At 47.5% G+C, this 275297-nt stretch overlaps 30 protein-coding genes, 2 long non-coding RNA genes, 2 other non-coding genes and 1 pseudogene across 58 annotated transcripts; 17 read left to right on the forward strand and 18 right to left on the reverse strand.

Moving 5' to 3' along the window:
* Positions 1 to 22575: 22575 nt before the first annotated feature.
* On the forward strand, positions 22576 to 23298 carry LOC120668740 (probable non-specific lipid-transfer protein 2). Its single transcript, XM_039948515.1, has one exon. It carries the CDS (start codon positions 22687 to 22689, stop codon positions 22975 to 22977), a length of 291 nt encoding a protein of 96 aa, XP_039804449.1. The 5' UTR covers positions 22576 to 22686; the 3' UTR covers positions 22978 to 23298.
* Positions 23299 to 23399: 101 nt separating this feature from the next.
* On the reverse strand, positions 23400 to 26428 carry LOC120668739. Of its 3 annotated transcripts, none has more exons than XM_039948513.1 (5): positions 26307 to 26428; positions 24709 to 24821; positions 24349 to 24602; positions 24035 to 24187; positions 23400 to 23904 (listed from the first exon to the last, which is right to left on the reverse strand). In XM_039948513.1, the coding sequence occupies exons 2-5, from the start codon at positions 24800 to 24802 to the stop codon at positions 23860 to 23862; spliced, it is 546 nt and encodes a 181-aa protein (XP_039804447.1). In that variant the 5' UTR covers positions 24803 to 24821; positions 26307 to 26428; the 3' UTR covers positions 23400 to 23859. The 3 variants fall into 3 exon arrangements, with proteins under 3 accessions (XP_039804447.1, XP_039804446.1, XP_039804448.1); XM_039948514.1 differs by having other exon boundaries at positions 23647 to 23904; positions 24709 to 24806; positions 26307 to 26427; XM_039948512.1 differs by lacking the exon at positions 26307 to 26428 and having other exon boundaries at positions 23405 to 23904; positions 24709 to 26245.
* Positions 26429 to 29325: 2897 nt separating this feature from the next.
* On the reverse strand, positions 29326 to 31647 carry LOC120668741 (beta-1,2-xylosyltransferase XYXT1-like). Its single transcript, XM_039948516.1, has 2 exons — positions 31075 to 31647; positions 29326 to 30911 (listed from the first exon to the last, which is right to left on the reverse strand). Exons 1-2 carry the CDS (start codon positions 31211 to 31213, stop codon positions 29596 to 29598), a joined length of 1455 nt encoding a protein of 484 aa, XP_039804450.1. The 5' UTR covers positions 31214 to 31647; the 3' UTR covers positions 29326 to 29595.
* A 1918-nt stretch (positions 31648 to 33565) lies between these two features.
* On the forward strand, positions 33566 to 35414 carry LOC120669016. The gene has a single exon (XM_039948846.1). The coding sequence runs from the start codon at positions 33692 to 33694 to the stop codon at positions 35117 to 35119; it is 1428 nt and encodes a 475-aa protein (XP_039804780.1). The 5' UTR covers positions 33566 to 33691; the 3' UTR covers positions 35120 to 35414.
* Positions 35415 to 42935: 7521 nt separating this feature from the next.
* LOC120668745 (alpha-1,3-arabinosyltransferase XAT2-like) lies at positions 42936 to 44952 on the forward strand. The gene is made up of 2 exons (XM_039948521.1): positions 42936 to 43177; positions 43329 to 44952. The coding sequence occupies exons 1-2, from the start codon at positions 43054 to 43056 to the stop codon at positions 44576 to 44578; spliced, it is 1374 nt and encodes a 457-aa protein (XP_039804455.1). The 5' UTR covers positions 42936 to 43053; the 3' UTR covers positions 44579 to 44952.
* A 1959-nt stretch (positions 44953 to 46911) lies between these two features.
* LOC120668744 (protein DETOXIFICATION 16-like) lies at positions 46912 to 50708 on the reverse strand. 2 transcript variants are annotated; one of them, XM_039948519.1, is made up of 9 exons: positions 50384 to 50704; positions 49633 to 50008; positions 49458 to 49557; positions 49231 to 49317; positions 48992 to 49048; positions 48639 to 48877; positions 48154 to 48272; positions 47986 to 48072; positions 46912 to 47280 (listed from the first exon to the last, which is right to left on the reverse strand). In XM_039948519.1, the coding sequence occupies exons 1-9, from the start codon at positions 50645 to 50647 to the stop codon at positions 47224 to 47226; spliced, it is 1386 nt and encodes a 461-aa protein (XP_039804453.1). In that variant the 5' UTR covers positions 50648 to 50704; the 3' UTR covers positions 46912 to 47223. The 2 variants fall into 2 exon arrangements, with proteins under 2 accessions (XP_039804453.1, XP_039804452.1); XM_039948518.1 differs by having other exon boundaries at positions 49458 to 50008; positions 50384 to 50708.
* A 1994-nt stretch (positions 50709 to 52702) lies between these two features.
* Positions 52703 to 58814, reverse strand: LOC120668749. Of its 3 annotated transcripts, XM_039948526.1 has the most exons (7): positions 58592 to 58814; positions 58378 to 58497; positions 55596 to 55772; positions 55129 to 55506; positions 54938 to 55014; positions 53754 to 54306; positions 52703 to 53640 (listed from the first exon to the last, which is right to left on the reverse strand). In XM_039948526.1, the coding sequence occupies exons 4-7, from the start codon at positions 55502 to 55504 to the stop codon at positions 53183 to 53185; spliced, it is 1464 nt and encodes a 487-aa protein (XP_039804460.1). In that variant the 5' UTR covers positions 55505 to 55506; positions 55596 to 55772; positions 58378 to 58497; positions 58592 to 58814; the 3' UTR covers positions 52703 to 53182. The 3 variants fall into 3 exon arrangements, with proteins under 3 accessions (XP_039804460.1, XP_039804461.1, XP_039804459.1); XM_039948527.1 differs by lacking the exon at positions 58378 to 58497; XM_039948525.1 differs by lacking the exon at positions 58592 to 58814 and having other exon boundaries at positions 58378 to 58584.
* A 2749-nt stretch (positions 58815 to 61563) lies between these two features.
* LOC120668746 (mitogen-activated protein kinase 12-like) lies at positions 61564 to 66911 on the forward strand. Its single transcript, XM_039948522.1, has 11 exons — positions 61564 to 61875; positions 62752 to 63160; positions 63307 to 63434; positions 63521 to 63580; positions 64333 to 64482; positions 64722 to 64877; positions 64996 to 65133; positions 65218 to 65291; positions 65729 to 65830; positions 65922 to 66141; positions 66362 to 66911. The coding sequence occupies exons 1-11, from the start codon at positions 61663 to 61665 to the stop codon at positions 66434 to 66436; spliced, it is 1725 nt and encodes a 574-aa protein (XP_039804456.1). The 5' UTR covers positions 61564 to 61662; the 3' UTR covers positions 66437 to 66911.
* Positions 66912 to 66926: 15 nt separating this feature from the next.
* On the reverse strand, positions 66927 to 71067 carry LOC120668747 (probable isoprenylcysteine alpha-carbonyl methylesterase ICMEL1). 2 transcript variants are annotated; one of them, XM_039948523.1, is made up of 12 exons: positions 70525 to 71067; positions 69800 to 69876; positions 69584 to 69653; positions 69426 to 69506; positions 69253 to 69327; positions 69068 to 69169; positions 68638 to 68778; positions 68002 to 68067; positions 67775 to 67918; positions 67589 to 67679; positions 67246 to 67392; positions 66927 to 67166 (listed from the first exon to the last, which is right to left on the reverse strand). In XM_039948523.1, the coding sequence occupies exons 1-12, from the start codon at positions 71049 to 71051 to the stop codon at positions 67029 to 67031; spliced, it is 1659 nt and encodes a 552-aa protein (XP_039804457.1). In that variant the 5' UTR covers positions 71052 to 71067; the 3' UTR covers positions 66927 to 67028. The 2 variants fall into 2 exon arrangements, with proteins under 2 accessions (XP_039804457.1, XP_039804458.1); XM_039948524.1 differs by having other exon boundaries at positions 66927 to 67392; positions 70525 to 71061.
* A 127-nt stretch (positions 71068 to 71194) lies between these two features.
* On the forward strand, positions 71195 to 78864 carry LOC120668750 (type 2 DNA topoisomerase 6 subunit B-like). Of its 3 annotated transcripts, XM_039948531.1 has the most exons (12): positions 71195 to 71534; positions 71625 to 71736; positions 71838 to 71921; positions 72403 to 72429; positions 73097 to 73205; positions 73285 to 73366; positions 74341 to 74361; positions 75573 to 75766; positions 76550 to 76691; positions 77007 to 77200; positions 77341 to 77464; positions 78270 to 78850. In XM_039948531.1, exons 1-12 carry the CDS (start codon positions 71484 to 71486, stop codon positions 78546 to 78548), a joined length of 1419 nt encoding a protein of 472 aa, XP_039804465.1. In that variant the 5' UTR covers positions 71195 to 71483; the 3' UTR covers positions 78549 to 78850. The 3 variants fall into 3 exon arrangements, with proteins under 3 accessions (XP_039804465.1, XP_039804464.1, XP_039804462.1); XM_039948530.1 differs by lacking the exon at positions 73285 to 73366 and having other exon boundaries at positions 73141 to 73205; positions 76550 to 76670; positions 78270 to 78864; XM_039948528.1 differs by lacking the exon at positions 73285 to 73366 and having other exon boundaries at positions 73141 to 73205.
* Positions 78865 to 79120: 256 nt separating this feature from the next.
* Positions 79121 to 81912, forward strand: LOC120668751 (protein RER1A-like). The gene is made up of 3 exons (XM_039948532.1): positions 79121 to 79585; positions 80826 to 81006; positions 81465 to 81912. Exons 1-3 carry the CDS (start codon positions 79242 to 79244, stop codon positions 81510 to 81512), a joined length of 573 nt encoding a protein of 190 aa, XP_039804466.1. The 5' UTR covers positions 79121 to 79241; the 3' UTR covers positions 81513 to 81912.
* Positions 81913 to 88213: 6301 nt separating this feature from the next.
* Positions 88214 to 91180, forward strand: LOC120668752 (peptidyl-prolyl cis-trans isomerase CYP19-4-like). Of its 2 annotated transcripts, none has more exons than XM_039948534.1 (7): positions 88214 to 88461; positions 88744 to 88813; positions 89210 to 89257; positions 89345 to 89368; positions 89854 to 90036; positions 90622 to 90697; positions 90822 to 91180. In XM_039948534.1, exons 1-7 carry the CDS (start codon positions 88354 to 88356, stop codon positions 90958 to 90960), a joined length of 648 nt encoding a protein of 215 aa, XP_039804468.1. In that variant the 5' UTR covers positions 88214 to 88353; the 3' UTR covers positions 90961 to 91180. The 2 variants fall into 2 exon arrangements, with proteins under 2 accessions (XP_039804468.1, XP_039804467.1); XM_039948533.1 differs by having other exon boundaries at positions 88265 to 88476.
* Positions 91181 to 91744: 564 nt separating this feature from the next.
* LOC120668753 (protein METHYLENE BLUE SENSITIVITY 1-like) lies at positions 91745 to 92633 on the forward strand. The gene has a single exon (XM_039948535.1). The coding sequence runs from the start codon at positions 91893 to 91895 to the stop codon at positions 92226 to 92228; it is 336 nt and encodes a 111-aa protein (XP_039804469.1). The 5' UTR covers positions 91745 to 91892; the 3' UTR covers positions 92229 to 92633.
* Positions 92634 to 96320: 3687 nt separating this feature from the next.
* TRNAL-AAG lies at positions 96321 to 96401 on the forward strand. The gene has a single exon. It is a non-coding gene; the product is annotated as a tRNA-Leu (tRNA).
* A 563-nt stretch (positions 96402 to 96964) lies between these two features.
* LOC120668755 lies at positions 96965 to 99282 on the forward strand. The gene is made up of 2 exons (XR_005672554.1): positions 96965 to 97707; positions 98820 to 99282. It is a non-coding gene; the product is annotated as an uncharacterized LOC120668755 (long non-coding RNA).
* A 24286-nt stretch (positions 99283 to 123568) lies between these two features.
* On the reverse strand, positions 123569 to 128215 carry LOC120668756 (C2 and GRAM domain-containing protein At1g03370-like). Of its 2 annotated transcripts, XM_039948540.1 has the most exons (8): positions 127646 to 128209; positions 125940 to 127301; positions 125515 to 125697; positions 125112 to 125383; positions 124895 to 125011; positions 124402 to 124661; positions 123970 to 124135; positions 123569 to 123892 (listed from the first exon to the last, which is right to left on the reverse strand). In XM_039948540.1, exons 1-8 carry the CDS (start codon positions 128064 to 128066, stop codon positions 123611 to 123613), a joined length of 3063 nt encoding a protein of 1020 aa, XP_039804474.1. In that variant the 5' UTR covers positions 128067 to 128209; the 3' UTR covers positions 123569 to 123610. The 2 variants fall into 2 exon arrangements, with proteins under 2 accessions (XP_039804474.1, XP_039804475.1); XM_039948541.1 differs by lacking the exons at positions 123569 to 123892; positions 123970 to 124135 and having other exon boundaries at positions 124398 to 124661; positions 127646 to 128215.
* A 1945-nt stretch (positions 128216 to 130160) lies between these two features.
* On the reverse strand, positions 130161 to 135010 carry LOC120668757 (WAT1-related protein At5g45370-like). 5 transcript variants are annotated; one of them, XM_039948546.1, is made up of 9 exons: positions 134615 to 135010; positions 132884 to 132946; positions 132664 to 132780; positions 132287 to 132578; positions 131961 to 132116; positions 131713 to 131864; positions 130771 to 131140; positions 130612 to 130653; positions 130187 to 130396 (listed from the first exon to the last, which is right to left on the reverse strand). In XM_039948546.1, the coding sequence occupies exons 1-7, from the start codon at positions 134908 to 134910 to the stop codon at positions 130972 to 130974; spliced, it is 1245 nt and encodes a 414-aa protein (XP_039804480.1). In that variant the 5' UTR covers positions 134911 to 135010; the 3' UTR covers positions 130187 to 130396; positions 130612 to 130653; positions 130771 to 130971. The 5 variants fall into 5 exon arrangements, with proteins under 5 accessions (XP_039804476.1, XP_039804480.1, XP_039804479.1 ...); XM_039948545.1 differs by having other exon boundaries at positions 130526 to 130653; XM_039948542.1 differs by having other exon boundaries at positions 130161 to 130396; positions 130612 to 131140.
* Positions 135011 to 143460: 8450 nt separating this feature from the next.
* On the reverse strand, positions 143461 to 144936 carry LOC120668758 (arogenate dehydrogenase 2, chloroplastic-like). Its single transcript, XM_039948548.1, has one exon. The coding sequence runs from the start codon at positions 144890 to 144892 to the stop codon at positions 143834 to 143836; it is 1059 nt and encodes a 352-aa protein (XP_039804482.1). The 5' UTR covers positions 144893 to 144936; the 3' UTR covers positions 143461 to 143833.
* Positions 144937 to 145784: 848 nt separating this feature from the next.
* Positions 145785 to 150197, reverse strand: LOC120668759 (uncharacterized zinc finger CCHC domain-containing protein At4g19190-like). Of its 2 annotated transcripts, none has more exons than XM_039948549.1 (6): positions 149784 to 150197; positions 148761 to 148912; positions 148376 to 148495; positions 147916 to 148117; positions 147395 to 147509; positions 145785 to 147149 (listed from the first exon to the last, which is right to left on the reverse strand). In XM_039948549.1, the coding sequence occupies exons 1-6, from the start codon at positions 150060 to 150062 to the stop codon at positions 146293 to 146295; spliced, it is 1725 nt and encodes a 574-aa protein (XP_039804483.1). In that variant the 5' UTR covers positions 150063 to 150197; the 3' UTR covers positions 145785 to 146292. The 2 variants fall into 2 exon arrangements, with proteins under 2 accessions (XP_039804483.1, XP_039804484.1); XM_039948550.1 differs by having other exon boundaries at positions 146080 to 147149; positions 148376 to 148482; positions 148760 to 148912.
* Positions 150198 to 150333: 136 nt separating this feature from the next.
* LOC120668760 (arogenate dehydrogenase 2, chloroplastic-like) lies at positions 150334 to 151774 on the forward strand. Its single transcript, XM_039948551.1, has one exon. The coding sequence runs from the start codon at positions 150366 to 150368 to the stop codon at positions 151512 to 151514; it is 1149 nt and encodes a 382-aa protein (XP_039804485.1). The 5' UTR covers positions 150334 to 150365; the 3' UTR covers positions 151515 to 151774.
* Positions 151775 to 168707: 16933 nt separating this feature from the next.
* LOC120668761 (F-box protein SKIP31-like) lies at positions 168708 to 171981 on the forward strand. Of its 5 annotated transcripts, XM_039948553.1 has the most exons (9): positions 168708 to 168828; positions 168949 to 169202; positions 169305 to 169618; positions 169718 to 169790; positions 170102 to 170212; positions 170334 to 170508; positions 170591 to 170715; positions 170886 to 170964; positions 171613 to 171981. In XM_039948553.1, the coding sequence occupies exons 2-9, from the start codon at positions 169005 to 169007 to the stop codon at positions 171681 to 171683; spliced, it is 1146 nt and encodes a 381-aa protein (XP_039804487.1). In that variant the 5' UTR covers positions 168708 to 168828; positions 168949 to 169004; the 3' UTR covers positions 171684 to 171981. The 5 variants fall into 5 exon arrangements, with proteins under 5 accessions (XP_039804487.1, XP_039804488.1, XP_039804486.1 ...); XM_039948554.1 differs by lacking the exon at positions 168708 to 168828 and having other exon boundaries at positions 168906 to 169202; positions 169308 to 169618; XM_039948552.1 differs by lacking the exon at positions 168708 to 168828 and having other exon boundaries at positions 168915 to 169202.
* Positions 171982 to 175867: 3886 nt separating this feature from the next.
* LOC120670364 lies at positions 175868 to 176394 on the reverse strand. Its single transcript, XM_039950444.1, has one exon. It carries the CDS (start codon positions 176392 to 176394, stop codon positions 176086 to 176088), a length of 309 nt encoding a protein of 102 aa, XP_039806378.1. The 3' UTR covers positions 175868 to 176085.
* A 7042-nt stretch (positions 176395 to 183436) lies between these two features.
* LOC120671695 lies at positions 183437 to 183538 on the reverse strand. The gene has a single exon (XR_005673793.1). It is a non-coding gene; the product is annotated as a U6 spliceosomal RNA (small nuclear RNA).
* Positions 183539 to 184125: 587 nt separating this feature from the next.
* Positions 184126 to 186804, reverse strand: LOC120668764. Its single transcript, XR_005672556.1, has 2 exons — positions 185351 to 186804; positions 184126 to 184718 (listed from the first exon to the last, which is right to left on the reverse strand). It is a non-coding gene; the product is annotated as an uncharacterized LOC120668764 (long non-coding RNA).
* Positions 186805 to 188279: 1475 nt separating this feature from the next.
* LOC120668763 lies at positions 188280 to 190594 on the reverse strand (annotated as a pseudogene). The gene is made up of 4 exons (XR_005672555.1): positions 189421 to 190594; positions 189250 to 189334; positions 188969 to 189084; positions 188280 to 188875 (listed from the first exon to the last, which is right to left on the reverse strand). The product of XR_005672555.1 is annotated as an uncharacterized LOC120668763 (transcript).
* A 62-nt stretch (positions 190595 to 190656) lies between these two features.
* LOC120669497 lies at positions 190657 to 191349 on the reverse strand. The gene has a single exon (XM_039949238.1). The coding sequence runs from the start codon at positions 191347 to 191349 to the stop codon at positions 190657 to 190659; it is 693 nt and encodes a 230-aa protein (XP_039805172.1).
* Positions 191350 to 194827: 3478 nt separating this feature from the next.
* On the forward strand, positions 194828 to 196484 carry LOC120669498 (benzyl alcohol O-benzoyltransferase-like). Its single transcript, XM_039949239.1, has 3 exons — positions 194828 to 195109; positions 195193 to 195743; positions 196139 to 196484. Exons 1-3 carry the CDS (start codon positions 194828 to 194830, stop codon positions 196482 to 196484), a joined length of 1179 nt encoding a protein of 392 aa, XP_039805173.1.
* Positions 196485 to 204855: 8371 nt separating this feature from the next.
* Positions 204856 to 206490, reverse strand: LOC120668767 (benzyl alcohol O-benzoyltransferase-like). Its single transcript, XM_039948561.1, has one exon. The coding sequence runs from the start codon at positions 206394 to 206396 to the stop codon at positions 205056 to 205058; it is 1341 nt and encodes a 446-aa protein (XP_039804495.1). The 5' UTR covers positions 206397 to 206490; the 3' UTR covers positions 204856 to 205055.
* Positions 206491 to 223885: 17395 nt separating this feature from the next.
* Positions 223886 to 228403, forward strand: LOC120668771 (pentatricopeptide repeat-containing protein CRP1, chloroplastic-like). 4 transcript variants are annotated; one of them, XR_005672558.1, is made up of 6 exons: positions 223886 to 225091; positions 226594 to 226746; positions 226867 to 226938; positions 227182 to 227284; positions 227371 to 227476; positions 227785 to 228403. XR_005672558.1 is itself a non-coding variant. In XM_039948566.1 (5 exons), exons 1-5 carry the CDS (start codon positions 223952 to 223954, stop codon positions 227379 to 227381), a joined length of 1479 nt encoding a protein of 492 aa, XP_039804500.1. In that variant the 5' UTR covers positions 223886 to 223951; the 3' UTR covers positions 227382 to 228403. The 4 variants fall into 4 exon arrangements, 1 of the variants encoding a protein (XP_039804500.1); XR_005672557.1 differs by having other exon boundaries at positions 227839 to 228403; XR_005672559.1 differs by having other exon boundaries at positions 227914 to 228403.
* Positions 228404 to 228699: 296 nt separating this feature from the next.
* Positions 228700 to 229948, reverse strand: LOC120668772 (CREB-regulated transcription coactivator 1-like). Its single transcript, XM_039948567.1, has one exon. It carries the CDS (start codon positions 229839 to 229841, stop codon positions 228942 to 228944), a length of 900 nt encoding a protein of 299 aa, XP_039804501.1. The 5' UTR covers positions 229842 to 229948; the 3' UTR covers positions 228700 to 228941.
* A 2799-nt stretch (positions 229949 to 232747) lies between these two features.
* LOC120668773 (translation initiation factor IF-2-like) lies at positions 232748 to 236962 on the forward strand. Of its 2 annotated transcripts, none has more exons than XM_039948569.1 (6): positions 232748 to 233948; positions 234067 to 234255; positions 234390 to 234542; positions 234847 to 234984; positions 235102 to 235244; positions 236671 to 236962. In XM_039948569.1, exons 1-5 carry the CDS (start codon positions 233243 to 233245, stop codon positions 235233 to 235235), a joined length of 1320 nt encoding a protein of 439 aa, XP_039804503.1. In that variant the 5' UTR covers positions 232748 to 233242; the 3' UTR covers positions 235236 to 235244; positions 236671 to 236962. The 2 variants fall into 2 exon arrangements, with proteins under 2 accessions (XP_039804503.1, XP_039804504.1); XM_039948570.1 differs by having other exon boundaries at positions 232759 to 233948; positions 235114 to 235244.
* Positions 236963 to 237956: 994 nt separating this feature from the next.
* LOC120668774 (pre-mRNA-splicing factor syf2-like) lies at positions 237957 to 240618 on the forward strand. Its single transcript, XM_039948571.1, has 5 exons — positions 237957 to 238353; positions 238485 to 238657; positions 238759 to 238999; positions 239866 to 240002; positions 240112 to 240618. The coding sequence occupies exons 1-5, from the start codon at positions 238095 to 238097 to the stop codon at positions 240337 to 240339; spliced, it is 1038 nt and encodes a 345-aa protein (XP_039804505.1). The 5' UTR covers positions 237957 to 238094; the 3' UTR covers positions 240340 to 240618.
* A 14546-nt stretch (positions 240619 to 255164) lies between these two features.
* LOC120668775 (F-box/kelch-repeat protein SKIP25-like) lies at positions 255165 to 257116 on the forward strand. The gene has a single exon (XM_039948572.1). The coding sequence runs from the start codon at positions 255490 to 255492 to the stop codon at positions 256780 to 256782; it is 1293 nt and encodes a 430-aa protein (XP_039804506.1). The 5' UTR covers positions 255165 to 255489; the 3' UTR covers positions 256783 to 257116.
* Positions 257117 to 259894: 2778 nt separating this feature from the next.
* LOC120668776 (cyclin-A2-1-like) lies at positions 259895 to 264682 on the reverse strand. The gene is made up of 12 exons (XM_039948573.1): positions 264426 to 264682; positions 263171 to 263479; positions 262756 to 263056; positions 262360 to 262466; positions 262083 to 262175; positions 261474 to 261607; positions 261197 to 261272; positions 261034 to 261110; positions 260917 to 260950; positions 260682 to 260831; positions 260461 to 260595; positions 259895 to 260298 (listed from the first exon to the last, which is right to left on the reverse strand). The coding sequence occupies exons 2-12, from the start codon at positions 263471 to 263473 to the stop codon at positions 260242 to 260244; spliced, it is 1467 nt and encodes a 488-aa protein (XP_039804507.1). The 5' UTR covers positions 263474 to 263479; positions 264426 to 264682; the 3' UTR covers positions 259895 to 260241.
* A 3478-nt stretch (positions 264683 to 268160) lies between these two features.
* Positions 268161 to 269258, reverse strand: LOC120668777 (21 kDa protein-like). Its single transcript, XM_039948574.1, has one exon. It carries the CDS (start codon positions 269108 to 269110, stop codon positions 268484 to 268486), a length of 627 nt encoding a protein of 208 aa, XP_039804508.1. The 5' UTR covers positions 269111 to 269258; the 3' UTR covers positions 268161 to 268483.
* Between the last annotated feature and the right edge of the window lie 6039 nt (positions 269259 to 275297).

Consider the following 275297-nt stretch of genomic DNA (forward strand, 5'->3'; position numbering starts at 1 on the left):
TGTCATTCATGATTGCACTCCTTTTGACGTCGTTATCTTGGAGATATCTTCGAGGAAAGGATAGGATAGGGAATCCTTCCTTAAATCTTCATTTGCTTTGTTTAATCCCGAAGTATCTTGATCTCATCTTCGTAGGCTTGGTCCTTTGGGCTCTCTTGGAGGATGGATGTGCATGAATGGGCTTCGAATCAACATGGGCTTTGGTCCTTTCTTTGGGCTTTGGCCTTCGTCTTTCTCCGTGTTAGCGCTTGATCACGGGCCTCGTCATTTCATGCTCCAAAATAGGCCAAAAACCTGCAAAAATGAAGTTCCTCCAAAATATATGTGCAAGTGTGAAAATGACCAATAATTTGGCCGGGGTTAGGACGGTTAGTGATTTTTATATTACATTCATGCCATTATCAAGGATAAACAAGGGATAAAAGGGGTACTTAAGGAGCGCCAACATTCCCCCCATGCTTAAACCTTACTCATCCTCGAGTAAGTCCAGGAGCTTTGCTTATAAATAAATCAGCGTTGCCCCTCAATGTCCTCTCTGCACTTAGTCATACATAACAAGACATATTGCTCTCTCAAGTATTTAGCATTTAAGTTCATGTTGTGACCGGCTACTTTTTCATTATGGAAGATAGACTAGCAATTAAAGAACAAGCCACAATAATAAATAAATACAATGCTCTCAAACTTAAGCGAACTTCAAAACTTTACCTTGTTTCATCGTGAAGAGTTTTCAAAAGAATGCATATCAAACATAAGTGAGGTTCTCTTGCAAAAGATCATGGAAATACTCACCTCATCAAGTCGCTCAAGCCTACATTAGATTATTTTCAACCTATTCTACTCATATATAAAAGTGGAAGGCTTATGTGGAGCTTGGTAGGTAAAAACAATCCTAGCAAAACATTATACTTGAAATATTGTCAAACTAAGAGAGAGATCTAATGGAATTACCGAGACTAGTCAAAAAGGCCATTGGAAAATAATGTTGGAGAGGGGGGAAGATGAAACACACACATTTAGATAGGTGGACATGTGCAAGTGGCAAATGGATGATCCCGAGACACAAATGAAGTTCTCGTTATCGGATTGCACATGGTTGGAAGATTTGAGTATGGAATAGTTCTTCAAAGTAACTTGGAAAATTAATGAAGCCAAAAAGAGCTAAGGAGCATTTTATTCTTCTCTTTTTTTCTTTTTCTATCATTTTTTTTATTTTCCTCTTTCTTTCTCTTTTTTTTCTTTCTTATTGCTCCTTAGAACTTTTGATAACATAGAATACTTACCCAGCCATCCCCCCATACTTGAACGAATGCTCGTCCTCGAGTATGAATAGTGGGAGAACCAACTAGCTAGGGTAAGTATCTCAAATTCACCTTCTTCTTCGTAGAACCACTTGAATCTCGGGGAGCCTTGTCTCCCAAAACTTTTCTTTATATGATGCCCTAGATTCTTTTGATTCCGTCGAAATGATAATCCATACTCAAAGTGGGTTGTGGTCAAGGAGGTAATCACAAAAAGATATTTTTGGTTTAGGGTGGATATCCAGCGAGGTTTGTAAGATTCCCGAAGTAGAAACTCACAATGCATGGATAAATAGGCTAGCAAAAAGGAGGTTACACAAAAAAAATGGAATGACCAGCTTCTTAGTCTCGTACCAAAGAAATCAATCCTAATCCAACTCAACAAAATATAAGTTTGCAATCTAAAGGTTTCATCATGAAAGAATATGTTTCTATAGGCTTTGGTAGGTAGAACTTTGCAAGAGATTCACAAATGTAGATAGCATAGGAATTAAGTTTTCAAATTAAACAACACAAGGTGTAAGGTCATCGGTAGACTTAAATCAAAGAGCAACATAGAATATGTGGGTTTAGAATTTAGTCATTTAACCTCCACAAATAAAAGAGCCGGTATTTAATCATTTTAATTCCATTTAATTGAGAGCAAATGGTCAAGTCATATACAACATAGCGTAGGTAAAACAAAGCAGCAACTTTCAGCATTTTTCCATAAGCATAAGGCATTGTCAAAATATCAATGTGGTGAGCGCAAAGTGATGGTGATCCTACACTTATTGAAAACAAAAACAAAACTAGGTTGTCCTCCTAGAAGCCATGTGATAGGTTGAGAGGTATAAACAAAGGTTGCATCTATGGTTGAAGGCATATATGTACAAGCATTTAGAAAAAGAGAGAGTTGAGGAAGAATTACCGTCCTTCTCGATGCTCGTAATGAAGTGTAGCGCGGCCTCCCCCATACTTAAGCATTGTGCTAAGCATGGAAGAAGAATCATGAGCATCTTGTGGCAACCGTGATTATCTTACTCCATGAGATCTTTCTTTCTTGTCCACGAAATCCTCCCACATGCTTAGCATGATACTAGGCGTGGAAGGAGAAGATGGACCAACTTGAAATTCTTGAAGTCCTTCCCTCATGTGTATGAATATCATCTTTAATGTGTCTTCACCTTTGTTGCCTCATTTTCCTTCAACTTCTTCTTGTACTAAGTCATGGTCCCAATCCTTGCTTCTCATCGTCGTCGTCTCCTTCAATTCCTCGTTGTCCCATTGCTGCCTCATCTTCACGAATTTTTCTTTCAATTTCCAGAACAAAACATATACTGAAACATTGCTCCATTGGGAAGTGCACGAATTTTTCTTTCCAACGAGTCCTTATTCGCCCAAAATTGATTCCGAACAAGAGAGTTATGTCCATTTTATCCCAGCGCTGCAATCTGTTCCGAATTTCAGAACGCGCAGCGCCCAAAGTTTTTGCCATATCTCCTTGTACGGGTCTTCAAATTCATTGATCTTGGATGTGTTGGAACGAGAATTTCATAGAGCTTCCGAATATCAACTTTTTTCTTCCTTGTACATCTCTGTCCATGTGCAAAATTTGATGAAAACAGCGGGGCTTGTTTTCGAACTTTGGAGATGTTGCCGAATTTGATTTCTTCTTTGATCACGAATTCATGGGAACACTTTGTCATGCCTGCAAAACAATTCAAGTGCACAATCTACCCCCAAGGTGACAGTCGGGAGTAGAGACAATCGCCAACAAACCTACCATTGCTAAGATCTCAATTTGTGGCATAGCTAGCTTAGCGAAAAAAATAAAAACCTAGTGAGTGTACGTGTGTGCTAGTGTAAATGCAAATGAGATGAAGGTATATAAACAAAGATAATATTTACACCTAGTTCTAAACACCATGTTTACAACTAGGTTGCCGAACTTCTCCATAGCCACAAAGACTTATTTAACCAAGGTCAAAACACCATGTCTATCCCAAGATCAATAGGCCTTCATAGCACAAGAAAAAATAAAGCGCATTGCAAAGCTTATAAACCAACCAAATGCAACCTCATAGCATGGTTTATAAAACTGAATGATGATGGTCTTCAATCATGTCTAAACACCATGTTTACACAAGATTGCAAAAAGGAAAATGCTCACGTCATGCATTAACATGGATATGAAAGCTTTCATCAATAAAGTTCTTCCGAAGGATCAAGCTAACAAAATGAAAGTGAGCACAATGAGGTGGATGCAAAATGTAAATGCAAAGTTAGCAAAAACAAGTGTTAGCAAGGTTGAAAGGACTTTTCGATGTTGTTCCGCAACTAGCTTATTCAAAAACAATTACTAAGAGTGACAAAAAGCCTTCGCGACACTTCGTAAGAAGTGAGGCTTTTGTCAATGAAAAGGTTATTTATCGAAAAGGACCAAGCAACCGAGCTAACAAGGTTTTAGAAGTAGGTTTATGGGTTTCCTATATTTTTTTTGGCTTAAAACAAAAATTTTGAAGAGAGAGTGTTGGGTATAGAAATTCTATCTAAGGTGGTTTTTAAAAAAAAAACTAGAGAGAAACAAAAGTTAGATTTTTTTTTGAATGAAAAATATAACCTATGGTTTTAGGATTGCTCTATGAGTGGTTTTCCTAAGGGTTTTAGGATCTCAAAAGCGAGGCTAGTCAATGTTTTTAGAAAAGTTTTTTTTTAATGCAACATGCAATGCAATGCAAGGGTGAGACGAACAACATGGTATGCAATGCAACACGGGGTGGGTGAACAAAATGATATGACATGATGAGGTGGTCTAAAACAAAACAAAAAGTTAGCCTAAGTTAACTAGCCACAAGTTTAGAATCAAAGGGTGGTACAATGCTTCATAAATCTCTCTAAAAGGGATACAAAGAAAAAGACTCTAAACACTAATAGGCACACAAAAAGGTCTACAAGTTTCCCAAGATCAAATAACAAAGTGCTCCCTCAATAACATTTAGAATGAACAACATGAAGTTGTGGTTTTTATTAGAGCAATGGTACAATGTTACTTGATATTCCAATTAAAGAGTGCAATGTAGACAGTCATATTAATATATATAAAATAAAAGATCGGGTTGCCTCCCGCAAAGCGCTTCATTTAGAGTCATAGAGCTCGACTTTCTTACATATCTTCTCATTGATGCGAAGCCATGGTCCTTCATGCAAGAGGTGAAGGTGTTCCATGCAGCTCTTATTCCACTTCCCATGTTGGACATGATCAATCACGCTTAATGGAAAACTTGCCCAATCGTCTCTCACATCATGGTCACCTCCTTCTTTGTTGTCCTTCGTCCCTACCTTTCTTTTCACAGATTTTCCTCTCTGTCCAGATTGGGAATTGCACCAAACAATTGATCCAATGCAAGGTGCACAAAATTTTCTTTCCAACAAGTCTTCATTTGCCCAAAACACATTCCAATTGAGGGAGTTATGCCCTTTTTTCCCATCACTGCAATCTGCCCCGTGCTGATTTCAGCACGTGCATCTCCGATGTTTGGGACATAGCTCCTCCCGTGGGTCTTCAATTGTATCGATCATGGATGCGTTGAACCGAGGAGTTGATGGAGATCCTGAATATTCAACTTTCTTGCATTGTAAATCTCTGGACTTGCGCACAAAATTGATGAGGCTTAGCGACATTCGTTCTTGAAACTTGAAGATGTTGATGATGGTGTTCAAAATTTTGGGCACAGTTTCCCTCCTCATCATTTGAGTTTCATGTCCTGCATGGTTAGTGAAATTCGGGGCTTCTCCCGACATGTGCTCTTTTAGGGTCATGAGCTTGACCAAGCGCAAAGCAAGATCGAGATTTGCAATTATTTGTAAACACATGCTACATAATCACATCCTCAATTATATTTCATCAACAAGGCATGGTGTAATTAAATGCAACATGTGTTTCTTGCATAGCGCGGAGCTCATTATTAGGCAGAGGTTCTTTAAGCATGAAATCAACCTTCTCAAGAAACCCTAGCCTATTATCATGAAAAGAACAAGGCATAGAATTTAAACTTTCATTCCGACTATTGGTTCGAGCATGAGATTTTTAACGATTATCAACAAAACCAATAGAAGCTTGGGAATTCACTATATACCTTAGCCTCGGAGCTTTTTCATACTCATTGGAGTCGTGGTGTTTTGTGCGAGGTGTCATCTTGATGCACTCCTCGTGGTCCGTCATGATTTGCTTCTCACGTCTCCATGTGTTGAATGTTGCGCTCTTGTAATCTGTCGTGGTTTGTTTACAACATCTTCGTTTGTCGAAGGTCGACCGCTTGTGCCTTCATTTGCCAATGTCATTGGGGTTCTTTCTCTGCTCCAAGCCTCTGAATTTTATCATGTACGCTTGATGAAAACATCGCCCAAGCTCCCCTTCATTGTTGTCATCGTCATCTTTTCTATCTTGTTCTCATCGCGTTGCTCCTGCCTCTTCTTCGTGGAATCTCTCATGTATACTCAAAAGAACATATACCAAAATATAGCTCTATTGAAAATTTTATGAAACTACCTTTCCAACGAGTGGTCATTTGCTTTAAACGGAGTCCAAACGAGGGAGTTATGCCCGTTTCACTTTTGGCGCTGCGTGCTGTCCAGAAATTTTCAGAGTGCACAACCTTCAATGTTTTGGCCATACCCGCTTGTAGGAATCTCCGATTGACTTGGTTCTTGATTCGTTGGGACGGGAACTTCATGGAGCTTTTGAATATCCAAAAATATGCTGTTATTTTCTTCTGAGGTTGAGCAGAATATTGATGATAACAATGACTTCTTACGAATCGATCCGAAGATGTCGATGATCTTGATCTTGTGGTCTTCGGAGCATCTTGTTATGCATCCTTGGCTTCAAGGTCATCACCATTGATTCACCAGCGAGTAGCATGGCTCCAATGGTCTGTCTCCATGGTTCTTGCTTTGCCTAAGGTGTCAGGATCGAAGGAGGCTCCCGTGCTTTGTGTCGATGATCAGTGCGGTCTCTTTCTTTGATTGCACTCGACTAGAAGCTTCTTGAGCATCCCATGGAGAAGATGGGTGGCATCATGGTTCCTCTAATTTTGTTGCCTCTAGCGTTGGTCAACTTCAAATCATCAACTTTTGTGCACAAGGTTCTCCAAACATCTTGCGACATCGTCATCGCTTTCTCCATTGTTTGTTGCTGCCTCTTCTTCATTGAATTACTTGATCATCCTGCACAGAACATGTACCAAAATTCTAATCCATGGAAATACTTATAAAATTACCTTTTCAACGAGTGGTCATTGATCCCAAACGGACTCCGGATGAAGAAGTTATGGTTGTTTTAATCCGGCACTACACTCTGTCCCGAGACATTTCAGAACGCGCAGCGTTGAAAGATTTTATCATAACTCTTCACACCGATCTCCAAAATTCACAATTCTTGATGCGTTGGAAAGTAGACTTGATGGAGCTTCAAAATAATCTATTATTTGCTCATGGTACTTCTCTGATTTTGGACAAAAAACTCATTACAACAGTAACACTTTGAAGATGATGATGATCCGATCGCACGATTTTCTTCGCGGGCATACTTCATACCTATTGCTTGAACAAACAATTTTTCCCAAAAACATTAGTCTTTAAAATCAATTGACACGGCGACGTACCTTATTTATCATCTTTTGCTTTGGGGAGTGGGGACTCTATAGCGGATGTTGGGCCACTAACAAAAGTTAGCACCTACCACTAAAGAGCGGGTCTTCATGTAGCCATCAACTTGCTTGAGTGAGATTGGACTTGTCAAAGTACGGACGTTGAGAACTTCTCAATTGCTTTATGTCTAGGGTTTTACCTGCATTCATGGACACAAACAAGAAACACAAGATATATGCAATAATAAAATTAGGGTTAGTCCAAAAACTAGATAGATCGCCCTAGGGTTCGTGTTGCCGATCCCCGGCAACGGTGCCAGAAAAGCTTGTTGACGCTCCTTAGCGCCCCGATTTATATACCGCAAGCACACGGTTCGTGTAGCTTTTCCCTTAGAGTATTCCCCCAAGGTTTATCAATCCGTGGATCGACAAAGAACCACCTAAGGTTTTCCATCTAATCTAACGGATCTATCCTAACATGAAGCATTGATTGCATATAAAGGGTAAACCTTTGATAGATATGAGTGGTATGTATAGGTTGATCTCATCCATGAATATAGGCTTAATCATAGCAAAACCAAAGATATGACTAGGCCTATCGTCATCTAGTTGTAGTTCAAGCTAACGAGCGGATAAATCATGCATCTCAATCAAAAGCATCTTTAAACTCAAAATCTCCAATCCGATCCCTCGATACCCCACCTACTAAGTGGCAACGGCCTGTCACGACGCCACCCCTTTCAACAAGATACCCTGAAGCAAGTCGAACCCCCTTTGGTAGTTCCGCCATGAACCTCTAGCCACCATGACTACAAGATCATGCTAAGTGATCTATCTCGATAATAGATCTAAGATGAAGCAAACCCAAAGAGAAGAACGAAATCAAAAGAGAGAACATGATCGCTGATAGATTCGGAAGACATGATTATCATTACTCACATAATAGATTCGTTTGGATCATCACCGCCATGTGCACACCATCGATGAATCCAACTAGCTCATGAACTCTGCCATGGCACAACCATGCAGGGAGGCCACGGCGGCTAGGGTCGGCCTAAGCCATCTCCTAGACAACTTCGAAGACTTGTGGCGGCCGTCGTCTCCCTCCGGTCTTGACCCTAGGTTTTCGTCGAGTTCTGGGTGGATGGATCTTCGAGTTGAATAAGGTGCGAGCTATTTATAAGCCGAGGAAGCCACCGGTCGAAGGGGAGGTCGAACCGACCTAAAACAGGGCTGGGCCGACCGGCCCAACGGGCCTAGGCCGGCCGGCCTGGCTCATTCCTTCACCGTCTCATGTCCTCCTTTCGCGTGCAGACTCCTCGCATCTTCTAGAGTTTATGTCCTTCACGATTGCACCCCTTTTGACGTCATTATCTTGGAGATATCTTCGAGGAAAGGATAGGATAGGGAATCCTTTCTTAAATCTTCATTTGCTTTGCTTAATCCCGAAGTATCTTGATCTCATCTTCGTAGGCTTGGTCCTTTGGGCTCTCTTGGAGGATGGATGTGCATGAATGGGCTTCGAATCAACATGGGCTTTGGTCCTTTCTTTGGGCTTTGGCCTTCGTCTTTCTCCGTGTTAGCGCTTGATCACGGGCCTCGTCATTTCATGCTCCAAAATAGGCCAAAAACCGGCAAAAACGAAGTTCCTCCAAAATATATGTGCAAGTGTGAAAATGACCAATAATTAGGCTGGGGTTAGGACGGTTAGTGATTTTGATATTAAATTCATGCCATTATCAAGGATAAACAAGGGATAAAAGGGGTACTTAAGGAGCGCCAACATATGGCAAAAGAGGTCTTGGTTCATTTCCGGAGCCAAATCAAGGTACCACTCCCTCTCCAGAGATCAAGACTAGCTTCATCAAGGAAGTTGGTTCATATTGCCAACATTACCAAGTCACCGGGCACCACACTAGGGAGTGCACCTTGCCATCACATCCTTTCCCTACTTTACCTAAGAATTACTCATCAATGTTTCAAAATAACCATTTTCTTTTGAGTAAAGTGAAGGGCAAGGTGAAGGCCAAATTCATTGGCAAAATCACTAAGGAGTCAAAGAAGAAGCTCCCCAAGCAACTTTGGGTCCCAAAAGCTCTTGTCACACATGTGCAAGGCCCAAAGCTTGTTTGGGTTCCAAAAACTCAAAAGTGAATTCTCATGTGTGTAGGTGAACTACAAAGTCGGTGGAAAACATTGGGTACTTGATAGCGGTTGCTCTCAACACATGACCGGCAATGATAGCATGTTCACCTCTCTTGAAGACCCCGGCGATCATGAACATGTCACCTATGGTGATAACTCAAGGGGGAAAGTCTTAGGTTTGGGTAGAATAGCTATTTCTAAAGATTTATCTATTTCTAACGTCTTGTTTGTAGAAGCACTTAGTTTTAATCTTATTTCAATTGCTCAATTATGTGATTTTGGACTAACGTGTACCTTTGACAAGAATGGTGTTATAGTAACTCTTGAAGAAGACAAGTCATTGGTATTCACAGGGTTTAGGCATGGCAACCTTTACTTGATGGATTTCTCTTCAAAGCAAACAAGCTCCATGACATGCCTCTTCACCAAGTCGTCTCTTGGGTGGCTTTGGCATAGAAGAATTGCTCATATTGGCATGAGCAACCTCAAGAAAGCCCACAAGAGAGGGATGATCACCGGCTTGAAGGATGTCACATTTGACAAGAACAAATTATGTAAAGCATGTCAAGCCGGGAAGCAAGTTGCAACACATCATCCTATCAAGACGATGTTGTCTACCTCCAAGCCGCTCGAGCTACTAAACATGGATCTCTTTAGTCCAACCACATACAAGAGCATTGATGGTAACCTCTATTGCCTAGTAATCGTTGATGATTTTTCACGTTATACTTGGGTCATGTTTCTAGGCGATAAGGGTGAAACTCCGGAAGTCTTCAAGACATTTGCAAGAAGAGCTCAAAGGGAGTACAACTCCCCAATTGTGAAGATCCGGAGTGACAACGGCACCGAGTTCAAGAATATGAAGATTGAAGAATGGTGCGATGAAGAGGGCATCAAGCATGAGTTCTCCGCCACCTACATGCCTCAACAAAATGGAGTGGTGGAAAGAAAGAACAAGACACTAATCACTCTAGCATGAGCAATGTTGGATGATTATGGCACATCCGAGAAGTTTTGGGCGGAAGCAATCAATACGGCTTGCCATGCATCCAACCGAGTGTATCCCCACCGACTCCTCAAGAAAACTCCATATGAGCTCATCACCAGGAAGAAATCAAATATATCCTACTTTCGAGTCTTTGGTTGTAAATGCTTCATTTATAAGAAGAAAAGGCTCGGTAAGTTTGAGAGTAGATGTGATGAAGGTTTCTTTCTTGGTTATGCATCAAACTCCAAAGCATATAGAGTATTCAATCACACCTCCGGGTTAGTTGAAGAAACATGTGATGTGGAGTTTGATGAATCTAATGGCTCCCAAGAGGAGGTTGTTGGCTATGACAATGTAGGTGATGAGGAGATTGATGAAGCTTTGAAGAAGATGTTCATTGGGTATATCAAGCCGAAAGAGGTGCATGAAGGCAATGATCAAGGGGGAGGACCTTCCTCGTCGACACCAAGCACCTCCATGGCACCCCAAGTGCATGAAGATCAAGAAAAATATGATTCACAACCTCAAGAAAATGTGCCAACGCCAACACCCCAAGTCCAAGAGCAAGAAGAGCAAAATGTTCCACCACAAGCACAAGTCACCAATGATCCACCCCAACAAACATTCACGCATGAACCGCTAGTGAAGCATGGTCGCATCTCCAAGGATCATCCAATTGATCAAATCATTGGTAGTCCTTCCAAGGGAGTAAGAACTCGCTTTAAGCATGCTTCATTTTGCGAACATTACTCGTTTGTTTCTTATATTGAACCCACTAGCATAGAGGAAGCACTTGAGGACTCGGATTGGGTGATGGCCATGCAAGAAGAATTGAACAACTTCACCCGCAATGAAGTTTGGGTCCTCGAAGCTCCTCCGAAAAACAAGAACATCATCGGCACCAAGTGGGTCTTCCGAAACAAGCACGATGAACATGGGGTGGTGATACGCAATAAAGCAAGACTTGTGGCAAAAGGGTTTTCTCAAGTCGAAGGTTTGGGTTTGGATTTTGGTGAAACTTTTGCTCCGGTCGCAAGACTTGAAGCTATCCGCATCCTTCTTGCTTACTCTTCATATCATAATATCAAGTTATATCAAATGGATGTGAAAAGTGCATTCTTAAATGGCGTTATTAACGAACTTGTTTATGTTGAGCAACCTCCCGGATTTGAAGATTCGAGGAATCCTAACCATGTTTATAGGTTGCACAAGGCACTCTATGGGCTCAAACAAGCTCCAAGGGTTTGGTATGAGAGGCTTCGTGACTTCCTAATCATGCAAGGCTTCAAGATCGGGAGGGTGGACACCACATTGTTCACAAAAGACGTCAACGGGGATCTTTTCATTTGTCAAATTTATGTTGACGATATTATCTTTGGCTCAATTAATGATTCACTAAGCCATGAGTTTGCTACCATGATGTCTAGGGAATTCGAGATGTCCATGATCGGCGAATTGACCTTCTTCCTTGGTTTTCAAGTCAAACAATTGAAGGAAGGGACATTCATCCATCAAGAAAAATATACTAAAGATATCTTGAAGAACTTCAAGATGGATGAGTGCAAGCCGATCAAGACTCCCATGGCAACCAATGGGCATCTCGACTTGGATGTGGACGGTAAACCGGTTGATCAATCCCTCTATCGCTCTATGATAGGGTCCTTGCTTTACCTTACCGCATCTAGGCCCGATATAATGTTTAGTGTGTGCTTGTGTGCCCGCTTTCAATCAAACCCAAAGGAATCACACCTCTCGGCTGTGAATAGGATCCTTCGGTATCTCAAGCACACCCTTAGCATAGGCTTGTGGTACCCCAAAGGTGCTAGCTTAGATCTCTTGGGATACTCGGATTCGGATTTTGCTGGAAGCCGTGTGGATCGCAAGAGTACCTCCGGGGGTTGCCACTTGCTTGGGCGTTCTCTAGTTTCTTGGTCAAGTAAGAAGCAAAATTTCGTGGCTTTGTCCACCGCGGAAGCGGAATATATAGCGACCGGTTCATGTTGTGCCCAAATCCTATATATGAAGCAAACCCTTTTGGACTTTGGTGTGAAACTAGATAGGATCCCACTCCTTTGTGACAATGAAAGTGCCGTAAAAATTGCCAAAAATCCGGTTCAACACTCTCGCACAAAGCACATTGATATTCGCCATCACTTCTTGCGTGATCACGAAGCCAAAGGAGACATATCTCTTCAAGGTGTGAGATCCGAGGAGCAATTGGCGGATATTTTCACAAAACCTTTAGACGAGAGTACTTTTGTAAGGCTAAGGAATGAGCTTAATGTATTAGATGCGGCAAACGTCATGTAAGTTACCATGTCATATAGAAAAATGCATACATATAGGACACTTGTCTAACCATGGTAAGATAGTGATGAGCAAGGGTTTAGCTAGAGGTGGTGGTCCACTTGTTTTCCTCTAGGCTTGTAGAAAGGCTCATCATGAAGAAGCTTCCCGTGGGTTCAAACTTGACAAGTAGATTTTAAATTCTTGTTATGCATTCCTTGTCATATAGATGTGCACTTCATGTTTATTCTTCTTTCGCATGAAGTTGTAGCTTCCACCATTATTGCATGCGTAAGGGTCACAAAGGAGATCACTTGATGAAAATGAGACTTGTTTCATATACAAGATCTTGATTCATGAAAAGTGAAAAGAGCAAAGTGTTAGGTGTGTTATTGCCTAGTGAGTCATGTTGTCGTGGGATTTTTAGGGTACCCACAGCCGGGTGGCGGAGCGCACCCGCCTATTCCCGGTGAGGGAGGACTCGGGGAAGTACTAGGCGGTTAGGCTAATCTAGCACGGAGGCAAGCACACATGAACTCACGATCTAGAGTGGTTCGGGCCGCCGGAGCGTAATACCCTACGTCCACTAGGAGAAGTATTGTTCTTGGTTGTGTATCAACCTATCCTCTGCCGGGCCTTGGCCTTTTTCCAGCCTGGCCTCCTTCTAGCGGGCGCCCTCCCTTTTATAGATCAAGGGGTGCGGATACATTGGTCGTTGAGGCCCCGACAGGTGGGCCCAACGTGACTATGTAGCATACTGCGCAGAGTACTTAAATGTCTACAGTAGTTGTGAATCTTTTCTCTGATATGTTTCCATGCCCTGCTGGCATTCTGACTCAGGGAGGTCTTCTTCTCTTGTCCCGTCAGCAAGGTGCCCGTTGGGGAAACGTAGCTTGCGGCGTGGCCTGTTGAGGCTATTATGTAGGCGTCATAATGGGTGAAGCCGAGCCGTCGTGTCCATCTGTCATGGCAGACTGACAGGCGCGGCGTGGGCGGCGCCAGCGGCTCCACTACACGTCTTGGTAATACGCGATCAATAGTGTCCCCTGGTCAAAGACTTGCCTCGGCTTCTGCTATATCAATGCGGACGTCCACCTACCGCAATGAATGCAGTGGAAGGTGAACCTTTAGTATGGAGACCAAGTGGCCTTATATACGTGTCTGTGCTTGCAGACACGTGGCAGCTCCGGACCTCCCCGGGGCGGGGTGTCAAATCCTTCCCTTAGTGAGGGGTCCGGTTACTATACAGGGGGTCCGGACGTCCACGGAAGGTCCGGAGCTCCCGGCTGTTCGGGCTGAGCGCCTGCTTTTCCCGAAGACGTGGCGCTCCCAGACCCTTCCCAGCCGGGGGACGGGTCCGGGACCGTTGTTGGGTGAACAGGGCTCCGGACCGCGGGGATCCGGCTGTTTGGACGTAGTCAAGGATAACCACAAGGCTCCTGCCTAGACACAGCAAGAGGGGGTACCCCAATTCTGGGGTACCGACACATGTCATGATGAGTTTGAAGCTTTCTATCTTCAATATTCCTATGACAATACTCATACATTTTTATTTGGCGATTTGTCTTGCTTTGCGGATTTTCCTTGTATTCGAAAAGAAAAATTATTAAGCTAGTGTGCTATCCTAAATATTTTGAGGGGTAAAGTCGCCTATGCAAGTCCATTAACTTGAGTTTAGTTGGTTTTTATAAGTTTATTGGACTTAGCATAGAAGAGTGAGCTGAGTCAGGGGTTTTTGGGTTCACCGGTTAAACCGACGCCTAATGGATCTATACCCATCGGTTTAACCGGCGTTACTAAGTTTCTGTCTCAGCTCAGACAAACCAGGCGTTCAACCGGCGTATACAATTTTCGGAGCATCGGATCAACCGGTGAATGTAATTCAGATTTGACCTATCAATCAACCGGTGCTAGCAGCGTTCAACCGGCGAGTTCAAATTGCATATCGTCGGATCAACCGGCGTTCAGATGATTTCTGCTGGAGTCTCGGGTGAACAGCACCGATGCAATCAACCGGCGTTCTAAACCTAGGCATCGGTTTAACCGGCGTTAAGGAAAAATGCGGGGCCCACCTGTCATATATGATTCTTGCCCACGCCAACGGCCCCTGTTTTCTTCTTTCCCTTCACGCCGCCGCCGCTCCGCACACGACTCGAGCCGCCGCCGCGCTCGTCTATACGCCGTCATCACCGCTCCGCCGCAGCCGCCGCACCCCGTACGCTCCACGCGCCGTGCGCCATCCACCGCCGACCAGCAGCCGCCGCCGCGCGCAGTCTGCGCCACCGCCGCACTCCGCCCGCGCGCGCCCACGCCGTCCATGCACCAGCGCCGCCCGTGCACCAGCGTCGCCTGTGCACCACTGCCGCCTACGCCGCCCGCACGCAGCCGCACCTCCACACTTTGCACGCCGACGCCCACGCAGCCGCGCCTCCACGCCACACGCCGCAGCCGCAGCACACCCTCACCCAGTGCTCACAGGGTGTTCGAGGTATTGCCTGACCGAGATGGGTCGCGAGAAGAGGAAGGGGAAGGAGGTCGTGGTCGAGAAGCCCGTCCGCAAGCGGACTCGCGTAGAGAGAGAGGTCGAGAGGTCCGAGATGGTGGCCAAGGCCGCCGAGGAGCAAGCGTCAGGCCGTGCTCGTCCGTTCGCGATCAGGGAACAGCCAGTCAGGGGCAGAGGCAGAGGTCGAGGTATGGGCAGGGTCAGAGGTGCCAGGGCCACCAGAGCCACGACTGAGGCAGCATCAGGGTCAGATCGCTCAGATACAGCTGCAGATTTAGATGCAAATTCAGAGGCAGAGCAGTCTGAGCAGTCTCAGGGGCAGAGCACACAGGGGTCACTGACTCTACGACATTCTGGCCGCACTCGGCAGACGTTCCCAGCAGGAGAGTCTTCTCCGGCGACCAAGCGTCGCACTGGACCGAGGACGCGAGGAGGTCACCAGCCACAGGAGCCTCGCAGGTCCACAGCAGCAGCCCATAGAGCCGAGGCCCTAGAGGCCGAGCGCGCAGTGTTCCGTATGGACATTGTTGTGCGTCTGGAGCCAGGTGTGCTGCTCCAGAACTTGACCAAGGCCAATGCGGCAAAGGTCAAGAGGCTCAGGTGGAGTGTTAGAGAGGAGGACTGGTTCCCCGTGACCCGTGACAGCAGGGTCGACCGTAGATTCTGGACACTTCTTCAGGCCAGCTTCTACGAGACCTACCAGAGGCGAGGGCACAGGATCTTTCCGCACAGGGTGCTTGACTGGGTTTCTTTGAGGACAGCTGCAGGGGGAGCTGATATTAGAGAGCACTTTGCCCACTTCAAATGTCTGCCCAGGCTACTTCAGATGGAGCAGAACAGGTACATAGAGGACTGGGTCAGAGTGTTTTATGCCACAGCCTGGATCGCTCCTGAGCGCAGAGCCGTACACTTCGTGTTTGGAGGCCAGGTCTTTGGTTTGTCCAGGGCGACGATTGCAGGGATACTCGGAGTTGACTTGGTCGATGTCTCCCTGCACGAGATGGTATATGGAGACGCAGATCCACCACGCAGAGCTATGATTGGCGGGATTGCACCTTCTCACGAGGCGATCTCTCAGTGCTTCCGCCAGCCGTTTCCAGCGTCGTATGCCAGAGTACCCAGCTTACTGACCCCAGAGGCGTACGCAGTTCACATGGCACTCCGGAGGACTCTGTTACCTAGGAGTGGCTACCCAGAGGGGTTTACGGGTCTGCAGCAGCTACTGCTACTTCACATCCTCACTCATGAGCCGTTTGATATAATTGACTTTATTTTGGCTGAGATCGAGGATGTGATCACTCACGGGATGGGGGTCGTGAGACAGTTCCCTTATGCTCACTGAATCAGCTATATTTGTTCTATGATTGTACCAGCAGAGTCACCTATCAGCAGTGTCTACCGTCAGGATGAGGCTCCCCGGTTCCCAGTTTACCGTCCGACAGCTCCCCAGGACGGGAGGAGAGGGAGACAGGCAGAGAGAGCTGCTATGGCATAGTTGTCACCTGAGGCACAGGCACGAGTAGCACAGGAGGACGAGGCACTTCTGGCAGCAGAGGCACAGCTTCCCGGAGGAGATGATGAGATACACTGGTCTGAGCTTGAGTCAGACTCCTCCGAGGACATTGAGTACTTTCCTGCAGCCCCAGCCAGTCACGACCACGAGGCAGGGGGGTCCAGAGAGCTAGCTCCAGAGTCACCAGCAGCTGCTACAGTCACCGAGTCCCAGGTGACCCAGCCGTCCGAGCTTACCTCTCTCCTACAGCAGCTTGTCACTCAGCAGAGAGAGGATCGGATCGCACAGGAGGAGGCCAGGAGAGCCCATGAGGCTCAGCTTGAAGCGATTCAGAGGGAGGCTGCCCGAGAGCGTGCTGCAGCCGAGGAGCGTTTTGTCGGGCTTATCGACAGAGTCTCTCAGAGGACAGACGCTCAGTTCCAGCAGATGCAGCAGGGCATGATGGCGATGTTCGGGATGATCACACAGTTGTACACTCACACCGGACTCGCCCCGCAGCAGCCAGGCCTTCAGGGTGTTGGAGCACCTCAGCTTGCAGTCAATCCAGCTCCAGCGCCCACTGCAGCTCTAGCTACTACAGCGACACCGGAGACCACGTTCTCGATGTCCGCACTCCTTGGGTCTGCCGGTCGTCCGCTCTTCTCACCACTGCCAGCGACTACACTCTTCCAGGACTCACCGTCGGCAGTGCAGTCAGTCGCCCTCCCCGTCATACCACAGACACTACCTTCAGGGGGAGGAGGAGAGGAGTCTATACTTCAGTAGTCGACACAGCCGGCAGCTTCAAGACTCACTACTTCAGATGTTGACACTTCTTCTGCTGAGCCGGCTACCACTTCTACGGACCCTCTTCCAGGCAGTGCCAGCACGAGAGCCTCCACGACAGCTACACCTCTAGTCAGCTCAGACCCTCAGCTCCCGTCCATCTCCAAGGGTTCTCCGTCCGACGACGATGACGACGATGACCCGGACCGCTTCCTCGCCGTACCGCGACAGCCGGACCAGTAGCTCGCCTTTTTGGTGCTTTGATGCCAAAGGGGGAGAGAGTTAGGGGGAGTTGGAGTCAGGGGGAGGGTAGAGTTAGAGAGAGCTCGTAGTTACAGGACCTTGATGTTATATCTCATTTGATGTTAGTTCATGGATATGTACATTTGACCCTTGAGTATGCTGTGTGTTGAGACATATCTATGGATTTCGTTTGAGCCGTTGAGCTTTTTGGTTCTTTTTCGAGTTTGCATGAGTTTATCCTGTTTATCTTTCTTGCTCTCTCGTTATGTTTATGTTTGTGTTGTCATCAATCACTAAAAAGGGGGAGATTGTAAGCATCTAGGCCCTCAAGGTTTGTTTCGGTGATTAATGACAACCATTATTGTGACTAATGAGTTTGTGCAGCTTAATGAATCATTACCGCTCATTTGATCATATGTCAAAAGAGGCCCCTCAATTTCGTTATTCAAAAAGGCGATCTCGGTATTCAACTCAAATATATAACAAGACTAAGGATCTTTCTAGTCCTAAGTGTCGTAAGGTTGAGACGGACACTTAGGTTAATATAGGTTTTATAGTTTTGTAGTGATCGCACTATTAAGAGGGGTTAAGGTCAAGTAACTTGAGCATGGACATGATCAATCAAAAATGGATGCACACTATGGTCACTCAGGTTCTAAAGAAGTTCAAATAAGTGGTTTTCAACTTATATCTCAAGAATATTTGGATTTCACTCAAGACTCAAATCAGAAAAGGCAAAATCAGAAAAAGTCTATACACCGGTTTAACCGACACTTCCATTTTTCTATACGTCGGTTAAACGCAGTTATCAGAGTCTGGACAGGTTCTATACACCGGTTAAACCGACGATGTTTGAATTAACGTCGGTGCATTAGTCCAGAGTTGGTTTTTCCAGGGTATTTCAAGTTCTATACACCGGTTAAACCGACGATGTTTGAAATGAAACGTCGGTGCAATTGACCAGTGAGATGGTTTTCCAGGGATTTCAGAAGTTGTACTCACCGGTTAAACCGACGAAGGATTTGAGTTAACGTCGGTGCAGTTGTCCAGAGACTTGGTTTTTCAGTTGATCAGTGGACAACTACACTCACCGGTTAAACCGATGATACGTCGGTTAATCTGCCCAAGTTGTAATGGCTAGTTTTCAGAATGGGTAGTTTACATTCATCGGTTAAACCGACGCTGGCTATTGGAGGTACGTCGGATTAACCGGCGCTAAGCAGTTTTCTGGCAGCTTTTCTCCAACGGCTCTATTCGTGTGAGCTGCCTATATATACCCCTCCAATGGGTCATTTTGCACTCTCTTGAGACCAGGAAACATTCATACACTATACTATTGTTGAGAGCCACCTTGAGCTTCACCTTTCACACATTTGTTCATACAATCATTCAAGAAGCAAGACTAAGGACTTGAGTAGAGAGAAGCTTGTGTGCATCCGTTCTTAGTGATCGGTTCTTGCTCAAGTGAAGGCCCTAGCTTGTTACTCTTGGTGATTGGCAGCACCTAGGCGATCTTGGTGATTGAAGGTGTTTCTTCCTGAGCTTGCAAAGGATTTGGGAGCCCGAAGAAGTTTGTACGTGGCTTGAGCTCCACCACGCCGGGACAGTGAACGGAGACTCTTAGTGAGCGCCCTCATCTCGGTGACTTGGGAGGTGACAAGACTCTTAGTGAGTGTCACAATGTGGATTAGGGGTGTGTGCCAACACATCGACACCACGGGAAAAAATCCGGTTGTCTCTTGCCCACTCTTTACTTTCAAGCACTTACTTTCATGCAATTATTCATGTGCTTGACCTTAGAGGTCATAACTTAGCTCTACCTTGCTTAGTTTCTTATCTTGTTATATCCTTTATAGCTTGTGTAGTTTGCTTAGTTAGCCGGTTGGTGAATCGAGCCTTACTAGTATTGCATAGGTTAAGGTTGCTTTACTTTGTTTTGGAAATTTGAAAAAGGCCTAATTCACCCCCCCTCTTGATCCATCGATCCTTACACCATGGCTTATGATGAAGGGAAATGCAGGCTGGAGTGGATGATGACTCTTATTTGGGTGATGGTGGCTGCAGCTCATGATACAAGAGGAATGCAGGCTTGGAGCTCACGATGCATTTATATAGTGGGGGACTACTGTTGGTGGGCGCCGGGGGGGGGTAAAATTTTGAATGTCTCTGTAATGGCGCCATTTTCTGCTCTCGTGTGATGCTTATTTTCTGGGATGTTCCAGATTGTATACGTGGAGGCATAGTTTGCCTTTCAAGTGTAACGTGTGAAAAGTTGCAATGATTACAGCCCTCTTTGGTAGGGCTCCGGCTCCGGCTTCAAGACCGGCTCCACGTGAAGCCCTGCCAAAGAGGGTGAAAGGGGGGCGCTCCACGACCGGCTCCGGCTCCAAATCCCGAAAAACCCGGTGACTGGAGCTGTTTTGGTGAGGTGGAGCCACAAAATCGTGGCTCCGACCGGCTCCGCCTCACCCATTCCAGCCTTGCCCCGGGTGCGGCCCGCTGAAGGACGACGGCGCCTGTGTCAGCAGCGAGAGTAGAGGGCGGAGGTAGTGCGGCGGCCGGCGGCGGGAGGGAGGCCGAGGAGCAGGCGGTCGGCGGCGGGAGGGAGGCCGAGCGGTGGCGGAGGGAGCCCATGGCGCAGCGGGAGGCCGACGGCGGAGGCAGCCCGAGGCGCGGCGCGGCGCGAGCTCCGGCGAACCAACGGCTGGAGAGGTGGCCCTGTCGGCCTCCCGGTCGTCGTCCTCCTCCTCGACGGCGACCTCCGCGTCCTCCACCTCTTCAAGAAGCTGCCGCAGGTAGGGGTTCTTGAAGGACCTCCTCCACCGGAGCAAGTCCGCCGGCGCCCAAGAGGAACCCCTCCCCGGCGGCATCGCGAGGCCGCGGGAGGGTGAGGACGTCGGCGCACGCGCACCTGTATGAGGCCCTGCGCGCGGAGGCGGAGGAGATGCGGCAGCGGGAGCTCGTGGCGCGGTGGGAGGCCGGTGGCGGAGGGGGCTAGCGGCGGCGAGAGGGGAGGTGGGGCGGCGGAGGTAGGAGACGGCGACGGGGCGAATGGATAAGGCGAGAGGAGGAAAAAAGAAAAAGAGAGAGGAAAAAAATAGAAAGAAAAGGGAAAAAGAAAAAATAGAAAAAGGGTAATTTAGACATTTTACAACCTCAATCCAACATGTGAAGCTGTTTTGCCAAACATTTTTCAAAACGGCTCCAGCTCCACCAGAGAAGCCGCTCCACCAGAGAAGCCAGAGCTGGAGCTGTTTTCAGAGGAGCCGGAGCTCTGCCAAACAGGCCCTACATGTATTCCCAGTCTATCTGATGCACCCTACTGAGTACTCCTACTACTTTATATAGGGGTATTAATGTCATTTCCTATGAAGAATAAGATTGCTATTCAAATCCTATAATTGCACTTAAACCGGGACGGAGGGAGTATTAGTTTAAACTATCAGGTCCGCTCAGCTTTTAAAGGCTCAGGTGATACGGTTAGTGCTGGTAGGAGCTACATGGGTCTAGTGACGTGAATTAATTTTTCTTTTAGACTCAGACATGCACCATGTTGCTGCACTGACCTGACCATTGGCTAAACAAGATGATTCTTGTAGCTTTACTTGCTGATTGCTAAATATACGGAGCTAAGGAAGGTCCACCTTGTTATTTATTTTTCTTCTTCTTTCTTTTTTTCTTTCTTATTTTGTTCCTTGTTCGTTTCTTTCACTCATAGCAAAAGTATACTCTACTATATTTTTTATAGTAAAAAATTTATTATCGCAATATGAATTTATTAGTCCCGCTCAATCCTTATTTTTACTATCAAAACAATATAATAAAGTATACTTTTGCTATGAGTGAATTAAAAGATAATGATAAATACTACTAATAATTATTTAAAAAAGAGATGAATTACGTACATGACATATGGCAAAAAGAAAATCCAATGCAGGAATTAGGGAAAAGAAACGAACAAGGAACAAAATAAGAAAGAAAAAAGAAAGAAGAAGAAAAATAAATAAGAAGGTGGACCTTCTATAGCTCCGTACAGTATGTATCAATCAGTAAGTAAGCTACAAGAATAATCTTGTTTAGCCAACGGTCAGGGGAGCAACATGTGCATGCCTATGAATCAAAAGAAAAATTAATGCACGTCACCGGGCCCCATGGGTAGCTCCTACCAACATTGACGTATCACTTGAGCCTTTAAAAGCTGAGTGGACCTGATAGTTTAAATTAATAGGTCTTACACTTCGCACCGCAGTCTTTTGGGGAAACAAAAGCAAAGCTGTCGGCTATGAAGCAGCCGACATGCCTATTGGCCAACCAAGAGCCAATAGATCTATCAGTTATTCAACAGCTGATAAATTTTGTCGGTGCCGATAGAACCAGTCAGTATCAAGTGGTCGTGGGCGCCGATAGAACCAGTCAGCATCAAGTGGTCGTGGTCGCGGTGCATCAAGTGGTCGTGGGCGCCGATAGAACCAGTCAGCATCAAGTGGTCGTGGTCGCGGTTCCACGCTATCGGCCACCCAGCGGCCGATAGATCCTCTGTCGGCTTTTGAGCAGTCGACAGAGTACTAGATTTGTATTTTTTAAAACATTTTTTGCAATTTTCCATTAAAATATTATTATTTCATAAAAAAAATTCAATGAACATGGGTTTCACCCATCAGCTTTACTGATCCTTCGTGCTCCTCTAATTTCGCCGAGAGAATTACCTATATGGCCTAAAAAAATGTCTCAATCTTCTATGACCATATTTTTTCGAATGTCACCTGAAAACGAAATCAATATGATTTTATAGATAATGATAGCTAAAGTTTCAAATGTTCCACCAATTAATAATTTTTTTTGCGAACTAATCAAGGTACAGTAGTTTGTAGTACTTCTTATACATCAAGCATTGACGCACAAGGTAAATCCTTTCTTCCTAGCTGTGGAGCATCAGAGCAGGAAAAAAGGACATGCCGGCACGGGCGCACGGCTAGCTTTGAGTTGTGACATCTTCCCTGCCGTGCCGGCCACCGTGCGCCGTCGTCGGTGCATGCATGTGTGAGAGCTCCAGGGGCAGGAATAATGGCCATGCACGCCCACGCCGGCAGAGAGTGGCTGCCCATGATCAGCCCATGCACTGCAGCAGCATCGCATCGGGCGTCAACCGTCCACGAAAACTTTCCACTACGTTCCGTTCGACATGCCACAGCCAGCTCTATAACTAGAGGCCTAGCCCTCTCACTCTCAACAGCACACTCGATCCTCGCCACCATCACTCCCCACCACTTGATCGGGCGGTGCTGCAGAGAGATCGATCGGCATCATCGGCCATGGGCAAGGCGACGGCCACCACCGTGCTCGCGCTCGCGCTCTGCAGCGCCGCCCTGCTGCTGCTGGCCGCGCGGCCGCTGGACGCGGCGGCGTGCAACCCGGCCGCGCTGAGCCCGTGCGGCGGCGCGCTGTTCGGCCGCGCGGTGGCGCCGGGGTGCTGCGTGCAGCTCAAGGCCCAGCAGCCGTGCCTCTGCCAGTACGCGCGCAACCCCGCCTACAGCAGCTACGTCAACGGCCCCGCCGCGCAGCGCGTCGCCAACGCGTGCGGCATACCCAAGATGAAATGCTGATGAGAGAGATCGAGCTCCTGCTCGGCCGCCGGCGCGTCACCGGCCGGGCCGCCGGCGCGTCACCGGCCGGGCCGCCGGCACCACGCCGCACACCGCTACTACTACGAGTCCACGGCAGATCGACGGCGGTGGACGTCTAAATAAAAGGCCGCGCGACGGCGAGCTCTAGCTTGAGCTGTTTGTCGCCGGTCGCCAACTCCGGCAGCTCATCAGCTAGCTCAGCTTTGAGCCTGTGTTTTATATATGCCGGTTAGTTTGGTTGTTTTCGTGATGTTTTTGAGTCTTTGTTCCGTGCGAGTAAAGTTGTGTTTGTGTCCTCAATCTGCTTTTCATCTGCAACAGCAGCTACGACCTTGCGAAAATGGCATGAGATTTCGCGCTATCACAAGTTTGAACAAAACAGGCTATCAAACACATATAAAACGACTGAAAGGTGACATGATCTGATAAAGCTAGTATTCATATATGACTGGTAATCCAGTAAACAGCACCACAAGCAGTATGGATAACACTCCCAGAACATCACACGCAAAAGAGCTGCCGCAGCATAACTTGCAGGGTTCGAACTGACTTAAGTACCAACCATTCAACCAAGCGATGTAAAAATCAGGACGACCACCAGGTATTACTCGGTCTTGATGAGTGAACCAAGGGGTGTAAAACGCAGGATAACCACCAGAAATATCTAGCTACTAGGTCCAAAAGAGCTGAACAAGGGATTCGAAACTCAGAATGGCGACCAGAAACAGCAAGCTAGCTCTGCGTACGGAAATGGAATCATTGCTTCCACTGCTTTGTCCTCCAAGCCACACTTCTGGGTGCGACTAATATGTACATCAGAATGCAGTAATTCGGATCAAACAGAGCATCTTGGCATGAAGATCACTTTGCAGCTGAAGCCCCCGCTGACTTGTCATCAGGCACGCCCTGCAATAAATAAGCGGATCAGGAAAGGTTGTTGAAGAGGGCAATTGGTGGAGTTACTACGTTACTTCCCACCATTTATCTTCAACAATAATACATGTAAAGGTATAAACAGCACAAGAAAACCACATACCAGGTCATTGTCAAGAAAATTGATATTTGAGAACTTTGGCAGGGCAGGTTTCACATCAGAAGTTGTTGCTGACTTCTCATTCTGCAGACCTTGATTGAGATTGCTGCTACTCTCAGGCACTTCAACACAGTGGTAACTCTCCCCAGATAGGCCCTGCGATGAATAAGATGACCAGTAAACAGAAGAAGCGAGCAATGCACAAGAACTTTGTCCAAAAGGGCACAATCAGTGTCGGTTTCGCATCATAGCATAAACTTGCAAATGGTTAGCTTACCAAAATTTAGAGAGGGGGAGGGAGGAAGAGTTTAAAATACCTGGTCATCATGCAGATCATTGATATCTTCAGCATCATCATGAAGCATATCTTGTGAGCTCAACTCATTCAGCATATCAATAGTCAGATTTATGTCAAAATCAGTTGATTTGAGTAACTCATCAATGAAATCTGTAGAGACATTTGGGAACATTGAAACGACCATTTTGGCTAGAGCAAGTGGATCCATGTCATTTTCCTCAAACTCAGAAGGATCAAAAGTGTCACCAGAAGAGTCACCCTTTGACGATGACTCTGAAAAAATGTTAGGAAGTCTCAACTCTGACTGTAGTCATATGAATAAACCAAATTTGAGTATAGAAAACCTGCAGAGCCATTAGAAAATTGATCTTAGTCTCACCTGCTTGGTTTTCTGGGGCCTTGTCTGCGAATGAACTCAGGGATCCAGGTATGAAAGGACTGGCATTTGGGTTCAACTGGAACGACCCTTCCATGGTTCTTTGATCAACAAATCTGTAAATGAGCAGTGGGGAAAATTCAGTGCAAATATCTATGTGGCAATCACAACAGCAAATAATACAATTTACAGACGTAGGAAACATAGCTAAAAGTGGCCATGCATGTCTTATATCAAGAGCAATAATATGGTCCCAAATGCCAATTCCAAACTGACAAAGTTAAGAGACTGAGCAAAAACAGTATCCAAATAAGAAGTCTCGAAAGGGTTAGTGTTGGAGTGCATCAAATTAATATCATTGCACTAGAGTAATCCAGAATACATTACAGAAGATTAACTTTCCAAAGGCGTGCATTTTGTCTTTAATATCACCATACAGGATTCCCACAATAAACATGCGCACAGAATTTCTCAAACATTGAGAATGATAACTACAAAGAGAAAAGTCAAACAAAACAAAACTATTTCACTTTTTATCAAGACTAGAATGCTCCAATGTGGCACCCATGCGTTAGTCAGAAACTGTGCCATTTGTTCATTTGCAGATAATAGGCATAGCTCCCTAACTAGCATCAAGAACAACTAACTAACTGTACACAACAAGCACATGAAACTTAAGCGAAGATTGCACTGCTTGGAACTTTTGTGGCATAGTTTCCTTTTAGTGAACAATAATGCCTTGCATGAAAGTTAAAAGTGATCATCGACGAAGTTATGCACAATCTGTCTAGTGCCTTGAGATATCAAAATGGATTCGCAAGAAAATGAAAGAGGAGACAAGCTCCTAGAACCCATTTCGTAGAACAAGTAGTGACTTCGTAAAGTTATAGTCAATGCCTCCATTGCTGGCAAAGATCTAGTAACTTACATCAAATGGAGCGATTTAAAAGAACAACAGTGAGTGCTTATGTGAGCCTACAAGCACTCTGACCGACATAACGCCGAATAATCACAGCAATTAGAGTCAATATGCCATACCAGATCAGAATCAGAATTACAACTAACCTAATACACCAAGATACCACACTGGAGTAGTGGACCGTTAATAATGCAAATAATAGGCACAAATCGGTGTACATCTTGCCATAACAAATAATTGCCTATTGCTGATAATAATCAACCTGAGCTTACAGGTTACCAGTTCGTCCATTCCGTGTGCAGGATAAAGCAGCTCTAAGACTAACACAAATCTGGACCAGATTCTAGTGTACTGAAGGAACACCATCACCACAAACAGACACAAACCAGCAGCATTCCCCTCTTCGCGTCACCCACCCGATCAAACGAACTAGGGCCTACGAATCCGACCCACCCAAGACGACCCCCGCAGTAAAAGCGCACCGGAAGAAAGCAAGCGAAGCAAGCGGTCGCCCAAAAAATCTGACGACGACACGAACGGATCAGATCGGCGCCAGGATCGCGACGACTCGGCTAGACTTGGGGGCGAAATTGACCCAGACGGGACCGCCGAATGAGGGGGCAGCGCTAGATCGGAAACACGCAGGCAGCCCAGAGAGCGGGATCGAGCTAGGAACCCTCACCCAGGGGCGGTCGGCGGAGGCGAGTCGGCGTGGAGGGGTCTCGGCGGCGTGGGCGCTTGCGTCGGCAGTTGGCAGTCGGGGTGGTGGTCTGGGGAGAGTGGAAGAAAGGGTAAGGCGTGACGAGGAAACATTCTAGCCGAAGGAAACATTCTAGCCGAAGGATTAGGCCCATGGGCCTCGTACGTTGGTGCGAAAGTTTCTGAGCAAGGCCGAGACCGACAATACACTTGGGCCCGGCCTCGTCTGTCTGGCTGCACGGCAAATACTTTGGATGGACATTGCTTTGGTGTACGCTGTCACTCAGCACTCTCGTCTCAAAGAGCGTGGTTCGCTTCCAAAATCTTGGAATGCTAAGCTCAAAAATAAAAAATCTTGGAATGCTAAAATATAGGCAAACCCACGCTCATTGGGTCCAAGGTCAAAAAAATAGTCCTCCAAACTATATTTTGAACCTACCAAAATTTTAATTAAAAAATAGCATTGTTAGCGTACCAATATTTTAGCACCCAACCAAATAGACAAAAAAAAAAAGATACTTGGCACTGCACCTTGCATTCACATTGCACGATCCATAGTTGACATGTAGTTGAAACAAGCTAAGCGAGCAAAGCAAACCGAAACGACATGGAGTGGTAGCTATTACTAGAAGGCTATCTAGGCTGCTGCTGCCGCAGCAACTTTACATTACTAGTTGAATACCCCGCGCGCTGCTGCAGGATTTCAGAGCAAAAATGTTGAAGTTAAGTGTGTTGAAAAGATAGAGTTATGAAGTTGCAGCCAATTTTAGCATTGTATATATATGGCATGATTGTATATAAGAAATGTTTAAATACTAAAGTCGATGTAGATATAAGAAGTTCTAGTTGCCGATAAAAAGATGAACTATAATAGTTATGATAAGGACATTTTAATTTTATTTTAGGACGGTAACACACGTTGCATTCAACTGGAAAAAAACAGCGTACGAAAGCCAGATGGTGCGAGGATGACATGTGAATACGATGTGCAAGGAGGAAGGTCGGCACTTTTGGCAGGTCCAAAAGTGGGCAGGTCTTGCCATGGTGGAGGACCAGATGGAAGACGACCCGGCAACACGTGAAGCTGGCACCGACAAAGAAAAGGGAAGACGCGAAATTAATACAAATGGTAACGAAACGGTCTGAGGAAACAAAGCAGACTTGTAAGGAAGACGAACCTGATGAAGGCCGGGGGGAGGCCCAAGTAGCGACAGCCGCTCCCACGGAGAGAGCGGCAGGAATACCCGGAACTGTGGACGCGACAGGTGACCTCGAGCATTCAAGCAGACTCTTGGGTGCGCGGAGACCGCTACCCCGGCGCAATAATGAAAGCAAGTATTCGATGATAATATGTGAGTGGTCGGTGGAAGCGGTCGGCCGCGACGCCTGGTGACGGTGCCAGCTGCCAGGGCGTTGGCGGCGAGTGGGCGGTGAGAAAAAAATCAAAGAAATTAAAATAGAGGAAGAATAATAAGCTCTTAGCTCAACACACGGTAGATGAAGGAGAAATTGGGAGACTGCCGCTACCAGGGAAAAAAGCAGGGGAAGCGGAAGGATCAAGATGCACTGGGGAAGAGAAACAGAGTAGCAAAATGAAACGGCCATATAAATGAATAATGATTTCGCATGAACAAACTCTTGGGCTTCTGGTAGTTTCTTGCGGCAGTGGGGATTAGAAGATGAATGGTCTTGTGTGAGTGAGTGAGATGGTGGATGGTCTTGTGTGAGTGAGTGAGATGGTGGATGGTGGATGGTGGATGAACGGTTTAGATTTAAGTGATGATGTGGCTTCATGTGGTTGTAAGAAAATCACAATTAATGATGTTTAGTGGGTTGTGTCTATATAGGATATATAGATTTAGAAGCTACTACCATGGACGCTCACGTACGGTCCATGCGCACGAACACACTTGCAAGCAGCAGCCAGCTGTACACAGGCAGGCGGACGTTCTCCGGGCCAAGCTCTACTTGCCTCCTTGGTGGAGGCCCTGGAAGTATCCCTGTGGGTCCGACTCGAAGCCGGAGCGGGAGATGCACTGGCCGTCGCCACCAGGCGCCTTCATCATCTCGCCGCCGCAGCCACCGGCGCTCGCCTTCCCTGCACCGCCGCCGCCTCCATGACCGGCGGCGTGGCCGGAGCCGTGAGCTCCTCCCCCGGAGCCGCCTCCCTTTCCTCCGCCGCCCCCGCCCCCGGCGCCGCCGCTCCTGCCTCCACCTCCACCCCCCTTGCCTCCGCCTCCGCCGCCCTTCCCACCCCCTCCGCCTCCTCCTCCCTTGCCACCCATGTGCCTCTCTACTCTCTCCTAGCTTAGCCTAAGAGTGATCAGTCGAGGAAGAACGAGAAGCGCACGAAGAGTGGAGCGCGCGCGCGGCTGGCTTTTATAGAGGAACCGGGACGAGCTAGCTAGCTAGGAGCTGCAATTTGGCTTTACGATTCGTCGGTCGACACGTTGGAGCTCTGCATGCGGGGCACGACGCAGTGTCGGTCCATCAGTCCACGCACGCAGCGGTAGGAGTAGGCGCATAGTAATCCGGACGTGACTGTGAGTGTGAAAGCCCGATCGAGTCCGTGTGCAGCGCCCCTCTCTGGCTCTCTCTCTCTGGCCGTCTGGCGGGAGAGGATTTCGTGCATCTTTCTATCTGTGACGGACGGGTCCAGCGAATACTGGGCCCTGGGCCGAGAGTTTTAAGCATAGCACAAGACGATGAAAAGGCCCATCTTCCAGCCCGGCCCATTCATCACCGCGCCGCGGCCGACACGGCCCATGTCCCTTCCACACCGATGACGGACGGCCCGTCGGCCCAGCCGGCGTCGGTGCACCGAATCTCTCCTGCCGTGCGTGCGCCGGCCAGCTACCCGGATCACATGATTTTGTTCTGTTTGTTGGCTACAACTACAACTGCGGTCAATCAGGCAGGGGCGCACGCACGCTTGCCACCTTTCTCCACAAAGGCTCAACTAATGTACTCACATTGTACTACTCCGTAGCACACAAGTATCATACAAAATCGTCGCCGCTTTGCTTTGAGCAACAACGGGGACTCGACTCTCTACTCATCGGCTGTACAGCATCTGAAAGTTTACATGTTGTCGTGTCATGAAATTCCAAGAGGAGAGAAGAGAGAAAAAGAAAAGAAACATGGTGGTGGTGTCTGTATCTTCCTGTTCATTCCTTCCTGTAGCCACAACTCGCATGGGAGCCGCCGCTGTTGCCGGGGCAGGCAAGCAAGCAAGCAGCAGTGTCAGTTAAGGCCCTGGCCTTCAGGCCTTGTCAGCGGAGCAGCCGGATGGCCTTCTCGAGGACGGGCCGGAAGCGGCGCAGGTCGAGCCGGACGTCCTGCTGGCCGAGGTAGATGTCCTTGACGAGCGACCAGCTGTGCTTGTGGATGGGCGTGGGGTCCAGGAGCACCGGGTGCGTCCGCGGGAACGCCTCCGACAGCGTGCTCTCCTCCGCCGTGATGTTGTACTGCAGGTACCGCATGTTCATGTCCCGCGGCGGCACCCCGTACTCGTCCATGGCCAGCCCCTCCATCCGCCCCAGCGGCACCACCTGCACCACCACCGCGTTCATCGGCAGGAACACCAGGTTCGTCAGCCCGGACCCGTGCACCGCCACCATCGCGTCGAACGAGTTCACCAGCGCCGACGCCTCCGCCATGCGCGCCTGCCCCTCGTCGCCAGCCGCCTTCTGCTGCTGCTTGGACGACGACGACGACATCACGTCCGACGTCGTCACCTCGAACCCGACCTCCTCCGCCAGCGCCACGATCTCCGGCAGGTTCACGAACCGCCGCCGCGACCGCCGGGCGATGACCAGCAGCCGCGGCCGCGGCCGCGCCGCCGCCTCCTCGTCCTCCGTCCGGATCGCGTGCTCCCGCGGCAGCGCGTACCGCCACATCAGGAAGCGCTTCAAGTCCACCATGGACAGGTTGCGCGGCGCGCGGCGCGGGTCGATGCTCAGCTCCTTGTGGCTGCGCAGCCCCAGGGTGGCGCGCCGGAAGCACCGCACCTCGCCGCCGCCGTCGCCGCCCAGGTCCACCGCCTCGTAGTTGGTCAGCCCGTCCACGATCTCCCGGTACTTGTCGAACCACCACCGCTGCTTCTGCGCCACCAGCAGCTGCACCTCGCCGACCAGGTGCCGCGCCGTGATGAACAGCGGGATGATGTTGTCGTTGAAGTCGTGGTAGTAGTTGCCGCAGTACCCGCCGTTGGAGTACACCACCGCCGGCACCTCGTGCCGCACCGTGCACGGCGGCGCCTCGCCGGGGGGCACCACCCGCACCGCCAGCTCCGTGATGCTGCGCATCACGCGGGCCTCGCCCTTGCGCGTGTACGGCTGGATCGTCCAGCTCGTCGCGTTCATGCCCGCGCCGAGCCCCGTCACGTTCGCCGCGCCGGCGCCGCCCGGGGCCACCACGAACACCTCCGACGTGCTCCCGCGGATGCGGATGGCGCCCTCCAGCTCGCACACGTCCGACCTCGGGTCCGCGAAGTCGCACGCCACGCGGGGCTCCGGCACGAACTCCTCCTCCAACAATTTGAATCCCCTCCTGCCATCCAGCAGCAGCGATGGGAACCCGGGCTTCCCTGCAAATGAAATTGGAACTAGCGTCAACTCAACTGATGAGCAGTTAGTTCATCGCCATTCATTCAGAAACAGCCAAGATGAGAAATTGGAACTCAACACAATGCAATGCAATGCAATGCGTGATGATCGAATATTCGAATGAAACAGCACACGCATACATACCTTTCGTGATCATCACCATGTAGCGGTCAATGGCGGGGGAGTAGATGACCAAGAACTGGATGGCCCCAATGAGGAACAGGAGCGGGAGGTTGCAGAAGACCCCCCTGCCCTTCTTGCTCCTCGCCGCCGCCGGCTTCATCTCCTCCTCCGCCGCCGAAGCACCCTCCGCACGGCCGCAGCTCCACCGCCTCTACCCACTCCACGGACAAGATCGGCAGCTTTACAACCATACAAAACGGAGAGCCGCTACCCTGCGACGCTGGCACCCCCATAAATGCATGGCGATTTCTTCAGCTTTTGAAGCAGGGAGGAGTACAATGGCAGGCAGGGGGGCGACTGCTAATGAATAGAATACCAGGCCGGAAATAACAATCCGATTTGTTAATCGCCAAGAACAGCGGGGCAGGCGGGTAGTGGCCGTGGGGAAGAATCCACGATTTGAAAGGGGTGTGGGTTTTATAATCCGCCGGGGCTCGTCGGTTGATCAACCAGCTGGGACTGACGTTCATGGAAACCACGTTTCCTCGACGCTTTTCTTTCTTTTTCCCTTTTCGGGTCACGGGACCGACGCTGCTTCGTCGCGTTCGTTGGCTCCGGAGCCCATCCGTTGAGCGAGCGGAGAGGCCTGCGAGAAGCCGCTGGAATTTGCAGGCGAGCCTGTCGAGGATCTTCAGATTGCTTGCATGCGATCGGTTTCATTTTCATCTGGTCGATCGGGTTTCGGGATCGAGCCAGCAGATGTGCCACATCTGTAGGAACGATGGTGAGGTCAAACTAACGTGCGCCATGTGGGTGGGGATCGCATCTTGCATTGGGAAACCGAGCGAGCCGTTTAGTTTCCAAAATTTTTTTATTGCTACAGTAACTGACAACGTTTGACCACTGCTTAGAAATATTAAATGTAGATAACTGATAAAACTTATTTCACAGCCCTCGGGTGAAATTGCGAGACGGATTTTTTAAGTCTAATTGGACCATGATTGGACAATGTCGTGCTACAGTAACTAACATCTAATGACAGATTAATTAGTCTTAATAAATTCGTCTCCTGATTTTCCGTCCCATCCATGTAATTAGTTTTATAATTAGTCTATGTTTAATACTTCTAATTAGTAGTCAAATATTATCTAAAACTTTTCACCCAAAAATTTTTGGGAACTAAACTCTCCGAATTCAGAGAGCCAGCGAGATGAACAAAGTTTACAGCAGCAGGTGGTGATGCTGACTGATACCAAAGCACTGACAGATCTATGAGTTTGGCATCGCCTGGCTGCCCCGGCACAAGGAATTGTCCGGTAGCCGTGGGCACATGGGCGCGGAGGATTCACATGAGCAAAGGCAGCAGCCACCAACAGAATGGCCTGCAGCTGCAGCCTGCAGGGGAGATTAACCAGATTGCAAGCTTGTGGGTTGTGCGGTTGTGCCACACCCTTTCTTTTTTTCCCCTCTCCCTTCTTGCGCGCATGAAGCTTGCGGAAGCCGAAAAGAACAATCGAACCGACAGGCAATGCCATACACAAAGCGCAATCGGGATGAAGAGATGATGATAAGCACAAGGACGGACGTGGAAGAAGCCTCCAGTTGCCAACTACCGGCATGGGCGTGCACCTGGCTCTAGAGCCTAGCGATCGGCATTGAGATGCTTTTTTTAAAAAAAAACTAATGGGATATACTAGATTTTCTGCGAATTTTGTATCGTATTATACGGTTGACCGACGATTAGGATTGGTTTGACGAGCATCTGGTGTCAGAGTAGCAGCAATATGCTATCATCATTTGCCAAGTGGCAACGATTCTGACCCTGCATCGATGCGGCATTCTGACCTTGCAAACTAACGGGAAAAATAGAGTAGTGCTAGCCATGTCTGCAACTGCAAGTAAAGTAGCGACGTTGTCTACTCTGCTTTTCTGAGCGGACACGTAGCCGTCTGTGAATTTTGAATTTCAATAAAAAAATAAGGCGAGAGCAAGATAAAAATAAAAAAAATAAAGCGAGGGACCTGGCCCAGGTCAACGACTGGCCGCACACCCACACACTGACGACAACATTAAATCTGTTCGTCAGCTCCAGCAGACTCCAGCCCAACAGTATTTTTCTCTCACTTAGCTCCAGCACCAGCTTCTAGCCACTGACCAATTAATAGTATTTTTCTCTCACACCACTCCAGCCACCAGCTCCAACTCCAACCCAGCGAACGGAGACGGCCCGCGAAATATAAAGTGGATGCCCACGAGACAGCCCACAATCGCATGAGGGTGCGGCCCGCCTGCGAAAATGGCTCTGGACAGGCGGCGGCCCGTCAAAGTGGCGCGACCGGACCCGGCGGAGCGCCGCCCACCGTCTCTGTGTCTGTACACCGTTTCCCGCGCCGTGCTCATCCCGTTCCCATTTTCCTGACGCACGATCAAGCTGACCAGTCTGGTCAGAGTCCGAGCCGTTGCTAGTATTCAGCGGACCCAGTACAACTCCGCCCGCCCGCGCCGGCGGCATCCGAGAAATACATGGGGCTCGGGCGCGACGGATCAGCGGCGTTTAAGTGCCTGCCACCCGCACGCACGCCTCTCGACGCCAGCAGCCCGATCGCTTCACGCGGTCGTGTTCCGCACGCCGCCGCTAATGCCTACCATGAGCAAGCTCGCCGGCGGCGCCGGGGGGCCGCCGGGCTGGGGCTGTGGCTGGGCCGACCTCCCGCGCGACCTCCTCGAGTCCGTCCTCGGACGCCTCCCCGTGCCGGACAGCCTCCGCTTCCCCGCCGTCTGCGCCGCATGGCAGTCGGCCGCCGGCGCCGCCGCGGGGCCTCAGGCCGCGCTGTCCCCGTGGCTCATGCTGCCCTTCAACCCGACCGCGCGGCGGGGCGGTGGTGACGCCAAGTTCGCGGAGGCGCGGTTCCTGAGCCTGGCGGAGGGCAGGGCGTACGCCATCCGGCAGCCGGCGCCCGCCGCCTCGGACCGCGTCTGCGTCGGCTCGTCGCCCGACGGGTGGCTCGTCACCGCCGACGCCTGCTCGGAGCTGCAGCTCCTGAACCCGGTCACCGGCGCGCAGGTCCAGTTGCCGTCCGTCGCCACGCTCCCGTTCGTCGACGCCAGCCGCGGCGCGGACGGCCGCGTCGTGAGCTACGAGCTCCGGTGCTGCTTCACCGACGACGACGGCTGCGGCGAGGTGCTGATCCCGCCGGAGACGCTCGCGCCGGACAGGCTCCCGTACGAGGTCTACGAGAAGGCCATCCTCGTGGCCGCGCCGCGGAGGATTGCGCCGTCGGGGTCCTGGGGCGGCTACGCCGTGCTGCTCATCTGCCAGCCCCTGTCCCGTCTCGCCGTCGCGCGGGCAGGGGACACGGAGTGGACTCTGCTCGACACGCCGGCGCGCTGCTGGGTCGACGCCGTGCGCGCGTCCTCCGAGGACGGAGCCGACGGGAGGCAGCGTCGAGCGTTCTACACGATGGACGCCGCGGGGCGCGTCGAGGCGTGGGACATGGACGCGACGCCGCCGGCGTCCCGGTCCCGGGCGATCGCGCCGCCGTGCTGCTGCTCGTCCCTCGCGTGCGCCATGTCGGCGGCGTGCCGTAGGTACCTCGTGGAGCTCGCGCCGGGGCACCTGCTCCAGGTGCACCGGCTCCGCGGCGCGGCGCACGCGCGGCACACCTGGGAGCCCCGGCCGGAGCGCGTCGAGTACACGACCACCAGCGTCGAGCTCTTCGAGTGGAAGGCCGGCGCCGCCGCTGAAGCAAGGGACCACCTTCCCCGGTGGGCGCAGGTGGACGGCAAGAGCAGCAGCCGCGTCCTGGGCGGGCGCGCGCTGTTCCTGGGGAAGAACACGTCGGTCTGCGCCCCCGTGGACGGCGGCGGGTGCCCCGGGCTGAGGGGCAACTGCGTGTACTTCACCGACGACGGGCCGTGGTCGCACGAGCGGTGCCACGAGGTGGCACCGGACGTGGGCGTGCTGGACCTCGCCGACGGGAGCTACCGGCCGCCGCGCGGCGCGGCGCGGGACCTGCTCTGGAAGTGGCCGCCCCCGGTGTGGGTGTTCCCTTCGCTCGCCGGCTGATCGACGGCCCGATCCCAATCTTGGAAGGTTCCATGACAAAACAAGTTCTTTTCTATCAGCTTCCGTCGTCCAGAGATATTCCCAGGAACAGCGGCTCAGCTTGTCGTTGAGGTGCTGCCTCCTTATTTGTGCGTACAACTGCTAGCTACTAGTGTTCTTGTAAAGAAACTTGTTTAAGTTGAATAAGAAGGCGTGTGAGTGACAGAGGTCAACCTCTCGTTGACCTCGCGCAGCGACACGCTGCTGGGCGTAGAAAAGTCGTTCAAGCTCATTTCGTACTTCCCTTTCCCTGCAACACAGTATTCAGTGTGTGCTTGTTTTCCTAGAGAAAAGTTTGGTCTTTACTAGTAGGATCACTTTAGCACTTTTGGAGGATCTTTTTGGTCCTTGTTATAGAGATTTTTTGGAGTATGTTGTTGTAAAAGAAGTTGAGGAGAAGAAAAAGGAGTTTATCAAAAAGAAAAAAGAGAGATAACTAAAAGGCCGAAAGCACAAGGCCCGCGGCTGTTACAAAGGAGGTGTTGTGAAACTAATGATTCCGAGTAGCGTCGCGTTGCCGACGAGGAAAAACAATCACACGAACACAAAAGTAGACAATACACAGATATAGGGTGGAGCTATCTTCTCATTATTTTCTGAATAATCAATCTGTACAAAGCTCTTCCCTCTCCTCTCATATATATGGACCTGCGAGGTCAGGGCCCTACTTAGAGCCCAAGTTTCGGTAGAAGCCCGTTCGCGTCCTACAGGGACACGTTTCATAACACTCCCCCTCGGGCGAATACCGCGGAATGCATGCCTCATTAAAAACTCCATCCGAAAAACCCAGTGGGAAAAAATGGTTCTATGGAGAAAAGAGTACATTGCATACGCAAGATGTATTTGCACGTATTGCCTCGTTAAAAACCTTATGTGGGAGAACTTCAAATAAAAACTCACTAAGGGAAAAAGAGTACAATACACAACCTTCATGGTTTATTATCTTCAAGATAAATTATTCTTCACGAATATTATGCGTATGAACTTCATCGTTCTAGCAAATAAGATCTATTTGATCTTAAGCAACTAAGTGATAGACAATTCAATTATTATTTCAGATAATGAATATGCTCCCCCTCATAGTGACATCCGTTGAACTTCATTGTCCAATATGTCGTAATCGCATTTTGCATAAATGCATATAAGCAATGGTAAGTAAATACCACAATGCTAAGTCTTCATGACTTTTCTCACAATTCTTCTATGAATATATCGAGAGTTATGGAGCAATATGCTTCAGACATATTTGATTTTGGTGCAATCAAATTATCACTTAATTGATTTATTGTGCAATACAATCAAAATATATTCTCTATGGAGAATAAAATCCTTTCAAAGGATTTAGGGGTATCGTAGTTGCAAATTAAATATATCTTCGAGATGTAATATATCAAACTTCATAGTAAGATATTTAATGCAACATTCATTAGTCTGATCTTCAAAATCATATACCAGTCTTTTCTATATAGGGATTCACCATGTACCTTCGTGGTACAATATAAAATTATTATTCAATTGCTAACTAGTACCTTCTGAGTACTAATGTAATTTCATATTCAATCGGGTATAAAATCCATTGCTAGGATTAATGGTGTTTATTCAAAATTTGACCGGTAAGTCATTCAGTGACTTATTCCTTCGAGGATATATCTCTTCTATAATATGCTCTTCATGAGACTTTATTCCTTCCAGGATAGACGCTCTTCATGAGACTTTAATAATTATATGTTGTGATTACTATTCTTCAAAAATATTAAATCCTTCAAGGATTGAATCATATGAATTTTCTGAATTCATTTGATTAACTGCATTTATTCATATTATACCATTTGCCAGAAATGCAACAGAACATTTTACGAGTAGGAGAATAAGTTCTTCGTGGACCATGAATCATAATATTTCACCAATTTTATGATTCATCCTCAATTGCTTTCTTCATTGACCCGATGTAAATGCTTCATGCATTTATGCCATGGACTTCATTTCTGGATCCGGTTCTCATAAGAGAAACAATAGCAATTTCTTAAGAAAAATATTGTTAACAATTATTCTATTCTCTCCCACGTATTCATCAAAGATGATTCAAGTAACGATAATATTTCCCATTAATATGGTTGTTCTGTTTTCCCACACTAGATATGCGCGTGCCTATAGTGATGGGTTCATCTTCAGGATGTTCCCTTCATGAGATATTCTCTTCGTGAGAATCGAGGAGTTTTGTTCATTCATTCATGAATGTCAGTAGTTCTAGAATCCACAAACACCAATACAGATCTTAGAGTGATCAAGTCTAAAATCTATAATTGTCTGTCTATATAGGATCTAGATAAATGACTTCTACGTCATTCTACTATGATGATATACATGCAGGCGTCCCCGCAATATATCAATTCAATATTTATTTTATAGCAAGTAAAACATAACTTCTGGTCTAAAACTTCAAGTTTACTCCTCTTTGCTTCAATGCAAAATTTATCTGACATTCATTCAAGCTTCGTGCTTTTAATTAGTGTGTGACATTATTCCTGCTGCAAGCTTTCAAGAAATATACTCTCATGATCATGACCATTCTTCTTGAATGTAAGGCATTATAAATAGTCGGTGATTAATCCTTCATGGATTTAACATCGATAATTTGGTATTTAATGACCATACAAGCTTCTTAATTCTTCCAAGATTATTTCAGAATATTATTTCTTCTAGAAACATGGACATTTTATACTATTCAAATAATTGTGCAAATAAGTTTACTATATGTAAACTAGTAGTGGATTGTATAAGTAGTGGTAAAAAGGTCCTAAAATCATAGTTCTGCTATGATTAAAGGTTCAAAATTCTATATTTTGAAGTTCATTTTCATGCAAAAATGATTTCAGATCATAAATCACAGTAATTACGCACAAATTGAGGGTTTATTCACTAAACAACAAGTATTTATGCTTCAAGCATAATTTCCCTAATTCCCGAGGTGTTATTTGCCAAATAACATGGTTCACACTTTTTCGAGTAAGGTTCTGGTTGATTTGCAAAAGTTTCCGAGTCCTATTGTAGTTTGCAAAACTACTAGGGACAAATTTGCAAAATTAGTCACTACGTGTGAATATCCAGATAATTCTAGGAGAATTCTAAAAATTTATAGAAATTACAGACTTCATTTTGCAAAATTCTGGGTCAGAAAGCAATTTTCAGAATTGTCAGAGACCAAGTTGCAAAATATGTGAACTGTATGTTCATAACTGGAAATATCGGGGAGTAATATGCTAGATTTTGTGGGCACACAAGATTCTGCCATGAATCCAATTAAATCTGAGGGTCTATTTTTAGAATAGCATGTTCCAGTAAATTTCCAAAAAAATAGAGGGTATTCTGTAATTTTTCAGAAATTACATAAATTATTTTACGAAATTCAGTGTCAAAATGCAATTTTTTGAATTATCATGGACCAATTCACAAAATATATCAAATGCAGGCTAATTATTGGAAGATATAGAGTATTATTCTGCAAGAATAACATACTGAAACGTAAATATAAAATTTACAGGGGCTAAAACTCAAGAAGTTCGGATTTTATCAATTTTCAGAATTGATTTTGCGTTTATGGGCCTACTTCAGCCGCTATTGGGCTTTGCCGGCCCAATTTCCCCACACCCTCAGCCCGATCCGTCTGCTTGCGTGAAACCCTAGCCACCCCGTCGCGATTTCTTGTGGCAGCTTCCTACCATCTCTCCCACGCCGCAGCTGCTCCTGGCGTCGTGCCTCCGTGCCGTTGCATGGCTCCCTGCCGTCGCCCAACTAACACCGCGTAACGCCAGCCATCCGCGCCTCCATGGTCGGTGTGAATGACGAGGACTGAACGACTGCCGGTCGTCGGCCCCTCATGCCGAGGGCGTGAGGTGCGCGAGCCCTTCAGGTAGCTCCACGGGCGAGCGGGTCGATGAGATAGAGGTGGCTGCTACTGGCTGTCGTCTGGATGGCTCTAACACCGAGCCCGTCCATGCCTCCTAGGCCGGATCAGACGACAAGTTGCGCTCGGCAGCGAGCCGGCGTCCCTTCGGTGGTCCTTGTGCACCTGCTTTCGAGGTGCGCCGAACAAGGGAGATGTGCGGGCGTCCATTCAGCGGCCCCTGCACGGTGGTGCATGGCTCCGGCAGGGCTCATGTGTGGAGCAACAGGGGTTCCCGACCATGCTGTGGCCGGATGTGGAGAAGAAGTGAGACAGATCTCACAGGATCCGTAAGCGATTTCAAATCGGTAGGGTTAGGGACTATTTTTCTATTTCTACTTGTTTTTCATCAAAATCGGATTTCTGATCCGATCTGTTTGTGCTATTTGTGGTGGCTTCAAGCCCCACCGTTCTATTGTACTGTGAATTACATGAACAAAATCTACTGTATGTCGATCTACTGGATTTGCATACCTTCAATTTGCGTAGGGTAGTATCTAGTAGATGCAAGCCGCGTAGGGCGATAGGCATGGTCGAAGACCTGCCTGATCGATGTCGTTCTGCGACAGTCTTTTCATCCACGCGGCCAAACGAGCTTTTCATCCACGCATGGCGTCTATGCTTGCTCGTTGATCGTCGTTCCTTGCAGTAGTAGATTAATCATATGATTAGTGACTGCAAGCACAAATCAATCTACTAAAAACAACAAATATTGAACGACTCACCCGGAATATGGAACCTGCTGGTCATGCACGGGCCAGATGCAAAGTGCATCGGCATGCAAGATTGTAGTTGTAGATGGAGAGCCCCTCTCTGACGTGATGGCCGCGGCGGCCATGCGGGCATGCGGCCGATCGACGGCGTGAGGATCAGCGCCCCGGTGGGCGTGCATGTGCTCCACCGCCCCAGCCAGCATGCAGATCGGAACCGCGTCTGGTCCAGCGTTTGGTCCAGCGAGTGCTAGGTGGCGGCGGAGACAATCCAGATCAAGTGCGAGCGCATGACCGATCAAGGCTCGCGTGTTGCCGGATGGATCCAGAAAACGATGTCCATCCATGCAAAAATAGATCCAGTTGGAAGAGCGTGCTGATAACGTGTTGTGAAACTAATGATTCCGAATAGCGTCGCGTTGTCGATGATGAAAAACAATCACACAAATACAAAAGTAGACAATAAACAGATATATGATGGAGCTCTCTTCTCATTATTTTCTGAATAATCAATCTGTACAAAGCTCTTCCCTCTCCTCTCATATATATGGACCTGCAGGGTCAGAGCCCTACTTAGAGCCCAAGTTTCGGTAGAATCCCGTTCGCATCCTACAGAGACACGTTTCATAACAGGAGGGAGGCCCGTGCGCTTGTCAGACTGTCACACACATCGGCGTGTGGCTCTGATCCGATTCAGACACCAAACACAGAGCGGCGCATAGCGGTATTGTTCGCATCAGTTCACATCAACCACCAATTAATTAGCAGTATATTTTTCCATAACAAATCAGCACCAGCCAGCGGCTACAGTCATCCAAACAGAGCGAAGCCGGCGACCTTCCTCCTCATCACTTGTCCAAATTTGTCCGGCCGATTCAGGAGTCCAAATTTCTTTCAAAAAAAAAATTCAGGAGTCCAAAGGCAAACGCTGAGCGGTCACACACCGAAATCAGCTGGTCGTCCGCTGTCGCCGGCCCTCCTCCGTGGGAGACCGAAAGCCACGCCTTCTTTACTACTACTAGCACAGCCAAGCCCTAGGGTGTACTCCGCCGCGCGCGTCCGATGGAACGAAGCAGCGGTTGTTGCTGTTGCTTGAATTCGACCACACATGCAGTGCAGGTGGTGAGCTTGGTTGCATTGCAGTGGAAGCAACACATCCTATTTGCTCTCCGCGGTATGGTCCATATCCGCTTCGGAGTTGGAGTTGTTTGTATAAATAAAAGCCGCCAGCACCAGCAGGTACGTACCTTTGTTTGATTGTTGCCTTCCAGCAGACGCGTGACAGAGACGCTTCTGTCTCCTCCTCCTCATCGTAGCAGCTCCAGCTAGTACATACCCCATTGCGTACGGATCCGTGCTATTAGCTACGACCATGCGATGGTACACAGGAGCAGGAGAGCTTCAGCTACGACTTCGAAAGCCAGCTAGCGTCTCGTCGGTGGGTGTAGAGGTGCAAATAAGTGCTCCTTAGGGTATCCATTGTCTCCCTTTTTAATTTCTCAAATTGAGCTTACACTTTGAAAAATTAATTAATACAGGCTTTTGAACTAAAGAAGGGCGGTGGATATCCTTAAGTGCGCCACTTTGCACCCCTAGATGGGTGCGTGTTTCTATCTACTTTCTAGAACGCGGGCGCGGGGCAATGCATACATGGATGGACAGTTTTGGTGAAGCATTCAAGCATACGTATTACGTAACTGCCTTTGCCATCAAGACAGAGAAGGATGCAGCATCCAACTGCATGAATATCTCTACCAATCTACAGTCGCGATGGACGTTGGGCGTTGAGCTTCGTACAACAACAGTTTGCACTCTAGACACAGAATGAACGACGACGCAGCAACTGCTCCACTGGATAAATAAGGAACGACTCTTAGCATCTTTGTTTTTTTGCCCTCCCTTTCCATTTGAGCTTGTGAAGGCCGATCAAGAAGGTGAAGTTTATCCCTCTCAACTTTCAGATAAACTAATATAGCCCTTCAACTTTGATCTGAGGGTCAAGTCTATCTCTCAACTTTTAGATAAACCAATATAGTCCTTCAACGTTTGTCTGTGGGTCAAACTCATCCTTGTGTTATATTATACTCTATAATAACATGATTTATGCAAAAAAAAATTCTCTTTACCGTTGTCTCCTGCCCCTTCTAAATTCCTCAAAAGTTTAGCTAAAAAATATTTAGCCAATGCAAGCAAATCAGTGTAGTGGCATGAGCATCAATACTTTGGGGAGCTGGACATCACAAATGTTGAATTTGGAACATAGGATTTTATTTATCCATTCATCACATTAAGGGACCAGCTATTTTTCCTATCGAGAAAGAAATCACCCGAACCGATGCAACTCACGGGACGGGGCAAGAAAAAGACACCTATCGGGACTGAATTTTCCGCTCCCGCTAACGTTGTTGGATCCCGGCATCTGCAAGCTACCGTGCTGGCAGCACAGCCACGTGCACGGTGCACCCCCGTACGTGCGTGCACACAGCCACACTCCCATCACCCGCCAAACAGCTCCACACAGCTGCTCGACCGCTCCAGATCTCGTCAGGCGCCTACAACACCGAAGGCCGCCGCCGGCGCCTACAACACCGAAGGCCGCCGCCGGCGCACTAGTGTAAACCCAGCGCCAGCTGTTTTGTTTGGTTCCAACTACCAGTCGTCTCTAGCCGACACGCCAGCCCTGCCATTTCCCAACGAGCCCAACGGTCGCCGTGCCACACCCTGCAGCCGGCCGGGCTTCGACGACGCATGGCAATTTCCACCTCGATCGATCCCGTCTCTCCCTTCACCTTACCGTTGGTGGATGCGCGTGCGTGATGATGCCGGCTCGCCGGCCGTGTCGCGCGGCGACGGACGGAGACGGATACGACAGCCCAGGGCTGGTTGGTACGCCGCTGGGGCCGGCGGCTGGGCCAGCGGCACTCGCGCGCGCGGGCGGCGCGCCTTCACTTCCCGGGCCCCTCTCGTCCCGTCGGCTGTAGCTGCCGCAGTGGTTGCCTTTGCCTGCCCCAATCCCTATCGGGCGCCAGCGCCGCCCACCCACCACGCGAGGCCAGGCCAGGCCACCAACTTCTTCGATCTCCCTCCGCGGTTGGCGGTTGCTTTGCTTCGCCCGCCGCGGGGTCGCCGTCGATCAACGCGAACGGACCCGCGCCTGCCTTTAATACCCTCCGCTACACTGCTGCCGCCCGCTAGCTGCTTCGCGAGCTCCAGCCAGATCCAGAGAGACCCGGCGGCCGGCGATGAAGCAGCCGAGGGGCCGGCAGGAGCCGCGCCGGATGGGCAACGCCTCCATGGTCGTCACCATGCTCGTCTCCCTCTGCGTCCTCACCTACATCAAGGCGCGATACTGCTCCAACCCCTTCCGTACGTCCACCTGCAGTGCAGCTTCCTCTTTATCACTAGCTCTCTCTTTTCCGGCCGCCTCCATCGATCGAGCACGAGCTGGAGGAGCTGCAGAGCTGACGACGTCGATCTCAAGTCTGACCGATGCTTTCTCCTGCCTGCCTGCCTGCAGCCAAGCCGGCGGAGGAGCTGGAGGTGGTGGAGGTGGACGAGGACTACGACAGCACGAGGTACAAGCTGGACGGCCCCATCGGGGAGGAGGACTTCGACCCCAGCCGCCCGACCTGCTACAACACGAGCAAGCGCTCGGAGCGGTGCGCGGCGGTGGGGGACATCCGCGTCGACGGCAACCACTCCAAGATCTACATCAGCCCGCTGGACCGCGAGTGGCGGACCAAGCCGTACGCGCGCCGCCACGACCCCGTCGCCATGGACGACGTCCGCGAGTACACGCTCGTGCCCTTCGGCGGCGCCAACCACACCGCCGTGCCGCCGCTCTGCACCGTCAACCACTCCGTCCCGGCCTTCCTCTTCTCCAACGGCGGCTTCGCCGGCAACCTCTACCACGACTACGCCGACGTGCTGGTGCCGCTCTTCACCAGCACGCACCACTTTGGCGGCGAGGTCCGGTTCCTGCTCAGCGGGATGAAGGACTGGTGGAACGACAAGTTCACGCCGCTCTTCCGCCAGCTGTCCCGGTACGAGGTCATCGACGTCGACAACGACCGGGAGGTCCACTGCTTCCCGCGGATCGTCATCGGCGCCACCTTCCACCGCGCCATGGGCATCGACCCCTCGCGCTCGCCGGGGGGCGTCACCGTCGCCGACTTCAAGCGCCTCCTCCGCCGCGCCTTCCGGCTGGAGCGCGCCGTGGCGTCGCGGTCGGGCGCGCCGCGCCGGGACCGGCCGCGCCTCCTCATCATCTCCCGCAAGAGCTCCCGCCGGTTCCTCAACGAGCGCGCCATGGCGCACGCGGCGGCGCGGGCGCGCTTCGACGTGCGCATCGCCGAGCCGGACAACCACACGGACATGCCCCACTTCGCGCGGCTGGTGAACTCGGCGGACGTGATGATGGGGGTGCACGGCGCCGGGCTCACCAACATGGTGTTCCTGCCCAGCCGCGCCGTGCTCATCCAGGTGGTGCCCTTCGGGGGGCTCGAGTGGCTCTCCAGGGTCACCTTCAAGGACCCGGCCAGGGACATGGACGTCAACTACATGGAGTACAACGTGTCGCTGGAGGAGAGCTCGCTGAGGGACCTCTACCCGGAGGACCATTTCTACCTCAACCACCCCTACGACGTGCACAAGAAGGGGTGGGACGCCATCAAGACGGTCTACCTCGACAAGCAGAACGTCAGACTCAACCTCACCAGGTTCACCAAGACGCTCGAGCAGGCGCGCGATCTCCTGCCCGAGCCCTGATCAAAGATCCTGCTGCTCGTCATGGATGCCATGCCTTCAGATTGGCCAGGCACCTACTGCAACTGCAAGTGGTAGATAGGCTCGCTCACACCATGTCTTGAAACTCTTTTTTTGTTTTTGATTTTTTATTGGTTTTCTCTTCTCCTTTTTTCTTCTTCTTCTCCCCTCGTGTGGCAAGATTCATTTCTTTCATTGTTTTTTTTTTCTTTGGGCAAAGGAGGAGAGGAAACAAAGCAAAGGTCGTGTCATAGACAAGAGAGAGAGAGAGAGAGGGTGTGTCTAAGGTTAATTTACACACACACACACACACAATCACTGTAAATTGGTTGATTGTCGATAAATGCCAAGGCAGAGAAAAAGGTAAATTATTTGTCCATAGCCTATAGGGTGTGATGTGATCATCAACAATTTGCTTTCGATGAGATTCCCATCTAGAAGGCTTAGTTCTGCTTCCTGCAAACCCAAGCAGCCACTCTGGCCTCATCATGTCCCCCCTCATCCTCAACAACGGAGGCTTCGGACAGGCATTCACTGAGGATCGGACTTGTTTAGGAGGAGGCTTTCACTTTATCTTAAAGCAGCATGCATGTATGTATGATGCTTAAAGTTCTCGCCAAACATTACTGTTGTTATCTTAAAGCACCAATCCCTCCTCCTCTGTTACTCCGAGAAGCCCGGTTTGCAACGAGTACAACCAGCTAAACATGACCGACCCCTAGCCCGTTGCCCTATCATGAAGAACGAAAAAGGTCTTAAACAAGCCATTGACGACCCAGCAAGGTGAAGTGGTTGCTGAACTGTTCTCCACACGAAAAAGGAAGGGCCGCCCGGCTGACAGGACAGTGGACCAACCTAAAGGAGTCGTTTCCTTTCCCCCTGAGCCAACCACAGATTATCTTTTACCTGTATATACAAACGTGTGAATTAGATGCCATCGATCAGCTGCGGAAAACGCCCAAGCAACCAACCATGGCATCCATCCTGAAGCATCCCGGAAAACCCTGAACTCCTTAAGCATAGCATGGAAAGTTTACACACTTTCTCCTCCTCTCTCTCTCTGTCCTTGGCGCGATTATTATCAGTAAATCCCTTTCTGATGAGGATCGATTAGCCCGCACGGTGAGCAGGTGGAGTATTGAGATTTGGAGACAGCTCAGCTTCCACGACAACCTCCCACTCCCGGATCGGAGCTACCAAATTTCCGTTGCTTCCTCGCCTTTCACGGTGCCATCATTGAGCAGCAGAAACCCGGAAAGAAACGTACTCCAAGTCCAAGATCATCACATGTAAGCTAAGTACCCCCTGCTTTTAGGCTGATAGCTCAGTCCTGCCAGATCCAAGATTGGAGCTGCTGCCATGGACCAAAGGAAGCACTTGCACACAGTTGTTACCATTATGTCTTCAAGAACCGAAATTGAAATTTAGCTAGAATTGATGCTCTAATTGCAGATGCATCCAAAAGGCTGGAATTTCATTATTTCACTATAACTTGCGTCTGAAAATTTCAGTGAGTGGATAAATGGTGACAGGAGAGGATAAAAGATACCACAAAAGCACTGTCATCTGCGGCCAAACCAACAAAAAAAAATCTGAAGGAAATGTTACTGTTAAACAGGCAATGGGTGTGGTCATTGAAAATACCACTTCACTAAGATGCAGCTTAGACATCTTTGTCTCTGCTTTTGTCCAGTTCACCCCTTTGACTAAACTCGGCAATGGTACCTAAGCAGTAGAGCAAATGTAGCTTTTGGGTGCCTAAGGCCTAAGCTGACTCAGGTACCGCTTGACATAAGTAATACTTCTGTCCCAACAGGAGGAGGAACATGTATGATAAACGATATCCAAGGATACCTAGTTAAGTACTTTATACTAGTACTGTTTCAATATCATTATGACTTGATTATAGTGAAGCTTCAGAATTCCCTTCAAAATTGTTTAATCAAGCAGCACTCTCATCATAGTGAAGTTTCAGAATTCTTTTCTTTTGGGTTTGGTACCATGCGTGAAACATGAAAAATGTCACCTTTATATCATTAGGTAAATTTATTCGGAAATAGTCTAATACGACTTCAAAGAAGGTGGACATATTATAATGTAATGGTGCACCTTCTCCATTTTTGCCTGGATCATGTGTATAATCGAGAGAGCTGTATCAACAACTAAAGCATGATGGAATGTAACATCAGATCCTTTAATGCATTCTTTAAGGTCGAAGCTACACTAAGTAACCTCAAGGAAAAGACAACTTGTTAGGTAGAGCAATGCATCATAATAGTAATTTAATGATTAGTGCTGTTTTTCTTAAACTGAGTGCGGATCTTAACAGTCTGATCTGGTAAAAAGAAGGGGTGGGGTGGGGGATAAATAAAAGCCTAGTCGCACCAACAGTTTACATGCTTTTATTTTCATCTGCTCCAACTGGAGCAATAGTTGACAAAATGGGTTTGCAAAGACAATCTGTACTGTATTTTCTTATAAACTGTAGATCTAAATTTGTGATATACAGATATGTACCATGATCTAGTCACATTGCTAGGTGGACCATGTATTTTTTCCAGTATAAGTCTCAAATGCTGGAGAAGTATGTATACTATATAAAAGAAAATAGCCACCTTTAAGGGAGGGAAAATCAAAACTGCTGATATTCAGGCTGATGTTATGCTTCCATCTGAACACCGAACTCTAGCCTGGGCCTTTTCAGCCTATAAAGAACAAAACAGAAGGTGTAAAGATAAATTAGTTATAAAGAACATAGTAAGATTCAGCACATCGCATCTCCTGAGGTGGTGGCCCGAGTAGAGTGCTGGTTGTAAATAGTAAACCAGTATATAATGTTTCTTGCCCACAATATACTACTGCCAAGTTACCAGCGAGCATGAAAGTTAAACACAAAGTGCTACGCATGTTTAGGCCTGCCCTGGGTGGGGGCAAAGGCTTGATACAAAATTTGGAACTGAGGTGTTCCATGCATTTTCTGATGTACATTCAACAAATTTAACAAAAAAAGGATTAATTTATGCTATGCATTTGTTTTTGAAAAGTAACTTCATAGGGAAGAAACCCTAGCAATCTACATAGATTAAGAGCCTGTTCGGCTGGCGGGTTTCCAGTGCTGGCTGGTGACCGCTACAGTTGGGGCTGGTGAACGTAATCACACACAATCACTGTAGCTACAATATAAAACAGCCACCCGGCCAGCGCTGGTTGTCCAGCCGAACAGGGCGTAATTCTGCATGCACTTCACCATCTATGCAAACCTGCCCCCACTTGTACATTCATTACCCAGGCTGCACCCTCAAAGACAACTTTGTTAAGATTAAATTTAAAACTAGCTGCTATCCAATTTCAACAATAGAGACTAGACAGCATGCATTACTGATGGCAACATCATAAGTTTAAGGGTGTACCTCTTCATCCCAGCTGGTTCGAAGTATCAACACGATCAAAGCAAATATTTGCACTGCCATTGCACATATAATTCCCAACCAAAGGCCCTGAGCACATGAAAGGATCTCAGACCAGGAGCGGGAAGATCCGCAATATATTTTAGAATAGCAATAAAACATAGAACTTACCATGCCACCAATCTTCAGAACAAATGCAAAAGTAACAGCTGAAGGGAGACCGATAGCATAGTAAGCAAACAAGTTGATAAGTGAACATACTTTCTGCCAGCCACATCCTCGAGCCGCTCCTTAAATGCCATAACAGACAACCAAAAAATGTTGAACAATATCAGTTAGATAAATAATTACTGCTATTATGATTATAAAGTCGCATAAGAAAATCACTGACAACCGATTATTTTATATGTCAGCACAGGAACTATTGCTCTTGTATATTGTCACTTTGTATATTGTCAACCTGCTGTGGCGGAAGCAATTAATTTACATGTATTGATTGCACCATGAGTCCAAGATCAAGTGGTCAGACAAAACAAAAGTTAGCATATATGCAATCTGACACTCAAATTATGGTACCTGCATATGGATTTCTCAACAGGGAGCAGAAATAAAATGTGATGCAAATGTGATTTACTAGGCATGTATTTATCCCAAACCTGATAGCGTGCATTGTATTCCATCCATGAAGTCAGAAGTAGCAAGAATTGGCATCATCATCGACACATACTTCACAACCTCTTTTTCGTTGCTGTATAAATAACCCCAGATATTTCGCACCCATATAGTGATGATAGCTATAAAAAGGCCTTCAGTTAGGCACATGATTCCTGAAATATAAATGGATAGGCGTGCTGCCTGTGGATTCCCAGCACCTAATTCATTCGAAACTCTAATACTGCAAAGCAAAAAGAGCCATGGATCAAAACTAGGTAACCACATGTTTTTTGTGTTTATGTCCGAAAAAACAAAAAAAAAAAGGTGTAGCATTCCTAATTTATGCTCATCCGACCTTGTTGCACTGCTGAGGCCACTTGGAATTGTATAAACCATCCACATTGTGTTTAGGCTGCAAAAGAGACGAAGTCACTTCACAACAAACACTGAGAGCATAATCCGTGATGCATGGTTGATGCACACGACATGACTATCATGAGAAATGAAAATGAAAACACATACAACTGTAAAGTGATGAGCCGTGTTACAGAACAATGTTGGATCTAAAAGAAGTCATCAGTTTGGTTTGCTTACCTGGTGGACAAAATTGAAGTTTCCAGTTTTGGATCTGGAAGAAATCCTGCTAGGAGAACCACCATCTCAAATGCCCAATACTCCAAGCTGAGCTATCTTGCAAGTCAGATAACCAGTTCCATGCAGAAAGTAGGTAAACCACACATCAAAACATAAAGTTGTCGTTGAGATCTTATTGAAATACATGTTTGTGTTTTTTCCCCAATGCTGCCCCATATCAGGCTTACCAGGTCATAAAAGTAGATGGAATGGCTAGCCTCATATATTCTTTGACATCCTTTAAACTTAGTGCCTCCCTAGACCATCCTTTCCAACTCCTTCTGCCAGCTTCAGAGACTTTAATATATATTGCTAGCAATGCCACATTGAACCAATAAGATATTGAGATCGCCAAAGCTGCACCTTTGTGACCAAGGCCAAATGTTTGAACCAGGAACCAGCATAGCATAATGTGAAGTAGCAAAGTAAGTCCAGAGCAAACTACCAATATTTGGACAATATTTTGGGTCTGCAGGAATCTGGTGACGCACTGAAGCAAGCCATATGCGAAAAGACCAGGAATCAACCACTGAGCATACAGTCCAGCTTCAGATGATATTTCAGGATTTTGACCAAGAGAAATAAGGATTTGACCAGTGAAGGCCAAAATAAAGGCCAGAGGCACACCCATAAACATAAGAACAATTATAGCCCTTTGTGCGTGTGTCCCAAGCATATTATATTGTCTTGCTCCATATGATTGTCCACAAAAGGTATCCAGTGCGCTTCCCATACCCAGCTTCACATGGAAATGAGGGGCACAAATATCATTAAATTTATTTGTATTACAGTAGGCATCAGTGCATCACGCAGTAGAGCATTCAGCATTGGGCAGACAACTTAAAATACATACTCAGTTGTTGTTACTCAGTACTCACTAGTCACTACACTACTACCAGTTAAGTAGTTAGTACAATTATGAAGCTTGTGGAAAGCCAATTGGATTAATTACACAGTATTAATAGAATTCGTACTAATTTTGGCTATAAAGCGCTCAAACAAGTAGCTCCTACGTCTACGATGCACATATTCATATTCACATTTTCCCCCTGCTAGTCATGCACAAGCAGTAGCGCGGAGTTAAACAGTTGAGTGAAGCGCGGTTGCTACGTACCAGGACGCTGAAGCCGGTCACGTTGGCAAAGGAGGCGGCGACGGAGGCGCCGGAGAGCGAGAGCTCGCCGAGGTGCCCGGCGAACATGACGGAGACCACCTGCAGGCTGTATTGGAGCAGGCTGCAGGCCACCAGCGGCGCCGCGAGCTCCACCTGCCGCCGCACCTCCGCCCCCACCGCGGCGCGCGGAGGAGCGCGGGGCAGGAGGAGAGGCGAGGACGCCGCCGTGGCGGCCGACGTGCTCGACTCCGCCGCGCCGCCCATTTCGCGATGGCCTCCTGACGACTTGGTGCCTGTGTTTGACTCGACTTGATTGGAGCCTGGAGGTATAGTTTGGTTTCGGAGCGTCGTCTCGTCTGATTGGTCGCGCAATGTGCAACGCAGCACATGCAATTGCAAGGCAAGGGGGTGGATTATATGGGCCGGGCCAGACTTTTCAAAGGCCAGGTGGTGGCGTGGTGCATGAGTGCTAAAATCTGCTGAACTCTCTTTGCGTGTATTTTTTATAGATATTTTTTCAAAGGTTAGGTGGTGTCAGCGCAGCACTTGCAAGTAGATCTGATCATCTATCGGGTCGGGTCGGGTTCGGATCGGGTCACTTTGGGTTTTGGGTCAAAAAAATGTTGGCCCATGATATGGTCGGATCGGGTCGGGTTCGAGTTGGCCTGCAATTTTGTGTGTAATTTTCGGGTTGGATCGGATTTTTTTTGAGTTCGGGGTCAAATATTTTGGCCCATACCCGACCGGGTCGGATTTTTTTCGGGCGGGTTGGATCGGGTTTATCGGGTCAGGTTACCCGTGATCAGGTCTACTTGCAAGGCAAGGTGGTGCAGGAGTAAGTTTTTTATTAAATATATTTTTTATAAATACTACTAGTCAAAATGTTATCGCAGATTCAGAAACATTACCACGGTAATATTCCCGTGACATTGAGTCACTAACGTGTGGATCCACATGTCAGTGACTCAATGTCACAAACTCACAACAATGTCATCGTGACAATGTCATTGAATCTCACCCTTGTAGCAGTGTTGATGTCCTTGTGGACTTCATATTTTCCATCAAAGAAAGTTCCAAATACTGTAGAAGTGAAGTGAAGTCCAATCATGGTGCGAGCAAGGCAAGGAAGAGGCACCCGAAAGGTACGGAAGGCATGTTAATCCGTGGTGCGAAACAAACGGCCGCATTTTTTCTTGAGGTAAGCACTAGAGGGGGTGGCCAATGCATAGGGAGGATTGGAGGATTTTAAAGTGATGGTTGCTGCAGGCTGGAGGAGTCACGTGGCACCTTTATTTTTCTTTATTTTAAAGTGACGTGAGGCATGTCAATGAGATAACAACAATATATATATATATATCTAATTTTGATATTTTTAATGGTACAAATTCAATTTTCACTTTATTATATGACAAACATTCTAACGTTTTTTTATATAAACCGACCCGTGGATCACGGGGCTCACGGCATAGACATCCCGGTTGTTCTCCAACCTGAGCAGGTCTACCGTCTTCGCTGCCTAGGCCGCGGCCGATTGCTTGCACATGGTGGCTCGTTGGCCCTGACGGATGCTTTGCCGCCGTGATCATATTGGTTGGTGGATGCTTTGCCACCTGTGGTTACTTCGAGTTTGGCGGATGCTTTGCTGTTTTTCCTCTACTCTGGCGGATGCTTTGCCGCCGTGATCGTGCTATTCGGTCAATGCTTCGCCACCGTCTCGTGCTTCATGCTTGCTCTCCCTTGGTATCTTTGGCGACAGTATTTTTTGTAGGTCCTCTTGGGGTGGCTTTGTTTGGGTGGCTGGTTTGATGTCTCCCTTCGTGTTTCTTCTGCTGTCCACCTGTTGTGTTAGTGGCTACGGCTGTTTCGTGTGTTTGTTTGTACTTTTTCTTCAATATTTCTTTATCATTAGTCCTTTGTGCTATTGTGTTGGTCAAGCTCTGTTTGGCCGCAACAAGTTTATGTCTGTAACTGCTTTCTTCTTAATGAAAAACGTGCTCAAGCACTGTCGCGAAAAATACTATATACATGAAGCCAAACAATGCAGTTTAATGATTGATTAAGTTCTTCGATGGTCACTTATGTCAAAGCACTTCATACGACACACACATGTACCGTCCATACGACGCACACTCCATATCTACCCTCCAACTCAGCTGGTTTCCATAGTATTAAATATAGTACCACATAAGAAAAAAACTTAGTTGGCAGGTGAGTTAACGAGGAGAGAAGAAAAAATATGAAGAAACCGGGTCTCATGCAAGAAACCATGTCTATGCAAAAACCAAAACAAAAGAAGGTGATTGGAGGGAGAAAAAAGAGAGAAGAAATATGATTGGATCGCAATTTATTTTGAAGAAACCATCCATTAGGGATGTAGTTTCTATGAGTAGTGTCTATATGACATGGCAAGTATAGAAACTATTAGTAGTGTCTTGGGTTGGGATTGCACTTATTACAGCATAAGAGCGAGGCCAATAAGCTTGTCGTATCGCCGAGGAAAGGACGATGAACAGAGCAAGCGATCGGCGCAGCCTGCCGCGACAAGCTGCGCTCTCTCTCTTCACTTCTTTCCTCCATGTCACCCCAAGTGCTGAGCTGTTGGTCGCCATCAACAGTTGTTGTATCTGCTCTAATTTCTCCCCGATCGACATAACGGTTTTTGTCAGGGCTCTTATTTCTAAACATCGATGCAATTGTTACCATGATACCATCACTCGCTCATCCTGATTCAGAATGGCATGTCAAAGTCACCCGCCAGAGGGCTCCAACTCCAGAAACCATCGTCTTTGGCAACCGGCATCACAGGGTTATGGACTGGATCACTGGACCATTCTGAACGGTGGATTCTTGAGCCATCGATCCATCAATGTTAATCAGGCTCGGCGATTCAAGACCTTTGTTCCATGTATTGTCTACCTGCAGCGGATCCTCCAGGCCAAGGTTTTGCCGATCTTGCGAGGATCCATTGGCTTGGGCAATCGGCACCACAGCGTTATCAACTGGTACATTCTCAAAGGTGACTTCTTGAGCCATCGATCCATCTGTGTTGATAAGGCTCGGCAATGCAAGATCTTTATTCCATGCATTGTCTACCTGAAGAGGATCCTCCAGACCAAGGTTTCGCTGCTCTACCAATCCTTGCAGCTCACTCATCAAGTCTGAGACCTGTTCTTCCCAGCCATCAAAGGGGCCTAGCAGGTCCAGATCATCGCTCAGTAGGAACGCCAAAAGGTCAGAAGCATCCGTGTTCATGGTACCTTCAACGACAACAAAGCCTTTTCGTCACAAGCAAGTTGTGGTAGGAAAAAAAAAGGTAAGACAAAGTATTAACAGGCTGCTTAATCTGCAAGCAAATCGATGACCATGGTACCTTCAAGCAGATTAATGTTTCCCATGTTGTAGTTTTTGCCAGAAGCTTCAGTATGATTTTTCTCACCAACTTGATCAGCCAAACTTGTTGACAGGCTGCTTGAACCAGAGCTTTCTATGGATGCACCATAACCTATTTCACCAGTAGCTTTGGGGGCTTCACTTGAAACACCTCCATCTATGACAACAACATTGTTCTTCACAGGCAACTGACACTTGCTCGATGACTGCCCTATCTGTTGCCAACGTTTGTTTGATGCAGAAAACTTTTTCTGCAGGCCCTTCTGGTACTCATCCCACACAGACTTTGTGCCATCTCTGGAAATTCCAGATGTGCTTGTGTACATGTAAGTCTTCAAAGCTGCTTCTTCCTTCACCTGTTTCCACATCCTTGAGGGGTATGCCTCCCTGATGTCTGCATCAACTCTAGATGTGATGGATTCAGTAGTGGCTGCAGTTTGTCCTGATCCTATCAGCTCAGACACTAGTTTTTTGCTGGCATTCCTCTGGTGCTGCCCTCCTTGATTCGCATTCTGTTTGCGCGACCGATGTTTCTATATCATATTTGAGAAGAAAAATATCAAGAAAGTGTTAATAAGTCACAGTATTTAAGGTAAAACTGATAATACACTTACATGGCACTTTAGCATAACGATACTCCATTGGGTCAAGGATGCCAGTGTTTTTAAGGCCCATGTGATTGTACCACTAAATTTGGTTATAATGTTTTTGAGGTAACACATTATAATTTAGTGGTATATTTACTGGTATTTCCCAGGATGATAAAAGGGTTAATGAGGATGGTGGCTGGCAAGTTGGGGGATTCCACAATCAATCGGTCCCACAAGGGGAAAACATTGACAATGGATAGCCATCCAAAATGCTTTTACCTGCCATGTACCCAAGTTCATGGCAGTGGGGGGACAGGCAAAAATGCAATAAGCAGAAGGGTCGGACAAACTTTTAATATTCAAAACAAAATAAGCCAGCACAGCACAGGTCATCAGCTTGTTGCTGCTTAATCATGACTATCCTAAAATAGTGTGTTTTTCTTCATTTTACGAGAAGATTCAAGATAACAAAATTGGTGCACTTCTAATGCAAGCTGCAGTATTGAAAATTTAAGTTATAAAGAAGTTTTAACTGATGAGTCCTTTGATGCAAATAATTAATCAATCACCCCACCTGGAGATGGCTACCTATATGCTTCCAGGTCAAACCTTTCACATTCATGAGCCTCCGAATCTTCTCAGGTGTAGCATCTGGTACACCCAAAAAAAAAACAGCTCAAGGTCATGTTTTCAGCTATTAAAAAGAAACAAAGGTTAATTCAAATTTTAGGCCATGTGTGGGTACGAGATATCCTCAGTCCTTACTCTTGTCCCCAAGAACTTCAATAGCATCCAAGAACTTTTCATGGAGCTCAACAGTCCATGTGACTCGATCCAGCTTCTTTGAACAACCATCTGCTTTTTCAACTTCTGGCACTTCAAATTCACTGTTTCCAGGATTCGATAAATTGTTTCCCTCTAGTATAAGCATTTCCTGGAGCCTTTCAGTAGATGATGAAACCATTCTACTTTTGGTCCTATTAGGAATTGGCCCTTGAGGTGTTACCTTTTTAGACTTGTGTTCTAATGCTTTCTGCTTAAGCATGTTCAAGCTTGCTGTGTCCAATGGCTTGAGCACATGGGAACATGCTCCCAGGGACACATGTTCGGAGAGTGCCTCCTCATCGTAATGAGCACACATTGCTGTAAACAAGGAAAAATAATCCAGTAACATTGAGTTTGGGACTGATGCAAAATTCTTAAAAATAATAGAACTCTGAATATAAACTTACTGATAACAGGGACTTGAAGTTCATTTAGTATGTGGTGGAGCAGCTCAGAGTTTGCCAAAGAGCCTGGTGCTATATTGCAAAAATGAACTTCCGCCAATACCAAATCAAGCTCCTCCTCGATAGCAGCCCTGCTTTTAACAAAATCCAGGGCCACCTCCACTTTTTGGAAGGGGATAACTATGCAACAATACAGGTAAGATTTAAAACGCTTGGAGAAAAAAAATGTTACAATGTATTGAATAGAGCTGTATAACTTGATGGAAATTGAAATTTTGATTGACCAGAAGGATTTGATAATCAATTTTCAAGAAATGGGAGCTTTTCTCAGTGTTCCAGTTGTTTGAGTCATCCTCCCATTTTTAATGTTCTTGGGGAGCCTATTGGCAACTTGAAATGGGAGCCTATGTTTGGAAGGGTGACCCAGAAACTAGCATAGCTGGAAAAATGAATTCAATAACGAAATTCATTTACTACTCCAGCTTTTAGTACGTAATACTCTCTGATTGAGAGACATTTGATTGGCAATTAATGTTTTGAAGTTCTGGACAAAGCAAATACAAGAATCTAAAATGACATACCATATACCATTATACCGAAACTTACAATATGCAATAAAATGATATTGAGAAATCAGAATCTAAAACTTCATACCGTACACCCAAGCTTATCATATGCAATAGAACGGAATGCGACAAAATGGGATATTCAGAAATTGAAAATTTATGATATGCGACAACATGGAATATTCATGCATTTTGAAATTCGAACCTAAAACGTCATACCGCACATGCAAATTTATGATGTGCGACAAAATGGAATATTCAGAAATTAGAATCTGAAACGCCACATTTACACCCGTTTTGCGTGATATGGAATATTTAAGAAATTCTGAGAACCCGAGATCGGAATCCAATCAAACGCACACATACAGATAAGACACCAAACATCCTTGAACAGCATCCCTGTGACTATCACATTGTAGGTGCACTTTTAGGGCAGATGACCTGAGTTGCTCTACGCCTTCCTCAAAGAAGAAATTTCTTTCAAAAATTTTCGAACAGATTTAGACAAATGTGTTTCTTCCCTATCAGCTTAAGGAATCAGGAAAAGACCATGATATTGAGAAGAGCTAACAAATATTGGAATTCTTTTTCAGGGTAACTAGCAAGAATTGCTACAAAACCCAAGTTCCTCAGCTTTCATTAAAAATCTCAGATTACTTGAAAAGGGTACCGTTTACGGCATCTTAAATCAATTCATAAGATCTAAACACTTACAGGTCCAATACCTGGGTGATGAACTAAAACACAAAAGAGTCCCCAATTCAAAAAGGATCTATCTGGAATTAGAAGAAAAGAAAAAAGGTACATAATCCAGGTCGAAGAGTAGAACATGAATAGTTGAGATGGCCTTTTTGCAGTTGTTATGTCAACTACACCAAACATTCTGAGTAGGTATGAAATAGGTAGTTTATCATATAAAACTTGAGAACGAGAGAGAGAGAGAGAGAGAGAGAGAGAGAGAGAGAATAAAATTTATACCTCCACGTTGGTCCTAGATAATAATTATCCTATTAAATGACTAATCGAACACGGTAACGGTTGCCAAAATTCAATAACCATAGCAAATCCGAAACGTGCACCAACTGACTTTCTTTTTTCCTCTAGAACACACTTCCTTTTTTTGAATCAAAGCGGAAACAAAGGAACGTAAAAGGAATTCCTAAATAGAAATCTTCAAAATTGGAAAGCACCTTTGAAACCAGACTCCACAAGCATGTTTGAAATGATCCACAAGGAAGTTGGGTTATCATCTAGAAGCAGAACTGAAAGGTTTCCCATCACAGGGTGGTGTTCCACCATGGGAAGAAATGAGAAATCCTGGTGTGGTGTTTGCTAAGGATGCACTATCATAGATTCAGAGTGAGGCATGGATTCCCAGGATTATATAGGCATCATAGATGTTATTAATTTAGAAAAAGACAAGAAACTTAAGAAGTGTGAAATCCTCTCATTTGGATTGCATGTTGACTTGGACTGGTGCACATAAAAGTTCTCATGGACAAGAGATACGATGATGCAATACATCAGAACCTCGACATTATATTTATTCAATTTTTCTATGGAAAAGAATAAAACCATGTTGTTTTCACAGTTTCACACCCTTTGAGGTTTGAAGTAATAGTTTCAAGAAAAAATAAACCTACATTGGAAGCGGGATTAAAACTAACCTATAGGCTATAGATATATGCAAACCTCAATTTCTTCCTCTGCTGTTTTCATTTCTAGAGTCAAATTTGACATGCTAAGTATGAGGGCAGTTTATGGAAGGACTGAGGTCTCTCAGCAGTGAACTGTGATGGCAGTAATTTCCAATGATAACTGCCTTTTGGAGTGGTCTTGGGCATGGCAATGACCACAGGCAAAAAAAAATCCCATTAAATGAAGCCTGAATGATTTGATGGCATTACTTTCACACAGTAGTTCCTTAAAATACGAAAATGCAGTATACCATGTCTCTGAACAATCGAAAATGCGATATGACGTTTATTGCATCTTAGTTGTTTCAAAATTCACTTCGGTGCTTACTACTCTACGAAAAATAAGAAGTAAATTACTACTACTCAAGCGATATACACCCAAACCACAGTAAAAATCCGCACTATTCAGTCCCATTTGGACAAGAGTTTAGCAAAGATGATCTACTTAAAATAATTTAAGGGGAAATGTTTTTGTTCTGTTTCATCTAGTCCAGTGAATTTCTTTTTCTTAATATTTCGCACCTGGTTTCCTATGGCCTACATTCCGGAATCCTGAACGCTGGAAAATCTGGGGGCGCCAAAACAGAGCGGACTGAAATGCTAGGCTTCGGTTTTGAACCAACAACAGGCACAGGGAAGAATCTGAAAAAAAAAATAATGCAGGAGCACCACCGAATCCAAACAACTAGAATGCCGCATCAACAGAGGCACGGACGAAAAGGGTTGCAGCACAAACCTAATTAATGCCGAAGCACCCGCGGAGGATTCACCCGCAGCCGCAGGCGCGCGCGCGCGCTTCCAATTTCACTAATCATGGTGGACCCGTGGAGGCCGCGAGACGTCAGCCCCGCGCCTCCGCGGAAGCCGCGGGAGGCGGCCGGCCGGCCGCGGAAGCCCCGCGACCGCCAGGCGCGCGCAGGCATCCCGGCTGCCGTTTCGTGGACGCGGCGGCGCGGGGGCTGCCTGCCTGCGCCTCTGCCCGCGCGGTCAGCGGGTCGGTCGGCCGCTCGCCATCTGTCGAGAGCTCAAAATGGGACGGAACCCGGGCCCTATTTCTTACTGGGCCGTAAAAATACCTAAATGGGCTCCAGAACCGTCACGCCCAGACGGTGGCCTGCGGGCGGTAGGTGGGTCCGGACCCGGTGTGGGGGATGTGGGTTGCCAGACGTCGGCATGGGCCGGCGCCGCCTTGACAGACAGGTGCGCCGCGACACGTGACGGTGGAGGGACGTGGACCCACGGGCCGCGTGGGCGACCGGGGGCTGCGTCGCAGGGGACGGGGACGGTGGCGGGTGGGGCCGGGGGACACGCCTCCGTCTTTTCAGACGATTGTCAGATTGTGGCATGGGGCTGCCGGTGGTTTGGATCCTTTTCCTTCTTGGCTGGCTAGCTAGGCCGTGTTTGGATTCTCACACGAATTTTTTTTAAAAAAATGCATGCATGGAGTGCTAAACGAATTTTATTTGCGAAATTTATTCACGGATGGACATAACTTTTCGAGACGAATCTAATGAGCCAAGTTCCACCATGATTGGATACAGTGATGCTACAGTAACCACATCTAATTATTTTCTAATCATTCGGTCAAAAAACTCATTAGTTAGAGTAACTTCTACAGTACCATATTTGTGGAGGTGGTTTTGTAATTAGACTTTGTTTAACACTTCTAATCAATGGTCAAAGGGATGAAAAGTTTTCATGAAATTTTTTCAAGGCGAACCAAACACGGTCTACATGTGAGGGGGGGCGTTTAGTTCCAAAAAAAATTTGCAAAAAAAATTTGCGCAGTATTCATCACATCAAATTTTTGAACACATACATGAAATATTAAATATAGTTGAAAATAACTAATTATATAGTCTAACTAATTTCTACGAGATAAATCTAATAATACTAATTAATTCATAATTAGATATTAATTGTCAAATGACAATGAAATGTGCTACAGTAGTTGAACCCAAACTTTTTCATCAACTAAACACACGCTGAGTGACGCAACGCAAGGGAAAGGCGCGGATCATTTGGTGCACGTTCCAGGTTCCAACCACACTTCCACAGTGCTCTTTCTTCGCCACCGCCGTGGCAAGAACATACATGCACAGGCCGCTGATCAGTCTGGAGGGTTTTTCGGACATTAATTAAAAAACTAATTTCAGAAGTCATTTGAAAACCGCGAGACGAATCTTTTTAGGCCTTTGACCACATCATTAGTACATGTGGGGGTACTGTAGCACTTATGACTAGTTATGCACTAATTAGGCTCAAAAGATTCGTCTCGTCATGTACATCTAAATTGTACAATTAATTTTGTTATTTAACTATATTTAGTACTCTATGTATGTGTTCAAAGAGAATGCATAAATTTCGAGGTGAAATTTTTTTAACTAAACGGCCCCTTAAAATCAAACCCAACATACTGTAGTAGTACATCTCCACGGAAGTTTCACCCTCAAGATGCAGGGGGCGCACGAGCTGCAAGTTGTAGGAACTGACAGTTCAGGTCAAGCTCGAGCTCGACCGATGAAAGACGCTCACAGAATGTTTCCTCGCACGTGCTCCAGTCTGGTTCATCCGTGCAAGTTGATGGATCAGTTTTTGATGGATCGATCAGCGTGTTGGCGTGCCCGAGCAGAGCCGCCACGACGAAACGCGGTTGCACCTAACGTGAACACAGCTGTAATGCGAGGGTTGCTCTTGCAAGCAATTGTCCATGACTCTCTGGATGTACCTGCAGAAGATCTAGAGCAAGTTGAGTGGTGCTTGTGTACTGCCACTGCTAGGATTTTTTTTCTTTAATTCCCACTGCAGCCTGCAGCTGCCGGTAATGGCAGGCCGGGACAGCCTTTTCTAGCTCCAGATTTGTACTCCATCAGGATCAGGATCAACCACCACCACGGCCCCGTCTGAACGCTCAGCACATTATCAGGGGGATAAAAAGGAAAAAAAGAATCCGTCGTCCTCCAATCCCAACTGGTATAAGGGTTTTTTCCGTATTTAGTTCCCAAATTCAAAATTCTATTTTTTTTTTCTGGTATCTGCATGGAAATTTAAATCTAGACGAAATAAAAAATGTATTGCACAATTTGCCTGTAAATTGCGAGACGAATCTAATGAACATAATTAGGACGTAATTAGACACTAAATTGCTACAGTAATGCTACAATAAACAACCTCTAATGACGGATTAATTAGGCTCATTAGATTCGCCTCGCGATTTACAGATGAGTTCTGCAATTAATTTTGTTATTAGTCTATATTTAGTACTTCAAATGTAGAAAGATGACCTTTTAAAAATTTTAGGAGGCAACTAAACACGGCCAAAATTTCAAAATTTTACAAGATTCTCCATCACATCAAATCTTTGAACGCATGCATAAAGTATTAAATATAGCTAAATAAAATAACTAATTATACAGTTTGTCTATAATTTGCGAGATGAATATTTTAAGCCTAATTAATCCATGACGAAATAATAATTATTAAATAAAAATAAAAATACTACAGTATTTTATAGATTCATTTTTATGCATCTGAACAAGCCCAAGATCCTGCTCCTTGCCATCAAGCCCATCGCTGTCTCCTTTCCATTCCGTTCTGCATCCGTCAATCCAATCCCCCAGCCGACGACTTCGTCATCCCTTCAGCGGGAGCAGCACGCCGGGGGGCAAGCGTCCGGAGCAGCGAGTGACAGCAGCCGCGGAAGATGGGGGGGGGGGGGGGGGGGTGGGAGGAAGCTTGGAGGCGGGCAGTACATAGCTAGGCGGGTGGGCGGGCAGCCAATGCCGTCGGGCGCGCAGGGCTAGGAGGATGGGCGGAGGGGGCACGATCGTCGACGGCTTCCGCCGCTTGTTCCACCGCCGCAACGGCTCCACCTCCAACTCCCACCAGTCGTCCGTCGCCGGCGAGGGGGAGGAAGGCTCGCCCGATCTCGAGGTCATCGAGGACCCGGATCTCGTCGGCCTCCGCGCCATCCGCGTGCCCAAGCGCAAGATGCCGCTGCCCGTGGAGAGCCACAAGAAGGTGAGCAACCCAGCGCCACGCTTCAGTTGCTTTGCTTGCTGCTGTGGCTTTCTCGTGATCCTTGATTCGCGGTCACGGGAAATTTCTCGCCAAGATTGGATTTTTATGTCCGCCGCTTGCTTCCATACTTACACAATTTCTTGCCAAGTACCGTGTTTCTTTCCGCATATGCATTCGGAAACTGTGCTGGCAAAGCTTGTGTCTTACTGTCTTTGATCTGAATCATGCTTATCGTTTGGTCGATGCAATAAGAGGTGGTTTCAGTCCAATTTCTCACCGGGACGAAATGTTCAATTCAAGCACTTCTTCTGTAACATTCTTCTGGTTTCTATGCTCGTACTCTTCTAGTTCTTGTTTTGCGTCATCAAACTTCAATTAGCTATCGGCAGTTGCTTGCATCATTCGCGTTGTAGTGATCCTGAGGAACTCTTCTTCAAGTTGTCCACTTTTGTTTTCGATGATCTGACTGGGCTTCTAATGTTGACTTGATCTGGGCCTCTAGCTCCAGTTCCCTGTTCCCTTGCCTATTTGCTGCTAAGGACTGACTCAATGAGAAAAGGTCTTTGCCCTTGCATGTGTTCCTACTGAATTTACCTGACCCTGCCTTTACTGAATAAGTCAATTTTTAGTAGGTTGGCCGTGAACCTGGTAAAAGATCATATAGCTTTATAAACCTCCAGATGCGTATTAGCAGCTTTGTGCCTTTGTCATTTGCTCTGCTCATCTGCTGGCATATATCTTTCACCGATATGCTACTGTTCAGTTAACCTTAGGTTGTTTCAGTATGTATATTTTGTAATCAACCAGTCTATGATGCACAATATTCCATATATCTCTTGTTAACTTCAAAATGTTCTTGAAATTTTGATCTTGCAGAACTCAGTGGAAATGGAGTTCTTCACAGAATATGGAGAGGCAAGCCAGTACCAGATTCAAGAAGTCATTGGTAAAGGGAGTTATGGAGTAGTTGCTGCAGCAGTAGATACCCGCACAGGTGAGCGGGTTGCTATCAAGAAGATCAATGATGTGTTTGAGCATGTCTCGGATGCCACACGCATACTGCGAGAGATCAAGCTTCTTCAGTTGCTTCGTCACCCTGACATAGTTGAGATCAAGCACATCATGCTCCCTCCTTCTAGGAGGGAGTTTCAAGATATCTATGTTGTGTTTGAGCTCATGGAGTCGGATCTCCATCAAGTGATCAAGGCGAATGATGACCTTACCCCTGAGCATCACCAGTTTTTCCTGTACCAACTTCTTCGTGCTCTCAAGTACATACATGCTGGTAAGTATATGAACTAGTACCAGTCACATGATACCAGCTAGTATGCACGAATAATTCATGTATTTGTCGAAGTGTCATGGGCTCATCCGCTCATGGCTCTCTATTTTATTTTTATAATAATGTGCTTTTGGTCTATATTGGTGCAGCTAACGTATTTCATCGTGATCTAAAGCCCAAGAATATACTGGCTAACTCGGACTGCAAACTGAAAATCTGTGACTTTGGACTTGCCCGTGCATCATTTAATGATGCCCCGTCAGCTATATTTTGGACGGTAAGTTTCTTGTTATTTTATGGAAAGTATTCATGTTCTACTGTCCTTGTTTTAATGTGCGATTTGTTCTGCTTTGCTATTTGAAGGATTATGTGGCAACAAGGTGGTACCGGGCACCTGAATTGTGTGGTTCCTTTTTCTCCAAAGTAATGTCTTCAGCTCTTAAACTTACATGCAATCAAAACTAATGTTGTTTGAGCACTATATATGCATGTGTATCTTGAAATTTCAAATGCACAAAGTGGTCAATCATGTAGCACATCATATTTCCTTTTTAAAGAATTTTTTATTGATGTTCCAATTTTTATTCCCTGAAAAGATATTGAATCAGCAAATTTTACCAATTGAAATATTCGATCTATTTTTTTGAAAAACAAGTATAGACAGGTTCATTTGCCAGCCTGACAAACGTGATCTGGCGCGCCTGAAAAATTTATACTTGGGCTTGCCAGGCTCAGGCCTAATTCTGCAGCCTAAAGTAATTCTTCTGTTGGGCTTATGTTTCAAATTTTGCAAAATGGCTAGCCCAGCCTGGTCCAACTGTTGCACCTAAAACAATATTTTCTTTATATGCTTATAAATAGTATCTCAAACTCACAGTTCTGGTCCTGAGTGTTTTTATTTTTCCTGTAATAGCCTTTTACTAGTTCTTTGCATTACTCACTCTGGTCCAAGGTGAGGTATGCTATTTTTTTTGTACTTGGACCATTCTTTCTCTCTTAATATATAAGCAGCTCTCCTGCGTGTTGGAGGGAAAAAAACTCACAGTTCTTGTAGTACACTCTCTGAAATCTGGAGGCACACCATTTATTCAGACAAGATTATGTTCCCAAATCTTTCTGCAAAATCCTTATGTTACAGCCATCTATATTCTGACAAAATTTTAATTTATATGCAGTACACTCCTGCAATTGATATTTGGAGTATTGGGTGCATATTTGCTGAACTTCTCACTGGAAGGCCATTGTTTCCTGGGAAGAACGTTGTACACCAATTAGATCTCATCACAGATCTTCTTGGAACTCCATCATCCGAGACCTTATCTCGGGTACTGCATCTCAATTCTTGCTGTGTCATTATTACTCGAACCTCCTAATTTATATCATTAGTAGCTATATTGCTCTCTAACAAGATAAATAAAGGATATGTGAAAATATAACCTTAATATAATGTACTAAGGTCCATTGCAAGTCTGTGAAATATTTCCTTCAATGATCCATATATTTATTTCTTTTGTGATTTCAGAAGATGAGAAAACATCCTTACTGTTCTCTACAACCTTTGCAGATTCGAAATGAGAAGGCCAGGAGATACTTGAGCTGCATGAGGAAAAAATATCCCGTGCCGTTTACTCAGAAATTTCGAAATGCTGATCCTTTGGCTCTTCGTCTGCTAGAGCGTTTGCTTGCATTTGATCCTAAAGATCGGCCTTCAGCAGAAGAGGTGAACTCAGAGCACAGTTTCTTTTCCTTCGGTGAAACTGCCTTAACAATTTCCACAAAAATGTCTCACATATATTTCAATACAATTTATTGTTTTGATTTATCTAATCTTATTTCAGGCTCTGGCTAATCCATACTTCGCAAGCCTTGCTAATGTGGAACTTGAGCCCTCAAGACAACCAATTTCAAAACTTGAATTCGAATTTGAAAGAAGGAAGCTGGCAAAAGATGATGTTAGAGAGTTGATCTACCGGGAGGTAGGGAGCAATAGATTTTCCTTTTTGGGTAAACAAAATTACTCACTTTGTTTGAGAATTGATTATTTTATGAACTGCAAGCAGATTTTGGAATATCATCCACAGATGCTGGAGGAGTACATGAAAGGTGGAGAACAAATTAGCTTCCTCTACCCAAGGTGCAGTATTGTATTAGTTTTTCCTCCTAAAAGGTTTTACTGCCATACCATGGGAATAGTGAAGATCAACATTGAACAAAATCCACACTATATTTTGTATTTTCCTTACGACCTACAAATTCTTTGCCAAGTTGCTTGTCTTTCAGTATGACTGTTTACTTGAATCTGACCTAATTTAGACTTCTTCACTTTTAGATCACATGTTTCCAGGAACACACCCACCCACCCAACCCACCCACCAGAAAAAGTACAAGAATTGGATAGGAAACACTAATGATCCATTTTAACAATATAAGAGTGGGATGTTGTTTTTATTCTGGTGCAAGGAGTAGCTGGAGTTGATAAAGCATGTATCTAACCTTACTCTTCTTTATAGTACTATTCTTCTTTTATCTATTAGGATGGGTATGGTTACTAATACTACTATCTTACTGCAGTGGAGTTGACCGCTTCAAACGGCAGTTTGCACACCTTGAGGAGCATTACAGCAAAGGTGAAAGAGGTTCTCCACTGCAGAGAAAGCATGCTTCTTTACCAAGGTATATAGCATGGTGGTTAGGATTCAGAAGTACAGAAGCTCTTGCTTTGGTCTCAGTTGTGCTAAATCTTGCATGGCTTTACGCATGACAGGGAAAGAGTGGCTGCGTCGAAGGATGGTAATAATGAACAACATATTGGTGATCAGGAGAGAAGTGCAGATTCTGTTGCCCACACTACTGTGAGCCCTACAAGGTCAGAAGATGTCGGCCAGGATGGCTCGAAATCCACAAGCTTAAGCTCCCGAAGCTACCTGAAGAGTGCAAGCATTAGTGCTTCCAAGTGTGTCGTCGTTGCAGATAAACACCCAGAGGTAAATGCTGAACTACCTGAATTCTTCTGTTGGCAAGGTGCCAAACTTGTGCACTGTCAACATCTATTTAAAAATGGTATGCGCACTGTCAATATCAAGGAAGGATGCGTAAAAAGAGCATGTTCAATTGATTCATTGCATGCAAGTTGCACCTTTCTTTTGTTCACTTTATTAGAGATTAGGTAGTGGCTCCATCATTGATGTTTGGTGTCTATATTAGGATGATGAAATCCCAGAGGAAATGGAAGGTGTTGTCGATGGATTGTCTGAAAAGGTCTCTAGGATGCACTCCTAGGCTCCATTGACCGTGGGGTGACAACAATCTCGTTGCAAGATTTCTGTTCTGTCAGGTAAACTGTATGCCGACCATATAGAAGACAGCCAGGGAAAGCAAAACACTGCATTGAAAATCTGGAGTTTGGGCGTTACGAGGAAGACGCAGGGGCATTTTTCACCCTGTTTGTACCAGCATGGGCCCTGCATGGATACATGAAGAATCCCTGCGATGTAACACTAGTTAGGCCCATGGTGGAATTGGAAATCTAATGAACAATGAATCGTGGTCAGCTGACTCACCATGAGGATATTTCTTTTCCAACGGAGTCTGGAGTTTTACAATGGCTCTGCCATATGAATTGTCAGCAGCGTATCATTTTCTTTCCCTTTATCTCTGTATGTACGCTTTGCCTTTCAACACACAAGAACAAGGTCAAGAAGTATGCTGCTACAATATTTATGCCTTCATGGACCAAATTGGTTATTCTGCTAAACATGAGTACACGAACTGAGTGACATACAACATTTTGCACGCCCAGCTTCAAGAGCTTAATAAGCCATGGAGAGTTACAAATACAATACAACAATGTCAAATGTCACAGGAAATATCGTTAGTATGCCGTATGCGCGACCAGCACCAAACAATTGACACACGTCCTGATCACAGCAGGTCTGTAGCTTCCCAACGTGAGTAGGGCTTGGGAGTTGGGATGGTACTTAGGACCCAATTGGCGCCAGGCTGCTTCCCCCTAATGTACAATAATCTTTACAGTTATGTCTGGTTCTTGCTGCAATCACTAACCACCACCATCTTCAGAAAGGGCTTACTCTCCCAGCGAGCTTCAACATGAATTCAGGTACAAGACGCCGTGCAACAGGAACGACGAGGTGGTCGGCAGATACATCTGGATCTTCGCTGTGTATCACACTGGCGATCTCTTCGAGCATTTTATCTCTACCACCACGAAGAGGATCCTGCCAACACGACATTCATCATTGAAAAGCACTTTTCTATGCTTAACATTTAGTATTGATGTATTCATAGTCTCTTGGGTCATCCTCCCACTGAACGGAGATCACAACTTTTCAGTTTCCACGAAATCAAACAGCAATTTCGCTATTACTGAACCAGAAAATAAAGCAGATCTGAAAAGCGTGACACAATGACTACCTGAATGAATAAATCAGTATGTGTCTTTCCTTCATACAAGAATATATCTGCTTTTGCACCATGCTGTTGTAAAGCATCAGCGAATGCTTGGCTGCATTTTTTTGATTGATCATCATTATATATAGAACATTTCTATAAAGTGACTATACCATGTGCCCTATGTTCAAGTATTGTAATTTGACGCACCTTTCAGCTGATGGTATTGAATAGTCACTTGTTCCGTGGAAAAGGATAATATGGGGCAACAAAGAAACTGCAGATCTAGCAGATGACTCCTTAATCATCACTTGTGGAGAGAATTTCTGGAGTGACTCTTCACCTTCCATAATACTGGAAAATATGATCAAACGTGTCATAATACGCCAACAGGATCATAAATTTATAAAAAGACACTAATGAATAGTAACATAAACCTGAGAAAGATGGATCGGTAAAGGCCACGCCTATGGAAATGATCAACCAAATTAAGGAGATTGTACCTGCAGAGATCATTCACAAAAAAATCAAGCCTAATCCACCCATGTTCCAAAAAAAGGGTTTCTAACACTGTAAACTGTCTGTATAGGCATGTACATGACACTGTTCCTACCGAATCTTTTTTCTTGAATACGCAGGAGAGCTGCGTATCATATGCAGGAGAGCTGTATAGGCTTGTACATGACACTTAACTGTGTAGCTCTTGTCAGATTCAGTAGGAACTTCTTTATTTCTTCGTTTCTACCGAATCTGACAAAAGCTACACAATTAAGTGTTCATGTAAGTACTAAAGAGGTCCATAATTTACATTCTTTTGAAACTCAGCACGAACATATTGTTATTTTTCATCCCACTGACTATTGAATGATAAATCTCATCTACTGAATCTGGAGCAATAATATTCCTTCTCCATTTGGCAGTAAACTACAACAGAATGCAGCCAGATGTCTACTTTATTGGCAGGGTTGCTCAAATTTGGAGAAGTACTGTCAATAATGCAAACATTCTCACAGGTAAACATATAGTTTCTTCGTAAGCTATATATACTATCTAGAGCGACGTGAATAATTTACCCGCCAGAAATGCCAAAGTAAGCTTTTATTTGAGAAACACTCCAAGACGAAGAATCTCCTTCACCGCATTCGCTAATGGCCTGGTTTAAGAGGGCACATGCAGCAATATGTGCACCAGCTGATTGTCCAACAAGATAAATCCTGTATGAATGATGTGCATAGAATATGTAAGAACAAAAGTACTTTAAACATGCCATCTTAGGACAGGGGTCTATATTTCTTCGTTCCGCGCATGCTGTTTTAGGGATGATAGTTATTATTGGAAAGAACATAAGGCCAATCATCTAGAAAAGATGAATGGGCAAACAAAGTGTGCCTTCAATAGTCTACCTCAATGGCACTTATTTTGAGTTTGAAAATGTGCATGCCACAACTTTAGTGATTGTAATAGCTAAGGTTGAAAATATGTACAACATAACAAGTTATAAACCTGTTAGGATCACCTCCATAACTTGCTATATTGTTGCAGACAAAAGAGATTCCTTGAGAAGCATCTTCTACCATGTCACCAATGGTCCCTTGAGGAAAGTTTCTGCAAACAAAACATTTACACTCTCATAACTATGGTATGAATGATCATGCTGCTCTATATACTTGGAATTGCATTCTGAGTACCTGTAATCAATGCATGCAACTATGATGCCCCTTTCTACTAAGCGTCTGCCTAAAAGGGCCCCCCAACCTTTGTACCTGAAAATATATGTTTTGATATGCAAAGTCAAGACAGACAAACTTTACCTTAATAGCAAGAATATAAAAAAAATGGTTGAGTACATACTTCTACTCACCCTATGATCCATGCTCCACCAGTCACAAATGCCACAACTGGCTTTAACCCTGCCGTACTAGTGGGTATATACAAGTCCAATCTGCAAGAAAACTTACCAAATGATTCATCAAGCAGACATATTTACATCATACACAGTCATAGAGTTGAACGAATTACCTGTTTCTTGGCTGGTCTCCATATACAACACTCCTATGAACTTGGTTAGAGAAGAAATAATAATATACAACTGGAGTAGAGCAAAGCAAGAATTCATTAAGACAGAACAGTTGTATTGTATGGGTTCAATAAGCTATATCACACAGGCCATTTCAAGAATAAAAAAGAGCCTAATATGTGGCCCAATAAAACAATTGCAAAGTTAGTAACACAAACCTTGAATAAAACCTGGCATCAGCAGGAAAGTATAACAGCAGAGGGCTAGAAACCGCCGGATCCATCTATAGCCTATCCTGCATAAATTTAACAAGTTATTACAAAAAAAAGTGAACAAAAACCTGCAGTTTGATAAATGGCGATCTGCCCATGTGTCCATAATTCCAATCATTTTTACTAGCAGGCTAGTATCAGCTGTATCATGTGCTAGCAACAAGCATGTCTAGTAAATAGCACTTATATCCATGGTCGTAACTATTTCTCCATTTCCTTTTCAACGAAGACTCCTTTTCAAGCGAAGGGGGTGTTTAGTTTGCCAAAAAATTTCTACAGTACCCGTCACTTCAAATCTTCGAACACATGCATGGAGCATTAAATGTAGTTGGAAAAAATAACTAATTACACATGTTAACTAATTCATGCAAGATGAATCTTTTAAGTCTAATTAGTGCATGATTGGACATTAATTATCAAATAACAACAAAATGTGCTACAGTACCAAAACCCAAACTTTTTCACCAACTAAACACACCCAAAGATAAATTTTCCAATAAAACGTCACTGGGCACGTAGGTGTAGCAGGAGAGTAATGACTAATGAAGCACAGGTGGAAGTGTCAAAGCCCAAGTTGAGGCTCTAGTACATAGCATACGTAAGCAAGTAGCACAACAAACTAAATCGCAACTAGCAGCCAGAAGCTAAATCGAAATGGAATCGACATGTACCCGAGGTAGCGGAGCAGGATCAAGGTGAGCCTCGTGAGGAGGAAGGTCTCAGCGGCGGCGCGGCCGACCTCGCGGCGGAAGGAGCCGCTGCGCGCGAACCGCCCGCTCCCCGACCGGCGCCGCACGCCCCCGTCTGGGAGGAGCGGCGCGTCCTCCGCCGCGGATGGTGCGTCTACGGCTGCCGGGGACGGTGGCGGAGTATCCTCCGTCTTGCCGGTCTGGGAGGTGCGCGCTGCGAGCTCCACCTTCATCGCGGCGACGCGATATTCCCGAGGTGGTGGCTTCTCCATGACGCGAATATTCTGATCGGAACTTGTAAAAATCTGGGGAAGCAACGGCCTCTTCTGGCCAGGTAGCAGCTCCGCTGGCCACCGAGACAGAACCGTGCTGCGGCCAGCTGCGACTTCTCCGTGAGCGAAGGGACGGAGGCGCAGGACAGCTCCGGCGCGGCGGTGCTCCGGCGGACGGCGCGGTGGACCCTGACACGTGGGTCCTGCATCTCCGCGCCCACATGTCATGGAGATCATCTTTCTGAGAGGAAAAGAAACCTTGTAGTAACTCTTTTGTTACCGTCGACCTGGTCGTTATTTGCGTGTGGCCGTCGGATTGATGACGATGACATCTGTACGGCTCCGATCAAGTTCACAACCAGCGGGATGTGTTTTTTCAGGAGGGCCCTTGTATCATGCCGTATTTCTGGTTTCCACCTCCAAATTTCGGCTCGCGTTAACCGCCCGATCCATTTGCGCGGCCCAGATCGAGTCTGCGGGCGCGTCTGGAACGTACTTTTGCGCAGAGACCCCCCTCTTTGTCTCCAATTTTGGTTCTCGACCGTCCTGGGGCGCGGCGCGACGCGACGGCGGTCTGAGGGCGGCGGAGCTCCGGTGACCGGCTGGGCGATCCGCGACTTCCTCTTCGGGAACTGCGGCTGAGGCCGCTGGATTTCTCCCTCCCTCACCATGGCGTCCTCCATTTCCGCCTCCTCTCCCCACCGGAAGCTGCTCCGCTCCGTAAGCTTCTCTCCCCTTCCAAACCCCTCCCGATTCCGCACAACGCCTCCTCACGAGTCACTACTCATTTTTCGTGCGCCTCCATTTCAGTTGGTATACTCGGCAGTGCAGCGCTGCCGGATGTCCGAGTCGCCGTGCAGGCTCACGGTCTCTGTCAAACGCCCCGCCGAAGCCGCCAGCGCCTCGCTGCTGCGTGTATCCGGTAATGTAGGCTCGGCGTTTCGTCAAATCCGATTACAACGTGAGGAGTTGCGCGCGTAAATTAGGTAGTGCTTACATTTGGCGACCTGTTGGCTGTTGCAGTTTCGGACACTGGGGTGGGGAGCAAACTGGAGGAGTTCCTGGAGCTCGACGTCCTGGCGCGTGAGACTCCCGTGGAGAAATGGGGTTCGTAATCAATGCGTGCCCACCTGCTCTTGCAGATTGCCTAAAAAATATTCAGTTCTGATGTTCTCTAAATTATCTCTAGTGTCCTAAAAAAAACTCTAGTAAGCAACAACACCGTTAAGATTTCTTCTCAATCTACATTTCAATTACAGCATACATGCTAGCGAATAGAGACTGCATAAGATATGTGGAATTGTGGAAACGATTATGTCATTGGCATTTGTTTATAATAATATTGATACATCTGGAACTAAGATGGTATGATGCTAAGGGGGTGGACAAATATTCTTTACTGCTGTTTTCCTTCTCTGTTATAGTCTTAAGTGAATCTTCAGATGGATTACTAACATCGTGATGACAACTACTTGTGTACCCAATATGATGCCTTTCTTGTGATCTTCATTTGGTTTGTACAGTAGGAATGTAATAGTTCTTATTTTCTGTTTGTCCTCTGTCTTATATAGTTTCTATTTACTTGCAGATGGCACTCTCCTAATCACAACTACTGGTATGTTTTCTGTTTCAATGTATGACATTATTCAATGTTCTGTTTGTGTCATGATTATTGCTTGAAATGAAGTATTCTACTAGGAGTTCATGACTTTTAGTCATTCTAAATTGTTTGGTTCCTCCTGACATCTTCTTGAGAGAGCATTGGTTGCACAATATCTTTACAATTTTTCTGATAAAAACTGTATAACTTGATAGCAATGATAACAAACAGATAGCACAGGATTATCAAACTCCTGCCATGATGTTCTGTAATATGATGTTTTCTTGCTTCCCGCTCTAGTTTAGCTGTTGTTGCTCCTCTTTTCTGGTACTGTTTTTTTTTCCTCCTTTTTGCAATGTACTGCCTTCGCCCATAAATCTATGATGTTTACAACAAGCTATCTAGTTCAAAAATGAATTAATTTGCTTGTCCTAAACATCACAAATGAAAATCATGTCGAAATTTCCTGCTACCTACTTATATCTATTTATATATTTCAAAGACATGCTTTACACACCTTTTTTTTTTCTGTTTGGTTGTATGAGTCACTACTGTAATATCCATCAGTTGCATTTGTTATGGAAAGACATAGATACATACCAGAGAAGGTTGTTTTTGTTTCATTAATGATTTTGTGAGTTGAGTGCCATTGATGATTTCTTGCCTATTTCCCATTCTGTAGGAATCAATGATGAAGCCATTTATCGTTATCATTTTAATCTTCAGGAGGAGATATCAAGTGCAAGATTCACCAAGCTGGCTACCACATACAAAAATCATGCAACATTCAGGTAGGCCATCTTTTGCTGGTTTGATGTTGCCATATGAATGCCGTGGTTGATTAAATCATACATACATTTCTTGACATAGTGGAACCGAAGTCTGCCTTTGTCTCTCAAATGAAGCTGATGCTGATGATTTTATATTATGGTTGGTTTCTTCCATAAGGTCTGTCTTGGTAAACGTTTTTTTGCCATATCTATTTACCTGCTTAACCTTAGCCAACAGGATATTTAAAATTTTGAATGCCAGCTATCGAAAACAACCCTTCCCCAGACCCCGCGCAGTGCGGGAAGCCTACGGCACTGGGTATGCCCTTTTTAATGCCAGCTATCGAAACTTGATTTTAAAATTATCTTCTGTCAGGATGTGCTTGCCAATTACCTGTGTCACGTTATGTTTCATCTTTTTGATACAATAAGTTGCCAAAGTACTTTGACTCAAAATTGCATGTTCGAAGGCTAAATGAAGTTTTATCATTACAAAATCATCTTTTAACATTCACCGAAAATGGAAAATTAGATTGATCATAGTTTTCAAATACAAGATGTTAGTTATGAGCTACAAGATAATTTGTTTCCATTATCTTTCATCTAGCTGAAAAAAAAGTAGTGCTCCTTATTGTTTCTAAATTGACCACTACAAAAATGAATGGTGGATAGAGGGAGGTTTAGGTTGACTTGAAGATTGGCAATGCCATCCAAATTGTTTGATTCCATGATTGCTATAGTCCCTTTAGCCTCTAGATAGATGTTATATGCAATAGTTTATTAAGCCCATGTCAAATCCTGGTTAATAATTCTTCATACATATCCTTATGCTTCTTTCCATCTACCCAGGAAGCCAGGAACAGTGTTGTATATTATCGCAGATGATGAATTAATTTACTTTTACACTTTTTAACCTTTACTCGATGAATAGTTGTCCCAGACATGGGGAGTCAAGGAAAATATTATCAGTAACTCTGATTTGTCAACCTTTTGGTATTAGAATACTGATAGTGATCTTATGTTAGAGACCTACAGACGTTATTTGCAAATGTGGTAGAATTATTCAGCGTCAACTTGGCACTGTTAAGCATTTCCCTTTTTTGCTGTTGTCTTCGATGTTGTATGAGTTGATTGTTTCCTTTATTAACCTATGCAGATACTCATCCTGAGAGCACCAGTAAGTATTTCTGAACTGTTAATCTTTCCTCGAGTTGTAAGTGAAGTATTTTGCACCCTACAGACTAAAAGATAACAGTAGAGAGGACTTTTGAACTGGGTCAATTCTGTACAGTAGTTACCATGTGTAGCATCTGAAGTTCCTTTTTTTTATGGGGATCATGCCATCCCCATGCTTTGTACAGTTTTTTACTTATCTTTATTAATCTTAATATATTACCACAGTGGGGGTCTCCCCCGCTGTACAGTTCAAAAAAAAAAGTATTTTGCACCCTTTATTTTCAATGCTCCTTTGCAGCTTAATTGTTTCACATTTTCAAACGTGACCTCAAATTTTACCTATCCTCAATCCCTTCAGTCTTTAGTCGATGCATTCTTTTTTCAAAATGCCCAGCGCCATAGTTGCTGAGTGACTGTACTCAAACAGTGTTGTTTCATGGATGTGTATTATGTCATGTTTTCCTTTCTTGTTTCAAGGGCTAAGTCATGAGTTTCCTTCTTGTCCACCTGTTTGGCCTTTTATTAGTTGAAATAATGGTAAATTCAATTTAATGCCATCCAGACCTTCTAAAGATCAGATGCACTGGTTTCATTATACCTATCATATTGTAGTGCTTAATTTGTCGTAGCTCTTGACATGTTTTTTTTATGGGTTTAATGCTTTCTCCATAGGACATGAAGTATAAAGATTGATGTATTTGTATAGCTCTGTTTGATGAATACCAATATCCAAATTTGGTGTTTTTGGTGTATGCTGCAATGACAAAATAATTGGAGCCTAGCATTTGAAGCCTCCTACATATGAAAAAAATACGAATGCATTTAGAACAACACCATTTGTTTGATCTTGGCAATGCCCAGATAATCAGAAGGGTATTGGTCCTCAATTGACTATTAATAATGTCTTTGGAAAGAAAACGAAGTACATATATAGGTTCTATATGGGAAACAAACTACTAATAGGTTATATATGTCCCTGAGCTGATTAAATGAAACGAGAAACATAAAAGGCCTAAAGCTGATTATCAATGTCAGCAGTCAGTGATGGTACATTTCAGGTGGAATTTAATTTGAATGGGTTGTGGCATATTTTCATTTTTTTCTTGTTGAGTGTAAGGGGTACATGTAATTGGAGAAATCTTTCTGTATTTACCTCCCTTTTTGTTAGGATGATAACTTAAGTTACTGTTTGGTTGTTTATTTTGCACTTAGAATTTAGCATGTGAGCTCTTTGTTGAGCAAATAGGCAATGCTGAATCAAGAAATGTCTGTCTACTACAAGATTCTGATGATGTCCATCATTCTGTTATGACGTCAAGTAGTGACCGGCTAGTTTCTGGCCTCAAAGACTATGCACTCTCCCATGGAAACACATGTGATAAGTGTGACACATGCATACTGAATAGGTAAGTAAAACTATTCCATCATGACTGTCTTACATATTTTTCTCATATGTTGCTAAGAATATTTTACTGAAATTGCTAATATGGGCTCCAAGATATTTCTACTACCTGAAGGCAACCTTATTTCTTGAACTTGCAATTTAGAAGGCTAAATGATATTGCTGGAGTTTCTATTAGGTGTTTTCTGGAATATGTTGTTGATCAACCTTCTTAAGAAGATAACTTCATTTTTTTTCATTTATTGTTAAATAAATTTAATTACTACAGTTCTTTTCTTTCTTCATGTTCATTAATGTCATGCTTTCTTGTGTTGGGATAGCCATATAGGAGAAAAATAATGAAGAACCACTGCTAATGCATATTTTGCCCTCATTAATTATAGCATGTTTGCATCGACACAATCAAGGTTTAAGACATCAATATTTTTTTAAATCTTGAAGACACTGAAAATTTGCGTTACTGATGGACCAAAAAGGTTCCTTTTGTCGAAAAGCAAGTACAACTGAAAACCATGAGAAAAAATGTGTACGGTGGCCAAAAGGCAACAGACCATTCTATAATGAGTATTTGCCCCTTCTCCTCATTGCCCATCTTTCCAGCATGCATGTGCTAAGCTAGCTCCTATGTCCACACCTTGATATTATCTGGTCTGTTTTCATTATATTAAGCTATTGGCATGCTAATAAACACATGTGTATCATCCAATTATGGCATTGTAAATCCTCAGCTTGCTGTGCTGCCATATTTAACACGATTAGTAAGTTTTACTCTACTTCCTTCCTTCAGAGATCTTCTTAAGATTGGAACTGGAGCAGCAAACAGTGTAGATAGAAGAAAAGCTAAAGGGCTACATGTTGAAGTAGTCATAGTGATTGCACGCACTGCATCTGATTTATGTTGTTGGACGGTAAATTGTTCGTCCACACAGGTTTGCTCCACAGAGCTTTCAGTTATACGTCTTTTCCCTATGAATGGGTGTTTCTTGTACCCCCATGCCTGGGGACCAAATTCAGGTTGCAGGAGACACTTTCCCATGCCAAGCCACCGATTTTATGTTGACAACAGAATTACTCATTCATGTGACTTGTTACTTCTAGACATAATATACCATCAATAAAATAGCTCATTTGAGATGCATACTTTCTTGTGTTCAGTAAGATTAGAGGAATTAAAAGTTAAAATGCATGATGCGTGATTCAGCTAAGCTGATTGTTTATGCCACTGTTGGTTGGAATAATTGCAGGTTTTGTATTTTGAAGATTTTGTACCTTGTCCTATATCACAATCCTCTTTCGATGTATTGCTGAGCACAGAATGGCAAAGCTATGGCTTTAAGTTAAAAGGAGGTTTCATAGATGATGAAGGAAATACTGTTCTCGAGTGGAATAACATGCCATTTGCTCGTGTTGACATTGCGATTCACACTTACCTTGAATGATATCCTTTTTCCATTCTTTGCACTGCATACTCTTTGGACATTTACAACTTTTTTTCCTTTCACTTATTTTATTGAAAGCCTCAATTTACATATGGAAGGGTGGGATTTTTGTCTGGTTGCCTTTAACTTATCTAGCCACTGCTATGCAAGAAGGCCAGGGATCTCAACAAGATAGACACCTTGTAAGGAAGGCACTCAAGTCTGCATTATCTCACTTGAAAGCAGATCACGCAGGAGACTTCCTCAGTTGTCATGGTCAAAGGGTATGCGCCTTATGTTTTTCATTAACTGACATTATACAATATGCTTTTGAATGTCTTTTATATTGAAGAAATTTTGTTGCTAGTCGGATAGAAGCTAAGACTAAACTGCACCAGATAGGTTCAGACCAAAATTTCTTATTCTATGCAAAGTACACTGCAATGGCCTCCTATTTACTAGATGTGGTAGTGAAATTACTTAAACATGAAACCAGAATAACAAAATATCTATGTTATACCATTTGTTTCAAGTTATCATGGAAATTACTATAAGCATGATAAAATAAGTAGAAATCTGGTCTCAAGAAGGAAAAAGGAATAATTCCTTCTCATGTGTGGGTTGCCAGTTTTTTCTAAAAACACGCTCGGATATACAACTTGAGCAGTTGAGCATACATTTGCAAGTCATAGTCATTAATAAGAATTTTGATTTTGAAACTTATCAGGGTATATTTGTACTCTATTGATTCCTAACTTTATTGTGATTGCTTTCACTTTCCCAAACTGTTGTGCTACATTTATCTACAAAAAAAATATGTGCCCAATTCAGTGCATTTTGGGCTTGAGCTCTTTATTATGGAGTTACAAGCTACAGCTTCCTAACCTCAACTACACCCTTGGAGTATTCTCTATCACAAGGACACATGAACTTCAGCTGGTTTTCAACTGGTTATAGCCTTAAATATGTGTACAGAGCTGAATCATTTGCAACTTTGGGCCTTAGATATTAGAATTATTAGGTGAATTTGTTCTTGTTGCATTGTACTTACGACTAAAACTAAATACATTATATTCTTTGTCATTTCAGGTACGTGAATATGTTCCTGACCTTGCAGAATCAATCGCCGGGCTGATCTTGTCGTCCAATGATAAAGAGTTTCAAGACGAATGTGTCACGCTTCTTGGGCTAGGCTCAGATCAAGACGTCTCAGAAGGGCTAGTTCAATCCTCAATCTGTGAGAAGATGATCCATATCATAGTGCTGAATGACACCAAGGAGAATGTAGACGACAATGCACCTTATCTGTTCGAATGTGAGAAGCTGGACGAAGAAGATGGAGATGAAGATACGATTTTCGATTTCTAGCATTCTCTCATCAGTCTTGTAGTTGTGGTGCTCCACACTCCAGTACCCCCGCTGGCCGCTGGGCTACACTAGAGGCAGTTTAAGCAAAAATTTAACGGCCGCTGCTCCTTCATGTATACAAGAATGAGGAAATGTAATTGTGGTATTTAGAGCATTTCTATGTTCCAGTTAAACTAAATGCTCGTGTAGAGATACTAGGACAGACGGATCATGAAAATCTCTCTTCGCTGTTAAGAGTAATTTTCTGGATTCTGTTTTGAATAACCACATTTTCTTGTATGTTTCACAAGATTCAACAATTCGGTCATTCATTTTCCTGGTCACGGCATAGGACCAAAAGCATAAGCATGCAATGTTGCCTACGCTATTTCACCTAAGCGAAACGAACTGATTTGTTTGTCTTAAATCTCATATATTTAGAATTAGAGGAGAAGATATCTGAAAAAGTGTTTTGTTTTGTTTTGCGAAACAGACAAAAAAAAATGTTGCTAAGCAGGAGCAGTGGTATACGACAGTTTCTCTGAAGAAATGCTTCCCTGATATTTACGCCTTTTGTAGCACGTGAGCTCCGGAACTCACGGCACGTGAATCCTCTTCCTCTGCTCGCGATTGCGATTCACCAGCGTCCGAGCCCCCAGGCACGAAACCTAGCCCCTCAGACCAACCGAGCCCCCGGGATCCGAAGCGGCGGCCATGGAGCCCACTCCCGTCGGCGCCGGCGGCACGGCGGAGCGGTGGGGCGCGGAGGCGTCGCGGGCGTTCCAGCACTACCTGGACCGCGCGGCGCCGCACACGGCCGGGCGGTGGGCGGGCACGCTCGTGGCCGCGGCGGTGTACGCGCTGCGGGTGTACTTCGTGCGGGGCTTCTACGTGGTCACCTACGGCCTGGGAATCTACCTGCTCAACCTCCTCATCGGCTTCCTCTCCCCCATGGTCGACCCGGAGCTCGAGGCGCTCGACGCAGGGCCTGGGCTCCCCACCCGCGGCTCCGACGAGTTCAAGCCCTTCATCCGCCGCCTTCCCGAGTTCAAGTTCTGGTATGCGACTTAGATTCTGTCCTAGCTCATTTTGGCCTATACTTAGCCCCAAAGGCCTAGCTGATTGCTTGTAACTAGGGGGTCCAATTTTGTAAGGCAGTCACAGATTCATGCTGATTTTGTGTTAGATTTCGAGCGAACCAGCTATGCTGGCTACTCAATATTCGCCATTCGTCAGCCAATCAGCTAGCCAATGTTTCTCACAGATTGGGCAGTGCATCTGAAATGATCAAGTGTCTGATGTAATAGTACTTCACTAGTAGTGTTCAGTACTATCCAACTGGAGATGCAATTTCAATTTGTAGAAGGGATCATACATATATGCTGATTTAGTGTCAGTTTTCAATTGAACCGTTATAGTTGGCTCGGACCATTAGGCTTGTTTAGCTCAACCTTCCCTAATGAATCAGTGTCTCATGGTCTGTGCACTGCATCTGAAATCGTTGTTGTCTATTTAATAGTACTTATTTAGCTGCTGGAAAATAAGTGTTGGCATCCCTTCTCTTCGGTGGTACAGTTTTACTTAGTACTATTGGAGGCTTGGAGCTGTTTAAATTTTATTTACTGATTTTAAATGTTATGTGTGCACCATGGGATACAACAATAAATAGATAGATGGCAGGGAATATCATAGCTGGTGCCCATGAATAGTTGATTTCTATCAAAATAACATATTACATTATTTTTATCATTCCATCAGATCTCTTAGTAGTTACTGGTGTACAGAGTCTTTGCAATGCATTTGTCTAAGAACATGCTGCATTTCCTTATGGAACTGTTCTGTTTTTGTAAATTGATTCTTTTTCAGTAAATGCTTGCCTTTTGATACTCTAGTTTTACAGTGCAATATATTGTCACTCCTTTTTAAATTTTAAGTTATTGTGATGTTCTTCCTTTTTGCCAGCAATCATTTACATTCTTTATGATTCACATGAAATTGCCCAATCTATCTCCATCTGGCATCTAGTTTGTGGATAATATAAATGTCTAAGCCAATGAACTGCCTTTGTGGCACTGCCCTCTAGGTCCTATCTAGCTGAATTTAGAAAATCATTTGCTATTTCCTGGGAACAATTTTCTATTTTCAAAATTGTAGACTGCATTGGGAACATCATGTTCCTAGCCTACTCAGTCAAGCTTTGGTGTTTCAGTGGCTAGTAAATTTCTGCCCTTTTTGGTCTCTTTTTTCTAGTAGAAAATTACTGCTGAAACTATGTTTAACCAACTAATCTTGTTTCAGGTATGCCATCACGAAAGCATTTTTCATTGCTTTCATCATGACCTTCTTCTCTGTATTCGATGTTCCTGTCTTCTGGCCAATACTCCTCTGTTATTGGATTGTGCTCTTTGTCCTGACAATGAAGCGACAGATTGTGCATATGATTAAGTACAAGTATGTGCCATTCAGCTTTGGAAAGCAGGTGAGACCTCTATGTTGCTGAATTGTCATTACTACTTTTGCTGCATAAAAGTTACACAGATCATGCTTGGTAGCAGGTTTCTCAAAGTTAATTATACCCAGTGGCCAGTTGATTGTGTCTGGGTCTAATCACATTGTTAGCATGGTGTCAGGAACTGAACTGAGTTAGAGCCTTTGTGTTATGTCCCTAGTTTGTTTTCTAAGTTACTGACGTCAAAATAAAGGAACTTAAGAGTTTGGAAGTTACAGTACTTTGATTCAGTTATTTGCTTGGTATTATACAGTACATTGACCCACCACCATGCATTGGCAAGTCTATTTTGAGCTCAACAGTTTTACATCATGTCAGGGCAATACATTCTTCCGAGAATTGACTGAAATTTGAAAGATTTGATCCGCAGTTTGGTGGATAATTCATCATGTGTTGCTTACTAAACTCTGCTTGTGATTCGAATGCAGAGGTATGACATAAAGAAAGGCCCAGCAGCCAGTGCATCTAAAGACTGAAGACTGATGGTCTTGGACCTGGAGAGCAAATGCCTGTGCATCTTTAGGCAACTATCCTGCTGGCATGGTGTTATTTTGAATACCAGCTACTGATAGTGAATGCACCCACCGTATTCGCTAGTGGAGAGAAGCTAAGCAGACTTTTGCATCGGTTGATGATTCTTGTTTCTTGCATATCGGTAGTTTGTGTACAATGGCTCGGACATAGCTAGTAGATTACTCTCCAGTTCATCTGTTGTACTGCACTTTTGTGGACAAGTTACGCACCTGTTGAATCGGTGCAACTGCAATGCAACTATGCAGGTGAAAACCGAGAGGACAATGACTTGACATAGATAGTTGATCACTTTTTACTTCTGTTGTACTACAATTTTGTGGTAATATTGTGGTCTTGTTTTTATTTGGTTGGAGCTGGTTTGTGTTGAGTATAATGGCTTATTGTTTGGAAAATTCGAATGAATACAACAACAATATAGCTTTTTTTTCCCAAGCAAGTTGGAGTAGGCTAGAGATGAAACCCGAAAGAAATAAGTTCAAGGTTCAGGCACATTGATAGTTAGTCTCCAAGCGCTCCTATCCAAAGCTATTTCTTTAGAGATATTTCAATCTTTAAGGTCTCTCTTAACCAACTCATTCCACGTCAGTTTAGGTCTACCTCTACCCCTCTTTACATTATCGACCCGCTCAAGAATCCCATTACGCACCGGCGCCTCAGGAGGCCTTCGTTGGAGATGTCCAAACCATCTCAGCCGATGCTGAGTAAGTTTCTCCTCAATTGGTGCCACCCCGACCCTATCCCGAATAACTTCGTTCCGGACTCTATCCCTCCTTGTGTGCCCGCAAAACCACCGCAACATACGCATCTCTGCTACACTCAGTTGTTGCACATGTTGCTTTTTTGTAGGCCAACATTCAGCACCGTATAACATCGCCGGACGAATTGCTGTCCTATAGAATTTGCCTTTTAGCTTTTGTGGCACCCTCTTGTCACAAAGGATGCCAGAAGTTTGCCGCCATTTGAACCAGTCAGCTGAAATTCTATGCCTAACATCTTCATCAATGTCGCCATCCTTTTGTAGCACCGATCCTAAATACCGAAAAGTATCCTTCTGGACCACCACTTGCCCATCTAGACTAACGTCTCCCCCCTCATGCCTAGTCGCGCTGAAATCGCACATCATGTACTCGGTCTTGGTTCTACTAAGTCTGAACCCTTTCGACTCTAACGTGCGTCTCCACAGCTCTAACTTCCTATTAACCCCTGACTTACTCTCGTCAACTAGCACCACATCATCAGCAAAGAGCATACACTAAGTAATCTCACCTTGTATATCCCTTGTGATCTCATCCATCACTAAAGCAAATAAATAAGGGCTCAATGCTGACCCCTGGTGTAGGCCTATGTTAATAGAAAAGTCAGTGGTGTTGCCATCACATGTCCGGACAAACGTCGTCGCATCCTTGTACATATCCTTAATGAGGGTAATGTACTTAGTTGGGACTTTGTGCTTCTCCAAAGCCCACCACATGACATTTCTCGGTACTTTGTCATATGCCTTCTCAAGGTCAATGAAGACCATGTGCAAGTCCTTCTTCTGCTCCCTATATCTCTCCATCAATTGTCGTATTAAGAAAATCGCCTCCATGGTTGACCTTCCAGGCATGAACCCAAATTGGTTTTGGGTCACACTTGTCACTCTTCTTAGGCGATGCTCGATAACCCTCTCCCAAAGCTTCATCGTATGGCTCATCAGCTTAATCCCACGGTAGTTAGTACAACTTTGAACATCGCCCTTGTTTTTGAAGATAGGTACTAATATACTTCTCCTCCATTCTTCCGGCATCTTGTTTGACCGAAAAATGAGATTAAAAAGCTTAGTTAACCATACTATTGCTCTATCTCCTAGGCATCTCCACACCTCAATGAGAATACCATCAGGGCCCATCGCTTTACCTCTCTTCATCCTCTTCAAAGCCTCCCCGATCTCTACCTCCTGAATTCTCCTCACAAAACGTCTGTTGGTATCGTCAAAAGAGTCATCTAACTCAAGGGTAGGGCTCTCACTCTCCCCATTAAACAACTTATCGAAGTACTCTCTCCATCTATCCATGATCTCATCATCCTTCACTAGCAGTCGATCTGTCCCATCCTTAATGCATTTGATTTGGTTGATGTCTCTTGTCTTCCGCTCGCGGATCCTAGCCATCCTATAAATGTCCTTCTCCTCTTCTTTCGTGCCTAGTCGCTGATACAGGTCATCATACGCCTTACCCTTTGCTACACTCACAGCTCGCTTTGCAACCCTCTTCGCTAATTTATAGCCCTCGATATTTGTACCTCGTCGTTCCACCACCAGGTGTCTTTCCCCTCCTGTTTGCCTCCCTTACTCACGCCAAACACCTCTGAGGCCACCTTTCGAACACATGTTGCCATCTTTAGCCACATGTCATCTGCGTCTTCTCCTTCTTCCCAAGGCCCCTCACCTAGCATCCTTTCTTTAAACGCTTGTGCCGCTTCCCCTCTAAGCTTCCACCACTTTGTTCTCGCAATCTTGGCACATTTGTCCCGGTGGACACGTACCCGAAGACGAAAGTCCGCCACCACAAGCTTGTGTTGAGGGACAACACACTCCCCAGGTATCACCTTACAATCTAAGCAATCACGTCTATCCTCCCTCCTAGTAAGGATAAAGTCGATCTGACTCGAGTGTTGTCCACTACGAAACGTCACAAGATGGGATTCCCTCTTCTTAAACACGGTATTCGCTATCAACAAGTCGTAGGCTAACGCGAAGTTCAACACATCCTCCCCCTCTTGACTCCTGCTACCATACCAAAAACCCCCGTGCACTCGTTCGAACCCTACATTAGTCGCACCCACATGGCCGTTGAGATCTCCTCCTATGAAGAGTTTCTCGCTGGTAGGCACGGTACTAACCATGCTATCTAGATCTTCCCAGAACTGTATCTTGGTGCTCTCACTAAGGCCTACCTGAGGGGCATAGGCACTGATCACATTCAAAACCAAATCTCCAACTACCAACCGGATTAGGATAATCCGGTCGCCTTGCCTTCTAACCTCTACGACTCCATCCTTAAGGCTCCTATCAATCAAGATGCCTACACCATTCCTACCCGGAGTTGCTCCCGTGTACCAAAGCTTGAAGCCAGTATCCTCAACCTCCTTCGCCTTCTGGCCCTTCCATTTAGTCTCCTGAACGCATAGAATATTTACATGCCTCCTAATTGCTACGTCAACTAGCTCTCGCAACTTACCCGTTAGGGACCCTACGTTCCAGCTACCTATACGAATCCTAGTTGGCTCGGCTAGCTTCCTTACCCTTCGCACCCGTCGAGGAAAGTGCGAAGACCCTTACTCATTTTTCACTACACCCGGGCGTAGATGTAGCGCGCCATTCAGGTGACGACCCGACCCTTACTCACTTATCATCGTACCCAGGTCATGATACGATGCGCCCTTGGGGGGATGGCGACCCGGCCCTTGCCCATTTATCACCACACCTGGGTTCCGATGTAGCGCGTCGCTAAGAGGGTTACGCCCCAACGAGTTTCTTGTGGGTTTCAAATCCATTAGAGTGGTATTTTTTATGCTGGTTTGCCAAAACCTAACGCAACCCTCATCCTTTACCCGGGCTTGGGACCGGCTATGTTGAGACGACTCAGGAGAGACAGTCTTCCAGTCAGCATTTTTTATGCTTCCGTTTTTTTTGTTCATTCAAATTCGAATGAATGAACAAAAAAAACGATCCATTTCTTTCTATGTCGAGAACCCTGTCTCGCGTCGTGGAGACTGTTAGAAAACTAGGCAATTTTCGGTATATTTTAATTCCAAAATTAAATGTATAAACTAGCAATATTTCTATGACTTTAAGGAGTAAAATAAAACATATGAACATGTTTATACTTATCACACATATAAGCATAAACAATATAAATAACCAAAGTTTCAGGGAGTACCCTAAAGCGGGGCCGTTGCCGGAGGCATTGGCTGCGCTGTTACCAACTGGAGTAGACATCTACTCGGTTGGCCTCAGTCGAAGTAGTCGAACTAAATCGGTGCAGGAAGAAGTTCGCAGTGCAGTCCCACGAGCGGTCACCAAGATGTAGTCGACGTAGTCGTTCGGCTCGTCCACCAGGAAGTAGTCGTACAATCGGGCAAAGCCTTAGTATTTTTGAGCAGTCACGCTAAAGCGTTACCCAAAAACCTGATTGCCCGCCTATCCCGTGCAGGATCTCAAGGCGAGCAAGGTTTCGGAGGCCTGCTCACGGATGAGGGGAATGGCACTCCTTATATAGTGACTCAGGTGCTCAGGTTCGTTGAACCTGGACACCATCAGAGTCATTTAGGTGATGCGGTTATGGCCATTAATTACAGATTTAATTGCACGTTTAATCGCACGATTAATTGTCACATCACGCCGCGCCGCGCCGCGCCGCGCCCCGCCCCGCCCCGGCCCGGCCCGGCGAGGCGAGCGAGCGCGCGCGTGTGGTTCACCGTCCTCCTCTTACCGGCTTCACAAGTGGTGTACAAGAAGTCCACCTTTTAAGTCGGTTGAGATCCTCCTCAATTCCCGGTACGGAATTAAACATTGATTCCCTAGCATTAATAGTGGGCTTTAAATTCTTTTAATGCTTTAGAATAAATGGGCCAAGCCCATTACTCCAACAGAGACCACCCTGTGTCCTGCTAACGTGAATACCTTCCTAAACACTGTTTGCTTGACGGTGGTGGTTGTGGAGGGCGCCAAAGAGGAAGAGGAAGATGATCTGGGCCACGTGTCAGAGAAACGTAATCGGGGCTTTTTTTTCCCAACATTACTTGAGTTGATTAGCCATTCAAGTATTTCCTTGCAAGTTGTAACTACGGCTATTTATTATAGGTGCCAGCCATTTGAATTTGATGCTCATACCCCAGTATAGCAAGTCCAAGCTATTGATGACCTGCTTAGCCTGATGCAATACGGGCACGCCGTTTAACGACTCTATTGGTAGCCAACGGACAGCTCCAACGACGATCACTATTCCTTCCTGGCATGTTTGTTTGAGCTGTAGTTTTCAGAGTTTATTTTTTAAGTTGATACTGACTTTTTGTTTTTGAAAAGTTAATAATAACTTTTAGATATGATACTATTAACTTTCTGACTCAAAGAGCTCCAAAAATCTCAAAAAACTTAGCTTTTCAGCTTACATTTAAACTTAGCTTTTCTGAACTTTTGATTTTCCAGAACCAACACGAGAAGTTTATTATTTGTTTGAGCTTCTGGATTTTAATGCTGAAAAGTTATCCTCAAGCTCAAACAAACAGGACGTACGAGCGACCAGGTGACAGCGCCTGAATACTGGTCTAGGTGAGCGCCTGCGCCGTCGCGCCCGGCCACCCATTACTCTCGCGGCATCATCTTTCGATTCTTCCTTTCTTCATGCCGCTATTGTTGTTCTTCAGGCGAATAAACCAGACTCGGACCGGACGTAGGTATCAGCCAGGACTTTCTTGGATATCCAGATCGACGGCAAGCCTGCGGGTTCGTGCACGGTGGCCATCGCCGAAATTCGATGCTGAGATTCACAGTTCTAATTAGCGTTTGGATGATCCTTGGTTGTCATAGGCCAGATTGTCTTGGGGGGTTTTTTTTTTGGAAGAAGGTTCCTAAAACTGCAGGTATTACATATCTTTGCTTTCAATCAAAGCAGGGCTGAATGGTCTTCTCGGTCTAAAAAGGCAATGAGAAACACTTCCATGGAAGAAGGAGATGTGCTCACGCATGGTCCGATCAACCGCGTTGTGTTACAGGTATTCTTTCCATGGCCAATCGCGGGAAAGATTCAAACAGCTCCCAGTTCTTCATCACCACTGTGAAAGAAAACTGGTAAGATCTTCTGAATATTTCTACACAAGTTTTTTTTCCACCTTTTTTCAGGTACATTGTGCGTTGGCTGATCACGCCTTTTTTCCTTTTTTTTTTCCTCTTTTTTGCAAAGGTTGCCAAAGAAGTTGGACGGGCTGCACGTCGTGTTTGGCAAGGTGGTGTGGTCCACAAAATTGAGGCTGAAGGCCAGTCGACAGGCGTGCTCAAGGCCAAAAGTGGTTATAGCTAGCAGCGGACAGCTGAATATCTGATGACCTGTGTAATGAACTAATACATTTATCTTTGATGGACGTACTATATACTGTATATATCAAGAAACCAAATATAGTTTTTTTCAGTGTGGAATTATTTGTTTGTGGTCTGATTTATTTGCTTGGGTCCGAGCCGGTTTCTACTCCAAAAAAGTTGGAATGACTTACAATTTAGAATGAGGGAGTACCACGGGCTATGTTTTCTGTTTAGAGAGGGAAAAAATAATGCTTAACAAGAAAGAAGTGATCTAGTCATTATGATCAAGAAGAAAGAAAGAACTGAACTAGCTCGAGACGATGGGAGGTGTAGTGTACACTTCTACCATCTATGTTCGAGTATATTATTTCTGAAACAAAGAAATATTCAAGTAATTTTAAGTTCAAATTTTGTCTTTTCTTCTTATCACTAGTGCCATCAAAGTCGAGTTTTTTTATTAACAAAATATGAAATTGTGTTGAACCTGCCCTGAACCTAACAAGTAACAACTCGATCACAGAACAACACAAACCAGCAACCAACTCTCCGACATGTGGGACTGACTTCTCGCGTCTGCCCCACTTGTCAGCCAGCGCAGCAACTCTTCTTCCTCCGCATATTTGGTCGTGGCCTCGTGGACTTCGGAGTGTAGCAGCCAACCAGATCTAGTAGAATTCTCTGGACCCCATCGGCGGCGGCGACGAGGAGGAGAGCACCGACCGGAGATGGCGGCGAGCGGGTTGAGGAGGAGCGCTGCGGCGCGGGCCGCCTGGCGCCCTGCCAGGGTGTGCCTGTGGCTCGCGCTCGCCGCCGCCGCCCTGACGCTCGCCCAGGTGCTCGTCATCCTCGTCCGTCCCGTGCCCACCTGCCCATATTTTGCACCTCTCCTCCTCTTCTCTCTGCGTGTTTGTTTGCGCGATCTGATCTGATTAGCACGCGCGACAGCTCTAGCTATTAGTCGATTTGATTATTTGCGACGGTTGCGGCAGTGTCTGAATCTGTTAGATTCGGATCCAAAGTTGCTGACCAGTGTGTTTTGTTGCTGATCCGTCGTCTCTGTATGGATAGTTGGATATATGGTGTGCATCCTGAATTTATTTTTTTCTGGGTTTCAGGCGAAGAAGGACCTGACGGAGGTCACCAACAAGGTCTACTTCGATATCGAGATTGACGGCAAGCCCGCAGGTTTGTGGTGACTGGCTTTCTCTTGTTCCACTGTCAGATCAGCACGCGATGCCGCATCTCTGTGCAGTAAAAGGGCAACTTTAGAATGTCTTCTTGTCCAGCCATCTTGGTCCCAATACTGATGTTACACTTACACATGGATTGATATCATCTGGTCTACCACCATTAAGCATAGTATGAAGTGAATTGCTTCTGTTGTATGTCATTTAGAGTGATTGCTGCTACTAGGATTATCCAAAATTGATCACGATTTGATGTCTGTATATTTTGTTGGCATGATTTCTTTGGTCTTGTTTGTATCAAGGAAAAATGCAGACATGACGTATGTTTGTGTCCGAATATTGCTCCAGTTATTAACTGACTGACCCATTGATGTTATCTTCTTAACTGTAACAGGTCGGATTGTCATGGGACTCTTCGGGAAGACTGTTCCTAAAACAGCAGGTATTATCCACCTATTTCTCAATGCATAACTCTTTTCTTGTGAGACAAAAGAAATACTAATCATCCCTACATCTCCTTTTCCTACAGAAAACTTCCGAGCGCTTTGCACAGGTATGTTAAGAACATTGTTATTACCCAATCCGCTTGTTGGAGTTTTGAGATGATTAATCTCGTGGAAATTTGGCAGACTTAATTAGACCTGCACCATCCAAACAATTTTTTTTTCATGTGGCATGAAATAGTTTTGTCTCATTTTCAAGTAGCTTAACCAGTCAAAGTTACTTTTTTCACAAAAAAAAGTCAAAGTTCGCATGCTTCTCCAAACAAGCAAGCAAACAAACAAATTTGCACATTCTGAATCTTATTTTATGGGAAAAAGTGAAAATGAGTAACCAAATTACAATATGTGTTGTTGCATTCATCATATATAAGTATAAAATACCATTATTTATTACATATAATCAAAAGATGTCCCATTCTGAATAGTGATTGGTTCTATAACCTATCAAATAGCTTTCTGAGTGTTGTCTTACAAAATAGGCTCAATTCACTTGTTTGCATTTGGTTTAATGTGACTCAACTTTCTTGGTATACAGGAGAGAAAGGAGTTGGCAAAAGTGGCAAACCTCTCCACTACAAGGGAAGTACATTCCACAGAATCATCCCCAGCTTCATGCTCCAAGGAGGTGACTTCACTCTTGGTGATGGAAGGGGTGGTGAATCCATCTATGGCTTGAAGTTTGCTGATGAGAACTTCAAGATCAAGCACACTGGGCCAGGTGATCAACTGTCTTGGAATTTTATACTTGACCCTGTGCTTATGACCTTATTGTTACTTTTGACTTAGACATTGTATGAGTGGTTTCTAGGAGCTTGATTAGCTCTTTTTATTGAAAATCCCATTGATGCCGAGGAATGTTTTAATTCAAGTGGATGTTACGGTGGTTTTGCGGGCACACAAGGAGAGATAAGAGTCTGGAACGAAGCTATTCGAGAAAGGGTAGGGGTGGCACCAATTGAGGAGAAACTTATCCAACATCGGTTGAGATGGTTTGCCTCCGGAGGCGCCGGTGCGTAGTGGGGTGCTAAAGTGTGTTGATAAGGTAAAGAGGGGTAGAGGTAGACCTAAGCTGACTTGGGACGAGTCGGTTAAGAGAGACCTTAAAGATTGGGATATCTCTGAGGAGCTAGCTTTAGATAGGAGTGTTTGGAGACTAGCTATCAACGTGTCTGAACCATGACCTTTGTCTTTTGGGTTTCATCTCTAGCCTACCCCAACACGCTTGGGACAAAAGGTTTTGTTGTTGCTGTTGTATTAAGCTTGTTAAATCCATTAATTGTTGGTTGACTGGTTGTTGGATCAGGCCTTTTGTCCATGGCCAATGCTGGGAGAGATACAAATGGATCCCAGTTTTTCATCACCACTGTAACCACAAGCTGGTAAGTAAATATTAAGTGGTCTTTGTTATAGTGAACTGATTGTCTCCAATTTTGACTGAAGAATGTCTTAATCCATTCAAGAGATATGCTGATCATCTACCACACTTGTTTTTATGTGTGCTAGGTTGGATGGGAAGCATGTTGTGTTTGGCAAGGTGCTGTCTGGAATGGATGTCGTCTACAAGGTTGAAGCTGAAGGCCGGCAGAGTGGGCAACCAAAGAGCAAGGTTGTCATAGCAGATAGCGGCGAGCTGCCAATGTGATGAGATATACTGATATTCTGATGAAAAATAAGTTGCTGTCGGTATGTCTTTTAGAACTGCTATAGTGGTCTGTTGTGCCGAAATTGGTCTATGCCAGTTTCTCTTTACTGCAGGGATTTGCTTATTTACTTAGTTGGAAAGTTTTAAAGATGAACTACCGAATGCTCTTTCGTTTTTGCGTTGTTTTCAGTTTTATCTGTCAGAAGTCTGTGGTTGTTTATTTGCCGCTTCGCCATCTTCAGAAGTTAAAATAGTACATTGAATCGAATGAGCTTGACTGAAATTCGTCGGGTGAAGACTCCATGGAATCAAGAAGACTGCAAGCATTGATAATAGCTTGAACAGTTTTAATTTCTACTCTCATGTGCTTCCTATCGATTGGAAACTGAACTGGTTACCTCTTTCATTTTTCTTACCTCCATCATCCCTACTTTCTTTTAAGAAAAAAAATGGACTCCAGCAATGGCATCATGTTGTCATACATCCTGCAGTTGGGAACTAGAGGATTCTTGAATTAGGCTAAAATGACGCCTAATTTTTGCATACGGTTTCAGCAGATATCTAAGAACTTGAATTTGATAGTAGACGAAAATATCAGGCATACGAGCCATGGCCCATTGAACGCTCTATGTCCTGCACTAAACAATTTCCAGATACAGAGAGACAACCATTCTTTAAAACAAAAAGGCAACCCTGGGACTTGGGGCCCACACATCAGGACCGCGAGTTCCAGATCCGACGGCGGATGGAGGTTCACTGCCGCCGCGGGGAGGAGCCGTGGGCGCCCGCAGGAACCTAATAATTGGCGGCCCCGGTCCGTTCCCCCTCTCGCCTATCACCGCGAAGAACACAAACGCAAGTAGGGTTAGGAAAGGGCGCGGCGGCGGCGGCGGCGGCGGCGGCGAGAGAGGGAAGAGAGGAGCTTGTCGGCGATGACGGGCAAGGCGAAGCCGAAGAAGCACACGGCGAAGGAGATCGCCGCGAAGATCGACGCGGCGACGACGAACCGGGGCGGCGGCAAGGCGGGGCAGGCGGACCGGCTGGGGCAGGTCAAGGGCGGCCACGCGAAGCTGGCCTGCCCGCTCTGCCGCACCCCGGCGCCCGACATCAAGTCCATGCAGATCCATCACGAGGCGCGCCACCCCAAGCTCCCCTTCGAGCCGGAGAAGCTCCTCAACCTCCACTCCTCCGCCCCCGCCGCCGGCGCCGGGGAGGCCACCTCCTCCTCCAAGCCCAAGCCTGGCATCCGCGGCAGCCTCAAGAAGTAGCTTGCTTGGGGTAATTCCCTGCAATTCCAATCGCATCCACCAACCCGATCTATAATCAATCAACTACTACCTCCGGCCCTCCGGTGGCTGCCGCGGTCAGCCTGCGGTGTACTACTAGTCTGCTGCTACTTTTCGTTACTGCTGCTACATGTGTCATGTGATAGACGTGTTAACTATACTGTGGCTATGGCTTCGCTGCCTATTTGTTTCAATCTCGTCGCCGGCAACTTGGCGCGTTTAATTATGTGTTGCTTGGCCGTGATGCTGGTGACGGCTGCTAGTACTGTTAATGTCGATCGGGTCTCCTGGATCAATGGCACAAATATGTTGCTTGTTTATTTTCTTTTACTGGGAAGTGAAGTTGGACAATTAATATTGTTTTGGCAATTGTTGGGTGTTTTGCTACAGTCAGGGTTTCATGAGTCAAATCTTATCTTTTCATCTGTAAATAATTGATATTGTCGAATATACTCTACCCACTTCTTACCTATTTTGTTTATTCCCTCGGACTTCTAAGGATAATTGCCTCTCCATGGGATAATAGTTTGTATCTCTACCTTTAAAAAAAACTCACCTTTAACAAGTTGCAGTGCTGTGACTAACTGAAGGATAGTTGTCTAGTTTGACCATATGAGTGATAGCCAAAATTTTGAGTTGCAGTCGATGGTCCAAGGACATTGCTTTGTTCTATCTAGTGATTTTGAATTCCTCCACATGTCTTGAGTTTGTCTTTAGGCAGAGTTTGCTATTTTGCATGGGTATTAGGTGTTTCCTAGTTCCAACATGGATTTCTAGACAATGTGCTGAAAGGCATTCATGAGAGATTAGTAGCTAATGGATAACCATCTGTTGTTTGTTTACCATGATTAGTATGCCATATCAGTATTTATGCACCATTATCTGGTGTAATTTCTACTTGGCCTCCTGAGGTGTATATGCAGTACTCCTGGGTCATGATAATATTGCATCACCAGAATGACCAGACTGTCAATTGAAGTTGTATATGCCGTTTCAGCGATGTACAGATTTAAGGTCTTCCAAGTCCCAAGCTTATAAGTTACAATGACCCCTCAGTGTAACTGAACATTTATTCATTTGTTTTGGTAACTACTGCGATCATGATTACTTGTATTACACTAATTTGTACCAGCAAACATATCCTTTTGTAAAGCTGATCATCCAAAATTAGGCAATGATGTGCTTGAAGCATTGGTGTATGAGTTAGTTACCAAATGCTGTTTGCTGCTACCTGCTAGACAAGTTCTGAAACACATGGACATGGGTGAAGCTATTTAACTTATCCCCCTTTTAATTTTCTTTAAACGTGGTGCTATGCACTTGGAGTATTATTTTCATTCTCACGTAGGATTTGTCGTTACAGAAGTGTTCACCTGACTTACCTTAAGAAGTATTGCAGTATTGGGACTAGAAGCTGAAAGGAAGTTTTTGTTTTAGCAAGTGATATGCAAATACTGGAGTTGCAGTCAATGGTACAAGGACACATACAATACTTATTTATCTAGTGATTTGAGTTCCTCTGCACATGGTTAACTACATGTTGTCGTGTTTGCAGTTTGGTCAAGTTTACAATTTTTGCAGACATTTCATTAACCCAACATGATCCTTATCCTTTTGTACACAAAGTCCCAGTGTTCTGAAAGGCATTCATATTAGATGAGTAGCATAATGGATGACGCTGTATCCTTTTTTTTTTAGTTTATATTCATATATAATTTTCAGTTCACCTTGGAGTTGTTGGGTTTTTTTTTTTTTTGTGGGTTCAAGAGTACAATCATTTAATCTAGGATATACTTTTCAACTTTGCAATGCTTCCTCAAATTAACTGGACTTTTTATCCATTTACTTGGTACCTTGAATACTCCAACCTGGGGTCACCTGTCTTGCACTAATTCATACCCGCAAACAGATACCATCGTGTTGACGATAGGCAATGCTGCCATTCACGACAACTGATGCTTAAATAAGTTGGTATGAACTTCCATTGGATAGCATCTGGAGCAAATGTCCAAATGACAAGCTGCAAGGCATGCAAATTATGAAACTCGGTTGAATTTTTTTTTCACTTCTCAAAACGTTAACCATTTGTATAAAATTTGGTCAGCAAGCAGCAGTTATGTACAATATGCTTCCTAGTGAAAATATATTTATTATTATGCACATCTTACTCTACGTAATATGAAAATATGCTTTCTAGTATGCATATCTTACACTATGCAACTGCACAAAAAAATTAGATTGCTGGAGCTGTGGACAAGGTTTGAAACAGAGGGAGGATATCGGCCCTAGAGTAATATTTTGATTTTGTCCTGAATGTACAAAATAAGTATGGTTCAGCTTCAGTTCGCATGCTTGAAAGTTCAATCATGTTGCAGCGTCAGGTTCCTATGCTTGAAAGAACAATCTGACGCAAAAGATAAATGCAAGTTAACAACGACAATAATAATAGATGATGCATGTCTTTTGAGTTTAGATAGGCGACTGCAAAGTTACTAGTTGGGTGAACTGGGAAGTAGAGACGATCAGAAGAACGCATTCGAGTGCAGACAAAAAATGCTCTCATGAGAAAACATTTTGCTGACTTGTGCTGACATCGGATTCTGAGGACGAGCTTTAGAAAGTATAGGACAGCTAGTTTGTTTGCCCACGCAAAGGTGTTTGATCAAGGCAAAAGACTTGCAGAGATGGTGCAAATGGGATGAAATGCATAAGCAGTTGTTTCTTACGTTAATTGAGAACGTTAATTGAGAGGAGGTGGGTGATGTGCAATAGCTGTCAAGTAAAACTGTTGTCTCAATGCAGAAATGGAGATTTCTCCATATTTTTATAGACAAAAGTGCATCTGAAAGAAACAGAGAAAAACATCACTTGATTGAAACAATGGTTTCGGGTTATTGCTATATGTAGCATGTGTTAAGCCGACTTTATATTAAATTCTCTAATGTAATACTCCCTCCGGTTTCAAATTGTATGTCGTTTTATCTTTTCTAAAGACATAGCTCTTTCTATGCACCTAGATACATGCTATTTCTAGATACATGCCAAAACGACCACTAATTTGGAACGAAGGGAGCTTCTAAGAAGCATAAATGGCACCAATTGCAGATCAAGTTCTGACTAGCTGCAGTACACCATCTACCCTAACCAGGAACTAAATAGCTACTAATGTTTGTGCTGTTTTGTGTATTAGGTGAACTTGGCCTCCGCTATTGCTTCATGAGCTTCAAGAGCAGCAAGAAGTTTGCTTTCATCATCGACATGACAGACTTGAACCTGTTCGTCTAGTATGACTAAACCTTATTTCTACATTGCTATACTGTATACTTTGCTAAACCTTGTTTGATTTGGAACAGCTCGGTCTATCCTTCCGACCCATCTGAACTGCCGATCAAGGTTTGCGAAACACAGACAACGCTAGCACAGGCAAGCGTAGATGAGACCATGGCTTCTATAAGGAACCTGCAACCTGGTTGCACGGTGAAACTACGGTTGTGCCGGATGGTATCTCGGCTGATTAATTCGTTGCCAGTCTGAGTGATCACTGGAGTACAGCATATAGGAAAGTAGACATCATCCAGATGTGTAGGCAGTAGTCATTATCCATTTTCTGTATGTAGGTGTGCAGCTGTTGGTAGATGCTCGGATCCATCTATCAGAACGTCGAGTGGGTTTGTTGCTGCAAGTGCAAGGACATCTTTAAACAAGTGGTTTGGTTACTGCAAATCCTTGTAACTGCCATTGTATTGAAGCAGCACTAAGGAGTTGATAGTCCATCTACCTTTGTTGTAAACGTGGTGTCATTTGCGCATCCACTTTTGGTTAACCGAAATGCAAATTACTAGTCAGCCCGTTGAAAAATGCACAAGTGTATTGCCTTTTTTTTTTCTTGAAGCTGCTCTAAGGAGTCGATAACCCTTGTAACATGGTAGTTTCCGTATCTTTTTGGTAAGCAGAAATGCCAATTGCTACAGATCGCCAGCTGAAAGTGTGAGGCCCATCATCGGAAGTGTGGGGTCTGTGGATGTTCCTCTATTTAATAAATTAATTGTATTAGTCCAACATCCATCTTCAACAGTTGAGATGGCCGAGTTGGTCTAAGGCGCCAGATTAAGGTTCTGGTCCGAAAGGGCGTGGGTTCAAATCCCACTCTCAACATTTTCATATTTTTTTCTACCGTTTTCAACTGGGGTTAATTCAGGCCTATTTTTGTCAACTGTGCTGCTGTGCAGACCCACGCAGAGACCAGAGAGACCCTTCCTATCGATAAGATTGCCAAGTTCATAATGCAGTTTTTTTTTCATACTGCCATCCTGTGCTGTTTTGATTAGCTAGTTTTCCTCATTACTTGTTCTGAAATAATATAATTCCCAAGAGCATGTACCTCAAATTTTTTAATAGCATATACACGTATACATGTCCCTGCAGCCGCATCTGACACCTGTGATGGACATACGGCCAGTTCAGCTCCGGCTCTCACTCTCTCAGCTCGGCTCGGCTTCAACATCTGGCTCCCACACGTGATCCTGTGCTCTCCGATGGAACTCGAACTGCATCGGGACCAGGGGCGCACGGAGGCAGTTGTGCGCTCCGGGCGCACCTGAATTTTTTCCGCCCAGGCACGCCTCGTGCCGTGTTTGCATTTGCGGGCACGACCCCGCCGTCGTCGACGTCGCCCGCGCCGCATCGTCGTCATACGCCGCCGGGCTTCTTGCTCATCTCGTGGAGGCCGGAGCCGTGTAACGCCCCGATATTTGCCGGGGTCACCAAGGCCAATTTGGCCACGACACCGCCGAACGACGCGCGCGTTCCGCGTGTCCCGCGTTGCCGCCGTGCTGCCCCTTCCTTCTGCTGCTGCTCGCCCACTGCCCTCTCCTTCCTCTACTTTCTTCTTCCTCGAGCAGAGCTCGAATGAGCTCGTGCGGCTCCCGTCCACCGGCCAAATCCCCGGCCTCCGCCCCACCATCTTCAAATCGCCGCCAACCGAAGCTCCCTCACCTCTCTAGCTTCCTCCTCAGCCCCTCTGACATGAGCCCGACCGCCGCACGGCCGGGAAACAAGGATTCTCCGGCCGCCAGCCATCCATGGCCATCGAGCTCCACCTCGACGTGGAACTCCTAGCTCCGGCCACCATTTTCTTCGTCTAGCGGCTCAAATCGAAGCTAGGTGAGGCACTAATGCTCATGCTCTCCTCATTCCAGCGCGTTCCACGAGTTTCCGCGCTCGTTTCCGAGCCATGCCGCCGCCGGCATGCTGCTGCTCGTCGCGAGCCGGGCGCACGCGCCCCTGCGCCGCACCGCCGAGCGCCCCTACTCCGTCCGACCCTAATGAATCCTCCCATGGCTTCCCCGTCGTCGACCCGCCTCGCCGTCGACGAGAGCGCCGCCGCCATCACCGCCTGTGGTACTGCTCCCGTCGCCGGCCCTCTCCGGTCGCCCCCAACCCCAACCAAGCCCACCTACAGGTAGTCCTCATCGCCCTCATACTCCCCCACCCCTCCCTCGTCGCCGGGAAGCATCCCCATCGCCGGAATCGTCGTTTCCCCTTGCTGCTCTGCTTCAACTCGCGACTAGGGACTTCGTGCAGCAATTGAAACAAGTGCAGGGGGTTTTCTGCATTGTCATAGACTCATATGAATAGTATTTCAGGGACTAAATCGCTTGAAACTTTGAAAATCCATAGAAAATAGTAGAAAAATCGTAAAATAGCAAATTAAGATGTTTTGGAATCCTTGTGAGTAGATCTATGCAGTGGAATCATAATATTATGGGTGTTAGTTGAAAATATTTGTTGTAAAAATAGATTTATGCTTGTTAAGGTTTTAATGCTAGTGTTGCTTGTCTTTTTCATAACTGCAGTTATATTGCTCTAAATGATATGAAATTTTTATGGTAGGCTATTATTGTGATGTTTGCACTGTGGTAAAAATATCAAGTTAATTGAGGGTAGTATGACCGAGTTTTTGATTTAACTTGTTGAATGCTAAGTAAATAGTTTATAAATAATAGAAATGTGTAAAAATGGAAAATGTGATTCCATTGCCCTTATATGATGTTATTTTGGTCTAAAAAATATAATATGGCCATGTGTTTATAGAAAATATGAAGTTTTACATTTAACTTGCTCTCACACGATTAAGTGCAATAAAGATTTGTCTGTTTTATAATCAATAAAATATAAAACCTGAGCATGTGAAATTTATGCAGTAGACTATTAGGAGTATTGGTGATCTACTGTGATTTTGGTAGAATTTATTGTGCACTTTACATGTATGATCATATATATATGCCTATATGTCTTATTATCTAAATAAATTAAGAAAGGCTTTAGATAAATTAATTTGGGGTTGGATGCTATGTTTTCTGGTGATCATAAGTCATGTATAACATGTTAGATATTGCTCATGCAACTCTTGTTGAAGCTTGATATTATTTGTATGTTTGCTAAAGCTAGCTCATGACCTCATGCTTATGGATGCTCAGTCGTGACCTTGTGTTTGTCTTGCTTGCTCTTTTTGATGCATTGTCTATTGTACCTCTGTGCATTCATACATATGCATTATTGCACCTCATTTAGGTACGATAGATGAACCACGTGAAGGATGTGATATTGGAACAGAACACGAAGACGATGTTTGGTGGACATATCCAGAAGAGGCAAAGAACCAGGAGTACATGCTTGGACCGGAATACTCGCCAAGCAAGTGTCATCTAACTAACACTGACTTAGTGTTAATCCCAGGCAAGCCCCGGTGCATGTCCGATTATTTTAAATTATGATATCTATATACGTTTTTATTACTTGTGCATTATGTTTCAGGAGTTGATTGGAACCCTAGTTGCATGATCCTTAGATTCCTGGAGTTGTACTAGCATGTATAGGACGATAGAACTGCTATGCTTAATAAGTTCTCGATAGAAGACGAGTGACTTCTCGTCACTCCCGAGATATAGGAAAACTTTAGAAGCCGAGTAATTGCCGGTTACTCGCAAGATACATTATTGTCGTTATACTTCAGTAATTGAGAAATGGATTGAAATGGATATGCAGATGTGAGACCGGGCGGGGATGATGGATAGGTATGGCAGCAGGACAGGGTTCCTGTGTGTCTTAGTCCCGCCCGTGTCGATTAAGGACCGGTCGTTGTGGCAGTGCTGATCGGGGATTGAATTGTACTAACTGCATGCCGGGAGTAGGAGGTAGTCGAAACCGGTAAGCCGAGTACTGCCTTACTTCGAAAGTACAGGACTCCTTCCCACCCCTTAGGGCGAGTCGAGTAGTCGCGGAGAATTGGGATGCATGTATTTACTTTTGGTGGTCTCTCGTTGAGCTCGGCTGACTATACGCTGGTGGGGCGGTCCTGTAGTTCGAGGCGGGGAGGGGAATGGTTGGTTTGTATTGTTCGACGGGGCAAATACGGGCCGTGTTGGTTAGGTCCACCTTGCAAGGTTAAATCGGATCGATTCGCCGTGTCTCGCGGTTATGAGGGCCTTGGTCTCTTTGTCACACCGTAGCAAATGAGATAGGATATTAGAAACATTAAATGGATACTATTCTGAATCTTAATTTGTATGTCCCAACTTGAGTGTTTAGACAGGCAAACATTAGTAAGAGTTTATCTATTTAAAATATGCGGCTAAAACATGGAAAGTAAGGATACACCTCTAGTTGCTGTTCTGCAAAACAAACCACTGACCAAAGGCCGTGCATGTCTAGATATGTGGGCTAAGTTATACCCACTGGTCGGGTAAGTCTTGCTGAGTATTAGTATACTCAGGGTTTGTTGTTTACCCTATTTCAGGTATAGAAGCTAACCAGGATTCGCATCAGTGGGCTCGATGTGACGTCCTCGCGTGTTCATAATTATCGTATTGTTTTATTGGTTCTCAATCAAATTTCTTCCTCTCAGGTCATATTCTCATCCGCTGCTGTCATTTATTTTATATAAATTCTAAATTTAAAGTTGTTTTGTAAATATTTATATTATTAACTATTTTTGTGAAATTATATTATGCTGGTACCGTCTGTGCTCGCCGTCGCGCGAGACTTCTGGTGTGTTTCGATCGGCCTATGGGTTGGAAACAGGCTGTCAGGTTACACTTAATTAAGCTAATGCGCCTGATGCGTTCAAATGATGGCCATTACGCTTAATTAAGCCGTTTAACTTGGCGGTTCTGTCACAAGCCGCCGCGCCGCTGCCGATGCCGCGATGGAGCCAGCACCGGAACGAGCCCGCGTGGACGGTCGGCGAGCAGAGGCACGCGCGGGGGCCGGCTCCCCGGCAGGTGGAGCTGCTTCGCGGCGCAGCGGCCGTCCGCGGCGTGGTGATGCTCGCGGCGGGCGCCTCGTGCGAGGAGGAGGAGGAGGCGCCGCCGTGGTGGTGGTGCCCCGGCGACGGCGCGCCGGCGTGGAACAGGGCCTTCTTCTTATCCGGCAACGCGATCTTCTCGATCGACACCGGCCTGTGCGCCTTCAGATGATCCCCCATGGCCGAGCGCCGACGATCTTGATCAACCGATTCCTTTTGGGGGAAAAAAAATATCCGAGCAAGCCAAGAACCGGTCCAAATTAAAATGCAGTCAACACTACATAAAGCAATCAAGCAAGAAGAGGCAAAAGCCCTGAAAAGCTGGAGTGCAAAGCATGTGGGCTCGGTCAGATTGCAGCTTGCGATTGCCAAAGAGCTAATACTTCATTTTAATGTTGTGAAGCTGATCCCGTCTAATCGAGCCATCGTCCATTGATCAACTCGATTAGAGAAAACCAACCCCGATAGTCTTTGGAATGTGTCATGAGCACCGCCCAGGATTTAAACACACTCCACTAGCACAATAGCAATACCATTACACAATCACATCCACATACAAGTGAATATTACAAAGGAATTTAAAGTGTGGTCTCAGAGTTTTGCAGCGGATAGTTCTACTACTAGCACTCCATACATCGCAAGATAAGAAGGTAAATACTATATGCCGATAGTGCCCTTCACAAAGCCACCGGCCATCTACTCCTTACCCGCACCTCCGTCCGCGGGGTAGAAGTAGCCGAACACGGCCTCCGGCTGCGCATCACCTGCATCAACTTAACGATAGCACCATGAGTACAAAGGGGTACTCGCAGGACTTATCCAATATGTGTATATATATCCCGACCTTAAGGAGAATGCATTTGGCTAGTAGTAAGGTTAGGTCATGGCATTTAATTTGTTTTGTAAAAAGACATCTATCTTTGATCAAGTTGTGATAAGCAAAAGACAAGCATCTATAATCTCTAAGTCATACATCAATACAATTGTATAAGTAAAATGATCATATATAACTCAAGATCAATCTTCCATGAACTCATCACGAAACTTTACAATGGTGCGAACCTCAGAGCGTGCTCACTGTCCGAGAGCGCGGCTATTGCAATAGATTAAAGACCCTGCAGGGGAGTACAACTTTACCCACAAACACAACCGACTATGAGTGAACGGTCGGGAAGGACAAGTGCACCGAAACCGTCGATCACACTCCATCACAACCCGCACTGATTCCGATCAAAGCAAGGTGTGACTCATGCTAATTGGCTTGCCTTCCCATTATCAAACATGTGGTTTGTACTAACAGGTGCTCAAGAGACCGGCGACCAAAGAGACGGTCCTTAACCAACTCAAGCAAGACTAACATTTGGACTCCTTTCCATCATGACCCTACCATTCTTGCCCAAGTCCGAATCACAATTCATAGTTGCTCACATTTATTTCATCATCATCTAGGAGTGTGGAATTAATCAAACATCCTATAGCTCGCGAGTGGCGGTGCCTTGTCACCTCTCGTCTTCTACCGAGGCTCAGTATGGCTAAGCATATTGTTCGTGACTCCTAACAACCATACTCAACTATGAGGGAATATCCTAAGCAAGGTTGGTAATGCATCGAATGGGTTCTAAGCAAACATTGATACATATATATATAGTAACTCATGCGCAATCAAGACACATATATAAACTTCATTGATCCAAAATATAGGATAAGAGAATGCTTAGGTGCCTGCCTTGAGTCTCAAAAGAAGCGTCGTCTCCCACGGGCTCTGGCTCACCCTCCTCTTGCTCTGGCGTCACGGTCTCTACACGAATATGATGATGCTTGAGAAATGAGCATGCCATGAATGTATGCAATGCTGTGCAATTGACACGAGGGCACATGTATTAATAAGCCAAAGTATGGTATAGAGGCTGGACATAAGGAACATGGGTGGGTTGTTCATGCGTGAGAGAATGGGTGCTGAGCAGGTAAGGGCAGACCGTCCGGGTTACGGAAGCAGACCGCCCCGTCTGAACGGCGGACCAAGTGGCGGACCGTCCGCCAGTCAGTCGCGGACCGTGTTGGGGTGAAAACATGCTCTCCGACTAAATCGTTGACTGTCCATGTGGGTTAAGCGGACCGTCCGCCTCTCAATTTTTGAAAGGCTGAAATCGTGCAGAGACTCTGTTGGTTTGGTCGGGAGCTGGCGGACTGTCCGTCCATGTCGGGCGGACCGTCCGCGACACGGCCGAGGCTCACCGGCGAGTTCGCCGCCGGCGATTCCGGCCAAGGTTTGGGGTGGGGTTTCTTCCTAAAGGTTCCTGGAAGCTTAGAGGGTTCACTTTGGGAGCTAATTCCTACATGCATTAGGGTTTCGAAGCTCTAGGTCATCAATGGTGATTTGTGCTCTAGGTGAGTTCTTGGCTTTAAATCCTAGGTCAATGGGGACGGATCGGGGAGGGGGTGCACTCACCGGCGTCGAGTAGGGTACCGGCAAGGGCTCCAAGGCGACGGGGAAGACTTGGGGAAGCTTGGGGTCGTCTTCCTTGCTTGAAGCTTGAGGGAGGGGATGAAGTAAAAGAAGAAGCTTGTTGGGGAAGCTCCTCCCTAAGGAAGAAGAGGAGATCGGGGTGGTGCAGCTCGCCGACGTCGTTCTCCGGCGTCCTCCGGCGATGCTCCGGCGAGGTAGAGGGGCTTCAATGGTGGGGGAGAGGGTGGAGCTTCTCTATTGCTTGGGGCTTGAGAGAGAAGGTGAGGGGAGTGAATGAGAGAGAGAGAAGGCTGGGAGGAGACTCCCAGGTGTTAGAGGGTCGGGCTGACGAGTGGGGCCGCGAGGAGGGGGTACGTGGCGCCAAGTCTCTGCGCGCATGACACGCATCGGAGATGCACTAGCGGACCGTCCGCGAGTGAGGCGCGGACTGTCCGCGGGTGGGTGATGTGGCAGGGGAAGTCGATGTGTCCGAGGTTGACCGTGGTCGGCCACGTGGCAGAACTGTGGACCGTCCGCCGAATCGGGGCGGACTGTCCACCACTACTAAAAACAGTGGATTAGCCTAAGATTTAATTCTCTCCTATGTGTGAGCTAAATATGCTTAATGCTTAACAATGCACATGATGACATGTTTCTTCTGTTAATTTACATAGGGCTGTTATAAATTCTCCCCTGTTGGAAAAATCTCGTCCCGAGATTTGGCTAAGGACATATAGATGGGCGGACTGTCCGCGTGATCGTGCGGACCATCCGGAGGTCAGAGAAGAAAAATTACCAGAAGGGTGTGCTCGGTGAGGTGCCGGGTTTGTCTACGGCGGACTGTCTGGTCCAAAATGGCGGACCGTCTGCCGGTGGAAGGCCGAAAACTCTAAGTGTCGGGTTGGTTCTGTGTAAATCTGGGCAAGTCTACTGCGGACCGTCCGCTCCATTCTAGCGGACTGTCTACCGGTGAAATTGGCGAAACAACATATTTCTGGGAGGGTTTTGGTACAAATTTTGGAACTACGGTGGACTGTCCGGGATTAAAAACCGGACCGTCCGCAGATGATTTTGGCTGGGAAACACAGATAACAAGCTCTCTGGTGGAATTGGAATTTTGTATGGCGGACCGTCCGCGGCAGAGGGCCGGACTGTCCGCGAGTCACAAAAAATGCCCAGAAACAGCACAACTGAGAGTGGACATTATCAAAGTATGAAGACATTATCAAAGTATAAAGTATCCAACACAGAAATTTCTCAGAGTTGGTGACAATCAACTTAGGATCAATAAGAAGATGTTGAGTAAGATAAATGGGAGGATTTGTGAGTGCACATACTCGTTCTCAAATAAATCGAGATAAGATTGTCGAAATTGATCCTCTTGTTCCCATGTTGCCTCACGCTCGGAATGGCGACTCCATTGGGCTTTCACAAATTTGGTAGTCTTGTTTCTAGTCTTGCGCTCCGCTCGATCAAGAATTCAGATAGGATGCTCTTTGTAGAAAAGAATTGGTTGGATATCAAGATCTTCATAATTGGTGGCTTCCATGGGAACTCTTAGACATTTCTTCAATTGAGAGATGTGAAATACATTGTGGATTGTTGATAGAGATTGTGTCAATTCCAATTGATAGGCGACAACCCCATGCCTTGCCAAAATCCGAAATGGACCAACATAGCGAGGAGCAAGCTTGCCTTTCTCTTGAAACCGTTGGGTGCCCTTGAAAGGTGTAACCTTGAGATACACATGATCACAAATTTTGAAACATAACTCTCTCTTACGCCGATCCGCATAGTGCTTTTGGCGAGACTATGCCGCTCGTAGTCATTTTTGAATGGTTTTCACCTTCTCTTCGGCCTCCATAACAATGTCCGGGCCAAATTATACTCGCTCTCCGGATTCCGACCAATTGAGAGGGGTTCTACAACCCCGCCCATACAAAGCTTCAAATGGAGACATCTCAATGCTTGCTTGGTAACTATTGTTGTAGGAAAATTCAGCAAAGGGCAAACATTCATCCCAACTCTTTCCATAAATAATTGCACATGATCTGAGCATATCTTCAAGAATTTGGTTAACTCGCTCGGTTTGTCCACCGGTTTGAGGGTGATAAACTGTGCTAAAAGTAAAATCGGTACCCATAGCATCATGTAGACTTTTCCAAAATTGAGCGGTGAATTGGGGAACTCTTTCGGAGACTATGGATTTAGGAACTCCATGAAGACAAACAATTTTGGTGAGGTAGAGCTCGGCATATTTGTCAACGGTATATCTCTCTTTCACCGGAAGGAAGTGAGCTGATTTTGTGAGACGATCCACAATGACCCAAATAGAATTGTACCCATGAAGAGTACGAGGAAGTCCGGTAATAAAGTCCACATATATATTTTTCCACTTCCAAGATGGAATAGGTAGAGGTTGGAGAGTTCCGGTCGGCTTGAGATGTTCGGCCTTCACTCTTTGACAAACATCGCATTCGGTCACATATCTTGCAATCTTTCTTTTCATGCGAGTCCACCAAAATTTCTTTTTCAAGTCTTGGTACATCTTGTTGCTACCCGGATGGATAGAAAATTGAGATTCAAGGGCTTCATCAAGAATTTTCTTTCTAAGCTCAAAGTTCTTGGGAACTACCAAATGTTTCCCAAACCAAAGAATTCCTTGATCATCGAGATTGAAACACTTGAGCTTGTCTTCATTGATTCCAGCTCTAAGCTTCATCATGCCTTTATCTTCAAGTTGAGCCTTCTTGATTTCATCAATGAGATTAGAGGTGATAACTAAAGAAGCAAGCGACCCATGCTCTACCATAGAGAGATTTAGCCTCCGGAAATCTTGACAAAGAGTGCTAGCTCTGGATCGGGTGCGCAAGCAATGGCATTGTGCCTTTCGGCTCAAAGCATCGGCTACCACATTGGCCTTGTCGGGATGATAATGAACTTCTAATTTGTAATCCTTGATTAATTCTAACCACTTTCTTTGCCTCATATTGAGTTCTGCTTGGGTGAAGATATACTTGAGACTTTGATGATCGGTATAGATATTGCAAGAATTTCCAAAAAGATAATGACGCCATAACTTGAGAGCATGAACAATGGCTGCAAGTTCAAGATCATGGGTAGGATAATTCTCTTCATGACGCTTCAATTGACATGAAGCATAAGCAATGACTCGGCCTTCTTGCATAAGCACACAACCAAGTCCAATTCTGGATGCGTCACAATACACATCAAATCCTTTAGTGATATCCGGTTGAGCAAGTACAGGAGCAGTAGTGAGCTTGGTCTTGAGGGTCTGGAAGGCATTCTCACAAGCATCGGTCCAATTGAATTCCACACCCTTCTTAGTCAACTCAGTCATGGGCTTAGAAATTTTGGAGAAATTTTCAATGAACCTACGGTAATAACCCGCAAGTCCCAGAAAACTCCGGATCTCACTAACATTTTGGGGTTGCTTCCAATCAAGCACATCCTTCACCTTGCTTGGATCCACAGCTACACCATTTTCCGAAAGAATATACCCAAGAAAAGCCACTTCCTTGAGCAAAAACTCACACTTGCTAAACTTGGCATAGAGACGATGATCACGAAGTTTTTGAAGAACAATGCGAATATGCTCGGCATGCTCTTCTTCGGTCTTGGAGAAAATAAGAATGTCGTCGATGAAAATTACCACAAAGACATCAAGCTCTTCAAAGAAGATATAATTCATGAGATACATGAAGTATGCAGGGGCATTGGTTAACCCAAAGGACATAACCGTGTACTCATAAAACCCATATCGAGTAGAGAAAGCCGTCTTGGGGATATCCTCCACTCGAATTTTGATTTGATGATATCCCAAACGAAGATCAATCTTGGAGAAGAATTTAGCACCCACTAATTGATCAAACAAGATGTCGATCCTAGGAAGAGGATATTTGTTCTTCACGGTCACTTCATTCAACGGTCGATAGTCCACATACATCCTTAAGCTACCATCTTTCTTTTTGACAAATAGAACCGGGCATCCCCAAGGTGAGGAGCTCGGACGAATAAACCCCTTGTCAAGAAGAATTTGCAATTGCTTCTTCAATTCGGCTAGTTCATCGGGAGGCATGCGATAGGGTCTTTTAGATACCGGGGCCATTCCAGGGAGTAGCTCAATAACAAACTCGACTTCCCGGTTGGGAGGCATCCCTGGCAATTCTTCGGAAAAAACATCCAGAAATTCGCACACCACCGGAATTGCCTCTAACTCCGGTATAATGGTGGCATTTAGAGCATGAAGTTGAGAGCCCAATTTCATATGAAGATAAAGATAAACCCGCTTTCCGGAGGGGTGCCTAAGTTCAATAGAGTGAGGGTTGCACCGAATAATCCCATCATGCTTAGTCATCCAATTCATCCAATTATGACATCCAAGTCTTCTAAATGAATGACCACAAAGTTTACCATGAAAATCAGCCCCGAAACATCAAGTTGAGCTAGATTAACCACTTCTTTAGATACTAATGTGGCTCCGGGAGCATCAATGACAAACGGAGTAGGAATATTCCGGATAGGAAAATTATGTTCTAGGGCAAATTTTCTACTCATGAATGAATGAAATGCACCGGAATCAAATAATGCCCGAGTAGGTTTAGAGTTGATGGAAACCATACCAACAAGAACTTGCATGTCTTAAAACTCGGCCGGGTGGGGAAAGACCGCCCAATCGGTATTAACTTAAGAAGAAGCCTCGGCTTCCCCGAACGAGAAAATCCCCGAACCCTGGCCCCGCCCTAACACTGGGAGACGTAGCCCTTGGGAACTGTGCCTGGGCCATGTAAGGGTCCTCAGGCCGACCTGGGCCGTCTCACAACTAGTGCTTTGGCACACGGGACCAGCGAGGGGATTTTTTTACCCTCAGCCTGAAATTCGCTCCCACGGGGAGTCAAACTCAGGACCTGAGGGGTGCCACCGGAGTGACTAACCAACTGGGCTAGCATCCTTTGGCAAGAACTTGCATCTCTTCCTTAGCTTCTTCCGCCGTGATATGGTTTAGCTTGCCACGCTTGGAATTTTGCCCATCCTTTGCAGCTTGACGAAGAGGAGGAGGAGCTTGAGGGTTCGGAGCATTGTTGGCCCTATTCTTCTTCGGTGAGGGGCAATCCCTAGAATAGTGGCCCTGACCACCACAATTGAAGCACGGCCCAAGGGAGGCATTTCCACCACCACCTCCCGGCTGTCCCGGAGCACGCAGAGGTTGACCTTGGGGAGTCGGAGGACATTTTGGCATCCACATGGTTTGAGGAGCTCCAAAACTGGGCGCACGGGGAGGAGGAGGAGGTCCCATGCGCAGACGTTGCGAGCTACCACCGGTTGAAGAAGAAGAAGAAGCAGCCCGCTTGCGATTCTCTGCATCCATCTTGCAGTTCTCATTCTCAAGAGCATTCATCTTGTACTCGGCCTTGATTGCCTTGCTAACTATGTCATTGAAATCCTGGAAGTCAGTAGTAGAGAGAGATGAGATTGAAGCCTCAAAGATAACCCATCCATGAAGCGATCTTGCTTCTTCTCATCCGAATTGATATCATCTAGAGCATATTGGGCAAGGTAGTTGAAAGTGTTGACATACTCCATCACAGTTTTGTTGCCTTGGCGCAACCTACGGAATTAATCTCTCTTGATGTTGAGCACACTCTTGGGGATATGATAAGCACGAAAAGCTTCACGAAATTCAGCCCAAGTAATTTGATGTCCTTCGGCAACTTGTGCCATATATCCATGCCACCAAGCTCCCGTGGCATCCCAAAGTTGATGAGCCGTGAAGTTCACATTCTCTTGATCATTGCATTGAATAAGACTAAATTTTTGCTCTATGGCACGCAACCAAAAATCAGCATCTAGAGGCTCCTTGGACCCACGGAAGATAGGAGGGTTGGTGGCCATGAAAGCGGAATACCCTTGACGTTGCCCACCATGACCTTGTCCGCCCATATTTTGCACAAGAGCTTGTATAATTTGATTTTGAGCTTGCCGGCTCTCCTCCGACCGCCTAAGAATTTCCAAGAGAGCGGGGTGCACCGGAGGAAGAGGGGGCAAGTTGTTATCACCACCGGCGCCTTCATCTTGAGCCATCCTGCCGCCAACTTCAAATGAGGTGAGCGACCGGGAGAAGGAAAATTGATATAATACAATTGCACGAGGAGAAATTGTACAACCATACAATATATCAACCACAAATGTGTGAGAATAATAAAGAGATCGGCATCATAGCTAGGATGGATCAAGAATGATGGAACCAAGAAATTTTGGACAGCAACTAGAGAATTATTCATATGAGAGACCCATGGTTCAATATTTAGTAAGCCATATAGTGCCATAAAACATATGCGTGAGTGATGATAAATGATGACATGTCGCAACCATACACATAAATCATACGCCACACAACTAGGATAACGGAGGTTCACATAGATAATAATAGTACAATACATGACATCGTAGCTAATTAGTGTCTCACACGGTCTCACCAATTAACTATCCGATTACATAAAATAAGCGGTACATTACAACGAGTTACATAGCTCGAGGAGACTCATAACCACCACAAGATTACATAAATATTTTAGAATGGACCATAGGGACCTCTCGCGAAGTAAGGTGGGAAATCATCCAAGAGGTGGTATTGAGGGGATCTGGTGTCTTCGAGGTTCTCCGGATGAGTAAGAGCTGCATGTTTGCCTCTAAAAATAATCTCCCTAGTCAAGGTTGTGGGGGCAAAGCGGCGCACACGTAGCCCATTAGACATGCGTGCTTGCCCCACAATGGGTTGAGGAAGGTATATGCCTTGAACTTGAGGAAAACGGAACTCCAAAGGTGCCGCCTCATGTGGAGTGTAGTCATTGGGTCCATACAACACACCATGAGGCACTTGTCCCATACGAACATATGGATCCACGGCGCATTGTAGTCCATTGAAACGGTGTCTTGTCTCCCTTAGCTCAGCTCGGATGCAATGAAGGCTTCGGTCTTGTGCCGCCACCAACTTGAACATACGCCTTTCATACAATGTGGTACCTTCCATTCCCATCTCAAACACATTCACACCTCGCAACGGTCCTTGAATTGGGAAGTGAGTGAATGGGTAACACTCCAACTCGATCACTTCTTGGCGGAGAATTGCCATGGCCTTGTATGCCACTTCTTGAATTGCCATCACAATTGAAGTTCCATGTGCTAAGATATTATGGGCTTCCGCAACCCCTTCAACAAAGCGCCTTGGGATGAACACGGTGGCAACATAGTCCACCATGTCCAGCCCAAGTCCCCACGCATAGACCGAATACTCCGGCCTCCGCGAGAAGTTGCCTCTCCAGAGCATCTCGGTAAGGAGGGGACGAAAGCCTTCCGCCTCCTCAGCACGAGTCACCATGACCAATTGGCCCAAGTTTCCGTTCGTCTATCATGAGCAAGACAAGATGAGTTAGTGAACATATTAGGAATGATTAATATGCAGCCCATGAGATGAGGAAATCAGCTCTAAGAGAGGTACGAGTTACATACACTATAGAAGAAATATAACCTTAGAAAAGTCAAACTTTTACAAGTACTTGATCATTAGTGATTACCATTAGGTTTCTAAGCGTGCCTCACACCAAGTTTTAGTGGTAATCATGCATGGAATGCAACCATAGCTCTGATACCACACTGTGAGGAACCAACCCAAGTTGATCCCGCCTAATCGAGTCATCGTCCATTGATCAACTCGATTAGAGAGAACCAACCACGGTAGTCCTTGGAATGTGTCATGAGCACCGCCCAGGATTTAAACACACTCCACTAGCACAACATCAATACCATTACACAATCACATCCACACACAAGTGAATATTACAAAGGGGTTTAAAGTGTAGTACATCAAGTCTCAGAGTTTTGTAGAGGATAGTACTATTACTAGCACTCCATACATTGCAAGATAAAAAGGTAAACACTATATGCCGACAGTGCCCTTCACAAAGCCACCGGCCATCTACTCCTCACCCGCACCTCCGTCCGTGGGGTAGAAGTAGCCGAACACGGCCTCTGGTTGCGCATCACCTGCATCAACTTATCGATAGCACCATGAGTACAAAGGGGTACTCGCAGGACTTATCCAACATGGGTATATATATCGCGACCTCAAGGAGAATGCATTTGGTTAGTAGCAAGGTTAGGTCATGACATTTAATTTGTTTTGCAAAAAGGCATCTATCTTTGATCAAGTTGTGATAAGCAAAAGACAAGCATCTATAATTTCTAAGTCATACATCAATACAATTGCATAAGTAAAGTGATCATATACAACTCGAGATCAATCTTCCATGAACTCATCACGAAACTTTACAATGGTGCGAACCTCAAAGAGTGTGCTCACTGTATGAGAGCGCGGCTATTGCAATAGATTAAAGACCCTGCAGGGGGGTACAACTTTACCCACACGAGGCTAAGACCAACGCCCATACCCACGGCCAAGGATAAGAGTTGATTCATACCCCAACCGTTCACACAAGCACAACTGACTATGAGCGAACGGTCGGGAAGGACAATTGCACCGAAACCGTCGATTAGACTCCATCACGACCCGCACCGAATCCGATCAAAGCAAGGTGTGACTCATGCTAATTGGCTTGCCTTCCCATTATCAAGAATGTGGTTTGTACTAACAGGTGCTCAAGAGACCAGCGACCAAAGAGACGATCCTTAACCAACTCAAGCAAGACTAACCATTTGGACTCCTTTCCATCATGGCCCTACCATTCTTGCCCAAGTCTGAATTACAATTCATAGTTGCTCACATTTATTTCATCATCATCTAGGAGTATGGAATTAATCAAACATCCTATAGCTCACGAGTGGCAGTGCCTTGCCACCTCTCGTCTTCTACTAAGGCTGAGCATGGCTAAGCATATTGTTCGTGACTCCTATCAACCATACTCAACTATGAGGGAATATCCTAAGCAAGGTTGGTAATGCATCGAATGGGTTCTAAGCAAACATTGATACATAAATATATAGTAACTCATGCGCAACCAAGACACATATATAAACTTCATTGATCCAAAATATAGGATAAGAGAATGCTTAGGTGCCTGCCTTGATCTCAAAAGAAGCATCGTCTCCCATGGGCTCCGGCTTACCCTTCTCTTTCTCCGGCGTCACGGTCTCTACATGAATGCGATGATGCTTGAGAAATGAGCATGCCACGAATGTATGCAATGCTGTGCAATTGACACGAGGGTACATGTATTAATAAGCCAAACTATGGTATAGAGGCTGGACATAAGGTACATGGGTGGGTTGTTCATGCATGAGAGAATGGGTGCTGAGCAGGTAAGGGCGGACCGTCCGGGTTAGGAAAGCAGACCGTCCAGTCTGAACGGCGGACCAAGTGGCGGACCGTCCGTCGGTCAGTCGCGGACCGTGTTGGGGTGAAAATATGCTCTCTGACTAAATCGCGGACTGTCCGCGTGGGTTAAGCGGACCGTCCGACTCTCAATTTTTGAAAGGCTAAAATCGTGCAGAGACTCTGTTGGTTTGGTCGGGAGCTGGCGGACCGTCCGGCCATGTCGGGCGGACCGTCCGAGACACGGCCGAGGCTCATCGGCGAGTTCGCCGCCGGCGATTCCGGCCAAGATTTGGGGTGGGGTTTGTTCCTAAAGATTCCTGGAAGCTTAGAGGGTTCACTTTGGGAGCTAATTCCTACATGCATTAGGGTTTCGAAGCTCTAGGTCATCAATGGTGATTTGTGCTCTAGGTGAGTTCTTGGCTTTAAATCCTAGGGCAATGGGGATGGATTGGGGAGGGAGTGCACTCACCGGCGTCGAGTAGGGTACCGGCAAGGGCTCCAAGGAGACGGGGAAGACTTGGGGAAGCTCGGGGTCGTCTTCCTTGCTTGAAGCTTGAGGGAGGGGATGAAGTAAAAGAAGAAGCTTGTTGGGGAAGCTCCTCCCCAAGGAAGAAGAGGAGATCGGGGTGGTGCAGCTCGCCGGTGTCGTTCTTCGGCGTCCTCCGGCGATGCTCCGGCGAGGTGGAGGGTTTTTAATGGTGGGGAGAGGGTGGAGCTCCTCCATGGCTTGGGGCTTGAGAGAGAAGGTGAGGGGAGTGAATGAGGGAGAGAGAAGGCTGGGAGGAGACTCTCAGGTGTTAGAGGGTCAGGCTGACGAGTGGGGCCGCGAGGAGGGGGTACGTGGCGCCAAGTCTCTGCGCGCATGACACACATTGGAGATGCACTAGCGGACCGTCTGCAAGTGAGGCGCGGACTGTCCACGGATGGGTGACGTGGCAGGGGAAGTCGATGTGTCCGAGTTTGACCGTGGTCGGCCACGTGGCAGAACCGCGGACTGTCCGCCGAATCGGGGCGGACTGTCCGCCACTACTAAAAATAGTGGATTAGCCTAAGATTCAATTCTCTCCTATGTGTGAGCTAATTATGCTTAATGCTTAATGATGCACATGATGACATGTTTCTTCTGTTAATTAACATAGGGCTATTACAGATGTTGCCCAAGAAAACCGTGTTCTAGCTCCCCATGAAATCAGGCTGTGGAGAAAGGCCAAGGCGAGCTGCCTGGGCTTGGCCTCCTTGCTGCGCACGATCACGTGTCAATGTTCCAGGATTATGAACATTGCTGAGGGGGGTGCCAATACTAGGTTTTTTCATTTGCAAGCCTACCATCGTAAAAGGAAGAGTTACGTTGACAAGGTCCAACTCAATGATGTTGTTCTGATCCAAGAGAAAGACAAAGCGCAAGCCTTCTTCAATTTTTATGATGATCTCTTGGGCACGCCCTCTGCACCTTCCTTGAAGCTAGATTTCGGTGAGGTCGGCATACCCTCTATTGATCTCTCTGGGACTGATTCCTGTTTTACCGAGGAGGAGGTTTGGCAAGCCATACAGGAAACCCACCCTGAGAAGGCGCCAGGACCCGATGGGTTCACTGGTACGTTCTACCGAACCGCTTGGCCAATAATTGTAGCAGCACCGTCCAAATTAAACCGGCTTAAATGCACTAACCATCATTTTAATACTTAATCAAGTTCCTGTGCACTTAAAACGGTGTAACCTGACAGGCTGTCGGGTAAAATCCCGATTAAACTACTGTACTCCAGGATCACAATTGCACTTAGACCCGTACGAAGACGAGCACAGGTGATACCAGCACACAAAAGTCTTCAAAATAATTTACAACACCAGTTTCACATAAAAGTCTTAATACAAGCGACAGAGTTTAAAACACAGCGGAAGTTTAAAACTGAGTTCGAAATACAATACGGTAACCACGACGATGATATAAGGTGAGCTCCACATCCTGCCCACCGATGTGATGCCAACCCGCCCAATCTTCACAGGGAAGACGGGGCCCACTCGACGGTCCAACCCGGAGGAAGCGGCTGTCCAATCCAGGACGCACAGACCTCCTCAAAGTCAGCGGGGACACAACCTGCTAAAAAGGGGTACAACAACAACCCTGAGTATACTAATACTCAGCAAGGCTTACCCGACTTTGGGTATACATAGCCCACTATCTAGACATGCAAAGCTTTTTGGCTCTGGAGTTTGTTTTGCTGAAAGGCTACTACTAATGAATCCTTACTTTCAATATTTTAGCTCAAATTAAGTTTATCAAGTGCCAACTAGATTTGACTGACATCTAGAGCAAGCATGGTTGATCATATCAATCTTTACAGAGTATCATCATTATATCATCATCATTCCAATTCTTTACTACGATGTGACAAAGAGATCAAGGCTCTCATAACCGCGAGTCACGGCGAATCGATCCGATTTAACCTTGCAAGGTGGACCTAACTCACACGACGCATGTAAACCCCGTCGGGTCATGCGCGTCAACTGTTTCCATCATTACCACAGCATCTGAACTACACCTGCTAAAACCCAGGTGATGGGCCCCTCGCGGTGAACTCCCGGAGAACCCGGAGGCGGCATCCTATCCAACACCCGCCAACTCCCACGCCCAGCGTAGCATGACGGAATTCAAATCACCGCTGTAAAGTGGTACACAGCTCACCGGTTTCGACTACCTCCTACTTCCGGTATGTGGTTAGTACTGTTCAATCCTCGATCAACACTGCCAACAACGGAACGGTCCTCAATCGACACAGGCGGAGATTTCTTTTCATCCATTCTATACCATTAAACCAACTCATTTCCACCCGGTCTCCATTTCTCTTTATTCAACAATTCATTTCAAGCCATAACTAAGGAATCAAGATCCTAAATCTCACGAGTGATAGTAATCACTCGATTTTTACCGGAATCCTACTTAGCAAAGCATTGCTAACGATACCTGCACACTAGTATGGACTCACAGGCACCTAGGGGGAATATGCATACTAGGGTTTCATATAACTCCTAAAACTTAAATGCACACATACTTAAATAAACATTGAATAATTTAAATTATGGATTATGCTCCGGGGCTTGCCTTGCAGGTCAGCGGGGTTAACGAAAACCTCTGGAGCGGGCTCAACGGCGTCCTTCTGCGGCTCTTCTGCTCGTGGCTCCTGGACCGGCTCAGTGATCAACTCATAGGAGACTTCGTTCGCGGCGTCTACACGAATAAAAATATGCCATGCAACAATTAGAACACAGTGCAATGCATGAGTGCTTATGATGCGATGAAAAGATCAACTCAATTTAGCCTGAAGTGTTTTCTTCCAAAAACAACTACTAACTTTGCTTAGAGAAGCATTGATTAAAACCGAGACTTACTTCGCTAAGGTTACACATGCATGAAACAAATTAACTACCACACTAAATAAGGAAAAGAGCATAGCTAGGGCAAACTATAAGCAAAACCCTAACTTGCATACATGATCCAGCAATAAATTAACCAGCTCAACGTGAAAGCATTACGGCATGACACCCAAATTTTCCAATATTTACTGCTACTAACAAAGCATTTAAATAACCCTAGCAAGGTAAATTGAACATAAATAGATCTACCCAAAAGTGCATAGCAACAGGCCATGAAACTTTTACAGTGGGCTACACATGAAATGAGTAAGCCACTACGAATTTTTCATAATTTTTAGAGCCTTGGAACTACTTGGAACTACCGTCAATAAATAAACTAGGTTTAACGCAAACCGAATTTTCAGCAAAGCAAAAGTGATAAAATGCATGCTTAAGTATTTTTCCTCTGAAGATCATGATTTTTGGAACCTAACAAAATTTGTTTGGCATTATTTGCATTTTTTTGTGAATTTCTATAGATTTTCAAAGTTTGCAGCCAATATAAGAAAAAGAAAAAACATTAAGGGGGGAGCTGACAGCCGGGCCCCACATGGCAGTGGGCGCCGGCCCAGCTGCTTACCCCCCTCCCCTGCTTCGTGCGCACGGGCGGCGAGCAGCCCAGGCGGCCTGCGGCGGCGCGGCTCCGGCTTGGCGGCGGCGCTCCCGCCGGCGGCAGCCAGCCAGCGGCGCGGCGAGGCTAAGCCGCGGCCAGGGCGGCTTGCAGAGCCGCGGTGCGTGCGGGACGGCCAGGGGCGCGGGCGGGGCGGCGCTGCAGCGTGCGCAGGGCGGGGCGCGCGGCGGCGCGCTGCCGTTCCGGCCCGGCCACGGCCAACCGGCGGCGAAGGCGGGCAGCATCGCGGACAGGGGGTCCCGGCGGCCCTAGGGCGCGCGGCGGCGGCCCGCGAGTTGGCGCAGGGAGGGCTGGCGGCGTGCGTGCGCGGCGGGCGGCACGTTCCGCGGCGGTGATTCGACGACGGCGGCCGCGGATTCGGGTGGGGAGATGGTCGGGGAGTAAGAGGGGGTTGCGGATGAGCTCACCACGGCTCGATTTGGGGCGGAGGATGGCCGGAGGAGCGGCTCCACGGAGAGGGCGAAGCTCCGGCGATGGACGGCAATGGCGACGGCTCTCTGGAGGTCGATTCGGCTGGGGTTTGGCTCAAACGGGCACGGGGTGGAGTGGAGATGGTGGACGGCAAGGCTGCGCAGCTCTGGGCGCGACGAAACGAGGCGGGGTGGCGAGCAGTGGCCGGCGCGGCAGACGGCGGCGACTCTGCTCAGCTCGGTTCGTGCGAGCTCGAGGAAAGGGAAGGACTGCGCTGGACGGGAACCTTCGAGGCCTGCGCGAGAGGAGAAGAGCGGCGCTCAGGCGCGATTGCCGACGCGTGGAAGCGGCGCGCCGACGGCCACAGTCGCCGGTATGGTCGGCGAGCGACACCGTGTCGAGCACAGTAGAGACACTGTTTCTTCGTTTGAAAGATTTTAACTCGAAATCGACTAGCTGAAACTCCAAATTTCATATGGGACCATGAAATTTGGCCAAAATAAAAGTTGTAGAGGAAAAGGAGATCTACAACTTTCGCTTTAGGCGAAAATCGATTTGAGGCTCGAATCAAGGATAAAAACGAGATCGAACACGGCTAAAACAAAGATTACTATGCGAATCCGATTAACGCTAACGACGAACTTGAGTCCACGATTAGCGAAATAAATCATGATTAGCGAGCACGATTAACACAGGGGTGTTACAATAATCAAACATGACATCATGAGAGCCTTTCATTCTTTATGGTCGCTAGATAGCATAAGTGTCTACCTGACTAATCAAGCATACATGATTCTGCTCAAGAAAAAAACTGATGCCGCAAATGTTGGGGATTTCAGACCTATTAGTCTCATACACAGTGTTGCCAAGTTGTTCACCAAGGTGCTTATTAGAGATATGTATAGCTGACTTGTCTTGTACTCTAAGTCTACTTGACTCTTACTTGTACATCAAGCCGTCTCGGCTATATATATGAAAGGTCACCCCCCCCCCCACAATGGGTGTGTGGTGTTTCCCCCTCTCGCTATCACTGGAAAAGAAGACGCTAATCTACATCTTCAAGCGTTCCTCCAACTATGCCGCACCTTCGACATGTAAGAGATGACTCAAGATCAAATAAGAGCAAGGCTCTTTCCGTTCTCTTTACTTGGGAGAGCGTTGCAATGGTTTCATTCTCTACCACCGCGCACGGTGCAAAATTGGGAGTCCTTGATGAAGGAGTTCATGACGGAGTTCTCCAAAGGTCACCCATGAAGGAGGAAGAAGCACGTTGGATTGCTCCCTTCATGCGCTCTGGTGCGCAATAATCAAAGTGCGTTCATCACAGGTCGCTTGATTCATGAGAACTTCAAGGCCGTCCAATTAACTGCAAAATTGTTACATAGAAAAAGATCCCCAGTGCCCTATATAAGATCGACATCGCCAAAGCCTTTGACTCCCTAGACTGGACTTTTCTCTTGCAGCTGTTGGGGCACATGGGTTTTTCAAATCGGTGGACAAATTGGATCTCTGTCATACTGTCAACTGCCAGCACAAAGATCATTCTGAATGGATCTCTTGGTCGTCGTATTTGTCATGCAAGAGGGTTAAGGCAGGGCGACCCACTCTCCCCATTGTTGTTTGTACTTGCTATGGAAGCTCTGAATGCTTTGATCAAGAATGCAGAAACTAAGGGTACTCTTACACCGTTTGGTTCTGCAGCCATCCAGGAGAGAATTTTCCTCTATGCCGATGATGTGGTCCTGTTCACATCTCCACAAGAACAAAACCTAGTCGCCACGCAAGTCATCTTGGACATCTTTGCTCTTGCTTCTGGACTCAGAACAAACCATCACAAGTGTGCAATCACCCCAATCTGTTGTGACTTGAATGACACTGCTCGCATACTATGCTTCCTTCCTGGGGTTCTGCAGATCTTCCCAATAAACTACTTGGGCATACCACTATCAGTTAAAAAGTTAAAAAAGACTGATCTACAACCACTGGTGGATAAGGTTGTCACGGGACTCCCTCCCTGGAAAGCTTCCATGTTGTCTAAGGCAGGCAGAACGGTGCTGGTTAAGGTGAAGTTGTCTGCTATCCCGGTGCACATTGCCTTGGCCATCTCCCTTCCTCCTTGGGTTATTCAGTGTATTGACAAACGACGCCGGGCTTTCCTTTGGAAAGGATCTGACACTGATGCAATTAGTGGTGGTCATTGCCTGCTTGCCTGGCCAAGAGTTTGTCGGCCCTCTATACTTGGTGGACTTGGTTTGCCTGATCTGACTCTACAAGGTTATGCCCTGAGAATGCGATGGCTTTGGTTCCAACGTACTGACCATACATGCTCCTGGGCATCTCTACCACAACCACAAGAGAAACTAGTTCAAGCAATGTTCAATAACTCTATCACGGTTCAAATTGGCAATGGCCAACGGTCGTTTTTCTGGACAGACAAATGGATCAATGGTCATTCTATTCAGGACATTGCACTAGCATTGCTGAAAGCTATAACTCCGCAGACGCGTCGGAAAAGGACGGTGGCTCAAGGCCTTCCCAACAATGCCTGGGCGCAGGACATCACTGGTGCACTCACTGTGCAAGTTCTCATTGATTATCTCCTCATTTGGGATCTCATACGCCAAGGTGGTTTCACTCTTAGTAACGATGAACCTGATACTTTCAGATGGAAGTGGACTTCTGGTGGTAAATTCACGACTGCCTCTGCATTTAATGCTTTCTTTGTTGGTCAGCATGCTTTGCCTGGGGCGAAGCAACTCAGGAGAACAAAGGCACCTGGTCGCTGCAAATTCTTTTTGTGGTTGGCGATGCACGATCGCTGTTGGACTGCTGCTCGCCGGAAGAGACATAATCTGCAAGACAATGATGCGTGTAACCTTTGTGATCAGCAGCCTGAGGAGATCTCCCACCTGCTACTTTCGTGTGTCTTTGCTAGAGAAACCTGGTTCTTGGTGCTTCGACGATGCAACCTTCAGCAACTCACTCCACAACCTGCATCACCTGATTTCTTTGAATGGTGGTCTCATTGTCGTAAACAGATTGCAAAGGAACTCCGAAAAGGTTTTGACTCCCTAGTTGTGTTAGTCGGTTGGTTACTCTGGAATGAGAGGAATCAACGCGTCTTCCAAAGGAATTCGATGACGGTGAGGGAGTTGGTGTCACTGATTCTTGATGAGGCAATGATCTGGACACATGCAGGACATACACAATTATTTGCCCTACTCCCGGAGCTGCTGCTTAGATCGTCCTCTGCTAACCTTAATGGTCGCGATCTGTTTCTTGTGTAATCGCTCTTCTATTCAGTGGTCCGGTGATCTCTATCGAGATCACTTTGCTCTGTAATTAAAACTCTTTCTCCTCTTAATGAAAAACGTGCTTAGGCACGGTCGCCAAAAAAAAAACAAGAAGAGGCACATCACATAAGATTTACCTATATATATGAAATCAATCAAGAGCAATGTATGGAGTTAGCCTACTAGGTCTACTAAATTATCTCTATGGGATATAGGAGGTTGTAGTAGTAACAAAATGGAGATGGAGGGGATTAAAGAGAGTGATGTACGGATGAATAAGCCTATATAAAGGTCAAAAAGACTATTTTTATCGTGCATAATTCTTGTGGATCATGCATGACCAGGCCAGCTGCTGAAGATGAACTGGAGCCCCTATTTTGGGGTCAGTTTTGTTAAACCTCTAGGATCGACACAGTGCATAAACCGAGTAGGATTTCTTTCTCTTTTCTTTGTTCAAGCACAAGATGTTCCTAGATCTAGAACGTAGAGAACACAAGAGTACACTGAGAGGGAGAGAGACCTTCTGTACCACCAGTGGAGCTCGATCCGGCGGCCATCTCGTGTTCGTTGATGGAGATCCGCTCAAGGGCGGCGACGAGTGAAGCAGAGAGGTCGACGCCGGGCCGACGGTGTCGAGGACGGTGACGGGGACGGCGGGAAGGAGTCGGCTGCAGTGAAGAAGGCGAAGGTGGGGCTTCCCGCTGCTCCAGCGCTCTTTCTAGATCGGCTAGGGTTTAGGATGTGGGAGAGGGTACTGGCGGCGCGACGAACTTCGTTGTGCGTGCCCCGGCCCCTTCACCCCTTTTATTTTAGCGCTGTGCAGCGGGGGCCCACCAACCATTAAGGGTTGGGCGCCCCCGATCAGGGCGCGGATTAGGGGCCTAATAGACCGTTGGGTCTATTAGGAAAAAGATCAATCTAACAAGTTTATATATGGGCTCCGCAAAGCCAACATGTTTTTGGCCGAAAATTTAGTGTGTTGTGGAAAATGTGTGACTTGGATTTATTTTCAAGTTGCTAAATTCATAATTTGGCTGAGAAGGCAAAGGATGCGGTGTCGCAAAGCCATTTTTGAAGTTCACGACCTTCTGTGCCCTATTTGGAGAAGAATGACCGAGAATCACATGAATGAGAAAACAAAAGTGGTCATGGAAGCCTTCAAGGTTGTTTGGTTGTACCATAGTAAAAAAAAGGGTAATGCTTTGAATTCTTTGTTAGGATGAATAATAATCCAGAAATGTGTCCTGTGTTTTCCTGAGCGGGTTGCACATAAAGTTATACTTTACTTTCAGCGCTCTAGCTGCTAGCATATAGTACACATGTTGATGTGTCCTAATAGGAAAATCTATAAAAGCTACTCCCTCCATCCCAAAATATAGCTATGTTTAGAATTTTTCAAAGTAATTTTTCATATTTGACCAAAAATATGAAAAAATGTAATTAATTGAAAATAAGAAAGGTTAAATGTTAATTGTTATGGTAGGTGGTTTCATCATGATCAACTAATATCATTGTTATCTTGCCAATATTTATGATTTCTTGCCAATGTAGCTATATTCTGGGATAGAGGGAGTACATTTTTTTACATCTTTACGGACAACTACAATGGCATGATGAATCCAGTAATATGAATAGACTCCGCAATTGTTTTCAACATTGAGTAAATGGCAATGCAAAATTATGTGCTAAAGTTAGCAATTCACATGCCTGTTACTACACTGCAGTATGTTACACTTTTAGATAATATAATGTCCTCAGTAAATGACATACCCACAATTCGTTCCCAATAAGGAGCACATCCTACAAAACTTGCCAAGTATTGAGAACTCGCAAGAACCACATAAAGATCAAACCAAATATATTATCAATGTACAAATAATAAAAAAATCTAATTTAAACATGAATATCCTTTTCCATATCCATGAGGCAGTTTCAAGAAAAGGAGGCACTTCCTATTTCTAAGAATTCCTCGGAATAATGTGTTTTTATGATAGATTTATATGGTTGGAGAACTTCCAGTGATTTCTTTTGGATTGAAAAATATTTTCGAAAACCATGAAATGATCCCTTTTTTATTTCTTGACTTAAATACTAGCTCCTTTTTTGAAAAATAGTATGGCAGAAGCTTTGTCGATTTATTACTGGAGGCAAGAGCAAGAACCAAATTGGCCATGGCTTATGAGTCACAAAAAAAGTGGATTGGTTTTTATACATTTTTACACTAGCTGAACTCTTTTTCTAAGAAACTACGGGAGCCCTTCAAACGCACATGAGCTGAAATGTCATGTGTAAAATTCCTGTTGATGAACTCCATGACAATATATTCCTTCAAAACTCATGCATTTTTTCTCCGAAAACCCACATTTCCTACTAAGTGGCACATATGCAAGAAATAAAGGAAAATGCATAGAAAGAAAGGGCAAATTGTACTCGAAATGTGATCTTACATATTTCCTGCTTTTCCTGTTCTAAATGATACATCCAGGAATGAAATTAGCTTCTTTAACTATACCATGCGTACAACTCTGCACCACTTCCTATGAAGCGTTCCTGAAACAATCTATTTACATTGAAGCACTTTTAGCACCCATCTCTGTAAGAATCTACTGGCAATGCAAGAGCGCTGAAGCAGGTGACACGTGAACAGGAAGAGATCACGACGACCCCTAAACTCTGGTGGGTACATCAAATTTGGTTGATGGAATGTTCAATCTACCTTTGGCATGTACAGGTGTTAGCTTCCACCTGAAAGTTATTGTCCAAAGAAAAAAAAAATCTATATCATTCATTTGAACGGAATCAATATCATTCATGCACAAGAGTAGTGGTTTCAGAGATCAATGAAATTAGGTTCACTCTCTACATGCTGGAGAATTCAAATCAGATTCGTTTTCATTTAGTTTGTATAGGAAAGTCATCACTACTACTAATGGACTGCAAGGCATTGTAAATGTATGATTACCTTTGCGCCGTACATCAAATTTTACCTACATGATAATTAAGTTTTATGACACTCCCTGGAATTGCTATGATGTGAATTTTTTAATACTTTTCATATGATATTATTGATAACATTTAAGCAATACTGGGACCAATTGTTGCATTAAGAAGGATACCATTTCTTGATGTAAGCTCCTTCTCCACTTCTGCATAGAGTTCCTTCAATCTATTCGAGGAATTGGAAATGATGTTCTTCGTGACCTTCTTTTGTTGCTTGGTGCTCTTTAACCATGCAATCCCCAACAAAACTTGCACATTGCAGGTGTTTGTTTTCGATGGTACATTCGTCATATGGTACTTTAGCTGGAGCTGCATAGTTGACATGATTTCATATTAAAGTTCAGGAAAAACATTGGGAGAAAAATAACACATGTTGATTTTTCTAGATAACACTATTAATGTTAATTAAGTTGTTTTTTTTTCAATTTGAAGAGTCAGAAACTCAAACAAATCATATGTTGAAGTGAAAGAAACAAAAACTCCTAAAGAAAATATAATATATGATGCATGGAGAATCAGAATCTTACATTGTAGTCTCCAAGTAGTACACCTTGGAGGGTCATCACCTCTTCAACAGCCCAGCCATCTCGGTTCACCAGGCTATACTTTTGCTGGGTCGTGGTTGCTTCACCTCCATAGCGTGATAAATTTTTGTCGAATTTGTAGCTCGTTTGCCGTTGTTGTATATTGCAACCTACAAGTTCCCATTCTGTTGCAGAGTAGTCTATACAACCGGCCTTTTGCATCACTTTGTGTTCCAGGGGACCTCCTGAAAACATCTCCATCAAGGACTCAACCTGCAAATGCAGATCTTTATAGGGAAGCTCCAGATTGTGTTTTGCAACACCACTTTGAAGGTAAAAGTGACACTCACGTCAACAGAAAGAACTGACGACAATATTTCAGACATTTTGACATCTGCATGGGTGAACAAGGTTCCGCCTTCTTCAGGCTGATGTTCTTTTGGTTCATCTTTTTCAATCACCTCTCCCTTCTGTTCTGGACCAAGTGCTCTCATTTTCCATATCGCCGTGATTATTCTGTGAGATTTAGGTTTATTGATATGATTTATTCATTCAAGAAGTAGCAGACTAGTCTGATAAGGGGTCCTAGTGGGAAAACAATAATTCAGATTAAGAGCCTGACTACTTGTTCTATGATTAGTATAAATAATATTTAGAATACGAGGTAGTTAGGTTTTAACATTCAACAATAGTCAATGAAGATCAACTTGCCATTTTAAATGTCTTTAGGCACAATGCGTCCAACAGTAGAAGCATTTAAAAAGAGAACAAATTGAAGCTACCTGTAAGCATCGTTGAACGAAACAAAGGATTGAAAATGGAATTTGAGTCTTCCTTGATGATCTGTTCCCTTGGCACCATGTTTTGCTTCTAAACCTCTATCCTTTCGGAGGACGATCATCAATGATGGGCTACCAATTGACAATGTTGCAGGGATAACCTGGATGTCATCAACATCTTCCCACAAAAAGAAAAACTTGGTTTTGTGTCCAAATATGTTTGAATAAAATCCAATTATTCTTGGAGAGAAAAAGAGGCGTCCCTGCAAAAAATAACAATTTTATTTAAAAAAAACATTGGCATCAAGAAAAATAGACAATGGCAAAAGTCAAATGAACCATCAACCAGTTCAAAACTATAGGCACTTATTTGCAATGGTACAGTCACAAGATTCAATAAAAACATTCTACATATGAGAAGCTACTTGAGAGTTGGGACACTTGCAGATTCCATTTCAAATAAAAAGACAAGTAACAAGAAGAAAACCATAACAACCTGAAGTGGCATCTTCCGTTTTAGATGGCAGGTGAAATCATCGATGAGGAACTCTTCTGGAGGGAGAGCAAATAGCTTCCGGAATGCTGCATTTGTTTGGGTTGACCGCAAATTTATCTGCATAGTATGATCTACATCACTGTAGCAACTGAATAGACCCCTTAAAAAACAACTGAATAGACCGATTATCATCTCAAATAAAAACTGCTCAACTTACCTTTTTACCAACTTCCTTCCCCATTTTTGCCAGGTAATTCATGACAACTTCAGTCCCCCTTGAGTTGTTCAAAAATATTCTCAAATGCAATTTAGGGTTACTTGCTTGATCACACTTTCCACCAAGAGGAAGCCATATGTCAGTTAAATCTGACAAATTGTTTTTCAGAAAGTTCACTTCCGTGTGACCAATGATACACTGTCCACTTGAATCATATATAGCAATATCCATCCTTGATGGAGGATCATCCATAGCATCAAATTCAAATACCTCTAGAAAGGTAAATATCAAATCAGTCAATAAACGGTAGAGAAATATCAGTTTTGGTTGTTCTAGAAAATTTGAATTTCAGCTACCCACCATTCAGAGTAAAGAAACACAAGGGAAGGGGAAATAAACTAACCATTCCATTTTGGATCTGATGTCTGAAATTTAATTGAGCTTGTTTTCCTCTTTGCATTGCATGTAAAAATAACATAGAGATCAAATAGGTCAGATGAACCAGTAGCTGTTATACCAGTGCCTTCGATAAGCGCAACAGTAAGCAACCAGCCATCGCCATGAGCTTTGACCCCATGATCACTACCTAATACAGGAAAGAGTCAAAATGTTTAACCCAAGTGAAACTACAAGACAAGATCGAAACGAGTATGTAGAACTGAAGTGGCTATGTGGGGCCCGTACGGTGTACGCAAGACATTCTTTTCAGAACAGTGCATTTGCTCTTTTCACGACAGCAAACCCCATCAATACAAATAGCTAATAAACTTATTTGTAATTATACTTTTGTGTACAAGGATTTCATAGATACTGAATTGAGTTAGTTACCTCTTTGCTTCCATGCGCTTAAAAAGCGCCGTATTACTTTGACAATGTTCTGTCCTTGAAGAATCAAAACTGCACAAACTACAACTTCACCAATTGAATCTGGAAGGTCAAGACCAAAGTACTCAAGCCCATGCATCACATCAGGCTTGGACAAGTGAAGGTGAGCTATAACATATAGTGCAATGGCAACAGAGAATATGAATGTAAAGTTCCCGAGAAAGCGGACAATTAACCTCCATCCTGTTTCCTTTTGTGCATGTAATGAAGCTAAAATCTTTTCTTTGTTTGAGTTAGCATCATCAAGCTCAGCTACTTTAAGCTTCTGGGATAGTACTTCAGAAAACTGCGCAAAACCTTCGGTCACGCCTTGTTTTGCACCATTTTCAATCATTCCTTTTATCATCGTGCTCTGAACAAAGTTCACCCTCCAGCTTACAGTAAGATGCGATGTTTGTTCTTCAGAAGGTAGCTGAGGGCCTGGTGTAATACAGTACAGTATCTCTACCTTGAAACAATTTCCGCAGGGAACATCAGGAGTGCTAACAACAGAGAACACTGCAAAAGAATTTCCGGATGCTTTCAAGTACTTCTGCTCTTCTGTGGCTTTACAAGCTTTAACCAACTTGCTTGCAGCTTTTGTGTAACTTAATGTTCTTTGCACACAACTATCATTAGTATCAAGCTTCCATGGCTCAAGTTGAAACCCACTTGTTCCTTGAAGCTCTGATACTGCTGGCCAAAAATCTGAATTCGATGAAAACAAGAGGGAATTCAACTCGGTTGGTGCAGCAACATAAGATTCGTCAACCAGTACACCACCAGGCAAGTTCACTGGCATTTCAGTGCCTTGATCTTTTGACTCCATGATCTTCAGTAGTTCATCAAGGCTTGACTCGGATGTTATGCTCTTCTCAGGGTTTTCACGATCTTCTGATGAGTTAACCTTTGGCTCTTGGAACTGCTCAATGGACTCAGTTTCTGATGTGGCCGAATGCACAGGAGCTTCGACAGGTTTCCCGAAGAAATAGCGGGACAAGACCTCTACCACTGATGATGGGTTTGCAATTGTATTAGTATCTGCAGCTGGTATAGGTTCAGGGGCCGCTTGTTCCGTGATGCTCCGAACTGGTAGCTCCGGTATGCTATATGGCAATCGTTCAAAGCTGCTATGAGATGTCCGGTCGATGCTAGAGACGATTGATAGGTCGATGTAGCTACTTGTTGATGATAATGTTGCAACTTTGTGCTCACTAGGACTGTCTGAGCTGGACGCTAAGTCATCTGAAGCAGGATGTGGAACACTCTGCGATTCGTCAGATACATGGGTTCTTGTAGATAATGATATGTGTAGGCAAACCTCTCCTGAAACAAAACAGAATAACATGATCTTGAAATTACCGCTGATACGAAACTGAGGCGGTAACAAAAAAAATTCCATAAAAACCATAACCCAATGGCTAGCAGAATGTATTGGTCTAAATAAAACAGTTGAAAAACAGCTAGTACTTGCAATAATTGCTTTTTGTGCTGCTTTTTCATGCATATTCCTCATGATTGTTCAAGCAAATAAACTCAATTATCATTCCGCAAGCAAATTCGACGACTGTTAAAAACTATTCACATGAATTTGCATTGGAGGTGCGGAGAAAAAAAAGAAAGGAAGAGCAAGAGAAGCAGGTTGAAAAACCGCGCAACTGCGATGATACCGCGGCATTTCTTCTTGGACTTCTTGCTCTTGGGCTGGAGCTGGTACCACTGGGTGCCGAGGGAGAGGTCGTCGGTCTCCATGACCTGCGAGAGCGGCAGCCGGACGAGGCCCAGCAGGTCATTGCTGAAGTACTTGTCCTCATTGAGCACGGACACAACGAGCTCCTCGGTGACGTCGCCGACGAGGAAGCTGAACTCCTCGTCCCAGGCGGGGGCGAGGCTGCGCTTGACCACGGCCGTCTTGGCGCGGCGCTTGCCCAGCTTGAGCTTCACGAAGGGGTCGCTGGAGCCGTTGAGGTGCACGCCCGGGAGGCCCCTCGCCTCCACCACGCGCACCAGCAGCTTCATCGGCGTCACCCGCCGCGCATTCTCCGCCGCCACCTCCGACAGCGTTGACGCGCTCCTCGACGGCTTCGTCATGGCGAGATCCCGGCGGCGGCGACAACCACGACCATCAAATTAAAGCCGAATCCTCACCCTTGTCGATGTGAGCCCACAAGAAATTCGTTGGAAAAGAAAACCAAATTTCTTGGGGGGCAGAATGGATCAAGGAACGCGAATTTTCCCGGCCGGTGGTTTTCTGCCTGGTTTGGAATTGGTGGTGGGAGTGGCCGAGTGGGAGAGGAGGGAATTTCCTCACGTTCGACTGTTCGAGCGCTCGCCGGTTTTGTTCTTAGCCGTTGCCGCGCCGTCAAGATGCGCACGCGTGAGGATGGGTGCTCGCTGGCCGTCGGATCGGCGGGAGCGCATGGGACTGGGCTCCGTGCCGCATGGGCTGCTTCAGGTTCAGCTTTCCAAATATAGACGACCTGGGAGAAGAATGCATGGGGAACCAGGTTCCAATCAAACACCTTACACCACTAGCAAGTGGGTCCCACGTGCCAAACATAGGAGAACCCGAGAGAAGCAAGCAGGAAGCACATGCAATATCTATTGTCGGGGTTCATCCTCAACATGATCAGTGTCAGAGTGAATTTGAAGTTTACGAGTGAAATCTAATTCTAAGTAACCTGTTGAGAAATTGGTGCCCCTAACCTTAATGTTTAGGGTTTAGGGCTAATTAAAATTAATATAAGAATGATGTCAATAATTATAATTATCTATCTCGCATCCTTTTTCATCTATTAAATATTGTAACACATACTCTAAAATATATATTTATCATTATCTAGTTACAATAGATTTCATTTTGCATCACACCTCCATATGTATGAGATATGTATTTAGTTGAACTATTTGTTTGTGAATCGGTATTCTTACCTCTTCCATCATATATGAATATATGGTGACATATATCATGGGTAATATTTTTATATAAACAATAATATAAATAATATATTAATAATGATAGAAATGATAATGTATAATTTTTATTGGTGCACTTTAATATTTTATTATAATTATATAATTTAAATTCAGATTTATGAGTAATTTAACTTGTAACAATAATGACATAATTGGATAATTTATCTACAAATTTAGGGTGTATTTGTATTATTTTATAATGGTATAGGTGGGTTACACAAAGATTAGAGGTTATTTTAGATTTTTTTATAATAACAGAGGTGAGTAATTTAGATACATATTTACGGGGTTACTTTAGTCAATTTTTATAATGGCAGAGATGGGTAATTTATTAGAAAAGATAACTGATCCGCTGATTATTATAATTGGAGTTGTTGGATTGATGACCAGATGTTTCTGATTTTGTGAGAATTTATAGGAATTCTCTATTAATTTTAGAGTGTCCACCTAGGATCCTAGGTGACTTCATGTGGAGGCTCCAAATGAGCCTCTAATCAGTAATAGTTATAGGGATTCTCTATTTTTTAGAGTGTCCACTTAGGATCCTAGATGACGTCATGTGGAGGCACCAAATGAGCCTCTAATTAGTAATAGTAAGAAGGTGTCAGCTAAGAACATCGTTCCAGCTCTCCGAGAAAATGTTCCAACACTTAAAAGGTAAGAAATATTTATATTACATTTTACTTCGTTTGTAATTGTAATCAACACAAAGGTTCAATAATCAGATCCAAATGATCTATATATAGCTCCACAGAAGAAGAAAAAAAAGTCGTTCACCCACCTCCCACCTACTTGGGCACATGTACGTAGCTATGTTGATTCGGTTGCTCGCACTCGGTAACCTAGTTGCTGCTGATCGTGCACACGAGCTTATTCCATCAAAGAGGAGCAAGACCAGTTTGCAGTGGTGCCTGACACGGGAGGCATACGGTGAGGTGGTAAGGGAGCTGAAGCCCGTGAGCCAGGGAGCCCCGTGAGCCAGGGAACCGATAGATGTCCCTAAAACCAGATAGTTTAACATGGACTGAGGACATGTGGGAGTAACAGAGAAACAGAGAGGGAACGAGCGAGTCAAGGGCTCAGGAGAGAAAGCAGGTGGGGTTCCATTGTCACGCATAAGAACAATGGTCTTGGCAAAAACCAGATGGTGCCGATTTCATAGAAATTTAGTACGGCTCGTTTCATGACCAGGTCAAATTGTACTCAATATTTTGAAAAGAAGGGAGCATATTACATAGCCATGCGAGTTCAACTTGTAACTGCATAATCATTTACATATATATAACTGTCCAAAAGCACATACAACATTAATTATAGAGAAGATAAACACATATACAATAAATCCGGTATCAGTTGGAGTACTGCCACAGAAGAACAGTTGTCTCGCCTTAAGTATAACAGCTCAAGTGTATTGCAGCTTCAGTTCCCAGGCCTATAAGAATAGTCTGCTAGCACAAAGACAAATTCAAGTTAGCAAAAGTAATGGTAGCAAAATCTGCGCAAAACGAATGACAAGTGGTACATGTATCTGAATGTTTAAATACAAATGATACAAGCCAAGTTAGCTCATTTACATGATAGAAATCGATATATGGCATACAATGTTGACGCTCCCAAACTCTTAAGATAGTGACAAACATGCCAAGCCGTGGAGGAGTACCTTTGATTGGTGAGGTTGTTCTGACTGCTGTTAGCCTTGGACCTGTAACGAAAACTATAGAAGCTGAAGGATCACTGCAAATTATTCAAGGTATCTCCTGCAAATACGGCCACAGGCAAGAATGTCCAACTTATGTTCAGGATATGATTCTTTCAGTACCCTGCAAGTCTTCCTGAGGATGGATCTTACTTCAAATGCTTGTATAGGTAATAGCACGCTTTCTTAAACATGTCAAGCGTGATATCTTGAAGAGGACGACTCTAGGCAAGAAATGTATTAAACTAAGAACACTTGTGAAATAAATTTGATGCTGCTTTCCTAGGAAAAACAATTGAACCAATCCATCTACCCCTCCGGGGTCTAGGGATCAATGGAGCCACTGAAGGAACCTCCTTCTGCCTTGGAGGTTGGAAGATCCTCCACGAGGAGAGGTCGCAAATAACTGGCTGTCAGCACTCTCTGAGCTTCATTGTAACGAGCCCAAGTAACCAGGTAAAGCCCAGCGATGATGAAGAGTCCCCCGATAACACTGAAAAGAGTAGAAATACAGATGTAAACAAGGACAAAATTTACAAGTTGGCGGTGACATGTCCAACGAAGGCCTCCTGAGGCGCCGGTGCGTAATGGGGTTCTTGAGCGGGTCGATAATGTAAAGAGGGGTAGAGGTAGACCTAAACTGACGTGGGATGAGTCGGTTAAGAGAGACCTTAAAGATTGGAATATCTCTAAAGAGATAGCTTTGGATAGGAGCGCTTGGAGACTAGCTATCAATGTGCCTGAACCTTGAACTTATTTCTTTCGGGTTTCATCTCTAGTCTACCCCAACTTGCTTGGGAAAAAAGGCTATGTTGTTGTTGGCGGTGATCTCACAGTGAGATAAGCAATATTATCCACAGCTAAATTCATGAAAATGCCATCATTCATCAAACACCAAAACTAATATCATTTAGCTTGAAAGAGTATCAAACTGATGAGCAACTGATAATTTGGTAAACTCATGCTGAGCCACGAATTTAAAGGATCCAAAACTTGAGAAACCACCAAAACACAATGTTGAAACAGCAACTTGGTATAGTTATAGGGTCGAGAGTTGGATCGGACCTTCCGACATAAATTGGGGTTCCAAGAAAAATAGTTGAAAGCAAGGTAGAACATGCTGGCTGGAGTGGATTGTACAGAGCGACTAGAGAGGGTCCAAGAATTTTGTTTGCCCAAGTCATGATCGCATAGTTCAGACAAGATGCAATAATTCCCTGGTGGTATAAGCAACAAATGTGGTTAGACAACCAAGGAGATTTATATATCTCAGGTTCTCAGCATTATCATACAAGTAAAATCTATATACTTACAGCATATAAGATAGCTATGACCTCGGTTGTTGTCAATGCCCACTCGTGGAGCCCACTGGTAGCAAATACCCCAGTCAACACCATAAACAGGGTGGCAAAGGAATAGGAGTAAGCAGTCAAGGATAAGCTTGCAGGATATTTTATCAGGACCGGAGCCTGGAGTAGTCACAACAGAAAATGACAACAATTTGTATCAATCATGAACATATAGAAAAGTAAACTTCGAAAAAAAAGACATTCCATTGCGCCCCCGAACATTCTTCGTGTATAACAAAAACAAAAGAACGTAGCATGATTGACTATTAGAGCTCCAAAGTTTGCATTACCTGAATGACCAGATAAGCACCCATCAGGAAGCAATTTCCAATAAGGCACAAGACCCCAAGATGCCATGTTTCCACACCATATCCGAGCATGGATTTGGTCAACCACTGAGCAGAATAGGCGTTGCTACTCCATGAGCCGGCCAGAGCATTTCCCTCTGCTGCAACGGTGCCTCCCATCCCAATCAAGGATGGGCCTCTGTAGAAGACCATTAGGACAGCACCAAAGACGCACACGGCTGTGCCAAGAACCTTGACAATTCCGTCTTTAGTGAAGATGTTGATCACCTCAACACTGGAGAAAATATGTAGAATTTTGTTAGAATTCAGTCGACGTTTGAGACCGCGGCCATGTCAGGAGAAGCGCTTCCGATGCTTACCCGACAATTGCGGCCAAGATGAATGTGAACACCGGTATCGCCGGCTGGAACTCCGCGGCGTAGGAGGCGTTGGTGAAGCTGAGGCCGAGGAGGAAGAGGAGCTGGTTCCCGAAGATCCTGCAGGAAGGTAGCAGAGAGAGGAACCCATTTCCCAGTGTTAAATGGTGGGAGACGAGAAAAACAACTGAAGAAGATATTGTTCCATGGGGAGAAAATTTACCCGGTGAAGCCCAGGAGAGCAAACGACGCGAGGAGCTGACGGGTCACCGGGCGCCGCACGTTCCTGCAAGAACGGACACCAAAATTACGGGAAGAATCATCATCCTCAGCCAGCTAAATAGACAATTTCACTCGAATTGACTCCACACCAAAATTCGAAACCCATTTGCAGAGGAATCCCCTAGGGATGAGTAAGAGGAGAACTAAATGTTTGCTCTTTTTTTTGGAGTTAAATACACCAGAGGCCCTCGAACTTGTCTCGAGGTGCCACTTAGGTCCATGAACTCGCAAAATTGAAATCTAACACCCTAAACTTATTAAGTTGTGCCACTTAGGTCCATACCTCTTGATGTGGTGCCACATGGCATGAATATATGCAAAAAAAACCCCTCCAAATTTGTCATCTTCTAACTTCACATCCTCCATGGAGGCCGCCGGGAGCCCACCGGTGGTGTTGCCATGGGAGGCCGCCACGGCAGTCCGCTGGAGAAGAAGACAGGTGGGCGCGATTGGGGAGGCGGCCCGGCCGCTGCGCTTGTGGAGGAGCAGGCCGAGGCAAGCCGTCGGGCAGGGCTACGCAGAGCGCAGAGCACCACGGCGGCAGGGCCACCGTGGCCTCCTCCACGCACGCGACGGCATCCCCAGCGGAGTCCAGCGCCCAAATCGGCTGCTCCCACCGCCCCGCGCTCGCCCCAGTTCGCGGACATCCTAATCCCACACGGAGACGCCGAGCCGCTGCGATTCAATCCGGTGGCCAGCCGACGGGGCAGGCGAGCGGGCGCCACGCGAGGCAGCACTGGGCGGCATCCACGGCATCGTCCCCGGCGCCGTCCCAGGCGGAGTCCCGCGGCGGCGGCCCCGTCGGCCTCCCACGGTGACGGCCCTGGGGAATCCCATGCCACCGGCACCCCCGGCCTCCCACGGCACCGGCTCCCCTCCCTGTGGCAACGGCGGCGGTTGTGGGGGAACGAGGAGAGGCGCGCTCGAGCTGGTTTTGGCAAGGAGCGGTGTGCTCGGGCGGTGCCAAGCCAAGCTGCACACCGCCGGCCACCTACAGCCGCCCGCCTAGAGCACACGTGCAGGTGACAACCTGGCCAGCCCGGCCAGGAAGGCGTGCACCAACGACATCTCGGTGATGGCCTTCGCGATTGAGCTGCTTCGCGCCGGCGCGCTGCTCCCGCTGATCCTGCCCCCGCCTGCAGTGCTCGGCCTACTCCGTGGGCGCCTCGGCCGCGTTGTCGCCCACTTCGTCGTCGTCAGTCGCGGCGCAGCACGCCGGCGGCAGGAAGCACAGGGGCTTCAACCCCTTCGCCCAGGCGCGCGAGGTCGCTCTCGTCGGTCGCTCAATGGAGGACGTGAAGATAGAAGATGGCGAATTTGGAGGGTCTTTTTGCATATATTAATGCCATGTGGCACCACATCAAGGGATATGGACTTATGTGGCACAAGTTAACAAGTTAAGGGTGGCAGATTTCGATTTTGCGAGTTCGTGTACCTAAGTGGCATCTCAGTACAAGTTCGAGGCCAACTGGTGTATTTAATTTTTTTTTTTACTCGGTAGCTGGGCAGGGGAAATTACACCGGAATTGGATAGGTGAGGGGGACAGGGACGGGGACGGAGAGCGCACCTCTCGCGGAGGAAGGCAATGGGGGCGATCGGTAGCTGGGGCAGGGGAAATTACACCGGAATTGGATAGGTGAGGGGGGACAGTGACGGGGACGGAGAGCGCACCTCTCGCGGAGGAAGGCGATGGGGGCGAGGAGCGCGAGCGCGACGAGGTCGCGGTAGACGCAGAAGACGATCTGGTTCATGCCGACGTTGAGGACGGACTTGGTGAGGACGTGGTACCCGCCGTAGGCGACCTGCACGAAGGCCATGCCGGCGTGCGCCCGCCAGGCCTCGTTGCCCGCCCACAGCAGCCGCCCGCTGCTGCTGACGGCCCACACCGACGAGGACCACCGCTGCAGCAGCGTCGGCTTGGTCTCCCCGGCGTCATCCTCCGCCTCCACATCCGGCCCACGCCCCATCCTCCTCCGCCGCCGCCGACCGTTCCCCCTGCTCTCCTCTCCTGGCGCTGGCAGGAAGAGGTTGCTGCAGCACTGCTCTTCGCTTGGCGTGTCGGCCTGGGCGTGTCTGCGCGACAGATTTATAAAGGTCGCCCACCCGTTCCGGGCTTTCGGCGGGTCCCTCCCGACACACACCTTCCACGAGCGCAGGCGACAAATCCAAGAGGGGGCAAAATTTAAGGGTTAATTAGATATGTGCCATTATAATTTCACTATTTTTGAATCACACTATTACTATTTAACAAACTATACCAGTGCCATTATAACTCTACACATGTTTGAGATACGCCATTATATACGCCTGGAAACAATTTGGGCCCAGTATCAGACGTAGGCGTATACCGTATATCCGTATGGCACAGATCTAATTAACCAAAAAAAAAACGGGATCTCATCCCTTCCGTCGCCTCGCACTCCCGCCGTCCTTCGCCCGCCGCCGCCTCGCGCCCGTCCTCCCCTGCGTCCTCGCGCGCGGGCTCCTCCGCCCGTCACCGCGCGCGCCGTCCTCCGCACGCCGCCGCTCGCTCCTCGCCGCGCGCGTTCCTCCGCCCGTCGCCGGTCTGCGCCGTCCCTGGCGGATCCGCGCGGTCCCGGCCCTCGCTCCGTCCTCGCCCGGCCGCCGTCTGCGCCGTCGCTCGGTCGCCGGCGCAATGCAGCTCCATCTTCAGCACGACGGGCTCCGCCGCCGCCTCCTGTGGAGCGAGCGTCCGTGTGGAGCGAGCCACACCGCCGCCGGTCGAGCGCCACCGTCGATGGAGGAGGGAGAGGACACGCCCACTCCACCTCCGGCGGCTCCACCCGCGCCGACCGCGGCCCCGCGCGACGGCGCCCTTCGCAGCCCCTCCCCCGTGCTGCCTCTCCGTGGATTCCCGCGCGGCGGCCGCTGCTTCCTCACATCGAGCGAGCCGCGCTGCCGCCGGCGGAGCGCACGGGCGGGCGTCCGCATCGAGCGAGCCGCGCCGCCGCCGGCCGAGCGCCCGGGAGGGTTAGGGGACCGCCGCGGGAGGCCGAGGTGCTGGAGGCTGCGACCGAGCTCGCCGCGGTGTGCGCTGCCATGAAGGACGGAGGCGGCTTCGGGATGCTTCGGGATGGCGGCGGCGGCCGCTGCTTCTTGCACAGCGGCGGTGGTGAGAACAGGCGGAGCTCGCGGCCGGAGCTCGGAACCGGCGAGCAGGAGGAGCGCGTGGCGGCGAGCAGGGCGGGTACAGGAGTAGGAGGAGCGCGGTGCCGGGCGAGCAGGAGGAGCGCGGTGCCGGGCAAGCAGGAGGAGCGCGGTGGCGGCGAGCAGGGGGGCAGCGGGCGAGTAGGAGGAGCACGGCGGCGGACCGGCGTGCGAGCAGGAGGAGGCTATGGAGGCAAACGAGGAGAGGAGAAGGAAGGGGATGACATGTGGGGGCCACATGTCAGTGAGTGGAGAGGGGGCAGGGGCGTATGGGTACCCTGCAGTGGGCCCAACATGGTGTTAGACATACATAATGGCGTATTTCATGGCAGGTGAATTGTAGTGGCACTGGCATAGTTTCTTGAGAAGTAATGGTGTGCTTCAAAAATGGTGAAATTATAATGGCACGGATCTAATTAACCCAAAATTTAAAGACCTCTGCATCTGCTGATCAGTCGACTGACCTCTGCATCTGCTGCTTTGGTTAGGTAGGGGTGGTAAAGGTAACATTTTGAACTAGAAAATTTAAAGACCGGATCCTTAAAGAATCGGGTTCTAATCTTATATAATTTGAACTAAAAATTTTAAAAATCTTATTGGGCCGTGAAGAGGCCACTACAGTCATGGCCTATTACCAAGATTTTAAATCGCTGGCTAAGACATTTAGCGGCAGAGCTGTCGTTACGGCGTTTAGCGGGCTATAGCCGACATTTAGCGGGCTATAGCTGGCTTTAGCAGGCTAAATGCCATAGCGTCTGGCCTTCCTAGAAACTATAGCTGTCTATAGCGGAAGCTATAGCCGTCTATTTAAAACCTTGCCTATTACCACCCCTATGCTTAGGTGTCTTTAGCTGGTGAAAAAATTTAGATTTTAGTATTATAGCATATTTCGTTATTACTTGACAATAATATCTGATTATGAACTAATTAGTTTTAAAAGATTCAGCTCGTGTTAATCAGTTGGACTGTGTTATTAGTTCAATTGGATTTAATAGTCTATGCATGTGTCTGAAGATTCGATGTGATAAGTATTGTACATAAATTTTTAAGAACTAAACAGCCGATGCTTGGTTGGTTTCGAGTTGGTACAAGAGCTTACTTCTAAGGCCTGGTGCTGGGGCCGGGGTGGGCACACAATTTTTTGCAAGTGAGGACTCATCGACTTTGCACTTCGTATTAGGTCAATTTCAATGCATAGTTTCATCGTACAGTTATCAAAATCAGAAAGTATGTAACTGTTCTAGATGAGTTTATGGAGATGAAACTTGTCTCTTCCCATGAAATTTTCTCCTACTCTAATCTTCTCATATCTGCAAAGTTGACGATGTGTCATAGAATTTAATACCAAAAAATTCTGCATGAAATTCTCATTCATTCTATTCGCTTGGTTTGTCAGCCAATCAGTCAGTAGTGATTTTCTGTCACACCAAATCAGCACTAGTCACTAGTACTTTTCTCTCATAATAAATCAATATCAGCCACTAGTCACAGCCAAACAAACAGAGTGATTGAAACTGATCTTGGACTAACATTAATTTTAAATCTCGTTTTTCTGCATCCACAGGCTGTTGCTGTCCGCCTGTCCGGCCGTCAGTCTGCTGTTTCTTGGTCCCATACTCCCATCCCAGCTGCCGCTCGATCTGCTTGGATAAGCACGAAACGCTGGCCTTCCAGCCCTACCATCGAGCGCTGCGGCGCCAAGCTGTATTCCTTCCCTTTATTTTTTTTATTTTCTCTTTATTCTTTTTAACAAAAAAAAAGGCGCCCCGTGCTCCGTGGTGCAATGCCTGCGGCCACTGCAGAAACTATATGCAAATGCTAGCTCCATTGCTCCAAACACTTGCATGACACTAACAAACGGATACATAAATATCATAACAAAACAATAAAACAGGGAAAAAGGGACTAGAGTGCGGAACACGGATTGCAATTGCAAACCACGCCTGGGCCTGCCATACTACGCAGCACCTGCGACAGTGGAGAGATAATCATCAGGATCTATTTGATGGGTTAAGTTGAGTACTAAATTTTAGCATGTATTAGTACTCATATAATTTTTTTAATTTCTAACTAAAATTTAGTTCATCCTGTCGGTACTTTCATTTAGATTGGTTAGAATTAAAATTAGTATTTGAATCCAAACGAAATCTCATTAGACGCGGAGGATCCACGACTGGTTCAGCTTCGTGTGCAGCAAGCTAGGAGTAGCTTGTACTAGCTCTTATCCTTACGTACAGGTTTCATAAACCATCACCATCTTCTGACATGTACAGGTTTATGTGACTGTCTAAACTCTAAATGCCTTGAATTTTCCACGGCTTTTTAATTTACTTTTTTTTTGCGAAAGGGAGATAATAGAAGTGTTTACATCGTGAGCAACAATTTACTCGACACAAATCGGAGCTCGCTCTCTCCAAACAGCACTATGACGAAGGTGGTTGGCCATCTCCGCTAACTTATGGGCGACCCGGTTTTGCTCTCTAGTCTCTACCGATATATGAAAATTTACTTAACTCATGGGCGACACGACTTTTTAATTTGTGTGTCTTTCCTTAAGAGAAACTAGAGAAAGGCTCCTACAGTACTATATATACTAGCATAGTATCTTTATGTTACAAGTAATATCATGAAATTTGTGCTTATTTACTTCATGTGAACATGTTGTGTTGTGATTGTGCGAGATGTTAATTATACGTGTTTCGATTGGAATTTCAATTGATTTACCGGGTTCCGACTAGAATTAGTATTGATTCGTCTAGACTCTAATTAGAATTTCGATTGACGAATAAAAAAATATTACTTGCTATAGAAATAGTAGACATATATGCTTGCTCGTCGAGGGGTGAACTCCTATGGGAGTCCATATACAAAGCGTGTTTTTCCTTTTTGATTGGGAGTATATAGGGCCCGTTTAGTTCCCAAAAATTTTCACCCAAAAATTTTCACCTCCTCTTTAAACACATGTAGGAAGCATTAAATGTAATTAAATAACAAAACTAATTACACAGTTTGGATGTACATGACGAGACGAATCTTTTAAGCCTAATTAGTGTATGATTAGCCATAAATGCTACAGTAACCAATATGTGCTAATGATGCGGTCAAAGACCTCAAAAGATTCGTCTCGCGATTTCCAAGTGAGTTCTGAAATTAGTTTTTTAATTAGTGTCCGAAAAATCCTCCCGACATCTGGTCAAAGGGATAATATGACAACCAAAATTTTTTGGTTTTGCAACTAAACGCGCCCATAGTTAATTTTTTCAGCTATCAATCACTTTTAGCACACTAATAAGATTCTGACACATCCTATACAGAAAAGCAAAACTGAGTGTTAGATCTATCTTTTCCAATCGGGAAAGCAACAGATCTGAACAATAATAAATCGAGGGAGGAAATCACTCTAAAATCAATTTGTCGTGCTATCTTGCGTGCTTGAAATCCAAGTTTGCAAGAAAATCCAACACGTCTCTTTCATGTGACTCTGCTTTCCCCTTGAGAAAAAATAAATAAAATGACAGAGATATTATATCAGGATTTTGCAGGATAACAGATTTAATATGGCACATTGCAATGCAGATCCGAGGAAACAAAGGATAGAGATGGGAAATAAATATTTGGTAATTAACATACCAACTTATATCAACAAGCATCCACATATCCATTGACGTGACATGGATTACTTCGATATGGAAGTAGTACATCTTTGGCACTGTATCGAGGATCTATTGTAAAATCCTCGGGTAGATACCAAACTAGTTGTAATAGGACGAAAGTACTCGATATAGTGGCAGAGCCACCAGTATGACGGGTAGCCGCCATACCTGGCGGCCAATCATAGCGCCAGTTCCTACGAGATTCAGCTACAATGGAAACAGATGTCTATCGACTGGAAATTGGAGGAAGAAGACGGTAAAATATTTAGAGCATCTTCAATGGATTACCCATATCTCTCCCCAATACTAAAAGTATGTTTATTTGGTAATAAAAGGTGCTCGAACATATTACCCAATTCAAAGGCAGGTCCAGATTGTAAAATTATTCCATCCCTCATGTCTCTTGAATGTTGATCCGATGGTCCGGATTGGAGTTTCTATATTTTGCATACGAATGTGGTTTGCATAGCATACGTTGCATATATTGCCAGTACCTAAATCTTTTTGTTGATCGCCAAACACACCACTCTCTTGCTCAAATATAGGAGATTCCTTCCTCCATCATATCTTTTGAGTAATCTGCTATGGCACTGGTTATAAAAAAAATGTAAATAGTATTATTGATAATGGAGAGAGAAAATATATAGAATATGAAAGATAAGTAATCTGCTAGAGATATTCTTAGATTTTAGATTTTTAGGCCATCGACCTATGACCAGCCCATTTCCATAAGTTGAATCGTCAAAAATTGACATCCGAAGTTGTCGTCGTCCGTTTGTTCGTCGTCCTCGACTGCCTCCGCGGTTCCTCACCCTCCACCGTCTGCGTCTTCGTCATAGGTAGATTTTAATCCTGTCTCCGCCACTAGATATAGTCATAGTAGAACTCCTAGGATCCTAATCGACCAGGAGTACCTTGATTCAAGGCATGTTGCCCTACTCTCCGAGTATAGAAAGATGGGTAGGGACCCAACAAATATAACAACTCCATACAATCACACGCAACTTCGATAAGCACGAAACGCTGGCCCGTGGCCTCCCAGCCGGCCAGCCAGGCAGCCAGCCCTACGGCATCAAGTGCTACTTGCACGACACTAACCTAAGTCCATGAATGATTAAGCGCGGACGATCGACGACTGCTTCAGCTTCATGTGCCGCCAGCTAGGATAGCTAGTACTCACCATCATCTGACATGTAGTACAGGTAGGTTTATGTCACTGTCTAAACTCTAAGTGCCTTGGATTCTCGCTGCCTTTTAATCAGTCTTATCATTCAAAAACGTGATAAGTTAACCACAAATTATATTATAACATGGACAAAATGTGCATGTACATGGACTACTAATGTGACTCTACGCCTGCCCCTGAGGCTATTTCCAGCGAATAGCGGATGCGGAAAAAAGCTTCGTATACGCATCGGGCCCCCCACTCGCTAGGTGATAGGAGAAGGCCCGTTCCAACAGCGGTGCGGATGCGGACGCGCAAACAACAAGCAGGCCGCCGGCCGCCGCGCGCGGGCCCACGGAGATCACAGACGACGACCGATGCGGTGAAGAGAGAGAATGTGTAGATATGCGGTGCGCATTCGGCCTTCTCGTATTTTTCGCGTCCGCATCCGGGAGCTGCTGGAGCGTGCTACGGTACCCTGGTAGTGCGCTTTTTCCGCATTGGGGATGCGATGCGAGTGCTGCTGGAAACAGCCGGAGTCGTCCCCTATGGGCGACTCGGGCGAGTCCAAGCCCCTCCGCCGTCACCACCACCCCTCCCATCCTGACCGCCACCTTGCCGCTTCGGAGCAACCACCGGAAATCCAAGCGGTCGCTAGGATGGTGACCGTGGGGCTCTTCCACTCTCTCTCCAACTCCCCCCCCTCCGGTCCCACCGCCACCGACCACCCTCACCGCGCTGACCATCCGCTAATTATTGTTTAATCATGGATTAATTAGCATCATTAGATTCGTCTCGCGATTTACAACCCATCTGTGCAAAAAATTTTATAAATAGACTTCATTTAGTACTTCAAATTGGCAAGATTCCTTCGCAAAAATTTTTGTGTTTACATGTAAAGGGAACTAAACAGGGCCCTACTCACTCTATTCCTTTTTAACTGTCGTCATCGGTGTGCGTGCCACAAATTTGACTCGATTGGTAAAAAAAATGTATAATATTTGTATCTCCAAATAAATTTGTTAAAAAATTAAATTAAAAAATATATCTAAAGATATTAATTATGTATCATAAATATTAATATTTTTATATAAAATTAATTAAAATTATTTCTCGGGAAGCGAAAGCGACAGTTATTTAGGGACGGAGGAAAGTACCACTCAACACTGCAGAAGCTGAAACGTGCACATGATACAGAAACACAACGTGCCCCGGCGTCGGCGCGGATCGTGAACCACTAGAACTTGCTGCGTGCAGATCTGTCAGCACCTGGACTAGGAGAGGCGAGCGCGAAAGGAAATGCGTGGGAGGTTTGTGTGTTCTGTCCATCGTTCCATCACCCGTTTCGCAGCCAAAGATACAGGTTTTCTCTGCCGCAAACAGTACTCGTTCGAATTCCTATGACCCTTTCGCTGGATTAGAAAAGAAAGAGCTCGGTCAGAACACGGATCCGCTTCGCTTTGCTTACCTGGCAAGAGAGCAGAACAGGTCACCTGAACCTGATACGCTGAGCCTACCTCACACCCTCACTTATCTACTTGTGGAAGAAGTGGCTTGGGGTGTGTTTAGTTCCCACCAAATTTCCAAACTTTCCATCACATCTCCTATCACATCGAGACATTAAATATAGCAAATAACCCATGCATGGAGTACTAAATGTAGTTAAATAAAAAAACTAATTGCATAGTTTTGATGTACGTTGCGAGACGAATCTTTTGAGCCTAGTTAGGTCATGGTAGGACAATATTTACCACAAACAAACGAAAAGTGCTACAGTGTGCTACAGTGACTGATGCGACTTTTTCTCCCCTTTTCATCTCATCTAAACACAGCCTTGTTCTTGTTGTGTCATCTTTGCACCAAATTTGGAAGGCATGTTTTGCAGGGGTCTTCTGCTCTTCTGGCTTCAAATACTTTTGCAGCCGTGCTTGCACGTCTGCCTATACACCATCCCTTTCTGTGCCATATGTTTTGCTGGCAACAGAGCCAAGGCCAACAGCCGCCAGGACCAGAGCATGCCGTTGCAACATCTTCTCCTTTTAGATAGGGAATTAGAACGCAATGAAAGATACCACTGCCAAATATTGAACCATTTGTCTATTTGGGGACAACTTGACAACTTCGCCATTCCATCTTTCAGAAACAAGAGCTCCATTCAGGTGCGGAGGACTCCTCCGGTAACAAGGACCCGAGCCAGATCAATACCAGAAGCTGTTTTCCATGATGTGCAATCAAAGCACACGGTTTTGAGGTTCCTTTGCGATTAGTGCTCTCCTAACACCGCTGTCAAGAAAGCAGCTTACCAACCGAGTGCTGTCAACAGCAGCGCTGATGAACAAGAACGGCAGTGGCTAGTGGCCACCTAACACCTAAACCTCGTCGTCGCAGGGGGGGTTTGCGGGAGGTCGCTCTCGCAACCAACGCACTGCGAACTTTGGGACGACAGGGAATACAGAAGTCTAAAAGGCATCTGATTTCTGATTCAAACTTGCTCCAAATCCAAGATCCTCACTGACAAACACACACACGGAGAAACAAGCTTTGTCATTTTTATTGATTTTTCCTCATCCTGATATCGCACAATTGAAAGATGGCTGCTTTATTCACTTTCTTCATCACCATACAACAAATTTCACAATGTCAACCTACCACATTTCCAACCGCAAAGAGGGGACACTTGGAATGTAGCAGAATTGACAAGGAATATACATGGGGTTCTTCTTCCTCTTCTTCTTCCAGAGAAAGGGAGGAAGAACCCCTCTCAAATCTCGATTGGGGAGAATACAGATACAGACTTATACAACGCAAATGTATATAGCTCGACGAACATGAGATGAGACGAGCAGCAAGCCCGACGAACTGATGAATTACTAGCTTAGCTGAGACGAATTCGCCATGGTATGGTTACTTGCGGACGTTGGAGGTGCTGGGGGCCTGCGCCGAGCCCTCGAAGAGCTGCTTCCGGAGCACGTCGTGGAGGCCGTCGAAGAGCTTCTTCTTGACGGAGTCCATGGCCCATTCGAGGCGGTTGAGCAGCTCGGTGGAGTTCTTGTTGTACATGAAGAGGCCGTTGTAGAGGTCGAAGCTGTCGCTGCAGGTGTTGTCCACGAGGCGGAGCAGCGTCTCGTAGCCCTTGGTGTTGATGGGCGTGGAGCGGAGCTCGAGCATGGCGAGCATCCTCCCGACGGTGTGGGTGAGGAACTGGGTCTCGGCGGCGTGCGCGTCGTGCTCGGCGCAGGACATCTCGACCATCCGGCAGCCCTCGCACTCGAAGATGTTGAGGAAGGCCTCGGCGCGGGCGCGGCGCGCGGGGCAGTCGCCGACGCGGACCTTGTCGAAGACGAAGGGGAGGCCGTCCCAGCCGTCGCGCGCGGACTCCGGGCCGAACATGGGGTGGGTGCAGATGACGTCGAAGTCCGGCGGGAGGGAGCTGAGGAGGAGGTTCTTGGGGAACTCCTTGACGGAGAGCACGTCGACGAAGAGGGTGTTGCGGCGGAGGCGGTGGACGGGGAGCGAGCGGAGGACGGCCTCGGCGGAGAGGATGGAGGTGGCGAGGAGCACCACGTCCGGGTGGCACTCGCAGAGGTCGTGCGGGTCGGTGAAGAAGGAGGCGCCGAGCGTGGCGGCGAGCGCCGAGTGGTCGGTCCGCGAGTGGGCGAGCAGCGTGTGGCCCTGGCGCGCGAAGGTGCGCGCCAGGAACTGGCCGAAGTTGCCGAACCCGACGATGGCGATCTTGAGGCGCTGCCGCTCCTCCAGCAGCCCCGCCGCGCGGGACTCGTAGTCGAACGGCTGGGCGGCGTCCAGCGCCCGGATGCGCTGGGGCCGCGCGCGGAGGGGAGGCCCGCGCCACCGGCGGGAGGGGCCGAGGTGGGTGGCGCCTCCCGCGGCCGGCGCCGGCGGGTGGCGGCGGTGGGGACGGGTTGGTTGGTGGAGGCGGAGGGTGGAGGTGGAAGACGACAGCATCTTGGCTCCGGTTGGGCCTCGGCGGCTACCGCTGCTCGGGTTTGGCTTTGGGCAATCCACTGCAATTAGTAGGCTCATTTGGGATTGAGGCCGTGTTTAGTTGGCGGATGGTGTAAACGCAAAAAAATTTTTACAACGGAATCTTACCAATTTAAAGTACTAAATGAAGTCTATTTATAAAATTTTTTATACAGATGGGTTGTAAATCGCGAGACGAATCTAATGATGCTAATTAATCCATGATTAATTAATAATTAGCGGATGGTTACTGTAGCATCACTGTTGCAAATCATTGATTAAGTAGGTTCATTAGATTCGTCTCGTGATTTACAGCCCATCCATGCAAAAAGTTTTATAAATAGATTTCATTTAGTACTTCAAATTAGTAAGATTCCTTCGCAAAATTTTGCGTTTACGAGATGGAAACTAAACAGGGCCTGATTCGAGTCTACTTGTACAGTAGTTACAGCAGCAGCAAAATTAGAGCAACTAGCAAACACTGCACTCAGGTAAATTTGGAAAAAGTAGGAGATGATTGCGGAGCAAATTGCTGGTTTTTTGGGGTAAAAATTAAAATATGCGCTTTTTTTGAAGAAATTAAACATGCGCATTTTGGAACAAGCCCATGTTGTTGTAAGCATAGTTTGACCACGAAAATTATTTTTTCTAATGGTACTGCAAACGTGGCATTCATGTCTTCCGCAGTATGGCAACCCATGAAGATTGGTCATCTAGCCAAGATGATTTCTTTTGGGCGGGGGGGGGGGGGGGGGGGGGGGGAACCAGGCACAAGCAAAATAAAACTGACTTCATAAAATTTTGCTTATCTTTTAGGGGTCCTATCTCATGAAATAAAAGTTGGTCATGCCACCTGGGGTGGGTTTGGGAAATATTCACGCAAAGAAGCGTTACATTTCACCCAAAAAATAAAACTTTATTAGCGACTGCACAGCACCAAAAGGCAGCCAGACGCACAAAATTAAACCACTACCTACATTCTGGGACCCCTATCACATGCTACAACAATACCCCCTCCGTTCCAAATTATAAGTCATTCCAAAAATCGTGAAGAGTCAAACCATCTCAATGTTTGACCAAAATTATAGAGAAAAACGCAAAGATTTATGACATCAAATAGGTATATTATGAAAATTTAACTAACAAAGAATCTAATGATATTTATATGGTATCGTAAATGTTATTATCTTGTTGTATAAATTTGGTCAAACTTGAAAAAGTTTGACTTTCCAAGATTCTTGGAATGACTTATAATTTAGAACGGAGGTTATAGAACAACTGCATTACTGTTACATCACAGAGGACGGCCCTGAGGCAGTCACCATTAACCAGACTCAAGATACATACTGTGGAGTGGGCACAATTTACATACCCCGTGCGGATCAATTTTTCCTAGGATGATGGCGGTGTTTGTTGTGCCGATCAGAGTCTGAGTAATCAGAGGCACTTGAATCAGAGTAGCGTCGTTTCTCCCGGGATCTCCTTGAATGTCTGCTGCTCTCATAACGACTTGACTCAGTACAGTCTCGCTTACCGCTTGATCTCTGTGAATGCCTGTCGGTATGATGCGGGCTCAAATCAGTATGGCGCTGCTTCTCCAATGATCTCCTCGGCCGCCTGTTGGCGTCAGGAGATCTCGACTCACTGTCATATCTCTTTTCCCTCGATCTCCTTAAGTGTCGATGGCTCCGACCAGAACTCGAGTCACTGCAATATTGTTTTTCCTTGTGTCGATGCCTCTCACTATCATCAGAACTCGATGAATAACTGTAGTGGCGCTTCTCCCTTGAACGCCTTGAATGCCTTCTGCTTTCTGAGTCTCCTTTATCCTTAGAGAAGGACGACGGTGATTCCTCTCTTTTCTCCTTCCTGTGTTCCCTCTTCAGATGCCTCCTTGTATCTTCACGAACCTCAACTTCTGAATCAGAAGAAGACTCTGACCAGTGTTTTTTCTTATGCTTATGCTTTGGCCTATGCTTGCCTTTTCTAGCATCCACCTCAGAATCAGAACATGATGAATCAGAACAATATTTTTTCCTTCTTTTGCTTCTTGATGTATTGTTTCTCTTCTCATCTTCAGAGTCCGATGATAAACGACAACTGCTTTTGTGTCTACTGGATTCCTTAAGAATAGCAGATTCAACCTGCTTATGTTTGCTTTTCTTCTTGGAACGTTTCTTGGATTTGCTAGCAGTAAAGTTGGAAATGAGAGCTGGAATATCACAGTTGCCCAGAAAACCTGAAAGACAAGAAGCCAGGATGGGCAGCAAAAATATCAAATCACATAACTTATGAAAGCCCAATGAGGCCATGTTTGGATATATACTAATCCCCTCCAATCCATATGTATTGGGAGAGATTGAGGTGAAAATAGATCAGTATCCATTCCAATCCATATGGATTAGAGGGAATGTGTTTATCCAAACAAAGACATAGGGATTTGCCAGCGTGGATGTTCTTCGTGTTTCAGGCTACTAGTTATACCTCCATATTCATCAAAGATGTCTTCTGCCACAATCTGCTGATTAGGATCATCTGGGTCGAATCCACCACGAGGAGGGCTCATGCCAGGCTTTTGCTTAAGTTCCCATTTCAAAGGCTGTCAAAGAATTCGTTGCATTAAAATTGAAGTTTAAACGAGTAGAGTAAATATATGCGCCTATAGTCTATATCAGTAGGACATATACGGAATCAAATATTGTTAACAAGACCATGGATAAATATATCTCTAGGATGTTTAAAATAAGGTATGTGCCATGTTCTAAGAAGCAACATGGTTTCAAGAATAATGATGGAAGAAACAAAAATACCAATATTTATTTTAAAAAATAACTGCAATTATCGATAAGTCAAATAATATGCAGACATTGGGGGCAGGGAAAAAGATCAGATGGGCTATAAAATAAATTGGGATATATAGATTTACATAGTCTTGGTAGGGCTAGTTATTTCTACGGAAATTGCGACAGAAAATAATATTTCAAAGAGAACAAGCAAAATCTAACCTCACTTGAATCAGTCTGTGCCATAATAGTTGTAAGTGGATCATCCCTTTTCAATCGACTCTCCTCGTTAGGCATGATCACATCCTTCAATGGACATTCCCGGTCACCACTTTGGTGACCATAGTTTCCACACCTTAAACATCTAACATTACGAACTTCAACTCCAAATGGCTTGATTCTTACAGGAGCACCTGTTTCTAACCTGAGAATAAGAGGTAAATGTGCACTCTGAATGTTAAGAAAAAGCAGAGTGATGTAAATACAGCATACTGCCGCACTATGTGGATAAGTGGAATGGAGAAAACATTGAACGAATGACAATTTAAATAACAGAAAGAAAAAAACAAAATGGAAGTCCTGTTTTGTTGGGTTTCTCAGTTTTCAACGGAACTGGCAAGAAGTATTTCATGTTTCATGGTAGTTCAACAAATCATCAGTAAACAAGGGGAGGCCGATGTACCTTGGAGCATTTTTGAGAACCTCGAATTCTTGTTCTGTTGGCAATGGCCGACCAAAAACATCTTTTGGTCTATTTTTCTTATCTGCACCTGTTTGAGTCTTTTCAGGTCCCTTATCAGGCCTATAAAAAAGATATAATGAACTGATGAGAAGCAATACGAAGATACTGGGACAAAAAAAAATGTAAACCCAGTGCTAAAGCTCCCACACAAGGTGAGGTTTGGGGAAATGGATTGATGAAAAAAAAGATCAAAATCTACTTATTACAGCTGCATGCTAAATACCCAAACCTTTAGCTTGGACAGTTGAGGCAAGCTGGAAGGATCTTACCCAAAAAGAAAAGAACAACAAGAACAAGTGGAAGCAAACGAAAACATATCACTTACACTGAAGAGGTACTTGCTGCTGCTGCACCTTGAGCCATGTCACCTGGATCTGACTTCTTCTTCTCATCTTCAATTTCAGCAGCTTTTGCACTCTCTGCATTGTAGCCAGGTGGGCGCACGTACATAAAACTCACAGCTTTCATTACCTCCATCTGAACTTACAAAACAAATTGAATACTGATGAGAACAATTCTTCATGATTGGTAACAGTAGGATTGACAACCAAGCATAAAGATAGTTGTTTATTGCAGCTTAAAAACAACAAAAGCATTCTTAAACATCTTGAAACTAAGAACAGCTAGTGGGTTCAGCATTATTAGTTAAAGTGAGAAAGCTTTCCCCATTTTGTTGTTTAACTTACTGAGTTTATATTCTTTGGCAATGTTTTCTGGCAACTTATGTTGGACAGTAAACGAGCTGTGCCGCCTTGTGCCTTGTCATGGACCTAAGGTCACCCTAACAGACTAATGAATCTGTAGGACACAGATTATACAATGCAATACCCTTGGTGCTGCTGTGAATGGGTAAATGGTGTACATGGAGGATTAGCAGCCTGAGGTAGATAAAGTTTCTATAAAGTTGGCTTGGTCAGAAATGTCCGTTCTTGTGAGGAGCGCACAGAAACCATCCAACAAATATAAGACAACATCCAGCCATCCACATTATGGTTCTCTCTCGTAAGTCTGTCACAGTTAAGATTTGGTTCATAGAAAGTGGAATAAAAAATATCAGCATGGTGTTTCTGCAAGGTTCTAAACACAGACTTGTGCATCAGGATTTCGAGCTATTTATCGAATAAGGCTTCATTGATGCTATAAATTTTAGCATCATAGAACAATTACCAGTATAAAAAGTGCAACCTAATCCATGTCGCTGTTTTGCCTATATCAGTCAACTAAAATTCAAATAACTGAAACGTACAACACGGACACTATCTCATGATAATTAGGATTACCAATTTCTTAGGCTAATGGCTATGAGCAGTCGATTCAAGGGACGAATAGCAGCCAGAGGCATTATTACCTTCTCCTTGTCCTTCTTGGAAAAGAGCGCCGTCTGTCGAAAGAACTCCTGCTCCTGCGCGAACTCCCGCTGCACGTCCTCCTGGCGGCGCGCGCGGTTGGCGTGGACCTGCTCGGCGATCCACTTGCGGCGCTGGTTCGGGTACGAGAGCGGGTGCCACGGCTTCTGGTTCAGGTACGAGTGGCTCCAAGCCGTCCCCGACTTCTCCTTCAGCTCCACCTCCCCCGCTGCCATCTTCCTCCCAATCCCCGCGCCGCTCCCCGTCACCTCCTCCTCCATCGCCCTCGCCGGCCTCAGCCCCTCCCGATCGCCGCCTGTCGAACGAATCCCTTCTTCTCCCAACTCGCCAAATTACCGAAGAGCCCCTACCCCTCAGCACCTCTGAATTGGATCAAATATTACACGGGCCGGGCCATCGTGGCCCAGTTAGAAATTGAGCGGTTTTCATGAGATGGGCCGACCTCACAACTGGGCCAGCCCATTACGATAGGTGACCTAGGTCGGCGCAGGCGTCGTCGTCTCGTCGGCTTTTCTCTCTCGAGAAAATAAATAATAGTCTCGCCGCCCACCCAGGAGGAGTAAATGGCGACGCCTCCCACCATCCGCCTCCACCACCAGCCATCCTCCTGCCGCCGACTGCCCGCTCCCACCAACCATCAGTTCCACGCCGCGGCGAGATGCCGGTGGCGGCGGCTTCCTCCCGTCGCGGCGGCTCCTTCCCTCCGCCTCCGCGCCACGGGCGCCGCCCAGCCGTTGGATAGCAACGGCTCGTTGCCTGGCGCGGTTGAGGTCGAGGAAAGGGAGGACCAGCAGCCGCGCCTCAAGATCGCCGTGGTTGGGTTCGGCAACTACGGCCAGTTCCTGGCGCGCACGCTGGTGGCGCAGGGCCACACCGTCCTGGCCCACTCCCGCTCCGACTACTCCGCCGCCGCCGCGGCCCTCGGCGCGCGGTTCTTCCCCGACCCGCACGACCTCTGCGAGTGCCACCCCGACGTCATGCTCCTGGCCACCTCCATCCTCTCCGCCGAGTCCGTCGTCCGCTCGCTCCCCGTGCACCGCCTCCGCCGCGACACCCTCTTCGCCGACGTGCTCTCCGTCAAGGAGTTCCCCAAGAACCTCCTCCTCGGCGCGCTCCCGGAGGAGTTCGACATCATCTGCACGCACCCCATGTTCGGCCCGGAGTCGGCGCGCGACGGCTGGGCCGGCCTCCCCTTCGTCTTCGACAGGGTCCGCGTCGGCGACTGCCCCGCCCGCCGCGCCCGCGCCGAGGCCTTCCTCGGCGTGTTCGCCCGCGAGGGGTGCCGCATGGTGGAGATGTCCTGCACGGAGCACGACGCGCACGCCGCCGGGACGCAGTTCCTGACGCACACCGTGGGGCGGACGCTGGCGCTGCTGGAGCTCCGGCCGACGCCGATCAGCACCAGGGGCTACGAGACGCTGCTCCGCCTCGTGGACAACACCTGCAGCGACAGCTTCGACCTCTACAACGGCCTCTTCATGTACAACAACAACTCCACCGAGCTGCTCAACCGCCTCGAGTGGGCCATGGACGCCGTCAAGAAGAAGCTCTTCGACGGCCTGCACGACGTGCTCCGGAAGCAGCTCTTCGACGTCGAGGGATCGCCGGCCGCCGATCCCACCGAGGTGCTGGTGGTGGGTGGCGATCTGGACACCCACGACGACGAGGACGCCGTCGACGGCGACGAGTCGGGATCGGAGGGGAATAATTGATTGGTCGCGCCGATCGGATTGGCATAGTGGCACGTCAATTTCTCGCGGTCCCCTGCGGTGCACGGCTTGCATGTTGATCTTATCCTGGCAGACAGTGTGGCGATGAACTCTCCTGATCGATCGAACGCGGCATTCTTGTCTTCACGCCGTTTTCAGTGGCTTATAGATTACTTCAATGTGACATGGTTTCTGAAGCACACATCTAACTACTCTATAACTTTTGTCGCTCATGGAATCAATCATTTCACTTCGGACTTTTTTTTTCTCGAATACGCAGGAGAGCTGAAAGATGTGTTTTACAACGCGCAATGCCAAGACATGCGCAGCAACAAATGAGCAGCCGCTATTACAGAAATAGATAGCTGCAAAGGTTCAGAACTAGAAAGCTTTATTACTCAGGAAATAAACAACCTAGTCTCTTGGCTCCTGCTAGCACCCATAGCTGATTCGAGACGACCGATGATATGGCAGCTCACATCGTCGACACAGCGTGTCGGCGGCTGTTGGTGCGAGAGGGGAACAGCTCATCCATGGCCTCAATATGGTTGGACTGTAACTTGCCGCGGTAGATCTCATTGTACGCCTTCAGTGAGGTGGCCGTCGCTGGGGCATTGTCATCTATGAAGCCCAGTCGACGCATGACCACGGTCTCCCCACGCTTGGCCACTGGGACATTAGCCAGGCTCTGGCTAGCAATCCTGCTGTTGCGTTTTGGCAGGGTGACAACAGCGGTAGAGCGGGCAGCCCGTCCCGTTTTTGGCGGTGGGGTTGCGCCAGCGGTGTGCGAATCGGTGTGGTCATCAAATCGGCAAAAGCCTCCAGACGGGAATCAGCCGGTAGCTGCGAATCGTCATCCGGCGAATTGGGCGCTGGAGCATCTGGGCTGCCCGGTGCATGGGCCGCACGGCCAGGCCCATCCACATGGGAGTCCGCCAGGCACACCGACGTCGTCGGGGCAGGGGGTCGCTAGTAGCCACCGCGCCTACAGCCACCAGTGGCGAAGCGACATAGGTGTTCGCCACGTCCACACGCGGCCGGTGCACAGGGGTGGGTGGACGGGATGGAGGTGGCACGGGACACCCAATGTGGTCTTCATCCTTCGGCGCAGCAGGGGAGCACCCGTGGTGGGCGCTCGTGTCGTCCGTCGCAGCGGTGCCCGACACGGGGAATCCTCCAGGGAGTCCCACTGGAGATGCATGCATGCATACCGGGGAGCATGCCTCATTAACCGTTGCAGGACCGAGTCCTGCCGGTGAAGTGCATGCGCCGCCCAATGGGCGTGGTGAGAGGGAAGCTTCAGCGCTCATGGGTGTAAGGATCGATGGACCAAGAGGGGGGGTGAATTGGGCCTTTTTCAATTTCTAAAGCAAAGTAAGGCAACCTTAACCTATGCAAAGCTAGTAGGGCACCAATTCACCAACCGGATAACTAAGCTACCTACACAAGCTAAGAGAGATAAAAACAAAGTAAAGCCTAGCAAGGTAGAGCTAAGTTATGATCTCTAAGTCAAGCACATGAGTAAATTGCATGAAGGAAAATGCTTGAATAAAAGGAATGGACAAGAGACAACCGGATTTTTTCCCGTGGTATCGATGTGTTGGCACACACCCCTAATCCACGTTGTGACACTCTCAAAGAGTCTTGTCACCTCCCAAGTCACCGAGACGAGGGCGCTCACTAAGAGTCTCCGTTCACCATCCCGGCGTGGTGGAGATCAAGCCACGTACAATCTTCTTCTCCGGGCTCCCACAATCCTTGGCAAGCTCCGCGAGAAACACCTCGATCACCAAGATCGCCTAGGTGATGCCAATCACCAAGAGTAACAAGCTAAGGCCTTCACTTGAGCAAGAACCGATCACCAAGAACGGATGCACACTAGCTTCTCTCTACTCAAGTCCTTAATCTTGCTTCTTGATTGATTGAATGCACAAGTATGTGAATGATGAAGCTCAAGGTGGCTCTTGACTATGGTATGAGTGTTTGGATGTTGCCTGGTGTCAAGAGTGGGCGAAATGACCCATTGGAGGGGTATATATAGGCAGCTCACACAAATAGAGCCGTTGGAGAAAAGCTGCCAGAAAACTGCGTAGCGCCGGTTAATCCGACGTACCCCCCATTGTCATCGTCGGTTTAACCGGTGAATGTAAACTGCCTCTTCTGAAAACTAGCCGTTACAACTGGGGCAGATTAACCGACGTAGCATCGGTTTAACCGGTGAGTGTAGTTGTCCACTGAACCACTGAAAAACCAAGTCTCTGGACAACTGCACCGACGTTAACTCAAACCTATCGTCGGTTTAACCGGTGAGTACAACTTTTAAATTCCTCTGAAAAACCATCTCACTGGTCAATTGCACCGACGTCTTGATTCAAACAGCGTCGGTTAATCCGGTGAATAGAACTTGAATTTCCCTGGAAAAACCAACTCTGGACCAATGCACCGACGTTAAATTCAAACACGTCGGTTTAACCGGTGTATTGAATTTGTCCAGACTCTGCTGACTTCGTTTAACCGACGTATAGAAAATTGAGAGCGTCGGTTAAACCGGTGTATAGACTTTTTCTGATTTTGTCTTTTCTGATTTGAGTCTTGAATGAAATCCAAATATTCTTGAGATATAGTTTGAGAACCACTTATTTGAACTTCTAGAAACCTGAGTGACCATAGTGTGCATCCATTTTCAAATGACCATGTCCATGCTCAAGTTACTAAGCCTTAACCCCTCTTAATAGTGCGATCACTACAAAACTATAAAACCTATACTAACCTAAGTGTCCTTCTCAACCTTGTGACACTTAGGACTAGAAAGATCCTTAGCCTTGACATATATAAGTTGAAAACCGAGATCGCCTTTTAGGATAACCGAAATTGAGGGGCCTCTTTTGACATATGACCAAATGAGCGATAATGATCTATTAAGCTGCACAAACTCATTAGTCACAATAATGGTTGTCATTAATCACCGAAATATACCTTGAGGGCCTAGATGCTTACAATCTCCCCCTTTTTGGTGATTGATGACAACACAAACATAAATAACGAGAGAGCGAGAAAGATAAAACAGGATAAACACAAGCAAACTCGAAAGCAGGACCAAAGAGCTCAAAGGCTCAAACGAAATCCATAGATATGTCTCAAAGAACGGCATACTCAAGCGACAAATGTACATATCCATGAATTAACACCAAATGTGATACAAAGAAACAAAGTCCTGATAACTACGAGCTCTCTCTAGCTCTACCCTCCCCCTAACTCTGGTGCTCCCCCTAACACCTCTCCCCCTTTGGCATCAAAGCACCAAAAGGCGAGCTACGGGTCGTGCTGTCGTGGTACGGCGACGAAGCGGTCCGGGTCGTCGTCGTCGGACGGAGAACTCTCACCCTCGGTGACAGACGGAAGCTGCTGGTCTGGGTCTGAGCTCACTGGGGGAGTAACTGTCGTGGAGGCTCTCGTGCTGGCACTGCCTGGTAGAGGATCCGTAGAAGTCGTAACCGGGTCAGCAGAAGAAGTATCAATCTCTGAAGAGGTGACTGCTGAGGCTGCCGGCTGCGTCGACTGTGGAAGCAGGGACTCCTCTACTGCTCCTCCCCCTGAAGGTGCTGCCTGAAGTGAGGAGGGGAGGGCGACCGACTGAACCGCTGGTGGTGAGTCCTGAAAGAGTGTGGTCGCCGGCAGTGGTGAAAAGAGCGGACGACCGGCAGACCCAAAGAGTGCTGACATCGAGAATGTGGTCTCCGGTGTCGCTGAGGTAGCTGGAGCTGCAGTAGGAGCTGGAGGAGGAGGAGCTGGTGTGACGGCAAGCTGAGGTGCTCCTACACCCTGAAGTCCGGGCTGCTGCTGCTGTGGGGCGAGTCCGGTGTGAGAGTAAAGCTGGGAGATCATCCCGAACATCGCCATCATGCCCTGCTGCATCTGCTGGAACTGAGCGTCTGTCCTCTGTGAAACTCTGTCAATGAGGCCGACAAAACGCTCCTCTGTCGCTGCACGCTCTCGGGCTGCCTCTCTCTGAATAGCAGCAATCTGAGCCTCATGGGCTCTCCTGGCCTCCTCCTGAGCAAGTCTGTCCTCTCTCTGCTGGGTCACGAGCTGCTGTAGAAGTGAAGTGAGCTCGGACGGCTGAGTCACCTGAGACTCAGAGACTGTAGCAGCTGCTGGTGACTCTGGAGCTGGCTCTCTAGACCCTCCTGCCTCGTGGTCGTGACTAGCTGGGGCTGCTGCAGGGAAGTACTCTACGTCCTCGGAGGAGTCTGACTCAAGCTCAGACCAGTGTATCTCATCATCTCCCCCGGGAAGCTGTGCCTCTGCTGCTAGGAGTGCCTCATCCTCCTCTGCCACTCGTGCCTGAACCTCCGGTGACAGTCGAGCCATCGCTGCTCTATCTGCGTGTCTGCCCCTCCTCCTGTCCTGTGGAGCTGTGGGTCGGTAGACAGGGAACCTGGGAGCCTCGTCGTGACGGTAAGGAGCACTGATGGGTGACTCTGCTGGCACTATCATAGAGCAAATGTAACTGATCCAGTGCGCATAGGGAAACTGTCGCACCACACCCATCCCGTCTGTGATCACATCCTCTATCTCAGCCAGAATAAAGTCAACTATGTCAAAGGGCTCGTGAGTGAGGATGTGTAGAAGCAGGAGCTGCTGCAGTCCCGTAAACCCCTCTGGGTAGCCACTCCTCGGTAACAGAGTCCTCCGGAGTGCCATGTGAACAGCGTAAGCCTCTGGGGTCAGCAAGCTCGGCACTCTGGCGTAGGAGGCTGGGAATGGCTGGCGGAAGCACTGAGTGATCGCCTCGTGAGAAGGAGCAATCCCGCCAACCATCGCCCTGCGGGGCGGATCTGAGTCCCCGTAAACCCTCTCGTGCAGCGAGACGTCGACCAGGTCAACTCCAAGAATGCCAGCAATGGTTGCCCTCGACAAACCAAAGTCCTGCCCTCCAAACATGAAGTGTACAGCTCTGCGCTCGGGGGCTATCCAAGCTGTAGCGTAGAACACTCTGACCCAGTCCTCGATATAACAGTTCTGCTCCATCTCTAGCAGTCTAGGCAGACCTCTGAAGTGAGCAAAGTGTGCTCTCACATCTGCTCCCCCTGCGGCTGTCCTCAGTGAGACCCAGTCAAGAACCCTGTGCTGAAAGATCCGGTGGCCCCGCCTCTGGTAGGTCTCGTAGAAACTGGCCTGTAGCAAAGTCCAGAACCTCCTGTCGACTCTGCTGTCTCGGGTCACCGGGAACCAGACCTCCTCGTCAACACTCCACCTGAGCCTCTTGACCTTGGCCGCATTGGCTCGGGTCAAGTTCTGGAGCAGCACACCTGGCTCCAGACGCACAACAGTGTCCATACGGAACACTGCGCGCTCGGCCTCTAGGGCCTCGGCTCTACGAGCTGCTGCTGCTGCAGCTGTGGACCTGCGAGGCTCCTGTGGCTGGTGACCTCCTCGCGTCCTCGGTCCAGTGCGACGCTCGGTCGCTGGTGAAGTCTCTGCTGCTGGGGATGTCTGCCGAGTGCGGCCAGACCGTCGTAGAGTCGGTGACTCCTGTGTGCTCTGCCCCTGAGACTGCTCGGACTGCTCTGCCTCTGAATCTGAATCTGCAGCTGTATCTGACTGATCTGACTCTGCTGCTGCTGCTGTCGCGGCTCTGGTGGCCCTGGCACCTCTCACTCTGCCCATGCCCCTGCCTCTGCCTCTGCCTCTGGGGTCCTCCCTGATCTGGAACGGACGAGCGCGGCCTGATGCCTGCTCCTCGGCGGCCTTGGCCACCATCTCGGCCTTCTCGGCCTCCTTCTCTGCACGAGTCCGCTTGCGAGCGGGCTTCTCGACCACAACTTCCTTACCCTTCCTCTTCTCGCGACCCATCTTCGACTGACGGTGTGCGGAACACGAACGCGGCGCGAAAGAAACAGCTCAGGCAAAACGTCGAGCACCTGGCGAGCACTAGGTGAAAAGGTGCTGCGGATGTGGCTGCGGCGCGGGGCTGCGGCTCTGAGCACGAGGATGGCGTGGAGTACGGCGGCGCTCGGCGAGGGAGACTCGTGCGGCGGTGAGGGCGAAAAGCAAGCGGCGGCGGCGGCGAGCGCAGGCGGCGGCGCAGGCGCGCACGGGCGGCGCTGGGCGAGCGCGAGGGCGCGGCGGCGACGGCTTGACGTGCAGGCGAGCGGCGGCGAGTGGTGGCGGCGTGGGCGCACGGCGGCGGTGTGAAGAGACGGCGGCGGCGAGAAGGGAAGGCGGCGGCGGCTCGAGATGAATGCGGGCGAAACAGAGGAAAGAGAGGCGGCGGCTCGAGCACGACTCATATATGACAGGTGGGACCCGCGATTTTCCTTTACACCGGTTGATCCGACGCGTAGGGTTTGAACGCCGGTTGATTGCGTCGGTGTAGTTCACCCGAGGCTCTACCAGATCTGTTTTTGAACGCCGGTTGAACCGATGCTGTCAAAAATGAACTCGTCGGTTGATTGATCAAAGCACCGGTTGATTGCTAGGTCTGTTTTGCATTTATGATCACCGGTTGATCCGATGATGTGACTTTTGTATACGCCGGTTGAACGCCTGAAACTTGACTGAGCTGAGACAAACTTTAGTAACGCCGGTTGAACCGATGATGATGCTCCATTGAACGTCGGTTTAACCGGTGAAGCCAAAAACCACACTCAGCTCACTCTTCTATGCTAAGTCCAATAAACTTATAAAATTCAAATAAACTCAAGTTAATGGACTTGCATAGGCGACTTTACCCCTCAAAATAAATAGGATAGCACACTTGCTTAAATAAATTTCTTTTTAAACACAAGGAAAAGCCGTAAGAGAGACAAAGCGCCAAATAAAATGTATGAGCCATGTCATAGGAATATTGAAGATAGAAAGCTTCAAACTCATCATGACATTGCTCACTAGGCAATAACGCACCTAACACTTTGCTCTTTTCACTTTTCATGAATTAAGATCTTGTATATGAAAACAAGTCTCATTTTCATCAAGTGATCTCCTTTGTGACCCTTACGCATGCAATGATGATGCAAACTATAACCACATGCGAAAGTATAGTAAACATGAAGTGCACACCTATATGACAAGAAATGCATAACAAGAAATTAAGATCTACTTGTCAAGTTTGAACCCACGGGAAGCTTCTTCATGATGAGCCTTTCTACAAGCCTAGAGGAAAACAAGTGGACCACCACCTCTAGCTAAACCCTTGCTCATCACTATCTTACCATGGTTAGACAAGTGTCCTATATGTATGCATTTTTCTATATGACATGGCAACTTACATGACGTTTGCCGCATCTAACACATTAAGCTCATTCCTTAGCCTAACAAAGGTACTCTCGTCTAAAGGTTTTGTGAATATATCCGCCAATTGCTCCTCGGATCTCACACCTTGAAGGGAAATGTCCCCCTTGGCTTCGTGATCACGCAAGAAGTGATGGCGAATATCAATGTGCTTTGTGCGAGAGTGTTGAACTGGATTCTTGGCAATTTTTACGGCACTTTCATTGTCACAAAGGAGTGGGATCCTATCTAGTTTCACACCAAAGTCCAAAAGGGTTTGCTTCATATATAGGATTTGGGCACAACATGCACCGGCCGCTATATATTCCGCTTCCGCGGTGGACAAAGCCACGGAATTTTGCTTCTTACTCGACCAAGAAACTAGAGAACGCCCAAGCAAGTGGCAACCCCCGGAGGTACTCTTGCGATCCACACGGCTTCCGGCAAAATCCGAATCCGAGTATCCCAAGAGATCTAAACTAGCGCCTTTGGGGTACCACAAGCCTATGCTAGGAGTGTGCTTGAGATACCGAAGGATCCTATTCACAGCTGAAAGGTGTGACTCCTTTGGGTTAGCTTGAAAGCGGGCACACAAGCACACACTAAACATTATATCGGGCCTAGATGCGGTAAGGTAAAGCAAAGACCCTATCATAGAACGATAGAGGGATTGATCAACCGGTTTACCGTCCACATCCAAGTCGAGATGCCCATTGGTTGCCATGGGTGTCTTGATTGGCTTGCACTCATCCATCTTGAACTTCTTCAAGATATCTTTGGTATATTTTTCTTGATGGATGAATGTCCCTTCCTTCATTTGTTTGACTTGAAAACCAAGGAAGAAGGTCAATTCGCCAATCATGGACATCTCGAATTCCCTAGACATCATGGTAGCAAACTCATGGCTTAGTAAATCATTAGTTGAGCCAAAGATAATATCGTCAACATAAATTTGACAAATGAAAAGATCCCCGTTGACGTCTTTTGTGAACAACGTGGTGTCCACCCTCCCGATCTTGAAGCCTTGCATGATTAGGAAGTCACGAAGCCTCTCATACCAAGCCCTTGGAGCTTGTTTTAGCCCATAGAGTGCCTTGTGCAACCTATAAACATGGTTAGGATTCCTCGGATCTTCAAACCCGGGAGGTTGCTCAACATAAACAAGTTCGTTAATAACGCCATTTAAGAATGCACTTTTCACATCCATTTGATACAACTTAATGTTATGATGTGAAGAGTAAGCAAGAAGGATACGGATAGCTTCAAGTCTTGCGACCGGAGCAAAAGTTTCACCAAAATCCAAACCTTCGACTTGAGAGAACCCTTTTGCCACAAGTCTTGCTTTGTTGCGTATCACCACCCCATGTTCATCTTGCTTGTTTCGAAAGACCCACTTGGTGCCGATGATGTTCTTGTCTTTCGGAGGAGCTTCGAGGACCCAAACTTCATTGCGGGTGAAGTTGTTCAACTCATCTTGCATGGCCATCACCCAATCCGAGTCCTCAAGCGCTTCCTCTATGCTAGTGGGTTCAATACAAGAAACAAACGAGTGATGTTCGCAAAATGAAGCATGTTTAGAGCGAGTTCTTACTCCCTTGGAAGGACTACCAATGATTTGATCAATTGGATGATCCTTGGAGATGCGACCATGCTTCACTAGCGGTACTTGTGTTGATGCTTGTTGGGGTGGATCATGAGTGACTTGTGCTTGTGGTGGAACACTTTGCTCTTCTTGTTCTTGAACTTGGGGTGTTGGTGTTGGCACATCTTCTTGAGGTTGTGAATCATCTTTTTCTTGATCTTTATCCACTTGGGGCGCCGTGGAGGTGCTTGGTGTAGATGAGGAAGGTCCTCCCCCTTGATCATTGTCTTCATGCATCTCTTCTGGCTTGATATCCCCAATGGACATCTTCTTCAAAGCTTCATCAATCTCCTCATCACCTACATTCTCATAGCCAACAACCTCCTCTTGGGAGCCATTAGATTCATCAAACTCCACATCACATGTTTCTTCAACTAACCCGGAGGTTTGATTGAATACTCTATATGCTTTGGAGTTTGATGCATAACCAAGAAAGAAACCTTCATCACATCTACTTTCAAACTTACCGAGCCTTTTCTTCTTATAGATGAAGCATTTGCAACCAAAGACCCGAAAGTATGATATATTGGGTTTCTTCCCGGTGATGAGCTCATATGGAGTTTTCTTGAGGAGTCGGTGAGGATATACTCGGTTGGATGCATGACACGCCGTGTTGATTGCTTCCGCCCAAAACTTCTCGGACGTGCCATAATCATCCAACATTGCTCTAGCTAGGGTGATGAGAGTCTTGTTCTTTCTTTCCACCACTCCATTTTGTTGAGGCGTGTAGGTGGCGGAAAACTCATGCTTGATGCCCTCTTCATCGCACCATTCTTCAATCTTCATGTTCTTGAATTCGGTGCCGTTGTCACTCCGGATCTTCACAATTGGGGAGTTGTACTCCCTTTGAGCTCTTCTTGCAAATGTCTTGAAGAGTTCCGGAGTTTCACCCTTATCGCCTAGAAACATAACCCAAGTGTAACGTGAAAAATCATCAACAATTACTAGGCAATAGAGGTTACCACCAATGCTCTTGTATGTAGTTGGACCAAAGAGATCCATGTGAAGTAGCTCGAGCGGCTTGGAGGTAGACAACATCGTCTTGATGGGATGATGTGTTGCAACTTGCTTCCCGGCTTGACATGCTTTACATAGCTTGTTCTTGTCAAAGGTGACGTCCTTCAAGCCGGTGATCATCCCTCTCTTGTGGGCTTTCTTGAGATTGCTCATGCCAATATGAGCAATTCTTCTATGCCAAAGCCACCCAAGAGAAGACTTGGTGAAGAGGCATGTCATGGTGCTTGTTTGCTTTGAAGAGAAATCCACCAAGTAAATGTTGCCATGCCTAAACCCCGTGAATACCAATGACTTGTCTTTTTCATGAGTTACTACAACACCATTCTTGTCAAAGGCACACGTTAGTCCAAGATCACACAATTGAGCAATTGAAATAAGATTAAAACTAAGTGCTTCTACAAACAAAATATTAGAAATAGATAAATCTTTAGAGATTGCTATTCTACCCAAACCTAAAACTTTTCCCCTTGAGTTATCACCATAGGTGACATGTTCATGATCGCCGGGGTCTTCAAGGGAGGTGAACATGCTATCATTGCCGGTCATATGTTGAGAGCAACCGCTATCAAGTACCCAATATTTTCCACCGGCTTTGTAGTTCACCTACACACATGAGAGTTCACTTTTGAGTTTTAGGAACCCAAACAAGCTTTGGGCCTTGCACATGTGTGACAAGAGCTTTTGGGACCCAAAGTTGCTTGGGGAGCTTTTTCTTTGACTCCTTAGTGAGTTTGCCAATGAATTTGGCCTTCACCTTGCCCTTCACTTTACTCAAGAGAAAATGGTTATTTTCAAACATTGATGAGTAATTCTTAGGTAAAGTGGGAAGAGGACGTGATGGTAAGGTGCACTCCCTAGTGTGGTGCCCGGTGACTTGACAATGTTGGCAATATGATCCAACTTCCTTGATGAAGCTAATCTTGATCTCCGGAGAAGGAGTAGTAGCTATGTTTGGCTCCGGAAATGAACCAAGACCTCTCTTGCCATAGTCACGGGCATTGTTGAAGAGAATCTCTTTGTGGATGTATTCTCCTCTTGAGAGCTTCTCCACACTACTCTTGAGGCTTGCAACTTGATCCATCAATTCCTTTTCCCTAGAAGGTGCAAGCTCGGGCAAAGCATTAGTAGCATTTGCATTAATGAGTAGGTCATCACATGAAGTAGAAGCATTGACCTTCTCAATAGTTTCATGAGCAAAGTTCTCAAGACTTGGGTCAATTGCTTCATAGGCAAATTCAAGTTCTTGATACTTGTGAGCCAACTCCCTATGCTCTTGTTTAAGCTTTTTGTGGCTCTCTTCAACTTGCTTAGCAAGTACAAGTGACTCATTGTGCTTTTTGAGCAAGTCATTGTACTTGCCAAGCAAATCGGAGTGGGCAAGCTCTAACTTTGCACGAGTGCTCTCAAGAATCTTGACTTTGCCCTTTTCCCTCTTGATGACGGATGTATACTCATTAATGAGGTTAGCAAACTCATTAGGGTCAAGCTCATCATCACTATCATCTTCACTCTCACATACCTTAGAGTTACCTTTGGCCATGAGGCACATTGGAGGTGGAGGTAGTGATGGTTCTTCATTTGTGAGGGCGATGGTGACTATGTCTTCTTCATCACTTGAATCTTCGCTTGATGAGACATCGGTCACCCACTCTTGTTTTTCCACCAAGAAGCTTCTCTTGGTGTGCCCTTTCTTCTTTGGGAAGAGCTTGGTCTTCTTGTCATGGCTCTTTTTCTTCCCAAGTCTCTTGTTTTTGTTCTTCCTTTCTTCTTCATCATCATCGCTTGAATCATGGCGATGCTTGCTCTTGTGATCCTTGTTTCTTTTGTCCGGCTTGGGGCAATTTGGACGGATGTGACCTTTTTCTCCACAATTGTAGCAAATTTTGTTCTTGACATCCATTGGCCGGAACATTCCCTTCTTAGAGTCAAAGTTGAACCCCTTCTTGTTGATCTTGTCATTCAAGCGGGTGAACTTTCTCATCATAAGAGCAAGCTCTCCATCATCTTCAACATCGGATGAGCTTTCATGATGATCATCTTCTTCATTGCTTGAGCTAGAATCTTGCTTGATCATCTTGAGCTTGCGGGCTTTGTTTGCCTTGGTCTTTAGAGCAATTGATTTGCTTGAAGTTGGCTCTTCGGACATACCAAGGATACTCATCTCATGAGCGCGAATTTCGCCCACAAGTTCTCCTACTTCCATTGTGTCAAGATTCTCCTTTTGAAGCATAGCATTGATGATGTTATACTTGGGCTTCGGGAGGAGCATGAGAATCTTGCGATTGATGGAGGCACTATCAATTTTGGATATTTCAAGTGCATTAATGTCCTTGACAATGACATTCAAGCGAGAGTACATATCATTGCAATTTTCATGAGCTAGCATTTTAAAAGAATCATACTTAGCTCTAAACAAGTGATATTTTTGTTCACGGACTTTTGTGGAGCCTTCATGAATTTCAATTAGTTCTTTCCATATATCACTTGCTAAGTCCATGCCATTAACTCTAGCAAAGACTTCCTCACTAATGGCTTCGAAAATTGCATTTCTAGCCTTAGCATTCCATTTTAATTGTTCGGTGGTGGGAGTTCCGGTGAACCCGGTCTTAGTCGCCAACCATACTTCGGGGGCAATCGCATCAAGGTATGCGGCCATGCGAACTTTCCAATAGGCAAAGTTCTTGCCCTCGAAGTGAGGCGGCGAACCACCCATCTTGGCCATGGCTCTAGGCGGTGAAGCCTAATGATCCAAATGAGCAACGAGGCTCTGATACCAATTGTAAGGATCGATGGACCAAGAGGGGGGGGTGAATTGGGCCTTTTTCAATTTCTAAAGCAAAGTAAGGCAACCTTAACCTATGCAAAGCTAGTAGGGCACCAATTCACCAACCGGATAACTAAGCTACCTACACAAGCTAAGAGAGATAAAAACAAAGTAAAGCCTAGCAAGGTAGAGCTAAGTTATGATCTCTAAGTCAAGCACATGAGTAAATTGCATGAAGGAAAATGCTTGAATAAAAGGAATGGACAAGAGACAACCGGATTTTTTCCCGTGGTATCGATGTGTTGGCACACACCCCTAATCCACGTTGTGACACTCTCAAAGAGTCTTGTCACCTCCCAAGTCACCGAGACGAGGGCGCTCACTAAGAGTCTCCGTTCACCATCCCGGCGTGGTGGAGATCAAGCCACGTACAATCTTCTTCTCCGGGCTCCCACAATCCTTGGCAAGCTCCGCGAGAAACACCTCGATCACCAAGATCGCCTAGGTGATGCCAATCACCAAGAGTAACAAGCTAAGGCCTTCACTTGAGCAAGAACCGATCACCAAGAACGGATGCACACTAGCTTCTCTCTACTCAAGTCCTTAATCTTGCTTCTTGATTGATTGAATGCACAAGTATGTGAATGATGAAGCTCAAGGTGGCTCTTGACTATGGTATGAGTGTTTGGATGTTGCCTGGTGTCAAGAGTGGGCGAAATGACCCATTGGAGGGGTATATATAGGCAGCTCACACAAATAGAGCCGTTGGAGAAAAGCTGCCAGAAAACTGCGTAGCGCCGGTTAATCCGACGTACCCCCCATTGTCATCGTCGGTTTAACCGGTGAATGTAAACTGCCTCTTCTGAAAACTAGCCGTTACAACTGGGGCAGATTAACCGACGTAGCATCGGTTTAACCGGTGAGTGTAGTTGTCCACTGAACCACTGAAAAACCAAGTCTCTGGACAACTGCACCGACGTTAACTCAAACCTATCGTCGGTTTAACCGGTGAGTACAACTTTTAAATTCCTCTGAAAAACCATCTCACTGGTCAATTGCACCGACGTCTTGATTCAAACAGCGTCGGTTAATCCGGTGAATAGAACTTGAATTTCCCTGGAAAAACCAACTCTGGACCAATGCACCGACGTTAAATTCAAACACGTCGGTTTAACCGGTGTATTGAATTTGTCCAGACTCTGCTGACTTCGTTTAACCGACGTATAGAAAATTGAGAGCGTCGGTTAAACCGGTGTATAGACTTTTTCTGATTTTGTCTTTTCTGATTTGAGTCTTGAATGAAATCCAAATATTCTTGAGATATAGTTTGAGAACCACTTATTTGAACTTCTAGAAACCTGAGTGACCATAGTGTGCATCCATTTTCAAATGACCATGTCCATGCTCAAGTTACTAAGCCTTAACCCCTCTTAATAGTGCGATCACTACAAAACTATAAAACCTATACTAACCTAAGTGTCCTTCTCAACCTTGTGACACTTAGGACTAGAAAGATCCTTAGCCTTGACATATATAAGTTGAAAACCGAGATCGCCTTTTAGGATAACCGAAATTGAGGGGCCTCTTTTGACATATGACCAAATGAGCGATAATGATCTATTAAGCTGCACAAACTCATTAGTCACAATAATGGTTGTCATTAATCACCGAAACATACCTTGAGGGCCTAGATGCTTACAATGGGGTCGTCAACTCTTGCGGCCCAGACGTCCCTTGCTGCCAGAACGTTGAGGACAAACTCCTCTGCCATATCGACCGGAAGCGGCTCGACAACCTTAGCACGGGTTCTGGCAGGGGATAGGGTGGCATTGGGTGTAGCACCCACTTCAGGCACAGCAGGAGCACGCCGCGAGGTCATGTTCAGTGGCCCGTGAAGCGGTCTTGTCGTCGACTTGGTGGTCGCAGCCAAGGAAGGAAAGTCCTTTTGCTTGTCAAACCCGGCCATCAGGTGGGCAGCATACCACTTCGGGATCGTGGACTCTGACCGTTGGGAGACGGTCCCACCAGTGGTCATAATGCAGCGCGACCAGTCCGTGGAGTGGCCCGCCGAACCTCCGCCGCCGGCGCGGCCGCCGCCGCCGCGGTGGCCATTGGCGCGTCGGCCATCACGACGAGGGAAGGCGTTGACACGAGGACTGCGAGCCGAACCCTGTTGAAAGCCAGAGGAGCGGTTCGGGTTGCCATCCAGACCACTGTCGCCGTCATCGGAGTGGGAGGGCTCACCGGACGAGGAGGAGGTTCGCGAGCCGAAGTCGAAGATGGCGCGGAGGTGGAAGTCCACTGGGTATTGTAGAACCCGCTTCTGCCGCAGGTATGGTGTGACATTGGCGAGGAGACGTTGGTTGAACGGGTCAGAGTGGATCACCTGGATCTCCGGCTCTGCGATGAGAAGGGTTTTGGCCGCTGGGATAGACGTCGGGTCCTTCGTCCAGGCCGACACCTTGAAAGTGGACATGTCCGATTGCTGGCAGTCGCCTCGTCCTGGTGTTCGATCCAGCACTGAGGGGCGAGCAACTTGCTTGCGGTGTCGAGATCCCAGGCATGAGCCGGAATGCCATCAACCTCGATCTCAACCTTGTAGAACAACATATCTTGCTCAGCGTTCACCAACCTCGTCCATGGCCTCAGGGAGAGGGACGTGGAGGCGAGGGGAATGGGGCTGGCAGCAAGGATACGGTCCCGCACAAGCTGTGTAGAGCAGAGAACTAGGAAGCTGCCATGATGGTAGAACTTGACGGAGAGATCCCCCTCGGCGACGCCAGTGTAGCCCACAATGAAACGCAGGACGTCGAGGTAACCAACAGCCTCGGTGATGTTACTGACCTGCCCAATGAGAGCGAGTCGCAGGCGAGCTTCTTCGGCCGCGATCTCCTCGCTGCGGTCAATGTAGCAGCACTCCGGTTCCGGCTGTGGGGAGTCACAAGCTGGACCCGTCGAGGCTGCACGAGCGGCGACGGCGGTCGCTGAAGGCGGCGGGGAAGGAGTACTACCCAGGGCGTCGGAGGCGATTGGTGTGGGCGGACCGTTGTTCAACACGCGGACAAAGCGTCGCCGTGGAGTTCGCCGAGAGCCGGTGGCCGCCTCCTGGGAGTGCTGACGCCGTGGCATGTGGCAATCACGGGCAAGGTGGCGGAAACCATGGCAACGCAGGCAGCGCCTAGGCAGCCGGCAGGTGGCGACCCGATGGTTGTAAGACAGGCAGTTCAGGCATCTGTCCACCAACTCGGGAAGGAGACGGGAAGCAGGTACACTGGTTCCACGAGCATCACGACGAAGCCGCAGGCGTGCGGAGCGGGGGAGCACCTCTTGGAACCCATCCGCATCAACCCGGGGCCGGCGACGGCCGCCGTCGGTCGATGCAGGGGGGTGATGAACAACCGGCTGGTCAGCAGCGCGAAGAGGAGGTGCTCTGCGACGGCGCACACGACGAGACGGGCGCCGGCGCTTGTGTCGTTCCGATGCCGGACCTGGGGGCGGTGCAGTCACTGCCGGCTGCGAAACCACAGGCGCGGGGATAGAAGAGCTGCGGCAGACAGCATCCCGATAGCTTGTAGGGCGCGGGGGAGGAGATGGAGTGAAGTCGTAATCTACCATCTCCTCGTCGCTCTCCTCGGCCCAACGCACCGCCTTGGGGCGGCCGGAGGAGGATTCCCCTAGGTAGAAGGGGCGAGCGACTGCGGAGAGTGGAGAGGACGCCGGCGGCGGGCAACGGGCTTCGCCAGATGAGGCCGGAGCAGCGCTCGTGGAGCTGGGGGAGGGGGTGACCATCGCTGACGGTAGGCACGGGAGAGCAGGGGTCCGGCGGGAGGGTGGCCGTCGGTGCCGGAGTGGCCGCCGGCGGTGCTGTGGCCGCCCAGAACCAAGAACTATCATCACTTCATCACCATTCACATACTTCGGACTTTTTCAATGGGGTTTTGTTTCGTACACCCAAGATCCCTTCTTTTTACACTTTTTTTTCTATAAACTAAATACAGTATGCGAGCTCACAAGAACGAATCCAACAACAAAAAAAGGAACACGTGTTCCCAGGAGAGGCACGTGCATCTCTCGTTGCCCAAGTGCCCAACCCGACAACATCACAGTTTGCAGCAGCTCGCCGGCAACGTGCACCGATAAAAATGTCTTTTTTTTAGCCTCCCCATCCATCGGCGGGCAAGTTTAGAGGGGGTTTAATTTTCAAAAAAAAATTATACAATACTCGTCACATCAAATTTTCAAACACACGAAACATTAAATGCAGTTGAAAAAATAATTAATTACACAGTTTAATTAATTAAGACGAAATAAATCTTTTAAGTCTAATTAATTCATAACTAGACACTAATTATCAAATAACAATATAGGTACTACAATACTCAAACTCAAATTTTTTCAGCAACTAAACACCAACACCCCCTTATTTTCCGTGTGACGGTGCGTCGGTGCCTGGTATTCTGACAAGCTCACGCGTGGTCGCCAGCCAGGCGCGATCCGCGGACGTGTCCAATGCAAAGAGCACCAGGGAAGAAATGACTCCGGCCCAACTGGAAGCAACGAACGATAGGCCCTCAAGTCACCATGACGTCCGGCCCAATCTAATGTCCGTACACAGAGGCCTGGTAAGTTCACGACGAGCCCAGATCCTGAGCCCACGGGCCGGGTCTCGAGATTCGGCCCGGCTTGCCGTGTTCTGGTGGCTCACGCGTCCTCCAACCGCACCGATATCTTCCTCTCGCTGGGGTAAGGGAGGAGCGGCGATCCGTCGGCGGCGGCGAGCGGAGGGCGGTGGAGCATCATGGCCGAGGTGCAGGGCGACGAGTCGGGCCTCGAGGGCGATCCTTTCCCCGAGGAAGGGCCTGTGGATCCGGAAGAGGGAGGTGAAGGAGAGATCGGTGGCGGAGGCGACGATGAGGAGGAGGAGGACGTCGACGGCCTCGCCAGCTTCCTCGAATCGGAGATACTGTCCGGATCCAGCGCCGAGGATACTATCGATGTGAGTGCTCTCTGTCTCTCCCCTCCCTTGATTTTTCGCGCAAAAATCGAATCTTTTCATGGTTGGGAATTGGGTTTGCTAAGAGCGAATTCATTGCCTCAGAAGCAGGAGGAGGAGGAAGGTGATGCTGCGAAGAACAAGCGGAAGCAGGACTCGGGATCTGACGGAGATGGTGGCAACGGCAGTGGCAGCGAGGAGGGGGAGCAGAACAAGAGGATGAGGAGGGAGGAGAGGAGAAGGCAGGCGAAAGGGAAAGCCGTGGCGCCTCAGATCGACACGGGCATGTTCAGCAGTATACCGCCGGAGCTGTTCCTGCAGATCTTCAAATTCCTCTCCTCCGAGGACCTCATCTCCTGCGCGCTGGTTTGCCGTTTCATGAATGCTGCCGCGTCCGACGAGACCCTCTGGCGCCGCCTGTAAGTTGGCTGAAAAGTCTGCGTTCTCGATCTGATTCCAAAATCGATGCAATTTAATTTAAGACCTACATATCTTGTGCCTTTCTGATTTTTTTCCAGGTATTGCATGAGGTGGGGACTGGCCTCCAATGCCAAATTCAGGGAGTGCGCATGGAAGAACCTCTACATACAGGTAAATCCATCTTTTCATCATTGCTACTTATAATTCAAGGTAATCAGGGACATTAAAGGTGGCATTTTTAGTTAGTTTTAGCAGGCACAGGTGATTTGGATACGAGGTGCATCAGTGCATGCTGTTAATGTGAACCCATGGTTTGGGCACTAGGTGGCCTGCTGTTCAAGCACAGATTTTTTTACCCTCTTTTCTAGCCAATACCTGCAGAACAAAAATACTATTTTCCATATTGCTGCATAACATTTTGTTTGATGCTTCAGTTGTAGCGATTCACTCTTGCTAATTTTTTTTTCGTTCTTAATCCCCAGCGAGATAGAGAGGATATGGTTGAATTTGTGAGGAATACCCCTACAGAGTTCAGGGAGTACTATATTCAGATGCAGGCATCAAAAAGGAGTCAAGCTCCCCTTCCTTCAGAAGTAAGTATTAAATCCAGGCTTCTGTTTAATCTGTCACACATATCTATCTTGTAGTTTCTCCTCAATCAACAAAACTGTCTTATGTTGAGAAGCATAATCGCCACACATCTGAATTTTCCAGGTCAACGATGACAAGGTTATCCTTGATAAAACCATAGCTGATCAGGTGTCTACCTGGAAAAGCAGCAGAGGGCTTACTGATGAATCAGTCAAGGGGCACTCTTGTTCTGGAAACACATGCTCTTACACCCAGATTGGTGATGCTTACATTTGTGAGAAGACAGGTCGTGTCCACGGTAATATTTATTTCCTCACTATCTTTATCTATTCACATATAATTGACACATTGCTGAAGTGTTTAGTTTCTGCTTTTTTCAGTTTGTGATGATGCTTGTCGTGAATTTGTCTTGGACCAATCTAGTGGGCTGCTTCTTTGTACGATATCTGGGCACTGCTTTGAGAGGTGGCTGTGTCCTGATGATGAATGGGACGCTGATGATACTGTAAGTCCTGTACAAAATGTGTTGCTTTTCTTTTATCCATTGATGACATGGTTTCAAGTTGAGTTTGTGCCAGTGAAATATCATCCGTATGGGGTTCGTTGTTGTCATAGTAGTTCAACAAACTTATTAGCAAATGCTACTGAATTTCTTTTTGGTTTTGTCCCCATTAGCTTATTTGGAATTTTCAGGATCAGCAACAAGGTGGTGTTGTTGATGAACCAGAGCCGTTCATGGGATCTGGACGATTCGGTAAGCTGAGTTTTCTTATTTGAAATTTATAAGGATTTGTATTGTTTTTAAATCCCAGCCTTGTAAGACTAATTAGAAATTATGAATAATCAGGGTGTTTTGTTTTAAGGAATGAGTTGATCTGTCACCGTCTTACTCACGTTCTTGTTTGTTTTGAGCAATGGAATGGGTTGATCCATCAGCACCTCATTCTTCCTGTGCTCATGATTAGTATAGGATGGATCAACTCATGGTTAACCCACCCTGTCTAGGATTAGCTCACCCATCAAACCGATCACACCGAAGCAGTCCTTTACTCCTTTGGCACCTTATGTAGTATATAGTGTCAATTCAATATTCATATTAAGATGCTGACAAGTTAAGAGTCTGAAATTCTTATTTCTGAAATGTCGCATTGTGAAAGTGAGGATTGGGATGAGGTGGGTTACTGGGTCCTGGTCCTGTCTTCCTTAATTGTGCTTATGCAAGCAACTGCATTGCACTATGTGACCTTCTACATACTTATAATCATAATTTTCGTTTTCTGAGCATGGATTTCTTGTAATGAAATATGATAAAAGGCTATCAATATTGAATTTGTTTGCAGTACAGTCACCTTTTTAATTACACTGATTACTAACCATGATCATGCTTTGATATAATGAACAGCCCGGGCAATTATGTTGGGTTACAACTGCACTGATGAGAAGGAACTTGAGCAGGCCTTGCGTTTCTGTTGATATGCCTTGCATTACTGATTTACTGTCAGAATGCCCTTCAACTCTTGGAACATGAGATCAAGCTTGTACTTGTGATGAGGAAATAAGCAGAATGTAACTCTGTGTGTTATCATATTTACCTTCCAGAATGTATAAAGGATGGAACTCCTGCGCAAGTGCTAATACTTGTTGAGTTAGATTGCTCATCTGTTTTGATCAGTTGAGGGAGCTGTAATGTTGTTGTATAGTTTCCTAAGCTATCGAGATGTATGCATGTAATAAAATTATAATTGCAATGATGAGCCTTTTGTTTGTATGATGTTGGTATATCGGCAGATGCTTGAGAGGTATTGGGACCTCATGAGTTCAACTTCTGACTGGTCATGTGGGTGTGACTTGACTTGCTCAAAAATAGTTGAAAACTGGGCAATTCTAGAATTTTACATAGAGAAGTTATTTGGACGTGATCAATTCAAAGCATTTCTTTTAGAGACAGCAATGAGTTTATGAACAAATATCTTGGAATAGCGTATCAAAAGATAACCAGGTGTTTTTAGTGCTGGATATTTCTAAAATTCAAATTAGCGATACTAAATGAGTGGAATAATTTTATGATAAAAATATCATCGGGAAAACTGCTACAATTAGGCACCGGAATGATTGAACTGGGAGAGGCGAAGGATATGACAACCTATGACTAAATGGGAAAAATATAGTATAACGTAATGGTTTCTCACAAAATTATCTGTAAACTAAATTGTCTTTGTAAATGTTAAGGGCAACTGCAGCTTAAACTATATATTCACAAAAGTATTGTATATTTGTCTATGTGCATTAAGGGTTGTACAATTTTGAGTCAATATAATCATATCATGGGGTACTAGGTGTCAACATTTTTTAGGCTTGTAGTCTTTGTTCTCGAACATGCAGGAGAGTTGCGCGTCATTTCATTAATAGATAGAAAGCTTGTAGTCTTCATAGTATGCTGCAAAAGCAGTGATATACCTAACAGTATGTTTGACATCTGACCCTACACACCATCATACACTACGATTGCACTTGAAGTTGCCAATAGCTAGTTCTATCATCCTCATCCAAGTGTTCATAAATGTGAGGCAATATTAGAGTGTGGTATCTATATATTGTTTTTGCCGGGACTTGAGCATTTATTGTTTAGTAGTATATGTCGTAACTAGCGGGAGTTATATCATAAAACATTAAAACCACTAAAGCAAATTTGTCTATTTTTGTCGGTATTTGTATATTTATAGTGGTATACTGCGAATAACGACATCTAGAGATTCTATAAAGTAGGTTATGTAATGCATATAAGATGACACAACCCGACATCCTATTTTATATTGATGACGCCGTCATAAGATCTTATAGGCAGGTGGAATGTTCCGTTACAAATGCCGCTATCTTATTTAATAATGATGACGGTATCATAAAACCTAAAAGTGAAAAAATAATTTATACTTCTTTCCTTGCTCCCTAATGTTAACACATGAAATTTAGGATATATTATAGAGGCCATAGAGGCCTCCCCCCCCCCCCCCCCAAAAAAAAACACCCCAGGCACAAAAAAAATGAAGAGAAGAGCAGAGAGCTCTGCAATCCATTCAATATCAGGTGCAGTCCGCTGTACACACAAGTCTAGGTACCCACGCTATCATCTATCACTCCATCAGGTACCTCCGTACCTTTGCTTTTTTTTTCTTCACATTCTTTTTTTTTAACATAATAGCAGGAGCTCTGCCATTCAATTAAAAGGAAAGAAATTATGTACAAAAAAGATTAATCCAACAAGATGCCGGGAGGCGTCCGAAGGCCTAACCAACCCACGCAACACGGTTGAGTACAAACACGACACACCGCAATGGGTCATCGTTGCCGAGCATAGAGCAAGCTATGCAGCTCCGACTTCCCATGGCAAGCCACCCACGAGCCACCCACCGACAGGTCCGAAGCAAGCGGCCGCAATCGGTTATCGTTGCCAAGCTCGACATCGCGAAGAGCAGCTTCGACTTCCGATCATAAATCCTCGCCTCGCCCCAGCGAATGCAGACCCCTAGCTCCAGAGAGGATCGCCGCGTGTCATCGTTGCCGAGCCACGCTCCTCACGCAGCAGCTCCGACTTCACGTTGCAAGACCCACACCGGAGCACCGGGAAGCAAAACATCCGACCAGGGAGGCATCGAAGCCACGGCACAATCCAAATGCGATGCCTTCAGGAAGGGAGCGACGTCAATGGCGCCACCATTGCACGTCCCAAATGGACTGGGATTTCTCCCTTGGATGTCAACGTCAGGGGAAACACGACGCCCCCAACAGGGAAAGCAGCGCCCAACGGCGTCGCCGTCACCCAAGCTTTCGCCCAAGGACCCACAAGCGTAGATGCCGGACCAAGATGCCGACCCCTCACCATCCAACACCTTCAACGCCGTGCCCCGATGCCCCACGGAAGCCCCATCAGACGGGCGTCGACTCGCCGGCTTCACACGGCAGCCGCAAAGCTGCGTCGATCGCCACCCCTCCGACAAGGCAGCACGCGGAGCCGGGCCAGACTCCACCTGACGTGTAACACCACCGCAGGCCGCCGGCACAAGCCGCCGCCGTCTCCGACGAGACGACCTGCAGCCGAGGCACCGCTGCTGGGGGGCCGGATCCGGTCCCCAGGACGCCGGATCCGCCGCCCCGGGCCGCCGCCGCCGTCTCCAAGCCCGGCACCACGAGCTCGCCCACCACCGCAGCGCCCGAGCACACCTGGTGGGGGCTCGACGTGCACCCGCCAGATCCGCCCCCGCACACGTCGGATCCGGCCACCGAGGACGCGAGACGCGCGCCGACACCGGGATGAGCGCGCCGCCGCCGCCACGGCCTCCGGTGGCCCGGATCTGCGCGCCGGGCGCCTCCGGTGGCCCGGATCTGCGCGTAGGGCGCCGGGAGGAGTGGGGGCCCGACGCGCAGCTGCAGTCCGCCCCCGTCGACGCCAGATCCGGCCGCCGAGGCCGCAAAACGCGCGCCGACGCCGGGGACGAACGCACCGCCGTCGGGTGAAGGTGGCCGCCGCGCGCAGCCCCCGCCCGGAGCACGCGGCCACGACGACGAGAGGAGACCCGTCGCCATCCTAGGGAGCCGCGCGGGCTTCCGACGAGTCCCTCCGGCGACGGCGAGGAAGTTGGGCGAGGGGAGGTGGCTAGGGGTGACGAATGAAGGTCGCCGCCCGAGTCGCCCACGCGGGGGGCGACGCGGGGGCCTGACGCCCAAAATATTCTGACTATCGGTCTGCAATTTGGTTTGAAGTTGGTAAATTGGCCCGTCTATATTTTGCTTCACGCTCCGCCACTGCGTGTAACCGTGTGAGAGGCACCCTTCCACGGGAGTTGGTATCATGCGTTCCGTTGCTGTAGCTCACTATGTCATTTGAATTATAAATTTAAGATATTCTCTACCTTTGTATATGATGTAGTCGATCTTGTTCTTTCACGAATTTTGGACATGCTTTTTCATGGCCATTGGACTGACGAAGCTAGTCCAGCCAGCCTGTTGTTTCACAAGTTCTGAACGTTTGCAATTGTTTATTTTGTGATGTGTAGTACGGGAGTAGGGCAATCGGTCCCAATCGTGTCTCAGGTGCCGCTGGTGCTATCTAGTTAGTATCTAGATTATTAGTTAGTATCTAGATGCTACCTGACATTATCAGCTTCGTGTACTCCCTCCATTCCATCTTAAATTATTAGTTGTTTTGATCTTTCTAAATTTATATAAATGTAGAAAAATTAAAAGAACTAATAATTAAGAAATTAAGGAAGTAGATCAGCTCTGGACTTCCGTACACAGAAAGTTCAGAACAACAGGGATCAACCAATAATAATAATCATCTCAGATCAACTGAGCAGGAAATGTATAGCTAGGAAACTCTTCCTGAAAACTAGGGCTCTCCTCCATAACTCCAATGGCAAACTGCGTAGTGATCACCTGTCTGGCTTGAAAAACTACTCATCTCCAAGACCTATGGTTCTTAGGTCTCTTATTCAGGAGCAGATCAGAAGGTAACAAACTTGTCACAGATCAGGTAAAGCACCAAAGCAAATTAAAGTGCTCTCTCCCACAAAAACACATCAACTTATTAGAACAAACTGAAAGAGAAGTACCACAAGCAGAAATCAATCTTCAGAATGCATATTTATTAGGGGAAATTAAACACTTCCATTCTCCACTGGAAAGAAAATTTGGCAGATCTTACAGACATTCAGACTCGACGAAACGAATAAGAAATACGCTCACAGTCTCACCATGAAATCCGCTCAAATTAAATTTCTTTCTAGCAGAGGACAGAATCACTACTCGCTAAGATGAAAGACACGCTTTTTTTACCCGGACAATGCAAGAATATAACACACCGGACCGCCGCTCGAATTCACGGGGCCCCGAGGCGCCGGCCGTCAGTGCGGCCCGATGACGGCTTCGCGCCGTTCACCTTGTCGTTGAACTGGTCGGACGGGCCGGACGGAGGGATGGGCGGCCGCTGCCCGGCCTCCGCTTCCTCCGACGACAACGGTTGCACAGGTGGGTTGATGACCTCCGGCGGCGGCGCCGGAGCGGCAGCTGCTGCAGTGATGAGCAGGCCGGCGGCTGCCTCCGCCGGGCCATGTTTCACGTGATCCTGGGCCGCCAGCATCAGGAACGCCAGGCCGGCGACGAGGACGAGCTGGCCAAGCGAGGCCATGCGAGCACGCGATCGACGAGCTGCACCCGCAGGAGACGAAGAACCCAAGCAAGCAGTGAGGCTGAGGCCCTGAGGCGAGGACGACGGTGTGATGTGGTGACTGAGGCGCGAGGAGAGCCCGGCTGCCAGTAGTGACTAGTGAGCCCTTAAAAGGCGGGTGCGAGCTAGGATCCATGGCATTTACTCCGCTTCTTGGATGCTTGCACCAGCATCTCTCTCCCTCCAGAGAGCGACGAGATCGAAGGCTCGGCTCCTCCTCTCCATCGCCACCGCAGGCCGCGGCTCCATAGTCAAAATGTTTCAGGACCGGACGAAACGGCTGGAAGCCATTATTTGATTGACGCCATGCAAAAGCCATCAACTTTAAGCTCTTGATCAATGATCGCCACCAGAAATCATCCAAACATTGATTGCGGGAGTGAGGGGGTGGATGTTGGATAGCAACAAGAGGTAGTAGCTAGTATGACTGAAGGTAGAAGAGAGGGGGAGAGGAGGTGGATCATCATGCGGTCTTGGCTTCTTGCTTGCACAAGCATGGATGTCATCAGCGAGGGGGTGAAAGGGTGAAGGGTCGTCATGGATGTATATTGGATTATTCATTCATGGAGATCGAGGATAGCTGTTGAACCAGTGGAGATTCTTGGCACCAGCAGCATTCAATTGCAACAAACTAAACTGGTCATGGCAGTTACTGCAAGATTTCCAAGACTTGGTTTCCGTTAGCCTGGTTACTAGCTCTTGAATTCTTTTCAATGAAAATACGCCATTTGACATGGTACATTGAGAACTAGCTTTGCCCCCCCCTAGGCGCAGCTAGCTATCGCTTCAGGCGTTGTTCTACTGAACCATCGCCTGAAGCCAGCGGACCGTCCGCCTCCCACGACCACGCTGCCTCGTCCAGTCGTCCCTATTCTTCTTCTTCCCCGTTCTACCGGCCCTCGCCCCCGCGCCGCGGCCCTACGCCTCGAGGGCCGCCGCCGACCACCCTGCTCGCCCCCGCGCCGCCGGCCACCTCCGCCTCCGAGGGCTCCCGCCCTCGGAGCCGCTGCCGCTGCCCAACCCTGCTCCTCCCCACGCCGCCGCCACCCGCCTCCGTCCGACCTTGTCGTGACGCCCCCGCCGCCTACACCGCCCACCGGGGGTCCTCCACAACCCGCGGCCGGTGGCGTCCCGCTGCCTCGCCGCCCCGCCCACAACCCATCACCACCGCCGGCCTGCCGCCGCCCTCGGGCCCTCCCTCTATGGCCGGCGGTGAGCAGCAGCCCCCCCCAGCCCGAACCCCGAAACCCTAACCTAGCACGGCAACAAACGACGGCGAGTGGCGACGTGAGCACGATGGCAGCGAGACGGAGGAGGAAGGAGGAGTGGCGGCATCACCTAGGCCCAAATGGTAATTGGGCCGAAATCGCGAACCCGAACCGCCTTCAGGCGATGGCTTGCGGTTTTGCAGCCCGCGCGATGCATAGCCTCCCCCTCCCCCCCCCCCCCCTCCCACACACACACCAGCAAAAGAAAGGAGATAAATTAAATTTTGACGGTTAGTTTGTACTCTGCAATCTATAGCACATAATAATATGACATACCACAATTTCTTCCTTCTTTAGTCATGATTACTGGAAAGTACTTTAATTTCATACAAAATGAAAATATTTGTACATTACAAATAAAACGTAATCTAGACTACTTGTTGGTCAAAGATTGTGAAGTACGACTAATCTTGAAATGAATATGCTTCTTATAATAAGAAACTGAGGGGGTACATACACTCTTGCATGAATCATCCTAAAGATATATATTTCAAAGAAAAGATGCCATCTATACTCAGATGCTAGCATACTCCTCCAAGGCATTCTGTTTTTATACATGTATAAAAATAAAAACATATAGATAGCTGGCTAGCATTTTGAATTATTCTGGGCAGGACATGTTAGTATTAATCTAACAAAGCTTAGAACAATCTTAACTTAACCAGGAACACTAATCCAAAGTAGATCACACCTAGTACAAGAACTAATGCGGAATGGTAGAGTTCGGCCTTATACCGGCAGTCTTAGTGTCCATGGCGCCGGTGCAGGTCGGTGTAGTCGTCACGTGGTCGACGGCGAGGGCGCTGTCAGGGATGTAGTGCAGATGCTCCTTCAGCGTCCTCACGGGGTAGCGGTGGCCTTCGGGTCTCCACCGGCACCGCCCCGGTCGAGAAACTCGAGCTTCTGAGCCTTCCAGCGCTCTTAGAGATCGGTGGTGGTGGAAACAATGATGAGTGATTAACCCTGAGGTTTCTCCTCTCTTATTTATAAGCGTTGTAGGCCCAGGGCCAAGCCCGTGTTAGCATAGATTTGCCTGATCACGGCAAAAAACGGACTGGGTCTGTTGTACCGATTCCGAGCCTCACGGGGCGAGTATGCCCCTTTTCTCTCGGTTTCGTTGGTGACCGAGGTCAACAAAAAAACAAACCCAACAGGACAATCAAATAAATAAAAGAGAGGGCGCGGCTTTCTTGGTTGTAGTGCTCACTGTAATGCATAGTAATAAAACAAGGTGATGTCACAACTAAGAGGGACTGAATTCTAATGCATGCCTTTGTTTTCAAAGAATACAAAACTCTGAAGATGATGCAGATGGAGATGGAGATCATGCGATCCACGATCGATGCATCGTGCCTCACAAAGCACAGTAGGTACGATCAGGTTTTATAAATTAAACTGAAGGATAAGATAGCCCACAGCAGGTGAGGTAAGCTGCAGACATCGATCTTTTCAGGTGTGATCAAGCCAAATATCTGAATCTCAATATTGAAAAAGTTTATCAGATAGTGCAGGTGTGCACAAGTCATGAACCCCAACTTTGCACCACGTAACCCAAGAACACCGATCCAGAGACAAAACACGGCCACTCCTTCGTTTCTTGTTAACTATCATTGTATTAGTAATCCATATTATTGTGAAACAAATATAATGCTATGGAAGCATATACGCTACAAGAAAATTCTATAACAACATCCTATTGTGGGATTAATTTTGACGTTTAGTGTAGAATTAGTGGTCAATTCTAAAGTTAGGGTGCACCATTTTAAAAATGAATGACATATTTGAGAATGTTTGGAATATTTTGTGGTATGAGAGTTTTAAAAACAAAATCTACTTAATAATGGAGAGAATATTTGATAACATGTACTTGATGAACTGCTCTGCTAGTTCGGCATGCACACAGAGATGTGCAGCAGCAGCAAAAAAAAAGTAGCTTTACATGGAGACAGCAAGCTAGCCAACTTTGTTGCCACACTAACTTTGTTGCCACACTAAGCCTGTATTATATTGCTGAATGCAAGCTAGTGGTGATTACTTCACACCCTTGCAGAACAATAATGTATCCTGCTTAGCCACATGCCGGATTTGGATAAGAGCTTTGTCAAGCACTAGCTGCTGCTGGTCAAGTTTTGGAAACCACGAGGTTGTCTTTGTTGTAAAGGAGATGCAGCATTAGGGTTTTTTTTTTGAAAAGATATATTTCATTACTTAAAGGCACAATACAGATATGTGACAGAAAATGCCCCAATCAAAATTCTGGAGTGCACTGTGCATAGTACATTGAGTAGATTGTACATTTGCTTCGCAAGAGAAAAGGCAAGAACTAGAAATTGTTGCCTGTCTTGCCTGCTTTGCGAGCCTGTCAGCCACCTTGTTTGTGTCCTTGTTGATCTTGATGATCGAATGTTGCATGACATCAGTGATTTCTGTGAACTCAGCAAGAATTGGTCGCAATGACCAATGACCAGGGTAATGGCGTAATGATCTCTTTTTAGCTGCACTGGCAAGTATTTCGTTGTCTGTGAGGAATTTCACCACCTGCAAGTTTAGTGCTGCAGCAAGCCTTGCACCTAGTATAAGTGCCCAACCTTCTGCTTCCAACGGCTCTAAGATGCATGGAATTGTAACCTCAAAGCATTAGGGTTGGGACGCTGAGTCATGCCTGTATACGTGTAGATGCTCGTTTAACTTTGTCGGTTTGAGACTTTGACCTGAGGTCCTCACTCACTCACAGCTGGAGAGCTAGCGATGGTGAAAACGTGTCGTTGCAGATGGGAGTTAACGGCCGGTAAAACAATGCACACTAACCACGCACTGCACTCTTGTTATTGCCGGATATATATACTCCCTCCATGCCGGTAAAAGAAGTCGTTTAGGACAACGACACGGTCTCCAAAACATAACTTTGACCCTTTATTATTATAAAAATATTTATAGAAAAATGAGATATGTATATTTTTATGAAAGTATTTTTCAAAACAAATCTATTCATATAATTTTCACATTTGCAAACTCAACAATTTAAAAATTATTAATGATTTATATTCCCAATATTTGACCCAAAATATGTCCAAAACGACTTCTTTTACCAATACGGAGGGAGTACAAGTCAGCTTGGAAGGACCGGTAGCGCGCTCTAGCCTAAGAGGGGGAGGGGATGAATTAGGCAAACTAAAAATTTAGATCTATGGCTCCAACTATTTGCACAATGTTAAACTAAAACATGCTATCTAGATATGCAAATATAGTTGTTTTAGTGTGAAACCTCTATCCAAAAAAGTTTAGCAACCTATAGCCTTTCCTATCAAGAAACTACTCTATGAAAGTAAAGGCACACAAATTGCTAGTATGAAATGCGGAAGCTTAAAGAAAGGGATAGGAGAAAGCAAACTCTTGACGCGGATGTTTATCCCATGGTTCGGTTAGCCACAAAGGCACACCTACATCCACATTATTGTAGCACTCACTAAGAGTATTGCTACTCGGCCACCAAGTCTCTTATGTGAACACAATCGCGGTCACACAATCATAGTGTGTATATCTAGATTTATAGCAAAATTTATATATCTAGATTTGCTAAAATAAACTACAATTTCGAATGGATGAGAGATGATAGCAACAGATCAGGATTGGTGACACGAAAAGTAACCTCTCCTCGGTGGGCGAGTAGCATGCATGGTTATTGCAAGGGTACTGATACTCGTGGGTGGTGATCGATCCATGTCGGATGGCCAATGGAAGAAATAAGGTATGGTACTAATCTCTTTTTGTGTCAGAATGTTCACTATACCACAACCATATATTAGTATGGGACATCCGTCAGTGTAAGGCCATGTTTAGTTCCCAAAAATTTTCAAGATTCTCCGTCATATCGAATTTTTAGACACATGCATGGAGCATTAAATATAGTTTAAAAAAATCAATTGCACAGTTTAGCTGTAAACGATGAGATGAATCTTTTGAACCTAATTAATTCATAATTAGACACTAATTATCAAATAAAAACGAAAGTGCTACTGTAGCCGAACCCAAAAAATTTCGCGAACTAAACACGCTCTAAGTAAAAAAAAATCATTGTTGGACTGTTGGTCGTTATTTCTTTTCTGCCCCATCAGACAGTTGGTAGGTAAAAATGTGTCGGTCGGTATAGGTTTATACTGACACCACTTTTACCACTTTTACCGATAAATAGTTAGGATCGGTATAACTTTATGCGGACTGATGATTCGTGCTAAAACAACTTATAGCAACCCCAATGCAGCCGCTATCTTAGAGCCGTGGTATAGGGGTTGTACGTCCAGGCAGCATAACCAAGCGCTCATTTCCTTATGGGCACGCACACGAACAACCAAAACCCCCCAATGCAAGTTAGTTGCTAAAGCATTGGCAAGTTGCTGATTGTATTTAGGTTATCAGAAGGGTGGTCGATTATATTAGTATATATTTAGGTTGTAAAGTGTCGTATCATAGCAAAAGGGTGCGTAGTCTTGTGGTTACAAGAGTTTTAGTAGCACCTCATAGCCTAGGTTTGACTTCCCGTAGGAGCAAATATTCTAGGTTTTAGTGGTAAGCGACGTTCTCGTCGACAACGAGGCACATGTGGTGATTTTGTCAATCTCGAGGATTGCCGGCTCAGTCCTCGATGATGCTCATAGAGGTAGGGTTTGCATACGTACGTTCATAGGGGTGAGTGTGTTTGCGTTGTGTGAGTGTCTGAGTTGTACTGTGTAATTTCAAAAAAAAGTGTCATATCATAAATATGAATATAATCTACTAAATGTAATTTAAACTATCATATTTTCATTGTAAATTTGTAACATTGTTTTTCATACTAGACAAGATACATTGTAGCCTTATAAATATTAATAGTAATTTATTAGGAAAACATGGTTTAATTAAATTCATTTTATGATAGAAATTACTAGCTTGATTACTAGATATGTAGTTGATCATCATTATCGGACAGTGCATAGTGTTCTCATCATCAGGACATGGAGCACTACTGGTGGTCTAGCAACACATACATACTACAAGAATATATCTATGCAAACGGCGATATGTGGTGTCATTATTACTCTCGTTTGGCATACAACGTGTATAGCAAAACTTAGAGCATGCAATCCCTAAATAAATAATGGTTCAAAAAAAGTACCTAAATAAAAAGTACAAGGGCCAAATTGCACTAAAAACTCTATCTCACCGTACCTTCTCATATTTTCATGAAGTTAGCATGGTCATCCCAATATTTTATCATTCGATTAGTAACATTACACACTATATAACTTTCTCATACTGAAGTTATTACTTCTTTTCCTTTTGTAACATGGCTGCACACAGTTAATGGAGAGATTCCTATCAGTCAAGAATACATTAAACAAGAAACTAGATGTGTTAAAGATAACCTATCACACAACTCTCACATGCCTTAATTCGGAAATATCTTTCTCGGTCACTACATGTTGCTGGTCAATTCTTAGAAACAACTAGGTTTCCTTTCTCAAAAGGAGATGCATTAAGGTGAAGTGAAGGCAGTGCTACCTAGGACGGTGTGATTTGTTTGTGAACTGGGACCAAAAGATCACTGGTGTGTAATGGTGTATATATTGCCTCCCTAGCTGTCTTGATATATTTTATCATCGTAGCACAGCTCCGACCGAATGCTTTGCTTTGGCGTGGTACGGATCATCACTGGACAGCTCGTCATCCAGCAGGTGATTGATATGGTCTTTTAACCCCATCTTTTTTTTCTGAATTCTTTTTTGCGTGTCATCCTTGCGTAGGGGTCATGCTAATCTTTTCTGTATCGTTCCAATTTTATCGGATGTCTCCGAAGAGACTTTTTTCCCTGATTATAATGACCTTGAAGTATGTTTTTTTTATAATCTTATTGTATTACTTTCATGTGTGATAGCTTTTTAGTAGTTTGGTACTACCTCAATTCTGGCTATGCACATGGACAGACATTTGTACAGGTACAAATCAATATTGCACTCTTTCTTGAACGCAAATATTGCAATTATTTTGTGATAGAGTCTTATGTAGTGAACTCCTATGTATATAACAATCTCCTTCGATCTGTCTCATGAAAGAATGCAATAAAGCATTGTGCTTTATTCAATGAAATTAGCACCTTCTTGTGCTATTCGATTAAAAAAGAATGCAACAAAAGCAAGTGGGAAAACCAACCTCTCTCTTCTTTCTTTTGCCTGGCTTACAAAAAAAATTGTTGCGCAGACATAGCGACTTACTTTGGAGAACATGCATGTTGCTGAAACATGCAGGCAGATCAGCAGATGCCGTCATGTCACTAAGGACGAAGACATAACATGGCATAGATCAAGGAAAAAGGCGCTGGCCTGTAAATTTGAAACGAAGGATACACAAAGATGGATCAAACTCCATACACATATATTCAAGCAAAGCTATTTCAACTGTGCCAGTAAGTGGAGAAACCGACTCATATGGTGTTACAGACCTCTCCAAGTTCACAACAGTGTGGGAAGAAAACTTTAAACATGGTCAGGTTACAGTACACATCCTCAAGTTTACAGCATCGAGTAAACCACGGCTACAGCCTACAGATCCATACAGCTCCTCGGAGACAATGTTTAGTGCACGTCTTCCACACAAGAGTGACAAAATGAAGCATGACAGCACGCATCAAATTTCACTGGTGATAAATCTAAACGGAAGGAAACAAAAACTCTGCTAATTAACCTCCATCGCCTGTCTTGAGCCATTCAAATTTCAACAAACACATAGAATCCTCTAGAAACACACCACATAAGCTTCAAATACTCCGGGTACAAATTTGAGATACAGATGACAGCATGTAGCAAGGAGCAGACCATTTCAATTCGGAGGGCTGTTATGGCCAATGCTGGGGCCATGACCTGGAGTGGTAGAATCGGTCTGAGTTGCAGGCGCCTGCAGAACACTCCTTCCTGTGCATGAAGGCCGCACGCTGATGATAGGTGCCCTCACTTCCAGCTTCCTTGCATGAGTTGGCACAGAGAGCTGCACGAAGAAGATAGTACTAAGAAGCAACATGAACAGAGCAATGCTTTTCAGTGAAATGGCCATGAGGTTTGCAAGGAAAAATGCCGGTGGTAGCTAGTTTGGAGTGGGAAGAGAGGAGAACTCGGTACACAAGTTACTCAAAGCTAACAACGTAACACGGCTAACCACTTGAGCCAGCTCCCTTCTTTATATATGCAAGATGGTATCACTAATTTAGTTCAGAAGGTGTACTTTTAAAGGAGTTGAGTAATGGGGGGACCGCATCAATTGCCAGCCAATTGTTTAGCCTTTCGATGTCTCAGTATCTTTTTTTTTTACAAATCCTATGACAAAGGGAATACCTTTGCCTAATCCAGTTTTATTCTAAGAAACATCTATTCACTAGCCTGAATATGTATTGTGTACAGTGAGATTAATCAAATAAAATAAAAAACATGGGAATATGCCTCTAGAATGGGTAAACCCAGTGACAGCCTGACAGGTATGCTTTCATGTAAATTCATTATTCTCACAAGCATGATCATTTAATAGCTTTCTCTGCCATCAATTAATCAACCAAGCTAACAATTCCAAAGAAGTTACCAAGAAATACCTAGGACTGAAGACGCAATTTTGGACAATCTGCTTACCATGATAATCAGTTATTTAATGAAACATCTGCTCGCCATACTGGGCGGTCCACTGGTATTAAATTAGCAGTAACACCCCATGGTCCACATTTGGCTGTAAGAAGTTAGCAAGTGCTAAATATATCATGGAAGCCTCATTTAAGTATGCAAGTTGCAAATTGAAGCATGCAACTACGCAAGTTGCAAAATTGAAATATAAAGTACAACACCTCCGTGTAGATCCACTTGTATGGCCATACAAAATTAGCAAATAACACTCTACCGTCCACATTTTGGCAACACAAAGTTAAAAAGGGCTACTTACATGGAAGCCTCATTAAGTAGGCGAGTTGCAAACTTGAAATATCAAGTTGCGATATTTTTCATGTTCCAATCAACTTCACGGCACCATGACCTACCAGAACTTATCAGACCATTCGGTGGAGGAAGCAACAGCAAGTTGGAGCTTCTAATTTTGTTGCTCCTCGCTGCATATGGAAAAGAGTGCGTAACAGCTAATGATCAAAGCTGAAAAATTATATGTAAGGCATGCGCCACCAAATATTATTCCATCTCTGTGGGATCCATTTTTTCTAGGATTCCTGGAACTTTGATTTTGATTTGGAAAAGGCACTTTGGAGTCTTTTTTTTCTTTTGGAACATTGCCTCCCATTGATTGGCTGGAACTTATCAACATAATTTATTTGAGGTTCCATCATCCTTTGTGGCACAATACAACTAATCTACGATTATTCCTGTCCTTTAATTCAATCACCCCAAGAAAAAAGTGTCGTAAACTTGACCAATGGTCACAGAGCACAAATTTTTCATCATTCCGCCACGACAGTCTTGTTCCTCAGTGATTTTCCTTTTTGAGGGAAAGGTAAGTGCTGAATACGCAGTCATGTTGGACAAAAAGTATCAACAATCTTCAAGCACATATTGATGCATCCAACTAGAAATTATTGAATGGTCATAAAAGTTGTATATAAGTACTTAAGATCAGAAACATACCTCAAAAGTAAGCATTTGGCACATATATAGAATAGATATGAGTGGACACTTGGTAAGAAGGTTGGAGAACTGGAGCATCAGCTGTAGTAGTTTCTCTCAAACTGTTATTAAAACAAATCTAGGCACCTTCTTAACCTTATTTATTGTAAGAACATCTACACAGCTATGCTCCATAATGTGGTCTTGAGTAAATAAAGGCATGAATGTATCACTTAATACATGAAAATGGTTACTATATACAACAAGATTCTGTGTGTTCATTCCCAAGCTAATTGCTGCACAAGAAACCTCTTGTGGTACCATCAGACGAGGTACCACTATATCACTGCCATATTGACAAGGTTCAACTGGGGCATGTGCTAAAATTACAACATAGCAAAGAAGGATGAGGTATGAGCATTTCCATATCTAATGGAAATATATGGTGCCTGCCTAATGATTCATATATTAAAGCAATATAAGAAGAGTAAAGTCCATTTTTGGCCATCCAACTATCCACTGTGTCCAGTTTTGACAATGCAACTTCAAAACCAGACATCCGCAGCCATTCAACTCTCAAAACCGGTCATATTTGGCCATCGGGGTGGTTTTGGTGGTGGTTTTGGTGACGTGGACGCCACATGGCGGTGGGGCCCACCTGTCAGCCCTCCCCTCTCCTCTCTCTCCTCTCCTCTCCTCTCCTCTCCTCTCACCCTGCGCTGGCCGCCGCCCTCCTCCCGCGCGCCTCCGCTGCCGGCCTGGCGAGCTGGTGAGGCGCTTGCGGCGGCGCCTGCGTCCTGCGCCTATCTCGCCGTGCCTCCTTCTTATCTCGCCGCGCCTCCCTCTCCCCTCCGCTGTGTCCGGCGAGCTCCGCGCCGCACGGGCGGGCGAGATCGCGGCGGAGCGGGGGCCCCTCTTCCCTCCCCTATCTCGCCGTGCCTCCCTCTCCCCTCTACCCCCCATCTCCTGCGCCGAGCGCTCTTCTCCCTCCGCGTCGGATCGAGCAGGGAGCTCCTCCGCCGCGCCTCCCTCGAACTCGGATTCACGGCGCGGCGGCGAGGCGAGGCACCATGCGCCCCCTCCCCAACTCCCTCCGCCGGCGAGGCGGAGCACCAGTGGCGCTCCTCGGCAACGCGGAGTTGCGTCGCGCGATGGTCGGGCCCGCTCGCCCGTGCGGCCATCGCCGAGGCCGACCTCGAGCTCGCCTGCGGAACGGAGGCGCGAGCATGGCGAGTGGAGCCGCGGGGCCGCCCTCCCTCCCTCGATTCGCCGCGGCGGCGTCACCAGCTCGTGCGCGGGCGGGGCGGGCACAGCGTCGTGGAGCTGCGCGCGGAGCGGCGGCTGCACGGCGCACGCAGGAGGGAGGAGGGAGGAAGAGCAGTCGGCGCCGGCCCTTCACTCCCTCCTCTGCAGGCGGCAGCTCCCCTGGTCGCCCTCCTCGACGCGGCGGCCGAGGACGCGGACGGCGGCGAGCGCGCGGGATGGCGGCGTGCGGGGGTCCTCGGCGCTGAAGCCGTAGCCGCACGCCGCTCAAGAGAGAGAAAGAGGGAGATATAGAGAGGAGAGAGAGGGAGGTAACGCTGACAGGTGGGCCCCACCACCACATGGCGTCCACGTCAGCGAAACCGCCCTACAAAACCGCCGAATGGCCAAATGTGAACGGTTTTAATAGTTGAGTGGTCGAAGATACCCGGTTTTGAAGTTCAATGGCCAAAATCAAACCGAGACAAGAGTTGGATGGCCAAAAATGGACTTTACTCATATAAGAATGAGAAGATATAGACTAGAGGTGTAAATTGGTAACCCTTAGGTCACCTCCAATCCTGACCCTTAGGTGCACCTCCAATCCTTTCTAGCTCAAATATTTATACTACTTCTTTAAAATGAGATTCGTACAATTTGTACTAAAGAGGTTTGGAGGTGCACCTAAGGTTCATCAATTTGTACCCCTAATATAGACATGTTAATCGCCTTTTATAAAACATATCAGAAGTTACACATGTACATGAAGTAGTGAAGCTCTCTTCAAAAGCACCCGTACTAAGAAAACAAAACTGTATGAAATTGCCGTGACACTATTAATCAGTTCGTCCCAGAGAATCTCTATTATTAATTGCATAGACGATATACATCAGGTTACATATACATGATGATACTATCTCATTATCCTACTATGTAGAGTGGTAGTGCCTCACTGCAACTGCCGACCCACATGAGTACATAAAGGGACCCTCCCACTCCCTATTTTTTGACTGTCCAAACATAACCTGAGATGCTGCACAGCAACACAACAGACCTATTGCTTATGTACAGAGACACTTTTTTCAGGCATGGCTCCCTCCTTTGATGCTATTTATTAAGCCTGGAAAGTAGGTAGAGGCAACCTGAGGAGATGAAAATAGATGCAGCGAAGAAAAAGAGGTCAGCACATGATGTGATGGTCACCCCCATGCTCTTCTCGAAGATGCCAACTAGTAGACTCATGACAATGACATGACCCAGCTTTGTCTTAAGATCATTCACCGACTGCATTACCAGCCACTTGGGTCGTTCCTGCAGACAGAATTAGAGATGTCAACAAACTGAAATGGACTGTGACGCTTTGCTGCCTGAGGACCGCTGACAGGGATGTGCATGTGAACGAACCGGAAGACTGAACAAGCCAAAGAGGTTGGAGCCGTAAGACATGTCCATATTACTGATGAACAGCTCGTACAAGCCCGTCCCGAAGACAAACATGACCGTTCCAATGAGAAACAAGTCTGTTGGTGAAACACAAGGGTAAGCCATCACTAATGATTTGAACATGTAGAGACGATATATATCATAGCTAATTGTACTTAAGTGGGACGAGTTTGAATATTAAATGGTGAACAGGATGCTCATTTGAGGTTTGAATCAAGCATCCGGCGAGTCGGGTTGGTTACCAATGGCTTCAAGCAGCATTCGGACGACAGTTCCACCGCCGTGTAAGTAGTACTCGACGAAGGCATCCATCACATAAACCCATCCCTGCAGAATCCCACGCTCCAGTTCACAAATTGGGAGGAAATAAAACCCGAAAGCTTGGTGACACAATCACTGAAGCGAGCAAGCACCTTGAGGAAGCAAGGGATGGAGCCGGCGAGCAAGCCGCCGATGCCGAGGAAGGTCATGAAGCGGCAGGCGAAGATGACCTTCTCGATCCGCTCCTCCAGCTTCCAAGCGTCCTCCGTCCGGGGAAACCCCACCGGGCGGAACAACACCCCGCGAACGCCGCGGCGGCGGTGGTGGTGCTCCGAGTGCACCGCGCCTTCTGCCGCCGCCGCCGCGTGGGAACACTTGGGCGACACCCCCGCCAACCTCGCGCCGCGCGGCCTCGGCCTCCACGCCCACCCGGCGCCCCCCGCTCGCACTAAACCCTCCCCCGCCGCCACGCAGACGAGAGGCTTGGGCTTCATTGTCGCAGCTAGATGATTCAAACCGCTTGCTCACCAGTAACTCAGTCGCCGGTGGCTCCCGCTCCCCGCCGCACGCTGCCGGGGGGTGGTTAAGTAGCCGCCGCCCGGCGGGGGAGAGAGCGCCACAAGTGGGGCGCCACGTTCGCTGCACCCCGCGGAAGCGGACGTCGACGGGGCCGGCGTCGCGTTGCGGGCTGGCAGCGCGTCCACGTTGGCGGAGGGCCGGAGGAGGCGAGGGGAGAAGCACCCCCTGCCCGCGCCGTGTCGCGCGTCCCCACGGCCGGCAGATGGCGACGGAGATAATTCCTCGGCGATGATCTGGGCTCGCGTCGGCCGCTGCTTCGCCGCTGCGTGCCGGCCACTCCTCTTGGGAACTCCCAGGGCCACACACGAAGACCCGTGTGCGAGTCCGCCGTCCTGTGTGTGTGGCTGACTCATTGATTGGTTGACCGGGCTTGGGCGTCCAGCCCACCGCGTTGTCGACGTGTGGTCCCAACGGGCGAGCCCAACGGAAGATAGGAGAAACCTCATCAGTACAAGCAGAACAAGACAGAACAAAGTAATCGAAAAAAAAAAGACAGAACACCGACTCTGTCCGGCTGTATGTGGTCTGATTTGTTGCGAGTAAAAAGTACCGCGGGCTAGCTGTTGGGTGGCTGATGACCGGTGCTAATTTAGTGTAAGAGAAAAATACTTAGCCAAACAGAGTCAGTGTCAGGAAATGGGAAGAAGAAAATGAATTACAGATTACAGATGTGTGTGTGTGTTCCTGCACTGCGTATTATATGTACCAGCATTATTCGCCTGTACAAGTGTGGCGCATTGATCTGCCAATTTGTTGCTGTCGAATGAATGAACGAAGGAAGGAAGAATGAACGGAACGGATGATGAATGCTACGGCGACTTGGAGCGGCAGTCGATGGGCATGGCGGTGCCGTTGCCGGGGTAGTTGAAGAGGAAGCGGCAGGAGATGCGCGTCCAGAACTGGAGCGAGGCGAAGATGCCCACCTTCCAGGTGGTGCGCGCCTTGCCGAAGAGGTCGAGCGGCACGACGCCGGCCCGGAGCGCGCCATCCATGTACTGCATCCCGTCGGGGCTGAGCTGCCGCCCCGCCGACACCACCTGGTACCGCAGCGGCACGGAGCTGCGGCGCGCCACGGAGAAGGTCCCCGCCCGCAGCAGGGCGACGTCGGCGCCGTGGAAGCCGACGGCGAGGCTGACCCCGGAGAAGGTGGCGTCCGTCTTGGAGTTGGTGTTCTCGGCCTGGATGGTGAGCGCCAGCTGCAGGTCCAGGATGGTGCCCGACTGCCCGTACTCGAGGCGCTCTAGCCGCGCGTCCGAGACCAGCAGGTACGGCATCTTGGGCTTGTACAGCAGGTACACGGCGAACACGGTGGCGCCGGCCACGATGACGCCGATGGCCAGCAGCGTGCACAGGATCACCATCGCCCACACCAGGCCGGAGCTCTTGCGCCGCTGCCGCTCCCGGATCCGGGGCACTTGCCGCTGCTTCCTGTGCCCGTGCTCGTGGGCCGCCTCCAGCTCGCCGGGAGCACCCTGGTGGTGGCCTCCCGCCTCTCTGTCCATGGCTCGTCCTCCCTCCGATCCTCCCTGTCCCTGTCCGTGCCCGCGGGGTCGGGACCGGAGGGGTTAATACATTACTGGAGGAGTGGCATTGGGGCAAAGCAGGGGATCGAGGAGGAGGGAATGAGGGAAGCATGGCGCTAAGGTTGGGGACGGGAAGGGTTTGGTATCTCTCGCCTCATTCCTTGCTCTCTCCCCCAGCTTCTTCCTTTTCGGAGCCTAGTAATCTGCAAGCTCAAGGTGCCTCCTTGCTTGCCTGTTTCTGCTTGCTTTTGCAACTTCTTCAGTCTTGTGGCCGTAGTGAATGAATCCATTTTAAATCTAGTACTCCCTCCGTTCTTTTTTATACGATACTGTTGATTTTTTTCATCAACTTTGACCAATATTATTTAATTAATTAGTTAGTTAAATGAAGTGAAATAAATACATTTACGTCTATTATCAAGAGTCTCATGAATCTAACTTAAAGATTTGACTATTTGCATAAATATTTGTAGAAAAGATGAATAGTTAAACGAAAAAATGGTGTCATATATTTAAGAACGGAGAGAGTAGTACATAAGATAAGATCAGATGTGGGCCCTTTTGGGTGTCGGAATTCCTTCAAAAATGTAATGGGCTGGATTTCTCATCCTCATCAGCTGGCTGGCTGGTCCATGCAAAGCCCAGGTAGCTACTACTTTCATTGTGTCATCTGACACCGGACCTTTCAAGAAAAAAAAAACAGTGTCATCTGACAAAGCTAGGAATCTTAACAGTATCGTCACTGACATCAATCACATGGAAAAGAAGAAGAAGAAAAGAAAAACTGGGACGATGTGCGTGGAAAAGGAAAAGGCAGCGGCAGCAAAGGCGTCGGGCAGGTACATCGCTTCACTTGATCCGTTTGAGATCACAGCACTCGTGTAGGCCCCCAGTGCGCGGAGTACACGCGCTGTGGATCACCAGGGTCAGTCGGTCTGACCAAACGGTCAGCCTGTTCGTCGTGGACCTACCACTACTACCCGCCTGTGAGGTGCGCGCGGGTCCTGCTCCGCGAGTCGATGTGGATTCCGGCGGCCCCGTCCCCGCCGGCCGGCGCGCGTCGTGCGGGCGCCGGCGCGACCTCGGTGCGCACCAGGGAGGAGAGGCCGGCCGGGCCGGCCCACCCGTTCAATTGGCTCGTGAAGAGGGGCAGGCACAGTACAGCACAGCACAGCGCGGCGGCGGTGTCCTCCGCCGCTTCCGCTCCTCGGCGTAACTCGGGGCGGCAGCGGCAGCGGCAAATTGAAAGGATGGCGGCCATCGGTTGTCTTCCACTACACCGGTCAGATCAAGTCAGCCGTGGGTGCGCTGGTGCCGGCCGGATCACCTCGTCGTCGACTGACCGGAGCACCTCGTTACACGTGGAACAGCGCGGTTATCTATGCACGCGCTGAAATTTCAGGAGCAACCAGAATGGGAACTTTCTGAAACCTCAGACTATCCGCACCGGGTGCGGTAAAAGAAACGCGACGCCATACTGCAGTACGAGTATTGCGTAAATCGCGACGCAGCGGGTGCTGTAAAGCCAACGCTAAAGTAGAGAATGTCCGACGCAGCCGCTATTTCTAGGGTGATAGAGGCCGCCCGCTATTCGTTCCAGCCGTTGCTCCCGCGCCGCCGTACCGCCGCGTCGGCGGCTGCTGGTGCCCCGCCGCGCACTCCGGCCGACCGCCGCGCTCCGCTTCGGCCACCGCGAGCTCGCCCGTCGCGCTCCGGCCGCCTGCCGCTAGTGCCCCGCCGGACAGAGAGAGAGCTTGAGACGCCGCCTGCACGCGAGATCGGCCACGCGCGGGCCGCCGGAGGGAGCAGGGCGAGGTCCGCCGTGCCATGGCCAGCCGAGCCGCCGCGCCGCTGCCGCCGCCGCGCAGGCCCGGCAGCGCTCGACCACCGTGCGCGCGGAGCTGGCTGCCCGACCACCGTGCGCCGCGCCTCCGCCTTGCCGGGCGGCGCCGCGGCGCGTCTCGCTGCGTGTCGGACGGCGCGGCCCCACCCCGCCACTCCGCCATGGGAGGTCGCGAGTTCCGGAGAGGGGTGCTCCGCCTGGCCGCTCGCCGCCGCGCCGGCCGGACACCGCTCGCCCCTCGACGCCGCGCACGCCGCTCGCACGCCGCGCCGGCCGGCCGCGTCCCCCGCCACGCAGGCCGCGCAGGCCGCCGCACGCCGCTGCGGCGCCATGCCGAGCCGCGCACCGCTGCCGTGGAGGGCAGCAGGGGAAGGGGGAGGGAGGGAAGCAGGGCAAGGGGTGGGCCCATAGTCACAAAATTCCTAGGTCGACCGGGTCGAGGAACGGGGTCGAATGTCGAGGGTCGTCACTTTATAAAATTGTGGTACGAATGGGATATACCTCTATGGAACGATAAATTATTATGTGGAACGCGACCCTGATTCATCGGGGTCGATATCTTCGGGTCCATGTGTCTTTATAAAAACAAAAACTATATATGTGCTACTAATGAATAAATTAATCTGCCCAAGCATATAAGAAACATATAAAGGAGTACATTTAGACCATGCTACATGTATTCAGCTCATTTTCTAACAAAAACCACACCAATCCACTGTCCTTAACCTTCTTATCCCAATTAAATCTGCAAACAATGGGGTTGCGACCCCTTTCAAACCGGGACGCGATCCGACCTTGAATGGGACACTGATCCTCTTCGACCCCGACCCTCGAATCGGAACGGCGTTCCAGGGTCGTGGGACGAGGCATCGACCCCGAATCCTGTGACTATGGGTGGGCCGCCACGAGCTTGGCCATGGAGGGAGGGAAGCAGGGGAAGGGGCCGGAAGGGAAGGAGAGAGGGAGGGCCCTGCCCCGCGGCGGGTCCGCGCCGGCCGGAGATGGAGGCTGAGCTCGCGCCGCCCAGTGGAGAGGAGGGGGAAGGGAGAGGAATGGGGCAACGGGCGGCGGCGGCGGAGGAGAAGAAAGGGAGGAGCAGAGGAGCAGAGGAGCAGAGCAGAGGGAGAGAGAGAGAGACCAGGAAGGGAGGGAGGGTGCTGAGGAAATAAAAAAAATAAAAGGGAGGCTGACTGTGGACCCCACCTCATGATAGTTGATATGGAGTAGAAATATAGAGGATGGATGAGTGCGGAAGAACTGAATACGGAGGAGAGAATATTGATGACTAAAATAAAATATTTTTTTAGAGAATCAATTTGGAGTATGACGAGTACAGGTAGTCTCAGCTTCAGCTTGGTCGCCGGCCGGCTACGCATATCAATCGTTCTTTCTACCCCGTGCAATTCGTCCTCCGCGCTCCGGACTCCGGTGTACGGTGAAAAAAACACTACCCTGGTTTGCAAACGGCCAACCGGCCAAATCCACTTCTGATTTGTCTCCCAGATGCAGTGGCCACTGCTAACGTTGGACTCCAAGGATGTCCATGCGATGCATGCATGCCACCGTGGCTGGCACCAACCAACCCCAGCTTGGCCCTATAAAACCAACCCAAACATGATGGATCAGCAGGCAACGGCGCAACACAGTGCGTGCAGGGAGGCGCTGGCCAGGGCGCTCGTCCCGTACTACCCGCTCGCGGGCCGCCTCCGCGAGGAGCAAGGGAGGAAGCTCGTCGTCGACTGCGCCGGCCAGGGCGTCTTGTTCGCGGCGGACGACGCCGACCTCACCGCCGATGACTTCGGCGACGTGAAGAGCCCGCCGTTCCCGTGCTTCGAGCGCTTCATTCTGGAGAGCACCACCATTGCCGGCGTCGACCGGCCCCTGTTGTACGTTCAGGTACGATCAACACTTAGCTTGCTGGTACGTTCTGATTGAGCACACAGCAAACTAATGCAATGCAAGCTTGTGGTAACGAGCAGGTGACGAGGCTCAAGTGCGGAGGCTTCGTGTTCGGGCGGCGGATCTGCCACTGCCTGGTGGACGCGCCGGGAGCCATGCAGTTCGAGAAGGCCGTCTGCGAGTTCGCGCGGGGCGCCGAGGCGCCGTCGCTGGCGCCAACGTGGGGCAGGGAGACGTCCATGGCGCGGCGGCCCCCGCGGCCGTCGTACCGGCACCTCGAGTACCTCGAGCCGGCGGGCGGGCCCGACCGGATGATGTCGGCGCCTCCCGGCGACATGGCCCGCGTCCCGTTCTTCTTCGGGCCACGGGAGATCGCCGGGCTGCGCCAGCGCGCGCCCCCGCACATGCGCGGCAGCTGCTCCCGTTTCGAGCTGGTGGCCGCCGGCGTCTGGCGCAGCCAGGCGGCGGCGCTCGAGTACGCGCCCGACGAGGAGGTGCGCCTCTCCTTCATCGTGAACGCGCGCGGCCGCGCCGGCATCCCGCTCCCGGAGGGCTTCTACGGGAACGCGTTCGGGTACTCCGTGGCGGCGACCACCGCCGGGGAGCTCTGCGGCAGGGACCTCGGGTACGCGCCGCAAATGTTCTCGTCAGCATAGGGGTACATACCCACCCGGCGTCCTCGACGTCCTCGGCGCCGTCCGGGGTGGTTGGTGGGTGGGGGCGGTCGCCGGCGTGGTCGCCGGCGGCCGGGGTGGTGGTGGGCGGCGGCGGGCCTTAGGGATTCGGGTTTCCGGGGTGCCGACGTCCACCGGTGTTAGAGGATTCGGCGGCGGCGGCGGCTCGGCGGCGGCGGCGGTTCGTCCGGCGGCGGTGGGCGAGGGGGTGCGACAGCACCCCCGGCCGGGCGGGGCGGGACGGGCGGTGGGCGGCGGGCGGCGGCCGGCGGCCGGCGGCGGTGGCAAGCTAGCCGGCGGGGTCGGGTGGGTACCTACCCCTATGCTAACGGTAACCGCGTCCGGGTACGCGCTTGGAGCTGGTGAAGAAGGCCAAGGCGGCGGTGACGCACGACTACCTGCTGTCGGTGGCGGACCTGATGGTGCTCACGGGGCGGCCGCTGTTCGCGCTGTCGAGGACGTACATCGTGTCGGACGTGAGCCACGCGGGGTTCAAGAGCGTGGACTTCGGGTGGGGGGAGGCCGTCTATGACGGGCCGGCCAAGGGCGGGGAAGGGCCGCTTCCCGGCGTGACCAACTACTTCTCGCGGGCCAAGAACGGCAAGGGGGAGGAGTGCACGGTGGTGCCTGTTTGCCTGCCCAAGGACGCCATGGAGAAGTTCCAGCTTGAGGTGGAAGCCCTCACAGCGGAGCTCTAGCTATAGGTTTTGCCCTGAAAACAATGGTATTATTACTATTATTACGTTGCTACGAGTAATATAATAAATCTATATAATATTATTAACTTTATGCTCGTTTATGCCGAGTATATACTGCTTTGTAATCATGTGAAGCATTGATTGTCCGGAATTCGATTGAGAATTTTATTGATGGGTTCCTATTATGATTCCAATTGATTTGTCCGGTTCCAATTAGGATTCCAATTAATAAAAGGCTAGTCCGGCTCACATACGAGATGGACTAAGGCCCACCTGTCAACGACACAAGACGGACCAAACCAAAACTTTAGGTGGAAATTGTCGTGGGATTTCTAGGGTACCCACAGCCGGGTGGCAGAGCGCACCCGCCTATTCCCAGTGAGGGAGTACTCGGGGAAGTACTAGGCGATGGGGCTAATCTAACACTGAGATAAACACACAAGAACACAGGATCTAGAGTGGTTCGGGCCGCCGGAGCGTAATACCCTACGTCCACTGGGAGATGTATTGTTCCTGGTTGTGTATAATCTATCCTCTGCCGGGCCTTGGCTCTCACCCAGCCTGAGTTTTCCTTCTAGCGGGCGCCCCCTTTTATAGACCAAGGGGGCGGATACATAGGACGTTGGGGCCCCGACAAGTGGGCCCAACGTGACTGCGCAGCATACTACGCAGAGTATTTAGATGGGTACAGTGGTTACGAATCTTTCCTCTGATACGCTCCCACGCCCTGCTAGCTACAGTGGTCTTCTCTTGTCCCGTCACCAAGGTGTCTGTTGGGGGAGCGTAGCTTGCGGCGTAGCTTGTGGAGGCTATTATGTAGGCGTCATAATGGGTGAAGCCGAGCCGTCGTATCCATCTGTTATGGCAGACTTGGCAGGCGCGGCGTGGGCGGCGCCAGCGGCTCCACTATTTTGGTAATACGCGACCAATAGTACCCCCTGGTCAAAGAATCGCCTCGGCTTCCACTGCATCAATGCGGGCGTCCACCTACCACAATAAATGCAGTGGTGGGTGAGGCTTAGTATGGAGACCAAGCGCCCTTGTACACGTGTCCGCTCCGGACCACCCCGAGGTAGGGCGTCGACTTCTTCCCTTAGCGAGGGGTCCGGTTACCATACAAGAGGTCCGGGACCCTATGAGGGGTCCGGGACTTCCGCGGGGGTCCGGACCCCTTGGACCCCCGGCTGTTCGGGCTGAGCGCCTGCCTCTTCCGGGACACGCGTCGTTCCCGAATCTTTCCCAGTCGTGAGGCAGGTCCGGAACCGTTGCCGAGGGATCAGGACTTCGGACCACAGGGGTCCGGCTGTTTGGTCGTAGTCATGGATAACTACAAGATCCTTACCTAGATACAGCAAGAAGGGGTACCCCATTCCTGGGGTACCGACAGTGGCCCCCGGGCCTACCTCGGGAGAGGTACGAACCCGCGGGTGGGGCCACTATCGTGATGTGTTTCTACGCAACTTGATTACGTTGGTGCGCTCATACAAAGAGCGGGTGCTCCGGACCCCTGAGGCCGGTACACCGGTTGCCAGGTTCAGGCTCTAGAGTGCTCTCCACAGGGCGACGAAGGTGTAGGCTTAGGGTGCGGAACCAAGCTAAGCGGCTACACTGACCTCGTATCGCTCAGGGAGCAAGCACCTCTTCCCGGACCTGGCTCTAGCTTGAGTCGACCGTGGCGAGCGGTCTCCGCCGGAGCGGGCCACCGGAGTGGACTTGAGTCGACCGTGGCGAGCGGTCTCCGCCGGAGCGGGCCACCGGAGTGGACTTGAGTCGACCGTGGCGAGCGGTCTCCGCCGGAGCGGGCCACCGGAGTGGACTTGGAGCGACCGTGGCGAGCGGTCTCCGCCGGAGCGGGCCACCGGAGTGGACTTGGAGCGACCGTGGCGAGCGGTCTCCGCCGGAGCGGGCCACCGGAGTGGACTTGGAGCGACCGTGGCGAGCGGTCTCCGCCGGAGCGGGCCACCGGAGTGGACTTGGAGCGACCGTGGCGAGCGGTCTCCGCCGGAGCGGGCCACCGGAGTGGACTTGAGTCGTTGCTGACAATCCGATGAAGCATGTTACCGGACCTCATAGTAAGGTGCAAAGAAACCAAGCCTTATACTAGAAGAGAGCCCGGGACCTCTAAAGACAGCAGTCCTGGATACTAGAGTACTTGTAACAGGGTAGTGAAGTACGTAGACTTAGGGTACATTACCAGGCTAAGCTACGCGGAGCTTCTCTACCCCAGGATACAAATACCACTTCTCCAGAGCAGGTCCTTAGGGGTCCGAACTGCCTTCCAGCTAGAAGGGGTGTCCTCACCTGACCACAAGCCAGCAACTTAACTTGGATTGTTAGCAACAAAGGTAAAGACTCTGTTTGGGAGGAAGAAATGGCTAACCGAAAAATAGCCAACCAAAACGAATGAGTGTAATCAGGGTGGAGCCGAGATAAGATCAAGAAAGAAAAATCTCCTTTATCATTGTGGTTGTCACGGTATACATCAGAGGTCGGGATTACGAGGTCGGACCTCCACCGCTCCGGACCGCTTTTGCCTGTTTGTGTGATAGGGCCAGAGGTCGGGTTTACAAGGTCTGACCTTGACCGCTCTGGACACACACGTAGACGCCACGCTATTACAAAGGAGAAACTCTCTTATTCCTTTCTTAGGAGTAACCTACGGCTGCATGCTATACAGCACGTTCTTCCTCAGAGGCGAAGGCGCCCTGGATGTGCCTGAACCGCATCATCCAGCATCACCTCGGGAGCTCGGGGGACCCCTCCTTGCCTAAGAGCTGTCACATGCCTAGGTAGCATGAGACAGATTCTTTGGCATTGAATGGAAGAGGCCCCCTCCCCCTGCCGTTGCCGTCTGCCGATGGAAACCAGACGCCCTTGCGCAGCAGAAGGACCGGTGCGACGCATGGAGAAGTGCGGTCGTTCGCCGGCTTGTCCTTGGTGCTAGCGCCATGGGGCCCCCGCGCCTGGTGGCGGGGTCCTGTCTGCTGCAGCACCAAGCTACGCTGAGGCGGATCTCCGGTGCTGGCGACGGCAGGACGACACGGTCAACTTCCTCCGGGATGGCCGTCGGCTCCAGGCTCCATGTTGAGAGAAAGCCTTGAGCCGACGCCATGCCACCGCAGAGGAGGCGTGGCCGTTGCTTGAGAGAAAATCTTGAGTCGACGTAGGGGCGGCAGCGCCCAGCGGCGCCTCCGCTGTGCGCTGCTACGCCGGCTCTGAGGTGTCGCAGGGGCGACGCACAGCAGGCGCTGCTGCCGTGCGCCGCCGCACCGAGGGCGTTGCCGCGCCGGTGCCATGGCGTGTGGAGTGAGTGTGGCCCTGCCTTCTTTCATCTTCAAGTTCGCCGTTGCAGAGGAAGAACACAGCACAGAGGCCTGAAGATCCAGCCAACGCCTGTCGTCCCCACGGATGGCGCCAAAATGTCGTGGGATTTCTAGGGTACCCACAGCCGGGTGGCGGAGCGCACCCGCCTATTCCCAGTGAGGGAGTACTCGGGGAAGTACTAGGCGATGGGGCTAATCTAACACTGAGATAAACACACAAGAACACAGGATCTAGAGTGGTTCGGGCCGCCGGAGCGTAATACCCTACGTCCACTGGGAGATGTATTGTTCCTGGTTGTGTATAATCTATCCTCTGCCGGGCCTTGGCTCTCACCCAGCCTGAGTTTTCCTTCTAGCGGGCGCCCCCTTTTATAGACCAAGGGGGCGGATACATAGGACGTTGGGGCCCCGACAAGTGGGCCCAACGTGACTGCGCAGCATACTACGCAGAGTATTTAGATGGGTACAGTGGTTACGAATCTTTCCTCCGATACGCTCCCACACCCTGCTAGCTACAGTGGTCTTCTCTTGTCCCGTCACCAAGGTGACTGTTGGGGGAGCGTAGCTTGCGGCGTAGCTTGTGGAGGCTATTATGTAGGCGTCATAATGGGTGAAGCCGAGCCGTCGTATCCATCTGTTATGGCAGACTTGGCAGGCGCGGCGTGGGCGGCGCCAGCGGCTCCACTATCTTGGTAATACGCGACCAATAGTACCCCCTGGTCAAAGAATCGCCTCGGCTTCCACTGCATCAATGCGGGCGTCCACCTACCACAATAAATGCAGTGGTGGGTGAGGCTTAGTATGGAGACCAAGCGCCCTTGTACACGTGTCCGCTCCGGACCACCCCGAGGTAGGGCGTCGACTTCTTCCCTTAGCGAGGGGTCCGGTTACCATACAAGAGGTCCGGGACCCTATGAGGGGTCCGGGACTTCCGCGGGGGTCCGGACCCCTTGGACCCTCGGCTGTTCGGGCTGAGCGCCTGCCTCTTCCGGGACACGCGTCGTTCCCGGATCTTTCCCAGTCGTGAGGCAGGTCCGGAACCGTTGCCGAGGGATCAGGACTTCGGACCACAGGGGTCCGGCTGTTTGGTCGTAGTCATGGATAACTACAAGGCACTTGCCTAGATACAGCAAGAAGGGGTACCCCATTCCTGGGGTACCGACAGAAATCTTACTCGCTTTAGTAATATATTATTATTATTATTATTATTATTATTATTATATTATTATTATTATTATTATTATTATTATTAGACTAAAATAAACTTGTCATTCAACTTTTAGATCAACTGCGGTATTAATAAAGTCCAGTTTGAGTCCCAAACGCCTACACTATCCAAATTATCGATTTGTGTTCTTTATTTTTATAATACCTTCATAAGCTCTACTTTTAGATCTTAACATGCTTAAATTATTACTTTCTCCATCCAGTTTGACCAAATTTATAGTAAATAGTATTAGCATTTATATCTCCAAATAAAATTATTATAAAAATATGTTCTACTACTAAATAATCCAATGGTACTCATTTTGTATCATGAATGTTATTACTTTCTATATAATATATAATTTTAGTAAAAGTTCAAACTGTTTGATTTATCAAAAAATAAGAATTACATTCTTTTATAGACAAAGGGGGTATATATTAGTTACCATCACATTCGAATTAACTCTAGTATTGAACAATGCTCAACTCTTGAGCCAAATGAGCCAACTCGAGCTCTTCGACCAAACCAAGCTAAACTCATTTTTCCTGCTCGTTAGGACGTTAGCCTTAGCAACCAAGCTAGCATGTTATCAATTGAGCCATAACGTGAGCTACTCTAGATACTCTTTCCGTCCCAAATTATTAGTCGTTTTGGTTTTTCTAGATTCGTAGATTTTGCCATGCATCTACATATGTATCATGTGTAGGCCATAGCAAAATGTATGAATCTAGAAAAGGTAAAACAACTAATAGTTTAGGATGGAGGGAGCACCCACGCTGCAAACCCCAACACACACAATGCCAGTCCGTGTCCATGATCAGTAGCCAAGCACGCGGTGTCTTTTTTTTTTTAATGAAACAAGATGGACACGCCCCTAGCATGGCGTGTTTGAGGTGGATGCTTCGGCAGCTACCGATTGTGCAGTTGATCTGCAGGAGCTATGCAATAATTTGTTTGCTGACTAATCCATTAGCACACAAAAATGAAGCAGCTGCTTATGATTAGTTTGGCTAGAACATTCCTATGAGAAAGTAGATGGCTAAGATTGAGTTGTGTGTGAAGTAAGATGGCGATGTATGTGTCCGGTTCCTTTGGTAATTAATTCATCTAAGAGTTACCAGCGTGGTTTGTAAAAAGAGGTTGATACGGGGAAATGGCTCTACTGATAAGAATCGGCGAGAGCCTCCCCCTCCCCCCAACTCCGCGCAGCCCTGCCCCACACCAGCCTTGCCGCTGATCTCCGTGTCGCCTCTAACGCTTGTAAGAACCATTCTCCCTATCCTCAATCCTCTACTACTCTTGTACCCCTTCCTCCCACCTTCCATCCAAAGCTGTGACGGCGAGATCCCACGCCTACCGCCGACCTCCCCCTCGCTGGCGAGGACCGCCCTCTCCTCCCCTTCCCCGTCCGCCTAACACCAGATTGACCCACCGCTGGCACCGTCCAACCAGCTTCCTCACCACCCTCCCGGCGACACCATTGTCGTCGGCCTTGCCGCCCACAACCCACCATCACTACCATTCAGGCTGCCACCCCTGACCATCCATTTAAATCTGGCAGCCATAGATGACCTCCCAAACATCAAACATCAAATCTCGAAACCCTAACCGCAACCCAAAACCAATCTCAATTTGGAGTTCGCCGGAGAAGATGAGATGCTCGTCGGATCCAGTGTCTCCATTCATGTTGCAGGCAGGGCGCATTCTTATACTAGCCCTCAAACCCGCCCCGCAAAATCGTTGTTCGCGATGTCCGCGGCCCAGCTGCAAATTATTCGCGGGCCACTGTCATCCACATTGTGAAGCCCATTGGACAAGTGGAGGAACCCGCAACAACCCACAAGCATCAGGATTCAGGAACCCATCTTCAACGTCGGCCGCCACCGCCGCTCTCCGCAGCTCCGCCCATCTTCCCGATAGCGCTCGCGGAATCCTAGCGTGCACGACTCTCCCGCTTCTATCGCTCAGCCATGCTACCCCTACATCGCCGCTCCAGCAACACCAGCACCGCCGCGCAGATCAGCTGAGCCCCTGCTCGCTGCTCCCATAACGTCGGCCGCGTCGCGCAGGTCGTGCTAGCTGAAGCATCCAGATCAGACGCGCAGATCAGAGGCGGCAGTGCTGGATCATCACGCGAATATGATTGGCCCCTAGTTGAACTCAGATGTACTTATTCATCTAGCTAGTTTACCACATGAAAGAAGCTAGTGGTTCTTATGTATCCATGATGAATTGACAATCTATTGTGTTTCAATTTGATTGGCGAAAGAACGATACATGTGTTCTAAATGTTGATTCCTCTTTTTTTTCTGCAACTATCCTTATTATTACTTGTTTTGGTCAATCATATATACGAGTAGTAGTATTGGCAGGCAAGGTAGCTGCCGATCCTTGCGGGACACGCGGGACTGATGGTTCCGTCCGCAAAGTCCGCAAGCTATTCATCACCCGCATTATTAACTTGCGAGCAGCCTCAAACCCGCAAAATTTGTTTGCGACCAGCTATGCGGGTTTGCGGCTGTCCACAACCCGCCCCGCCTGCACCTTGAGTCTCCATTGTTACTTTCTTGTTTTGATTTGTTACTCTTCTCTCTCTCTTTTTTCCCTTTTGTCTTTTGGCATCTTCTTCCCCTTCCTCCGATTACCCAATCGGGAGGGCTTTCACGATCAGTCTAGATCGAGAGCCCTCTCGATTTAGATTATAGGTTTGTAAAATGCAGCTTGTGGTACGGTCAACAATCTTGTTGGCCTCTCTTCTGATGTATGGCTAGCTTCAACCACTACGGAGCTTCTAAACCAAACAAGGGCCGTTCTTTCAATACTGAAAATCAACTTTGGTCGGTATGGTCATGGTTTACTGAAAATCATACTTAAACCACCTTCCCTGCCGGGTCGTTCTTTCAATATTCCCATTAAATTGGTTTACTGAAAAATTGTGCACGTAAAGCACATTCACTATGTTGGACTACGATTAATCGAGAGAAATGCTAACACGAATTCACAATCCACGCCCAATTAACCACCATATTAGTATACTGGATCAGGCTGATCGAATTGCTTGCTATTGCAAATATTACACTTGTAGTATACGGGATTACTTCACGTTTCCTATTAAACTAGGTATATAGCCCGCGCATTTGCATGGCTAGTATTGAAAATTCAAAAAAATTGCATATCATTGTATCCTTAAAGATTATACTACTATACTATTTTTTACCATACATCACCGTGTTCATTTCGTAAATTATGTCTTATTCGAGGTTAAAACAATACAAATATAGTCTACCTATAATAACAATTTGATTTGTAGAGCTTTAATAATATTATGCATATAATTATTCTTATTTTTGTTTTATTTTAATTGATTGTTGTTAGCTTTAGTTTTTATTAATACTTAATAGTATATGTTTGTAACTGATACATAGCTAAATGATATTTTATATTTAGTTTTTTTATAATGGCATTGGTGGGTGACTTTTATTTAGGCATATGGGTATTTTAGGCTAATTTTTATTATAATGGCAGTGGTGAGTAATTTTTATTTTTCTATTTTCTTTCGATTAATGTGGGAATTTTTAGGCCTTGAGAGCGAATGTGGAGGCTCCGTTTATTAGTCAAATAATAAGATAATAGATTATATTTAATTTTTTATAATAGCATTGGTGGGTGATTTTTAATTAGACATAGAGGCATTTTAGGCTAATTTTTATTATAATGGCAGTGGTGGGTAATTTTATTTTTCTATTTTCTTTCGATTAATGTGGAAATTTTTAGACCTTGAGAGCGAACGTGGAGGCTCCATTTGTTGGCTAAATAATAAGTTAATAGATCTCACACAACAAACAAGAACACACCACCATCGATATCACATTTCCTGTGTATAGTAATACAAATATATATATATATATATATACACACACACACACACCGGACGGGCCGTGTAATAATAATATATGACCAGCTAGTTGTGCGGTTGTGCCTGCGTCAAGGCTACTGGTATGACCATGCACTCACTGGCCGGCCAACCGGCGCGCGCGCCGCCTAGAGCTCCGCGGTGAGTCCTTGGACCTCGAGCTGGAACTTCTCCATGGCGTCCTTGGGCAGGCAGATGGGCACCACGGTGCCCTCCTCCCCCTTGCCGTTCTTGGCCCTCGAGAAGTAGTTGGTGACGCCGAGGAGCGGCCCCTCGCCGCCCTTGGCCGGCCCGCCGTAGACGGCCTCCCCCCACCCGAAGTCCACACTCTTGAACCCGGCGTGGCTCACGTCCGACACGATGTACGTCCGCGACAGCGCGAACAGCGGCCGCCCCTGGAGCACCATCAGGTCCGCCACCGACAGCAGGTAGTCGTACGTCACCGCCGACTTGGCCTTCTTCACCAGCTCCAGCGCGTACCCGAGGTCCTTGCCGCAGAGCTCCCCGGCGGTGGTCGCCGCCACGGAGTAGGCGAACGCGTTCCCGTAGAAGCCCTCGGGGAGCGGGATCTCGGGGCGGCCGCGCGCGTTCACGATGAAGGACAGGCGCACCTCCTCGCCGGGCGCGTACCCGAGCGCCGCCGCGCGGCTGCGCCAGATGCAGGCGGCCACGAGCTCGAAGCGGGAGCAGCGCATGCCCGGCGGCGCGCGCTGGCGCAGCCCGGCGATCTCCCGGGGCCCGAAGAAGAAGGGGACGCGCGCCATGTCGGCCGGGGGCGTCGACAGCATCCTGTCGTGTCCGCCCGCCGGCTCGCGGTACTCGAGGTGCGGGTACGACGGCCGCGGGGGCCGCCGCGCCATGAACATCTCCCTGCCCCACGCCGGCGCCACCGACGGCGCGCCGGCGCCGCACGCGAGCTCGCAGATGGCCTTCTCGAACTGCATGCCGCCCGGGGCGTCCACGATGCAGTGGCAGAAGCGCTGGCCGAAGATGAAGCCCCCGCACCTGAGCCGCGTCACCTGGATGTAGAGCAGAGGGCGGTCGACGACGGGCTCGACGCCGGCGATGGTGGTGCTCTCCAGGATGAAGCGCTCGAAGCACGGGAACGGCGGGCTCTGCACGTCCCCGAAGTCGTCGGCGGTGAGGTCGGCGTCGGCCTCGGCGAACATGACGCCCTGGCCGGCGCAGTCGACGACGAGCTTCCTCCCTTGCTCCTCGCGGAGGCGGCCCGCGAGCGGGTAGTACGGGACGAGCGCCCTGGCGAGCGCCTCCCGGATGACCCTGGCCGGGTCCTGCCCCGCCTTGGCCGGGTTGCTGCGGTACAGGTGGATCCCCGAGCTGTAGAACCGCATGCCCTCCCCGTCGTCGATGTCCGACAGCGGCTTGACCTCCCGCGGCGTGGGCTCCGCCGGCGCCACCAGCACCGGCTCCCCCCGCCGCACCGTGAACGCCGGCAGCAACGACGCCATTGTTATTAGCGATGGATCAAATGCGAGGGCGAGGGCGAGGGCGAGGGCGAGGGCGAGGGCGAGTGCGAGTGCGAGTGCGAGTGCGAGTGCGAGCTGCGGTGGAGTGGGCTGGGAGGTTGGGTTCGTTTATATAGTAGCGCAGGAAAGCAAGGGAGGTGGCCGAGCGAAGCAGGGGTTGGTGGCGCCGTCGCCATGATGGCGCGGCCGCGCGGCTTGGTCAGTAAAGTCTACAACTACAAGGCGGTCCGGTGTCTGGTAATTCTGCGGCGGGCAGGGCACAACTAACGTGGTTTTGGCTATGGCCGGAGGTCCATTTGTCACCAAGCCCGGCTGCATCGATCAGGTCCTGTGTGCTGTGCAGTCAGCATGTGTCCATGCACGGGCCACTGGACCCACATTTCATTGGCTCAGGTGGCAAATTCGCAATTCAATTCTCGTTCACATTGCGTTGTTGAAGCACCTTTTTTCATTGGTCAAATTCGCAACGAGATGAGACAGGACGCCGTTTTCACACTTGCACACTCGCTCGACCATCATCACGCACCCCGGCAGTGGGGGGTTTGGTGGCGTGATGAACTGAGGTGAGGAGGCGGCCGGCCGGTAGCTTAGTTTGGGTTCAGCTCAGTCGTTCAGATACGCAAAATCGGAGGCCTTTTTGACCGGGGGGGCGCGCGCATGCACAAGCTAAGTGACAATCCGATCTGCATGCAGAGAAGAACGAAGACCTGGTCGATGACCGGCCGCGCGCAGGCCAGCCAGGGCAGTGCGGAGGAAGAGAGAGGGTTGCGCGGTCGCTGTTTCCCACGTTGCAATGGAACGAATGGTGCGCTGTTACGTCGCCGTCGTGCTCAAACGACAACGACGCCACGGGTTGTGGTGGTATGTAAGTCAGACCAGTGAGTGTGAATTAACCGAAGGTTATCCGAAGCTTTAACGCTGGCTATGCTGTATTATTATTTTATTATATTGTTGCTCATTACTAGTAACTGCATTATTATTATGCGCTCTGATTGAAAAAGGCAGGCAGGTGTGTTAGGATAAGCTTAGTGGGTTGCACCAATACCGTTAGCATCATCAACAAACCCTCACTCTCCCGTTGAACAAATGTTGTAGAGAGGAGCAGCAGTAGGCCGGCGTGCACAGTGGCACGTCGACCCTGCTTCGTCTTCGTGCATGCTCCCTTGCATGCCGGCGACATGGCGTGGGCGGCGCTGGTATGAAATGCTGCCTTGCACGGCTGTCCCCGGCCCCTTGCATTAATTGATTCCGGCCGAGCAGATCAACGGCGGCGACCTCAGAGAGCTAGAGCATTCGACTGGTTGGTAGGGTCGCCGCCGGGGAATAAGCGATGGGGCGTGCATGCATGATTGTTGCATTGGGGGTCGCCCGGCAGCAGGCAGGTTGGTGCACCAACTCCTCGCCGTGCACACCGTACACGACCTTGCAGTTCACACGTGTCTAGCTACTAGCCCTGTAATTGCAGGTACGATCGTAGTATATTGTAAACAGTTTGACGAGCCAATCATATTCGGATGTCCGTTAGGTTTAGTTGCCATCTGTAAATTTTTTTAAAATGAAATCTTTCTGCATCTGTAAATCGCGAGGCGAATTTAATGAGCCTAATTAGGTAAACTGTGCAATGTAATTTTTATTTACAGGTAAACTGTGCAATGCATTTTTTATTTTGTCTAGATTTAAATCTCCACGCCGGAATTTTTTTTGGAATTTTGAACTTTGCAACTAAATAAGGAGCTAGCTTGGTTAGTGTAACACCCGAGTGTTAAACTTGGGATTTAATTAGCTAATTAGTGACTTAAGACGTTACGTTACAAATCGAGTCGGAAATGGATCCAAGCTTAGTTTTCAAATGCTGGAGCCAGAGAAAACCGGAACTTCCGAATTGGGACCCGGAACTTCCGGAAATATCCGGATACTCCGGTATTTCATACGGAAACTCCGGATTTACCCGGATACTCCGGATATTCTTCCGGATAGTCCGGACCTGAAATGCTATATCACGAGTTTTGGGTCGGGTGACTGTTTCGAAACGTTATAAACCATTATTCACTCTCCTCAGTCTCCTCTCTCACTCTCCTGTGCTCTCTCTCACCCCAAACCCTAGAGACCAAAAACCCTCCCTCTACTCTTGATCCAAGGCCCAAGGGAGCTTCAATTGGGTGGTGGATCATCTCTCCCGCGTACTCCTTCCCTGGGCGGCTTGGGTTCAAGCTCTTGGTGCAAGGAAGGGCTCACCCCAAGGTAAATAAGCTAGGGTTGGGTAAGTCTCTTGTTCTAAGGGGTTTAAATCGATTTCCTCCGGTCAATCATCATCTTATGAATCCCTCTACTAGGGTCTAGAAGGGTTTCGATTTTTGTAAGTTGGTTTTGCTAGAAATCAGAGTTTCAGTTTTGGTGGCAAAAACTGTGTGAAACCCGGAAACTCTGGGTATTAATCCGGATACTCCGGAAATTCCGGATATTCCGGATTGAAATCCGGATATTCCGGTTTTGCAGGGTTGTGAACGTCGGGTTGTTCGGTTAGCAGTATTTGTGATCGATTAAGGTTTATTTCAAAGTTTCAAATTATATTGCATACATTCGCATATCATATGCATACGTATAGACGCCGCCGCTGAAGGAATCGTGTACGAGGTGGTTGCGGAGCCACAGGAGCCGCAGGGGCAAGCCCCGCAGCAGGAGGATCGTGGGGAGCAGGCCCAAGGCTCATCTCACCCTAGCACTGAGCAGCAGACGCAAGGCAAGCCCCAGTGCATGTCCTATTATTTTAAATTATGATTCCCTATGTATATGTTTTATCTATTACGTGTGCATTACGTATTAGGGATTGATTGGAACCCTAGCTGCATGATCCCTAGGTTTCCTTGGGTTTTTACTAGTATGTCTAGGTCGATAGCGGTGCCAGGCTAAATGAGTCCGGTAGAAGTCGGGTGACTTCGTGTCACTCACGAGACACAGGAAACTTTAGAAGCCGAGTAATTGCCGGTTACTCGCGAGATACCTTATTATCTTTATACTTCAATATTTGAGAAATGGATTGAAATGGATATGGAGATGTGAGACCGGGCGGGGATGATGATATTAGGTTTGGCAGCAGGACAGGGTTCCTGGGTGTTTTAGCCCCGCCCGTGTCAATTAAGGACCGGTCACTGTGGCAGTGCTGATCGGGGATTGAACAGTACTAACCGCATACCGGGAGTAGGAGGTAGTCGAAACCGGTAAGCTAAGTACTGCTTTGCTTCGAAAGTACAGGAACCCGCACCCAACTCCTGGGGCGAGTCGAGTAGTCGCGGAGAATTGGGATGCATATGTTTACTTTTGGTGGTCTCACGTTGAGCTCGGCTGACCATATGTCGTTGGGCTGGTTCCTGTAGTTCGAGGCGGGGAGGGGAAAGGTTGGTGCGTGGAGTCCGACGGGGCTTTTGCGTGCCGTGTTGGTTAGGTCCACCTTGCAAGGTTAAAACGGATCGATTCGCCGTGTCTCGCGGATATGAGGGCCTTGATCTCTTTGTCACCTCGTAGCGAATGAGTTAGGATATTAGCGATATAAAAATGGATATTATTCTGAATCTTAATTGGATTCTCCAACATGCGTGTGTAGATAGGCAAACATTAGTGAGAGTATCTATATAAAATATATGGCTAAAACATTGAAAGTAAGGATACACCTCTAGTTGCTATTTCTGCAAAACAAACCACCAGCCAAATGCCGTGCATGTCTAGGTATGTGGGCTAAGTTATACCCACTGGTCGGGTAAGCCTTACTGAGTATTAGTATACTCAGGGTTTGTTGCCACAATTATTATTCGGGCACCCGGACGTCGACTTCTGCCCCTGCTGTGTCAAGTTCATCCGCCGGGATGCAGATGGGTGGGAGGTGGAGGAGCGAGACCCTTAGGTTAGGGAATTGTCGGGTTGTACACTTGAGGGCAGAGTGTTCAGCCTTTCTGTTTTGCGCAAACCGGTCTGACCGGTCATGGTTAGTCAGGGCTTTTGCAGGCTAGTGTAGTTGTAGGATCTAGTCTAGTCGAAATTCAGTATAAAGTTTTGTAAATTATGCAACACTTGTAAATTATATGTATATTTGAACTCGGTTTGTAAAACTTATTGTTTCATCTCTCATTGAGTTTATATTTTCAAGTATTATGCCGTGCTTGTACCATTTGCGCCCACCTTCGCGTGAGACTACCGGTGATGTTTCGATCGGGCCGTGGGTTGAGAAAGGATCGCCAAATTAAGCCGTTAAACTAATACGCCCGATGTGTTCAAATGACGGCCATTATGCTTAATTAGAGTTTTAATTTGGCGGTTCTGTCACAGCTGGTATCAGAGCTGAAACGCACTGGGGGTGGTACGAGTACGACTATTTTTCAAATTTCTTAAGTTAACAGTGAATTTCTGATTTAAAATAATTTGGGTAGGGTTATTCGTACTAAGCCCTATAGAGTTAGTATTAGAGTCGCGTGTAGATGATTGGTTTGGACTGAGAGGTTACCGTAGGGCGATTATGCATCATGTCATTCATTGTTTTAAAAATTCATGCATTTTGGAGGTGGGAACGAATTGAAACACCACGGGGGTATCTGGATATTCCGGATGGGGTTATGCAAAACTTCCGGCCTTATGTTGTATCCGGATACTCCGGACATAGATCTGGATAGTCCGGGTGGGGGTGTCCGGATATTCCGGATTAGAATCTGGATGGTCCGGACTTGGTTGCAAAAATTTCTGGCTTTTTGATTTAATTTGTGCTTCATGCATTCTTCCATGGTTGATTGTTTTGTAATCAAAATCATGGAACTAATCTAATCATGGTCGAATTCAGAATGGGAGAACCACCAAACCCTCCTGAGTTGGCCCAGGCCATTGCGACCATGATCACCAGACGCGATGAGCAGATGGCACTCCTCCGTGAGCTTGTGGCGCAGGGCAAAGCGCCGCGGCCTGAGCATCACCACCAGCCACCCGCTCCAGGATATCCGGAGTTTTTGGCCACTCAGCCACCGCTCTTCCATAAGGCGGATGAACCACTAGAGGCGGACAGTTGGCTTCGGACCATCGAGTCCAAGTTTACCCTTCACCCATACAATGATGGGGATAAAGCAGGATTGGCAGCCCAGCAGCTGAGGGGACCCGCGCACACATGGTGGGAGAATCATATGGCAATGTTCCCCGCGGACACCCGGTTCACTTGGGCTCAGTTCAAGGAGGCTTTCAAAGCGCACCATATTCCAGCGGGTGTGATCCGAAGGAAGCTCACAGAGTTCTTAGCCCTGAAGCAGGGCAATAACAGTGTGCTACAGTATTCCCAGGCCTTCAACACACTGGCACAGTATGCGGGGTACCGTGTAGACACCGATGAGAAGAAGCAGGCTTGCTTCAGGCAGGGACTTAGTAGTAAGCTCCAGGATCGCTTGGCAATGGTCAAGTTTGACAGTTTTAGTGAGCTGGTCAATGGGGCTATCATACAGGAGGACGCCCACCTAGCTCACAAGGCAGAAAAGAAGAGAAAGGCGCCGGCAGCGGGATCTTCTAGCAATGCCCCTCAGAGGTTTCGCTTGGTGCAGTCGGGCCCACAGTGAGCCCCCTTTCAGCACCAACCACAGCAGCAGTGGGGATACAGGCCCCCTCAGTACACTCAGCCACTGGGGACAGTCAGGCCTCCTGCTCCTCAGCAGAATGAGCAGAAGGTCTGGGTGCAGCAGCCGGGGGTGCGCCCCAATCTGTTCCCGTGTTACAACTGCGGGCAGCTGGGTCACTTTGCATGGAACTGCCCAATGCCACCCAAGCAAGGCCAGCAATCGAACCAGCAGGGTCAGAAGCAGCAAGTGGCTCACTTCAAGCCAGGACATGTGCACTACACCACCCTCGAGGGTATTCCTGAGGGAGCTCCAGTGATGGCGGGTATGTTCTCAGTAAATGAATAACCCGTTACAGTATTATTTGATTCAAGGGCGTCTCATACCTTTATTAGCAAGGGGTGTGTTGTTAGTCTGGGGTTAAAAATTGAAAGCATGCCCAAGCCATACCATATTCATTCGCCTGGGGGAAAGTTAATCACCAATCAATTTATTAAGAAAGTACCCCTACAGTTGCAAGGAAATTTTTTTCCTACGGCCCTGATTATGTTACCAACCCAAAGGATAGATATTATATTGGGTATGAACTGGATGGAGGGTCAGGGAGTTACTCTGGACACGACCTCACAATCTGTGCACATCAAATCATCTACTCATGGTAGTATGACTTTGAACTTGAGGGATCACGTGTCTTTGACTCATACAGTGAACCACGCCGAGGACAAGAAGCTAGCAGATATACCAGTGGTGTGTGAGTATCTGGACATCTTTCCGGATGATTTGCCTAGAATGCCGCCTGATCGTGACGTGGAGTTTACCATTGAATTGCAACCGGGTACGACACCGATTTCTAGAAGGCCTTACCGGATGCCACCCAATGAGCTGGAGGAGTTAAAGAAACAGTTGCAGGAATTGCTGGATAAGGGCTATATACGTCCTAGCACGTCACCTTGGGGTTATCCTGCACTCTTTGTGAAAAAGAAAGATGAAAGCCTCAGGTTGTGTGTGGACTATAGACTTCTGAATGCCATCACAATCAAAAATAAATATCCCCTTCCCCGGATTGATATTCTGTTTGATCAGCTATTCGGGACCAAAGTATTTTCCAAGATTGGTCTTCGCTCTGGCTATTATCAGATAAAGATTAGAGCTGAGGATATTCCCAAGACGGCTTTTTCCACCAGGTACGGACTTTTTGAATATCTGGTCATGTCTTTCGGGCTAACGAATGCCCCTGCTCATTTCATGTATCTCATGAACTCGGTGTTCATGCCCGAGCTAGATAAGTTCGTCGTGATTTTCATTGACGACATCCTGATATTTTCCAAGAATGAAGAAGAACATGCAGAGCATCTCCGCATTGTGCTTCAGCGCCTGCGGGAGCACAAGCTGTACGCCAAATTCAGTAAATGTGATTTCTGGCTCAAGGAAGTCCAGTTCTTGGGCCACATCATTTCAGACAAGGGGATTTCTGTTGATCCTAGCAAAATTCAGGATGTCCTGAATTGGAAGACTCCAGAGTCTATTTCAGAGATCCGGAATTTCCTTGGGCTAGCATGATATTATCACCGGTTTGTACCGGAGTTCTTAAAAATTGCTAGGCCCATGACTGAGTTACTCAAGAAAGGGGTGAGATTTAGTTGGGACGACAAATGCGAGCAGGCCTTCCAGACTTTGAGGAAGCTTCTGATGTTTGCCCCTGTCCTCGCTCAGCCAGATATTACTCGGCCTTTTGATGTGTACTGTGATGCATCAGGTACGGGCCTAGTCTGCGTCCTTATGCAGGACCAGCGAGTTATTGCTTATGCCTTCAGAGCCCTCAGACGACATGAGGAGAATTATGCCACTCATGATCTGGAGCTGGCAGCAGTAGTACATGCATTAAAGATCTGGCGCCATTATCTTCTGGGCAATCCTGTTCATATATACTCAGACCACAAGAGTCTTAAGTATATTTTCACCCAAAGCGAGCTGAATTTGCGCCAGAGACGGTGGTTAGAACTCATCAAGGATTATGACCTGGAGATTCATTATCATCCGGGCAAGGCTAATGTTGTGGCCGATGCATTGAGTCGCAAAGTCAGTTACAGTTGTATCTCAGCCACAGCGGTGCATGCAACCTTATGTCAAGAAATGGAAAAATTAAATCTGGCTATCGTATCTGAAGGCACACTTGCTAATTTACTCTCACACCTACACTTCGGGATCGAATTGTGGAGGCTCAGAAAAATAATGCGGGTATGGAGAAGATCAGGCAGAGGCTTATGGAAAATGATCCTAAGGCTGCATATTTTCACCAGGATGGTGAGGGTGTGTTATGGTTTAACAATCGTCTAGTGGTGCCTAAAGATTTGGAGCTACGAAAGCAGATTCTTGAGGAAGCTCATCTCTCGAGGTATTCAATCCATCCAGGCAGTAATAAAATGTACCAAGATTTGAAGCAGGGTTTCTGGTGGACCAGAATGAAGCGGGAAATTGCCAGATATGTGTCAGAATGTGACACTTGTCAGAGGGTTAAAGCGAGCCATTTGAGATCAGCCGGCCCTTTACAGCCCTTAAGTATTCCATCTTGGAAGTGGGAAGACATTAGTATGGATTTCATTGTCGGCTTACCCAAAACTTCCAAGAGATATGATTCCATATGGGTTATTGTGGATCGCCTTACCAAGTCGGCTCATTTTCTGCCGGTAAAGACAACACATACGGCAAAACAATATGCACAATTGTATATGGACCGTATTGTGAGTCTCCATGTAATTCCAAAGACAATCATTTTGGACCGGGGTACTCAATTCATAGCCCAGTTTTGGGAACATTTTAATGCTGCTCTTGGTACACAACTGATCCGCAGTTCAGCCTATCATCCTTAGACAGATGGCCAGACAGAGAGAATCAATCAGATTCTGGAGGATATGCTCAGAGCGTGTGCACTCACCTATAGTCAGAAATGGGATGAATGGCTACCTTTAGCCGAGTTCGCTTATAACAATAGCTATCAGGAGAGCATCAGAATGGCTCCTTTTGAGGCCTTATATGGACGGAAATGCAGAACACCATTAAATTGGTCAGAAGCTGGGGAAAGGACTTTCTTTGGGCCGGACATGGTGAATGAAGCAAAAGAACATGTTCGGGTCATTCAGGAAAATTTAAAGATTGCAAAATCCCGACAAAAGAGTTACGCGGATAAGAAATGTCGATCTGTCCTGTTTCAAGTGGGAGATCATGTTTACTTACGGGTCTCTCCAATGAAAGGGGTTCAGCGATTCGGCGTAAAAGGAAAACTTGCACCTCGCTACGTTGGGCCTTTTCTTATCATTGAGCAATGTGGGCCGGTAGCGTATCGCCTGGAACTTCCTGCTCAATTATCCGCGGTTCATAATATTTTCCATGTCTCCCAGCTCCAGAAGTGCCTTCGTGTTCCAGAAAAGGTGATTTACATCGAGAAATTGCAACTGGAACCCGATCTTGTCTATCCGGAGCAACCAATAAAAATTGTTGATTTCAAGACTCGGGTTACTCGGAATCAAACCTGCAATTTCTATAAGGTGCAATGGAGTAATCACTCCGAGCGAGAAGCCACCTGGGAAACTGAAGAGTTTCTTAAATCCTAATATCCGGAGTTGTTACGAACTCAAAAAGGTAACTAACCCTTACACTTCCTTTCAATTTTGCACCTTCACTAAATCTCAGGACGAGATTTCTTTTTGGGGGGAAGATTGTAACACCCGAGTGTTAAACTTGGGATTTAATTAGCTAATTAGTGACTTAAGACGTTCCGTTACAAATCGAGTCGGAAATGGATCCAAGCTTAGTTTTCAAATGCTAGAGCCTGAGAAAACCGGAACTTCCGGATTGGGACCCGGAACTTCCGAAAATATCCGGATACTCCGGTATTTCATCCGGAAACTCCGGATTTACCCGGATACTCAGGATATTCTTCCGGATAGTCCGGACCTGAAATGCTATATCACGAGTTTTGGGTCTGGTGACTGTTTCGAAACGTTATAAACCATTATTCACTCTCCTCAGTCTCCTCTCTCACTCTCTCCTGTGCTCTCTCTCACCCCAAACCCTAGAGACCAAAAACCCTCCCTCTACTCTTGATCCAAGGCCCAAGGGAGCTTCAATTGGGTGGTGGATCATCTCTCCCGCATACTCCTTCCCTGGGCGGCTTGGGTTCAAGCTCTTGGTGCAAGGAAGGGCTCACCCCAAGGTAAATAAGCTAGGGTTGGGCAAGTCTCTTGTTCTAAGGGGTTTAAATCGATTTCCTCCGGTCAATCATCATCTTATGAATCCCTCTACTAGGGTCTAGAAGGGTTTCGATTTTTGTAAGTTGGTTTTGCTAGAAATCAGAGTTTCAGTTTTGGGGGCGAAAACTGTGTGAAACCCGGAAACTCTGGGTATTAATCCGGATACTCCGGAAATTCCGGATATTTCGGATTGAAATCCGAATATTCCGGTTTTGCAGGGTTATGAACGTCGGGTTGTTCGGTTAGCAGTATTTGTGATCGATTAAGGTTTATTTCAAAGTTTCAAATTATATTGCATATATTCTCATATCATATGCATACGTATAGACGCCGCCGCTGAAGGAATCGTGTACGAGGTGGTTGCGGAGCCACAGGAGCCGCAGGGGCAAGCCCCGCAGCAGGAGGATCGTGGGGAGCAGGCCCATGGCTCATCTCACTCTAGCACTGAGCAGCAGACGCAAGGCAAGCCCCGGTGCATGTCCTATTATTTTAAATTATGATTCCCTATGTATATGTTTTATCTATTACGTGTGCATTACGTATTAGGGATTGATTGGAACCCTAGCTGCATGATCCCTAGGTTTCCTTGGGTTTTTACTAGTATGTCTAGGTCGATAGCGGTGCCAGGCTAAATGAGTCCGGTAGAAGTCGGTTGACTTCGTGTCACTCGCGAGACACATGAAACTTTAGAAGCCGAGTAATTGCCGGTTACTCGCGAGATACCTTATTATCTTTATACTTCAGTATTTGAGAAATGGATTGAAATGGATATGGAGATGTGAAACCGGGCGGGGATGATGATATTAGGTTTGGCAGCAGGACAGGGTTCCTGGGTGTCTTAGCCCCGCCCGTGTCGATTAAGGACCGGTCGTTGTGGCAGTGCTGATCGGGGATTGAACAGTACTAACCGCATACCGGGAGTAGGAGGTAGTCGAAACCGGTAAGCCGAGTACTGCTTTGCTTCGAAAGTACAGAAACCCGCACCCAACTCCTGGGGCGAGTCGAGTAGTCGCGGAGAATTGGGATGCATATGTTTACTTTTGGTGGTCTCACGTTGAGCTCGGCTGACCATATGTCGTTGGGCTGGTTCCTGTAGTTCGAGGCAGGGAGGGGAAATGTTGGTGCGTGTAGTCCGACGGGGCTTTTGCGTGCCGTGTTGGTTAGGTCCACCTTGCAAGGTTAAAACGGATCGATTCACCGTGTCTCGCGGATATGAGGGCCTTGATCTCTTTGTCATCTCGTAGCGAATGAGTTAGGATATTAGCGATATAAAAATGGATATTATTCTGAATCTTAATTGGATGCTCCAACATGCATGTGTAGATAAGCAAATATTAGTGAGAGTCTATCTATATAAAATATACGGCTAAAACATTGAAAGTAAGGATACACCTCTAGTTGCTATTTCTGCAAAACAAACCACCAGCCAAATGCCGTGCATGTCTAGGTATGTGGGCTAAATTATACCCACTGGTCGGGTAAGCCTTGCTGAGTATTAGTATACTCAGGGTTTGTTGCCACAATTATTATTTCAGGGCACCCGGACGTCAACTTCTGCCCCTGCTGTGTCAAGTTCATCCGCCGGGATGCAGAGGGGTGGGAGCTAGAGGAGCGCGACCCTTAGGTTAGGGAATTGTCGGGTTGTACACTTGAGGGCAGAGTGTTCAGCTTTTCTGTTTTGCGCAGACCGGTCTGACCAGTCATGGTTAGTCAGGGCTTTTGCAGGCTAGTGTAGTTGTAGGATCTAGTCTAGTCGAAATTCAGTGTAAAGTTTTGTAAATTATGCAACTCTTGTAAATTATATGTATATTTGAACTCGGTTTGTAAAACTTATTGTTTCGTCTCTCATTGAGTTTATATTTTCAAGTATTATGCCGTGCTTGTACCATCTGCGCCCATCTTCGCGTGGGACTACTGGTGATGTTTTGATCGGGTCATGGGTTGAGAAAGGATCGCCAAATTAAGCTGTTAAGCTAATGCGCCCGATGTGTTCAAATGACGACCATTATGTTTAATTAGAGTTTTAATTTGGCGGTTCCGTCACAGTTAGTCGTCATGACCTGTCTGCACAAGAGACAGACGACTATGATGGCCCCTCCTCCTTGTTACCTTGTATACTCCATGAACCTGCCAATTTGTATAGTTGGATGCACATTATACAGTGATGTGATAGACAAGTGTGTCTATACAAAGACTAGACTCTCGCGGAATGGAGTCGTCATTGCGCCTAACCCACGTCAAACCCCAACGTTCAAAATGTATTAGGTGCTCTGATCAAATCGGTCAACGTACAAGAGTGCTGACCCTGTTCCGTTTAAAAAAAAAAAGAGGTGAGCTAATCCATTAGCCATCCATGTACACATGTTTTTTTTTTGAGTGGTATGATAAAGGGACTGTTCCTAATCCATGGAAGCACTGGACAGTTGCTTGTAAATTTGGAACTCCTGACAGGGGAGTGCACAATGCAAAGATCATTACGAGTTTACGGCTTGACTTATTAAGTGAGCTATGCAAGCTAGCAGTTATTTGGAAACTATCCTGAGTGTCTGTTTGGCAGGATTTATTTCAGCTTCGGTTTTCGCCTGTTTTGCGCAAATTAAGAAACATACTGTAGTGTGAAGCCATTTCATAAGCCTGGACTAAAATGAACCTAGAAGCCAGATCAAACTATTTTTTAGCTTCACCGCTGAACCTGTTTTAGAAAAATCCCACCCAAATGACACCCTTAAAAGTGCGTGCACAATGCAACCACGATGACTTGACTACCAGCCGCGGAATCTTGCCGGCACAGTAATGGGCATGTTCAAAGAAATGAAGACGTTGGCTGGGCCTGCAGCCCCCTCTGCACACGCAGCTCAATTTCTATCCTGATCTGTTTTGATCAAGAAGACTGACACGTATATTACAACGCACGTTTGCAAAAAAGAGACTTGTACAGTCGTACCGATGACTGATACCGACTTGTAGGAATTAGGATGCAAAGCCTTCCTTTTTCATGTGACACATATACGCCTCTTTAATTTGACGGCGAACTTCTTTGAAAAAACATACTCCAGGAACAGGTACCTTGGTTGGTGGGAACCCATCGTGTCATTTGGACATTTGGGGCCAGTCGTCTAGCCTACTCATCACAATTCATAAGTCACGAGCTTTTGTTTCCTAGTCCTAGCCTACTCATCTGGATGCTAGGCTGCTCGATCTCGCTGCAGAATGGCGTCGGCTATGCGTCATGCCGTCATCCTGAACGCGTTCATCTTTTTTTCCTTATTCATGCAGCAGACCCTATGGCCACCATCGTCAAACACCATTTTGACCCCGTTAAGGTTTGCGAAAAGTGAAGATCATACGAGACACCAGTCAGTCAGTAACAAGTTACAAGTGGTAGTATCCAGGGCCGTATCTAGGCCCGTGCAGGCCGTGCGACCGCACAGGGCCCCCAAATTTTAGGGGCCCCAAAATATAACGAGTATACTAGATATAGTTATATAGTAAATTTTGTTTTAGTTATATTTTGATCCAATACGAAGCAAACTGTAGCCCAAATATGTCATAGAAGAGGAAATATGCCGCTTGACCATTGTCTTTCAATCAAATCTGCAGATCGCAGTGCAATCTTTTTCGCTTCCACTATAACCGCTCGCCAGGCACGGCACAAGTCACGTCTGCACTTCCACCTTCCGGATTTCACTGGGCACTCGCAGGCGCAACGATGGTACTAGGGCCCAGTTCATAGTTTCGCACAGGGCCTTCGAATTTGCCGGTACGGCCCTGGTAGTATCTTCTCCTTGGTTGGTGTTGTTTGACCACTATTTGGAGGGAGCCCAAAGACCTAACATTCGCTACGTAGCTCTCACTCGCATCCCTGCTAATAATTCATTCTATGCTGCTGCTGCTGCTGAGAAGCATGGCGTCGGCTCCAAGTCCGCGTACAGCGCGATCGTCGATGACGTCACGTGGTCATCGGCTGACGCGGCCGATTGGTGGAGCTCCTCTCGCAAGAAACTCCCGAGAGCTGATCGCAAATGCTTTGATTCCTTGTTCATTCTCATCTTACACGGACTTTTGATAGTAAGGTCAAAACCGTTGCGGAGCTACTTGCAGTTGTGGAGGATCAGGCATCAGTTATCTGGGTGCTGGCTGGTTTTAAGCATCCTTATGTTTTCACGTTTTTTTTTAGCTCTCTCGGTCGTCAATTGTTACTAATGTAATATCTTTTCAAGAGTAGTGTGTTTTGAGCTTTGGATACCTCCTCTATTGCTTTGGTTATAGTGGATTCTATTTCTTCTGCTTCCCCATCTTTTTCGCGACCGTGCCTGAGCACGTTTTTCATTAAGAGGAGAACAGAGTACAGTACAAACTTCGAGTTGGTTCCAGAGAGATGGAACCAAACCGACAACCCAACATGCACACTAAGTAATTACATTGTTAGCTGATTCGCGACCCGGCAACATACCTAAAGCTCGAGCGACCGGTTCTAATTTACTAAAACCTGCCTGGAACCAAGCACAGATCTCGTCAATCACCCAGTCCAGTACCTCATACATAGTCCTAATTTGACTGTCAAAAATTCTCTTGTTTCTTTCCTTCCATACCATCCAGCAAATCAAGATTACCACCGAGTCAAAGCATCGCCGTTCCTCCTTGAGAATGCGTTTCCTAGCTCGAGTCCACCAAGCAACCAGCCATTGATCATGACTTGATGGGGAGACAGTCGACCATCCGATCCGATGGAATAATTGGAACCAAAGTTCCCTTGAAAAAGGACAACACAACAGCAGATGCTCAATTGTTTCAGATGCCTGTGAGCAAAGAGCACATGAGTCATCATCTTGTAGCCCATGTTTTTTCCGCCTAGCCGCGGTCCAGTATCTATCATGTAGCACCAACCAAATGAAGAATTTGCATTTGGGCGGCGCCCGCGCCTTCCACAGCAATGTGGCTCCTTCTACCGGTTGCTGTCCAATAAAGAATGACTTGTAAGCAGAGGAGGTGGAAAAGGTCTTATCTGGAGTCCATTTCCAACAAACTTTATCCGGCTGATCGGACTGTAGTTGAATTGTCCTTGTCATGTCCCAAACACGAAGATAGTCAAGAATGACTTGGACAGTAAGAGCCCCAGAAATATCTGTAGTCCAGAGATCACCGTGCAATGCTTGTGCCACCGTCCTCTTTTTCTTGATTCGAGGACCCACTGTAGCACAGAGACAAGGTGCCACCTCAGCCAGTGACTTTCCATCGAGCCAACGATCAGACCAGAACAAGGCAGTGTGGCCATCCCCCAAATCAACGGATATCGAAGCTTGGAACATTGCTTCCACAATGGGCTCCTTCTCATCTGGTAGTAGATGCCATGGCCGAGCAACATCTGTACGCTTCATCCACAGCCACCTCATGCAAAGCGCATAACCGAAGCGCTGCAAGTCAAAGATGCCTAAGCCTCCAAGTTCCGGAGGACGACAAACTCTAGGCCATGCAAGCAAGCAATGCCCCCCTTTGGCCGATTGCGCTCCTTTCCAGAGAAATGCCCGTCTGATATTGTCAATACATTTGATGGCCCAAGGAGAGAGGCTAACAGCAAGGGCAGTATGCGTAGGAATTGCAGATAAGGTGCTTTTGATAAGAACAGCTCTTCCAGCGCGATTCAGCAGACCGGCCTTCCAGAACGGTAGTCTGTTTGCAACCTTGTCAACCAACGGTTGTAAAGCGGCCTTGCTTAATCGCCTTAAGCCCAATGGAATACCAAGATAGTGAATTGGGAATGGATCAATCTTGCCTGGAAAGTTAGTTAGAAGGTTTACAGCAGCCTCAAGGTCACACTGGATAGGTGAAATCAAACATTTGGACATGTTTGTTGTAAGGCCAGATGCACCAGCAAAAATGTCCACGACTGCCCTTGTGAGTATCAGGTCCTACTGAGCCGGATACAGAAAGATCACCACATCATCCGCATACAAAAAAGCTCTTTCCTTTACCATGGGGTGTAGTGTCTGCAGGAGCCCTCTTGTATCGGCCAGACTTAACAGGGCATTGAGACCTTCCATGACTAGCACAAACAACAAAGGGGATAAAGGGTCACCTTGGCGTAGCCCCCTAGCGTGACAGATCCTCCTCCCAGGTGATCCATTCAAGATGACTTTTGTGCTTGCGGATGACAAAATCAGTGAAATCCAGTCAAGCCAGCGCCTTGAGAAACCAAGGTGCCGAAGTAAGCTGAGTAAGAAGCGCTAGTTTACAGTATCAAAAGCTTTGGCGATGTCGACCTTGATAAGGGCTGAAGGCACTCTTTTTCTGTGCAAGAACTTAGCTAAGAGCTGCACTGCTTTATAATTCTCATGAATGAGACGGGTCTGAATAAAGGCGCTTTGATTTAGCTTGACAAGATCCTTCATGTGCGGGGCAAGACGACGTGCAAGTACCTTAGTCAGAAGCTTGGCGAAGCTATGTATTAGGCTAATCGGCCTATAGTCACCGATGGAGGATGCATCATTTTTCTTGCGAAGCAATACCATGTATGCCTGATTCACCAAGTAGAAGCTTCGGCCGTCAAGCACCCAAATGGCCTGGAAAGCACGCATGATGTCGTGTTTAATTATCGGCCACGCTATTTTGAAGAAAAGACCTGTAAATCCATCGGGCCCTGGCGCCTTGTCGTTTGGCATTTCTCCAATTGCCTGCCAAATTTCCTCCTCACTAAAACAATGGTCGAGCATAGTGTCACCAACAGAAGGCAAACCAAGTTCCTCAAAATTAATGTAGTTGTTCTGTATTCCCCTTGTGCCAAGCATGTTCTCAAAATGCTGAAAAACCGCATCCGCCATCTCGTCCTCCCTAAAGAGGACAGTTTCTTCCGTTCTCAGTTTTGAGATATGGCCCTTACGGCTTCTGTGACAGGCTTGTAGATGGAAAAACCTTGAATTAGCATCCCCTTCAGCAAGGAATGTGATCCTGGAACGCTGTCGAACTAGCGTTCTTTGCAGCGAGGCCAATCCCAAAGAACAAAGCTTACGGCTTCTGTGACAGGCCCTTACTGCTTCCCCATCTTATTGCAAAATATGCTCAGACACGACTGCGGGGGAAAAAAATCAGCTAACGTGGGTCCGATCCTTTGGTCACGATTTTTGTCCCGCATCGCTCGTGGTGTATTGCGCAATTCTATGGTTCAAAATATGATCTGAATCCTGCAATTATTGTGCTAAAGCACCGGGGCTGTGTGTTAAGTGTGTTTATTTACATTTTTAAATCAGAGCTAATATAGCCTTCCGATGTGGGAATCCGACTGTAGAAAGGCTCGAATTGACACTCCTTTTCCTGTTTCAATTTGGCAGGTGTTCAGTTTGATGCTAACATAATGAAAAGTTTGGTTCTCAAACTGAACACATCGAATTCAGAGTGTTTCTGTGGTGACCGGATAGATGTGCATAAAACTGCAATCAAAATCATTATCTCATAAGAGACTTTATTCAGATATTATCAATCTACAGAAATTCAGACAGCCCAGCTGAGTATCAAAACACTTGCTTCAGAATTTCCACCAAAAGCAGGCTTCAATTGTGAAGGAGACGCCTACCCAGCTATAGCGTACTTTGAAAATACGTCTACAGAGTTGGTTTGCAGCTCTCGTTGCCCAGTCGGCCGCCCACTCCCCACCGCGGCCCAGCCATTTTCCTCCGGCAAATTCCCACCACAGCGCGCGCGCGCGCTCCGCTCCATGGATGCCCCCCACTGCCCAGTCCGCCGCCATCTGCCACCGCCGCTCCAGCTCCCGCCCTTCTCGTCTCCGATTCTCGGGTACCGGCGCCGCGTCGCCAGCGCCGTGGCATGCTGCTTCTCCGCGGCGCTTGGAGACCAGCACCAGGAGCGGCCGTGGGAGTCCTACGACCGCGACATCCAGTCCCACGCCGGCTCCGACCTGTCCCGCTCCCTCGGCCTCCTCGCCGACATGCAGGCGGCCGGGGCACGCCCCAGTGCCGCGGCGTACGCGCGCCTTATCCGCGCGCTGGGCCGCGCGGGGCGCACGCTCGAGGCCGAGGCGCTCCTGCTCGAGATGCGCCGCCTCGGCCCGCGCCCGGACGCCGCGCACTACAACGCGCTCCTCGAGGGGCTGCTCGCCAGGGCGCACCTCAGCCTCGCCGACCGCCTCCTCCTCCAGATGGCCGACGACGGCGTCGCGCGGAACCGGCGCACCTACATGCTCCTGCTGGACGCGTACGCGCGCGCGGGCCGGCTCGAGGACTCGTGGTGGGTCCTGGGAGAGATGAGGCGCCGGGGCATCCGGCTCGACACCGCCGGGTACAGCATGCTGGTGCGCCTTTACCGGGACAATGGCATGTGGAAGAAGGCCACCGACCTCGTTATGGAGATGCAGGAGCTCGGGGTTGAGCTCGATGTTAAGATTTACAACGGATTGATCGATACTTTCGGCAAGTATGGCCAGTTGGCGGACGCACGCAGGATGTTCGACAAAATGCGCGCAGAAGGGATCAAACCGGACATTTTGACTTGGAATGCTCTGATTCTATGGCATTGTCGAGTTGGGAACATGAAGCGTGCTCTGCGATTCTTCACCTCAATGCAGGAGGAAGGGATGTACCCGGACCCAAAGATATTTGTTATGATCATCAGCCGGTTGGGGGAGCAGGGGAAGTGGGATGACATAAAAAGGCTGTTTGATGGCATGAAGAATCGAGGTTTCAAGGAGAGTGGCGTAGTGTATGCTGTATTGGTTGACATTTACGGGCAATATGGCCATTTCCGTGATGCACATGAGTGTATAGCTGCTCTCAAAGCTGAAAATACGCAGCTTTCGCCTCGCGTCTTTTGTGTCCTTGCCAATGCTTATGCTCAACAGGTCAGTCAAACTAGTGAACATGTATGGAATAAACTTTTATCTCATTTTTTCGCTATTTTGAATTGAATATAGTTGCAAATGTCTTTTCTTGCATCTTAATACTGCCTGTGAACATGTAAGTGTGTTACAGTAATGCTGTAAACTTACTCACACTTTGTTCTTTGTGAGAACAAGATGGACCATTTCTGGGTTGGGAACCATGATTTTCTATTGCTAGATTTTTTTTTTGAATAAAATTGCTAGATAATTTGATTTGATGACCTCCCCAACATCTTTGTTTACCTGTTTGGTGCAATACCTAACATAGATTCACAATTTTGTCTTTATTAGAGTATGAGATGGACCATCTTTGGGTTTGGAAATATGATATTCTGTAAATATTATCACTGCACTGGATCTCCGACATCTACCTGTTCAATGCAATACCTGATGTAGGCTTACAGTTTTGTTATTTTTAGAATAAGCTAGACCGATCTTCATTAAATAATATCACTGGATCACTGACATTTTTGTTTATCTGTTCAGTACAATACCTGATGTTACTAAATCTTAATGTAGTTGGTAGCCATTGCACTGCGAAATAAAATAGTAGTACCATGGCAAACAGTACTGTGTTGATATAGGCAGAAATGGTATGACTATCTTCCCCCATCTGATTTAGCACTCGAGCTGAACCAGGATTTTAAATGTAAGTACATTTGAGATAATGAGATTTGCTCCTTTTGGGTTTTTGATAAGGGTAAGTAATCACAGCTTGGCTCACTGCTGTAATAATCAGCTATTCTCTGCATGTGCCTTTTCCTTAGGGAAAACAGGTTAATTCACCCGTAGAACATTGATATCTGTGTGTCCCTGTGCACCCTGTTCCTCTAGGCGGCGCCCAGGCGGCGCCTAGGCGCGCTTAAGCGCGAGGCGGAGGGTCCCCGCCTCGCCTATGGGGGTAGGCGGAACCCTAGGCGGGCTGGGTCACCGGCGAGGGAGGAGCAGGCGGCAGCAGGCTGGCTAGAGAAAGAGATGGCGGCGGGTGGCGGACGGCGCGCGAGCAGGGGGCGAGGAGAGGCGGGCGGCGGGCGACACGGGAGCAGGGGCGAGGAGTGGCGGGCGTCGGGCGGCGCGGAAGCAGGGGGCGAGTTGAGGCGGGCGGCGCGGGAGCAGCGGGCGGAGGAGAGGCGGGCGGCTGGAGTGCGTGAGCAGGGGATGAGGAGAGGGATGAGGTTAGGATATGGGTTTGGGCTGTTTATGGGCCTTTCTATACAACTATTGGCCTACATGTGTCCTGTTTTTCTTTTTCTTATACACTTTTACTGTAAAATATGAATGGATTTAAAACGCCTAGGGAAGCGCCTAGGAGCGCCTAGGCTCCGCTTACTCCCGACTAGACTCTAGGCTGTGGGTCACCGCCTAGATTCCGCCTAGCGCCTAGCCGAACAGGGCCTGTGCACATGTTTCAGCCTGTGTGGATCATGTTGGCTGCTTACTCAAGGTGTTTCTATCTCTTTCAGGGGTTGTGTGAACAAAGTGTAAATGTACTTCAGTTAATGGAGGAAGAAGGATTTGAGCCAAATCTTGTTATGCTGAATTTGTTAATCAACGCTTTTGGCACTGCTGGAAGGCATTTAGAGGCACTGGCTGTATTCCAGCATATCAAGGATAGTGTATGTACCTTATCCTGAAATAAGATGAAAATGGGGATTTTTTTTTGTTGAGTATTGTTTCCATTACTATGCCATATTGATTTCTTCGCACTCCTGATTACTTGTTCTTTTTTTTCTTAGGGTATGAGCCCAGATGTTGTGACATACACTACACTTATGAAAACATTCATGAGAGCAAAGAAATTTGAAAAGGTCTGCCACTTTATCTCGGTTTTTGTTAACATAAAATAGCCATGCGTGGTAACCTGCACACAACCTCGATTTGAAATGTATTGCTTTAGGGTCGTGGCCTTCAAAACTTTCAGTTTTCTTGATTGGGATGTAGAGTATAAATTATCTGATGCTATTGAACTTGTGGAGCATCACAACTCACAAGATTCCATGTACTTGATTAATCTAAGAAGATTGAAATTATTCTGATCCTGGCTGGAATAGGTATCTGAAGTTTACAAGGAAATGGAACGTGCTGGATGCACTCCGGACAGGAAAACTCGAGAAATGTTGCATGATGCCTCTGTTATATTGGAACAAAGAGGATGTGAGTATTTCATTTGCAGCTGACATGTTGGACTTGAAGAATGAATGCAGTGGTTGAGTGACGATGTATGCAAAATGCTTTGACAGGTATCTATTGAAATTGGAACACTTGCTATTCTAAATGGCCCAGGTGTCAATGTTCCTAGTGTCTTGCAAATGCATGGTGAAGAAATCATCTGAAAGGAAACAGAAGGTGGGTATTAGTTTTACACCTTAATTTATATGCTATCGTTTCTCTAGTTCTCCTATTCGGATGACACTATAAGATGGATTATCAATTTGCATAAGTTGTTCCAAGTAACTAATCCACCAAGTAGACATTTAATTTTGTGTTATCAGTTTTATCTACTGCTGATTTGATGAAAAGAATATCTGGGAAAAAAACATTTGATTAGACTATGGAAGTTTGATGTCCATCACCTTCTATGGTGTCACTATGTATATGTAAATGTTGCCTTACCATATGAACATGTCCATGACCTCTCCATTTCAACTTTGAAGGCCTACTTGATTTACTTCCAACATATCAGCTAATCCTTTGATCACACTTGATAGAAAGTTCCCTTTCATCAAGATGATAGCTCACTGGTATTGTTCTCCTATGCTGGGAAATAATGTGCCTGCAAAAAGTGGGACGATCACAGGATACTCTTCGTGTCCAAAACTTCGAAAAGTTTATGTTGCACAGAGAGGTGAACAAGGTCTGGGGTTTACTGATGCTGGTTTGCACTTCGGTGGCCAATCAGGATTTTTACTGGTATGCTTTAAACTTGAGTGCAAATGTCAATCAGGGTTTATGGTCAAAGACTCAAAGTAACCCTATCAGGCATAAAGATAGAGTAAACAGAAAGCGAAAGAGTCATGAATAATGAGAAGGATATTGATAAGTATGGGGATGAAGTGCATCAATATTGTGGAAATTCCTTATGTTGCTGTCATTCTGAGTCATATCTTAGGAACTTAGTACGACAAATAAATGTAGAAAAATATTAGGTGTACTGATTATTGACTTTGTGACTAGATTCAGCTAACTACAGGGTCAGCTTATGTAATCAGCCATCATGTGGCTTCCAGCCAACTATATTTTTCACTAATTACAATACCTACTTTTCATTTCTCTCTTTTCTCTGTGATAAGGCTGCTTAAATTCTGCTTTATGGTAATGGACTGTAAATTAAAAGCAGGATCAATCAATTAAGATTCAGGCATCACTATTTAAGAATTTATTTGTCTAAACACTTGATGCACAATTAATATTAGAATTGCTAACAGTTGATGCTATTTTGGTTCCTGAATTAACTTTTGCACCCAATAGTGTGTTGTCATTATTGAATTTATTTATAGGCTTCATGGTGCATGGGCAATGGTTTATACATGTACACAGAATTAAAAAAAAAAAGGAAGAACATATGAGCAGACATTAACAATAGTAGTTTTTTCATCTTTCTTGTATTACTCATGCCCTCCTTACATACTGATTTCGTTCTCACATCTTTTATCACACAGAAAAACAGCATATTTTCATTTCCCCTGAAACCTCGAACTCTTATGCTAGCTCTGCTCTATAGTAGTACCATAAGCATTTGATAGATTTGTGATCAAGGCAGTGGAACTACTAATAAAGATGACAGGCAAGGGCGAAAGGCGATGGCTTTCGGTCACTTGAGCTCCTCGTCGTCTTCGCAGTCACTGAGCAAGTCGTCAATGGCCGCCGTATGAATCATGCGCGCGGACGCCTGCTTGACCCAGCTCGCCATCTTGGCGGTCTCCCTGCTGACCTTCACCTGCTCCTCGAGCGCCTTCTTGAGATTGCGCTGCTGCTCCTTGAGCTCGGTGACCATCCTCCTGTTCTCGTCGCCCCACTCGCCGGAGTCGATGCCGAGAACGTCGCCGTCCCCTGACCCATGGACCTTCTTGCCCTTGGTCGGCGTCCTCTGCAGGGGCTTCCTGGGGCTGGGGGAGAAGCCGAAGCAGCACGCCTGGCGCGGCGGCGGCGGCGAGGGAGAGCCGTCGTCGTCCCGGCCCCTGTTCCGCTCCCGCAGCGTCGGCCGGCCCCGCCCACCTGATCCGAACAGCTTCTCCAGGTCCTCGTCGTCGTGAACCGCCGGGACGGTGGCTGGAGGGCGCAGCTGCGGCGGCGGCGAGGAGTCGCCCTTCTTCTCGTCCGCCTCCGCCACGCCTCCCTGTGGCCGCTCGCCCTGGACCGCCGGGCTCGGTGGATGCTCTTCTTGGACCGCCGGGGTCGGTGGATGCTCTTCTTGGACCGCCGGGGTCGGTGCGGGCGGCTGTTCAGGCGCAGCGCTCAGCCGCGGCGGGTCAGGCAGGGTGGGGTGCGGCGCGGTGGCGCTGCGGCTAAGGGTCTTGACGGGCGCGGCCGGGGCGGCGGGGAGGGACTTGAGCTTACGGAATCGGGACTCGAGGCTGGACGGGAGGGCGGAGTCGTCGGCGAGGTGGGCGGCGTTGAGCTTGGCGATCTGCTCGAGCGCGATCAGGTCGGCCGCCTCGGCGAGGATGGCGTCCACGGCCGACATCTTGCCGCCGGCGCCCGAGTACGCCATAGCGGCGCCGGTTGCGTGGAGGCGCCGGGGACCGGGATGAGAGGGGGGAGGGGGAAAGAGAGTGAGCTAGTGTGACCTGTGACTGGGAGCTGGGAGAGCGATGGGAGCGGGCTGCCGTTTCTCTTGTTGGCTGTTTAGATCACTAAAATAGTGTTAAAAAAATCACATCGGGTACTGCGGCACGTTATAGTATTTTTTTATTTGTAGTAATTGTTATCCTACTATGACTTAATTAGGCTCAAAAGATTCGTTTCGTCATGTACATTAAAATTATACAATTAGTTTTTTTATTTATTTATATTTAATGCTCTATGTATGAGATAAAAAATTTGATGCGATAGGTGAATAGTAAATTTTGGAGATAGAAATTTTCGAAGTGGACAAAGCCCTTGTCACGTCCGGCCCGTGGTGGTGAAGCCTGGTCAGGTGGGTCCGCGTGGGCCAGCGTCGGATGCCTGCGCCGCTGCGCGGCGCTTTTGACCGTTGCGGGCGGCGGCCTGGACGCGCATGAAAAGCTGAACGGTGCCGGGTCGGGCAGGCCCGGGGCGCCTCGCGGCTTCTCCGGCGGCGTGGCGGCTGACCGTGGACCCTTGTCTGAGGTGCGCCGTGAGCGTAGGCACGATCGACGACGTCGACAAGGATTCGAGATCGGTGATGCTGTGTTCATTTGGTCGTGGCTGATGGCTGATACTGATTTTGTATGAGAGAACAATATTGTTGACTGACTAGTAGCTGATGGCTGGTGTTGATTTAATATGAGAACAGTACTGCTGGCTGGTTGACTGACAAGCTAAGCGAACACAAGCCTATCACACTAAAGAGAATCTTAATAGATAAAAATATTAAATAAATTTTAAATACAAAACTAATTGTAAAACTCCGAAACTAAACTGCAAGCTGAATCTAATGAGGGTAATTAATTTATAATTAGCAAATGGTTACGGTAGCATCACTGTAGTAAATCATGGATTAATTACTTTCATTAGATTCGTCTCGCGAATTAGCACCCATCTATGAAAAAAAAATTATAATTAGATTTTATTTAATATTTCTAAATTTAAACTTTAGTCCCTGTGATTCGAGATCACACACCGATTCGGTTTTCATTTCACCATGAATGGTGACGACAGGAGAGCACTGGATCCATTCCACTCCAGCCAGTGGGGCTGGGCATTTGAGCATGGCAGTAGTAGTGTCTAGTGTGATTGGCGTCCTGTCCTTGTGCGACTTCTTTTTTTTGAAATGCCTTGTGTGACGTTTTGATGATAGCTTCTTGATGGAGAAAGCGTGGCGTGCCGGATGGCTCTTCGATTGATCCGGCCATCAAAGTCGCAACCACCAAGAATGGTACGGTAGGCTGCAAATGTTAGGTTACACAAGTGGGTGGTAGTCGACCGGTCACATAGGGTCCAACAACGCTCACTGCCGCCGCCGCCACTCGCCCCGCGGGGTGGCGATTGCAGCGGCGGCTTTAGGGTTCTGAGTTGCCGGAGTTGGAGGAGTTGGAGGCGGCTTCCATGACCGGCGGCTGTAGCGGGAAGATCGGGGGCGGTGGTGGCGGCTCGATCGGTGGTTAAGGAGAGAATGCTCGGCCGTGTTGATCTAGTGGAACTGGATCTCTGATGGACGATGTTCGGCAGCGGAGGCAAGAAGGTCGGAGCTGTAGTGGCAGAAGAGGCGAGGAAGCAGAGAGGACGAAACAAGATAGATAGGGAGAGGGACTTGTACGACCAAACAACTCCCTGGTACGTGGTACTTCACGGGGGGCGGTGCATGTTTGCATAATTGCATCCGGTATTGGGTACGACATTTTATCGTCTTCTGGGCCGTCGAAGATCCGGTACGAGGGCTGGACCCAAAACTGGCCCATAATGCTTCTAAGTACGTAGGCTTTAGTGAGAGAGAAAAGATTAATAATGGGCCTTGTGTGCTGAGAGGTATTTCTTTCATTCGTTTTGAGCTCTCTCTCTCTGGTAGCAGAAATGGTCAATTTAGGGCTCGTCGTGTAGCAGCAGTAGCAGCCCAAACCCTTCTAAAAAAGAGGAGGTAGCGGCCCAAATCCTTATAGCAGCCCAAGCACAACGAACTCGTGATTTACGTAGTAATAATCAATTGCATTTTGAATTTCTTTTAGAAAAAGACATACAAACCCGTGCAAAACGTTTTATTGCTAATGACGGCTCAGCTCTGTAGCAGCAGGACGACAACACACAAATGGCAACAGGCAGCCCGTTCGGATGGGCTAGAGTGGCTGGGCTGCTCAGCCCAGCGAAACGGCTGCCCAGGTCCAGCCGAACGAGCCACAGCCATGTAGCCAGCTGCAGGAGAACCAGCCAGCCAGCCGTCGTAACCAGCAGGACGACAGCACACAAATGGCAACAGGGTTACCGGTCTCTCCAGCGCCGCGGAATGCAGACGCGAACGCTGATAGCCCAAATGGCAATTGGTAGCTGGTAGCCCAAATGGCAATTGTTACCTCGACCAAACAGAGATTCCCCCTGAAAAAGCTTTCACTAACCACAGAGAGGCTTGCGGACATGTCCACGTCGCAGTATTTGTTTTGCCAGCAAGCACAGCACATGTGCTGCCAGTTAACATTCGTGTCCAAGCTCACGTTGCCACGTGACTGGGAGTGTCCACACTTCCATGATGTCGGAGAAAACGAAAGGCAGCAGCAGTCCCCGATTCTAGAGGACGGTGAAAGCCATAGTAATCTCAGTGGTAGGATTTTAACCTTTCCCTGGGGACTTTGGGAGCTTCTGGTTGAAACTCCATCAGAAGAGGTTTCCCGAACCCTGTTTCTGATTTCTCAAGCCCGAATTTCTGGATCAAGAGCCGGGAAATCATTTTTGTATGGCTCGCGTTAGTCAAGCGCAAGAGGCTCGTGTACATTGGCGGAGCATGCGCAAGAGGCCACGGCAAGAGGTCGAAAAGCAGAGGGGGGGTTGGAATTTGGAGGTGGACGCACGCGGAGCTTGGCGTCCATCAGATTGGACCGACCCGCTCGCCATCCTCCCCGGCCGGCTAGTCTACGGCTTGGAACTTGGACCCTCCCGTCCCTTCCATCCCCCCCGGCCAGCAAGCGCCGCGAATCTCCCGTTCAGATCCCTCGCCCCACCTCCCCGCCCCCGCGATCGGATTCCGGAACACTGTAGCACAAGACTCATTTTACTGTTCCGATTTGAGTACTGCAGAGCATCCGGTGCCCCCGCGATCCGATCCTTCGTCTCCTCCTCCCGTGTGTCGCGCGGCATCAACCCGTCGGGTGCTCGAGTCTCTGCGGATTCTCGCGTGCTTGCGAGTCAACCTGGACTCCCCTCCGGTCAGGATTGCTGGCTCTGCCTGCCGCTGACCCAGGAGGAGGAGGAGGAGGAGGAGGGAAGAGCGCGCGGCAGCCGGCGATGGACGCCGGAGGAGGGGTGCGGGCGCAGGGGGTCAACCCGGACTGCCCCAACGCCGCCAACCCCTTCCACCGCTGCGCCGAGTACTGCCCCGTCCCGGCCCCCAGAGCCGCCGCGCCCAAGCCGTCCCCGCCTCGTCCCCGCCCGGCGCAGAACGGGACCGGGCATGGGGACGGCGCGAGGCGGGTGGTTCCCGCTGCCGCCGACGACTCGGAGGCCGGAGCGGAGCGGGCGGTGAACCCGGTCTTCCCCGTCCCGGCCCCACGAGCGGCGGCCAAGTCGCCCCCGCCGCCGCCTCCGCCTCCGCCGGGGCCGGGCCACGCGGCGCAGAACGGGACCGCGCACCGCGACGAGGAGGAATGTGAGATTACGGCCGCCGACGATTCGGAGGAGGAAGGCGAGCGCATCGAAGAGTCTCCGCATGTTGGCGGGCCGAGGAGGAGCCCGCGGCCGCCGGCGAAGGACGAGGAGGCTGCACGAGATGGGCAGCGGCAGGCGGTCAACCCGGACTGCCCCAACGCCGCCAACCCTTTCCACCGTTGCGCCCAGTACTGCCCCGTCCCGGCACCCAGAGCCGCGGCCATGCATCCACCGCCGCCACGGGGAGACGAGGGGAGCACGCGCAGTGACCCTGGCGACGTGCACCCCAGGCCGCGCCGCCGCGACAAGGGCGGTGGCTCCGGGGGCCTCCCCTTCTACGTCTTTCGTAAGCTCCTCTTTCTTTCTGTCTGCAACGACGGCGTCCGTCGCGGAAGCTCCGCAAGCATATTACCATCTTCACGCGCTCCCTTAAGAGAGTTCCATATTTGTGCGAGTCATCGCAGTGCGCGAAGGTTCCGATGCAGACGGCAAGAAGGTGGATCCTCGCTGCCCCAACGCGGCCAACCCATTCCACGTCTGCACCGACCATTGCCTTGCCAAGATGGCTGAGGCCGGACGCTCGTCGGAGGGTGGCAAGTCGCCCTTATCCATCTTTTCTCGCCACTCACGCCGTTCCTCGTCCTCCTCCGAAGGTTGTTGCTTCATCACCTGCTTGCCAATGTTAGCTGGTCTCCTACGAGTTGACGTCTTAGGCAGCTCGAGGAGATGAGCAGCTTATTGGCAATTGCACTAATAAATTTCCGTGTCTGCTTGTTGGTTGCATCAGAGGGTAGTGCGAAGTCAGCTGGAAGTAGGAAGGTGGATTCAAAGTGTCCCAACGCCGGCAATCCGTTCCATGAATGTGGTGAGCATTGTGCCGCCAAGATGCAGCAAGTGGAGCAGCACAAGGGGACCAAAATGCAGTCCCCACGAAAGAAAGGTAGAGCATTGCATACTGATGGGCATAGGCATACTCCGTGTCTCTGGTGCTATGGAACCCATGCACTAATTAGTTCATTGCATTGCAATGGTGTGGTTGAATTGTTATATTGGTCCTCCTGCCAACTGTTTGCCAATTATGTTGGTTGTCATCCAATAAATTCATCAACTATTTTATGTTTCATTAAATTGTAGAGGGAAATTGTGCCTGTATTTGCTTCTGTTATATGTAAAGATGTTACCTGAGGGTTTCCTTCTGTTATTTTGAATTTGCATTGCCGTAACCATATTGGTTGTCATTGCAGGTGGAAAGAATGTTGCGTTGGTTCAGAATTGGAAGGTTGATCCGAGGTGCCCTCACGCGTCTAATCCATTCCATATGTGTGCCCAATATTGCTTTGATCATTTGAATGAAACAGCGCAGACAAGTGCAACCAAGTCAGGTGTGTTGTTCTGGTCTCCCTGAAACTTCACGCATTGTACACATGGGATTCACAGCATTGCCGTAAGGGTCAGTGAACTCTCTCTGGCTGATATATTTATACTTTGCAATTTATCTGTTTATTTTTCAGATAAGAAAAAAGGCAAGGCTGTTTCTAAAGAAGTGAAAAGAGAAATCAATCCAGGTTGTACCAACGCATCCAACCCCTACCACGAGTGTGGTGAACACTGTACGAGAAAGGGTGATAGGTAGATGGGGAAGGTAACTACGCTCACTAGTTCACTATATTTTAAGAATAATTGGTCAATTGATGATAACTTAAGAAAGCATTCTTCAATTTTGATGAGCATCAAGCCAAAGTTAGGAGGTTTTAAATTTCAACTTGCTAGGCCCTTTTCGACCAAGTTAAAAATTTGGTATTGTAATATGCTTAGCAAACTTCCTCTTGACTGAGTCCATGACTTATTTAAGGATAGCTAATTATCTTTCGGTCAATTGCCAAATTAATGTTGATCACACAGAAAGCGGAGAACCTCTGTAAGGCTGTCCCTGAAGAACTCTCAGGCTTCTATTGTTCAATACTCTCCATGTTTTTATTGTAGAGAATCAAGGCCCCGTTTGGCAGGGCTTCGGCTCTTCCAAAAACAGCTCCGGCTCTGGCTCCTCAGATGGAGCGGCTTCTCTGGTGGAGTTGGAGCCGTTTTAGAAAATGTTTGGCAAAACAGCTTCACTTGTTAGATTGATGTGTAAGCCGCGTGAAGCCACGATTTCATGGCTTCACCTTGCCTGTGTAAGCCGCCGACGGCTTCAGAACCGGCTTCACGTGTGAAGCCGGTCCTGAAACAAACGTTTGGGAGGGCTTCACGTGAAGCCGCTCGTGAAGCCCTCCCAAGAGCCGTGCCAAACGGGCCCCAAATATGTAATGCACGCTTATGTTCTATCTTTTCCTTATGCACGCCACTCTAGAGCTGGTTAACGATTAGCTCATCACGTTGACAAATGGAGTACTAAAAGATATTGTCCTCTTCATTATTGAAACATAAACGTTCTTTTTTTATAGCTTGTCTATATTTCTTTCTCAAATACTTTGATCTTTGATATTGTGTTATTGCGCTGCCTTTGATCGAATATCACAATTTGGACTTGTCTGCACAGCTGTGTCATACAAAGGGTCACTTGGTAGATTTGATTTATTTGACAAAAACTTCTTGCTATGCAATAAAACTTTATGCTAGCTGCCATTTTTGTTTGCTGTACCATCTCTTTAGCTTTTTATTGGTCGACTTTCTGCTCTGGTTATTTGTTCCTTTGGTAGTTTCTTTCAATTTCGGTTGAACCTTCCCCTTTTTTTTGGATTTTTAATAGTGACATAATGGCTCTATGTTGAATATGACTTGTTACAAAACTTAGCCTTTTACCCTCTTAAATTATTTCCCCCTGGTCAATCTTTGAAAATTTGGTATGTCAATCGTCCTTGCTGCAGATTGCCGATTTTTTCTTTAATGTAAAATGGAAAACCTAGCCATCTCGGTAGTTGGATTTGCATATACAAAGATATGAAAAAAAAGATACTGAACATAATTATCACATGGCCTTCTTCCTTTGCTCATGTGTTTCGGTTAGACCAGTGAGGCTTCCTTCTTTGTTGGGGAGATGACATTGACAATATCTTCTTTGTGCTGTATAGGCTGTCGAGACAAGGCTTCGGATAATTGATGATGGTGAAAAATAAGTTAATCCCATTTACAATAGACTTTGAGTAGAGGCTGTGTTTCTCACGGCTCCATTTTGTAGAGTGGCTGCAGCTGTTTCAATCTTCGCAGTGTGCTTCCATATATATTTTTTCATTGTGCCATTTACACCCTCGCACGCATATATAGGACCCCCATGTAATGTATTTCCTGAAGGTTGTACAAATAGAAGCATCCTATTTGTTCCCCTTTTTTTTGCACTATAAAGCAAGCAGGTTTTCCATCCCATCATCAGTGTCTTTCCTCATGTTTATTATTCGAGGAAAAGGAAGGAGGTGCATTAATCGCCGGCGGAGCTGTGTTTGTTAGCAAGTCGTGTTTGTAAACCAATATTTGTGGCCATTTAATTACCACTTTTCATTTCGTCATCGATGAACAAAGGGACGGCTCTTAATGCGGTCAGAGGTCACCTCCTCTAACAGGAGTATGTGCTGCTCTTTCTGGTTGGAAGATGAAGCTTTCTTCTTGGGCGATAAGGAGGATCCTTCCAGAATCTGTGGCGGCCGTGCAGTTGCGTGTCAGCATCAGAGAACTACAAGTCCTTTGTTGCTGGTACAGGACAGATAGGCCTGTATGTCTGAATTCTGAAAGGGTTGCTTGAGCCGTCGAATTCAGGAGGCCCCGGGTCTATTTTTGACCGCTAGAGGTGGGGAATTGCTGGACCCTGGAATTCAGACGAGGACTCTGGTTAGTTGGTTGGTTGCGCTGAAGCCGTCGATTTCAGGCTACCATTCTCGTTTTTGACTATCGAGGCCAGATGCGGATGCCTCGCCGTCCGGGTGACGAGCTGGATGACGCCGGTGCCGAACATGCGGTCCGCAGGCGTCAGGACGGGGCGGAAGACGAGTCGCGCCGTGCGGGCGCGCCCATTCAGCTCGGCTCCGGACAGCACATCTCGGGTTGGTGGTCGTGCAACTGCAGCGAGCCGTATGCTCCTTTCCTTTTCCTTCTACTATTCTGGGGGGTCGCTGGCGAAGCTGCTGCCATTTATTGTTTCAAAAGAAAAGCTGCTGCCATTTTTTTTTATTTTTTTCAAGGCATTCTAATTTTTTATTAAAAAGGGACAACTGGGCTTTTTTGGAGGAAAGGTCCAAGTGGGCTAGACAGTTTACGTGCCTTTTGGGCCACACGAAGGAATCCGCATGAGGAAGGCCCAAGCATTCCGAGTCCAAGCTCGAAAACCCAAACAAATCGAGCGACAAAGCCCAGCCCAACACGGCCTCGCCGCCGCCGCCGCCGCGTTTCTTCCCGTCTCCCTCACAACCCAATCCCCACCCGAGCGAGCAGCCAGGTCTCCGACGGAATCGAACCGTCCCGACCCTAACCTAGGGCTCCGTCGATCCCCCGATCCCGCTCGCCGATGGGGGAGGGCGCCGTGGCGGGGCCGGCGGCGGACGGGAAGTCGCAGCCGGAGTGCATCAACTCGTCCAACCCGTACCACGAGTGCTCCGACTACTGCCTCCGCAAGATCGCCGAGGCCAGGCAGCGCCTCGACGACGAGCTGCCCGACTCGCGCCCGCCCGAGCAGCGCGCCGTCCACCCGGACTGCATCAACGCCTCCAACCCGTACCACGAGTGCTCCGAGTACTGCTTCAAGCGCATCGCCGACGCCAAATCAGGTGCTGCGACCCATCCCTTTCCGTTCGTAATGTCGATTTTTTTTTGGTAAATTTAGTTGGTGGTCAATTTGCGTGGTCATAAAGTTGTTGGTTGCTTATGGTTTGTAATTTCTGGATTGTCATATTGTTAGGGTTGGAGCGTGGAGAGCAAGAACAGCCTGCCGCTGGTGCTGGCACGTCTGATGCCGCAGAGCAGCAACCTGATGATAATGAAGGTGAGAAGCAGGAGGACGCTGGTGCCGACGATGGTTACCCCGAGATGACAGAAAAGCAGAAGAAGCTGTTTCAGCTGCGTCTTAAAATGGTATTGTAATCGGTGATTCCGGCCAGTTCATTACCTAGTGTACCGTATTATTGTCCTGCTGAGTATCTTCACTCATTCCCTTGATGTTTAATTAACTTCAGAATGAAGCAAGGAAAGCGAACCAGCAGGCGATGGTTGCTGAGAAGAAGAGGATGGAGCCTCGTGGTGAGAGTCGAGGTGTTTCTAAGCAGAAGTGGCTAGAGGACAGAAAGAAGAAGATTGGAAAGTTGCTTGACTCAAATGGCCTTGATATGTCAAAGGCTTACATGCTTGATACACAGGAGACAGCAGAAGCGAAGTACAAGAAATGGGAGAAGGAACCTGCACCTTATGGGTGGGATGGTGAGCTCATCTTTTCACTCTTTATTGCATTCATAGTGGTTTGATGCATAAAGAAAAAAAAAATCTTACAGTGAAATATCAGAAGAATGCATAGACTGGTTCACTGGTATTGCACTGACGTGCAAAAAGCCAAAAACTGATAATACACTGCTGTTTGGTTATTGTACAGTCACTCTTATCATCTCATGTGTGTTGTTTAATCTCTGGTGATTCATAGCAAAAAAGGATTATTCCAGTGGAACATCAGAAGAATGCATAAAGCTGGTACTGTTATTGCAATGACGTGCAAATAATTGATGAAACACGACTGTTTGTTTTTTGCACAACCACTCTTCTATGTGTTGTTTAATGTCTGGTGGTTTGCTGTTTTTTCACATTAGGATCTAGCTTGAATGTGCTCGGCTGATTAGGCATTAACCTTTGGATGATTTATGTCAATGATATTTCTTTCACTGTTTGATTGGATAGAATTTAAATTGTGTGGAACATAATTTTACTTATAATCACAAGGCAAAGTCCACTAAGCTTGGTTCATCCTGGATATGCCCATTGAACCAGAAAAATAAGCTAAGTTTGTTGGCAACATAAGGGGAAATATATAGGATTAGCAAATGCCTGCTATCATTTTCCTTGTATGGTTCTGCTGTAACCATTTACTTGATACATATAACTAATATTCTATCCAAGCCATTTACTTGCTACATATAAGTAATATTCTATTGCCATCTGAGTGCCTTCTTTGTTTTTTTGTACCATCAACAGTGTTCAATCTTATGCGCAGTATATTGTAAATCTGAGAACTCATAATGTGCCTTTCTCTATTCGAATCGTTTACCTGCATCTGAGAGATGTGCTTATGCTTACAGTTTTCAATCAGAAGACCTTGTATGATGCATACAAAAAGAGGACCAAGAACATAGAGGTTGATATGGATGCGTACAATAAAGCGAAGGAAGCTGATCCTGAATTCTACCGTGATGCCTCTAGTCTCCAGTATGGGAAGGTACTGTCAGTACTGTCATATCACATCAACAAATACTTCATAGTCTTGTTTAAGGTCCATGTGGAAATTAAATCACTCTTTAAATCCATTGGTGTTTTGCCTTGCTCAGGTGTCAAATGTCCCAGAAGAAAATATCAACAAAATGGTCAAGGAGCTCAAGGAGCGTGAAGAGAAGCGGAAATCCTTCAGCAGGAGGCGCAAGTTCAATGAAGACAAGGACATTGACTCGATCAACGACCGGAATGAGCACTTCAACAAGAAGATCGAGCGGGCCTTTGGCAAGTACACGCTTGAGATCAAGAACAACTTGGAAAGAGGGACTGCCTTACCTGACTAATAAACCTTGCACAGCATTACCTTCTGGCATTGGAGCTAACCACTCGACTAGCAGCGAGTGGACCTGTTGTTTTCTTTGGCGTGGTTACTTTCTCTACTTGTAACTTGTGGGCGACAATTTCACTTGGAATTGTGAGATACCCGAACTGGGTTGTAATGCCGCGAGGCTGATGCCATGTACAAACAGTTGTGTGTTCTGCGAGCTGAATGAGTAATAGTGATGGTTCCTTTTATGGTTATAAATGCTGGGCCTAGGCATGTCCTCCATTACTGAAAGAAATTGTTGCTTTACTTGATTCTATGTTGTGGTACAAATGGTCTGAACAATGACAGATTATTATGAATTCATGACCCAAAAGCACCCGGATCAGCAGCTGTATGCTAGCGCCGGAGATGACACGTGGTACTGCAGCCTTATTCTATTGGCTGATGTTTTAATTTTTTTTCTTGTCCATGAGCACATTGATGGTGATATCCTGTTTGACCCTCACTTACGTGGTAGGTCAATTTAGGTGGGGTGTGTGTGTGGTGGTCTGACTCCTGGCAAATGGTAGCTTGAATTTGTTGGCACAGTCACTTGAATTGGTACTTCTGATCTAATCTCTTCTTGCCACAATTGACTAGGAGATTACAGACCTGGAATGCTTCTTTCTAATAACACTTGATAAACAAGTAATAATTAACTAGGTACATACGCTCCATTTTCTGATTCCAATGGCTGTGGAACGGGACAAATTGAAATGCCTTATGATCTGTTACTTCTGATTTTTTTGGTATGTTCAACACTTCAAATGACTTGGTTTAGAGTCTCTGTTTATGATGCTCTTCATGATGCATTTTGACTTGCTCATGGTGCCCAAGTTCTAACAGTGAGTTGCTAGGAGATTCTCTGGTTTCTACAGAAGTTCATGGAAATTGCTGATAAGATGGCAACCATAGGATAATCCTCAGATACCCTTGCTGGTGTCCCTAAGACAACATTGGCCATCATTACATGTCAGGCACACCTCGAATTTAAAGCCTGACATGTCATGGATGGTAAACAACAAATCAAACTACCTTAAGATACCGAGTACTGATTCACATGTCAGGCAGTGGCCGAGGGCCCAGGGGCAGGGGGCAATCAGGCCTGGGGGGCAGCCGGTCCGCGGTCCGCCACGACGCCACCGCGCACAGGCGCACGCCAGTCGACCGAGGCAAGCCAAGTGTGAATCAATCAACCAAGGTGAGCAGTAGAGCACATGATTGAAATTATGAATAATTTGTGTGGTCGGTACTTAATTATGCACTACTAATATGTATGTCGGGCTGTTAAATTTTTTTTTGCACTACTTGAAGTTTTGAATACCAACATTCCAAATCCTGGGCCCGCCCCTGCTTGGGCAGAGGCTTAAAAAAAGATCAGCTGTTGACTAAAACTCTAGTTTCAATGAAATAAAGCCACAAATAGCAGTAGCAGCAAAACCTTTAAGCCACAAACAAGTTGGGGGTGGGCTAGACAATTAGATATAAAACTGAGCCAAAAAAATGATAGCAAAATTAAGGAAGTCATTAGTAGTAAAATTTGTAAAGTATTAAAAGGTGATCAATAAGGTACATGCACGTGGATGTCTGGATTTCATGCAGATAATTCTTTTAGTGTGTTTTAATCCTTTAAGTATCTCTTTATTGCCACCACCTCGAAATGGTTTGTTCTCAAGGTAGCCCAGTAACCCACGTGACAACCTCTAAAACCATGTAAGCACTAGAGGTTGTCACTCAGAAAGACAAGCATATCGTTATGTGTACTTTCTAACATACAAACTGTTGTATTCTTTCAGTATGTTCCAATCCTTTAAGTATCTCTTTAATCTTTATTGCCTCCTTTCTAAAAGTCCAAGCCTAGCTCTCTTGAAACTAACCCTTCCTTGTCTGACTAAAACCTATCACCACACGTTCATCTCAACTACGCTTAACTGCTAAACATGCTACTGCTTTAATCATAACAACAGGGACAAAACAAAGATGGAAAATCTAAGATATGTATAGCAGAGAAACAAACATGGTCATTTTGTCCCTTCATGTTGAAGAGTCACTGTAAAAGAAGTAAATAGGAAAAAAATGTATCACTAACAAGAGTAGTATTGCTATAAGATACATAAATGATGCTTGCTCACTACAACAGTCCAAGCAAGTAGAATTGCTACCATTGATGCATTGTACATTAATTATTGCCTCTATAGATCGAACACTAACAGTCCAAGCAAGTAGAATTGCTACCATTGATGGATTGTACATTAATTATTGCCTCTATAGATCGAACACCAGAATGTCAGTATGGGAAAAGAAAAGCTCCACCAGAATGTTCTGACAAGCAGAAAAGTCTAACTAAAGCACCTAGAATACATTGCCTTTTCATTACAGCTCAATTCTTCATATATTATTCAAAGAAATCTACCATAATGACACAAGACCCAAAATATTAGAGAATACACTATACCACCACCTCAAAATGGGATAAACATGACTTGAAGGAGATGTGTTCTCAACGTAGCCCAGCCACCACGTGAGACGACCATTAAACTTACATATGCACTAGAGGTGGCATGATCTACTCATCAATCATTACTATAAAAAAAATCATGTATACAAGTATAATTATAAACCTATAGAAAAGAGGTTGTCGCTCAGACAGATAAGATCAGCGGCGGAGCCAGGGGGTGCTCCAACCCCCCTACAACACATGGACCCCCCCCCCCCCCAAGCACCCCCTACAATTTTCAACTATGAATTAAAAGGAGGAAGAGAAAAATGAGGAAGAAGAAGAAGAAAAAAGAAAGGGAAGCAAGAAGAAGAAAAGGAAGATGAGCCCCCCCTAAATCCAAATTCTAGATTCGCCACTGGATAAGATAACATCCTCAGTAATTTTTAACATGCATACTGCAGTCATCCAAAGTGATGGTCAGAATTACAACAGCCAGGAGGATTTGAATCCACAAGATTTCTAAAATTGCCATATGAAGATGCCTAACTTGTTCCAACAGACAAACCAGACAAATTCCAATCAAGGAAATCAGCTCATCAGCAACCCAAGTACCCTGATTCCAGAACAATAAACCCAACGCCAATAACATACTACTAAACGCCCTAACACAACGAAACCCTAGAAAGGATCATAACTAAATCGACACTCGAATGAATGGCATTAACTAGGGTTCGAAACAAACGCACAAGATTACAAAACCAACGTATCCACGGAGGCGTCACCGCAAGGCGGCAAAATGCATCTTGCCTTGTTTGTTTTTCCCACGCTATTCCATTCTACAAAAAGAATCTTGCATGCATAGTGTATTAAATGAAGTCTATTTGTAAAAAATTTTCAGGGATGGGTGTAATTTTTTGCGACGAATCTAACGACGGTAATTAATCGATGATTTGCTACAGTGATGCTACAGTAACCGTCCTCTAATCACGCGGTCAAAGGTTCCATTAGATTTTTCAGGGTCACTAGCGCGGGGGTTCTGAAGTTGGTTTTATAAACTAGCTTTGTTTAACACCGTAATTAGCGGTCAAACTATCACTATTCAATTCACTAGGACGCTGAAAACGGCCCTTGTCACCGGCGTGCTCCACCAATTACGCCACGACTCCACAAAGGCGTCATCAGCTGGCGTAGAGGCCGCCGCCTTCCCTATTAGGTTTGGCGGGCGAAGCGGCGCCGAGAAGCGGAGTCATCGTCCACCGCGGTGCCGAGAAGGCAGCCGCCTTCCGCATGGCGCCCCCGTAAGGCTTCATAACCTCAAGGAGGGACACGGCCTAGGAGGACCACCGCTGGAGAGGTGGACGGAATAAAGCTCTAGCGGCGGCGCGTGGTTCCTCCTCCCAATCGCCGCCCGCTTGATATCCGCTCCATTGCTAGGTTGAGAGCGAGAGAGGGGGTGGAAGCGGGATGAATCGAGAAGCTTTGGCTTGAGCGAATCCGATTTGGGGGAGATGCAGGCAACCGCCAGAGCGGAGGAACTTCTTGTGCTGGACGGCCCCCGAGATGAGCCACGCGCATGGGCTTACATGGGCCATTCTTTCTTGGGAAAGCCCGAGGGCCGGCCAATCAGTCCAGCCTCACCAATTCTCTTCTACATTTTGCTTACCTACTATGGGCCTGGGCCGAGAAAATATGCTACCGCCATTAAGTATTTTTCAATTTCTGAGTGATGTGATTCTCAAAAAAAAAATGTATTCCTTAAAAAAAATGTCCTTGAGTAGGTACTGCTGGATCGGGCACTCATGATAGAGGAGTATAATAATTTATAGACAGGTGCTGGGGAGCAAAAAGGTCACCTTTGTTGGCGAGCGGACTACTCGATCGATCTGTCTCTTGCGCGTATTCTACTGCATCTTGTACGCGTTAGAGCATGTACCACGACGCATCATGCTCTAGTTTATTGGCCGACTAGGAGACACGATATATATATTTTACAAGTGGCCAGGCCGGCAGCTTGTAAGCATTAGTTGAGCTGTCGACATACTGGCTGCAGTCCTGAGGTTGCTAATTCGCTTGGATCCGCGTACAAATATTTCTAATAAGCTCGTGAAGCAGCTGGAAGACCAGAAATGGGCCGAAAAGTTTGAGCTTGACCGGTAGCACACCGTACCAAATTGCAATACACGCTTGGCGACGGTTCCTTTGCTAGGCGCTGGCTAATGAGAAATTATTAAAGCCAGCCTCAATATGCAGTGTCATCGCACAGTTACCAATACTATAAGTAAGGCAACCGGCCTGATGACACTTCTCTCAAATTCTAGGTCACTTCGCGTCTCTCTCTTCTGCAATTTTAGTTGTCACTTCGCGTCTTGGCACTCGTCGTGACGTCGTGTAGCGGCTAAGGACAAAGGATGATGCATGGCCATTTTTTCGCTGCGCCAATCAGCAAACTTTTACTAGTACTTTAATATAGCTTGGCCGGCTAGATATTAAAATCAACTGTAGACTAGACCAACTGGATCTTGTGATAATCCACAGCCAGGACGGGGCGGGCAGACAGCTTCGCTTGAGCAGGGCCGCCGGTGGCGAGCTAGGGGAGCTGACTTGTTGCCAATTGCCATGCCGTCCATGTCTGCATTATTCGTGTGCCCAATCAGTGGACGCGGCGAGCACCTCCGAAAAGGCGATGGCTGGACTGTTATGCCATGCCATGCCGTGCCGTGCCGCAACTAACACCAAAGCAAGTTGCCTGCCATTTGTTAGTATTGATCTCCACCGGGCCAGTCCAACGACTGGGCCAACCTTGACTTGCGTCCTGATCGGGGACGCCCAGCCCAAGATGAGGCTGGTGGGCCCCCGTCGCGCAGCCCTATAAAGTGGAGGTGGGGATTAGAGGCTCTGGCAACGAGGTTTGCCGCCGCTACAGTTTCCCACCGTCCAAACCCTAACCCGATCTAGAGAGGGGGGCCGTCAGCGACGGGAAGCACCACTGTGCCGCGCCGTCACCGCTACCGGAGCCGCCATCCACAACTTCGGCGACCCGCTGCGTCAACGGCCCTCACCGACCTCGCCATCGCCGCCGCCACCGCGACGCCTCTGTGCCCTGCGTCGCTGCCCTAGAGCAGTCATTCCCCAACAAACCAGTGATGGCAAGGTCTAATTCCTCAAGAATCAGTGAGTACTCCCACTTGATCTACTGCTAGTTGATCCAAAACTTCTAACAATGGTATCAGAGCCTCGATCTAGCGAGTAGATCTCGGTTGGGAAAAAAAAAGAATCAGAAAGATTGAAGAAAGAAACAATTCCGATTCGAATCGGATCGACAGAAAGGAAGAAAGGCAATACCTAACCCTAGCCAAGTCAAAGGGCGGAGGGATCTTCATGGTCTTCTCACCGCCGAAGCCACCGCCGTTGTGCGGGATAGATCCGCGCCGCCGCTCGTCGTGGCGTGGTGCAGAACCAAGCCGCCGCTCGCCGCCGAGGCCCGTGCGCGCGGGCTCCGAAAAGGGCATTCATTTGTGCGCCGTCCATCTTGGACCCGCCATGAGGGCACCCCGGCGAAGCTCCTCGGCGGAGCCGCGCGCGACCCGGCCGCACGCGGCGCCGGCGAGGAGGACCGCAAGGGCGCAGGCGACGGCGGCCGCATGAGCTTCTCGGAGCCGTTGCTAGAAAAGAAAAAAAGCCTAGGGCCTTGCGCGCCACCATGGCAAGGTCATGGTGTGGCGGCCGGTCCGCCGCGGCGTGGCGGCGTCAGACCGCCGGCGGCGCCGCCGGCTCGGTCCGAGCTAGAGAGAGAAGGGGAAGAAGAAATGGAATTAGGGTTTTCCGGGCGAGCGGGCGAGCGCCGATTTTGCCCTGGCGAAAGTGACGGGCGACCGTCGGATGAGATCCAACGGCCACGATCGGCTGGCGCGCAGACGGACCGGTTTCGGCCCAGGTGGGGTGAGCGCGCGGGCCGAATTCGCGGCCCAGGCCCACGCTGTGGTCTGGGACGCGGGGGCGCTGTGCGCCGAGCGGGCCTTGGGCCGTTTTCAAGACCAGGCCGAGCGCACAGTAAAGAAAAGAGATCAGTATTTTTTCCTCTCATCATTTTCAGAAGCATTTCTGGGAGAATTTTGTATAGAATTTGATCTCTATTCAATTTTGCACCAACATGTATATTGTTTAGAGAATAAATGAGTACAATAATGCTCCTGAATATAGTTTTTTTTTATGTTTCCGCTGCAAAGTAAAAGTTTTATCCTCTATTCAAATTAGAACCAACGGGAAAATTTAAATAGAGGAGTAGAAAGATATTGATTTAAAGTTAAATTATGGTATTGTTATTTTCTGACCAACGTTGATGATAACAATATTATAATTTTATTATGAGTTTAAAGTTCAAGGTTAAATCTCTGACAAATTTTGCATCAATATGATCAATTTTTCAGAGAACAGAGAAATATAAAGGGTTGCTTCTGAAAAGAAAGAAAAGTTTTCCGCTGCAATAAAGAAAGAAAGGCTAAGATGAGTTTTTCCCTGTGAGAAAAAGTAAAAGCCACATTTAAAGTTTAAGTTTTAGAAAGATTTCCGCTGTTTAAAGTCAAAGTTGACTTTTTGGCATTATTTTGTCATTTTAAGTGTCAAGTTGAGCATTATTTTGCTCTTAAAGAAAAGAAAGATTAAAGTTAATTCTAATGTTGTCATTTTCTGACCAAAGTTGATGATGACAATATTATAATTTTAATTCTAGTCATTATTTCTATTTCTGTCCAACGGTGATATAGAATTGAAAGTACCGGAAAAATGTATGTTTTTAATTTTGACCAACGTTAAATTAAGGCATACAATTCTTCCCAGTTGAGAGAAATAAGCAAAGAAAAGTTGATTTTGTTCAATGCTACAGACAATTTTTTTTAGTTTACTCAGCTGCATTGTTGAGGTTAAGAAAGAAAAGAGCTTGTGTCATTCTGACCTTTTTGGTTGATAAGGAAAAGAGAAGCAACTGCTTCGAAAGTTTTTCATGGTATTGTTATTTGTTAAATTTTCTAATTAAATTGGAACCAACGAGAAGATTTAATCAGAAAAGAAAGTATATATGCATATTTTAGTCATTGTGACTAAAGTTTTGACACTATAAAATGTTTTTTTTTGTCCTTCAATAGTGAAGACAATGGTTGAAATGAGTAAGATGCATGTTCAATTTGACCAACGTTGAATTAAACATGTGTGCCATTCATGTCCTGCATGGCAGGGAAAGTTTGTGATGACTCATGTGCTACTTGAGTATCACAGAAAAGAGAAAAAGTCTGGGGGAGCCTTTTAAGCTATCCCAGAAATACTCATGCACTTCAATAGTGTCATGTTGGATAGTGACTTGAAAATAGTCGATGGACAAAAGAAGGTTTTATATGAACCAAAAGTCAAGATTGCAAGTATGACTTGCAAAGGTATAGTAATATGAAGAACTCTAATGAGTTCTTTGAAAGTGTAACAGTAAGAAGAACTCCGATGAGCTCTTGAAATGGAACGAGGAAATGGTACTCCCGTTGTTTTGCATGACTTGATCATGTGAATAAACCAAGTAATAAAAGACTCCTCGTTCACAAGTGTTAAAAATAGTTTCGAAATTATGGCAGCAAAGTTTGTGCCATATTTCGAGGGGGAGAAAGATTAGAAAGACAAGAAAGATTAAAATTTAAAGAGAATTTTCCCCGCAAAGTTAAATGTGATGCATTTTAAAAGCAAGGATGATCTATTAAAGTGAATATGACCAAAAAAAAAGTACAACGGTCATAATGTTGATACCGCAACCATGAAAATAAACAAGATTCTTGGAGTTTTTCAGCTCTAAATAGAAAGAAAAAAAGTTGAGGCTCAAAACACCCGAAAGAAAAGGTGGTGCTTATAGCACCCTTTGAGGCTTGTAAAGAACAAACCCAAACAAAAGTTTGAAGATATTCCATCTTTGCAATAGATGGGATAATCTGGAGAGTAAAGTATGCCGAGAACTAAGGCTTGAAGAGAAGTGGGACTGTATGTTCACTTCTATGATTCAAGCACTGAAATTGTCTCAACATATGTTTTGACATTGTATGAATGTCATAAATTGAGTTGTCTCATTCATCGACGTGGCGAGAAGCCATGGAAGATATAATGAGACCTAAAAGTTCCAAATTTATTTTGGAACATAGAATAAGTTCTTAATGGAGCCAAGATAGTAGGCTATAATGGGTCTACAAGATTGAAACGTGACTCCGGAGGGAATATGAAAAGTTGCTAAGCACGACTTATGACAAAAAGTTTTGTGCAAAGAAAAGAATAAATTATAATGAGATATTTTATTCAGTCTCATAAAAGGATTCTTTTAGAATCAAAATGCAATTGATGGCATACTGCTTTTAGAATTGCATCAGATGGATGTTGGAGCAATATCTCCCGACGGAGATTTGCACAAGAAAGTATATACATGACATAACCAAAATGGTTTTGTTGTGAAAAGAAAAGAATATTGTGATACCACTTGATGATATCAGATCATAGAATAGTAGTATCTAAAGTTTTATGAGAACAAAGAAAAGTTGGGTTTTAAGTAAAGGTCAATGCAAAATGACAATTTGCAAATATGCAAAGTTCAAAAGATGGGAAATCCTTTTCCTGAAAAGGTTCAAAGAAGGTTATTTTGACCTCTAGTTTTGATAAGAATAATCTCTGTGAAGAGTCATTCGCTCTAGGAAAGGAAATTCACCGGAAAAAAAGGTATCAGGACTATCGCAGAGAGCATACTTAGAAAAGAGTTCTAAAAGATATATAGTATGTATGCGAGTAAGCCTACGCCTGTCCTATTGTCAAGGGTAATAGGTTTGGAATTTTCAGGATTCCAGGAACAGTTATATGATCGATCAAAAGAAAAGATTCTATGTGCTTCAGCTGTTGGAAGCAAAATTAGTGCTCAAAAGAATTTACCCTGACATAGTGCAAGTATCCGGGACATTTTGGCAGAAGTCCAGTCCAGCAATAGATCACTGGAATGGAGTTATAGAATGTTTTGCAATTTTGCAAAATATTATCAGCCTCATGCTAAGTAAGAAAGAAATATTTACTCTCAAAAAGTTATGAGTAAAAAGAATCAAGTTTTGGCGAGTTTAGTGAAGCCCACAGTAGTAGCTAACACTCGAGTTTGGAGTTTTATTGTGGAAAAACTCCAAAGCAAAATAGTTGTGATATTGTGGGTCGTGTACCCAAAGTTTAGCATCATATGAGGCTACAGGACAGGCAAAATGGTTAAGGAAATCATTACCCGGAATTGATAATGGTAGACAACAGCACTATACCATTCGAATGTTTTCACTCCTATTGCAACATGTCAAGTGTGCTGCCAAATACATTGACAATGGGTTATATGTTGCAAAGGAGAAAATCCAGAATCATATGAAATCATGGAGCACCAAAGTATCAAGCAAGTGCTTGCGGATCCGCTTACCAAAGGCCTACCGCCCAAGTCGACATGGGTTTTTCGGAAGGCCTACGATTTCTGGATTACTAAAGGGCCCAAAGAAAGGTTAAAGTCTTGTTTCAATACAGAAAGGTACATTGTGGCTGTTAAGTCTGACGGTAACTAATAACCGTCATGATGAGGCACGCCCTACGTACTGATCTGCAATGAGATGAGGCCAATAGCAAAGCAACTAAAGAGAAAGTAAAGAGTTAAATTCAAATTGAGAAATTTTAAAGTACAAATGTGAGATCAAGGGGGAGAATGTTAGTATTGATCTCCACCGGGCCAGTCCAACGACTGGGCCAACCTTGACTCGCGTCCTGATCGGGGACGCCCACCCCAAGATGAGGCTGGTGGGCCCCCGTCGCGCAGCCCTATAAAGTGGAGGTGGGGATTAGAGGCTCTGGCAACGAGGTTTGCCGCCGCTACAGTTTCCCACCATCCAAACCCTAACCCGATCTAGAGAGGGGGGCCGTCAGCGACGGGAAGCACCACTGTGCCGCGCCGTCACCGCTACCGGAGCCGCCATCCACAACTTCGGCGACCCGCTGCGTCAACGGCCCTCACCGACCTCGCCATCGCCGCCGCCACCGCGACGCCTCTGTGCCCTGCGTCGCTGCCCTAGAGCAGTCATTCCCCAACGAACCAGTGATGGCAAGGTCGAATTCCTCAAGAATCAGTGAGTACTCCCACTTGATCTACTGCTAGTTGATCCAAAACTTCTAACACCATTGACTAAGCGGGCACACGCAACCGCAAAGCAAAGCGCCCGTCCCGATCCCAATCTCCGTCGTGTGTTCTGCTGTTAACTGCGTGAGCAGGACGTGTTCGAATTCTCTCCGCCGGTGAAAGATTATTATCTCTCCTGATCTCCATTATTCCTGGAAAAAAACAGAAAAAAAACTGGGGCAATCAGTATCGTCGTCGCGCTGGTCCACGTCTACCGGAGGCTGATGGATCGAAGCTGACCACACGATGGAAAAAAAATAGGATAAATAATTGCAACAGGCGGTGCTCCCAAAATCAGAAATCGAATGGGCGAGACGGTGTCGGGGGGGTACGGCGGCCGGTTGGAGTCGGGGCCGGCACGCGGCGGCGACGAAATACTCTTTTAATCAATCAGCTGGATGAGCATCGCCGCCGACGAACGATGCCTTTTCGCACGCAGCTGCATGTGCGTGCACGACAAGCCCGGCATGGGGATCTTGCATTCTTGCTATTGCGGCTACAGCAACCCAGAAAAACATGGCCGATCCCGTCCCGTCCCGTCCCGTCTCGTCCAGCCGGAGCTGCTCTGGGTTTGCGCCGGCACAACTCGCCCGTGCGACGTTTTTACTGTACGTAAATAAATAAGCAAAAAGGGCGCGTGCAGGCTGCTGCAAGTCGTACCAACAAGCCGTAATCCGTGAAGAGTTTTTTTTTTTTGAATTTGAATCCGTGAAGAGATTTGCCCATACAAGATTTGGGCGTTGGATTCGGATAGAGCAAGCAAAGCAGGCAGGTCATCAGCAGGTTGGAGCAGGCCGGTGCCTCCTCACCTCATCAACGGCTCCACCTGCTCTGCCAATTGCATGCCAACGTCCGAAAAGGCGACGAGCGACGCTTTGACTCCAGCCTCGGCGTCGGACTGCCCGTCGGGGGTCCTTGCATGGTTGGAAAACTCCACCGCAGACCACGGCGGCGGCGGCAGCTCACGACGCGACACGGCGGCCGGAAAAGTCGACGACCAAGTGCGCGTGCGAGTCCATCACTGTCTCTTATCCTCCACGACCACGATGACACGACGTCATTCAGTTAACAAATGGTAGGCCCGAGTTGCATGGGCGTGGCCTGCCCGAATTTGGTGTGTGTGACCGAACATGGGCAGAAAACGGAGTAGCCTTTTCGGTGCAAGAGGTTGCATAGTGGTGGACGCCCCCAAAGCTGACTGAGATAGGAGGAGGGCTTTACCTTTATGCAAGTAATTATTATCTGACCTGAGGGTTTACCTTTTGTAATCAATCATGCATCCATGCGATATGATTGTGCTAACAGGTTGTAGGTGGACAATGAGCACATCTATATGTATATGGTGGTACTCGATCCAGCGCAGTTATATTGTTCTGACAATTTGAGCCCACAACCTTAGTGCCCTAGAAAGGATATTTCAAAATGAGTTCGTTATCGACAATTTTTTTGAACGGCATTATCGACAACTTCAGTCAAAATTGACGCGGACGAAGCAAGACTTTAACACGATTGGATCATTCTCTTTTCTTTTTTGAAGTTAGGACGACTAGATCATCGTCGCGCATCCACAAATGGTGTCATCAACATAGGTGAAGATCGATGAACTAATAGTTTTTGCCAATGGCTAGGATTTGTAATAGGAGCAACTTATGACCCTTATTTAGTCTAGCTCACCAGGGCTGTGAACTACGGTTCACAGTTTTCTCTTTGTAAACATTCTCTTCTTCCCTCCTAACGAAAAACGTGCTCAGTAAAAAAAACTTAACCCTTGTAACAAAAGCTATTAGCCCTGTAAATTACTACCTTGGCCTGAAATATTAGGATCAAAGGCAAGTTTGCATAGTGGTTGTCGAAAGCTAATTGCAATAGGGGGGCTTTACTGTACCTTTACGCAATTATCTCACCTCAGGGTTTACCTTTTTGTAATCAATGATGCGATTGTGCTAATGCGGAGTAGGTCCACAATGAGCACATATATATGGTTCTTGAGCAGCTATATATTTTTTCAACATTTTAAGCCCACAGTTTGTAGGGCCCTGGAATATATATATATGAAAAGAAAACACATATAAGAGGTCAATTGTCAATAAACTCTGGGCACAATTACAGTGGAGGGAGCAAGACGTGAAGACGACTCCACTGGTAGCAGGTCTCAATCCAAACAAGGGCCTTGTTTGGCTACGCTAGAAAACTAGCGCGCACACATCTCGAAAAAAGAATCTCTCATGTATGAAGCACTAAATGAAGTCTATTTGCAAAACCTTTTTAGGGATGGGTGTAACTTTTCGCGACGAATCTAATGACGGTAATTAATCGATGATTTGCTACAGTGATGATACAGTAACCATCCTCTAATCACACGGTCAAAGGTCTCATTAGATTATTCAGGGTCACTAGCGCGGGGGTTCTGAAGTTGGTTTTGTAAACTGACTTTGTTTAACACCATAATTAGTGGTCAAAGATGTTTACTATTCACTAGCGCTAAAATTCTAGCGCAACCAAACAAGGCCAAGCTCTAGAAGCATGGTGCTGTACGCCTGCACTGTGTAACTTTTGGGTTGGGGCCTGTGCAATGCCCAGGCAAAAAGGCAAACGTTTCAGAAAGTGTTACAGTCCATTACAGGAGTTGCGGCGGAGAAGCAGAGGAACAGTTGATTCACCGCACCCAGGGCGGCAGCTGCCCTGCCGGCGCTGGCCTGTCCACCACCACTTGCCCCTTGTTTTTGTTTTTAGTTGTCTTCAAAATTCTAAAATTTTACAAAATTTTTCATCATATTAAATCTTTAAATATATGCATGAAGTATTAAATATAGCTAAATAAAATAACTAATTATATAGTTTGTCTATAATTTGTGAGATAAATCTTTTGAATCTAGTTAATCTATAATCGGATAATAATTACCAAATACAAATGAAAGTGTTACAACATTACACCCAAAACCTTATACTCCGTCGGGCAAATCTAATTTACGGGCGACGGTGAGCAGCGTTCCGTACGGTCGTGGTCGATCTCTAACACTACTAGTAAATGATGGCTCCGCAGAGCTAGCAGATAACGTACACAGCATGAATTGATGGCAAAGCCGGCCGGCTCCAAAGCCAACGCACTGGCCAACACATCCAGCAAGTCACGCGTACACACAAAAGCCAATAGGAGTATAATTGAAGTAGAAACTATACACACAAGAATAGAGAGAATATATATAAAAGGTAAGAAACAAAAATCAAGAAAACAATTGGGAAAAAATTTGAAATATCCTTTCGGTGAAACTTCAAGAAAATTAAATCTGGAACAAAAGTTTTAGGAGAAAAAATTGGGAAAACAAAACTTAAGAACAAAATTTGGCAGAAAAAATTTCGAGAATGAAAATTCAAAAGCAAAAAAATTTGAAAGCAAAAACTCAAGATCAAACTTAGGAGATAAAGATTTTAAAAATTACTTTTGGAGAAAAAAATTAGAATTAAAAATTTTGGAAGCAAAACTTAATACCTAGTGAGGGAGATACATTTCGGAAACAAACTTAGTCACCGGTTGGGACTAGGCAAGGAAGATAAAAAATAAAAAATAAAAAGAGAAAAAAATTGGAGATAAATATTTTGAGATTGAAAATTTTGAAAAGAAAAGTCGTCGTGCATAATTTTTTTACAAGAAAAATTTAAGAGCCAAAAAAATTTATGCAAAATATTCTGAGAAAAAAAGTTGAAGATAAATATTTTGACACAAAATTTCAAGAAAAATAATAAAAAAACAAAAAGGATTGAAGAAAAAATTTGCAACATATAAAAGTTAGAAAAGAGAAGGTGAGAAAGTGGAGCACATACACCACTTATCGAGCAACGTGCATGCACAAGTGCGTCGACCGCGGGGAGCGCTCCCCACGGTCGACCGCAAAACCAGTATCGGGTACTCCCTCCATATTTGAAAAGAATGTCGTTTTGTATAGAGACACGGTCTCCAAAGCTTAACTTTGATTTTTATTTTTATAAAAATATTTATCACAAAGTGATATATTTATACTTTTATGAAAATATTTTTCAAGACAAAAAATCTATTTATATAATTTTTGTATTTTGAAACCCAATAATTTAAAAATTATTCATTATTTATGTTCCCAATATTTGAGCCAAACCTTGTTCAAAACAGCATGGAGGGAGTACATCTTGTTAGGGCTTGCTTGATGGCGCTTGGCTAGCTCGCCTTCCCCACGCCATGCACATGCCGCCTCCTTCTCCTCCAGCTACAAGAGCCCCTGCTCCCTCCTCCAGTCCTCATCCCGCTCCGCCTTCCTCCTCCCGACCCTGCCATGCGCCGGCACCTTTCCAGATTAATTGCGCCGCGCCGCGTCGCCGTCGGCCACAGCATCCCTACACATGCCATATAATACTATAGACTATAGACGGCCATCGCCGTGCGAGCGGAAGCAAGGGGGCACCTGCCTCTGCCTGCTAGTCTGCTACTAGTAGCGCTCCCCCGCCCGCCCCGCATGGCTGCACCCGCCGCGGCCAAGCGCCCCTGCTGGCCCCCCGCCGCCGCCGCGGCAGCCGAGCCCAACAAGCGCCGCCGGACGGCCGCCGCCGCGCCAATGGACGACGCCGCCGCCGCGCCAATGGACGACGCCGCCGCGGAGGCCGAGCGCTCCCGGACACACGCGCAGGCGCAGCGGCGGCAGCAGCGGGAGCCCCACCAGCAGCAGCCCCTGCTCCCGGGCCTGCCGGACCACCTGGCGCAGCTCTGCCTCGCGCCGCTCCCGCCGCGGCTCCTGCGCGCCGTCTGCCGCCCCTGGCGCCGCCTGCTCTACTCGCCCTCCTTCCCGCCGTTCCTCTCGCTCTACGCGGTCCTCGACGACGGCGCCGACGGCGGCGTCTCGTTCGCGGCCTACGACGCCGTCGCGGGCCGCTGGGACGAGCTGCCCGCACCGCCGATGCCGTCGCCGCCGCCCAGGCTCTGGCACCCGTCCTTCCTCTCCCGCCGGCTGCCGCTCCAGTCCGTGGCCGCCGCGGGCCGCCTCGTCCTCGTCGCGGGCTCCACGCAGTCGCTCAGCCCGGCGCTGCCCCGCCCCATCGTTTTCGACCCCTCCGCGCCCACGCCGCGGTGGCAGCTCGGCCCGCGGTTCCCCTTCGCGCCCCGGAGGTGGTGCGCCGCGGGGAGCGCGCGGGGCCGCGTGTTCGTGGCCGGGGGCGTCGGCGCCGGCTACGACGCCAACGACGCCCGGTCGGGGGCGGTGTGGGACCCCGCGTCGCCGGCCGCCGCGTGGGAGCCGCTCCCGCCGATGCGGGACGGCCGGTTCAGCCGCGACGCCGCGGAGGCGGTCTGCTCCGGCGGCAAGGTCTGCATGGTCAGCCTCCGCAGCCGCGGCGCCAAGGAGGGCGCCGTATTCGACCTCGGCGCCCTCCGGTGGGAGGACATGCCGCCGGGGATGCTTGCCGGGTGGAAGGGCTCGGCCGCCGCGGCGTCCACCGGCGGCGCCGAGACCATCTTCGTGGTGGACGACGAGCGCGGCGCGCTGATCGCTTACGACTGGGGCGGCGACCGGTGGAGGACGGTGGCCGAGTCGGAGCGGCTCAAGGGCGCGGCCGAGATGGCGGCCGGCGGCGGCCGTGTCTGCGTGGCGGCCGAGGACGGCGCGAAGGTGATCGTCGTGGACGTGACGACGCCGAAGCCACCACGGAGGGCGGGAGGGCCTGCGGCGGCGCCGCGGATGTGGGAGGTGGCGGCGCCGGCCGGGAAGCGGGTGGTGGCGCTGCACGTGCTGCCCAGGATGACGCGGGCGGAGTAGCAGCCGGCGGCCGGCGGCCGGCGGCCTCTCCCGCCACGTCCGGAACCGTCTGCTTGCATGCGTATGGGATTCGGTACACGTGCTGGTGCTGCTGTTACCACTGTACAGGGCCATTCGTCTTCCTCCTCCTGCTCATGAGTCATGATCCGATCCGACCCCATTTTTTTTGTTGAGATTTTCCTTGCCGAGTTTGATTCATAATTTCTGTGGGATGAGACACTTAGCAGTGCTCTTATAGTTTTTATTCTTTTTTAAAAACACACACACATACACACACGAATCAGTTTGAACATGTTTGAATCGGAGCTCCAGAAGGTGGAGCTTCATTTTTCTCGACCTTCCCGGCTTCTTTTGGTGGGAAACTAGTGCGAAAGCGGCACGATGCCGCCGGTCGGAGTTTTGCGTGGTCGAATTCTTTCACGGCGGCGGAGCTCGACACGCGAGCAGCAGATTTCTTCCGGGATCCTGCGCGCAGATGGATCGCGTCCCGTCCACAGATTCGACCCGCGTCCCATCCACGCTGCACGTAGCCGCGGGCCACACGAAGCGGAGGAATATCCCTACCCGTCGCCGCCGCGCTCTTGCCTTGCCCGGCAGGTCAGCCATGGCAGCCTCTCGATCGTCCGGCTCCGTCAGACCGTCACTCTCGTCCATAACCCGCTGGCACCTGGTGGCTACTGGTGGCCAAGAGTTGAAACGATGCCGGGCGGCAGCAGTGGTTGCGGTGGGGGCCTCCCGTTACTCTCCTCTTCCTCCCCACGGGACCCGGCACGGCGGCACCGGCCGTCGTCCAGCCGGCGCGCGCGGATTCGCCGGCTGCCGCGCGCCGCACGCGACCCATCCGTCCCGCCGACCGCGACCGACTCGGAGCCGCGGGGCGTAAACGGAACGGCAGGTGCCGCCGGGGCAACCTCTCATTTGGCATCCCCGGCCAGGCCTCAGCTCGCCTCATCATCTCCCCCGCCAATCGGGATTCCCTGACTTGCTGAAGGCAAGTTAGGGAATCACTGTAGCGGTGACTTTCGATCCGTTCCCGGCCGTTTGATTGCAGATGGATGGATGAGATTTATTGCTACAGTGTCATGCTACAGTACTACTATGAACAGTGAAAATCGGCACAGTAAATATGCCACAGTAAATAACGGTAGGCTACTGTTCATCCAGACACAATTTACTGTAGCTTTTGCTGACTTTGCTTCAGCAAGTCAGACAAGCCGGATCGCTCCCCCGCACCACACGACACACGTCCCGTCACCGGCCACCGCCATAAATGGCGCAGCGCGAGCGGCGCCGGGCTCGAAAAGTAGGCGCCCGTCGATTGCAGCCATGGCAGCGAGAGAGGGGCGTGGAGCTGTCAATGCGGCATGTTTCCTACCCCGTAAACGCAAAAACGCAAAAATACAAAATTTTGCGAAGAAATTTTACTAATTTGAAGTACTAAATGAAGTTTATTTGCAAAATTTTTTGTATGGATGGGCTGTAAATCACGAGACGAATCTAATGAACATACTTAATTCATGATTTGCAACAGTAATGCCACAGTAACCATCCGTTAATTATTGATTAATTATGGATTAATTAGCATCATTATATTGATTAATTATGGATTAATTAGCATCATTAGATTTGTTTCGCGATTTAAAACCCATCTGTAAAAAAAATTTATAAATAGATTTCATTTATTACTTCAAATTGGTAAAATTCCGTCGAATTTTTTTTTGCGTTTACACGCCAGGAACACGGTTAAATATTGTTTGGCTCATTCAATCGGGAAAGGCGGGAGGGAGGGCAGGGCCCCCCCGCCGGCCGGCGACGGCGATGTTGAGGGGGCCGGGCCATCCGGCAGCATCCGCATCCTTCAGCTGGGGCTGGGCGAAAAGGCGGGTGTAATGGCGATGGGCACAGGGCAGCGTCCGGGTCCGGCCGATCGGGTTCGCCGTTGGGTCACGCCTGATGTCACCTGCGATCGAAACGAGCAGTGGCTCGTTTTGTTCTGTTGCTCTTGTTCTCTCCTCGCTTGCATCGTTGGGATGGAATCGGTTGCATTCAGTGAGAGCAACTGTTATGCAAGTCGGGTTCAAAAAAAAACTGTTATGCAAGTCAAGGCCTGGTTTGGTTTAGCACAAATAGTACAAAAAATTTGACTAATAATTAGAGGTACTAAATAAAAGTTATTTGCAAAACTAACTTCACAGTCCTATGCTATTTCGCGAGACCAACCTAATAAGACCTTTGACCGCACGATTAGAAAATGGTTACTGTAGTATCATTGTAGGCAATCATCGATTAATTACTATCATTAGATTCGTCGTGAAAAAATACACACAGCCGTGAAAAAATTTTACAAATAAACTTCGTTTAGTACTCTATACATGCAAGATTTTTTTCTCAGAAATTATGTGCTATGCTATGATAGGGAAAACCAAAAGAGGGACCAAAATGTGTCCCACGGCGCCATGCCGTACTCATTACTCCGCTTTAATTCCTCAACAAGGACCACGGCTTCGTGATGGGACTATCCGTCAAAATAAATAAAAAGTTACAGCTCTAAAGTCCTCAAAAAAACAGTGTACCCTTTTTTCCCTCCCGATAAGCACACACAGTGGTGTACTGTTGTCTTGTGCTGGGTGCTTCACTGGACACACAAGGAGTGTAAAACAGTAACGTATTTTCAAAAAAAAAAAGTGTAAAACAGTAAGAGTATGTGAACAACCAACAAGGCGTGCCGTGTGCACAGCCAGCCGTATCGTGTCGGGCACAAGAAGAAGGAACTAGGAAGTTGTCACAAAAGTAGAACTCACCACAGCAAGTTTAACCCATCTCGTCGCCATCCCCAGGCTTTGCCGTTTCATTGAAGCATCCGTGCTCAAAGCGAAATGTCCATCTCTTACCCGTTCGGTAGCCATACCAGCATCAGGTGCAACGCCCAGACCATTCACCTCCGTCATCCAAAAGCTCCCAACCAAATGGCCGATATCTGCATGATGTCGCTATCTCTCAGTTACAGCATACTTTCCATTTCCAGAAGGGTTCCCCCCCCCCCCCCCCCCCCCAAAACAAAGAAAATTAATACTCCATTTAGGGGTAGTTGATTGTTCAGGTTGAGAGAGCAAGCAACAAACTAATTTCCATTTCCATTTCCATGCTAACAATAAAGGAATTATGTCACAACAAACAGCATTCTGTTGTTTGTTATACAAGCTGGACAGCTTATGGTTATCAACTCAAGCCAAGCCTACACACAGGGTGTTTACAATCGGGTAAACCTCATGTCAAGCAAAAGCAACGAGCCATCTGTCTTTTACAACACTGACTCGAAAAAGGTCGGGAAACAACAACAGCTCGAGACAACAGAACCAAATTAGACAAGGGGAAGGAATGCTACATAATGTTAACGCAGTCTCAGCTACGACTGCTGCTAACGTCGCTGATCAACAGGTAATTGATGTCATTGGCGTGTCAGCTGAAGAGCGACTGGTGAAGCTCCGGTGAAGTCAGGTTTGCTACGCACTCAAACTGCAACAGAACAAGCACAAGGTGAGGTTAGAAGGAAATCGATTATATATGAGTTCTGCAATCCTGCTCCAGCAACAACTAGAGCTTCAGTTGTACTTGCCACAATCAAGTGAAACTGAAGACCTCATAATGCTAGGAATTCAAATGACATTATGTTTATACCTTTTGATGTCTATACTTTTCACGGACGGCATTAAGAGGGCAGTTACTGGTGTTATGCTGCAGTTCCCATAGAGCAGAGACACATAATTGAATATCAGAGCTTTTGTAAGAGGTGTAGTGCTCAAGAGTTCGATTCTGCATAACAATAGCACCAAGTTAGATATGACAAGTTTTTTAAAGCATAATTCAGCTGTATGTACGAAACTGCCTTTCATACTTACCCATGGAAGGTCAGATTGGTCAAGCGTCCATCTAGCAAGGAAAACAGCCGATGCTGCTACAACTGAAGGAAGAAATTTCAAGAATCCATAATCAACCAAAGTCAACTCCGCAAGATAATTGGCCAGAAATCCCAAACTGATAGAAGGAGTCTGCAAAATAAACTTCAGAACTTAGTTCTATGTTAAAACATATGCATAACTTGAATGAACTTGTAAGATCTGAGGCCAATCTTACTTTACGAGATGCTTGTGCCGCTCTAAGGAATCTCCTGATAAAAAAAAGACATGTTAGCAATGGTGCAGTGGTTTCCCATTAGAAATGAAATATTTGGCATATTCAGCCATTGGTAACCTGAGAAATGTTTTTGTTGTTGGAACAGAAAGATGAAATCCCAGGTCATTCACCACTTGGCCCTCCATTTTTAATACCTACTAGATCAGGAGGTTATCAGCTATTTATTCAATGGCTCCTTCCATATATGTAATAATTTTTCTCAAGTTCAAATGACAAACACCTCTGCCTTTGTATATGTATTGTCGGTTATGAAACAGAACTCTTCAACCCGCGGTGCACATATCTCTTCATATTTCCTGCAGAATAACAAAAGTTTACAATACTTCTTTTAGGGCAAGACTTTCTTACATTTGCAGATTATTCGTTTGCAATAATTTGGTACGCTAGCCATAGAGGAACAAGGCCACATGCTAGGCAAAACTTTGTATGTTACACTTTCATATGTATTTTAAAAATTTTCACAATCAAAGACTAAATGGCCAGAGCATAAAACTCACGAGGCAACAAGCATGCTTGTTATTCCCAGAAGTTGTAATCTCTGTCTTTCAATGTAGTTCCGAGAAAGGAAGCGGTCAATGAGATATACAGTGAGGTACAGCGTGTCCGGCACAAGCTTGTATTCTTCAGAAACCTGTGACAAAGACAACATATCAGACATCACAAGATGAGGGGTCATGAGAAGTAAACTGCAAAATCATAAAGTTTTTCATAAAAAGACAAAAGAAAAGACAGATGCCAAATCCATAGAGAGATGTACATAGTATGTTTCCGTCTAAGAAAACAGACATCATTATTCTGACCAATTTAATATTCAGGCTCTGAGAAAGTTATGTGTTGCAAAAACAAAAGTTGAAAGGATCATCGGCAACTGATTCAAATATATCATATAATTATCTCAAGTTCACTGCCATCAAAGAACAGTAAATTTCTTATGTGCTGGATCATACTCTGCATTTGCTAGTTATATGCATCAATTTGGTTCAAACTATATGCTGTCAGATGCCGAATGTGAATGATCGGATACCCACTTCAGAACATTATTTAACCAAACCACGCATAAAAATCAACAGAAATCCAAATAGATTCATAGTCATAGATATAACAACCTCCACAAGCCAATCAATGAGTATTCCCCTCATGCCCTTTGTGATGTCCCGTTGCAAACCCTCCAGGTAATTTGGACTGGGTCTTCTCATAAGCTGTGGAATAACATAAACATAAAGATTGAGCATGTACCCTTAAAACCAGCACAATGTGCCAAGAACAGAACACAAAAATCAAAAACTGGAGTTCTTCCAAGCTCAATAAGACATCGGGAATATAGAAAGAAAAAAAAGCAGACCGAAGAATCGGTTCACTTTTAACAAAAATACAATAGCATACCTCTGAAGCCATTAGGTTTGAGTATATCTCTACAACATAGGAAGCACACATCTGAGGATTGCCATTGTCTTTGTCAATGTCTACAATGTCTAAGGCAGGAGAGTCCCCTGGAACAAAATACAGAATATTAAGCAGATGGTCACTAATATAAATGTGAAGACTATCTACAAGTATCTCAGAAATGGCTAAGTAGAAAAAGAATTGCAGCATGCCTTTGTTATTTCAGATTTCTAATACCCCTTAAAAATTATCAAGATTATACTCAAGTAAAAGCAAAGGGCACCAGCTGCAACATGTCATATGGTAAGGTAAGAAAAACCTTGAACATTTCTGAGACTCGGTAGTGGCTGTGAATGCTAGTGAATGTTCAATGCTCAAAAAGAAAATGCAACTAACCAGTTTTTGACACCGAAGCTTCAGGCCTATCCCTGGCATTTCTTTCCTCAAAGAATGCCTCATGACAAGCACTGTCCCTGTTTCTTTCAACATTCTGTAATGATAGTGGCCCCATGTTCTCAAGTAAAAGAGCGGGCTCCTCTCTCTGCGGCAAAAATGTGCCCTCTTGTGTTTCTTCAGCAATTTTTGAATCATTAGCAACTGAACTTCTATTAACAGCTGGTGGGGGTATCTTAGGAACCTTTTTTGCACACTGCTTGTTTTTGCTCGTCGTTCTTCCAACCCTTTGGGAGGGCCTTGTCTGAAAAAAAAGGAGCCACCCTGTCACTCTACTATGTTTGCATAAATGTTTGGGAAATTGTTGGAATTGAGAACTCCACGTAGAAAAAGAGTTATGTGTGGAACACCTCAATACCTGAAGCTTAGTTGCAGCAGTGTTTTTGTTGGAGTTAGCACGGCTCACATTGGTTACATCCCTGAGTACTGTGCGCCTTTTAGGCTGGGGGGCTGAAATTGCCGCACTTGAACTAGTGGTCTCATATGAACACCCCCTTTTTGTCTTCCCTTGTGCAGCTCGTTTCTGTTCAGCTTTCGCATGAAGTGGAATGGAAGGAAAAGATGGAAAGCTTCTACGATTAGCAGCAGCTTGAGCTCGCGTGATTCGTCCATTGGGTGCTTGACAAGCAATAGGCACAGAGTTCTCCTTCCGTGCAGCCATCCGAACCTGAGTATGTTGAAAATGACTATGTGACTTCATACAATAAGATTAATACAAAAGCAGAGGCAAATAGCACTGGGGAACTGAACAAGTGAATAGTACATTGCATTTAGGCATCACGCGGAATTGTGAAAAAAAAATAGGTGAAAAGCAACTGAGCAAGGTTTTGTATAAGTTTTTAAGAAAACATCTTCTACAAGCTGATTAATCATATTTATATTCAGCAAATTTAATGCCAAACTATGTATGTTCTAAACTTGTAATGCCAAACATCTTCTACAGGTATATGAATAACATACACATATATGGCTTGTTCATGTTGTCTATCAAAAAAAAACAACTTGTTCATGTTCGGATTTTACATCAAAAGACCGAGGAAATCTGCATTTTGAAATAAAGTTACCAAAATTCATAACCAGCTCAGTTCTTTTTCCCTCTTGTCTGATCAAGTTGTTGGCATTTCCTAGATGCAGGCAGGCCTCAAATTTAGTTTTTTTACTGCAATTTCTGTCTCATCGTGACAAGGAATGTGTGGATCTTTTGAGGGAATGCTGCATTTGCAGAATGCACCATTTTCCAACGACAAAAATCGGCAACAAAAGCTGATCCAAGCAGCCAATAGGATGCGTCGTCAATTCTTTGGGAGGCCAAACGGTATCTTGGCTGCACCGCAAGCTCAACCCGTCCAGAACAGAACGAAATCTAAAAGAACCTTTATTCGCGGAAAGAATAGGCCCTCCTCGGTTCTTGGGGCCAGGCGAGAGAGGGGTTCTTGGACCCGTCCCAAGCCCCACGAAACATCCTCCAAGAAACCCTAACCCCCGAGGTTCTTGGACCCCAAATGAGGGAGGGGGGGACCCGTCGCACCACCCGAAATTTGCACCCCGGACCATCGACACCAAGAATCACAAGAAAGCGGACCGGGTGGGAGGGGGGAGGCGTGGAGGCTCACCGCTCGCGTGCGGCGCGGCGGAGGCGTCGATCCGGGGACCCCCGTGCCCCAGCGCCGTAGATCCGGCGGCGGCGGCGGCGAGGGCTCCGCTCCCTCCGCCTGGTTTGGGTTTTCCGGTGGGGGGTGTGGTAGTAGAAGGTGGGGGAGTGTGAGTAGAGGAGGGAGGAGGGCGGTGTGTTTCTTTTCTTTGCCCTTTTGGGATGAGAGAGAGAGAGGAGGAGGAGGAGAAGAGAGGAGCGGAGCGGAGGAGAGAGGAGAGGAGAGGGAAATTGGGTGGATTCGGGAGGGTTTCAAATTTCGAACCGCCTGCTTTGCTTCCGATCCGACCTCGGTTCGCCTGGCCTCTTCTTTAAACGCCAAGTTTTTTTTTGAAATTACACGGTACAACTTAGACACTCACAACATACATACACTCACATTCATATGAACACACGTACGTAAACATTATTCTTATGAGTATCTTCGAAGACCGAGCCAGCAAATCCTCGAGATTGACGAAGTCACCACTGATGCCTCGTTGTCGATGGAAATGTCGCCTACCACTGAATGCTCAATGCTGTTAAATCTCAAAATATTCGCTCCCAAAAAAATCAAATCCAGAATCTCAATTGTTACCGGAGCTCTTATAAGCACTAGGTTACAGTCCTTTCGCTCTTTAAACGCCAAGTGGTGGTGGTCCTGGAGATCTGCGTCGCGGCCCGATAGCCGAGTGGGCTCGCTTGGTCCACCTTGCTTCACGCAGAGAGCCCAACAAAAACGACGCTCCCACGGAAGGCCCAGCAGCGGATGCAGACGCTGACAATTGGGGACGCCACGCAGGCTATAGCAATGCAGGCGTTGCCGCCCTTGGGAGTTGCCATCCAGCGCTCTGCCGCTTCCGCGCCACCACAGCTTACCGTCGGCTTCTTCCTCCACGACCTCGTTTTTGACTTTTGAGGGTAAACAAACTGCCCGATCATACGCTGCTATGCTCACGTATAGTACACACTCTCTACTACTATGAATCTCTCTCTGTGCTACTGCATCGATCCCTAACTCTGACCTTGTTTGGTTCATGGTACTTTTGCATAAGTCCCTAGCACTTTAGAGGCTAAAGAACCAAACAGGTGGGATTTTTTTAGGCTAAAATATTGTTTGGGGCTAAAGAATGAGAAGTTCCTCTTGATGAGTTTTTTTAGACTTTTAGCCTACATCTCCCTATGAGTATTAGGGTACATTGTGCATGCACATTTAATGGTCTCTAGTCCCTCTTGTTTTGTAACCAAATTAGCTCAGAGACGTTTTGTAACCAAACAGACCTTCATACACGCGCCCAGGCTATTACTACAAACATCCCTTCCCACGTAGTATTCACATGTATGATAATGATCCATAACACAACACAAGTGCACCCGTTATTAATATAAATGTTGCCGAGAGATTGGACTGGCAAATCTTAAGATTAATAAAATCGTATAGTCAATATCCATGCTAAAATGTAATAAATAAAATAAATATGACAAGGAAATTCGACTCTGCCATAAGGAACCTCACTCACCAGTTCACCACCGTTTTGTGGCTCCTTGCATTGCACTTGCCTCATTAATCAGCTACTAAGATCCTGTTTGGATACAAAAAATCTAAGACTTTTAGTAGTCTCAGCTTATAAAAGTTAAGTCCCAATCTGTTTGTTTCAGGGACTTAGATAAGGTCTAAAATCATTAATAAATAGGGGGACCATGTGAGGGAGCCACTGGAAAAGTCCCAAGAAATCCCTCGTGGAGGTGCTTTTATTTTTATGTCCCAACAACCCAAAAAAAAATCCCTAAAAATCCCCCTGTTTGGGTTCTAGGGGCCTTTTTAAAGTCCCAGCTACTAAAAAGTTCCTGGAAACAAACGTCACCTAAACCTTACTCAAACCATAGGATTGGAAATTAAAGAAGGCGGTGGCATGAAAGCAATGGGAACGTGGGGTGGAGCCTATGGGTGTTGTGGCCTGTGGGAGAGGCGGCGTAGGGCATGGCAACTGACAAGGGCCGGCCGGCAATTTAGGGTCGTTTAGTTCCTAAAAATTTTTGTGTGCTACACTAACTTCGAACATTTGACCACTAATTAGGAGTATTAAATATGGATAACTGACAAAATCCATTCCACATCCCCCGAGCAAAATCGTGAGACGAATCTAATGAACCTAATTATGCAATGATTAGACAATGTCGTGCTACAGTAATCAATCTCTAATGATGGATTAATTAGACTTAATAGATTCGTCTCGCGATTTCCCGTCCATCCGTGTAATTAGATTTACAATTAGATCATATTTAGTCTTTCTAATCTTCGATTAAAAATTGCTATAGTAATTTTTCGCAGAAAAAATTGGGAACTAAACACGCCCTTAATGCAAGGCTAATAAGTAATAACCCAGCCGACTAGTCGGCTGCATGCCCGAGTGCACCTGCTGCATGCGCCCACTGCAGGCTGCATGTTGGCTTATGCTGCATGCAGCCAGCAGGGCGCATGCGGCCGCTTGAGCTGGTAGCAAGGGAAACACCCACTTTTTTCCTTCTCCTCTCCTCTTTCTCCTCTATGTAGGATTTAATCAGCTCTTAGGCTACCATAATACTTGTCTTTTTTTTAAAGCAATTCGTTGTGTTTGTTTGGCTGTGGCTGATGGCTGGTGCTGATTTATTATGAGAGAATAGTACACTGATTGGCTGGTGCTGATCTAGTAGAAGAGAACAGTATTGCTGACTGGTTGGCTGACAAACCAAACCAAGTAAACATTGCTCTTACAGTTAAGAGACCGTGCCAGAGGAAGAAAATAGATTTGTGCCTCAATTCCCTATTACGCCTGAATCTTCAGGCCGACCCCCGAGGCCTAATCGGTCGCTGGACGAGAATGGCTCCGTTGCCAGTCACCTGCACGGCACTAGTACTGCGGAGAAATCAGCAGCCACGTAAGTCGATCAGGGCGCGCGTCACCACAAACAGCAAGGGAGAGGCCATGTCGGCCGGAAGAAATACAATTTATTGCCTTGAGGAGACCCATCCACTGCACAGTGCAGACGCGCGGTTAAACTTGTTCACCGGCTTTTATCAAAAAAAAAAAACTTGTTCACCGGCCAGCCACTAGTGTCTCACTGACTCCACTGGCCCCATGGCTGGCATGCCCGGGCCCCCGTGCGAGTCCAAGGCCACATGGGCACCTACGCCCGACAGGTCACTCACGTAGCAGCCGCTAGCACACACTTTCAGCTGGCAAGCGACCGGGGTCCTCTTCCTTCAATAAGTGCACGGCGCCTCCATCGTCGTCTGCTCGATTCGATCCAAATGATGATCGTCTAAAATCGGCGATCGGCTGCACAACAAGACACCCGCGTGCAGCAGCAGGTGAGCGACCAATCAGATCATAGAGTACCTTGGCTTAAAAATGCTTAGCAGCAGCAGGTGAGCATCAATCAGACCATCATAGAGTAATGCCTTGCCTGCATGGCTGTCTTGGAGAATATCAGAATAATGCATGCTAGCTGCTCACCTGTATGCAGCTACTGATGGTAGCTAGTGTTGTGCGTCCACACCACGTGACACGACCAAGTTTCACTCACTTGAAACATTAGCAGCAGGAGATGGAACGCTCTCACACATCGATCGATGGTGGGGAACGCAGTGCAAGTCTGAATCGGCAAATGAACAAAACGCCATCCGATCTTCCCAACTCTCCTCTCCCCTTGAAAATGAGTGCCATGTGACACAGGATGAGAATTTACCAATTGAATTTAGGTTTCGGAGGTCCATGACACTTGCTTATTTGTCACGGGGAGGAACAATATACTGTATCGATCTTAGCATACATACTAGTGGTTCTGGTCACCAAATTAAGTTTTATCTTGCGCCCTTAACTATATACTTATATCTTAGTATCTTACACAAGCATAACATAGCATAGGTGGGGAACGCAGGGGAACTGAACTAGTTAAGCGACGCACAACACACAGCATCCATCAGGTGAGGTGAGGTGAACATCGTGGAGCCAAGACCTTGTATGCTTGCTGCAGCCAGGGCCAGGGCCTGGGCCTGGGCTAGTACCCTGCAGGCCCGACCTTGTTGACGAGGGCGAGCGCGTTGCTGGTGACCTGCGCGACCTCGACGACCCTGCCGCGGATGGCGGCGCGCGTCTTGGCGTCCACGCCGCGGCCGGCGAGCCCGTCCAGGCAGGTGTTCTCGTCGGTGAGCGCCGCGCTGCACCAGGTCCGCACGTTGCTCAGGTGCCACTTGAACGCCGCCGACCCCGCGCGCCCCCCCATCCCGGCGCCGCCCATCTCCTGCGCCGCGTCGCGGAGGTGCCCCACGCTGTCCGCCAGGTTCTCCAGGCAGTCGCGCACCGCGCCCGCCGTGCCCTTCCGCGCGCCCTTCCTCGCCGCCGCGCCGCCGCCGCCGCACAGCCGCCCCACGTACGCCGACGCCGCGCGCGCGCGGTCCGCGCTCACCGACAGCGCCGCGCGCGCCAGCTCCCGCGGGCTCCGCGGCGGCGGGGACCCGCCGTACGACGCCAGGCTCTGCACGCACACCGACGGGTACTGCGTGTCGCGGCACGACTTGCGGATGAAGTCGCTCGCCGCGGCCTCGCTGTTCGCCGGCGACGCGGCCGCCATGGCCAGGACCGCGGCGGCGACCAGGAGTCCCTGGAGGAGGGCCGGGCGAGGCATGATTGCGGAGCTGGTGCGGAGGGTGCAGAGCAGGAGCGCAAGCCGGTGGCCTTACGGAGTCTCACACAGTGGAGAGTGCTAGCTGCCTCTTGCCTTGGTTGGTTAGTTCTACTTCGACTTGTATGATTGATTGGCTTTTGGAAGCAGCCACCTAGCCGTGTCTCTTTATATAGGAGGAAGATGAGCAAATTTCTGAAAATTTTGGAGACAATTTTTTAAACAAGAATCTAGGAGATATTATATCCTTTGATTTTTTTTTGCTTTTGAGCTTTGGACCATGCATGGACAAAGGCCGTGTTTAGTTGACTCCTGTAAAATTTTTGAAAATACATTTTTCTATATTTGAAGTACTAAATATAGACTAATCCATGGACGACGGAGCGGCGAGGCGCTGGAGGCGGATGAGGTGCGGCGGCGCAGGTTGGGGGAGAAACATGGGAGGGGGCTGGGCACCGGAGGGGATGAGGTGCAAGGGGTTATCCACAAAAGTGTGATTATTTGGGCTAATGGTGGGAGGGGTTAAGTGCTAAAACAACCCACCTCTTCTCCTAGCCGTTGGATGAGGATCACGTGGCTTTGATTGTAGTTTTCATAGTTTCCACAAGATGGCTGGTTTGCATAGGATATGTTGTCTAGTCAAATACTATTTCATACGGAGTTGGAAACCATCTGACGTCCCCTGACCTGCCAACAATGTACTCTCTCCGTTCCAAATTACAAGTCATTCCAAGAATCTTAGAGAGTCAAAAATTTTCAAGTTTGACTAAATTTATACAACAAGATAATAACATTTACGATTCCAATTAAGTATCATTAGATACTTTGTTAGTTATATTTTCATAGTATATCTATTTGATGTCGTAAATCTTGGTATTTCTCTCTATAATTGTGGACAAACTTTGAGATGGTTTGACTCTCCAAGATTTTTAGAATGACTTATAATTTGGAACGGAGGGAGTAAGTTTTTGTCTCGATCTCCATGGACCATGCATCGCACTCTTTTCTTCCATCGTTGACTAGGTATTAGAGCGTTGCTGGCCGCCGGAATCAAGAGTTCTACATGACCTTAGGGCCTGTTTGGCAGAGCTCCGGCTACTTCAAAAATAGCTCCGGCTCCGGCTCCTCTGGTAGAGCGGCTTCTTTTGTGGAGCTGGAGCTATTTTGAGAAATATTTGGCAAAATAGATTCACCTATTGAATTGGGGTGTAAAATAGTTAGAGCCGTTTGGAGCCATATTTTCGTGGCTCCACCTCCCTAGTGGAAGCCGAAAAGGACTCCAGGAGCGGCTCCATGGCTGGAGCTGCTCCATTTCAGATCGTTTGGCAGGGCTCCAGCTGGAGCTAGTTTTGGAGCTGGAGCCAGAGTCCTGCCAAACAGAACTTAATCTTCGCAAGGAATGGAGCTACTACCGCATGCCCATGCCCTAGTCTTTGTCTCCATTATTATCTGTCCGGTTCATGAGCACAGACGACGCGCTCAGTTTCCGGCGCGAAACCTGCAGCAACGGTGGACGGGCACGCCATCTCCAATATCCATGCCTTGTCCTTGTTCAACTAATAATCGGCTAGCTAGCTAGCTGCCGGCCAGCAAGGCAAGCTCAAGCATGAAGGTCCCGTCGTTTTCGGCAGGCTCGCACACGATGCATGAACAGGCCGCCGCTGCCGCACAGGATCTGAAAGAGCTGGCGGGGGTTTGGGTTTGTTTCAGAGGCTGCCGGCGCCAATCACGTGAGCCTGTCCTCCCACAGTTGGTGCCTGCGCAAGTGCGAGTGCGCAAGAACAGTGAACAAGCAGATGCCATCGGGGCGCGGCCGGTGAGAGATGGAGGTGTCGCCGTCACTTCCGTTGCCGTTGGATGATGCCTTGTTGCATATACTGAAGAAATTTCTGGTTGCGGTCTGAATAGGGAGGTGTCTCAGAAGCAGGCACGTGACTACTGTACCATTCTACTTGAGGTTAGTAGCTCGTAATAGCGGCGGAGTGCTGCCAGGCGGCCAGGCCGGTTGGCTTCAGCGAAGAGGAGCTAGCTGCTTCTTTTTTGCCGAATTTGGGTAGGCCACCTCCCTACTCGGATCCATCTGGGTGCCGCCTCTTCTATTACATGATGATCTGTCGATCGATATATGGATCGTGGATGGATGGATGGATGGAGAAGTCAGTGAAGTAAAAGGACGCCTAACTATCTAACCCTTGTTGGTGCTAGGTTGAGTGATCCAAATCCCAACTCTAGGTTAGAGTACACGTCATCGAAGCTCTTGATTATTGTAAGATCATTAGCTATACAATCAAGTGCCTATTACCAATTAAAATATACATATTATACTATTTTGTATCTGAATTATACCGGATCATATATAAAAATTGTTACGGCATATCATCTTCCAAATCCTAGGTTCTCTGATTTTCAAAAATAGCTCCTCGGATGAAGCGGGTTCTTTTCTCTTATTTATTTGGCCGCAAAATGTTTTGGTGAGATGGTTTTTCTGCTTATTTATAAGAGTAAAGTCCATTTTGACCATTCAACTCTCAAAACCGGTCATATTTGGCCATCGGGGTGGTTTTGGTGGGGCCCACCTGTCAGCCCTCCCCTTTCCTCTCTGTCTCTTCTCTTCTCTCCTCTCCTCTCCTCTCACCCTGCGCTGGCCGCCGCCCTCCTCCCGTGCCTCTCGAGCTCGCTAGGCCGGCGGTGCTGGCCTGCGGCGGAGCTCGAGCGGTGCTGGCCCGTGGCGAAGGAGGCGCAGGCGCGCGGAGGGGGACGAGCGGCACGGTGCATGGGTGCGGCGCGCACGGACGCGTGTGGGAGGGGCCAGAGGCGGCGGCGCGGTGTTCACAGGCGCGTGCGACGGCGCGCGTAGGGCGCGAGGTGGTGGCTCGAGCTGGGCGCGGGCGGAGCAGGTCGCGGTGCAGCGGCGCGTGAGCAGAGCAGGAGCAGCAGCAGCGCTGGAGCAGGAGCAGAGCAGGAGGCTGGCGCGGCCGGCAAGGCATGCACGTGCGAGGAGCGGTAGCGGCGCAGATCCGGGCGGCGTGAAGCACGCAAGCGGGAGCAGCGCAGTAGCAGCTACAGCAGGAGGCTGCTGCGGCGGCGCTGGAGCTCCGCCGTGGGCAAGCACTGCTCAAACTCCCATGGCCGAGCCTCACTTCACCGGAGAAATTCGACGCCGGTGAAGCACCTTCGTCTAATTCCTTAAGCCATAAGCTCCCATGGGTACCCATGGATCTGTTTGAGCCATTTGTTGGCCGGGCCCGTGTCGGGGTGGATCGGAACGCATGGCCACCGCATTCCCGAGCCGCGACCATGGGCGCCACCGTGGAGCTATCACCTCTAGCCATCTAGGGCTGCGGCCAAGGGGTGCAACATGCTCAGGGGGTCACCATGGTGCTGTAGGAGTAGTTAGTTTAGGTTGGGAGGGGCTGTCGCGGTGGGTCGTCGCGAGCCGAGGCCCGACCGCCCGCCGGCGATGGCGTTCGCCGTGAGGAGAGGGAAGAACGGCCATGGAGGCTGGCCGTGAGCTCCACCGCTCGCCAGCTCCGCTGCCGGCCTAGCGAGCTGGTGAGGCGCTTGCGGCGGCGCCTGCGTCCTGCGGGTCCTCAACCTTGGGCTGCTGCGCTCTAGTCCACTTCATGGCTGCCAGAGCACTTGCTCTGCTTCACGGAGGTGGAATGCTTTCTCTTGCTCTTGAGGCGGCACGAGGACATCAGGGAGCTCGAGAAGCTCATCATCCGCGTGGGCCGCTGCCGCCGCCACAGAGCCGAGGCAGCCGGGGAGGGGGTGGCGTTGCCCCGCGGCTTGCCTCGCCGCGCCTCGTCCCCCGCCGTGGCACGCCTCACCGCGCCTCGTCCCCCACCGCCACAGCCCTGCGCGGGCGTCCGCCTGCGCCTCCGCACCAGCACGGGCCCCGCCACCGCCACCCAGCCGAGAGCGTGCGCGCATCGCCGCTAGCACCGCGCCGGGGCCGCTCCTGGCCGAGCGCGCGTGCCTCACCGTCGGCGCCGCGCGCATTGGAGAGAGAAATAGGAGAGATAAAAAAGATGACAGGTGGGTCCCACCGACATGTGGCAGCTACGTCAGCAAAACCACACCCAAAACCACCAGGATGGTCAAATGTGAACGGTTTTGAGAGTTAGATGGTCAAGAATACCCGGTTTTGAAGTTCAATGGCCAAAACAAAACCGAGATAAAGAGTTGGATGGCTAAAAATGTACTTTATCCTATTTAAAATACTCAAGTCAGGTGTCTGAATGGTGGGCGCGACGATGGAGAGGGGCGTGCACTCTCCATCTGGTACGGAATCAGCTGTTGGACGATGTGGACTCTATCGTCAGCTTAACGGCGCGGACGGATGCCGCCCACGAGAGGTGTGTCCGGACGGATCGGACGCCGGGCAGCTCCGATCGAGTTGGATGATCACGCGCACGGTCTCATCGGATTCCTACATCAGACGTCGCGGTCTGCCCCGCGAGCCGCGATTCTAGATCCTTCTAATGTAACTGCATTAACTCTATTCGCTGGGCAGGAGCTGGAGCTGGTGGCTAGAGTGGTGTGAGAGAAAAATACCATTGGCTGGCTGGTGGCTGGAAGCTAGTGCTGGAGCGGTGTGATAGGAAAACACTATAGGGCTGGAGGCTGCTAGAGTTGCCGAACAGAGTGATTTTTTATGGGATGTAACTGCATTATTGACAGAGAGAGAGAAGGCCCGGGACCAAAAATGGACGTAACCTGGGCCGGTCGTTGCGCCTTTCGCTTTTGCCCAACCCACATCAATCGCGGCTGATCCTAGGCCAAGGCCCAATAGAGCCTGTCCTTGTGTACGTACCCCCGCCTATTCGTCCAATCAGTTCAGAACTGGTTCTTTGATTAACGTACGTAATTCTCAAGAAAAAAATGTTCGTTCGTCCAAGTTCAAATCAAAAGGGAAAATGTTCGTTCGAATAACAATACGCTGGTTTTGAAAAACCAAGTACTCCTAGGAAGCACCGCATGTCGCTTCTCTCCGTGGCGGCATCACACGAGTCCCTCAGGCTATCTCCAACCATTCCCCCTCTCCAACACCCCCCTGTCGTGGTGTGCAAACCCACAGCCGTGTGGCGTAATGCACCCGCCTAAGCCCAGAGGGTGAGTACTCAGGGGTTAGCTTGGACTAGTTCTATCTCGTTGGAAGAACAAGATGAACACAACCGGTTTAGAGTGGTTCGGGCCGCCGGAGCGTAATACCCTACGTCCACTGTGTATTGTATTGCATGTGTTCTCAAGAGGTTGAGAGTCTGAGAAAAGCTTGGTGCGTGCAGCGTGCGCCTCTCTTTTATATCTCAAGGGAGGTGTGTACATGGCCGTTGGGTCCCCGACAGGTGGGCCCAATCGATGTAGTATAAAATAACGTACTGTTCACACATTATGGCATTGCAGGCAAAGGAGATCTCATCCCTAGATTTCCTTGCTCGGCCCGCGGGAATCCTCCGTCCAGCATATCCATGCCCTGTCTTGTCAAAACGGCGCTGTCGGTACCCTGTAGAAGGGATAACCACTCTTACTGCAGCAAGGCAGGACTCGCGTAGTCATCCGTAACTACGCCATAAGGGGCGGAGCAGCCGGGCCCCATGGGTCAGGCTCTTACCTCACCAGGCCAACGGCCCCAGACCCGCTCCCCGCTCTGGGACGGGTCCGGTGACGCCACGTGACCTTGAGGAAGGGAAGCTCCGAGCCAATAGCCGAGGTCACGGACCCCCGATAGGGGTCCGGGACCTCCTCGCGCTCGTCCTGACCTCCCACGCGCGTAGAACCAACATACCGCCGGGGGGAGGGGTCCGGAGCCGCCACGTGTCCCTTAGGCACGGGCGCGAGTATTCCGCTGGAAGACTCGCCCACCCACCGCATTCAATGCGGGTGGTTGAGGCGTGCTCTGCCGCGGCGGCACGCGGGACAGCCTTTGTCAGGCCTTATTGTAGACCGCGTATTACCGAGGTACACAGTGTTACCGCCTGCGCCGCATCCACGCAGAGCCCGTCTGCCGCATTAAATGGATACGACGGCATGGCACTTTTCCATCATGCCGCCTACGCCGCAAGCTACACGGCCCGTTTAGCTACGCGGCAGGCGACGCCGCAAGCTACGCCTGGCGCCGTTTCGACAAGACAGCGCATGGGTATGCTGGACGGAGGATTCCCAGGAGCAGGCAAGGAAATCCAGGAAT

Source organism: Panicum virgatum, chromosome 4N (assembly GCF_016808335.1).
Source record: "Panicum virgatum strain AP13 chromosome 4N, P.virgatum_v5, whole genome shotgun sequence".
NCBI lineage: Eukaryota > Viridiplantae > Streptophyta > Magnoliopsida > Poales > Poaceae > Panicum > Panicum virgatum.

What these genes read in the sequence shown, in the direction of transcription:
- LOC120670364 (XM_039950444.1), bottom strand. Translation starts at nt 176,394, where the DNA reads ATGGCCTCGCTTGGCCAGCTCGTCCTCGTCGCCGGCCTGGCGTTCCTG.
- LOC120668760 (XM_039948551.1), top strand. Translation starts at nt 150,366, where the DNA reads ATGGCGACGCCTCCCACCATCCGCCTCCACCACCAGCCATCCTCCTGC.
- LOC120668756 (XM_039948540.1), bottom strand. Translation starts at nt 128,066, where the DNA reads ATGACGAAGCCGTCGAGGAGCGCGTCAACGCTGTCGGAGGTGGCGGCG. An exon ending in AACGGAAGATGCCACTTCAG is followed by an intron (nt 124,662 to 124,894) that starts GTTGTTATGGTT and finishes TATTTTTTGCAG; the next exon opens with GGACGCCTCTTTTTCTCTCC. An exon ending in CGTCAGTTCTTTCTGTTGAC is followed by an intron (nt 123,893 to 123,969) that starts GTGAGTGTCACT and finishes CTGCATTTGCAG; the next exon opens with GTTGAGTCCTTGATGGAGAT.
- LOC120668750 (XM_039948531.1), top strand. Translation starts at nt 71,484, where the DNA reads ATGGCGTCCTCCATTTCCGCCTCCTCTCCCCACCGGAAGCTGCTCCGC. An exon ending in TGGTTTCTTCCATAAGGTCT is followed by an intron (nt 73,367 to 74,340) that starts GTCTTGGTAAAC and finishes TAACCTATGCAG; the next exon opens with ATACTCATCCTGAGAGCACC. An exon ending in TCAGTTGTCATGGTCAAAGG is followed by an intron (nt 77,465 to 78,269) that starts GTATGCGCCTTA and finishes TTGTCATTTCAG; the next exon opens with GTACGTGAATATGTTCCTGA.
- LOC120668777 (XM_039948574.1), bottom strand. Translation starts at nt 269,110, where the DNA reads ATGCCTCGCCCGGCCCTCCTCCAGGGACTCCTGGTCGCCGCCGCGGTC.
- LOC120668740 (XM_039948515.1), top strand. Translation starts at nt 22,687, where the DNA reads ATGGGCAAGGCGACGGCCACCACCGTGCTCGCGCTCGCGCTCTGCAGC.
- LOC120668774 (XM_039948571.1), top strand. Translation starts at nt 238,095, where the DNA reads ATGGGGGAGGGCGCCGTGGCGGGGCCGGCGGCGGACGGGAAGTCGCAG. An exon ending in CATCGCCGACGCCAAATCAG is followed by an intron (nt 238,354 to 238,484) that starts GTGCTGCGACCC and finishes TCATATTGTTAG; the next exon opens with GGTTGGAGCGTGGAGAGCAA. An exon ending in TTCAGCTGCGTCTTAAAATG is followed by an intron (nt 238,658 to 238,758) that starts GTATTGTAATCG and finishes AATTAACTTCAG; the next exon opens with AATGAAGCAAGGAAAGCGAA.
- LOC120668753 (XM_039948535.1), top strand. Translation starts at nt 91,893, where the DNA reads ATGACGGGCAAGGCGAAGCCGAAGAAGCACACGGCGAAGGAGATCGCC.
- LOC120668771 (XM_039948566.1), top strand. Translation starts at nt 223,952, where the DNA reads ATGGATGCCCCCCACTGCCCAGTCCGCCGCCATCTGCCACCGCCGCTC. An exon ending in CCAATGCTTATGCTCAACAG is followed by an intron (nt 225,092 to 226,593) that starts GTCAGTCAAACT and finishes TATCTCTTTCAG; the next exon opens with GGGTTGTGTGAACAAAGTGT. An exon ending in TCCAGCATATCAAGGATAGT is followed by an intron (nt 226,747 to 226,866) that starts GTATGTACCTTA and finishes TTTTTTTCTTAG; the next exon opens with GGTATGAGCCCAGATGTTGT.
- LOC120668744 (XM_039948518.1), bottom strand. Translation starts at nt 50,647, where the DNA reads ATGGGCGGCGCGGCGGAGTCGAGCACGTCGGCCGCCACGGCGGCGTCC. An exon ending in CCATCTACTTTTATGACCTG is followed by an intron (nt 49,318 to 49,457) that starts GTAAGCCTGATA and finishes AAGATAGCTCAG; the next exon opens with CTTGGAGTATTGGGCATTTG. An exon ending in AATACAATGCACGCTATCAG is followed by an intron (nt 48,273 to 48,638) that starts GTTTGGGATAAA and finishes ATGGCATTTAAG; the next exon opens with GAGCGGCTCGAGGATGTGGC.
- LOC120668767 (XM_039948561.1), bottom strand. Translation starts at nt 206,396, where the DNA reads ATGGCGTCGTTGCTGCCGGCGTTCACGGTGCGGCGGGGGGAGCCGGTG.
- LOC120668739 (XM_039948512.1), bottom strand. Translation starts at nt 24,910, where the DNA reads ATGTTTCCTACGTCTGTAAATTGTATTATTTGCTGTTGTGATTGCCAC. An exon ending in GGCCCCAGAAAACCAAGCAG is followed by an intron (nt 24,603 to 24,708) that starts GTGAGACTAAGA and finishes ACATTTTTTCAG; the next exon opens with AGTCATCGTCAAAGGGTGAC. An exon ending in ATGATCTGCATGATGACCAG is followed by an intron (nt 24,188 to 24,348) that starts GTATTTTAAACT and finishes TATTCATCGCAG; the next exon opens with GGCCTATCTGGGGAGAGTTA.
- LOC120668752 (XM_039948533.1), top strand. Translation starts at nt 88,354, where the DNA reads ATGGCGGCGAGCGGGTTGAGGAGGAGCGCTGCGGCGCGGGCCGCCTGG. An exon ending in GATTGACGGCAAGCCCGCAG is followed by an intron (nt 88,814 to 89,209) that starts GTTTGTGGTGAC and finishes TAACTGTAACAG; the next exon opens with GTCGGATTGTCATGGGACTC. An exon ending in ACCACTGTAACCACAAGCTG is followed by an intron (nt 90,698 to 90,821) that starts GTAAGTAAATAT and finishes TATGTGTGCTAG; the next exon opens with GTTGGATGGGAAGCATGTTG.
- LOC120668759 (XM_039948549.1), bottom strand. Translation starts at nt 150,062, where the DNA reads ATGGAGGAGGAGGTGACGGGGAGCGGCGCGGGGATTGGGAGGAAGATG. An exon ending in CCAAGAAGGACAAGGAGAAG is followed by an intron (nt 148,913 to 149,783) that starts GTAATAATGCCT and finishes TTGTAAGTTCAG; the next exon opens with ATGGAGGTAATGAAAGCTGT. An exon ending in GTTCTCAAAAATGCTCCAAG is followed by an intron (nt 148,118 to 148,375) that starts GTACATCGGCCT and finishes TCTTATTCTCAG; the next exon opens with GTTAGAAACAGGTGCTCCTG.
- LOC120668757 (XM_039948542.1), bottom strand. Translation starts at nt 134,910, where the DNA reads ATGGGGCGTGGGCCGGATGTGGAGGCGGAGGATGACGCCGGGGAGACC. An exon ending in GTGCTTATCTGGTCATTCAG is followed by an intron (nt 132,117 to 132,286) that starts GTAATGCAAACT and finishes TGACTACTCCAG; the next exon opens with GCTCCGGTCCTGATAAAATA. An exon ending in ACCCCAATTTATGTCGGAAG is followed by an intron (nt 131,141 to 131,712) that starts GTCCGATCCAAC and finishes TACTCTTTTCAG; the next exon opens with TGTTATCGGGGGACTCTTCA.
- LOC120668773 (XM_039948569.1), top strand. Translation starts at nt 233,243, where the DNA reads ATGGACGCCGGAGGAGGGGTGCGGGCGCAGGGGGTCAACCCGGACTGC. An exon ending in TTCCTCGTCCTCCTCCGAAG is followed by an intron (nt 234,256 to 234,389) that starts GTTGTTGCTTCA and finishes TGGTTGCATCAG; the next exon opens with AGGGTAGTGCGAAGTCAGCT. An exon ending in GACAAGTGCAACCAAGTCAG is followed by an intron (nt 234,985 to 235,101) that starts GTGTGTTGTTCT and finishes GCAATTTATCTG; the next exon opens with TTTATTTTTCAGATAAGAAA.
- LOC120668776 (XM_039948573.1), bottom strand. Translation starts at nt 263,473, where the DNA reads ATGGCTGCACGGAAGGAGAACTCTGTGCCTATTGCTTGTCAAGCACCC. An exon ending in CTGCTGCAACTAAGCTTCAG is followed by an intron (nt 263,057 to 263,170) that starts GTATTGAGGTGT and finishes CTTTTTTTTCAG; the next exon opens with ACAAGGCCCTCCCAAAGGGT. An exon ending in TCATTGATTGGCTTGTGGAG is followed by an intron (nt 261,608 to 262,082) that starts GTTGTTATATCT and finishes TCTTTGTCACAG; the next exon opens with GTTTCTGAAGAATACAAGCT.
- LOC120669497 (XM_039949238.1), bottom strand. Translation starts at nt 191,349, where the DNA reads ATGGACAGAGAGGCGGGAGGCCACCACCAGGGTGCTCCCGGCGAGCTG.
- LOC120668741 (XM_039948516.1), bottom strand. Translation starts at nt 31,213, where the DNA reads ATGAAGCCGGCGGCGGCGAGGAGCAAGAAGGGCAGGGGGGTCTTCTGC. An exon ending in CATGGTGATGATCACGAAAG is followed by an intron (nt 30,912 to 31,074) that starts GTATGTATGCGT and finishes TTTCATTTGCAG; the next exon opens with GGAAGCCCGGGTTCCCATCG.
- LOC120668761 (XM_039948553.1), top strand. Translation starts at nt 169,005, where the DNA reads ATGGCCGAGGTGCAGGGCGACGAGTCGGGCCTCGAGGGCGATCCTTTC. An exon ending in GCGCCGAGGATACTATCGAT is followed by an intron (nt 169,203 to 169,304) that starts GTGAGTGCTCTC and finishes TCATTGCCTCAG; the next exon opens with AAGCAGGAGGAGGAGGAAGG. An exon ending in GAGACCCTCTGGCGCCGCCT is followed by an intron (nt 169,619 to 169,717) that starts GTAAGTTGGCTG and finishes ATTTTTTTCCAG; the next exon opens with GTATTGCATGAGGTGGGGAC.
- LOC120668751 (XM_039948532.1), top strand. Translation starts at nt 79,242, where the DNA reads ATGGAGCCCACTCCCGTCGGCGCCGGCGGCACGGCGGAGCGGTGGGGC. An exon ending in CTTCCCGAGTTCAAGTTCTG is followed by an intron (nt 79,586 to 80,825) that starts GTATGCGACTTA and finishes ATCTTGTTTCAG; the next exon opens with GTATGCCATCACGAAAGCAT. An exon ending in CATTCAGCTTTGGAAAGCAG is followed by an intron (nt 81,007 to 81,464) that starts GTGAGACCTCTA and finishes ATTCGAATGCAG; the next exon opens with AGGTATGACATAAAGAAAGG.
- LOC120668745 (XM_039948521.1), top strand. Translation starts at nt 43,054, where the DNA reads ATGAAGCAGCCGAGGGGCCGGCAGGAGCCGCGCCGGATGGGCAACGCC. An exon ending in ATACTGCTCCAACCCCTTCC is followed by an intron (nt 43,178 to 43,328) that starts GTACGTCCACCT and finishes GCCTGCCTGCAG; the next exon opens with CCAAGCCGGCGGAGGAGCTG.
- LOC120668749 (XM_039948527.1), bottom strand. Translation starts at nt 55,504, where the DNA reads ATGTGTGCTCATTACGATGAGGAGGCACTCTCCGAACATGTGTCCCTG. An exon ending in TGAAGTTCTTGGGGACAAGA is followed by an intron (nt 55,015 to 55,128) that starts GTAAGGACTGAG and finishes TGGGTGTACCAG; the next exon opens with ATGCTACACCTGAGAAGATT. An exon ending in ATATAGGTAGCCATCTCCAG is followed by an intron (nt 54,307 to 54,937) that starts GTGGGGTGATTG and finishes AATATGATATAG; the next exon opens with AAACATCGGTCGCGCAAACA.
- LOC120669498 (XM_039949239.1), top strand. Translation starts at nt 194,828, where the DNA reads ATGATGGATCAGCAGGCAACGGCGCAACACAGTGCGTGCAGGGAGGCG. An exon ending in GGCCCCTGTTGTACGTTCAG is followed by an intron (nt 195,110 to 195,192) that starts GTACGATCAACA and finishes GGTAACGAGCAG; the next exon opens with GTGACGAGGCTCAAGTGCGG. An exon ending in GGCAGGGACCTCGGGTACGC is followed by an intron (nt 195,744 to 196,138) that starts GCCGCAAATGTT and finishes TCCGGGTACGCG; the next exon opens with CTTGGAGCTGGTGAAGAAGG.
- LOC120669016 (XM_039948846.1), top strand. Translation starts at nt 33,692, where the DNA reads ATGCCTACCATGAGCAAGCTCGCCGGCGGCGCCGGGGGGCCGCCGGGC.
- LOC120668772 (XM_039948567.1), bottom strand. Translation starts at nt 229,841, where the DNA reads ATGGCGTACTCGGGCGCCGGCGGCAAGATGTCGGCCGTGGACGCCATC.
- LOC120668758 (XM_039948548.1), bottom strand. Translation starts at nt 144,892, where the DNA reads ATGCTGTCGTCTTCCACCTCCACCCTCCGCCTCCACCAACCAACCCGT.
- LOC120668775 (XM_039948572.1), top strand. Translation starts at nt 255,490, where the DNA reads ATGGCTGCACCCGCCGCGGCCAAGCGCCCCTGCTGGCCCCCCGCCGCC.
- LOC120668747 (XM_039948523.1), bottom strand. Translation starts at nt 71,051, where the DNA reads ATGATCTCCATGACATGTGGGCGCGGAGATGCAGGACCCACGTGTCAG. An exon ending in ATCCTGCTCCGCTACCTCGG is followed by an intron (nt 69,877 to 70,524) that starts GTACATGTCGAT and finishes AAATTTATGCAG; the next exon opens with GATAGGCTATAGATGGATCC. An exon ending in ATACTGATTTATTCATTCAG is followed by an intron (nt 67,393 to 67,588) that starts GTAGTCATTGTG and finishes TCGTGTTGGCAG; the next exon opens with GATCCTCTTCGTGGTGGTAG.
- LOC120668746 (XM_039948522.1), top strand. Translation starts at nt 61,663, where the DNA reads ATGGGCGGAGGGGGCACGATCGTCGACGGCTTCCGCCGCTTGTTCCAC. An exon ending in CGTCAGCTATATTTTGGACG is followed by an intron (nt 63,435 to 63,520) that starts GTAAGTTTCTTG and finishes TGCTATTTGAAG; the next exon opens with GATTATGTGGCAACAAGGTG. An exon ending in GAGAGTTGATCTACCGGGAG is followed by an intron (nt 65,134 to 65,217) that starts GTAGGGAGCAAT and finishes AACTGCAAGCAG; the next exon opens with ATTTTGGAATATCATCCACA.